This window comes from Gorilla gorilla, chromosome 15, assembly GCF_029281585.2.
Source record: "Gorilla gorilla gorilla isolate KB3781 chromosome 15, NHGRI_mGorGor1-v2.1_pri, whole genome shotgun sequence".
Lineage (NCBI taxonomy): Eukaryota > Metazoa > Chordata > Mammalia > Primates > Hominidae > Gorilla > Gorilla gorilla.
In genome coordinates this window covers 113,700,630-113,988,987 of record NC_073239.2, presented here as the reverse complement: position 1 = coordinate 113,988,987, position 288,358 = coordinate 113,700,630, and the positions used below count along the sequence as shown (strand labels likewise).

General features: G+C 42.2%; 2 protein-coding genes and 2 long non-coding RNA genes across 10 annotated transcripts; 1 reads left to right on the top strand and 3 right to left on the bottom strand.

Annotated features, from left to right (window-relative positions):
• Nucleotides 1–75,133: 75,133 nt before the first annotated feature.
• On the bottom strand, nucleotides 75,134–99,766 carry LOC109023152 (uncharacterized). Its single transcript, XM_063698175.1, has 6 exons — nucleotides 99,655–99,766; nucleotides 87,447–87,602; nucleotides 85,982–86,083; nucleotides 85,750–85,894; nucleotides 77,165–77,204; nucleotides 75,134–76,765 (listed from the first exon to the last, which is right to left on the bottom strand). Exons 2-6 carry the CDS (start codon nucleotides 87,543–87,545, stop codon nucleotides 76,639–76,641), a joined length of 513 nt encoding a protein of 170 aa, XP_063554245.1. The 5' UTR covers nucleotides 87,546–87,602; nucleotides 99,655–99,766; the 3' UTR covers nucleotides 75,134–76,638.
• A 50,036-nt stretch (nucleotides 99,767–149,802) lies between these two features.
• Nucleotides 149,803–234,122, bottom strand: VRK1 (VRK serine/threonine kinase 1). Of its 7 annotated transcripts, none has more exons than XM_019010197.3 (14): nucleotides 233,970–234,097; nucleotides 197,727–197,891; nucleotides 193,546–193,601; nucleotides 185,201–185,270; nucleotides 184,023–184,110; nucleotides 178,443–178,551; nucleotides 178,216–178,308; nucleotides 176,027–176,159; nucleotides 175,129–175,249; nucleotides 174,789–174,847; nucleotides 170,676–170,854; nucleotides 155,322–155,412; nucleotides 153,858–153,929; nucleotides 149,803–150,240 (listed from the first exon to the last, which is right to left on the bottom strand). In XM_019010197.3, the coding sequence occupies exons 2-14, from the start codon at nucleotides 197,884–197,886 to the stop codon at nucleotides 150,209–150,211; spliced, it is 1,263 nt and encodes a 420-aa protein (XP_018865742.1). In that variant the 5' UTR covers nucleotides 197,887–197,891; nucleotides 233,970–234,097; the 3' UTR covers nucleotides 149,803–150,208. The 7 variants fall into 7 exon arrangements, with proteins under 7 accessions (XP_018865742.1, XP_063554242.1, XP_055217110.1 ...); XM_063698172.1 differs by lacking the exon at nucleotides 233,970–234,097 and adding an exon at nucleotides 198,748–198,976 and having other exon boundaries at nucleotides 155,322–155,409; XM_055361135.2 differs by lacking the exon at nucleotides 233,970–234,097 and adding an exon at nucleotides 198,748–198,942.
• LOC129526543 (uncharacterized) lies at nucleotides 225,872–227,240 on the top strand. The gene is made up of 3 exons (XR_008671217.2): nucleotides 225,872–225,958; nucleotides 226,368–226,398; nucleotides 227,077–227,240. It is a non-coding gene; the product is annotated as an uncharacterized lncRNA (long non-coding RNA).
• A 4,191-nt stretch (nucleotides 234,123–238,313) lies between the features above and the next one.
• Nucleotides 238,314–287,482, bottom strand: LOC134757198 (uncharacterized). Its single transcript, XR_010130894.1, has 5 exons — nucleotides 287,321–287,482; nucleotides 286,875–286,981; nucleotides 277,904–277,961; nucleotides 240,885–241,035; nucleotides 238,314–239,308 (listed from the first exon to the last, which is right to left on the bottom strand). It is a non-coding gene; the product is annotated as an uncharacterized lncRNA (long non-coding RNA).
• Nucleotides 287,483–288,358: the final 876 nt, after the last annotated feature.

Genomic DNA, 288,358 nt, shown 5'->3' with positions numbered 1-288,358 from the left:
GAGGATAGGGTGCCCTTTCTAGGCTTCAGGAAGCCCGTGTGCTTCTGTTCTCTCTCAGAATGCTGGTCAGCTGCTGAATTAATGAGCCAGGGCTAGCCTAGTGGATGATAGAGACATCGCCCCAACCAGACACCAGACACGAGTGAGGATCTCCTAGACAGCCAGCCCCCCAGAGAAACACAGAGGAGCCCAGCCCATGAGATCAATTAAGACTGATCCAGGACAGCCTAACTGCCCAGCTGATCCATGGGCTCCTGAGCCCGAATAAATGCATGTCGTTTTAAGTCATTGCATTTTGGGTTGGTCTGTTATACAATACATAATGTATACAAAACTGTCTTTTAAAAATCTGTCCCTCTAACGAAATAATGGCATTTGCAACAACCTGGATGGAGTCGAAGACCATTATTCTAAGTGAAGTAACTCGGGAATGGAAAACCAAATATCCTATGTTCTCACTTGTAAGTGGGAGCTAAGCTATGAGGATGCAAAGGCATAAGAATGATATAATGGGCTTTGGGGGTTTGGTGAGGGGAGAATAAAAGACTACAAGTTGGGTACAGTATACACTGCTCAGGTGATGGGTGCACCAAAATCTTAGAAATTACCACTAAAGAACTTATGTAGAACTGAAAAACCACCTGCTCCCCCAAAAAAACTATTGAAATAAAAAATAAATTATATAAATAAATAAATAAATAAATAAATCTGTCCCTTTGTTCATACATCCCCTCACTGTTAACGCCTCCTCCCAATCCTGTCTACACTGAATTCTTTTCATTGTTCAACTTCCAATTCAGTCATCCTCCTTCAGGCAGCCTTCCTTGATTTCACCAGCCCATACTACACTTTTCTAAACTTCTATAGCCTCAGTGGCATGGTGTCCTGCTCAAAGTTCATTCCCAAACTGTATTGGTTTGTATGTTAAGGTGATGGGTGATCAACTAGTTTTAAACTCCAGGAGGATCAGGAATTAATTTCTCCCTCCTTTGAATAGATTTGGAGTCTTATGAATTGGGGCTAAATCTGGCCTCCTTCCTCTTTGCACTAAAGAAGTTGCACATCTGTAGTCAGGTGCTTGAAAGCAGAAGTTCTTGGTCTGAACCCTGGTTGTGCTCCTTCGTATCTGAGTGACATCAGAGCAGTCACGCAATAACTTGCACTTCAGCTTCCCATCTGCAAAATGGGCACAGTAATTCTTCCAAGGAGATCCCACAGTTAAAGTAGGTTTGTGTATTAATATTCCGTAAGAGTGAAGCTCTAAGCAGATGTAAGAATTTCTTCTCAGCCCCCATTACCTTCTTTGCCATCTCAACCTGACTTCTTGGTAAAATTGCCTTGTAAAAGAAGTGATGGGCTCCAGCATCTCACCCTGAACTCTCCAGTTATCCTCAATGCCAAAACAATTACCATGGCCTTGGGAAAGCGGAAAGTGAACCAAGGACTACAGGGCTGGAGCCCCCCGAGCTTCTGCCCTATCAGCTGGCCAACTGACCATTCAACATGCCCTTTGCCATTTGCTGCTTCTATTATAGCAGAGGTGCTTCCCTTACCCTGAGATGCGGATTCACTTAGTCTGGGGTGGGTCCCAGGCATGGATACTGTTAAAGCTCCCTTGGTGATTCTGATATGCAGCCAGCATAAAGAAGCACTGCTTCAAAGTAAGCATTGCTTTATTGGTGCATTCACTGGTTTGCTTATCAAATATTTATTGAGCACATACTATAGGCCAAGCCAGATTTAGGTACAGGAATCCCCAGCACCCAAAAAAGTGATGAGTCCATGATGGAAACTATTCATGGAAGGAAGGAGGGAAAGAAGGAAGGAGGGAGGGAGGGAGGGAGAGAGGGAAGAGGGAGGGACAAAGGAAGGAAAAAAGAAAAAGAAAAGAAGGAAAGAGAAGAAAGAGGGAAGAAGGGAGGGAGGACTCATCCTGCACTTCTTCTATTGCCCTGCCCCTGTCACACCTGTCCTCCTGTCCTCTCACCTCCCACTTCCCCTCAGGAGTCTCAGGAAGCAGGAGTTTGTGCCACTTCCACAGCACAAACACAACAGAGAGAACGGGGCTATTTCAAGCACAATGCTTAAGCACCCTGGGCAAAGGAAACCAGAATCTTGGTGCTGAAAATGGGTCACCCCCAAAAAGATACAATTACCTTTCTTGCCCCAAATTGAACCCAAATACATTGCAAATGGAAGCCACTGGGATCAGAGAAGCTAAGTGCCTTGATGGTAAATGGTCATGTGACAATCTCCTGATGCCGAGTTGGTGTCCTTTCCACGGTGCCCTGTGCCCTCCACCTCTTCTGTTATGAGAACCATGATTGCCACCAGTTCTGAGCACTTCCTCCCTGCCGGGCACTGCGCTAAGAGTGCCCTGTGCTGTTTCATCCTTACCTAGAGGCAGGCCATATTACTCCCCTCTAGGGTTGAGGGGAGTTTTCTCTAGCTTAAAGAAAACTCATCTAGGAAGTGCAGAACCTGCATGAGAAGCTGGGTCATCCTGGGAGGAGCCAGGGGGAACGTGCTTTCTTTTACACCAAGTCAGTCAGAATGTTTATTGCATAATCACTTCTCCCTTTAGAGAGGGTCTGTGTCTTCTTTATCTTTGGATTCCTGGCTCTTTGCACCCTGTCTGGCCACACACAGGCACTGACTAAGTTCTTAAAATGGCAGAACATAACTCGCACTTACCACTATTGATAAGTATACATTCATAAGGTGTTTGCTTAATGCCTATCTCTATCACCAGCCTTAAGCCCACAAGGGCAGCGACTGGCTCTGTTTTCTGCATCTTGTATCTCAAGCATCCACCTCTAGGCCCTCAGCAAGCAGCTTTTGAGTAGATGGATGCCTGGCTCCGTGGAGATTTGGGGCACAAAGCCAGAACACTGTGAGTACCTGGTGGTAATAGCTGCCTTCAGATCACCAGAGAAAAGGAAGCTACCCCAGAGGACAAGCTGAGACCCCGAGAGGAACAAGACCCTGCAGTAGTTAGGTAAGAAATAAGGACCAGAAGCAGAAGGGGCTTCCCTGCTTCCATTTTCAGATGGGGCTTCTTGGAAGCTCTGCCACAGCTTGTCAGCAACACTCACCCAGACCAGGCAGTTAACCAGGAACCAGATTAGCTGGGAACCAGCTGTGAGGTCCAATGTGCTCAACTACAACTCAGGATGACGGCAGCCCATGTATGGAGCTCGTGGCCTGGGCTGCTCATCCTGTTCCCCAGTAAACAAAGGCCAAGCCCAGCACTCCCCGGCCCCGTGATCAGACGCCCCATGGTTGTGTTTCATGTTCTTTGCCCTGTATTCACCCAGTTTCAAGGTTGAACTCAAATCCATCAGGAGAGGCAAAAACACTGAAAGACGGGCATGCTGTCATTGTCCTTTCCACCGAGGTCACAGTGCATGACCCTTCCCCCCTACACAAAAAGCTGTTGCCATGGGAACCACACAGAATGCTGCCAACTTGACAAGAGACATTCAAACCAAGAGGGACAGTGACCTGATCCCCCCACCCCACACACTCCCCTTAAGTGCCAGGGGAGAAGGCTCAGAGAGAGTGTCCTTTCCTTTACCTGAAGCGCTTGCCTATTCATATTCATTGAGATGAGGATGACAAAGACAGAACTTCCATTACAGTTTTCTACCAGAGGTGGAGAAAAAAGCTGGAGAGGATGGGGGTGCTGTTCATCGCTTTCAGCCTTCTCAGCCCCAGGCCTGGGAGATAGCACAATTCTCTGTGTCATTAGCACTTGGTGGGCAAAGGGACAGCTCCCTCAAAATGGGGCCATCCCTAATGGATAAAGGAAAAATAAAATATTATTTCTCAGCAGATATGCCTAGAACTTGTTTCTCATGTTACCAAGTCCAACATCAGGGGAGGCTTTGCCCAGGAAACCTACATGGCCTAGTTCCAAGGTCCTTGAGCAAAGAATGATTTGTACATGGGTGGAAAAGAACTCAGAAGAAGCCTTTGTGACCCCTGAAAATTATAGGAAATTCCTATTGCTGTGTCCATCAATAAGGTCTGATGGGAACACAGTCCACATGTTCATTCCTATACCATCCAGGACAGCTGTTGCCATATAGCGGCAGAGATGGGTAGGAAAAGGGGAGAGCAGGTTGCCAGCCAAGCAGGACCTAGCACTCCACTGGGCCCACCAGACACAGTGCCTCAGGCCTCAGTTACTTTTAGGGGCTCACAAAAATGTTTTAATTCTAATTTATTTTAAGATAAGAAGAAAAACATGAATATAATAATAAGAAATCCAACCTAGGCTATCTTTGTCTTTATTGTAAATAGACAAAATATTGTAAAATATTGTAAAAATTGTATAATATGTTGTAATATTTTTTATATTTTCTTACCAAGAAAGGGACCTAAGAAGGTAAAAGTGCCAAGGACCCGCAAAAGTCAAGATGTGGCCCTGCCGCAAAGCCTGGTGTTTACTCTCTGGCCCTTACAGAAGGAAGGACTAGTAGATCAAGTCCTGGCTGGGAACCAGGAAATCAAAGTGCTTGCCCATTACTGATGTGCTGGCTGACCTTGAATAATCCGCTGGTCTTCCCTGCACTTCTGGGATTCCCTCCCTGCTCCACCAACTTCCTGGCAGTGTGACCCTGGACCAGAGACTTGCTCTCTCTGAGCATTCCGGAAAACATGGATGATGGCAGCCCCACTTTGTAGGGTTAGTATAAGGTGGGGTAACCTTATGACCCACAGCACTCAGCCCAGGGGACTTGGCACTTAAAAAGCAGTTCATTCTACAAGGCCAAGAAGCAGGATGAGCCCCTGCTATTTGGAAGACACGGTGCCAGACCCCACTTCCCTTTGGTAAGCCTGTCTTGCAAAGGGATCAGGACTGGGAAGTCTTTCCACGTAAGGAGAGGCCCTGGAAGTCCCAAAATAGCTCTACAGGTTCAAGGGGACTCCGGCAGGTGAGGGGAGCCCTCCCAGGGGCCTCGCCTTGCACTGTCGTCCACCCTGTGGCACCTCTGCCTTGGACACCAGTGGGTCTTTCTGCATCTGGAAACTGCCGCCTGGTAATCTCTACATAACCTTTGCAACGTGCCTGCATATTTCACCCTTCCTAGGCGAGCACTCCCATTTTTTTTGTCATTCCAATTTCATTTCCTGGGCTGTGTGGACTGCGGGCTCAGCAGTCGCTCCGGTCTGAAGTGACTCCTGGGACCTCCTCACTGTTCTATATGCAAATGGCCTTGCACCTGGGCAGCCGAGCGGGCTCGCAGACAGTTTAGTTATGCAAATCTGATTGATCGAGAGCATATTGCAGGAGCGCGCGCGCAGACCTGGGACACTGGCAGCTATATTTCACTGGCTAAATTCCCGAAGAAGGGGGAAAATATTAAATGCCAGGCATTTTGATGCATATTCCCTTTCAACCCCTGTAGTGCAATAGTGTTTATTTCTGAATGTGTTCAACACTCAGGTTAGACGTTGCTAATGCAATTTTTGCGTGCAGGGTGTGTTATTGCTGAATTAACAGAAGGCTTGTTTTCAGTGTAAAAAGCCAGTTGTTGTGATGTCACAAGCACAATAGGTCTGTCAGTTGATTTGAAATAATTCCCCAGGCAAATGCAGTAACGGCAGTGTTAAAAAATAATTAGGTCCTTCGGCCTCTAAATGTTCACCCAAGTGGAGGGAGTAACGTTAAGTTCCTCTGACTTTATTCTCTTCTACAACAAAAGGTAAAATAAACCGCAGGGACGCTGATTACATATTGTCATCTTATGTTGAAGGCATTTGTCTATTTCCCAAACACAGGGTTTGAAGAGGGAAGATGGAGTAGCAGTAGCAGCTACCGCCTTGGAGGAAATAAATTTTTTAAAAAAGAACCTCAAATCTACTTGAATCTGCCTAAAATAATAAATTCCACATCAGACACGTTGCATTCATGCATGTTGAAGTCTGTAATTCCAGAGGCTTGGGAAGCCTGGCTCATCCCGCTATTCTGCATTGTCCTTATTGATTTATAATCACTGATAAATAAGATCCACCTACATGGCAGACTATAGCTGCAGAAGGGAAACAGAAAGATATTTTTGCCAGCATCTTTCTCTACAACCCCACTACCCATGGATCAAAATTAAAAATAAATCAATGTCATGCGGGAGAAGGGATGGTGATGAGAGAGTGGTAGAAAGAGAGAAAGAGTAAACATTGTCTGGTAATGGGGCTACAAAAAGCAGGTCTTGAAAAGTACAGAGCCTTAAGAGAAGAGACGGCAGGGCATGCAACTTGGTTCAGGAGTTACACTGATTGCAAAGCGACATTATAGTCAAAGTTAGCAAATACATGCAGTCATTCACTCATTCATTGATGTCAATTACATTACCCTTTGCATATGGCCTTAGACGGTATTAGTGTAGCTATCTGCATGGAGCTATCTCAGGTGGACACATCCTATGCACGTGAATATTTGCCCACAAAACACCTGTCTTTAGCTGCAAAGGAAAGGGAAGGAGTGAGATTTAAAAGAGTACTTATGGACAGAATTTGCCACAAGTGACACAGCACGAATCCTTTGTTTGCCCCGAATTCCTCCTTTCTCACTGCCTTGCACACACATAGACACATATGCATATGTGCGCACACATGCACAATACACACCTGCCTCGTACACGCACACGGACACATGCATGGCCTCATACGTTCACACACACATCTGCATACACCATGCAAACATACATACATCACATATGCACACACATACAAGCACACACATACACTCTTGCAACTACATGTATACACATGCATGAGTGCACGCACACATGCACGGATATACACATTCATGCACACACACATACTTTTTAAAAAAAAAAAAAAACAGCCATCTGACAGGCAAAGCCCAGCCTCAGGGTCAAAAATGAAGACCCTAGGAAAGGTCAAGTTTAATCTCTCCCCACCACGGCCCAGTGCACCCCTCCCACCGCTGACTAACAAAAGGGCCTCAGCACTTTGACTGACAGAATTCTTAATTGTATCCACTCATTCATGACAATTTGATTAAAATATTACGCCAAAGTCTCACCCCCTGTTTGCTTCGATCCTCCAAATCTAATTTTGAATTTTCAGAAAGGAGATTACCTCCACAAGCATGACTGGGATGCTATTAACTTCTACTTAATCTTTATTACTGATGTGAATTTAACATATGTACAGCTTCGCTCTGCTCCTGTTGTTTTCCTCTCAAAAGTAACCTCTAGGCAATATACAAGCAGCGGGCATTAATTTTCACTTTGATATTCTGTCAGAGTCCAGCTCCCACTTGTCTGTGAAGAAGAAGAGGCGTCCCTCAGTCTCGGGCCCTGATTAGGACATGGAACCTCCACCTTCCACTCCTCCCTAAGGCATACCTGCAGGGAGAAGCTTTGGGACTCCAGGTTGTGCAAATGCGGAGGTGCGAGGCTGGCTGTCCTCCTCTCTCTGCCTCAGTAGCAATCAGCAGATTCTAATCAGCCTCACCCTCAGAGAGGCTCACACAGAAGAGACCAGCAGGTCTAGAACCCTCCAGGCTGCCCACTGTCCTACCCCGTGCCTCAGAATCACATCTGAGACAGAGCCCATCACAAAATAAAGGCAAATCAACAAATCGGCAACCTAAGAATAAGAACCTGGACATTGAGGCTTTGTGTTTTCAGGGATTTCTCTATTTTCCATGTTTGTAGGTTTATCCTTTTTCTTGATTCTTCTCTCTTCACACATGGCATGTGAGGGTATGTAATCAAGGGATGTGTAAGCATAGGAAAGTCGGAATCGTGGCCTCCAAAGTATTGACAGCAGTTGCTTCACCCTGGGTGGGGAGCTGGAAGCAAAGGTCACAGCAGGTGCAGGGAGCTCCTTCTGTTGTGTTTCTCACTATCTGTTATGGCTTGAATTGTGTACCCTCCCCCCACCCCTGCAAAATTCATACGTTGAACCCCCAGTACCTCAGAATGTGACCCTTTTTACAGATAGGGTCTTTCTGGAAGTAATTAAGTTAAGATGGGTCACTAGGATGGGCCCTAATCCAATACAAGTGGTGTCCTTATGACAAGGGAACATTGGACCAGACACACACACTCAGGGAGCACTGCATGTGAAGATCCGAGTCTGTGGCCACAAGCCAAGGAGGGAGGTACAGGGGAGGGAGGTCTGGAACAGAGCCTTCCCTAGTGCCTTCAGAGGGAGCACGGCCCGCAGATCCCTTGATCTTGGACTTCTAGCCTCCAGCACCGTGAGAATAAGTTTCTATGTTTAAGCCACTTCGCTTAAGCTTTGTAATGGCAGCCCTAGTACACTAATACATTCTCCATTCCTATATTTCTTGAATCAGGTATCATAGTATTGCTTTGGAAAATTTTTAAAAATAAGTGTACATTTTTTGAGTCCCATAAATTACAACCCTGTCTTACTGTGTAGAAACAAAGCCTCACCTCCCTTTCCTCCTTCCCTCTTATCTCCTCTAGGGCTCCCACTGACCAAACCCAACCAAAACCAGACAGCAAGGGAAGCCCCTTGATGAAGTTCATGAGAAATTTCACACAGGTTGGTTCCTGGGGCACTGAGCAGGGGGAGAAGGGTAGACAGGGGGTCTGCAGGAGCAACAGGAAGACGTAGGAGAATTTAATCTTGAGAGTGACCTGGTCCATCTGTCCATTTAAAAAAATCACTTTGACACTTAGTCAAGAGCAGATCATTCTGTTATGGGATACCGAGGAGATGGGCTGCAGCTCTGGGGCTATGATCCGATCAGAAAGAAGGTGAGAAGGAGAGACAGTCTACCTCCACTTTAAAAGGAGCAATTTGCATTTGGCTAATGTGGGTTCTGTGTTCCTGTTACATACAGAATTACCCATTACATATTTGTGGATTCAAAAATATGTATCCATTCCAATGAGCACAGTGGGACAGCATCTGTAGTATTCCCTGCTCACACCACAGATCCTATCATTTAAAAGGGCACTGACTATTCCCCAGTCCTCAAAACACTGGGGCAGTTTGTCCTACAGTCTCAGTCTCTCTGCCTTCATAGGTGGACACATGGCTCTCACAATAAAAACTACATTTCCCAGCCTTCCTTGCTGCTCAGGATGGCCATGTGACTAAGGAATGGAGGTGAGGCTTGCAATCTATATGTCCCACCTCTAGGAATAAGGGAGTTTATCTCTTCCCCTTTCCTGTGGACTAGCACGTAGACATGGAAGTGGACAAAGAGAGGGCCAGCAACAAAACAGGGGGAGCTTAGGACCTGACATCATGCAGCCATCATGCCAGCCCTGAACTGATTTTGCCGAGCCTGAGAGAAATAAACCTCTCTTCTGTGTGAGCTATCAGTATATTAGCTCTCTGCAAACAGAAAGTCAGCTTATATCCTAATTAACTCATGCTCCCATTGCCTTGCCTCTGTTTCTTTGCAAAAACATTCCAGCAGCCCGGTGAAACCATGGTTCATCCTTCAGCGACTGGGTGAGATGTGCCTCCTCTGTGAAGTCTTCTATATTGGACAGCTTAAGCTAAGCAACATGCAGTAACAAGCAGTCCCAAATCTCAGTGGCTTATAACCATAAAAATTCATCCTGAGCTGAAGCAGCAGCCACCAGCTGGGATAGGTGGGGCCTTAGCAGAGGGAAAGGAGCCCAGGGAGGTCTTCTTTTCTTTTTTTTTTTTTAATTCCTTTTTTGAGATGAAGTGTTACTCTGTTGCCCAGGCTGGAGTACAGTGGCTCAATCTCGGCTCACTGCAACCTCCAACTTCCAGAGCCCAGGGAAGTCTTAAAGTTCCTTTCTAGCTGGGCACATGGCAATCCATCTCCCACATCAGCGGTCAAAGCAGGCCACATGACCACATTTGATGTCAATGGGAAGTGTAATCTTATCACCAGAACAAGAGCACAGTCTGCCACAGCTTCCTCTACTGCCTGTGTGCTTTCCCTGTCACTGCATCTACCACGGGCCAACCATTGTGCAAGGCACTACTTGCCTTTGTTGGAACTTCCCAGCCCCCCAAAAAAATTGGTGTTTGAATATTTGGGGAAAATGGAGTACAATTAGAATACTTAATTCAAGATGTTATTCCCCAAATCATACATAGCCCAGACGCCTTCCAAGAGCTCCTTCCCTACAAGGTGAGGGTGTTAGACATCTCTGAATTCCCAGAAACTGCACAGAGCCTAGAACAAAGGAGTCACTCTGGAAACGCTTGTTAGATAAATGGCTGAATGAATTGTTGTGAGAGTTCATTCATTCATTCTTTCATCAAACACAGGTGGGCCGGATGTGGTGGCTCACACCTGTAATCCCAGCACTTTGGGAGGCCAAGGCAGGTGGGTCACATGAGGCCAGGAGTTCAAGACCAGCCTAGCCAACATGGAAAAACCCCATCTCTCCTATAAAAGTAATAAATAAATAAAACACACTTGAGCCCCCACCATGTGCCAGGCTCTGGGTGCTTATCCCTGACAGTTCTCTCACATAATCAGGGCCCAGGAGGGACCAGGAAACTTCTGGAAAGAAAAATCGAAGATGTTGTTCCCAAGATCAGTCATAGCCCAGCTCCACATGTGAGGAGTGAATTCACCAAAACACCTTCAACACTGCTAGAAGCAACAACAACCAAAAACAACAGAAAAGTCAAGTTTTGTTTGTTTTTAAAAGTACTTCTTGTTTTGTATGCCTGTGCTTTGCAAGAGACACTGCTGGCAAGGGCCTTTTAATAGACTTTGAAGAAAATCTGTTTACAACATTCACCTCAAAATTAAAAGAATATAAAACGTTTCCTTATTTCCTGCTTCATGGTCTTTTTCCACTTAGCAAACATTTTATTTATTTTGGTCCTGTTTTCAATGAGGCTGAAACTAGGAGCATTTGATTAGCTCATGGGGCCATCTCATGGATAAAGAAAATGTGGTATATTTACACAAGGAAATACTATTCATCCATTAAAAAGAAGAAAATCTTGGCATTTGCTACAACATGGATGAAGTGGGAGGACATTATGTTAAGTGAAATAAGCCAGGCACAGAAAGATAAATTCTGCATGATCCCACTCATATGTGTGAGCTAAACAAGTTGATCTCACAGAAGCAGAGAATAGAACAGTGGTTACCAGAGACTTTGGAGGGGAGAAGACGGGGAGATGGGGAGAAACTGGTCAAGAGGTACAAAGTTGCAAATTAAGAGGATAAGTCCTGGTGTTCTGTTGCTCATTAGGGTGACTACAGTACCCCTGTAGAATAATGTATTGCATATTTCAAAATAGCTAGAAGACATTTTGTGTTCACAGCACAAGGAAATGATAAATGTTTGAGGTGTCGGATATGCTACTTACCCTGATTTGATTATTGCATATGGTATGCATGTATTGAAACATCGCATTGTGCTCCATAAATATGTACAATTATTAGGTATGAATTTAAACCTTTTGTTAAAAAATGAGCCAGCTGCTGGGAGCCAGCAGGACAGGGTTTGTCCTTTGGCTCTGGGCATGGAATGGAGCAGCTCAGGACTTCTGGGCAGCCCAGCCTGAGAGATCTGGTGGGACCATCTGCAGAACATGCCTTAACCCCAGGGAGACATCCAAAAATCCAAAATATTTAGCAACTGGCAGACAGGACGAAGATCAAGCAGAATGAGCCCTGGCATTGTGCCAGAGCTGACCCCCAGTGCCCCTTCCCCTCGTCAGGCATTAACCCTTTAGTTGCTAAGTCAAGGGGATTCCCCAGGCGGGTTCCAGGGCAGCCAAGGGAGCTATCACTGCATAGCTATCTTCCAAACAGTAAAGAAGTACTTCAACACCTAACAACACATAAGCTGTGCCAGGGCCTTCCAGGGGATAGAAGCCTGCCTTCCCCCAAGACGTCACCAATGCTGAGATAGATAGGTGAGAACTCAGAGTTGTGTATTACACACCCAGAAGTCCTTGTGGTCTTGGGCACGTGTATCAGTTTTCTAGGGCCACTGTTACAGATTCCCATAAACCTGATGGCTTCAAGCAACACAAGTTTATCCTCTTGTATACAGTTCTGGAGGTCAGAATTTCAAAATTGGTTTCCCTGGCCTAAAGTCCAGGTGTCATCAGGGCTGGTTCCTTCTGGAAGTTCTAGGGGGAATGTGTTTCCTTGCCTTTTCAAGCTTCTAGAGACCGTCCGCATTCCCGCGCTTGCATTGCTTCAACTTCTGTCATCACATCACCTCTCCCCTGTGTGCCCAATGTCCCTCAGTTTCCCTCTATAAAACCTCTTATGATGACCTTGGACCCCTCTGGATATTTCAGGATCATCTCCCCATCTCAAGATCCTTAACCAAATCACCCTTATGCCATATTAGGTAACAATCCCAAGTTCCAAAAATTAGGACCTGGATATCCAGAGGGGGAAGGGGGGCTGTTTTTCAGCCTCCCACAGCAAGACAGTAAGAGTCTCTGGGTTCATGTTCCTGCCTCAGGGCCTTTGCACTCTCTCTGTCAGTAAAGCTCTTCCACAAAATATCAGCCTGCTTTACTGTCTGAGTTCATTAAGGTCTCACTCAAATGCATCTCTTTGGAGAGGCATTCCTTGAGCACCTTGTCTAGAACTGCCACCTTTCCCAGTGAGGCATCTCTTTATCTCCTTACTCTTGTTGTGGTCTTCACAGCACTGATTGGTACCTCACGAATCAGGTGACACTGTTTCCTACCCATTTTCTTCACTAGAACATGAGCCCACGGGGCAGAGATTTGGCTGCCTTGTTGATGGCTGTAGCCACAGTGATTAGAACAGTAGTAGGCTTATAGTAGAAATTCAATAGATATTTGTTGAGTTAATCTAACATGAGGATAATTATAAAAAACAACCTTGTAGACTTTCTGCAAGGATCAAAAGAGGTGGTAAATATAAAAAAACTTTGTAAACAATAGAGTTCTGAATGACATAGCTCAGCAAACTTTTTTTGAGTGTCTGTTATGTGCTTGATGCTGGGACATAGAATTAAAAAGAGAAAAGTCTCTAGCCCTAGGGGAGCCTAAAGTCAAAGGCAGAAAGAGAACAGAGACAGACACTCAATAGCCATGTGTCTCAGTATATAATTATAAAGTATAATGTAAGCAATGGGTGGATTACCTATTGATGCACATAAAAACACCCCAAAACTGAGCGACTTACAATAACAACAACCATTTTGTTATATCTCATGGTTTTGTGGGTGAGCAATTTGGGCAGGGCTCAGCTGGGCAACTCTTCTGTTCTGTGTGGCATCAACTGGGATTACTGGATGGTATTCAGCAAGCAGCTGGATGGAGTGGAACAACCAAAACAACTTTACTCACAGGCCTGGTGCCTTAGCAGGCATGGCTGGAAGGTTGAACCCAACTGGGTCCCTCTTCTTTTCATCTCATGGTCTCTCTACATGGTCTACTCAGGGCTCCAGAAGACCACAGTGGAAGCTTCTAGTCCTCTGGAAGTCCAGGCTCAGAACTGGCACAGTGCCATTTCTACCATACTCTACTGGTTAAAGCAGTCACAGACTGGCCCAGATTCAGCAGAAGAGAAGTCGACTCCTCTTCACAGCAGGAGCAGTGTCAGAGAACAGCAACCACACTTAGCCCACCACAAACATCATAAAGGAAAAGTACTGGGTATGCATGTAACCAAGGAGCTGGGTTTCCATCAGGGAGATGAGGTAGGTGTTTCTGGGGTATATGTGTAGAAGCTGAGCAGGAGAATGAGGTGGGAGGGAGGGTGTTCCTGACAGAAGGAAACTGTAACTGCAAAGAGACTGTAGCAGAAAACAGCTTGGCCAGTGTGAGGAACTAGAAAATGCCTGGGGGCAGGGGTGGGAAGGGGCAGGAGATCTGGGCAGGAGCTAGACCACAGAATCCTGCTTGTAAGTTTTCGAACCCACTCTGTGTCTCAGTTGCTCCATCATTAAAAGGGTGGTAATAATTTTAACCAACTTCATAATGTTAGCCCATGTCAAGAACTTAGAATAGAGCCTGCCTTATTGTAGGCATACTCAATAAGTGATTAGCTGTAAATTATTACCTGAATTCTTTTCAAAGATTACACTGGCTGCACCAATGTGGGAAAGGGAGCAGAGAAGGTCGCGGTCTGCTGCTGCCATCCCTGACCTGTTGCTGTCTCATTCTTGCTTCCTGCTCTTTGAGCCTCTGCCCAGCTCCCTCAAACTGATATTTTGGGGATCCCTGTCTGCTTGGCTTATGACCTGGAGTCCGGACATAGAAGACCCTTACTTCTTTCCTCCACATGCATTATCTTGAATCTCCCCAGGAGCAATTTACACTGAGGTTTAGGAAAGGTCAGTACTTGTTCAAGTTCACGAAGCTATAAACCTGAAATGGGCCTGTCTGACCTCAGAGTCCTACTTCTCCACCCAGACACAGTACCAGAGCCCTGTCTGGGTGCATTGCCAGTGGCTGGTGGCTGAGCAAGTCCTACCGCATGTGAACTCAGCCCCAGCTTCCAAGACCTTTGCCCAAATTTAAGGCCTGCCCAGGCAGGGGGGAAAATCAGGGATTCAGGACACCCACAGTATAGAAATTATGATCATCAGCTCTGGAGAAAGAAGAGGAGAATGAGGAGGAACTTCTGTGGCCGAAACTCAGGCCATGGCCCCAGGCCTGGAAGAATCTTCAGGCTCATTAAAGGTGCATAAAACAGTACCTTTTTAGCAGGGCACAGGCCTACAAGCACCAATGCCTGCCAGCTTTAGGCAGCCCTCACCTGTAAACCCAGCATCAAGCTCACTGTGGTCTTTTGTGAAGCAGAGTGCGTTATCAGATGTTCTCTTCCAACATGAGATAAATGCTGGGTACTGTCTCATTGGGCTGCTTTGAGAATTCCCCTTTCTCCCTGTTTCTCAGTTAGGGTATAAACAGGCAATGGAGACACAGTAGAGGTTTTTGAGCTAATGGCAGCTGATAGGGCAAAACACTCAGGGTTTGGGGAGTATACCAGCTTGATAACCATCAGCAAGCGATTTACCCTTTCAGAGCCTCAGTGCCTTCATCAGGAAGGTAGAGATAGAAAACCTGCTTCGCTATATGGTTGCCATGAGGATTAGCAATAACCGATAGTGCTGACCCTAAGAAATCAATTTTTTTCTGAGACAAAGTCTCACTCTGTTGCCCAGGCTGAGTACAGTGGTGCTGTCATGCTCACTGAAACCTCCACCTCCTGGATTCAAGTGATTCTCCTGCCTCAGTCTCCCGAGTAGCTGGGATTACAGGTGCCCACCACCATGCCCGGCTAATTTTTGTATTTTAGTAGAGACAGGGTTTCACCATGTTGACCAGGCTGGTCTTGAACTCCTGACCTCAAGGGATCCACCTGCCTCAACCTCCCAAAGTGCTGGGATTACAGGGGTGAGCCACCACACCCAGCCAAGAAATCAATAATCTGTAGCTGTTGCAAGTGTATTGTTATCACTGCCTTGTGGGCGCCTAAAGAAATGGGTGGCACTTCATGTGTTTTCCTTCTATTACATTAAGTATTTTTGGACCCACTCACCCGTATGACTTTTCTGAACGTGTCATTTGTTCTGACTCATTTGTATCAGAAGTTTCTTTTGTGTGTCCTTCCTAAGATTCTTCCATCACCACCTGGCGTGGTGCCTTGGTTCCAAAGACCCGGCAGGCACTCGTACCACATTGCAGACCGCCTGCATCTGCAGTTGACTTAATTAATTCTCCCTCAAAACCACCAGAAGTAGGCAGGAAAAGAGTTATTAGCCCCATTTTGCAGATAAGAAAACTGAGAAGCAAAAGGAAAAAAAAAAAACAAGCATGGTTCAGGTCTCATAGCTAGTAAATGACCAGGATTTGAACATAGATTTTATCACTCTCAACTGAAGCAGTGGATATGTTTGCATAAGATGTGCTTTCTACATTTAATAAAAAGCATACATTTTGGGTTGAGTAATCACATTTCAGCATAACATAAAATGTCAAATGAGATGGTAGAGAATTAAACTATCCTAAAATTATTCCAAAGGTGTAGCTACTTAAGAAAGACATTCTTTTTATCCTATAACAATTCCGTAAGTTTTATTGAGATATAACTTATATACCATAAAACGTGCCTGTTTTAAGCATAAAACTGAACATTTTTAGTATATTTACAGAGTTGTGCAACCATCACCTCCATCTAATTATAGAACATTGACAGACAGTGCTGGTAGGATGTGTCAAGATCGGTTGAAAATGCTCTTTTAGAAGGGAGCTTAGCAATATGTATCGAAGCTTAATGCTACTCATGACAGAATGTAAACTTCTCAACATAAAAAGTTCTGCTGAAGTTAAAACCTTATCTGCACTAGGTTGTGTATTTTAGAATTTATCATCCCTGAAAATTGAAAAGATTCTAAATTCTGCCAAATCTAGAAATATTTGCCTAGATGATGTCACTTCCTCCTCACAGAATATTCTATCACTAACAGTCATGGTTATCATATAACCCAGGTCTATGTTAAGATTTCTAGGATGCAAGGTGGCAAATAAAGCTTTTGATAAATGGAAAACAATAAAAATTCAATATAACCCACTAGAACATAACATTCAAAAATGAAAATATTTAGTAGAGGGTGTAGAATCTTGATTACGAATTTTGTCCTCAATTTTCATGCATTCATTCAGTAGGTTGTCGTTTAAAGTCTACCGAGGATGGCTGTGGTCACCCAGGGTGCTGGCCCCCATGGGCCTTGCTCTAGACACGGCTCCCTCCCTACCCTTCCTTGTCCCTGTACCTTCCCTTCCTAGGTAACTTGGGGTTTCACTTGGGGTTTCGACTAGGTAACGTAGGGTTTCAATGACTATATCCGCATTCTATAGGACAGAAAGAGCCATGAACAACAGCTGGCCAGAAAACCGAAGGAATAAAATAAGTGTCCAGTGAAAATGAAAAAAAAAAGTTATTGGGCTCGATACTACACAAAGAATGAGAACCAGATCCACGCACACAAGCTCCCCACACACACATCTGGCACCCTCTTACGGATGCTGTCATTGTGTGAGCGGTAATGCTCAGCTTTCAATGTGAGGTATGTCGAATGGTTTGTGGTTATTTTAAGCAGTAGCATTTTTTTTTTTTTTTTTTTGCCAGTTCATAAATTTCTTCTATTGTCAATTAAGTGACAAGCCAACATAGATTTCAGGCCACTAGGGTCCTCCTGCATTGTCCCAGGCCTGGGCATAGTGAGAGGAGGTATGACCACCTTCTGTGTACAAAAGAGAAAACATGCAGTGTCCCTCAGCACTAGCTCATCACTGGTCCCAGACAGGCCTGCCTGGGTGACAGCCATTGTGGATTCCGCCAAATGCAAGACTCGACTGTCATAGTCCACACAGAGACAAAGACCAGGGGAAGCCCCAGCCATGTTCCTTCTGTAAGCAGCTGAAAAAGGATGGCAACCGACCTGCCCAGCAATGTTCTCAGGAACACACAACCTCATCCAACACAATTCCCAAGGAGCTGCCTTCTACCTAGTTTTGGAGAAGGAAGATGACAACTTGGAAAAGAAATCCCCTATGCATAGAAGGAGGGAGCTGCCATGATGAAAATGAAATGCTGGCTGCACTTGAGTGTCCTGTGATTCATTTGATTTTTTGGAAAGTATATATTGAGACCTAAAATGTTCTCTCCGGCCTCCTAATAGGTGTAAAGAAACATAAGAAAGTCTTTTGGTTTCATTCTTCTCTTTAGTGGTGCCCCAAGTTGACACACTCTCTCATTTATCTTTCTGTATACGTGTCCCGAGGATCTGGGAGGTGTGCCACCTGTGCCAGGTGTTAGGGACACAGGGTTGAGTAAGACACCATCCATGGTGTAAACAGAGGGCAAGCGGGCTTTCATAGAAAAGACAGAAGTCTTCGGCATGCCAAGATTATCCACTGATTACAGAGGAGATTGAAGAAGACTAGGGCTTGTCCTGGGGTCACTCAACTTCTCCCTCCACCAATCTGAGCATTTTAGCCAGATACCAATTATTTCAAACTCAACCTTGTCTGCCAAGATGAGTTGTAGACTCCCTTCAGGGAGGAACTAGGGTTTCTTTTCTATCTCTACTAGTCCGAAGCACCCACTGGGGAGAAAATAAGTGCTCAATAGAAACTGCAGTGGGCCTGGCATGGCAGCTTACACCTGTAATCCCAGCACTTTAGGATTCTGAGTTAAGAGGATTGTTTGAGTCCAGGAGTTCCAGACTAGCCTGGGCAACGCAACACGACCCTGTCTCTGCAAATAAAATAAAGTATAAAATAAAATAAAATAAAATAAAATAAAATAAAAGTTTAGCCTGGCTTTGTGACACATGCCTGTAATCCCAGCTACTTGGGAGGCTGAGATGGGAGGATTCCTCGAGCCCAGGAGATGGAGGCTGCAATGATCTATGATTGCACCACTGCACTCCAGCCTGGGCAACAGAGAGAGACCCTGTCTCAAATAATTACCTAAATATTTGTAACGCTGCAGTGATTTGCTGAGTAGTGGAATTTATGCCAGCATCAAATGGTTTTCTCGGAGACCCACTCTTATTTGCTGAGAGGAGAGAGTGTATGCAGCAGCCTTGCTTTGAGACTTTGTTGCAAGCCCTGTCCACATTCAAAAGCAAAGTTGCCCAATGAGGAGAGCGTGGTTCTTTCATTTGGGGAAGTATTCAGTTCTGTGTTCTCCCCCTGGTTGATCTTCATTCCCTTAGCTCATCCCTCACATTCCTTTAAATGGAATGTCACCTCATGCTTTTCTGCCCACTAATTTGTCATCCGGGATATTCCAGGCTGGGCAGTTCTTGGTGAGCCCATGGTGGAAGATAAATACCCCTTTCAGCAATATTCCTGGGAATTTCATCGTCGGGGCCTTTGTCCCGATTCTGATGAAGGAACATGCTGAGTAATAGTTGAGGGCTGAACCCAGGAGCTGAAGAAACTCCAGAAGTAAGATAAGCATTTTCCTTTATTGCTCCAGTGGACAAAACCAGACAAGAATTATAATAGGTCCAATTAAGGTTCCAACAAATGGAACTCTCTAATGTTTAGAAAAAAGGAATGAGCTACTTTGTGTAGAATAGAACTCCCCAAGAAGGAAAAAAGTCTGCAAGCAGAACCTAGATAGCTCTCTGTCTGAGGCACTCACTCATTCCATAAGGAATTACTGTGCACTCCACATGCCTGGCACTGTGGCAGGTACCCCCAGTGCAATAGAGACTTCTGTTTCAATGAAGCTTGTATGACAGTGAGTGAGGTGGCCAACCTATCAATAAACGAGGAAGTGGCCCAAGAGTACTCACACTCAGATGTGTAAACACAGCCGCGTTGCTCAGAAGCACTGGCTGGGCACTGCACAGCTATGAACCATACTCAGTGGTCCCATTCTCAGCTTGCTGGGTAGCAAAGGCACTGTGAATGCATTGAAAGCAAACTGCTTTAAAACTAAATGTAATCCAAATTCAACAAGTTCATCAGTTCTTTGAGGTGTAATTTGGCTAATTGTTCAGTGTTTCAGATTCCTCTCATCCTCTCCTTCACAATCCAGGGACAGGAAGAGAGATGCGGGCTGGCATTTTGGCAGGTGCATCTCCTGAAACCATCATATCTGGTTCCATCTTTGAGCATTTTGTTGGATTTTGCTGCTGACATCTGAGGCTGGTGGACTGTGGTCTTTCTCAGCTGGGTCAGAACCTGGTGTCTCCACCAGCCGTCCTCTGCTGTCTCAGCCTCCCATTGGGCTCTTTCTGGAACTGCACATACCCAGGAGAGCCTGCCACTGCCACTCTGCCCTGGGCCTTTGCACAATCACTTTGCCCCTGCCACTGCAGGCCTAGTGGCCGACCCACTTACTCCTTACATCTTCCTGCCATTACACGTTGGTGTGCTCAGAGTCTAGCCTCACCTACGTTGTTGTCGTTCTATTCAATGCACACTTCCTGGTGGCCTCACCTGACTCCACCTGCCGTCTATCAGATAACGCCTTCCAGATCAAAATCTGAACAAGAATCCTCTTCTGACCTCCAACTCAGGCACTAAATGCCTCTGCTACTCATAGTCCTAGCAGACATCTCCGACACCTGTCCCTGAAGTTGAAAGCTCCCCCTTCCCTCCAAGCCTGCTCACCTGTGCCCCCTGCCTTCGTGAATAGTGCCATTCACTCAGTTGCCCAAGGTCTCCTTTTAGGATGCCCCCTCTCCCACATCCCACACATCCCAGTCATGAAGTCCTGTAAATTCTGCCATGTTTATTTATCTTGGATCTATCTCACCTTAGACATTGCTTTGTCCAAGAAGTGTTCTTTCCCTGGTGCACCAAGCAGGGCTGAATGTTCTGTGTCTACAGCATTTCTGTGCTCCTACATAGGTGTACCCTTGACTCAACCATGAGCTGGATGGGGGCAGGAACAAATCTCACCAGCTCATCTCAGTGCTTGCTACCCACATTTGGGCAGGGAGGATGCTCAAGTCAATGCATATTTGTCAAATGACTGAAGACAATGAACAAGCAAATCTGTGTCAGTAATTCACAGGTCAGTGGGCTTTCTACTCAACCTTGATAAAAAAAAAATCAGAATGTGTGAGTGCCATTAATGGCCTGTTTGCATCAAAAATCCTCACCAACGATCTTTCTTCTATGGGAACATTTGGTATTGTCTCCATGTAAAAAGTTCTCCTGAGACAGGAGAGTTTGCAGAGGGACAGAGGAGCTACATGGGAACTCTTTGTACTTTCTGCTCAATTCACAAACGAAAAACTGCTCTACCAAATAAATTAAGTCTATACAATTTTTTAACAGTTACTTCAAGGACAAGAACAATTAACTGAATACTTCAACATTCATCCCCTTCTGTATACACTGTCCTTTCAAGACATTTCTGTAACGAAGGAAAATCAGCCTGGTGGATTTGAATTCCTTCTCTCTTGGCCTCAGTTCTTCATGCAGAGATCAAACCAGGACTAGCCCAAGGGTCAGTAATGCAAACCATTCAAGCCTTTCCATCTTGAAGACCTCAAACACATTGGTGCCACCCTAGAAAAGAGCAGAAGTGTTTCCCACCCCTACCAAAACTGCTTTCATACCATGAAGGTCTCTCCTCGCAGGAAGCTGTTGCAGAATTTTGGACTGAGTCCCTGACCGTGGCTGTTCTTAAACATGGAACCTGGAATTCTTGGGTACTGGTTCAGAAGCGACTCTATGCTGTGATTGGTCAGCAGCCCTCCAAGAACCTCCACGTGACCATCGTGCTGAGAGATGCTGGAGGCAGAAGTGAATCGTGCTGTATCCCTGCCCTCGCTTGAGTCAAACTAATAATTACATCGCTCTCTGTGCAGGACCTCACAAAGCTCAAACCAGGAGAGAGAGATTAGCTCTGCTGGGTGGAGGAGGGGAAGAAACAGTGGCCCCCTCGTCCATGCAAGCACTGCAGCTTTGCAAAGTGCCTTGGCACGTTGGAACCACATTCCAGCCTTATAACAAAGTTTGTTCATTTTCCTTGGGGAATCCCTGGTGCCACACATATCTTCTCTGTAAGACTCAAGGGAAGCTCTGAGAGTCCTCGCACCTCACTCAGATGGGTGGTTTGGAGGAAAGGAATCTTGGCTGTTGTTTCCCATCTGTAAAATGATGAGACTGATCTGGAGTTAACAGAAAGTTTAGACATCCCTTCACAACTTCACTTCCAAACATCTCGCATTCAATGGCTATAAACCCCTAAACCCCTGGGTGAGTGCAAGAGAATGCTGGATGTGGTGGATTGGTCCCAAACATTTTCCAGAGATTCTGAATATAGAAAAAACATTTTCTTCTATTTCTGGTTATTTCCCCCCCAAAATTCTGACCCATCTGGCATTGACCCATGTAGGGAACTCTTTCTCTCAGCTGAAGCAGGCTTCACGCCATGGAAATGGGAATATTTCCCATGACTACATCATACTGTGATTTTTCAGGGAAAAAAATGCTCCTGCATGCCTCTTCCCAGAACTGGATTACCCGATAGATAAACTGAGCAGGCAACTGAGCATCCACTGAACAGGAGCACCCCCCCTACCCAAAAAAAAATGAGAAAAAATTGTTTAGGAAGAACTTCATACTTGATATTTGCCTCCAAAATTATCAAAGTAAATCTCTGAGGATAAATCAGGACTTACTGACATTTTTTACCCTTATTTTATGTATTTATTTTTTGCATTTAATTATATATGAAAGGGTGGAGAGGAGCCATCATCATCTTTTTGATGTATAAGGCCTCGAACGTTTTTTTCTCAGATCCTACAATGATCATGCTTTAAATAGGAGGCAAAGAAGCATTTGAAAGATTCAGGGCATCTTGGGGGTGCAGAGGGAGGTGTGCGCTGAGCCCAGAGAAGGCAAGGGTGGCTGGAGGCAGTGGCTGGTGGGAGAGCAGGCCTGGGGACAGCTCCATAGCTAATCTGTGAGGCAGTGCAGCCCAGTAGTTAAGCAGGTGGATGGGCACTGGGTTCAAATCCTGGCTCCATCACTGGCTGGGTGGGTGACATCGGGCAAGGGACTTGGCCTCATCATACCTTACTCTCCCCATCTCATAGAATTGTTGGGAGGAGTAAATGCAGGCAAGGTGAAGGGAAAGTGACACACAGGCAGGAGGATGAGGGGGGAGGAAGGAAGGGCCCCAAACGACTTCCAGGTTCCTGCCTGGGGTGGGTGAATCCACTTTGGGGCCACTCAAGCCCTGAGTGGGATTCTTCTACAGGGACACACTCCAGTCTTTGGAGAGCTACTTGGGATTCATGGTTGCCTTCAGCCCTGTGGGGTTAACGTGGGCACCCCAGTGAGTTGTCTTCACCTCTGTACTAGCTATTATTCCCTACCCTGCCCTGCACCCTGGAGGCTCCCTCATGGGACTACCCCCTGCCCACTGGCTTCTGGTAGGGCTTGGCCAACGGGAGGCACCAGCAGGCTGCAGGTGGCAGTAACTCTATTCTCCTACCAGTCACTGCACTTGCCCCTTGAGGCTGGTGATGGAGGGTTAGGGCCAGCCCCTGATTAGGGATAAGAGCTCCCAGCTGCCCCTGCTACTAGTGTGCAGCTCCATCCCATGCTGGTTCCCTCCGCCTTTGTAAGTAGTCCCTCCATCGAGCTCTCCTTTCTGACCCTCTGTGATGGCCACATCTCGTCCTGCATAACTTTCCCTTTCTGCCCCCAATACCTCTTCCCCCTCCTCTCCTGGAGCTCCTTGCTATTCAACAGTAAGACCAGACCCCTGAGATCCCACCAGGGGCACTAAATCCGAAAGGAAAGCATGCGCGAAGGAGCCGTGATAAACACCAAGGAGAAAGAAAAAACGGTGACATCCCAGATCCAGGAGACCCCGGGCCACAGCGCTGCGGGAGTTAGCACTCAGTGGCTATGGGAAGAGAAAGAACAGCTTTCCCGGGGGCTGCTCTGGGCCTGGGGTGCTCCTGTGGCCTCTGATCTCTCAGGGAGCCATGAAGGAGATTGGGCTGGAAAAGTCTCTCCGAGGCTCGCTGGGACCCTGAGGGGAAAAGGGCCTTAGGGTGGGTGAGTGGGCAGGATTTGGAGAAAGTTGCCCCTTGACTTACAGCAAGAAGTGGAAGGTAATTTCTTGGGTCCAGATGTAGTGTGGAGCCCCTAAGTATAGGGACTCTCCATCAGAAGGGGACAAATACTTCCCTTGGGGCAGGGCAGGCATGAGATATGTATTAGTCCATTTTCACGCTGCTGATAAAGACATACCCAAGACTGGAAGAAAAAGAGGTTTAATTGGACTTACAGTTCCACATGGCTGGGAGGCCTCAGAATCATGGCAGGAGGTGAAAGGCACTTCTTACATGGTGGCGGCAAGAGAAAATGGGGAAGATCCAAAAGTGGAAACCCCTGATAAAACCATCAGATCTCATGAGACTTATTCACTATCACAAGAACAGTATGGGGGAAACCGCCCCATGATTCAAATTATCTCCCACTGGATCCCTCCCACAACATGTGGGAATTATGGGAGTACAATTCAAGATGAGATTTGTGTGGGAACTCAGAGCCAAACATTTATCAGATAAATTCCAGGGCAGTGCCTGTGAGTCCTGAGAGTGGTATTATGGCGGAGAATTATATATGCTTCGGAAGGGCATCTTGGAGTAAGGAAGGGTGGCCATGCCCCAAAGCCAAGCTGCTTTCCCATACCCCTGGCCTGGTAGGTCATTAAGTAGTCTTGCTCTCCCCCACCACCCTGGCACTAACTGCTCCCCTTCTTTACTACCCACACCCTTGCCCGCCCTTCCGGTCACCTCCCAGTAGCTGCTCTCTCTCCTTGGCAAATCTCACCATCTACCCCAGCCCTCACAGTCTGAGCCAGGTCTTTTCTGCCCCTGGAGCACCTTCCTACCAGGCTGATCCCAGAAAGTGAACAAAAAGCCAGGCAGACTAGAACCAACCTGTTTGTAAATTCCACCACCAAAGGGCTAAAGCAAAGCCTTAAAAGCCCAAAATTGCTAAACTACCTCCAAAGAAGGACTCATTTGCTTCTGTATCCCTGGAAGGATCAGCCCATTATATTTAATGGACTTTGATACTTCGTATTGTAGTACATAAAGGCTATTATTAAAATGAAAGATTGTTACAGTGAAGGATCTGATCCTTGCTACTTTGCTTTTTAAAGCTATCTAAAGCAATTGGTATCAGGACTCCTTGTAAGCTTTTCTGATTATCTGTTGACACCGTCTCATAAGGAGTTTCTTTAAAGATTTAATTGACTTCATTTATTCCCTGGTCTGGGAAGGTGCCTGAGGCCTTGGGCCTTAGCTGCAGGAGGGGGAGATTGAGGAGGCCCTGCGATTAGAGCATGTCCTTATAAGCATATTTATGAAATAAGAGCAATGGCTTCCGCCTGGCAGCTTGGAATCTAACACTGTGCTGTATCTACCTTATTTGCAGGATTAGAAGCCATTAATTCCTGGAATTGTTCTCTGGAGTGTAAGTGACAACAGCTGTAGCTATCTGCTCAGTGTCTTTCCACATGGACTCCCCTGTACAAGGGACGCATGAACACACACAGCCAAATGGGGTGCTGCCGATTCCACGTGGGAGCAAAGACAGGCCTGCCACCAACTGACAGACAGACAGTCCCAAAGCAATCATCTGGACACTCGAGAAAATGGCCTTAGTCCTGATTCCCCTCTCTCTTACCCATTCTCAGGCAGGCACAGGCGGAGAGAGGGAGATTTCCCATTTGCTCTGACCATGGAGAGGCCCTTTGAAAGTATCACTCTGTCCTCACAAAGGGCTAAGTTTCACGTTAATCCAAATCTAACCTCTCTCAGCCTCAATTTCCCCATCCGAAATGAGGAACTGGATTAGTCATCTCAAGGGGTCTTTCTGGCCTTTCAAATACAAAGCAAACTAACAAATAAAATCTCCTTTCCTCTATCATCAGGGCTGGGCTCAGTTAAAACTCAGAGTGAAAAGTTGTCAGAGAAGAATTATAAATTTCTATGAAAATAGCCATTGTAAATGATTATTATGTTTAAGTAACATTGACTAGGTTTTTGATTAGATAAATTTAAAGAATAGAACAAAAATGTTATCCCCAACAAGCAGATAGCCCATGTTGGATATAAATACAGCAATGGGTGCATGGATGGATGGATGAATGGGAACTACAGTGCACATATCTTAAATTATTCAAATAGTCCAGAAAGGAATGAAATGAAATGCAAAAATCTCTCTCTCCATCCCTCCTGCAAACCTGACCCCTCATCTCCCCCTAAAGCTACACTTTGCTAACAGTTCCATGTGTATCTCACCAAGAAAACAAAATTTTTTACACTGATACCAGCATCTATACTAACATATGCTTACTCAAAAGGGAAACATAATATATTTGGCTTTCTGCAAAATTTTTCAAACATACAGAAAATAATATAACAGACATCCATGTATGTATCTTCCAGATTTAAGATATGTTTGCCTTATTTTATTTGCCTCAGATCCAGGAAGAAAGAAAGAAAAAAACTGAAGAAAGGGAGGGATGGATGGGGGAGGGAGAGAGGGAGAGAAGGAAGAAAGGAAGGAAGGAAGGAACGGAAGGAAGGAAAGGAAGGAGGGAGGGAGGGAGGGAGGGGTGAACAACGGAGATACAGGTAAAACTCCCAAGTTCCATATCCTGTCCCCTCCCCAGAAGTAGCCAACATCTTGAAGTTTGGTATGTATGATTCTAATGAACATTTTTGTAATTGTGCTACATGGATTTATAGTCAAGAACAATATAGTGATTTTGTGTATGTGGATTTCATGTTGCGTAAATAGAATGATATCAACTATATCTTCCTAGAATTTGCTTTTCTCAGTAAACATACTTATAATAATTCATTCATATTGATGTAAATAGATCTAAGACATTGTCTTAATCTACTATAACAAAAGTACCATACACTGGGTGGCTTAAACAACAAACATTTATTTCTCACAGTTCTGGAGGCCAGTAAGTTTAAGATCAAACTGTCTGGTGATTAAGGTGTTTGGTGATTCAGTGTCTGGTGAAGGCCTACTTCCTGGTTCACAAACAGCATCTTTGGGCTGTGTCCTCACATGGTGAAAGGGACAAAAGGGCTCTCTGGGGTCTCCTCTATAAGAGCACTAATCCCATTCATGAAGGCTCTACCCTCATGATCTTATCACTTCTCAAAGGCCTCACCTCCTGATGTCACCACCTTGGGGGTTAGGATTTCAACATATGAATTGGGTGGGACACAAGCATTCATCCATAACAGATACTCATTTCAATCGCTTCATAATGTTCTGTGGTGTGACTAAACCATGGTTAGTTCATCCATTCTCCACTGATGGAGAGTGAGGATGTTTCCTGTTTTGATTTTTGTTTTTGTTTTTGCAATTAAAAACATAATGGGCCGGGCGTGGTGGCTCACAGCTGTAATCCCAGCACTTTGGGAGGCCGAGGTGGGTGGATCACCTGACGTCAGGAGTTTCAGACCAGACTGGCCAACAGGGTGAAACCCCGTTTCTACTAAAAATACAAAAATTAGCTGGGCATGGTGGCAGGTGCCTGTAATCCCAGCTTCTCAGGAGGCTGAGGTAGGAGAATCGCTTGAACCTGGGAGGTGGAGGTTGCAGTGAGCTGAGATCACACCATTGCACTCCAGGCTAGGCAAAAAGAGCGAAACTCCATCTCGAAAATAAATAAATAAATAAATAAATAATAAAAACATAATGATAAGTGTTAGAGCTCTTCTCTTATCATCTGCATCTATCTCATTTTTTAATCACTTAGAAATGTATTGAATGCATATGCCATAACTTATTTAACTTGTCTACTATTAATGATCAGCATATTAGTCCATTTTCATGCTGCTGATAAAGACATACCCAAGACTGGGCAATTTACAAAAGAATGAGGTTTATTGGACTTACAGTTCCACATGGCTGGGGAGGCCTCACAATCATGGTGGAAGGTGAAAGACACGTCTCATATGGCGGCAGACAAGAGAAGACAGCTTGTGCAGGCAAACTCGTTTTTAAAGCCATCAGATCTCGTGAGACTCATTCACTATTACAAGACAGCACAGAAAAGACCCGCCCCCATAATTCAATCACCTCCCACTGGGTTACTCCCATGACATGTGGGAATTGTAGGTGTTACAATTCAAGATGAGAATTGGGTGGAGACACAGCCAAACCATATCAATCAGTTAGGTTGTTTTAAGGATTGTGTTCTTATAAACAATGCCCAAAGAAATATTCTTTTATCAGTTTTTGGGCATACTTTTAAGGAAAATTTCTAACAATAGAATAACTGTGTCAATGAGCCCATACAATTAAAACCTTGATAGATCTAACAAAATTATCCCCTGAAAAGTCCACAGCAAATCATATTCCCCACCAACAATGTTTGTTATTCTACAATACAGCCTGATGAACACTCTTTAATTTTGTCAACCTGATAGGTAAAAATAATATCCCAAATGACTTCCACATCATATCCAATTTCATTTTTTCATTCCTCATTCATAAACTGGAGAAGAGTAGTGATAGTATACTGTTTCTTCAGACAACTGTGGGCAAACTGTTTTGCAGATCTCATATTTAGGACTGCTCCAAGTCAAGCAAGAATCCAGACTGGGAGTAGGATTTCTCAGCCCACCCAAAGTACATCTCTCAGAAAGCTAGGCCCCTCAAATAGTTTACCCCAATTGTCACCATGATTTGTGGATGTATGGATGAGAGATTGATGAACAAATAGATGTGTAGATGAATGGATGGAAAGATGGATGGATAGGTGGATGAATAGATGGGTGGGTGTACGGATGGATGGAGGGATGGATGGACGGATGGACAGACGGACGGACGGATAGATGGATGGATGGATGGATGGATGGATGGATGGATGGATGGATGGATGGATGGGAGGGAGATAGATGTGGTAGATTATTAAATAGGTTGATGAATAGATGGATGGATTAATGGATGGATAGGCAGGTAGATTAATTAATAGGTGGATGGATGGATGAATGAATGGATGGATGGATGGATGAATGAATGGATGGATGGATGGATGGATGGATGGATGGATGGATGAATGAATGGATGGATGGATGGATGGATGGATGAATGAATGGATGGATGGATGGATGGATGAATGAATGGATGGATGGATGGATGGGGGATGAATGGATAGGCTGGTGGGTGTATGGATGGATGGATGGGGGATGGATAAATGGGCATAGATGAATGGATAGGTGGATGGATGGATGGATGATAAATGAATGAATAAGGATTGAGGAAATATGGTTTCCATGGGCTAATGAGGCAAGAAGTGTAGCCTTAAGTGGTTATTTCCTTATATCTTGTTCAAGCCTATCCAACAGAGAGTCTAACACCTCCACTAAGGAGTTAGCTCCTCAATATTCTTGACTTTAAAAACTTCGCAGATTTGTTTTTGATCTCTATCAAGTAGCTACCAGGCTGGGCACGGTGGCTCATGCCTGTAATCCCAGCACTTTGGGAGGCTGAGGTGGATGGATCACCTGAGGTCAGGAGTTTGAGACCAGCCTGACCAACATAGTGAAACCCCATCTCTACTAAAAATACAAAAATTGGCCAGGTGCAGTGGTGTGCGCCTGTATTCCCAGATACTCAGGAGGCTGAGGCAGGAGAATCACTTGAACCCGGGAAGCAGAGGTTGCAGTGAGCTGAGATCGTGCCACTGCACTCCAGTCTGGGTGACAGAGTGAGACTCTGTCTCAAAAAAGAAAAAAAAAGTGCCATCCAGTCTCCAAAAGTCTTGAAGCAGCAAGAATTATGCAGGGAGTAATGAGCTGCATAAGGGTTCCCTGGGATCTGGGAAGGTGAGACCTAACCATGACCTTCTGGGGCAAGTTGTGGCTGCAAGTTAGACATAGGGTGGAGCCCTACAACAGTAGCAATATGGCAGGGGTAAAAAAGAGAACTTTGCCAACTGCATCTTTCAATTCTGAACCAACAATGTGAAATGTTACTTTGTCAGCTAAAGGTATTTGTAGAGAAAAGTTCAATTTCCCTATACTTTCCTACTGCTTTTTCAAAGACAGCTCATTCTCATGATTCCTTCTCAACTGGACTTTTGATGGGCCAACTTTCTCAGGTAGACACCATTCTAGAAGGGGCTTCGTGGGGCAACCACATGAAACACCAGCATTCTCACCTTTTCACAAGAGAACACGCGTGAGCAAAATTAAGCCAGAAAAGCTTTGCCATGGAAGTGTCAGGGTTCTGCCACTACATCTGCTTGAGAGATCTGGCCACAAGTAAATTTCCAGATGATAGATCACTGGAAGATGTCTAAAAGCATTAAAATATTTTCTACACTTTTGTTATTCAGACCTAGACCTGTTACTGTTGAGAATGTAAGAATCTCAACTTGAATTAGCTTAAAGGAAAAGGAATCAGTTGATTCCAGAATGGAAGTCCCCAGGCCTGATTGGATCCAAATGATGGCAGCAGCCACTCCAGACAGCCTGCCGCTGCCGCCATCACACCAGCTTCAGTAGGGAGGTACAGTGGGGGCTGCATGTTCCATGGAGCAGGTGGGAGCCAGGGACAAGTGAGAGCCACGCCTCTTTCAAGTTGGGGTGGGAGCTCGCTGGCTGGCATTGCAGCTGCCCAAACAGTGGCTGCAGACCCAGGCCTCTTGCTCCAAGGAGCAGGGAGGAGCACCCTGCAAGGAACAGCACTACACACTCAGGCATCCCTGCACTCTTGGGGGCCCAGGAAGGCCCCACTGCCCTTGCAGGATTGGAAGTGCCTGCTCCCACTGCCTGGCCTCTCCCTACTCTGGTACCCTTTCTAATCTTCGGGCAAAGTTGGGGACCAGCCCCAGAATGGCAGCAGGATGCAGACAGATTCCTGGGTGGAAGGGGGCAGGTCCCCAATGAGGCCCCTCTTTCAGGCCAGGGAGGGTCTGAAGGCTGGTGGCTGGGCTGCCAGTCCAACAGACAAGAGTGGGAACTTCTAGTGCCTTTTCCAGGCCCACCCATGGCCACTCATGGACCTCCCCTCTGAGGTTCATAAAAGCCCCAGGCTCAGCCAGAGCTCAGCAGATGATAGGACAACTAGCTACAGAGAGGAGCTATTGCTCTAGGGCCTCCTCTCTGCTGAGAGCTTCAGAGACCTGCAGAGATGTCAGGACTACCAGCTGCAGAGAAGAGCAACCCACTTCAGGGCCTCCTCTCTGCTGAGAGCTGGGAAGATGATGGGATGACTTGCCTGCAAAGAGAAGCAACCCATTCCAGGGCCTCCTCTCTGCTGAGAGCTGCAAAGATGACAGGATGACCTGCCTGTGGAGAGGAGCTTCCCACTATAGGGTCTCGTCTCTGCTAGGAGCTTAACACTAGTTGAGACACCCTGGCTGTGGAAAGAAGCTACCCACTGTGGATCTCCTGTGAGTTGTTCTATTGCTCAATAAAGTTCCCCTTCATCTTGCTCACCCTCCACTTGTCTGCATACATCATTCTTCCTAGTCACAATAATAGAAGAACTCAGGACCCACCAAATGGCAGAGCTTAAAGGGCTGTAACAGAAACAGGGCTGAAACATGCCCCTTGCTTGCCATGTTGTGAGTGAAGAGAAGGAGAGAAGAGCTGTGGCCCTTTGGGGAGCCCACACCTGGGAGCTCCCCAAGCCAGGACTGTGACTTCTTCTTCGGGGCCCTGTGGTTCTTGAAGTCTCCAAGCTTCCTGGTGCCACTGCATTCCCCAGTGCCAGCTGGGGAAGCTGCTTGCAGTGTGCCTAATCCAGCTGCAGTCTTGCAGAGAGCTGGCACCCATGCCAGCACCTGGAGCTGCTTGCCCCATAGCAGCCAGCCACCATGTCTAACTGCACAGTGTTCAGATCCCATGCTTGCTCACACACACTCCTCACCACTCTGTGCCTGACTCCAGTCTTCCTTGGAGGCATGGGATCCAGGCTGGTAGCATGAGCTGAGTGCAGCCTACCAGGCTGAGTGGGAAGAATGAACACAGCGGGCCCAAGCAAAACTCAGGGAAAGACATCACTGGCCACAGGTTTCCAGTCAGAAAAGTGACACCCCAAAGATCCCATAACACAAAGGCTCAAAAAATGTCCTAGAGTCTTTCATGCTTGTACTTGATTCTTCTTGGCTTTTCTTCCCATGCCAGTCTTATTCCTTCTTTCTGGACAGATAGCCCATGTCAGTCCCCAGCCAACAGCGTTAAAGATTATGCACCACAGGAAAAAAAGTAATATTATCTCTTTAGGTCCAGTGGTGGGGCGGGTGGGGAAGGCCTGTGAAGGGCTCTAGTTTTCCATGTATATTTTTAAGCCAGTCACTCCAGGTAGGTTGAGCAAGACACCTTGCTTAGGTCTGAAAGGATCAGGTTCTATACTTGTAGATGGGAGTGGAAGCCTGAGATAGTCAGGCCCAGAAAGTCCACACCGAGTTGGGATGTAATTCCTCAAAAAGCCAAAAGAAAGAAAATGGAAAATGTGGTGGGCCATGCAAACAAAACAAAACAACTCACAGCTACCAGTAGCCGTTATACCAGCAATGACTAAGTGGAATTGGGAAAACAAGATGACCATTGGGGGGCAGGGGAGCACCTCGTCACCAACAGCATTCAGAATTGCAGGGCCATGGTGATGACTCTGTGTTAGTTTTTTCTGTTCTTTAATTCCCTCCAGTGAATGCATCCCTGATTACTGCACCAGGTAAATCACCCCCACCCACACACGCACGCACCATGATGGCCCATGCGGTCCACTGTTGTCTAATGGTCCATCTACTCTACCACTGGTCATTCCCTGAAGGTACAGAGACCAAGAAGACATGGCTTCTGCCCTCAGGGAGCTCACATTTCTTTTAAGAGAGATGCAGGTAAGACCAGCAAACAGCAGCACATGCTGTAACAGAGCGTTGCAATTTTAGTGAAGAGAGAACTCGTTTTGCTAGAGAGGAAGGGACATGGTCCACTGAAGGAAAGAAGGCATTTGAGCTGGACCCAGGGTTGAAATTGACATTTTCCAGGCAGAAAGAAGAGCTGGAAAGTTCAGACAGACAAAAAAAGGGGGGCTTAAGCAAATGTTCAAAGACATAGACAACATAGATGTTTATGGAGTTTGGGAAAGAGCAAGATGCCTCTTACTCTCAAGTATAGGAAGCCACTGGGGAGAGGCTCAGAGAGATATTAGAAATGAACACCCACAAGACCTTTCCAAGGAAGGACCATCGTGACACCACAAGGACAACCAGAAACCATGAGTCCCTGGCAGAGGGGGCTCAGAGGTCCTGGAGGCAACACAGAAGTCAGGCTTTGATGGGCCTGCAAGTCCTGGGGGACTGGGAGGAGTTGAGCTGGAAACTGACCACCCCAGATCTCCTTCTGCTGGCAGATCAGAGACCTCGTCCTCTTGCTGACTCAGGCAGAGCAGTCCAGGGCCAAGCGGGGCCAGGTGCACAGGTTACAGGATTGAAGCCCTACAAGGCCCGTGACTCGGCCTCTGGCTCCCACACTCACCTCCTCTCTTGCCACATTCCCCTTGATGCACTGGTCTTATTTCTGTTCCTTGAAAGCTCCAAGCCTGTTCTTGCTACAAGGCCTCTGCCTTTGTAATTCCATGGCCTGGACGTCCTTTCCCCAGGTCTGTGAATGGCTGGATTCCTTGCGTCATTCAGATCTCAGCCCAGCTGTCATTTTTTCAGAGACTTTCTCTGACAACTTTACATAAAGGGTTTCCTCCATCAACAGTCACTTTCACATGATCCCGATTTATTTTATTACCTGAATTGTTGAGTAAATCATTGATTCACTTTACAACATTTACAAAGCACCTAAGTGCCAGGCACTATTCTGGTGCTGCAGATATAACAATAATCCTGACAGAGTCACTGCCTTCACAGAACTTTTGTTCCACTGGTGAACAGAAATAAAAATAAACAACATAATATCTTGTAGTGTTAAGTGCTATGAAGAAATAACTCAGTGTGAGGAGATTAGTACAGATGAAGGCTGCTATTTTATTTAGGTAAATCAGGAAAACATCTCCAAGAAGGTGACTTCTCAGCAGACACATGGATGAGCCAAGGAAGTGAGCCAGGTAAGTTCCCGGGGAAGAGCATTCCAGGCAGAGGGTGCATCAGTGCAAAGGCCCTGAGGCAGGGGCATGCCTGGTGAGTTCAAAGAACAGCATGGAGGACAGACAGCCCTGATGGATTCCACCCGGTCACGACCTTGACCCCACTGGACTGCAAGTTCCATGAGCGTGCAGCCTCATCAGTCTCATCTGTCCCTAGATTTCAGGCCCAATACAGTGCCTGGTCCATTGTAAATGTCACATAAATATCTGTGAAATGAATCAACTCATTACTACAGCATGCCTTCCCTGGCCCTGCAAACTCGTACTAGCTGAACGTTGACATTACAATCTGAACATTCAAATTATGTTTTAACCTGTCAGACCAAACCCTTCTTTTCTTGTGGCAGAGTCAACTGACATTCAAGATGCCAATATCTTCACAGGGGTCAAGCAGCCAAGAGAGGGCCTCGGTTGCTCATTGACCAGATTAGATTCTTTGTGTGAAGAGGGTGTGTGGGTGCACACACCATTCCCCAAAGAGGTAAATGCAAAATCAAGTTTAAAAGGCAGCTTTGATGCCATCGACCTCCTATTGGATAGTTCAGCACAGGAAGAATCATCACTGGTTATTGCTTCTTGGATCCTCTATTTCCTTAAAGATGATCACTCCCACCAGAAGCTTCCCACCAGGGATGGGAAGGGTGAATTATCTGGAGGTTTCTGACTATTAGATTGCATAAATGTCATCCCCACTGTCGGCACCTAAATATCAGTGGGTTCTTAGTAAACATGGTAAGACATGTCCTGCGCCAAAGAAGCCTTGCAACATGAGCAGCATTGTAAATGTAGCACTTAACTGGATATTTTAAAAGGGGGAGTAGGAAAAAAAGGCAACACAACAGCATTTTTCTAACCAATCAAAATCAAATTATACCTGAGCAACATAATTGGAGTTTAATGAGTAGTTTTATGTTGTGATAATCAAATCACCATATTGATGGGGTTTATCAGCAGAAATACAATGTTAATTACTAAGGAATGATAAAAAATTAACGCAACTCCAAATGCAACATCCCACGTTACATATGGAAAGGCCGTGTGGACAGTCAGGAAGCTGGTCATTTTTCCTTTTAATGAGCCCAATAGCTTCCAGGCATGGGAGCTCTGGCTGGGCAATGTTTATTTGCCATTTTCAATTAAACATGGTTCAAGGGCTGGATGTCATCCGTGTGTGCTAATGGGAAGCATTCAAAAGTAAACCAACTCCATCCCTGGGCTTTCATGGGAGGAAAGACAGCTGTACATTTTGAAGGCACCGTGGAATCCCTTCTTTTTGGTATTCTTTTTCAGAACCTGTCAGGTGAAAGCAAGAATAAGCCCACACTCAAAAAATAAATAAAATAACCTCAGATTTTAAAAGTCAACTACATTCACACTCTCCCATCCAAAAGAGATCTTAGAGCATATCAGAACAACAGAGAATGATTCAATTTGGAGGTCTGGCATCAACTGAGAGCTTTGTGAATTAATATGTTAATGTCAGTGTTTCACAGGACTCACTAAGAGAGTGACCCTGTGTCCCTCACCTGACCCCCTCGGGAGCATCCTAACACACCCTCCTGGTAACCCGACATGAAAACTAGCTGCAACAGGAAGGAACCTCACAAACTGAACCTTCTATCCTAGTGCCTGCCAAGCCATAGCAAAGCAATGTCTGTTTCTCTTCCAAGGTTTAGAAAAGACCAAGGGAATGTTATCATCAGCAATGAGAAAAAAAGTTGATTGGCTTACTTAATTAATTAAGGGAAGCTAGTTAAAACTTCTCAGATTTTTTTTCCCTCTAAACACATAGAAATAGTCTCTGATTTTCTGCAAGACACTTTATGGTGTCGAGAACAATATGTGGTTTTGATGTCTGGGTCAACTCATAGAGTCAGGCTCTCCCATCCTCACTGGGCACTATTAATAACTTGGGCATGACCTGCCCTCTCTTTCTGAATTGGGATTTTGGAACCAGAAGGAACATCAGAGGACAACGGGTGTGACCTTCCATTCCACTGGCCAGGAGCAGTCGGAATAAGTAACTATGCATGTGCTCAGGGCTTTGCATTTGCAAAGGAGGTTCACAAATGCCATCTCATTTAAACTTCATAACTTTAAGTGGGCAGTGTTGTCCCCATTTTACTGTTGAGGAAACTGAGGCTCAAAATGTCAGATGTCTCACCTGAGGTTATGCAGCCGATGAGCAGCTGAGTCAGAACTTCAACCAAGCTGCCATCTCCAGTGAAGAGCAAGTTCCCGTTGATGTTGCTCTGGGACTTAGGGTGGTGTCTCTTGGCTTACAGAAGAAAGCCCCACACTCATCCCCACAGTTGAGACCCTTCATCACGTGGCTGGCCAGCCCTCCATCCCACTGCCCAGCCTGATGGACTCCTGTATCAATCCACAAGTTTCCTGGCAGACATTCAATATCCCCTTGGCTCTCCCGCTCCCATGGCTCTGCTTCCACTGACCTCTCCTTGGGAAGCCTTTTCCCAGTGTCTCGCTACCAAGCTCACCTGTTCTTCCTGGACCAGGTCATGCCACCTCCTCCAGAATGACTGCCCAGATTCCCCTGGCCAGGAATCAGATCTCATCCCTCAGTATTCTTAAAGCTGCCCAATTGCAATTCATTTATTAGTTGTATAATTAGTTGTTGGATGACCATTCCTCTCCTTGACTGCACATGCCAGGGAGCCAAGGACTTAGCACAATGCGTGACGCACAGTAGGCATTCAAAAATGATGTGTAGAATGAGTAAATAGATGAATGAATGAGTGAATGGATGACTGAATCACATATCCAGCATCTTTTATGTGCAGGAACCTGTGCCAAGCATGTTACACGCACGGTACATACTTTAGAGGACTGCAGTCAAGATGAAATGAGATAAAACAAACAAAATGCAGGACCCAAAGTCTGACACATTATAGATGCCTAAGAAATCTTAGCTGTCATGGTTATCATCATCATTTTTTATTATCAGGATCATCATATTGTCTCAATTAAATACTTAACACTTTTTTACCTCCGATTTTATCTATATTTTACAGATGAGGAAATTGAAGCTCAGAGAAGTTAGGTAGCTTGTCTAATGTCACACACCTGGTAAGTGGTAGAGCTGAGATTTAGGCGGAAATTCAAACCCAGGTTTGTCTGACAATAGCAAAGCTGTCTCCTTGGCCATCACACTATTCCACTGCCAAATTTGCAGGGAGCCTGGAATTGCATCGTTAAGGTGGCTCTGAAGTGCAGAACCATGGCTACCCCATCTCCCCACCAGCTCCAGACAAAGTACTGTATACACAAGTCAAGTTTTGTTGCTACAATATTCTTCGGGACAGAAAGAAAATGTCTACAGAGCAAGTTTAGGACACAGGTGGCTTCTGCAGCCACAAAGTGTTTTGTCCTTTGTCCTTGCCCATTTGTCCTCAATCAGCTGAGCACACGGGTGCCATAATCACTCTGGATACCAACCTAGACAAAGCTGCTTTGTAGATGATGGCATCAGAAAAATTTGAAGAACCAAAAGTGATAGTTGGAATGCATCCAGTGATTCTCTGATTTTATACAGGAGGAAATTGGGAGCTGGGCATGGTGGCTCACATCTGTAATCCCAGCACTTTGGGAGGCAAAGGAGGGAGAATCACTTAAGTCCAGGAGATAAAGGAAATTGGAGACCCAAGAATAGTCAGCAAATTAGTTAGAGGGCCAGACCAGAGTTCAATCCTCTGCCTTCTAATTGTTCTGCTTTTTTCTACTACACAAATATTTTTCTCAAATACGTGGCTCCATGTTTTCTGTCCACTAAAATGTAAAGTCTTTAGAAGTAGGGAGTAGAACATAGTCTGGTCCAAAGTCAGTATTTGCTCACCATCTGTCCTTCCCAGAACCTGCCCAGTGGAGCCCATCCAAACACATGAGGGTCTCCGACATGGTAGAGGGAACCTCAGCAGAGATGAGGCTGTGGCCCAGATTTCAGTATCACTCAACCACTGAGAGGGGCAAGAGTCATTGCAATTATCTTGTCCAGTGTTTCTCAGTCTCACCTTAACTAGGGACCCTCTTCTGTCAGCAAAATCTCAACAAGAAATCTAATTTGAAAGCAGGAGTCAGAGCATTCAGATCCTGTCCACCTCTATCCCCAGTAAGGTCCTCCATAGGCACAGTTGGAAATCTTATCATCTGGTCTACCCGACCTGTATATGCTGATCACCATGACAATAACACCTGTGTCCAAAGTTTATTTCTCACTTATCTCATGTTCCAATGCAGTGGGGTCTCTGTTCCATACAGTCACTCGGGGACCAGGACTCTTCCATCGCATGGCTCTAACATCTCCTAGGACTTCAGCATCCTCCATCAAATCTCCTACATCTCTCCAGCACAGAGAGAGTGAGTTGGGGGCTGCACAAGAGGTTTATCCCACTTCCACCGACACTGCACAAGCCACAGAACAATTCCACAGCCCCATCTAAGTACAAAGGAGACTGGGAATTATAATCTGAGTATTCAGGAAGGCAAGATGGGATTTGGTGAACGCACAGCATTCTCTGCCACTTCATCACTTTATACGTGAGCACTCTGAGGTCCAGAGAGGGAAGGTGGCTGTTCCCTGGTCACACAGCTTGCTAACACCAAAATCTATTGACTTCCCAGCCAGGTCTCATCCATGCAGTGCAATCTGCACCCACAGGAGGCAACATATTAAAACAAGAAACAAAACAAACAACAATGATAAAATGTAAACCTTTGCAGACAGGCAAACCTAGATTTGAATCTTGACTCTACAACCTATCAGCTGAACCAGATTGGATAAGTCTCTGGCTCTCTCTGAATCTTAGTTTCCTAATCTACAAAGTGGAGATAGAAATACTGACTTCAATAGATCATTAGCAGAATTCCATGCACATGGAACCCCCAGTCCAGGGAAAGAGGTAGTGGAGAAAGAGACTTAACCCCAAAAAGCTTTTATTTTGCCCCACTCTTGCACCCCCTGGGCCCTACTGATCCCCCTTTCCCTGCTCAAATATTTCTTCATAGCAGTTATTACCTTCTAGCGAAGTATATAATTTACAAATTTATCTTTATTGTTCATGTCTGTATTGCTCTCTAGGATGTAAGAGATTTGAAGGTATTTTGTTTGGTGATCGTATCCCAAGATCCTAGAACAGAGCCTGGTACAAAGGAACCATGCAGCAAGCACTTGATGAATGAGCGAATTATTCAATCAATTACTCCATCACAGCATGGCAGCTAATTGTCATCATGCTTATTCATTAGTCTTGCTATTGTCCTCCTAGGGCATCTATCCTCTGAAGTTCTCTCTCCTCTACCCATTTTTCACAAGGAATATGCTACTGAAAAGACCCTGGGTTGTTCATTCCTCACTTAGTCACTCCTGTTGGGAGGCGCTTTGGAATCGTAGCCCATGGCATCAGAGTGCTTGGCAGAAAAGCCACCAGAAATAGAAAAATGTAAAATTACTCTGGTTCTCCATTCCTTTTACACAATACCTTCAAATCTCTTACCTCATGGAGTTTGCGTTCTAGGGAGAGAGACAGATGTAAACAATAAAGATAAGTTTGTAAATTATACACTTTGTTAGAAGGTAATAAATGCTGTGAAGCAATATTATATCCTTGCCTCCCATTGGCCAAATCTATCTGGAATCCAGAGAAAAAGAGATTTCAGAAAATATTTTCTGAAATGCAGAAGGCAGAGAATAGCAGGGAATGGATCCAAGAGCAAACTGGCACATAATGTTATTTTTTTCATCCCCAGCATCGGAACATACCTGGCACAAAGTAGGTGGCCATTAAGTGGTTCATTAGATGGTAGAAATAATGAATTCTATATATTTTGTGTCCTGCACACTTTCTGAGGTTGAAATCTTACATGATCTATTTATAACTGACTCCAGTGATCCCCACCTTCTGGTCTTAACACACTTGTGTCATCCCGGCAGTTGAGTGTGAATAGAACCTGTGACTTTCTTCAAACCAATAAAATATGGCAAAAGTGATGGGAAGTCACTCCTATGATTATGTTAAACTAGTTAAGACTCATATTACAGATGGCCTTTGCTGGCTTGAGGAAGTGAGCAACCATGTTGAGGAAGTTTACATGACAAGGGGCTGTAGGAAGTTTTGGCAGTTGTAGGCAGCCTCTTGGAGCTGAGGGAGACCTCCAGGTGTCAGCCAGAAAAAGCCACTGCCCCAAGACTCCTACAGATGCAGGGAGATAAATTCTGCTGAGAACATGAATGAGCTCAGAAGCCGGTTCTTCCCCAGTTGAGCCTTCATATGAGAATGCAGTCAAGTCAATGCCTTGACTGTAGCCTTGTAAGACCTGAGCAGAGGATTCAGCTCAGTTGATCCATTCCTGGACTGCTGACTCATAGAAACTATGGAATAATAAGTGTGTGTTGGTTTAAGTTGCCCAGTTTGTGACAACTTGCTACATAGCAACAGAAAATTAATATGAACACTAACTTATTGGGGTGGGGAAGGGAAGGGCAATAAATGTTGAAGATCATGCTATGCAATTATCAAATTCCATTTTCTTTCTCCCCAGCAGATAACTAAGCTACAGTCTTCAGCTTCCTTGCCAGAGATGTGGCCAGGTACCTGAGATCAAGCCAAAGGAATGTATGCAAAAAGCTACAGCTGCCACTCCAAGGCCTGTAGTGCCAAGTAACCCTCTACTTGCTCTTTCCCCATCCTCTGGCTGAATGGCGAGGCTTCTGGCACCTCAAGGGTGCAGAGCAGAAGTGGAAGCCAGATTCCTGACTCCATGCATGAGAGGCTGCCTAACACTCATTTTTTAGGAATTTACCCAAGTCAGAAATAAATACTCGTTTTGTTAGGCCACTAAGATTTTGAAGTTATCATTTGCAGCTACTAACTATTATAAATAGGAAGGTAAATAATCTGTTTTGAGCCCTCACTATGTACTAGGCACTTGGCTAAACACTTCACATAGGTTACCTTATGCAACTATCTGGTCAAGCCTGTAATGTAGGTTTTGTTCCTCCATCTTCCAGTTTAGAAAACTCAGGCTCTGGGAGGTTAAATAACCAACCCCTCACATGGCTAATAAGTAACAGAGGCCAAGTTAAAAACAGACTCTCTGACTCCAAAGTCAATGGAATCTCTAAAAAAGATATGACCTGCAGAAGACAGGAACGAGGTACTTTGGGACATGAAAGTAACAACAATTCACTCTGATCAAGAATATGGGCACATGCTCCAGGAGGAGGAGGCCTGTGAGATGGTCTTTGTGGATGGGCAGTACTGAAACAGATCAAAGTGAGCAATGCATCTCCAGCACAGGAAACAACCTGGGCACATGGACAGAGTTGGAAAAGTGCAGAACCCAGATGGAAGGGTGGGGGTGAGCCATGTGACCAGGGTGCAGGTGCAATAGGAGATAAGGGGGTGGCAAGGCTACAGAAGGAGTTTGGGTTTAAATTACGGAGGACCTTGGATTGCCAAAAATAACCATAAAAAATAAATAAAGGCCATTTGTACTTACAATATTAAAGGCTTTTGAATAGAAGAGTTATATAATCATAGCTGTACATCAGAAGCCTAATTTAGCATAATCTTATGTAAGCATAAATACTCTCCTCTAATTCTTGTATTGGTGAAAATAACACATAGTTTTCTTCCTCACAGTTAGAGAGATTTACCAGAAGTGATTTCAGTAAGCACTAATAAAACCCCCTTCCTAAGCACACAGAAGTAGTTTCATTAGATGACAGTCACACTTGCCATGTTTTGTTGGCAGCAGCACCATATCTACAAGTGTATATGTGTGTACACACATCTATGTGTGTAACACAGAAATATGCACACAGCCTGTGCAGAAGGGATGCTTTGTCCAGGCCAACGCTGCCACTGGCACACACACAGGACAGACAGTGATGCCAATGCCTCCTGAAATGCTGTGTGTCTCTTTCACATTTTACACGAGGGGCAGTCATCTGCTTTGCAATTCAAGTCCCTGTCATGTCTTCAGACACGTGACAGGTTTCCTTTTCATAAACAAAAGAGCTGTTATCCCATCCATGACCACAAACAGCATCCCATAATTTCAGGGCCTGAGAAGGAGCATCTGAAGGGCTGCTGCTTGCTGACTTCCATTCAGTTCCACAGATACATGCGGGCCATGGGCAGGCTCTTTGGACATAAAGAAATGACTCCTGAACCATCTCCCACCTAAGGGAGCTTCTAGTCAGGAGGATAAACTAGACATACCTGCAGATGGTTAGTAGAGGGTAGTTGTGACTGTGGTGGTCCCTACTGTGGGTTGCTGCAGAGATATATTGGAAATTGATTGGCCCAACATTTGGATGGACATTTTCAAGGCCACTGCAAATTCCCATGACCCAGTCTTGAGGCGCTCCTCCTTCCCAGCTCCTCTGCTTGAGCTCAACCCCTGAGCAGAAAGAAGGGATTTGAGCTGAGCTCATGAAGGCTGCCCAGCACAGCAAATGGAATACAAACTTTGGAATGCAAGCTCAGCCCCTGAGCAGAAAGAAGGCATTTGAGCTGAGCTCATGAAGGCTGCCCAGCACAGCAAATGGAATGCAAACTTTGGGCCCCAATATCTGGGTTCAAATTCTGGTTTGACTGTTCCAAAGATCCCTAGACTTTGAGTAAGTGACCTACCTTTTTTAAATACTAGAGAATATTGGGGGAATTAAAAAAGAGACTGATAATTGATTAGGTGCCTGGCACAAAAAAGGTGCTCAGTAAATAACTGTTATTATTACCCATAGTTCCTTCCCTTAGTGAATATTGTGTGTGTAAGTGGTACTGTGGAGATATTTGGAATTTGAGGCAGATGTTTCAGCGAGTTAGGAACTTCTGGGCAGTATGTGACCTGTCTTGATCACTTAGACCCAAAATGCCAAGCATCAAGGTCATTTCAAGTCTAGAATCATCAACCAATACATCCTCACTTTGGACCAGCTGCAAATCTGATAAGAAACCTTCTCTTTCTTCATCTGGATTGGGAGAAATGATCAACTGGACTGAGCCTGAGGCAGAGGCCTGGGCGCAACCAGAATTCCTTCCTGAGCAATGACATTGACCCATTGATTGATTTCCTCTGGTATAATTGTTAACAATAACTCCCTAACACCTCCTGGTATTTTACCCCCATATACTCATCCTTTCTGCCAAGATATCCTGAGAGATTTGATCAAGTTCCTCAGGTACTCCAACATTAGACACAACTATGATGTTCTCTGAGATGAAGATGGGAGTTTGCTCAACAACATTACAGAACAAAATTTGGGTCTGCTTGCTCAGTGCACAAAAAAAGCCAAACACTGACACCAGGATTTGCAGCGAGAGAAAGTGGGACATTTATTGCAGGGTCTCCAAGGGTTCCTCCAAGCAAAGAGGGATGGGCGGCTAATACTTAAAACCCAACCTCCCCACTGGCTTACAAGCATGGGTGTTTTTAAGACAGGGTACATTTCAGGAAAGCAGAAGTTACCAGCAAAAATGTAAATCAATACATGGAGGTTATGCATTGCTTCAGCCCGAAACCGTAGGACATCTTGAAGTGGGGCTTAGAGGTCATAGATGGATTCAGAGATTCTTTCATTTGCAACTGGTTAAGGAAGCAAGGCTTTGTCTAAAAGCTTGGGGTCAGCAGAAAGGAATGTTAAGGTCTGGCCTGTGGACATCACTCTCTCCAGGCCCCACAAGAAAAAATTTAGAACAAAGAGTTCAGTCCTCAGTTCCCCCTTACTGAGGTCTACATGAGAGCAGTCGGCATTTTCCATCCAGTGGGGATGTGGGTTTCCGAAAACAACTCAAGAACATGGGTTAAGATGTTATCTTTTTGTTTCTACAAGGAACAAAAACACCTTGTGAGCCTTCCTCGCTTGGAATATGATTGCTTAAGTTACTACTACCTTCCTGTTTATCAGGTTGCTCATTTACTTCTCAAGACTAACAAGGTGCCTGGAATTTTCCTTGAAGGAACTCAAGATTTTTCCTGTATTTGCATGCTTGGGGGGGGTCCCAGCAGGCTCCTAAAAGGTGTCCGTGCTCTATCTCAACAGGGGCTGATGAAGAGTGATAATCACAGGCCACACTCGAAACCCTCTCGATAGAGATTCAAATCTGGACTCTACCATTACCATGAAGCTTTCTGAGTCCCCAATTTCCTCTTTAGAAACATTAAAACCACAAGCCAGATTCGTGGGCTTGCAGAGGAAGTTCACTGTGATACAGCCTGATTCCCCTCTAGCCCCAGGCCTGGCCCTTGTTAAACAGTGGCCCCTTTGCTCTATGCAAAGGGTTTCTAGCTAGAAACTTGGAAGGGAAACAACGCCTTTGCCCTTCTAAGCCAGGTGCATAGGTTTGCTTGCTTGAGTTCATCTCGGAAGATGAGAAAAGGGGCACTAGTCCTGGATACTCTCCAACAAATCACTTACCAAATCTCTATACTTTTTGGCAGAACATTCCAGTTTCTTGCCTACTCCAAGAACAACATTTGCAAAAGCACATCATGGTAGACACATTAGTATATCCGAGACTGGGATGATTCTGGCCAGAACCAGAGAGTCCCACTTTCTCCCTGGGGGTTCCTTTCTGAATTAACAAAGGAGTGTCAGAGCTTGATTTGAATATTCCAGCCATTAATCCTGGGCACTAGCTCCTTGGGTGCTTTGAATACATTTTAAGGATCATTGCAAATTTGATTGCCATCAATAAAATTGCAAACAATATAATTATATTTGTTTGCTTATGTCTAAATAGGTGCACACATGTGAAATGTGAGTATGGTAATACAAGCAAACATGCATGCATATACATATTCGTGCTTTCAGATGTATATAGATTCATACCTACACAGCACAGAAATGCACTTATATAACTTGCAAAAATAATCTACTTCTTCTATGCTATACCGGAAAAAAAAAAAATCAAATCTAAGCACGGAGGAACTGAAAAAAACTACATGTATCATTCACCTGATTTCAATTGTGCTTCCCTTTGAACCTCAGCCAAATCATTTTGTACATTAAAAATTGGTCAGGGATGATAAGATTCCATTTTCATGGTTGGTAATGCAGAACCAGGGAAAGAATACAATTACAGACCCCTGAGTAAACTCTGCGAATGTCAACTTGATGTAAATGATCAAGTGTCGACAAAGGGGCCAGGGAGGGAGGGAGGGAGGGCTTGGAGAGGAAAAGAGAGCTGAACTCCAAAAAACAGAAAGAGACAGACAGACAGAAAGAATGAGAGATAAGACTCCAGCATCCCTGTCAGACCATCATGTGCCTGAAACATGGAGCTCTTGGGGCCCAGGAATTTTTTTAAGCACTTGCTCTCAGACCGGTCTTGAGTGTGCCAAGGTTTTGCACCTAAATGCATTTATTCATTCCCCTAACATTTACTAGGCACCCACTTAGGCCAGTCAATGCCAAACAAGGGGAATAAAATAGGTTGACTACAAAAGGCTCAGGTCAACCCTGTGGTATTTCCCAGAGGAATAAGAATAGCAGATGTCCAAGTAGAGAAACTACACTGGTACCCAAGGCTTTCATGCAGGTGGACACATGTACAAAGATCCCTTCTGAGAGAGAAAAGTCAATTGGCTCAGCCAACTCCTCTCACCATCATCTGGGTCCAGGGGATAACACAAGATAGCCCCATTTTACTTTAAGGTTGCCCCTAGTGGGACATTACGCTTCAAGACATAGCCAGAAGATGAAGGGTCTCAAGGATCATATCATGCAAGAAACTGTTGTAAGAACTGGGACTGTTTCTCTTGAGAAGCAAAGACTCAGGGGCATGATGTCTGTCATCAAACACTTAAAGGAATGTTGAGAGTTGGGACAGGGTAAATCAGGCTCCTAGAGACTTTTGGAGGTCAGACTCAGAACCAGAAGGTAGAAATGGACAGAGCAGATTTCTGTGCATTGTAATAGAGGCATGCCCAACAACAGACTGAGCTACTTTGGAAGGTAAGGAGCTCTCTGTCGCTGCAGATATGACAGAAGGCTGGTTGATCACTCGTGTGGACTATTGCAGGAAGCATTTCTGCATTGGAAGGAGAGAGGTATTGACTGGATGATAATTAAACATGATTAAAAGGGGAGATCATAAACTAGAATTTGAGTAAGAACCAACCTTGGGGAAGAAGCAGAGGGAGGAGAGTCTGAATTCATAACCTGCCCTCTATATCTCTTACATGAGTTCCCCAGGTCCTGGCTTCTCACATCCTGGGCCATCTTATATCTAGCAAACAGTGCCACACAGGGAAACCTGCATAGCCTCTTGTCCTAGATGGTTTCCACATCCCTTTTCCCTGGTTGGAATGTGCATTCATTCTCCGACTCAACAATCTTGGGCACTCTTCTAGGGTCTGAAGCTACAAAGGTATGCAAGACACTCAAGACCTCTGGTATGTACCTGATCTGTTAGTGCTGGACATGAAGGTAGTCAGGCATGGTCTCAAGTGTTAGTCATGAAGTCAAGCTGGCAGGAGCCCTTCCAACCACCTAGAAACTCATCAGTACTTTTGGGGATATTATATGGCACTCGGTCTCTGGAGCACAGCCAAAGATAAGCTTCACTCAACTGAAGGCAAGGGTTGTACCTTCAGGCCTTCCCTCACCTCTCTGGTCATGGGATGCTGGTTGTTGTGGCGATGGAGGGTGGCAGAATGAAGTAGCCACGAACTGAAATACAGCAGCAGGCCAATGAGTTTTCACCTTATGAAAGGCATTGTCCACATGCGTTCCTTTAAGCCAAGCTTGGGAAGTCATATTGCCACTCCTGTGATGCTAGACTGTCAAAACAGGGCTCTGAGCTTCTGGGCACCATACTGTTTTCCGTCTTCTCTCCATTACCATGGGAGTTCAGGGAGTCAAGGGTGGGTTCCCATTCTGGGATTCTATGACTCTGGCTGTGTCTTGGATTTCCCTCTTCCCTGCCCTGGCATCCGCATAAGGGAGTCAACTGGCTCTCCTTTAATCCTGGAAATGGAGAGGATACCCAACAGGTTGCTTCCCAGTTGCCTGTGAGGATGGATCATCAAGTGAAATTGAATTACCTTGTGATTACATGTGTCGACACCAAGGCCATCTCCCCACCAGCAGTAGATTCAGAAGAGTTGTCCTTGTGCTCATGCCTTGCCATGGACTCTAATGTGGCTGGAAGCATGTTTGCTCAGCCAGTATCCCTACCCAGGAATTGCTGGAGATGAACAGGAGGCCAGCAAAGGAGTTCCGCAGGTTAAGACAACAGAGGACCACCAGTATCTGGTTTAGAGAATGAGGTGTGTTGAACACAGCCACTTTTGAGGTCCAATCTTACTAAGCGAACCTCAAATTATATACACCACCATCCTTAAGGGCGAGAGCCAGGTCTTATTTTTCTGTTTTCCTAGAGTCTCCTATTATACCTGGATATTTGACTTGCTAGGCAAGAACAGAATAGAACAGAACGGGACAGGATGGGACGGGACGGGACGGGACGGGACGGAATGGAACGGAACGGAACGGAACAGAACAGAACAGAACAGAACAGTGAGAAGGGATTCTCTGTCTTTCCCACAGGTGCTTCAGGACCAGCTCACAGTGCTGACTTGGGAGGTGGAAGGCTCTGAAAAATAAGAGACTTCCAAACCCGCTCTTCCAATGGCCCACCAGCCTCATCCATGAGGAAGTCCTGAGTTGTTCTATGAAAAGCACGCTCAGTGAGGCAGGTCTGGGGGCTAAACATGCACACCATGCATGGAATGGTGAAGACAGGAGAAAAGCTGACCCGGGATGGGATCCACTGGGGACTGAGGATTGTGTCCTTGGCAAGACCCAATGAGAACAAGCATTTTGCAGGACAAAAGAACACACATTCCCCCTACCATCCCATCATCATTCAAAAGCTGAGAGCAAGACTGATTTTTCCAATTTATTTTAGAATTATCAACCGAACTGATTAAAGCAGCTATCAACTTCGGTTGTTCTTTATGTGTCGTCCTCATTTCACATTTCCAATGTTTTTTTGCGTGCAGGCTGCATAAATTATTGAAACATTATTTTATTTATCCATCCCCCTGTGACAGAAATAGGTTTTCTGAAAGCAGATCTTTCCCTAATCAGTTTTGTTTTTCTTGGTTTTGCTTCCAAATAGCTCTGTGAATTTTAGCTGACAGATGTGTAGCACTGGTTTGCTTCTTTAGGGTGAACCAAGCCACGGTGGGAAGATAAAGAGAGCAGCTCTGGATTCCAGAGTCCCTGGAAATATATTATTGGTGGAAATAAGTCCCTAGGAGACAAGAAACTCCCCAAATGTGTCCACATAGTGTGCAAGAGGGAGATGGTATAACAACACTGTGAGTCATCAGGGCTTGGGACAACGGGGCCTAACTTCATGGATTCATCCCCTGGGCTAAAGACCTCCACTTCCAGGCAACGGGTCATCCCCAGTGGGAGGCCAGGAAGCAACCAAGTCCCAAGATGACCATAGACAGTTGTGGGTTTTTATCTTGTATAAAACCAGCTCAGTGTTTCCCATCACCACAAAAGATAGATATTCTCGGGAAATCATCTGAAAAGGGCCACTTTGACAGCTACAAATATTTAAAGTGTGGGATCTGTTGCATCTTTATGCCTTTGAGTGGTAGGATTGGGGGATGAGGAGCAATATATTTAGCCAAAGAAGGAAACATGCAGATGTCAAACCAAGATGTGCCAAAGACAATGCTAAGGCTCCATGTGCTGGCATGAAGGGACTTTCAGGGTCTGGAGCCATGGGACCCACAGAGAGCCATGTATTGTGCTGGTCTCACCCTGAACTACAGTGCATGGGAAAGAATGGGAGCCAGAGGGAAAGATGAGCAAGTCACTCCTCCAGTGTCACTGAAATCTACATCCTCTCAGGCCAAAGGGGAAGGTGACAGCTTGACTTCCTCGTGCCAACTGCCTTGAGGTCACAGGTTTGCTTCTGCCCTCCCACCCCCTACCCCCCGCATTGACTGAGGCCTTGGATCCTTAAGGAAGTCACAACCAAATGCTGGCCCTGCCATTTCTATTTAAGAGCCAGAGAGAGATACAGCTAAGATCTAGAAACATCTCAGTTCACAGAGCTGCATCTACACAGCCTTAGGAGTTTGGGGTTGTGGGCTTAGCTCTTCAAGAATGTCAGAGAATCATGTAGAAATGAATCTGGTATACCACTCAACTCTTCAGTGCACTAAAACCTTCCTTGTGTCCATGCCATTCCTAATGCAGTTCCTTGATTCTAATCGCCATTGAAGGTAAGCTATCATCCTCAGGAACAGCTTTTCCATTGTAAGACACATTCCAACCCCAGAAGCCAGAAAGAGGAGAACATGCCCATTTCACAGTGAAGGAGGTGTGGTAAGTATCTTTGCATATGCTGTTCCCTCTTCTTAGAATGCTTTTGCCTTGCCTGGACCCTCCACCAAACTCCTGCTCATCATGGCAGTCTTGGGTGAACCACTGACTTCTCCATAAAGATTTGCAGGCCTTGTTCACGCAGCCTATGGCAACCTTTCTTGCAGTGATTCTATCTGAGGTCAGGTTTCCTGCAAAGCAGAGGCTAGACATGGATCTCCACCCAGGCCACATGACTCACTGTGACAGAAAGTTCTTCAGGATAGGTCGATAAAGGAGAGAGGGCTGCAGGACAGGCGAGGAGTTAACAAGGAGACTGTCTCAGGTCAAGCTAGGCCACAACCTGCTCCAAGGGTAGGGTAGGGCCTCTGGAGCATAAACGCATCCACAGAGTTGCTCCTTGAAGACTTCGTTCCTCCTGAACTAGTCATTTATCGGCAATCTGCTGCCCCCCAAGCCAAGTGGACATTCATCTGCCAAGAGCAGTTCTCCAGAGAAAGGGGACAGCTGGAGTGTTCACAGCCAGCACTCTCAGCAGCAGGTGCTCTGCAGTGGCTGCATAAAGGGCATCTGCATGGGGCACCAACAGTACCCATACAGACCCGCTCCCCCGGTGCCATTGTGATAGTAATGATCATTTGCTGAGCTCCTACTTAAGTCACACTCTTTAGTTGTGGCTGTGTTTGCCATCCCATTTACCACAGATGGCCTCAACAGAAAGCAAAATCCCTATTGAACAGAAGCATCAGTTGAGTGCACCCTGAGCCAGGCCCTTTCTGGGCTCTTATGGTAGGTTATTACTTGTCCTCTTTTGCCTGTAAGAGGATGAGGTACAGCCACTTATGGCCATGAGACTTCCTGGCCCCACTGGCATCAGGCTTGGTCATGACTTGCATTAGTCGTACTACGGGCAGAAAGATACACAATACCACAACGTGGTAAAACAGAAAAATTCAGGGTTCAGGAGAGGTACCAATAGGGACAAGATCTGATGGCCTCAGATCTAACTAAGTGAAAGAAAAGAAACACGCCACCACTTGTGCAAAGTCCCTGTGGTGGAAGGGAGCATCGTGCAGTCAAAGATTTTAAGCAAGGCCAATGGCTGGAACGCAAAGAAGGAAAGCATAGTATAAGTGAGGGCTGGAGATTTGGCTGGGGACCAGAACTGCAAAGCCTTGTAGGTCATCTAAAGGATTTGGATCTTGTTTTTTAAAGCAATGGAGAGACAGAGAAGAGTTTACCACTGGGCTGTTCTACTAACAGTTGGGTGGCTTAGGCAGGTCATGTGATTTCTCCAAGCTTCTTTCCTTGTTTGTAAAATAAAAATACAGGACAAAGTGACTTACCCTGTTTCCTTCTTCCCCCTTTTCTGCCTTTATTTTATGGTTTGAGGCAGAGAACATTCCAATAGTAAGACACAAGTGTCCCAGACCATGGAATCTCATCTTTGGCAGGATTTTCCTGAAATATGAGTGATAATCACATCCACCAGCTGTCACATCACACTGTATTTCTAACATTAGTCAATAACAAAATAAAAAATCAATTTGGTTAATCTTCTTCAAACAAAAGAAGAACACAGAAATCTCTTAATAAGAAAAAAAAGCCTATTTATAATCAGATCAAGAAAACTGCACGTAATGTGCTTTGTGCCTCAAAACTAATTTCTTTAAAATTTTTAATTTAGAGTGCACAAAATAACTATTTTAAAAAATATGCAACTGCATGACTAATTCCATATTAATGAAACTCAACATCTGTGGCTTTTCACATCTGATAGAGTTTAAAAATTACCAAATTAAAGCAAAGGATTAATTTGTTTTGACTTATTAACATTGGTTAGCCATTAAAATTTATTTTCCCCCATTCTATGAATTTTTTTTTTCTTTTTTGATCATTACCTAGCTCTGTCCTGTCCTTCAATAATTTTAGAATTACAGTAATCACCTTAAGCATCTTGCCATTCATGCAAGGTATCATTATTCATAAATATGCACTCTGCTTCTTTTTAGCTGAACAAAGTCAATAGTCGTAAAACATCATCATCATTTTTTCATTCAACTCAATTCGCAGCAACTTCATTTCTGAATTTCTCTTTACTTAGAATATCTGATGTCCAAATGAAATTGGAGCAATCGCCAACACAAACATATGTCCTTCTCCAGTTCGCACGTGGCTTTTCTTCCTCGGAGTTTGCTGCACTGCATTCAAGTCTTTATCTGAGTCTTTCTCCCCAGCTATCCTTGCTTCTGGCCACCATCACCTCTACGGTTGATTTATGCTTGGGACACACCAATTAATTTTACAACCAACTACTAAATCAAAGTTCTTTTGGTATCTCCTACAGATAAAACCCAGCGCCCAGTCCTATGGGGGCATGTAAAGGAACACGCCTCCTCCTGCCCTTCCAGAGCTCACAGCCCAGTGCCAGACACAGCGACAGCCCACGTGAAACTGACATGAAACAGAAGTACAGTCTCACAAAACAAAATTTTGCTTGTATTGACTTAAGCACTTTACAATTAGGGGACTGGCAGGGAGTAAGGTTTAGGTGCTTGTAGTCTTGCTACCCTTCGTCTCTCTGGTTCTCAGTTTCCCCAGCTATAAACTGTGGATCACAATAGTCTCTTCTTTGTAGGGTTGTTTGGCCAAATGAGATGAGGCATTGGGTTGTTGAATGGCCAAATGTAACTAAGCATTTAAACACAATGTTTAGTACCAAATAACACTCAGTGTTTATTGAATAGATAAATAAAATAAATGTTTTCAAATAACTCCTTGCTGAGAAGAGCTTGTAAAGGAAATCTCCATATAAAGGAAGCTCATAGTATCTACCTGATGCTGAAATAATCAGTAATTTTGTCAAATTATTAGGGCTGGGGTGGGGGTCGGCAAGTCATCAGGAAAGACAGAAATGAATGTCAGAGGGCACTGGCACATGGCCAAACAGCCTCTCAAGCCCACATAGTGGCCCTCTCTGTAATGACTTCAGAAATAGCATCCAAGCATGAGATAATGCATATGAATGTGCTCCGTAAACTGTAAAGTGCTTTACAAAGCTTAGTTGAAAGCAGTTATGTCACTTACCACATAGAAAAACTTCTATTGCCTCTTGTGCAGTATAACATTAGATTCAAAAATATGATTTCTTTTGGAGAAAAAAAATGTCCTCCTGATATCCATAACGCATCATGGCAAAAGGTATTATTGAGTTCTTTGTCTAAAGTTTGCTTAAAATTTAGTTAGCTTGCCTTGCTGAGAGAAAAAAAAAATCAAACAGTTTTGTGGAAAATTCAGTGCTCAGATCTGTGGGGAATTCATAATTGGCATTTCCATAACCCAGCTGTCTGGCTGTTGAATGGAACCCTAGAATAAATAAATAAACTAACAAATGAAAAAGCAAACACTCAAGTTCTGTGGTATTTACAAAAAGAAAAGGACAATACGAATGGAAATAAACTCTGTCATGAATGGGTCTTACTTAAAATGGCTTGATTGAAACTCTTCTAGTACTCTAAAAATTGAAAGTGACTTTTAACAACTCAAAACTATAGCAAATTGGGAAAAACACAAAGTCTTCCCAGTACCATTATTTTAGAAGAGTCCAATTTTTTTCTGCTGTGATATAGGAAATATTCTGTGACTCAGAATTTTCCATGTTTCCTTTTTTTTCTTTTTCTGGACATTCTAAAATGAGCTGCCTTGGGCTTGGAGTGAAAAGGGCATTTTATGAGAACAATTAGCAAGAAACAAAAGTGGGGTTCAATTTGCCACTTTATTCTGCATCACTGGAAAAAAAGAGAAAAGAAGGATCGTGGAGGTCTGTGGCAGAGACTGCTAATAAATATTCAAAATCTGTTTTTCCTTTCCTCTTCACTAACAAAACCCCTATATTTTGGCAGGTGGTAATTTGCCAACTTAAAAAAAAAAAAAGAAAAAGAAAGTACATTTCCCATTTTTTCCTTGCAGTTGGGGCAGCCTGTGACATGTAGGTAGCAAAAGTTGGATGGAGTTTTCTGGAAAGTTCTTTAAAGGGAGTTGACTCAGCGGGGAGCTACATCCTTTAAGCCTTGCTGCTCATAATGGACCCAATAGCTGGAGATGCAGCAGCCATCTTGGCACTATGAGGAAAAGACCCCAAAAAGTATAAGCATCCTGAGCCTGACATTTTGAAGCTGCTGAGCCCATGCTAGCTAGCAGCTGCCTCCTTCTAAAATGTCTTGTTAAGTGAAAAGATAATACCTTATTTGTCTAAACTGCAATGGTCCAACCTCTATTGCTTGAAATTCCTAACTGACACCAGGTCCTTTGTTTTCGGATTGCTTTTTCAGTGGGAGACTGTGGATTTCCAAATAAGATTAATCCAGAAAATCACAAAGCAAAGATCGACAAATATTTACTGTGGATTTTTAATAAGTGTGCTTCTTCTAAGTCTGAGAGTCACTTAATTTCAGCCACACACTCTGAAAGAGGTTTAGCATGTCTAAAGATTTTGATCTAACAACCATCTCTCACATGTGTGGAACATGAATATTTGCTCTGAAATATTTAACATGTACACAGAGTTAGAGATGGCAGAACAATCATCACCATGTACCACCTAAGAGTTTAAGAAAGCATTACCAACACAGCTGAAGCCGCAGGTGTGTCTTCTCATCAAATCCTCTTTTTCCCCTACCCTAAAGTAACCACTTTTCTAAATTGAGGGCCCATCATTTCTTTATATTTATACTCTCTAAGCAAGATATAATATCTTGGTGGTTTTTTAAAAAGAAGGCTCTGGACCCAACTTCCTAGGTTCTAATCTTGGCTCTGACATTCTCTAGCTGGATGAGCTCCGTCTCAAAAAAAAAAAAAAAAAGCAAATTACTTAACCTCCCAATGCTTCAGTTTTCTCATTGTCAAATGGGGATAATAACATAGTATTTACCTCATAGATTTATGATGAGGATTAAATGACCTAATAAATGTACAATCTGCCACCTAGTAAAGACTAAATGAGTATTTATGATTATTATTATTCTCATGAGAATGCATATAGTTTTCTCTGGTTTCTTTACTCATATTTTATTTAAATGTTCACACAATTTTAAATATAAACCATAATCTAATACAAAGGTTATTGCATTTATAATAAACTATATTAAATATATAATTGTTTATACTTGATGTCACATATGATGAAATTTTTTTTCACAAATAGAACTTTATTCACCTGCTCCTCCTCTTCCCTACCTCAGATGCAGGTCACATCCAGGTTCATATGATTCTCCCTTCAAAGTCTCTGTCAGATGCACCCCTTCTCTGCATCTCCACTGCCACCCATGGTCTTGGTTACTCACTGCCTCTTGCATGGACCACAGCAATAGCCTCAACTCCAGACTGCCTCCCTAACAGTGTCTGATTCACTCTCCACAAAGCAGCCAGAGTGCTCCTTCCTGGAGAAAAAAATAAACCTATCTGATGATGTTCCGGGTTACACACTTGTAGCGTGTGTAATTTTAAATTGCAAAATTAAAAATAGTTTGACCCCCAAATTCACCTTCTTGAACAATATCCTGTAAAAATACTAGGATATATGTCCCTAGGAGCATTTATAAAAATGTTTATTACCTATAATATTAATAGAAAATCTAGGATCCACCTAAATATCCTTTAATATAGAAATGGGCCAGAGGCTGTGACTCCCACCTGTAATCCCAGCACTTTGGGAGGCCAAGACAGGTGGATTGTTTGAGTTCAGGTGCACGAGATCAGCCTGAGCAACATGGCAAAATGCCATCTCTACTTAAAATTTTTAAAAAATTAAAATACGGAAATGGTAAAATGAGTTTAGTAATATCTGTTACTCAAAGACTCCTTGAACATATTATTAAGTGAAAAAAAAACCCTTGAAATATATTATACATAAGTTACAATTTACATAAAGAACAATGTAAATATGAGTGTGTAAATGAATACAGACAAGTCTGAAAAAGACATTATTAGCAGTGATTGCCTCTGAGCCAATGTGTGCATGCAAGGGAAGTGGAAGAGGTAAAGAGGGATTTTGATTTTTCAACATGTTTTCTGCATTATTTACATCTCATGCCAAGTGTCTACTTAGATATTACCTGATATTTTACCCAAGAACAATACATTTATAATAATAAAAAATAAATAATAGATACCATGATAAAAATAAATAAATAAATAATATAATGAAAGATGCAGAAGTCACAAAGCTATAAAGTTAACAATCACAGTTTCACAGAATGTAAAGAGGTAAAAATGACCAACGTTCTTTTTTTTCACTTTCTTTCTTACTTCTAAAGACATCATACATAAGCAGCATTATAAGTAAGAAAGAGAAGTTAAAAATGCAAATTTTATCATTGTCATTTAAAACCTGAGGGAGAAAAATAAAACCAGCTCAGAGAAGATAAATGGCTGCACATCACCCCTTCATTCAGCAGAGATTTATTAAGCCCTTGGCACATCACTTAAATCTTTGGAACCTCAGTTGCCTCATTTTTAAAACAGAAAAGCTAATACATGTGGTTCAGAAGATTAAATCTAAACAAATATGAAAATAGCACAGCACTTGGCACATAAAAATACTTATAATTGTCCAAAATTCACAGAACACATTTTTTCTTTTTGCCTTTGCTTATCACTATCACTACCACTCTGTAATTCATTATGCTATGTCTAGATGTGGATTTTTATTTTTTAACATGCTTGGAACTTTTCAAATTGCTCTTTATGGCTCTACATCTCTTTGTTGGTATTTATTTTTATTGTTGTATGCTTCATTCAGGAGGTGAAAGAATGTTACTCATTTGCAGCTTCCAATTCACTAATTCTCCCTTCGGCTATCTCTAATCTCTCATTTACTCCATTCAACTTTTGCTTTATAACTATATTTTTTATTTCCTATAGCTTCTTTCTTTCTCTCAACTTCTTTCTCTTTAAGGTTGCTATTCTGACCTTAATCTAGTTGAAAATTATAAACATACTCACTTTAAATCTTTTCAGATTTATCTACAGCACAAGTGACATAGCATAGCAGTTAAGTATTAAGAATTCAGAAACAGACTGGATAGATAAATTCTGGCTCTGCCACTGAAATAGCTGTAATTGGGATTAACCTTACTGTACCTCTGTTCCCCTTCTACTTAATAATTATGATCATTATAATCCATAGTCCATAGATATTTTATGAAAACTAAATGAATTAATGCACATAAGTCATTTTGAACAATACCTGGCACATGTTCAACCTTTAATACATGTTAGGTATCACTATTGTTATTATATTATTATTATTATTTCTATTTTCCTAGATATGAATTCTCTCATGTGTTGGGTATACTGGCTGTCTCTTGTTGCATTGAGTTTCATGTGATTTTTAATTTTTGTTTAAGAGCTCATTTTGCATGGAAGTTTTTTCATGAGGATCTCCCTTTCAATAGCTTTTACAGATGTTTCAGTTCAGACCTTCAATTTTCCAACCCTGAAATAGGTCTTCCACTAGGGGTCTGAGCAACCTTGAGATTATAATTACCATCGTTGTACCTCTGCATCATTCAGGCCTGTGGAAATGACTTTTAGAACCTGTTTTTCTGATTCCAAATGCCATGGTCTTATCACTCCTCCACAGCTACCTCCTTTACAAGTGTTGCAAGGACACAAACCAGCACCAGCTTGCAGGGGATTGAGAAAGGTAATGAACTGGAAGTAACAGCAAAATGGTCACTGAATTAATCAGCTCTGGCTGCCATAACAGAATACCACAGACTGTATGGTTTAAACAACAGAAGTTTATTTTCTCAACAATCTGAAGGCCTGAAAGTCCAAGACCAATGTCCAGCAGAGTTGAGTCTAGGTAAGGGCTCTCTTCCAGGCTTGTAGATGGCCACTTTCTTGCTGTGTGTTCACATGGCCCTTCTTCAGTGCATTTGTGCAGAGAGAGAGAGAGAGACACAGTCTCTGGTGTCTCTTCTTCTAAGAACACTAATCCTATCAGATCAGGGCCCCATCCTTATGACATCATACAACCTTAATTACTTCCTTACTCAAAATATGGCCACACTGGGGATTAGGGCTTCAATATATGAATTCAAGAGAGGGAGGGACTCAAACTTTCATTTCATAACAGTCAGTCATTGCAGGAACTCAGCCACAAAAAGGAAAATTATATGGGCTAAAAAACAAAACTGGGCAGTGAGGTCAACAGAAAATTTTTCTAAGATTAGGGAGTTCTTGACATGATTAGAGATTTAAATAAAAGAAGGCATGATTCTGCTCTTGTCTCTAAATGTTCAACACACAACACAGTGCATTCAATAACTTATGGTTGAATAATTACTGAATGAGTAAATAAATAAATGAAAAAGAATGAGCTTGGCAAAAGAGAGGTCAAGGCCACCAGTAAGCCTAGAAAAGAAGGATTTTCATCAAAGGTAGGACAAAATCATCATTAAGATTTGGTGGTTTGGTGGTATAGTTCTGGTTCTACTACTACTGACTAACTGTTGGAACTCAGAAAAGTTTATTAGCCTGGGCCTCTGTTTCTTCATCTGTAAAATGGAAATAATGATAATGCTTCCTTCATAGGATTGTACAGAAGAAGAATTAGGCAATTCATAAATTCATGCATTTATTCTTTCAGTAAAGATCTGTCAAATGGATGTATGGATGGCTATGAGGACAAGTAAGAGAAAAGCATGTTTTCTTCTTTAGAATGTTTCACTAATACAGAACTTGAGGTAATCTTAATACATGGGAAACTGAGCAATTAAACAGACCTATCCATATCAAAATATAAACAAAATGTAAAATCTGGGCAACTATAAGCAAGATTATACTATTCTGAGGTTGCTTTTGTCATTGTTGTTTTAAGTTTCATAATTTGTTACTATTTTTAAGGTCAAATTGGCTCTATATGCAAATACTGAGTTCCCAGTCATGATTAAAATTGAAGGGAACAAAATGAAAGTCAGACATTTTCTTCTGAAAAAGGAGAAAATTTGAAGTTTTTCTAGAAGACAAGATAAATTGAAGCCAATAGTGATAATCCCCCAATATCATCTCTAGTCAGATGGCTTATATCTTCCAAGATGAAGGTGAAACTACTCTTATTTGGAGCCAAGAAGTGAAACCACTGGCTCTATGATCTGATTTGGAGCTAAAAGAATTATAAGGATGTAAGGATAGGTTTATAGTGATCACACAGTCATTCAACTGAAGATAAAATAAGTAAATTTCAATAACCCTAGGGTTGAAACTGAGGATCTGATCATGTGGTCTTAATCTTATTAATGATACACAAAAGCTCAACATGTCCAAAAGAACAGTACATTGGAGCCCAAAAAACCTAGGTTGAAGATCAAATTTGCTGTTAATTTGCTGCATTGCCTTGGATAAACCGTGTACCTTCTCTGGTCCTCATTTTCCCCATGTGAAACACACATGCTCTGATTCCTGCCATGACTTACTCATAAGAAATAGCCCGGGCGCGGTGGCTCACGCCTGTAATCCCAGCACTTTGGGAGGCCGAGGCGGGCGGCTCACGAGGTCAGGAGATCGAGACCACGGTGAAACCCCGTCTCTACTAAAAATACAAACAATTAGCTGGGCGCAGTGGCGGGTGCCTGTAGTCCCAGCTACTCGGGAGGCTGAGGCAGGAGAATGGCGTGAACCCGGGAGGTGGAGCTTGCAGTGAGCTGAGATGGCGCCACTGCACTCCAGCCTGGGCGACAGAGACTCCGTCTCAAAAAAAGAAAGAAAGAAAGAAAGAAAGAAAGAAAGAAAGAAAGAAAGAAAGAAAGAAAGAAAGAAAGAAAAGAAAGAAAGAAAGAAAGAAAGAAAGAAAGAAAGAAAGAAAGAAAGAAAGAGAAAGAAAGAAAGAAAGAAAGATTAATAGCAAGAATATTGTCCTGTGAGGTTTTCAGCAACCTATCTGGACAAAAATCTAGCGGTTGTTAAGGCTGGGGGGTTGTCCTTAGTGTTTTATGAGAGGAGTTAATTTTCACATCCCTAAACCTTAGAAGTTAGGGCATAGGGCAGAGGGAAGGGCTTTCTGCTGATTGATGTTTTCCCAAGCAGAATATTGTAAGAAAAGGCCCTGATGGAAATCCTTGCAGGTCATGGAGAGGGTGCAGGTGGCGATAAGAAAAGTTAAGGGCTTAGAGATTGCTGTGGATGAATGTTTGTGTCCCCCAAATTCATACCTTCAAATCCTAACCCCCATTGTGATGGTATTGGGGGATAGAGCTCTTAGGTGATGATTAGGTCATGAGGGTGGATCCCTTATGTGTGGGATTAGTGCCATTATAAGAAGACACTTAACGCTTAATAGCTTGGGGTAAAAATAAATAAATAAATGGAATTTTTTTAAAAAAAGAAAAGACACAGAGTTCCCCCGGCTCCTTCCCTCCCTCCCTTCTTCTCCTCCTTCTCTCCCCATATGAAAGTGCAAAGAGAAGGTGCTGTATATAAGCCAGGAAGCAAGCTGTCACCAGATATCAGACCCGCCAGCACCTCGGTCCTGGACTCCCCAGACTTCAGACTATGAGAAATAAATACTTACTGTTTAAGCCACCCAATCGATGGTACTTCTGTTTAGCAGCCTGAATGAACTGAGATAGAGACATATCAGGACCTACTGTTTAAGGGCCAGGGAATTAAGACCAAGAGGGGAAGTTGATGTAAAATTACCATTCTTGGCCTTAAATCTCTCTCTCAAGTACTAAAATTGGCATTTGAGGACAGCTCTGGGTCTATCCATCAAGCTGGGTATATGGACAGGAATATCACCCGTTCATAGAGTCTCAGAGTTGGAAAGAACCACAATTGTCAAAAAGTGAGCCATGGTCACTCGTTTGATGCCTCATCCAGGTCCTGGTGGAGTTTGCTGACTATATAATAGCAGATCTAAAAAGTGATGGTCATGCTAGAGTACAGTTACTCTTATTGGGTCATTGGCTGTCTGAACCAGAAAGCTTCATGTGCATTGCTTTTGTGCTTGCTAGTCAAATGTCCTAGACCTAGTCATTAACTCAGTAGTTTCCCAAAAGTGGGGGCATTTCCCTCTGAGGGAGAACACACAATGATTTTAGGTGGCTTACAGACATAGCATTTAAAAAATTGATTCACGTGTTATCTTTTATCTTTCTGATTACAACCAATAGGAAGCCTCTGGTGCATGCTAGGATGACTATAGCATTTTTCTAATGTTTGCAGGTCTCCCTTTGAGTCTAACTCCCACAGTAGGCAAAACTCTGTAAGTGTATTTCCATTGTACATTTCACAGTTACCTTCGATCTATGGCATGGGATCTCGATTTTCCACTTGTAATAGTGATATAAAATTCCTTTTTAAGTAAATATATTTAAGTTTAAAATTAGTTAAAGAAAAATATTGAATAAACAAACGTGCAGTGACTATGGCAAAGAATGGTGACTTAATTCAAGGGATGATGGAAGGCTGAAAAACAATAACTTCATTAAGCAGAGCCCAAAGAGTTCAACAGGTGGGAAAGAGGGAAGGAAACTGGCATTTATGGAGTGCCTGCTATATGCCAAGGCAAATGTTAGGCATTGTTTATACTTTGTTTGCTCAATTGATATTCATAGTGAATTTGTAAAAGTGAGAAAGGAGAATGGCTCAAAAGTGCAGACTCTGAAACCACTTACTAGTTGTAGGATCTTGACTAAGTGACCAAACTTCTCTGTGTCTCAGCTTAGGGTTCCCAGGTTTAAAAATACAGAATGTCCAATTAAATTTGAGTTTTAGGTAAACAATGAAAAACAATAGTAGAAGTATGTTTCATGCAATATTTGAGACATACTTTAAAAATATTTTATTGTATATTTTTAAGATGTATAACATGATGTTTTGATATACATATACCTAGTGAAATGGTTACTATAGTTAAACAAATTATCACATATCTATCATTTCACGTAGCCGCTGTGTGTGTGTCTGTGTGTGTGTGTGTGTGTGTGTGTGTGTGTGTGTGTGTGAAGCAAGAATACCTAAAATCTAGTGTTAGCAAAAATCCTGAATACAATACAATGTTATTAACTATCATCCGCGTCTGGTACGTTAGACAGCTCTACTTTTTCATCCTACATATTTGCAATTTGTATCTTTTGATCTCCAACTTCCCATTCTCCCCTACCACCATCATCTCAGATTTCACATGTAAGTGAGACCATGCAGTATTTTTCTGTCTGTGTCTGCCTTATTTCACTTAGCATAATCCCCTCCAGCTTCATCCATGGTGTGGTAAATGGCAGAACCTTTTTTTTTTTTTTTTTGAGACAGAGTCTCATTCTGTCACCCAGGCTGGAGTGCAATAGTGCGATCTCAGCTCACTGCAGCCTCCGCCTCCCGGGTTCAAGTGCTTCTCCTGTCTCAGCCTCCTGAGTAGCTGGGATTATAGGCACCTACCACCATACCCAGCTAATTTTTGTATTTTTAGTAGACAACGGGTTTCACCATGTTGGTCAGGCTGGTCTCAAACTCCTAACTTCAGGTAATCCACCTCGGCCTCCCAAAGTGCTGAGATTACCTGAAGGAACCACTGCACCTGGCCAGCAGGATCTTTTTTAAGGCTAAATAATATTCTACTGTATTATATATATATATGGTTTCTTTTTCCACTTGTAGATGGAAACTTCAGTTGTTTCCATAACTTACCTATTGTAAATAATGCTGTGATGAACATGGGAGAACAGATGAGGTGGTGATTTCATTTTCTTTGGTATATACCAAGAAGAAGGATGACTGGGTCACATGACAGTTCTTTTTTTAATTTCTTTAGGAACCTCCATACTGTTGTCCACAATGACTGCACCAATCTATGCTCCCACCAACAGGGTACAGGGCTTCCTTTTCTCCACATCGTAACAGTTTGTTATCTCTTATCTTTTTGACAATAGCCATCCTAACATTTGTGAGTTGATACCTCACTGTAGTTTTGATTTGCACTCCCATGACGATTAGTGAGGTTGAGCACCATTTCATATACCTATTAGCCATTTTTGTCTCCACTGAACAAATGTCTATTCGAGTCCTTTGCCTGTTTTTTAATCTAGCTGTTTGTCTTTCTGTTATTGAGTTGTATGAGTTCTTTGTACACTTTGGATATTAATCCCTTATCTGATAAATGGTTTGCCATTTTTGCCAATCCACAGGCCTCCTTTTTTATTGTTTCATTTGTTGTGCAAAAGCTTTTTAGTTTGATGTAGTTCCATTTAATTTTACTTTTGTGGCCTGAATTTTTGGTGTGATAGCCAAAAAATCATTGCCAAGGCCAATGTCCAGGAGCTTTTCCTTTATGTTTTCTTCTAGGACTTTTATGGTTTCAGGTCTCAGTTAGGTTTGTATATATTTTGAGTTGATTTTTGAGGTATGGTATAAGATAAAGCATACAAATCAGAAAGGAAGAAATAAAATTATATTTGCAGATGACATGATTCCATATGTATAAACCCCCCCAAAGAGTCCATAAAAATATTGTTAGAACTAATAACTAATAAATTTAGTAAATATGGTAAATTTACTAATTTATTAAATTTTTTCATTAATTTATTTATAATTTTTCATTTATTTATTTATAAATTAATAAATACAATTTATTATATTTTATATTACACTATTCAATTTTATATTATATTATATTATTAATAAAGATAATTTATTCATAAATTATTTATGTATTTTTAAATTATTTGTCAATTTATTAAATGATTTATTAATAAACTTATTAGTGAATTTACTGAATTTACTAATAAATTTAGTAAAGTTGCAGGACACAAAATCAATATACAAAAATCAGTTGCATTTCTGCACATGAATAATGACCTATCTGAAAAAGAAATAAAAAATTTTCATTTATAATAGCATCAAAAATAAAATAAAAGATTTAAGAATGAATTGAACCAAGGAGGTAAAAGATCTGTATGCTGAAACTCTAATGAAAGAATTGAAGAAAACACACACACACAAAAAGATATCCTATGTTGATGGATTGGAAGAATTAATCATGTTAACATGTCTATGCTACCCAAAGCAATATGCAAATTCAGTGCAGTCCCTAAATTGCAATGATATTCTGCACAGAAATACAAAAAACAATTCTCGAATTTGTATGGAATCGCAAAAGGACCCTAATAGTCAAAGCAATTCTGAGAAAGAAAAACAAAGTTGGAGGCATCACACTTCCTGATTTAAAATTATATTACAAAGTTATAGCAATCAAAACAATATGATACTGGCATAAGAACAGACACACAGGCCAATGGAATATAATAGAGAGCCTAACATATATAGTCAAATAATTTTTGAAACAGTGTGAAGAAGACATATGGGGAAAAAACAATCTTTTCAACGAAAGGTACTGGGAAAACTGGATTTCCACATGCAAAAGAATGTGATTGGACCGTTATCTTTAGGACATACTTATATTAAAAAACAATGTGTTATTTATCTGACATTCAGATTTAACAGGGCATACTGTATTTAATCTGACAGTCTTTTCTAAGCTTCTTCGTCTGCAATATGGTGATAATAAGTCTCTACCTCGTAAGTAAATTAACACATGTCAAGTATTTAGAACAGAGCCTGACACATGGTAAATGCTACTTAACTGTTTTATTATTACCTTTCTAATCTTTTCATGAAGTGGCCATCAAAATTCTGCCTCCAAGACACCTCCACGGAACCCTAGGGCTCTGTGGCACATAGTTCAGGAAACCACTTATCCCAACCTAGCATCTATTTTAAGCAAACCAAGAAAGCTCCCTGAGGGCAGGAACCATGCCTGTTTTCCTAAACAGTATATTTCCATCACAAGCACAAGGCCTACAATGAGTTGAAGCTCAATTAATAGTATTGAGTAAACCACTAAAAGATCATCTTGCAGATTAAAAAGGCCAAAATAGATAACTCTGTGGTCAGTGGTTGGACTGGTGCTAGAATCCACCAGTAAATACGCATTGAGAAACCAGGTTACATCTTAATGAGCATGTAGTCTAGCTAAAAAGATGAGCACTAAAGACCTCCAGGAAACAAGAGATGATAGCATGCAAGAGACACCTGATTTATGGTGTCTTTTGGAGCCTTTAAGAATGGGGTTGTTTTGTTCGGGACTAATCCAGGCCTCATCCTGTGAAGCTGTGTCCTGACACTGCCAGTTCACACTGCCCAATCGGAGTCTCTGGGTTGACTTTTGCAATGAATTTACGTAAGTGGTTAAACAACAACCAGCAAGTGCTACTTTAGCAGCTACTGGAAATTAGCCCTGTGAAAGGCACAGGTGTAATTCAGAAAAGCGTAAGCCAGTAATGTGACCTCAGGGCCGCACAGTCAGAGAGAAGAGATAGGTACTTTAAACCTCCAGAAAACAAGAGATGAAGCATAATATTGAATGAGGAGGAAAAAGTTGGTGTGCCTATGTGGCCACTGGGGAGAAAATTAGGACCAGTGAGGAGAAATTGTAAGAAGGCATATTTGAAGGTAGTTTCTAACAAGTAGAACTATCTAAAGACAGAGGGAATGACACAGGGAAGCAGTGAGTCCCATGTCACTGGAGGCATACAAGGGAAGTCTGGACATTCTTTTGTGGGAATATTGTACGAAAGAGTCCACAGGAAGCTGGCCACACTGGTCTTCGTGGTTCAGTCTGCACCTAGTGTGAAATGTAGCCAGTACCTGAATTGCATCCTCCACTTCGGGGTTGTCCACATTACTCAAGGATCAAGCCTGTATCTGAGATGATACTGTGCCTGACAGCCGAGCTGGGAGCTGGGCTCAGGCTCCATGAGCCACACTTCCTCTAGCTGCTAAGTGTTGGGGGAGGTGTGGGGAGTGCAGAGGAGATTAGCATGCCAGTAGGCAGGGGATAGTTTTCCTCTCCCCTATTCAGAATTATTTGCACTCCCAGCAAAGCTAAACTGCCCAAACCACACCACTTGCAAGGATTGTTTTACATCAGAATTACAACAAGATTGTACAAAGCTTTTTTATATAATTTATTTTTTGTACCATTAGAAGATATTATCTGGGTTACGCCAAAACCATCTGGAAAGGCAGGAAGGCACTCGGCCTGCTGCCTGGATCCTCTGCTTAGCTCAGCAGGCCTGGCATAGAAAATGAAATGCCACAGCTCGCACCAGCCGCAACAGCCCCTTCACCCGCTGTCCATACGTATCTTTAACTCAACCACAGACACCCGCCAAGCACACTTCTTCTGCACACTTCCACCTCTTCTTGGGCCTTCTCACAACTATGTCTGGTAGAGAGATACTGCCTGGGGATCTTTCAGCAGGGCATTTTTTTTTATTATTATTGTTTGCTTTTCAGTAAGAAGCTTGAAGAGCCTTGGTACTTAATTTGTGGGTAGGACAAACTTAAATGGATAGAATGCAACCCCAACCATTTTTTTCCTTGAACCTGTGTGTCTGCTGCCACACCACCCCCACCACCTCCATATACCGTGCACAAGGCTGCCACTCAAACTCAAAGAGACTTGCCCAGCAGACTGGACCCTGTTAGATAGGCAGGCTGAGGAGTGACCAACCAAAGGTCTGAATCATTTAGAGCAGCCCAAGTCCTGAGTATCCTTTGGTGTATAGCGAGACATTATCACCCCAATGTCTGAAAATACAAGCGCTGATTTTTTTCAAAGAGAAAATATATATATGCCTTGTTTATAAACAGCAAAGAAAAGAAGATGAGATACCTGGAAAATATATATTTACCAAAAAAAAAAAAAAAAAAAAAAACCAGATCCTGATTCTTTTTAATTGGGTTGGAAGGGGTTACTTCATTATGCAGCAAATTAGAAAATTCATAATTTATCATTGCACCCAGTCGAAATGCCACCCAACTGAGTCGCACCCCTGTGAAAACCATCACATAGTAGCAAACTGTCAAGCCTGCTGCAGCCGACGGGCAAAATTAATATGCAAATGTATGCAAGAAATTAAAAAGCAGAATTACCCAGGCAAATGAGGTAGCTATACTTGAATTGTTAGAATTATGAATAATTACTGCGAATTTTCTGCTCCTAATATAACTTGTTTTTTGATAAACAAAGACTTAATTATCGAGATGCGCTGGAGAATTTCCGTGGCGCTCATTAATCTTGCAAAAAAAACAAGTCCCTGGTGCCCAAGCCGTAATGAAGAGCGCGTGCCCTGAATCTTCAGAAAGATCACAGGCACCAGGGTGCCAGGGCTGGAGAAAAAAAATGACAGTGCCAATGTCCCCTCCTGTACCCTGGAGTGTCATAACGTCTTCCACTAACTATCAAAGGGACTTATTTATGCCAGCAGCTGAGCTATAAGTCCAATTTACGATGCCTTGAGCAGTGGTGAAATGATCTGTTGATGTGCGGTGGAAATGCCATCTTGCAGTGGCATGCGCTGGTCCCAATGATACCAACATGATGAGGACCCCGCGCTCCGGCGCTAATGGATGTCGCATGACAGACCGTAATCCGCAAGAGGGACCATCTTTTAGGACCGGTCTCGATGGTTCTCCATTAATCTTGGTTGTGCAGCTCACTGGTGTCCATGGGAACAAGGGCATTATCATAAACAATGGTTTTAAATTTCCCCATTAAGAGTGGCAACTTGAAGGAGCAAGACCAGGCACCACCCAAAAGGGCAGTGGCCTGTGCAGCCTTCACTGTCTCTAATGATCAATGCCCAAGCTCGATGGGTGGACCAGGAAAGCTGTCCTTTCTTCAGGTCAGGACCAGCAGGGAGAGGGGAGCCAGGAAGGTTCCCAGGCAGCCTGAGGGGGCTGTTTCCACAGCCCACAGCCCGAGAAGCCACATGGCCCTGTGGGAGCTGGGCTCATTTACCAGAAGCTTGCAAAGGGGCCATCCCCCACCAGGTCCTCCCAGCACACAGCCGAGGGGGCCTGCTGAGCATGTATTATTACTTAAAACCTGGCATCTAAGTGGGAATAACTGAGTTCCCGTCATCATTAGGCCGATTAGCGCCATGATAAACCCTCACAGATCATAAGGCAAAATTACAAAACATCACTTTTGGAGCTCTGAGTCGGCTGAAGGAGCTCCCGGCTGCCTGCATTTTCAAACACCTCCTTTCTGAATTCAGGCCCCCAAATACCCTGATGTCTTGACAGAACCATTTCACTGTGTAGGCAAATTGTCACCTTTTACACCAGGGCATCTGTCATTTTTATACTCAATGCTGCCTCTCCTTCCTCTTTGCTTGCCTGCTCTCTCTCTCTCTCTGTCTGTCTGTCTATCTCCCTCTCTCTTTCTCTGCCCCCAGTCTTGGTACAAACCCCTTGGGAAGCCAGCATCCTATCCAGGAATGGACTCGTATATCTCCTGCATTATACTTACACAAAAAGAAAAAACCCTCGACAAGTCAGAAATGATGTATCTCCGACATCATTCATCTCCAGATTTTATTTTTATGCAGAACTCAGAGCAGCTTGTCTTGCATTCTCTCACATTCCTTGAGATTAATTCTCACCATGGGACTGTGATAGGATTGTGAGGGTGAGAAGACATCCAAGCTCAACAGGAAATAAAATGCAACTCAGCAACTCCATCTTCAGCCACTCAGACCAATTCCTAAGGGGATGTTCCTGGAGTAGCCATCCTTCTCTTCAGGTGGAATACTCCCCCAGAAAGAAAGAGGCAGGGGAGTCCATCATCTACATATTCATCAATCCACCATTGGACATTTGACCAATGAGTAAAATTGAACAGCTACTAAGTGCCTAGCACTGGAGGGTCACAGTAGGATATAAGTGACCAGAGAGAAAGACTTAATATTCATAGCAAACTCTACCACTTAAAAGCTGTATGACTGTCTTACTCTATTTTCTGCTGCTATAACAGAATACCACAGACTGGGTAATTTATAAAGAAACAAATTTTATTTGGCTTGTGGTTCTGGAGACTGAGAAGTCCAAGAGCATGTCACTGGCATCTGGTGAGGGTCATCCCATTGCAGAAGGGCAGAAGACAAGCTCAAGGGCAAGACAGAGACAGAAAGGGAGCCAAACTTATCAGGACTTCTGCAATAACTTCTGCAATAACTAACCTACTCCCTAGATAATCCATTCATTAGGGCAGAGCCCCCTTGGCCCAATCACCTCTTAAAGGCCTCACCTCCTAATACCATTATAATGGCAATTCATATTAACATGAGTTTTGGCGGAGACATTCAAATCACAGCAGTGACCTTGAGCTATTACTTAATGTCTCTGAGCTGCAATGTCCTCAACTGCGAAAAGGGGACAGAGTGTGGCAAGAATTACATGGCATAAGTATTAAAACCTCATCACAGTACCAAGCACATGATAGGTAATTTTCATTTTTATTATTGGGCTAAAAAATAAATTAGGCTAGTCTCTGCCTATCCTCAGGAAGGGTGGAGTCCAGGTGGGTGTCACAGGGAAACCAGTACCAAAAAACATGATACAAGAAATTAGCAAATAATTATAAGCAAAGATGAATCACCCTGACTTTAGAAAGTATCAGTGGGGACTGAAGTAATCAGTGAAGTGACAGACACACCAAGATATCATCTCTTATTCAAACCCTACCCTTCAGAGCTCTCTGCTCTGAGACACTGGGTTAGACTCTGGAAGCTGCATTTTTGTTTTCTCTGCTGCTCCCTGGTAGACTCGCAGAAAAAATGAACTTGCACTTCCTGTTCTTCTGTCCTTCCTGTTTTGCTTCTTCACTCCAGCAGCAGCAGTTCCTTCCTGCAGCTGGAACTGAACCTAGTTTGAATGTTTTCAGTACCTACCAGACCAGCTTTCCTGTGTACCATGCTAGGGAGACCAAGTTTTAGTGCTGAAAGTCCCATACCCTAGGAATTCCCTCCATCCCAAGGTAAACCAGAATGGTTGGTCACCCTTCTCATCTCAGAGACACCAGAACCAGCCAAGCAGTGCCCACTCCTCAGAGGTCTGGGTTCAAGCTCCACAGGCTCTGCTGTGCTTTCTAAGTTCTAGCAATTCTACCTGCTTCCTTTGTCCCCAGCCCTGGGAGGGTGTTAGGCCATTTTCTGCAAAAACAGAATACCGAGGAATTTATAAAGAAAAGAGGTTTATTTGGCTTATGATTCTGGAGTCTGGGAAGTCCAAGAGCATGTCACTGGCATCCAGCAAGGGTCATCCTATGGCAGAAGGGCAGAAGACAAGCTCAAACCCTGGGGCTGCTTCCCGCTCCCATGATACCTTAATGTGCTCTTTCTAAGGACCTGATTAACAATCTCATAAATAGTTAACACTTCTTTCTTACTAATTCTAGTAAAATATACATAACACAAAATGTACCACTTTAACCATTTTTAAGTGTATAGTTCAGTGGCATTAAGTACATTCACAGTACTGTACAACCATCAGTACTCTCCATATCCAGAGCTTTTTGTTTGTTTGTTTTTTGAGTTTTTTGTTTTTTGTTTTTTGTTTTTTTTGAGATGGAGTCTCACTCTGTTGCCCAGGCTGGAGTACAGTGGCACAATCTCGGCTCACTGCAACCTCTACCTCCCTGGTTCAAAAGATTCTCCTGCCTCAGCCTCCCAAGTAGCTCGGACTACAGATGTGTACTACCATGCCCGGCTAATTTTTTGTATTTTTAGTAGAGTTGGGGTTTCACCATCATGGCTAGGCTGGTCTCAAACTCCTGACCTACAGTGATCCACCTGCCTCGGCCTCCCAACATGCTGGGATTACAGGCATGAGCCACCATGCCCGGCCAATCTTCACAACTTTTTCATCTTGCAAAACTGAAACTCTGTACCCATTAAACAACAACTCTGTATTCCCTCTCCCCTATGCTGGCAATCACTGTTCTACTTTCTGTCTCTACAAGTTTGGCTGCTCTAGGAACCTCATATAAGGAATCATACAGTATCTGTCCTTTTGTGTCTAGATTATTTTTCTCGCATGTCTCCAAGCTTCATTCATGTCACAGCATGTGTCAGAATTTCCTTCCTTTTCAAGGAAAGAAATAATATTTCTGAATAATATCCCACTCTATGTATATAACACATTTTCTTTGTCCATTCATCCATTGATGGACCCTTGGGTTGATTCCACCTTTTGCCTGTTTTGAATAATGCTGCTATGAACATGGGTGTGCAAATATTGCTTTAACACCCTGCCTTCAATTATTTCGGATGTATACCAAGAAATGGAATTGCTGGTTCGTAAGCTAATTCTATATTTAATTTTTTGAGGAACCACCATAATATCTTCCACAGAGGCTGCACCATTTTACATTCCTACCAGTAAGGCACAACAGCTCCAATTTCCCCACTTCCTTGCCAACATTTCTTACTTCCTGTTTTGCTGGTAATAGTTATTCTAATGGGTGTGCAATAGACCACTACTTTATGTTAGATTTGCTCTGTTGGACTAACAGGCATGGCTCCATCTCCTGGTTGGGCCCTAGCTGATACAGAAGGCTTCTAGGAGGAGCTGCAATTGGAGCAAATCATTGGAGGATGAGGCACCTGGTGGGTGCTGAGAGGGAGGGCATCAGGGCAGGACTAGACTGTTGAGGGGAAGGGCCAGGGAAGAGCAGGATTGGACCCTTGCCGGGTTGGGGTGAGGCCATGCGACTCACATAGCCAAGCTAGATTCTATTCTCTCAGCAACCTGTCCCTGAAGCTGAAGTAAGTGTCCTCTGACTGCAAATCCAGCAGTGTGCTCCAAGATCAACACTTCTCTAAGCGTCTAAGGAGCAGACCTAGGAAGCCTCTAATGAAGTATGTGGCCCGCTAAACAAATGCAAAAACTGGGGCCTACAGGGAGGCAGTAACTCAGCCAAAACACCCTGTGAGAACTCAGCCTTCTTGATTCACTCCATCTTATAGCACTGGTCTCAGTCTTTCTCCTACATACCACCCTCTGTGTAGAGGAAGACACCTCCTTTGCCTTCCCAGGCCCAATGGTGGTGGTAATAGTAACAACCAGGTTGATTGAGTGCTGACAATGGACCAGGCACTTTACATGCCTCATGCCACTGTCCAGCCTCAGCATTGTCCAAGGTCAGTTCTATCACTGTGCCCATTTTACAGATGAGGAAACTGAGGCTTAGCAAGTTTAAATGACCTGGCTGAGCTACAGAAGTAGAACCAGGATTGGAACCCTGCAGTCTGACCCCAAAGCCCACATGCTTTGGCCATTCCACCCCTCCCCTCTGTGCTGTGGGAAGATGTGAAATTTTCCAGAGGAAGGACCTGAGTCCTCACAGCTGCATGCCCCCAGAGCACTGAGAGGGGCTGAAACATGGATGCTAAGAACTTTCCAGCAACAGCTGCTGATGGTGAGTTGACTTAGCGCTCCCATGGCAACATGTGGAAGGCAGAGGCAGTAATTGGGAGAGACAGAGAGAGCCCAGAGCCAGGCAGAGCAGTCCTGTCAAAAGTCCTGGACAAGGCAAGCACTTTCTGTGTTATTTTTTCTGCCCATATTTATTTAGGAATGTGTTTTTCCCCCAAGCTCTTTCTGAGGCTGTGGTGAGGAGGGCAGGCTGTGTGGGCTGAATCCAGGGAAACGTGGACTCACCTGCACAGAGGCCCATGCCCGCTTCTACCCCGCACTCAGGACTGGATCCCCAAGGGCCCTGATGGGGAACCGTGGCACTGGGCAAGGCTGGACCAGCAGCCTGACACCAGCCCTGGGTTGGAGTAGGTGAGCAGCCCAGCCTTCCAGCGCAGACAGGTGTAAAGGCTAGGCTCCCCCAAGCACCAAGATCCAGAACTTGACACGGCTCTCCTCTCTGCCCAGGGCCTCTCAAAGATCCAGTGAAAGCCCCAGACCTATTTCTTACATGCCTGGGGGGTTTGTAGAGCCCCCTGAAGCCTACTGTGGACAGCCTTGGGACCCACAGACCCCAGATTAAGTACCTCTGAGCTTGCCTCCAAGCTTCTTAGGGACAGGGATGGGTTTGTTGTGGAATCCCTGACACCCAGCATGGGCTAGCCCATCACAAGCCCCCACACATGTGCTGAATGACGAAGTAACTCCAGGTAGAGATTCTCACGCCTGTTTTGCAGGTGAGGAAACTGAGATCCAGAGAGGATGTGCAATTTGTGCAATGCCAGGACCCGTCTCCAAAGTCCAGGCTCCATCCTCTCTAGCTACCGCCTTCAGCGGTGCTGGGTATCATAGTGAGAGGTTAACGTTTCCTGTACGTTTAGGCGTATAAGCGCATCAACATGTTGTCTCATTCAGTGTCCATAGCAACCACAGCAACAGGCCTAGCATTGCATCTATTTTAAAGCTGAGGAAACTGAGGCACAGAGATGTTGAGCAACTCAGCAAGGCTCTCGACAGGTGAGTGGCAGAGCTGGGATTTGGACCAAGCAGGCTGCCCCCAGGGCTTATGTGCCCACCAAGTGGGCTCTGCTACCTCCCCCAGGGGATAAGCTTAGGTTTTGGAAGGCAGGAACACCCTAGACTCCCTGCCCTGTGGGAGGGGACTTTGAGGGGCAGCAGCACGTGGAGCCCGAGGCCAGGCATGAAAGCCAGGCAGGCCCCCAAGGCAAATCCAGGAGCCAGCACTTGCTAGCTGCGAGAACCTCGGGCCTCAGTTTACTCAGCAGGAACAAAAGGTGGGGAGAGGCTATGCCCACTTTGAGATGCATGCCCAGCATTTGGCACAGACATGCAGGCACAATCAAGGTGATCTGCAGAAAGCACTCAGAACAGTGTCTGGTACAGGTGGAGTGTCCCTAAGAATGAGTTACCGCTATTGTTGTTATTACTGTTAATGCTCTTTAACCACCTTCCCACATCCATGATGGAAAAACTGAACCATCGGTACAGCGGGAGGTGATGGGGGTGCCTAGAGAAAATGATAAGCAGGAGCCTGGAGTCAGCACACCTGTTCCTAACCCAGTCCCATACCCCAGGGCAAGTTCTCAATCGTCTGTGACTCATTCCCTCTGCCACTCCCACCATGAACCAGGGATAGCAGTGATAACCCCCACCTCATGGCCTTGTTGCAAGCACTAACTGAGATCGCCCATGCTGTCTTTAGAGCTGTGCGGGCACGGGGGAAGCATTCCGTAAGTGCTGCCTGTTCATGTCACTAGTGGTCGCAGCCTGGTCTGTCTTAGAACTTCATTAGGACCAGGTGCGGCGGCTCATGCCTGTAATCCCAGCACTTTGGGAGGCCAAGGCAGGCGGAACACGAGATCAAGAGATCGAGACCATCCTGGCCAAGATGGTGAGACCCTGTCTCTACAAAAAATACAAAAATTAGCTGGGTGTGGTGGCGGGTGCCTGTAGTCCCAGCTACTCAGGAGACTCAGGCAGGAGAATCACTTGAACTCAGGAGGCAGAGGTTGCAGTGAGCTGAGGTCACGCCACTGCACTCCAGCCTGGCAACAGAGTGAGACTCCATCTCAAAACAACAACAACAAAAAAAAAAACTTCATTAGAAATGTCTGGTTTGGTCAAGTCCATGCACTTCTGTTTCAGGTGGCTATGCCAGGCTGCCCCAGGCTGGAAAATCACACACAGCCTCCAGACTCAAGAGGCTCACAATTCCATGTGGATAAAAATGACCCCACTTAGTTCTTACATAAGGTTGGCTGTGAACTGAGCCATGGCTGAGAGACACAAGGGAAGTTGCAGTGTTTGCCACTAGACCTGGACAGGGTTTGAGGGATTGAAGCAGGACTCAAAGAATGAGGACAAAATGGTAGGGAAAGGGCATTCCACTCACATTTTCTGCAAACATTCTTCTGTTTTCTGCAAAACAGAAGGAATTGCATACACAAAGGGCCGGAAACTGTTCGCAGATCACTACTAGAATATATAATGCCTTTGTGTAAACTGAACAAAAGGTACCTTGAACCCAGCGCAGGCATCCTCAGTCTAAAGTGTACAGCTTGGTGAACGGGCATTGGGCCGTATGCCATGCCCTACCCACCCCTTGGCTGGGAGCCCTCGTATAGAGTGAACAACCTGACCAGCCATACACAGGGCTTTAGGTGTTCAAGAAAATAAAGACTCATTTGATGCTGCTGGAATGTGATGTCCATGGAGAGAAGGGTGCAATGAGAAGTAATGTTGGAAAGATGAGATGGGCCGTCTCATAGAGCAGGATAGCAAACTGGAGAGGGAGAGCCAACTGGCTGGCTGTAGTCTATCAATCAGGATTGTCTGCCTGGAGCAGGAGGTGGAGTACAGAGAGGATGCAGGCGCAGATAGTTCAGAAAGAGCTGAGATTGATTAGTGATGTCTGTCATGGACACAGAAAGGGAAACAGCTGAAGAAGCCGCACATAGCTTATGCTCTCCTTGTCTCAGCAGGGATGGCAAGCTAAGGAATATCATTTAATTCTGGCGATGTTGCTAAGAGGATTTTCCCCATAAGAGGCTCTTCTGGGGCAAAGTTAGCCTGCAGCTCTGTGGGCCCCCATTCTCCCTCACATTTAGCTCTGTCTTAAATAATCAAAGTGCAGGTAGGGGAAGGAGAAAAATCCACCCGCTGTGGTGGAATGAAGCTGCAGCAGCTTCACTAAAATGGGTCTGCCTCTGCCTCGCGTGCACAGAGCCTTGGGCACAGACACTTGCACCCAAGGAGTCTGCGAGACGAGTGCAGCTCTAAAAATTAATTTTTAATTGGCATACCCTCGACACGGGAAGGAACAAAGGAGGGAAGGAGATGGTGGGGAGGAGCCTCCCTGAACAACCCCCTGGTTCCCCACATGGCCCAGTGACCATCTGAACCTGTGCTGTCCACTGAAGTGACCACAGACTCCAGGAGGCTACTGAGCACTGGAAACACAGCCTGAATTGAGTCTGAATTGAGATGAGTCTTAAGCACTCGCCAGCTTTCAAAGACTTAGTGTGGAAAAAAAAGAATGCAAAATACCTCACTAGTAATTTTTATATGAATTACATGTTGAAATGATAATATTTTGGATAATTGGGTTAAATTATAGTATTAAAGTTTATTTCTCCTGTTCCTTTTTACCTGGCTACTAAAAAACCTCCTACACATGTGGCTCACTGTATGTTTCTGTGGGACAGCACTGCTCTCAACTTTCCACAGGTGATTACGGCCTGTGCTGGGACCAGTCCCAGAGGTTTGGGCTCTGGCCACAAACGTATGTGAGGAGGGTGTAGCCCAGCCCACAGCTGGACTCCTTCCTCTACAGCACAAAACCTGCAGCCTGAAATCCCAGAGGAGAACCCCTGGTGCCTGGGTGCATGAGATTTGTGCTCTTCAAAGGAATCAACTTTATTTATTTTATTTTATTTTATTTAGACTATTTTCTAAAGCAGTTTTATGTTTGCAGAAAATGTGAGTGTAAAATACAGAGGCTTCTTGTGTCTTCCCCTTGCCCTCACATTCACAGCTTCCCCCACTGTCAACATTTTGCATGAGTGTTGCCATTGCACTTGTTGCAACTGATCAACCAATACTGACACCTTATTAATAATGAAAGTCCTTACTTTAGATTGGGGTTAACCATCTGTGTCATACATTCCATGGATTTTGGCAAATGGCATGTATCCAGCATTACAGTGGTGTACAGAATAGCTTCACTGCCCTCAAAAGCCCCTGAACTCCACCTTTTCATCCCTCTGCACTTCCTCCCAATTCTTAGCTACCACCCATCTTTCTACCATCTCCATAATTTTGCCTTTTTCAGAATGTTATATGGTTGGAATCATACACTAACTAGCCTTTTCAAACTGGCTTCTTTCATTCAGCAATGTGGACTGGAAGTTTCTCCATGTCCTTTTGTGAGCTGACAGTTCATTTCTTATCTCTAAATAATATTCCATTGTATAGCTGTACCACATTTGTTTATTCACTCACTTATCGAAAGACATCTTGGTTGCTCCTAGGTTTTGTTTAGTTTTTAACAGATTTTAAACATCTAGATTCTTCAATTCTCATGTTATTAGTAATTTAGGAGAAGAATAAAAACACAGTTTTGGAAGCGGTGAGTGGAACTAGGCCATCAAATACATTGACGGCAGATGTGCAAATCACTGCCCCTGTCCTCAAAGGTGTCTCAGATCCCCCAAGGAAGGAGAGGTCCAAAAGAGGCAGGTCCAGGGGGCTGGGATTCAGGAATGCCCCAGGAGCACCTGCTACCTCCAAACCAAACTGGAGATGCAGGACTCGCTGAACAACTGTGGTGGGGTAAAGAGAGGATAGTGAAGGGTCTTTCATCAGCTGAATACCAGCCAAATGCCAGGTGATCACCCACATTTTTAATCCCAACCAAAACTCTGTGGGGTCTGAATCAGTGAACTTGTTTTTCAGCTCAGAGAAGCAATGTAACCTGCCAGAGGGCACACAGCAAGTTAAGCACCAGAGTTGAGCTTGGAGGCCAGGCCATCTGACTCCAAAGCCATGCATGTACATTTCAAAGTAGAGCATCCCCTCCCCCACTGAGAACAAGGCCCTCATGTCCGCGTCTTTGGGATGTAGTACCCAACTTCATCCTGGATCTTGCCCAAAATTTCCATTCCAACATCTTGTTACAAATGTAATTTCCATGAGAATACGAATCTTGTCTGTTCTTGTCACTACAGCATCTGCAGTACCCAGCACAATGCTTATCACATAGTAGGCACTCAGTAAATATTTCTTAAATGAATACATTAACAAATGAATGAATAGACTCACAGTCTGGAGGAGGTGAAAAAGGAGAAACATACCTGGCTAGAGCGTGATCGAGGGCAGAGGTACCTGATGCAGCAGGAACATTCAGGCGGGGCCCCTGATCCAGCCTGGGGCATTAACGGCTTCCTGGAGGAGGTGATGCTTATGTTGAGTCTCAAGAATGAGCTAGAATCCGAAGAGGCAGGGGAAGCAAACCCAAAGCAGAGAGGCGGGACCAAGATAAGTAGAGTGGATGCATAGAAGGGGAGACAGAGAGAGGCCAGCAGAAGCCTTGTAGGTCACCAGAAGAGTCCTGGAGTCTATCCCACAGACACTGGGTGATGGTTCCAAAAGGGAGTGCAATCTATGTGTGGGCAGAGGGGTGAGGCCTCATCACCTTGAGGGAGACTCTGGGCCCTGGAGAAATAGCAAACTATAAAAGGGGTGTGTGGAAGCATGCAATAGAGAGGCCACCTCACATCACGTTTGGCAGCCTCCCCTTAGGTGCCAATCAGACCTGGGTTTTGGCCAGCTGTGTGACCTCACCTCCAGCAAGACACGTCTCCCTCTAAAGCTGTGTCCTCACCTGTAAAACAGGAGACATGTGCATGTTCCGGTCAGGGTTACACGAATTATCACAAGCACAGGGCCTGGCACACGGGAAGTGCTTGATAAATAGTAACGGTGGCTATTGATAAATAGGAGCTATTACCATTATTTATCAAACCAGCACATGGGATTTTTTTTTAAAGGTTGAAAAACACCACCCTAGGGAGCCATTAAAAGACTTTTAAAGAGGACACTGATGGGATCTGATTTGCAATTCAGAAAGATCACTCAGGCTGCTGAGTGGAAGATGGATGAGAGGAGGAGAGAAAGTCAGAGACCAGCAAGGAGGCGATTTCCGTCATGCAGGTGAGAAATGACCAGGACAGGCATCACCAGGGAGCTGAAGAGGAGCCAGAATGGAGGCATCTCGTGGTGGGGAGCTCAGCACTGGGTGATTGATTGGCCCCTGAATGAAGACTGGAGATGGGCAAGAGCAGGACTCATTTGGAACATCAGCCGAGAAAGCTGGACCAGCACCCATTTTCAATGGCATGAGGAAGCAAGGAGAAGGAACACAGCCACCCTAAGCTATCCCTCTAGAGAAAAGAGTCTGGTGAGAGCTCATGACCTCCAATGGGCCATTACCTAACACGTTTTCTTTGGAGATGAAAAGTGGATGCCATTCACCTTTGTTTTTCATTCTTGACCAATGAACTCTGCAAAGACACAGTCATGTCTCCTTGGGTTGGCAACACCACGGGCTTAGTTTAAATTTACACAAAGCTTCGGGATCCTTTTTGTTTGGGGTCAGGGGAAGCTCATTCAATGACACAGTTGGAACTGTCATGTCCCAGCATTAATTACAGAACACCATTGTTCCACGTATAGAAAGGGAACACAATATGTTTTTAGGAAAACCCTTGTGTTCCATTCGCTGGTTGTCTTTTTTTTTTTTTTTTTTTGAGACGGAGTCTCGTTTTTTCACCCAGGCTGGAGTGCAGTGATGCGATCCCAACTCACTGCAACCTCCGCCTCCCAGGTTCAAGCGATTCTCCTGCCTCAGCTTCCCCAGTAGCTTGAACTACAGGCACGTGCCACCACGCCCGGCTAACTTTTTGTATTTTTAGTTTCACTGTGTTAGCCAGGATGGTCTCAATCTCCCGACCTCGTGATCTGCCCACCTCGGCCTCCCAAAGTGCTGGGATTACAGGTGTGAGCCACCACGCCTGGCCTGCTTGTCTTTTATAAAGTTTTTTTATAAAGTTTATAAAGCAGCATTACCTGCTCAGGTGGACATGTTGCTCCAGATCGGTGGTCCCCCTCCTCCACACCGACACTCTTAGTCATGTTGTGTTTTTCACTCACATTGGTAATCACTCTTTCCTTTTGCATTTCTTGTTCTCTCCTGCTCTCTGCATTTAGCCATTCTTCTCTTTACTTACAGGAGCCTGCCTTAACACTCCCCATAATCATACTTAATATTCTGCAAATTAATAGCTGTTTTTTCCACAATCCGCCTCTCTCTAGATACATATATAGTTTTTGGCACCACTCATTGCCTCTCCCAGTTCTGCACATCCAATGTACAAGGTACGCTCACTGAATTTAAGATCCCAGTTCATAAAAGTACAATGCATGGAGAAACCATCAGTGACAGCAAAACAAGGTCCCTCAAGCCCCGTAGCTCGAGGCTCAGTAACAGATGAGAGCACAACATATCTTCGGGATAGAGTATTTACAAAACTACTTTAAAAGAATTGCATGTCATTAATCACAAGTTCTTAAAAATTGGTCTTTTCTTATTTGTTCTAATCTAGCTAAATGGCCCTGGAAATACAGTCTGTGGTTTGCTCGATAAATGCAAGTTGAAAATCATAATGTTCTCATCCAATTTCCAACTCATACATCGTGTTATGGATTTTTTTTTCTGCTAGCATTTCTCCAGTCCACTAAATATTCCAGACATACAAGAGTCTTCATTTGATTCATTCTAATAACTTTTTTCATCAATATGACTTTTGAGAATGCATTGGTATAGCAAATTAAATATTATTTATGACTTTAATTTGTGTCCTATTTGGATTTTACATTCACAGGGCCAAGTTGGCTATCATCATTATCATATTGTTTTAGACTACTCCTAAAATTAAAATCCACTCTCGTCTTTAAATGTTTTATTGTGCTTGTCGTTCTTGTTTTGTGCCGTACCGAACATGATTAATTCTGTTAGCCAAGTGCATATGGCCTGCCTGGCCACCATCCATTTCCTTCATCACGGCTGCCTGTGAGTGAGCACTTTATTATTACTTTTTTCATCTTTTCAATTACCAGATGTGCTTCCCAGTTCTCGGAGCTTCAGCACTGTCCAAATCCAAGCCTTTGCTGTGGCTTTTAAGTCCAGTGTAATCGGCCCTGGCCCCAGCCTCCTCCCGTGCCTCCCTTCCCCTTACCCACCATGCCGGCCTCCTAGCTTCCTGTCAGTTGCTGGAACACACCAAGCTCTTCCCTGCCTCTGGGCATTCCCACATCCCCTTCCCTCTGCTGGTAACACTCTTCCTTCACTTTTCCCGTGACCAGCTCCTTCTCCTCTTGCAGGTCTCCTCTTTGAAGGTTTTCCTGGACCCTTCTCCAAATGAAGCACCGTCACCATCACCACCTCCCCGATTCTTCTGCATCAGGGGCCCCACCCTTTCTCCTCCTAGCATGTATCTCTATTTGTAATATTTGTTCATTCATTACTTGTGTATTGTCTTTCTTACTGCCATACCAGGGCAAAGATTTTGACTGCCTTGTTCACTGCTGTGGGCCAGGGACTAGGATATCCAGAAAGCTTAGGTCCTCTAAGAAGAGGGGAAGGGGTGGGGAGGAAATGAGTTGGCAGCAAAACATTCCAAACCAGAGGATGTCAGAACCCAGATATTCTTCAGGAATCTCTGCCTCCCCATTCCCTTCCAGAATGTCTAGGGTAAGTAGAGAATGACAAACATTTGCCCAGACACTCTGGTGACTCCTGAGCAGGAAAAAGTGAGTATCAAGGGAATAAGGGGGTCTTGGGGCCCCATGGCTCCGTTGGGGGATTTTTCTGGTGACAGAGTTAAAATGACACTGCACTGAGGGCTGACAACACCAGAAAGGGTTGTGGTCTCTCAATTTCCCATGAAGTACTTAGAAATAATCACGTGTAGATCTTGGCTTCTAAATACCATTCTGCACTAAAACGAACCAAGGTTCCATAGAAAAATGGCTGACCTCAGGGCTTGGGCAAGAAAAAATATAAGATGAGCCAGGAATATTTTTTGTGCCAAAAAAATAAGAAAGCACTCAAAGGATGATGGAAAGACGTTCAAAGATATAGATGCCAGTGTGAAAGAGTTCCCACTGGCTAAATCTGGGACTGTTGAGCAATGAAGTATATAATAATCATAACGGATTACAACCCACTGAATAAAATAAATTATAATCCTTGAGTGCATTCTGATATAAAATAAATAAATACATAAAATAGACTAGAAGTAAAAGACAGAATCACCTGGTGATCAGAAATTCAGGCACACTTGCCTTTAAATGCCAGTTCTGCTGAGCAGGAGCTGGACATCCTGATGAGGAGTTGCAGCAGCTCTCTACCCATCTGTGCATGAGACAACACTGGCACCTTGCTCGCAGGCTGCTTTGAAAAGTAAATGAGTGGATCACTGTAATGGAAGCACTAAGCACAGTGCTTAGCACCCAGGAAACACACATGACCATCGCCAGTCTTGTCGTTATCATGATTATTCTTCTTACTGCCCTGGACACTGACAGCTGAGGCATTCACAACAGGACTTCTGAGGTATTCTAAGGAGCTCTGTTCTAGGTTCTAGGAGAATCTTCAGCTCTCGCCTGGATTCTTGTGTCTCCCTACAGTAAAATGCAATGTCAGCCCAGTGCCTAGGGGACTGACTTATTGCTCCTATAAATCCTTTCCTTCCAAATTGGGCCCTCTCAGGGTCAGCAGCCAGGAGCCTCATAACCAACTAAATGAGGCAGGAACAGAGCTAAGCCTGAAGTCCCCACGTCCCCCAAAAGCAATGGTTCCTGGTAGTTGCCTGGCACTTCCACCCAACAAGGAACCATCTCCCCTTTGTTTTGTTTACTTCATTAAACAGTGTGCAGGGAACTTCAGAGAAGGAAGCTGTGGCTTCTGAGAGTTTCACGACTTGCCCAAAATCACACAGTGGACCAGAAACAAGTTCAGTTCCCCTCTTAGAAAATCCTGCCTTTGATATGATTAAGTCCTTACAGAAACTGTACACACCAAGGACTACGGTTGGGTCCTTTGAAGAGAGCACCGGGGCTTGCCCTGAGCCATACAAAGAATAGGTGGCAAAACCAGCTGTGTTGAGCCTGGGGTCCTCCAAACACAGGCAGAGCCCAGAGGGGCCTTGACAGAAAAGCAGGATGGAAGCAGACCCAGGGTATTGGCTTATGGAGACAAGAAAAGGCAAAGTGACTGAGCAGGTTGCATGGAGCCAGGATGTTTGGCCAAATGAAAAGGACTTTCCTTTTTGAAGAATGACTTAAATTCTGATGTGCCTGGGTTAAACTAATAGCTCCAGCACTTAGGATTATATTACCTTGGACAAGCTACTTAACCGCAGTTAGCCTGTGTTTCTCCATACATCAAATGGGCTTGTATTAATCCCACCAGTTTGGTAAGTGTTGCCCTGTCCCTTCTTGTCCTTTGCACTCAAGACCACAGTTAGACATGGAGAAAATAACTAAATCACCCACACGAACCATCTCACTCCATTCCAAACAATTTGCATTATTACTATTATACAAATAATTCAGTAGAGGCCACAGAGGTTGTATGCTGCAGCCCATAAGAACAGTAATGAGATTATTATATTCTAAATTACTTATTTAGTTTAGCATCTTTGGAAATCAGAATGCATCTGAGAGCTGACATATTCTTACAATTAAGTGGCAGAAATGTTTTCTTTCTTGGTGCGTAAAATAAGCAACACAGCTAACAATAGATGATACCTTAGATATGAGAAAATATGGTAATGACTATTAAAATTTTCTTACTTAATTGTTTCTATGTGCCAGGTACTATGCTGAGTGTTTAATGGGCATCGTCTAATTTGATGGTCCCTGAGATAAATTCAATTAGAGCCACTTCAGCAATTGATATGGTTTGGCTCTGTGTGCCCACCCAAATCTCATCTCGAATCATAATCCCCATGTGTCAAGGGAGGGACCTGGTGGGAGATGACTGGATCATGGGGGCAGTTTCCCCCATGTTGTTCTCGTGATAGGAAGTGAGTTCTCACAAGAGCTGATGGTTTTAAAGTGTGGCACTTCCTTGCTCTCTCTCTCTCGTCTGCCACCGTATGAGACATGCCTTGCTTCCCCTTTGTCTTCCGCCATGATTGTAAGTTTCCTGAGGTCTCCCTAGCCATGCAGAACTGTGAGTCGATTAAACCTCTTTTCTTTATAAATTGCCCAGTCTCAAGTAGTTCTTTACAACTGTGTGAAAATGGACTACACCGATGAAGAAACTAAAGGACAAAATTATTAAGTAGCTTACACAAAGTCACATACCTAGTGTATCAGTCAGCATTGTTCAGAGAATCAGAACCAATCAGATAGATAGATAGATAATAGATAGTGATTTTTACATATCTATCTATTTATAAATATATATATTAGGTATATATACATATATACCTGTATTAGCCCATTCTCGTGCTGCTAAAAAGAACTGCCCATGTCTGGATAAGTTATTTTTAAGAAGAGGTTTAATTGACTCACAGTTCTACAGGGCTGGGGAAGCTTCTGGAAACTTACGATCATGGTGGAAGGGAGAGCAAACATATCCTTCTTCACATGGCGACAAGAAGGAGAAGAATGAGAGATGAGCAAATGCAGAAGTCCCTTATAAACCAACAGATCTCGTGAGAATGTACTCACTATCACAAGAATAATAGCATAGGGGAAGCTGCCCCTATGATTCAATTATCTTCCACCAGGTCCCACCCACTACACGTGGAGCTTATAGGAACTACAATTCAAGATAAGATTTGGGTGAGGACACAGCCAAACCACACCAATACCCCAAAATATGTACATAGATTTATTATCTATCAAGAGATTTGTTATATATAAAGAGATTTATTTTACATATAAAAAATACATACAGTATAAATTATATATATATACCTCTCCAGTTCCAAAAGCATGCTATATATTCTCTCTCATTCTCCCTCTAGATCTTTCTAGATCTCTCTCTATAGATACATCTATAGATCTAGAGAGAGTGTGTGTGTGTGAGAGAGAGAGTATATAGCATGTTTTTGGAACTGGAGAGATAAATATCAGAAGAAACTATCAGAATAGTTGAAAGTGTTTGCTTTGTGGATCAGGAATCAAGAGAAGGAAGTTCAGACACAGGGCTTGTGTTTTTCACTATAAGCCATATAGAACAATTTGATTTTAAACTCCATGTATGTATCACAACAATAAAAATTAGAGTTAAAAAAAAAAAGAAAACAAGTTTCCAGCACGATGAGAATCTGGGGAACTGACCACCAGTTTACCTTCTCTAACTCTTCCTTCAAAATCTCTCTGCTCCAGTTTAACAAGCCTCTTCCACCCTGATGCCTCTCTTCTCACCTAGAGAATGGGACTGCAGAGCCGCCTGGAATGCCAGCAAGTTGACCCACGTGGCAAAGTACTTTCTGATCTTTCTCTCCCTTACAGATCATCATAGTAAATGTGCTGTGCCCTAATCAGACACGAAGGATACACAAAACCAGATATGATGTGGCCCCTGCTGGACTCTCCAAGGACATATCAAGCCACTCTCCCCAACCCTGACACTGGCCTGCCAAGCTCTTTCCCACCTCAGGGCCTTGGCAGGCTCTTCCCACAGCTTTGGACATCGTCCCCATTCCTGCATCCCCTGTAGCTGGTTCTGCTTCCTGCTGCAAATTTAATTTGCAGGTATGGCCTTCCTGCAGAGGTGTGGCCATCCCTAACCAAACTAATTAGGCCCTCATTCCATTTTCTCCTCTCCCTTCTCGAAACATAACAGTTACCACATTTTAAATGTGATACCAGTTTGTTTGCCATCTATTGCTACTCAATAGATTGTAAGTGCCATGTGGGAAAGGAGCAAGTTCATTTTATTTTTAAATTTTGCATAGCACCTGGCAAACAGCAGGCCCTCAACTGAATGAATGAGAGAAGAATAGTGGCAGCTAAATGTCACAAGAGGCCACTGTGTTTACACCAAGCCCCTATATGCCTCAGTTAGTTTTGACCAGGTCTCCACTTGACTGAATCCCCAGGCATAAAAGTCTCTAGTTTAGGCATTAACATAGGAGCATGACATCAATTATTTGCAGTGTCCTGGAGTTCATACCAGTTAACACTTTATATACAGCATGGCTATGGTCTGATGCCTGTATCCTCCCAAAATCCATATGTTGAAATCCTAACTCACAAGGTGGCATTAGCAGGTGGAATCTTTGTGAAGTGATTAGGTCTTGAAGGTAGAGCCCTCAAGACTGGAATCAGTGCCCTTATAAAAGACCCCAGAGAACTAGCTTGCCTCTTCCACCATGGGACACAGCAAGAAGGTGCTGTCTATGTATGAACTGGGAAGCAGGACCTCACCAGACACCAAGTTTGCCAGTGCCTTGACCTTGGACTTTCCAGCCTCCTGAACTGTGAGAAGTAAACGCCTGTTGTGTATAAGTCACCCAGCCTATGATATTTTGTCATAGCAGGGCCCACATGGACCAAAACAAGTACTCACTCTGGGCCAGATCCCATTCCAAGCAATTTACACTCAGAAGCTCACTGGATTCTCATCACAGCTCTACTAAGTGGGTGGAGTTTTTAATCCCCATTTTACAGATGAGAAAACTGAGACAAGAGAGCCTAAGCAAGTTTCCCAATCCACGCAGTTGGTATGTCAGGATACAGACCCAGGGACTAGCTCCGGAGTCTACAGTCAACCACTGCACGATGTCCAAGAGAACAACAAAGTCAGGTACGAAACAGGATGTGGTTTGCCTTGTGAAAAGCACTCGCTGCCATTACAAGCCCTCACTATGTGCTAGACACACTCCTGGGCACTTTTCATATTTGTCTCCTTAGTGATTTAACACTGCCATCAGATCACACGATCATCCCCGCTTACAGCTGCCAAAATCCCCAGGGTCTCTCGGCAAGTGAGTTGAGAGCTGCCGTTTGAACCCAGGATTCCCTGCCTCGAAAGCCCATATGCATTTTCTGCTGCTTCTTGTGCTTTTGTGCTGGAAGAAGAGGAGTTGGAGGGTTGAGCGAAGCAAAAGAGAAAGAAAAATCAGCCAGTGTCTCCACTAAACGTTTCTAATGGCAGGGAGTTAAGCAATGGAGTACATCCCACACATAATGACAGTCACTCCAGCTTGGAAGGGGAAAGCCATTATACCTCCTTCTAAGAATAGACGTCAGCATAACTGAAATGACAATTCTTGCAATCCTCAGGTAATGAAGATTATTTTGAAATGAAAATCTTTTTTTTGTTTTTCTTTTTTTTATTTACCTACTTGCAAGGACATTTTTCTTTTCAGAGGAAGGTCGTTGAGGTCTCCCTTGATGGAAGCCCCACTGTCTTTCTGAGCGGGTAGGTCCACCTTGATCGTCCAAGCTCTGACGCTGGGTGGCTTCGATCCAGAGTGTCCCGGGGTGTGGCTGGAGGGTGGATATAGGATTCAGAGCCATGCTGATAACATGCTGGTAACATGAAGTTTCCCAGGGACAAGGGACGAGGTGACCTACCGGGTCTCTCTCCGTCAGCCTCAGAGCCCATGGGGCTGGGCACTGGTGGGCCAGGCAAGGGGAAGGAAATTCATCTCTGGAAACTGCCCTCCCAGAGGCCACCTGAAGTCGAAGACAAGAAGTGAAATTCAGAAGCCGCTCCAGGGTCACACTGTCTGTCTCTGGATCTTAGGGAAAGAGCTGCCCCCCACAGTCCCACCTGTGAATCTACTCTATCTTCTATCAGTTGTGTGGCTTGTATTCACCTTCCTGAAGTTTCTTTCCCCTTCCCCTGACTATAATTTTCTGCTTCTATCAATATCTGGGAACTCCTTGAGGGAAGGGGTCATACATTTTTACCTTCTGTTACCGGTAGAATTGTGCCCCCACCAAAAAGACGTCAAAATCCTAACTCCCAGTGCCAGCGAATGTGACTGCATTTGTAAATAAGGTCCTTGCAGATGTAAATAGTTATGATGCGGTCCTACTCGACTAGGCTAGGGGCTAATCCAATAGGACCGCTGTCAGAATAAACGGGGATATCTGGACACATTCAGGCACACAGGGAACACACCTTGTGAAGATCAGAGATCTGCAGCCACAAGCCAAGGAGCTACGAGAAGCTCAGAGGGAGGCCTGGAACGGAGCCTCCCCAACGCCTTCAGAGGGAGCACAGCCCTGCCCACACCCTGACGCAGGCTTCCAGCCTGCAGCCCTGGGAGGCAGGACGCTTCTGCTGTTTAAGCTGCTCTTTTGCAGCCTTGTGTTATGGCAGGCCTGGGAAACTAATACAGTGGGTCATGTTATTTGTCTCAATTTCACAGATGGAGAAGTTGAGGCTCAAAGAAAGGGAGCCACCCAAGATCTCATGGCAGGAAGAGAATGGGACTGAACCCAGCTCAGGCTGACCCGGGGCCCCAGGGACCCGAGGCTGTGGGAACCTGGTTTCCAGCTAGGACTTCGCGAAGGGCTCAGGGGCACAGCTCAGAGACTCCCTGCAACTGAGCCCCTCCGGGGGAGAAGAGGCCATGGAGCTGCTGGCCTCTCTGATGGGTGGGAAATAAGCCTCAGGGCCAGCCTCACCCTTCCCATGATCTTGTGCTCTTCACCTGCCTTGCTCAGGAAAGCTAGGGCCCATCTTTTAACTCCTCCTGTTAGACCAGTACCTGTTAGAAACATGAACTCAAATGTGGGACTTTCAATCTTTGCAGGACACTTCAGGGTCTGCTAAGAACCAGGCCCTCTTTGCAGTCACACACAGCAGCAACGCCAGCAAGATCTGGGGGCAGATTTTCTTCCACGTGGTTGAAAAGAGTTCCATCCCAGTGGCTGGGGCAGCCACGGCTAGGCGGAACTAGAGGACCTCTCTCCAAGACACAGACAAAGGTCTGGGGGAACCCGTTCCAAGGACCATAAAGTCCTATCCAGGCACTGGTGCCTGCCTTGGCTTTAAAACAGCCTCCTCCTTGTCACCTGTGCATCTTACCTGCACAAACAGCACCATGGATGCAACGTGTCCCCACCCCTTGCACGCCAGCCCTGCACACTCCGCCCACGTCTCTACACCATCCTGAAGAGATGTCATCTCGTCCTCTCGTTGTTCCCAGCTGAGCCAAGTCACAACGGCGTTCAGAAGGCAGTTCTGGTCTCATAAGGAGAAAGGAGACACTTGTTGGGGCAGAATGAGCACAGGGCAGGCAGCCCGGCAAGGCACATTCCCATCCCATCCCCACCTGCCACGATTTAGCTCTGTGAGCCTTGCCTCCACCCCGCCTCTTCTTCTGACCAACATCTAAACCTCCTTCAAGATTTAGCTCAAGCCTTGCCCTTGCAAAACCTTCCAGGCCTCGCCACCATGCACAGCCTGGGCAAGCTGCCCACAGGCCCCCCGTGCCCTTGACACACATACCCCCTGTATTATCAATGTCTCGGTGCTGTTTGCCAGCCTGACTGTGGGCTGCAGGGTTGGGGGTGGGGGCACTGCAAAGTGCAAGTCTATGCCGACGTATTCGAAGTGACCCAAGGGGCAGTCCACGAGCTGGCAGAGGACTTTGCTTGCATGGTGGCCTGAACTCCATCCCTCGTTATTCGGTACTTGGGTAGGGTTGGGCAGTACCTGGGAGGGTCACATTATAATTGGGGGCACTGGCCATGGGGCCAGGCTGCCTGGGTTCAAACTGTGGCTCTGCTACTTAGTCTTTCTGTAGAATCTTGAGTATGCTGCTGAAATGCCCTGTGCCTCAGCTTCCTCGTCCATAAAATGGGGAGAATACAAGTGACTCTTACGTCCATTATGTGGGTCAAATCCACATAAAGCGCTTGGAAAAAGGTCAGGCACACAGTGAGTGCTCAGTAAATGGCAACTTTTCTTCTCATTATTGACCCATCTCTCTTTCCAACATCTGGTACCTGAGTCAAAGGCAAATGATCTTACCCCAGCAGAAGAGTCCCCTTATTTATAAAACAAGGGGATTAAATGAACTGATCATCAACCTCTCTCTCACTCTATGTTTTCTGATTTGGAGGTGCATTTCAGACTGCCATGCAAAGTCCTCCCCCAGTCCCCAGGATTGTCCCCTTCCAGCACCAAACCAACACACCAGCATGCAGAGGCAGGGAGGCCACAGTGCAGGAAGGGACAACTCCTGCCAGCGGACAAGCAGAAGCATTTGTGCTGAGGTTTACAACTGTTCTTAGGAACCTTGTAGGCTGGTCTGTTTCACTACATCCATGTAGGCATTTTATTTATGCCTAGAAAGCTGAATGATGACAATTAGTTTCCAGTTCTGTAACACTGTCCCCTTCAACCAGTCAGGTCCCATCCTCCCTGCTCATTAGGGTGAAACTCTTGTTAGTGGCTTTGCAAGTCGGGGGACGGGAAATCATCAGAAGCGGGTGGGTGGGCTCCTGCAAGTGTAGACATCTCACTTCCTCACAAGGCAGCCCACGGCCCCCTCCTCTCCACCTCCCTCATGCCAAGCTTACCTCCTATCCCTGGGCAGGTGGGGCAAATGCTTATCATCTGCCTAATTGTGGAACACGATAATATGCTAGATTTCAAAATAATTAGGCTGATGGTAATGAGGGTTTGATGGTTTCTGTGCAATTAGACGGATGGACACAAACACTGTGTTTTTAACCTATGCTGGGGCTAATGACCTCAAGTGGGAATATGGCAGTGCTGCATTTTAAAAGGAGGAAAAAAATACCCTGGGAACCTCAGAGAAAATAAATCACAGGGTGGGCTCCTTCCCACAGATTCATTGCTCTGGATACCTGACCAGATGTTCCCTAGACATCAATAATGAGGGATTTCAGGCCAAGGGGGACCTGGCGTCAGAGGAGCTAGCTCGCTCGCTCTGGGTTTGAATCCTTTCTGCTGCACCTATTGACTCTGCAACATGGCACAAGCCACTTATCCTTGCAGAGTTTCAAGTTTTCATCCATAAAATGGGGATGATAATATCTACTGTGCAGGGCTCTTGTGAGTTCCTGGCACCCAGTAAATGTGTGATACAGATATGGTGGAGGCCGGGCGCGGTGGCTCACGCCTGTAATCCCAGCACTCTGGCGGGACGAGGTGGGCAGATCATGAGGTTGAGAGTTTGAGACGAGCCTGGCCAACATGCTGAAACTCCGTCTCTACTAAAGATACAAAAAATTAGCTGGGCGTGGTGCCACACACCTATAATCCCAGCTACTCGGGAGGCTGAGGCAGGAGAATCACTTGAACCGGGGAGGCAGAGGTTGCAGTGAGCTGAGATTGTGCCATTGCATTCCAGGCTGGGTGACAGGACAAGACTCTCAGAAAAAAAAAAAAAAAAAAGTGGAATAGGGGGAACAGGGCAAGCTCAGAGCAGAAGAATCAAGAGGCCAGAGCATGGCAGAGGCCTGATATGGGCAGTGAGACCTTTTCAACGGCCGAGTAGAATTGGCATTGTCAAAGGTTCAGGTAACATTGACTGTTTAGAAATTCCCTCAAAAAAAAGAAAAAAGAAAAAACGAAAGAAAGAAAAAACCTGAAGAAAAGAAAAAAAACAGAAACAACCAGCTTAATTGAGGCTTAGATTAGAGTCACAGTTCCACCATTACAGAGCCATGGGGCTTGAGAAAACTCCCTTCCTCTCTGTGAGCCTCAGTTGCCCTGTACAGTCAGGTGAAGGCTATCTCCATCTCACCTGTCAATGCACGGGGATCAAGGTCTGCAAGGTCAGACTAGAGGGTAGGGCCCTGGAAACCCCATGAATGCACCAGAGCCATCAGACAATATGGCGGTTATGAGTGGATACCCACGGACTGTTCCCTTCAAGGCAGGTGTCGGAGCAGGTTGGGAGAAAATGACCCCAGGGCATGGGCAGGTGGACAGTATTGGGTAGGGGGGCGGGTTATTCACCCAACACACATCTTCTGGGCTGTTGATCTATTCAGACCCAGGGTTCGTGCTTGAAAGACAGAAATAAATAACGTTCAGTTCCTGTCAGGTGAGGTCTCACAGCACAAAGTGACAGACCATTTAAGTGAAATTTGGAGGGGGCATAAGGGACAGAATGACTAACTCTGCCTGGACAAGCCAGGGAAGGCTTCCTAGAAAGACTCAGGCTGGGCCTTGAAGGATGAATTGATGTGGCCTGGCACCAGGCTCGGGGAGTCAAGATTAAAATTCCAATGTACCTTGCATGTGAGTGACCCAGGGAAATACATTTCTCCTTAATTCCTGGAGAGTAAACTAAAAACTTTCTTGACAACTACAATGACATGAAAAGTCAGTTTTCTCTGCCTCACAGTTTTGTATGGCTAGGCTGCTCCAGCAACCTCTACCAAGTTGTCTGCCTGTCCTCACTCTCCTTCACTGCCACTCTATCACCAGGCTGGAAATTCCTGGGAACGTCTGGTAGGGAGTCACCAACACCAAAGGGGAAGGCACAGCACCCAAGGGGGGTGGTTGGTCAGCACCAGGGACAGAGACACGGCCATCCCATGTGTCAGTCACCCAGCATGCAGCTCTTACCTAGATCCCCACTAGGGCTTTTATGACCTGTCCTCCTAATCCATATTCAGGGACACTTTCTCCTCTTATGACATTTTGTGGCACTATTAGCAAACCAGGTGCCAAGTTTTGCTGGATTCAATTCAATGTTTCAGCACTGCACTTGGAGACTTTTTCCAGGTGCCATTTTTCTCCAAACTGACAGGAGCCCCACAGATGCCAGGTATTCTGACACCCTCTGTGAGTGGGGGAGTGGGAGGCTGGAGCCCACTGGGCTCTGATCCTCGGGCCAGAGAGAGAAGAAGGGCAGATGTTTAATTGAAGGCAAGGTTCTCAGGCCTCCCATGGGCCTCACCTGAGTCCCAGGCTGATGCTTCCTGTAATCCCCGCTTATAGGAGAGAAGCCCACGGGGCTTTGCTCAGGTCGGCTCTGACTCCTCTCTGGCCCTGGGGAGCTACCCCGCTCCCCGCAGGAAGCTAGTCCAAATAGCAGAAAGAAGGAGGATCCACTCACATTTCAGTTCATGGGAGTGAGGGGAATCCTGGTGATGATGAAAAGTGTCCATCAGTCCAGTCCAGTCCATCAGCCCAAAAGTCAGAGCCTGTGGTGCTCAGCCTGTTGGTGCCACTTTCCTGGTTACCCACTGTCACTCCATGAGCCACACCGAATGAAGGTTTATGCACTGGGCTCGTGACACCTGCCTGTCTCTCAGGGTGGTTGGGCAGATCACGGAACCTTACTGGCCCTCCATCCACACTTCTCCACCCCTGTATGCCCTGCTGGACAGAGCAGCCTCTTGATATTCCTGAAGTGTCCACTCATTTTTAACTTGGGGCACTTTGCTTTGCTGTAAGTAATTAGTGCATGTTAGCCACTCATATTGTCATTAGAGCACCTGCTATGCACCAGGCGCTGTGCTAGACATTGGAACTTTAATGGTGGACACGGGAATCACACCGTCAGCCATCAAATGCCTATATTTTATAAGTATCTGCTGACCCATGGTTTCACCCAATAGACAGTGGCTTCTCAGTGTGCGAGCACCACGGTGCATCACCACAGCTCACCCACAGGAGGCGCTCCATCTTGGCCAAGTGAATAAAGACAACGGAAAATATTGTGAAAATACTGTAAAGTGCCAAAAGAACGTGAATTGTTATTAACAGCAGAAACACTAAATGTCCTAGCCATTCTGCCACAGATATGAAAATCAGAAGAAACAGAAAGATAGAAGATCCACTTATGTTTCAGTGAATGCAGTGGTGCTCAACCTTTTTGGCACCAGGGAACAGTCTCATGGAAGACAATTCTTCCATGGACCAGCAGGATGGGGGTGGCGGGGAAGGTTTCAGGATGAAACTGTTCCACCTCAAATTATCAGGCATTAGTTAGATTCTTAAAAGGAGCACGCGGCTAGATCCCTCACATGCACAGTTCACAATAGGGTTTGTGCTTCTATGAGAATCTTTTTTTTTTTTTTTTTTTTGATGGAGTCTCGAACTGTCATTCAGGCTGGAGTGCAATGGCGCGATCTCGGCTCACTGCAACCTCTGCCTCCCAGGTTCAAGTAATTCTCCTGCCTCAGCCTCCCCAATAGCTGGGATTACAGGCGCCTGCCACCACGCTTGGCTAATTTTTTGTATTTTTAGTAGAGACAGGGTTTCACTATGTTGGCCAGGCTGGTCTCAAACTCCTGACCTTGTGATCCACCCACCTTAGCCTCCCAAAGTGCTGGGACTACAGGCGTGAGCCACTGCGCCTGGCCAGCTCCTATGAGAATCTTCTGCCGCCGCTGATCTGACAGGAGGCGAAGCTCAGGCGTTAATCGCCTGCTGCTCACCTCCTGCTTTGCAGCCCGGTTCCTAACAGGGCATCCACCAGTACCAGTCCATGGCCCAGGGGTTGGGGACCCCCCGAGTTAACGGAAGCCAGGGGAATCCCGGTAATGATGAAAAGTGTAATCCAATAAGATTGTAAGGGTTGTGGGAGCTCAGGGAAGGAAGAGGTCCTTTTTTAGCTGGGGTGGTCAGAGCCTCTTACAGTAGAGGACGTATTTCAGCTTGGACATGGAGGGATGGGCCAGAGGGGTCATGGCATGGGCAGGGCTGAAGGAACAGATGAGAGGCAAGGACTGGTTGGGTTTCACCAGATCAGCAGGCCTTGGGTCCACTACATCAGATCTTCAACAGTTTCCCAGGCCCTTCCAGAATCAGGAGCTACAGAGGAACCCAGGAATCTCTCTTTAACCAGTTCCTGAACAAGATTCAGGTGCAGAAGCAGAGCTCTGGGTGGACCCACAAGTTCCAAATGGGGAGGGAGGATGAGGTTATAGGCAAAGGGCAGACCACAATGGCCCTTGGATGATGAACTTTAATCTGAAGGGAGCCAGGGAAGGCTTTAGAGTGGAAAAGTGGCACCATCATTGCTGTGAATGTAAGATGAAAGATAGATTTGGGAAGGAGAGAAACTGGAGGCAAGAAGCCCTCCTGGGAAACTGTTGGAATCATCCGGGCATCAAGTAATGACAGCCTAAACCAGAGTAGAGGTAGCAGTGATAGAAAGAGGGGGATGGAACTGAAGAATATGATGGAATAGAATTGACAGGACTCGACAACTGATTGGATGTGGGGGAATGAAGCCAGTCAAAGATGACTTATTCAAGATGCCTTTGGTGTTTTTAATATAAAATATAAATATGAACACACACGATCATATATTCTTTAATACTTATCTGATTTGAAGAAATAGCCCCCTATCTCTCAGCTCCCAAAGACTTAGAATGGCTCAAGACAATCTTAATAATGATGTATTTTACAGTATATGAACTTTGCTATCTGTGGTAGAGGCATCAAAAAGTCAATATGAGTAAATTGACAAGCCTGTCAATGAATGAAATTAATTTTCTTTTTCTGCTGCATCGCTAAACATAATTTCAGAATGTCACGGTAATATTCACTGTCCATTATCATGGCTGTGCGACAGAGACAGTCAAGTTAAAATATGCAAAGAAATGGCTATATCATAGCATCTAAGGCACAGGAAGCACACGTACCCACTGAAACAGGCATTTGCTCCAGCGAGTACACAGCCCATAATATCTTGTCTCAGAATTTGTCCAATTTGCAGCTGAGAGACCTCTGCCCTTTGAACGTGAGAAAATGGATTTTAACCTGTTGCCCAGTTTTAACCTACACCCAAGTGTTCTCTAGTAGAACAGATGGTCAGGCCTAGGATGAGACCTTAGGGATCAGAAAGTCTAGCCTCCTGGTTTAGCCTTAGAAGAAAGTCTCTTTCTCTTAGGGAGACCTAAAAAAGGTAAGTTTTATACAAATGTTACAGATTGGACCAATGCGATAATATACTCATAAGTTAGCAACATAAAACCAGTAAGGAAGTATTTTAACTAAGTTCTGTAATTTGGGGTGTGGTTACCTATGCAGCACATAGGTAAACAGTCCTTGTCTCTCATCTGTTCCTTCAGCCCTGCCATGACCCCTCTGGCCCATCTCTCCATGTCCAAGCTGAAATACCTCCTCTACCATAAGACGCTCTGACCACCCCAGCTAAAAAAGTCTCTAAAGAGACTTAGGAGAAAGTCTTTCTCCCTAAGAGAAAGAGGCTTACAGAGGATGCCACACAGCAGAGCCGGGATTTGAACCCAGGCTTCCCAATTCTGGAATCTGGTCAGAATCAGCAGGCCCTTCTGCTGAGGAGGAGATGAGAGAAGGGCTGCCTAGAGGGTGCGGCCACTATCTCTGGAAAGAAAGCAGAGATCAGCTTGATGAGCCCAGAAGAACATGTGGGCGAGAATGCCAGCTCATTGGTGCAGTCAACCAGTCAATGAGCAGGTGCTAGGGACAAACAGTGGTTTAAGCTTTGGGGGCTCAGCAGAGAACCAAACACAGAAAGCCTCTGCCCTCACAGAGTTTACAGTCCAGTGGGGGGAGACCAAAGTGTGTAGTGAATAAGTAAATAATCAAGGAAAATGCGGATTGTGATGAATGCTCTGAAGGAAATGAACAGGGTGACAAGGGAGAAGGGAGGTGGGAGGTGACCTAGTGTGGATGAAACGGACCTCCCTGAGGAAGGGACTCCCAGTGTCTGGTCCTCTGAGCTACTCTTTGCAAAGAAACAGAACAGGAACAACAGGGTCCATTTCAACTGCTTCTTGTGTCCCCTTTGCAGACTGTGAGCTTGTTTAGACCTCTCAACAGCCCAACAGGGTACGTCCTGCTGTCCCCGCGGTACTGACAAGGCCACTGAGGCTCAGAAGACCCGTTAACAGTCCAGGAAGTGGGTACAGGACCCACACCCCATCTGTCTGAGCCCAAAGCCTCCGCCCTTAACGCTGCCTCACGTGCAGTTTTGTTCAGTTCAGCATCTCTCATTTGGGTTCTGCTTCTCTCTCTACTTGGAACTTTCCAGAAGGCAGGCCTCCTAAAACCTGTCACAGCTATGAGGCAAGGGTTGATGGGTTCCCTCAGGAGCCCACGTTGTATCAGAATCAATGTAGGCTGCAGAGCCTGGCAAAAGCCACCATGGTGGCCTCGCGATGTCATGAAAATAAGGCTGAGGGTCAAGGCTTCAGTAAACCAGAGGCCCCTGCTGGGCCTCACTTCCCTCATCTCTAAAATGGGAATAAAAACACACCCTGCCTACACCGCAGGCTCTTGGGAGAATGGAATGAATGGGAAAGCGAATGAAAAATGTCAGTTTACACATCGCCTTCGCCACAGCACACTCTTGGGGGGCCAGTGTGTATCAAGCACCTGCAAATATACCAAGAACTTTACTGCATCAGTGTCATCAGTGTCTTTATTCTGAAGATGGCCATGTGAAGACTCGGAGCAGTTAACTGATTCATCAGCACTACAGGGAAAGCTAGAAATCAGGTCCTTCTGAAGTTAAAGGCCACGATCCACCACCCTAGGGAGAAATATCTTCATCCTTGGCCAAGGCAAACACTCTCCATGCCACCTCTCTGCTGTAGCCGCTCAGTGGGTGGAGTCACAGAGACTTCCCATGGGGGCTTCCTCAGGGTGCCCGAGCAGAACAGAGAGGGGCAGTCGCTGCAGAATGGACCCTTTCGATGATGCACTTTATTCCAGAACTGGAATCCCACAGCTTCACACGCCCAGACAGAAAGAGTTCCCCGGTTCTGGGCCACACCTAAATAGCTTTTTCTTTCCTTGCCGACAGAGGAAATTGCCTTGTGAAAGCCAGTGGCCTTTTTTATTTTCTCTCAATGGTTGGAAGGGTTTTTTGCCTTCCAGTTGACAACGTGGATGACAAAGATGGATTTTCTGAGCAAATATTTGTGTTGTTTGTGACCGTGTTTGTGCGGCACAGAGCAGGCAGCTGGGTAATGGAGCCCCTCTGGGAGAGGAGCTGAGGACTGAGTTTTTTTGCACCTTGGTGCTTTTGGGCCATGCCACTAATTGGAACTTACTGTCCCATTAATGAGTTTTCTCTGCAGAGATTCGTATGACCACTTCCACTCTAAAGTCCCTGCCTAATGGACTATTGAACAACAGAGAGCACACACAGCTTCGTCTCAGGACTCCCTTTCAACATACAGCAGTCCCCAGTTAATCCCGGGCTTAAAAACCAGAGTGGCAAAGTGACTCCCAGGCCAGCCCCTGGAAAAAGGCCTAAATTGGTATGATGTAATTGCTCTCCCGCCCTGAAAAAGGCCTGCGTGGCCACCATCTGAGCAGTGGACGCCAGGCCCCTCGGTGACCAAGAATCAATTTTTATCCTCAAGATGCCACACTTCCATTTCTACTCATTAGGAGCCTGATGATGACCCCAGTGAGTGAGGCTCACAGAACCAGAGACTTCAAGCAGCTGCCTAGGAAATGGGTCAATGCTAAAAGTGGGGTCAGCCAGAAAGGTCGGTCCCCAAGATGCCCAAGGGAGAGACAGGCAAACATGCTCTTCCCAAATGGAATGGGACGAGGATTTCTTCTTCTCCAGAACCTCCTTGTTTCACCTTGACTATAGCCTGCTAAGATTTGCAGCACCTCCTATTCTACGTAAAATGTAAATCTGATTGCCGATGGCCCCTCCCTGCTCACAATCCTTCAATGGCTCCCTGTTGTCCTCTGAGTAAAATCCAAGCTTCTTAGGGTGTAATACAAGGCCTCAGTCTGCATCTCCAGTCTTACCTCCCTCCCCCACGTGCCTCCTCAGACTTGATCCCTAGAAATACCCAGGTGCTATGGGTTAGGGTTAGGGTCCATGTGCCTTTGTTGTTTTGCACCCTGAGCCTTACTGCAGCTGCACCCCCTTCCCAAAAGTCATTCTGCCCCCCTCTTTCTGTCCTCCAGGCCTCACTGCAGATTTATTCCCTTGCAGAAAACTCCATGGTTCTTAGTGAAGTTCCCTCGCTCTGTTCCCACAATAGCCTATGTTGACCACAAACACGGCATTCATTGCAGAGACCTGAAATTATTTGTTTGGGTGTCTTTCCCGGCTAGACCAGGGTTTTCCACGTTTGGCACTACCGATGTTCAGGGCCCGTTAGTTATTTGTTGTGAAGAGACTTTCTGTGCATTGTAACAACTAAACATTTCTCCAGACATTGCTAGAGGTTCCCGAGAGTGCAGAACGGCCCCTGGTTAAGCACTCCTGGGCCAGACCCTAAGCTCCTGAGGGTGCACAGAGCAAGAGCCCATGGCGGTCAGAGATTCCTGAGAATGATCCCCACTGCCCTCCTCCCCAGCTGAGGTGTCCAGGAGCAAGATGTCTCCCCTCCCTGAACCTCAGTGTCCTCACCTATCGAATGGGGATAATGACATGTGGCTTAGGGCTGCTGAGGGCAGCAGCCATGGGTAATGCTGACAGTCAATAGGCATTGCTCTATCATGCAACTGCACATCTTACTTTTTTTTTTGTTTTGCTTTTGAGCCAGAGTCTTGCTCTGTCACCCAGGCTGGAGTGTAGTGGCATGATCTTGGCTCACTGCAACCTCCACCTCCTGGGTTCAAGCAATTCTCTTGCCTCAGCCTCCCCAGTAGCTGGGATTACAGACTTGTACCACCACACCCAGCTAATTTTTGTATTTTTAGTAGAGACAGGGTTTTGCCATGTTGGCCAGGCTGGTCTTGAATTCTGACCTGAAGTAATCCACCCCCCTCGGCCACCCAAAGTGCTGGGATTACAGATATCTTACTTTAAAAACACAGGAAACTTAGTGCTAGATTCAGATTCACCTGACCCTTGTTGAGCCCTGCCATGTCCCAGACTCTTTTTCATGAGCGTCACCCATTCAATGCTCACCATGATTGCTGTCAACATTTCACAGGTAAGGAAACTGAGGCTCCAGCATCAGCTGACTCACCCGAGACCTAAGTCATCATCTGTTGAAGCTCAGGTTGGAACCCCATCTTCCAGATCCCAGACTGCCGGGGTCTCTTTCCTTTCCAGAACTTGGCAGATGCCCTCCCTCTTATGCCCAGCTCTCATCCCACCTTCTCTGGTGGCTCCTGTCCATCCTCAGACCATGTCTTCATGCCAGTTCCTGCAGGAGTCTGTGCCCATGGCACCTGCATTTCTCATGATCCTGTCTCCCATCCCTACTAAGCCATAACCTCCAGGAGGGCTGAGATAGAGACGAGTTTCGCCAGTTTGTCCAGAGCCTGGCGCAGCACTGACACTAACCATGTATTGAATGCATGAATGGGTGAGTAATGAATAAAGAAAGGTAAGCTAACGGGACTGAACTCTAACCAGGACCATGGTACCCAGCATGCCAGAGAGAGGCTCCTCGGCTCTCAGAAGGTCTTTTCTATGCAGGTTATTCCAACCTCTTCCAGAGACACTGCATACTTACAGAAGCCCAGCACACAACATTAAACGGGGGTGATTACATAGCAGCGACACTCAAAGCTGCATTTTTGTGGAAGTGAGGCTCAAGCTCAGTGATGCATGGTCAAGCAGAGGCTGAGGCAAAGCCATCATAGCCCAGTGGTCAGTGGATGTGGAGGGACTTCACCTGAACGTTTGGGCCCCTGACTTCGTCCAGTTCCTCTACTTCCCCGTGCACTCTGAACCCCAGCTCTCCTACTGTTCCAGCGTCCCCCAGACACCGCCGGGCCCTGACCGCTGCTTTCAAACCACTTGTATGCTCCTCCCTGTGGTTTCAGCCTCCGCCTAGATGTGGCGTTCCCGGAAGGCCGTCCTTCCCTCCCTCTTGGACAAGCCCCCATCTTGCCTGCATTTCCACAGCACCCTTCTCCAGCTGCATCCCTATCAAAAACCATCAAACCTGGCTGGGCGTGCCCACCGCCCAGGCGGTGGCTCACGCCTGTAATCCCAACACTTTGGGAGGCTGAGGCGGGTGGATCACCTGAGGTCAGGGGTTGGTGATCAGCCTGACCAACATGGTGAAACCCCATCTCTACTACATACAAAAACATTAGCGGGGCGTGGTGGCGCATGCCTGTTAATTCGAGCTGCTTAGGAGGCCGAGACAGGAGAATCGCTTGTACCTGGGAGGCAGCGGTTGCAGTGAGCCGAGATCGCGCCATTGCACTCCAGCCTGGGCAACAAGAGCGAAACTCTGTCTCAAAAAACAAAAAACAAACAAACAAACCCTCAATGCTTAGCTCTTCCGCTGCAGCACCCCTAGTGCCCGGCACGTCACACCTGCTCAGTAAACTCGTCCAAGATGGAGGAATGAATGCATTTTGCACAGGTACTCACGTCTGGGATGTGGTGGCCTGGTGCCCCTGGACGCTGAGTCTCTGTAAGTCTGCTGCTTATTCCATAATCACCAGGCAACCCCGTGATGAGGACTCCACATCTCTCATGAGGCCCACCTATAGGAGAGAACATCTCGGTCATAACTCAGGAATTCTGAAGGACACACTGTTTATAATTCTCACTGGAATTGAGCATATTGATTCTGGCTTCATTAAAATAAAACCAAGTACCACAGTGACTCCTTGCAGGCAATTGACCACAGGTTTGCCCACTACCACCCTCTCTCCCAGGACAAATATTGAAACGGTCCCCACTTTGTCTCCTCCCACCCCCCAGAAAAGAAGGGGGGGTGGAGAGAAGACAGGAAAAATTGACAGTAATCTTGCATCTGTCTCATCTCTTTGCAAAAGAAAAGCAGTATTTACTGAAATATATTGTACAAAAGAATCACTCCCCACAAGAAAAAAGACATAATCATCTATTTAGTGAAAAAAAAATGCAATTTCTTAAAAACACAGCCATACTCTGCATATGGTCTGTTTAAATGCATTTTATTAAGAGTTATACCACTTAATGATGGCTTAAAGAATCGCTACATAAACAATACCATTTTAGCATAAGAGGGTTGGAATATTTCTAATTCTAGCCAGTAAAAACTCACTCTTCAGTGGTTTATGAAACTTGAATACGTTGATGTGGCAGCACTCAATTAATGTCAGGCCGTATGGATTTCAATCTGGCTTGAAATATATTTAAACAAATGAAGTAGATACAAATGTTGGCTCTTTGGCCAGCCAGAGCTAAAAAATCCATTTTCTATCCCATTTATAATAAGAACTAATTTGAATGTAATTTATCTAAAGCACAGTGTTTCCTAATTTTTACAGGCAACCATTACTTATAGTTTAAGTAATAGTTATATCCATGGACCTTAGTGCACTTAATTGAAAATGCATGTTATTAAAATCCAAGACTTAATCCTTCAAAAATAAAAGCATTAACCTAAAGAATAATTGAATACTCAGACTCAGAGCAAGGGGAGGGGCGGCCAAAGCTTTATTTAAAAAAAAAAAAAAACTCCCCTTTAAATACCGCACTTCTCTCTCTTTACGTGGTATTAGAATTATGTCAGAGTGAAATTAGCCACTCTCGACCCGTTATTTCAATTCAGATTACAACTGCCTCTCATCTAAGTGTCAGACTTGGCACCAGAGTCAAATCCGTCTGCCGAGGAGTGACATGTCAAGGGTGACAGTGACAAATTGTCACTAAGTGAGGAATAACACATGACAGGGCATGTGTCCGTAATGAGGCATATGCATGCCAGTAAGCCTCGGGATGCACGGGGCTGAGGGCAGAATGCTGGAAGCGCTCCGGATGCTGCGAGTTCTCATTAGGGCTCTGCACCTCCTTGGATGGGAGTTTCCATCATTAAAATAAATAAATAATAAATAAGCTCCTAAGTGAACAACACATGGACAAAGGCCTACTCTGGTATTTAAAAAAAAAAAAAAAAGGAAAGAAAGAAAAAAAAGAAAAAATAAATCCAAATGTTTGTAAATTTCTTCTTGAGAGCCTATAATAAAATAAACTTTTCTTCCTGACCTCATCTTCCATCTTCATGATTTGTTTCTTCCTTTCTTCCTTTAACTTCACCAAGATCAAGGAAACACAAATTCCAGAATGAAATAATTCTTTCTCTGTGTGTTTGTACAAATATTTCCATGAGCACTTTGAGAGATGGTCCCATTTGCCAAGCCGAGGCTGTCACAGAGACATTTCACAAAGTCACCCCACAAGTGAATTTCTCACTGGTCTCCAATGAAAATAATGGCATTTTCACCCCAAGCAAAGAGCCAGAAACTGGGAGGAGGTATACCCTCCCAGGTGAGATATACCATCATGAAAAATTAACTCAAGGCCACAAAATGGGAAGCATTCAGAAAGGAAGTTAGAATCACCAATTTTTTGTCTTGCTATGCTTTGCTTTGTTTCATTTTGTTGTCTTTAATTTCCTGTATGGGACCTCTGGAATTGTTGCTTGTCCCAGTGAACAAAAATATTTTTATACCCAAGTCACATGGATGCATAATGGAGTGCTGTTGGATTTTATTGGATAGATGGATAGCTGGATGGATGAATGGATGGATAAGTAGATGGATAGGGGAATGGATAGCTGGATAGATGGGTGAATGGATAGGTAGATGGATGGGGAATAGATAGGTAGATGGATGAAGGGATGGTTAGGTAGATGGATGGGGGATGGATAGGTCGATGCATGGGGGAATGATAGAAGAATAGGTGAAGGGATAGTTGGATGGATGGGTGAATGGATAGGTGGATGGAAAGGGGGATGGATAGGGGGATGGATGGATGGATGGATGGATGGATGGATGGATGGATGGATACATGGATGGATGGATGGATACATGGATGGGAGGTTGGGTAGATGGATGGATAGGTGGAGGGATAGTTGGTTGGATAGGTGGATGGATAGATGGAGGGATAGTTAGATGGTTAGGTGGATGGTTAGGGGAATGGATGGATGGATGGATGGATGGACGGATGGATGGATGGATGGATAAATGGATGGCTATGTAGATGGATAGGGGATGTTTGGGTAGACAGATTGGGGGATGAATAGATGGATGTATAGGTGGAGAAATGGATGGATGGGTGGATGGATGGGGGATATATGGGGGAATTGGATGGATGGATACATGAATGGATGGAAGGATAGATGAGCTCAGAGGTGAGTCAAAAAGTGATGATTCGCAGGTAAGGCTGGAGCAGGCCCTTTGGGGTATCAAATGTCTTGCTAAGAGTTTAGATTATGTTCAAGGTGGAGGGTTTGAAGTTGGGAACGACATGGCCAGGTCTGCATGGTAGAAAGATTGCTCTGGCTTCAGTGTGTGCAAGCAAAGTGGGCAGTGATAATGGAAGCAAGGTGATGAGAGAGGAGTCTGCTGCAAACTCCCACCTATGAAATAATACAGCCCAAGAGAAAGTGCTGAAAGAGATCAGGAGAAGTGAACAGGTTTAACGGATGTTAGAAAGCAATAATCAACAGAAATTGGTTAACTGGCTGGATTTGTAAAGTGGAGAGAGAAATCCTAAATGATTCCCAGGTTTCTGGTAGAATAGTAGAACTACTGACTATGACAGCAACATAAAGAAAGAGCAGGTTTTAGAAGGCAGTGATAAACTGACCATTTGGAAAATGCTGAAATCTTGGGAAGGAATCTAGATTTGGGAGCCCTCAGCACACTGATGGGAATTCAAGCTGCAAGGGTAGAAGAGAGAACTCTGAAATCAAAGACTTTATTTTAGCAAAATTGGAGCAGACTCAAGGGGCAACATTTACACATTTCTATAGCATGTTTCTTACGTGAAAATCTACATCTTTTAAGTTTTAAACACTAGTTTGTAATCTGCTTCTTTTCTCAATAAAAATATCATGGACATTTTCATTTATCCTTTTTTTCCCCACATCATTTAAAGGCTGTTTCAATTTATGAATATGTCATAAATTACTGAATCTATCTCTTATGGTCAGGCATTTACATTATTTCTAGGTTTTCACTATCATATGCATCTTCCTGTGATTTTGGTTCTAAATAACTGATCTTTGCAAGGGCTCCCAAGAGTTTGACTGTGATCAAAGGGAGGGTGAAGAGGATAGGTGACATGCAGAGAGCTAAGGTGCTCTCAGTGAACATGCTGGGAACAAGAGGTCCAGTGGTGAGAGGTAATTTAGGGATCACACACCAACTGGGCTGAAAGGAAAGATGAAGATGTCCAAGGTGGCTCTTCTAAGAATTCCTGTCTGCCTCTGCAGCTCCACAAGCTTCATGGAGCCTCTCCAGGACATTTCTTAATAAACTATTCATTTAAAAGTCACTTATTAAATTCAATGTCACAAACATCTATGTATTGCTTCTGACTGGCCTAGATAGACCAGTTGAAGTAAGCAACCTAAATATCTAGTGGCTTAACACAACGGAGTTTACTTTTGCTCCTGCTAAACGTCACAATGTCCATTGTGAATCTACATGAGACTCTGCTCCATAGCGTCCCTCAGAGATCCAGGCTGACAGATGCTCTACCAATGAACAGTTTCACCATCTGTGAGATTCTGCCTCTTTAGTTGCAATGGTAGAAGAAGAGAGATTAGAGAATCTCACATGGGCTTTCCACTACCCCTGCCCAGAAGTCTCAGACATCATTCCTTCTCAAGTCCATGGGCTAGAACTGACCACAGGACCCAACCTACCTGCAAGGAAGCTGAGAAATGTGGGAAGGTGAATGGAATATTAAGTGAGTTTTCCTATCTCTACCTTAGATATAAACAGCATATCCAAGCTGCCCCAACCTGGGACAACAAAATAAGGTCAATCTTCCATTAAATGCCCACTGTTCAATGACAAAAGATTAGAAACAGCCTAAATGTCTATCAATGGGAAGTTATTAATTACGTCACATCTATCATAGAATACATTTTAATCACAAAGAGAAAGCACTGATATGTTTCAAAAGATAATGTATCAATACGAAATAATTTCAAAATATATTATGAAATGAAGAAATTATTACACAGAACAGAGTGCACAGAATACTGCCATTGGGCAGAAGGGGATATATATACAGTCAATTGAATATTTGTGAAATGTCTCCGATAGGACACAGAGGCAGCTGGTGACATTGGTTGTCTTTAGGCAGAGGAGGAATGGCTGAGGCACGGGAGTAGATAGGACAAGTTTCACTGCTATTCTTTCTATTTATTTATTTATTTAATTTTTTTTTTTTTTAGATGGAGTCTTGCTCTGTCACCCAGGCTGGAGTGCAATGGCGCGATCTTGGCTCACTGCAACCTCCACCTCCCAGGCTCAATTATCCTGCCTCAGCCTCCCAAGTAGCTGGGATTACAGGTATGTGCTACCACGCCTGGCTAATTTTTGTATTTTTAATAGCGACAGGGTTTCACTATATTGACCGGGCTGGTCTCGAACTCCTGACCTCAGGTGATCCACCCACCTCGCCCTCCCAAAGTGCTGGGATTAGAGGCATGAGCCACCGTGCCCGACCTATTTATTTACTTATTTTGATACATGGTCTCACTTTGTTACCCAGGCTGAAGTGCAGTGGTGTGGACATGGCTCACTGCAGCCTCGACCTCCTGCGCTCAAGCAATCCTCCCACCTCAGCTTCCTGAGCAGCTCAGACTACGGGCATGCACCACTACACTTGGGTAATTTTTTTTTTTTTTAACTGGGGTAATTTTTTTAAAATTTTTTTGTAGAGATGGCATCTCACCATCTTGCCCAGGCCAGTTTCAAACTCCTGGGCTCAAGTGATCCTCCCCCTCTGCCTCCCAAAGTGCTAGGATTACACGTGTGAGACATCACTCCGGCCTTTCCTACCTTTTAAATGTTGAACTTTGACCTATTTTTAAAAATAAATGCATAACCTATTAAAAAATACATAAAATTATTTTGTAAAAACCTTCATTAATACTGACTTTGAGCCCCCCACACACCCATGGAGAAACTTACACACACACCCCCCATGAGTGTGCTGGTGTTACTGAGAAGTTCCAGTCTCCTGCCTCTCTGGGCCTCCTATAAAGCCACTCTGTCACAGGGGTGGCTGTGGATGCCAATAGCCCTAAGGAGGCCACTTTCCTCTCGGAAGAGCCTTTCCCCCATGGTGGTGGCTGCTAACACTGCCCTCTGGCCTCAGGGAGGGGCCCCTGCCCTGATTCTCTCAGACACAGCCGAGACCAGGCTTGCATATCTTTCCATTCATCAGGGAAACCTCAAGCCTGACAAAGCAGACAGGACATCTGCTTCTGGATAGGGGGACCCAGAGGCCACAGACCCTGCTGAACGCTGCTCCCACTTTCCAGCCCGGGGGCCACTAAAGCCACACCATGGGAGCCACCTCCAAGTCCAGGCCCCATATCCCATGAGGCCCAGAGAGAGAAAGCCCCCTCCTAGCCTGAATTTCCTGTCTAAGGGTGGGCCTGTCTGTGGGTCAACTAACAGCGAGAATAGCTGCTCCCAAGGAGGCATAGCCTTGCCTTCTGACCCCCGTAAGACAGGAGCCCCAGAATCCATGGGCCCAGCCTCGGTACTTGGGCAGGTGCGCAAATGCATGAAGACTTGCATGTGAAGCTCTCCCACCCAGTGGTGCAGTGGGGAGGAAGCCAACGCACAGAACATCCAGGGCAGTGTGCAGAATGCTGTGCCAAGCTCAGCCCTGGCAGGGGTGAGATTCCAGCCGAGAGAGAGGTTCATGAAGGCTCCAGTCCACTAATTAATTTCAAGTGTTTGGGGAAATCACAGAAAATTTGCTAAAGACAAATCCCAGACCTCCAATTGACCAACTGCTCCCCCTGCTCCTCTCCACTGAAGTCTAGTTCTCATGCAAATGTGTCCCCAGCCAGCCCAGCTCCTTCTGTCAGGCCCCCTCCCTGGCACCAGCCCTCCCCAGGAGGTCATCCAGCAGCTCCAGGGAGGTTTCAGACATTAAAATCATGGTGGCCCCAGGCTGCCATTCCTCACCACGGCAACAAGTGAGTCTTCAGAGGTTACAGATTTCTTTTATTTATTTATTTTTTAAGATGGAGTCTTGCTCTTGTTGCTTAGGCTGGAGTGCAGTGGCGTGATTTCAGCTCATTGCAACCTCCGCCTCCTGAGTTCAAACTATTCTCCTGCCTCAGCCTCCTGAGTAGCTGGGATTACAGGCACCCGCCACCACACCCAGCTAATCTTTGTATTTTTAGTAGAGACGGGGTTTCACCATGTTGGCCAGGCTGGTCTCAAACTCCTGACCTCAGGTGATCCACCCGCCTCGGTCTCCCAAAGTGCTGGGATTACAGGCGTGAGCCACCAGGCCCAGCCTGGTTACCGATTTCAATTGTGTTACGGTATGGACTGTGAGTCCTTGGTCTGGCCGCTGAGACCCCAGAGTGCTCACAGAAGTCCCAATCCGGAGATTCCAGGGGCAGGAGGCTAATGCTGACTATGTCCTGGGCACTGGGAAAGAGCAGTGACAGTGACAAAGTCGCTCTGTCCTGCAGCTCCTGTTGAAGACACCCACGTAGAGCAAGAAGGATAAAGAAAATGATTACACACCAGGATACATAACACCCTAGAGTACAGATGACCAGAGCTGGCTGGGGACAGCGTGGACAGAGCCTGAGCCCCTGGGTGGAGGGGACCAGTGTGGACACAGCCCAAGCCCCTGGGTGGAGGGGACCAGTGTGGACACAGCCCAAGCCCCTGGGTGGAGGGGACCAGTGTGGACACAGCCTGAGTCCCTGAGGGGAAGGGGACTAGTGTAGACAGAGCCTGAGTCCCTGAGGGGAGGGGTCCAGTGTGGACACAGCCTGAGGCCCTGAGGGGAGGGGTCCAGTGTGGACACAGCCTGAGGCCCTGAGGGGAGGAGACAAGTGTGGACACAGCCTTAGCCCCTGAGGGAAGGGGACCAGTGTGGACAGAGCCTGAGCCTCTGAGGGGAGGGGACCAGTGTGGACAGAGTCTGAGCCCCTGAGGGAAAGGGACCAGTGTGGACACAGCCTGAGCCCCTGGGGGGAAGGGACCAGTGTGGACACAGCCTGAGGCCCTGGGGGGAGGGGACCAGTGTAGACACAGCCTGAGCCTCTGGGGGGAGGGGACCAGTGTAGACACAGCCTGAGCCTCTGGGGGGAGGGGACCAGTGTGGACACAGCCTGAGCCCCTGGGGGGAGGGGACCAGTGTGGACACAGCCTGAGCCTCTGGGAGGAAGTGACTGAGGGCAGAAGGTAAGGAGGAGGAGAAAGGCTTGGGTGCAGGGAGGGTAGGTAGTTACTCAGGCAAAGGGAGGAGTGTGTTTTACATGGGCCACAGAGGAAAATGAGCTGGGCATGTTACCACTAAGGAACGTATCCAAGTCACACAGCACCAAATTACGTTAGTGGCAGCAAATCCATACTGGTTTGCAGCCACCTCAATTCTTAACTCCTCAAAAGAAAGAATTCCGCTGAGGCAAGTTTTAGAGCAGGAGTGAAAGTTTATCAAAAAGTTTTAGGGCAGGAATGAAAGGAAGCAAAGCACACTTGGAAGAGGTTCCAGCGGGCGACTGGAGAGAGTCAAGTGCATAATCTGATCTTTGGCTTGGGTTTTATATGTTGGCATGCTTCTGGGAGGTTGCGCTCCTTCTCCCCTGATTCTCCCATTGGGGTGAGCTGTCTGCACGCACAGCAGCCTGCCAGCACTCAGGCGGGGCTGCATGCGCAGTGTGTTTACTCAAGTTGTGCGCATGCTCACTTGAGGCATTTTTCTTTCACCAGCTGAGTGTTTAATCCGCCATTTTGCCTGTTAGAGCACATGCTTGAGCCCACTCACCCAACTCCTGAGATCTTACTGGGAAGCTGCTGATCACCAGTTTCAGGTGTTCCTGTCTATTGGGAGACCTTTCCCCGGCACTGGCTGCAACCAATTATTATTTTATAGAGACAGTTCTAACAACCTCCTGACCATCACCTGATGGTTGCCTGACATTCCTGGTGAGGGGTGCCTCTCCTGCTCTGCTCATCACGTCTGCCTGACTGCCGCCTGTAATGAGCATGTTTCAGAAACTTAAAAAAACAGCGCACAATGCAGTAGGAGGAGGGAGGGTGCAGAGTGAGCCAGAAGGAGAGAGGAACCCAAGGAGGGAGAAGCAGATCATGCTGCCCCCTGGGTGTGCTTTTACCCTACGGGCTCAGGATGGGAAGCCATCAGAGGGGTTTAGCAGAGGGACCGCCTGATCATTGGGACAAGTGTGGGAAGAATGAAGTCAAAAACTTCCAATCATCATAACATGAAAAGACAAACCACAGATTGGGAGAAGGTGTTTCCCATTTGTATCACCAGCAAAGGGAGAGGATCCAAACATATATAAAGAACATCTACAAATCAGTAAGAAGGAGACAAAAACAACCCAAGAGGAAAGACTTTGAACAGGGTTTTCACAGAAGAAGAAACACCAATAGCCCACAAACACCTAAAAAGATGTTCTGCTCAAAAATAATTCAAAGACGCAAATTTGGTGTCTGTGAGCTTGAGAAGTTCTGGAGGATCCAATGAGGTACACATTCCATTAGGAAGCAATTGTGGCTATTTAAGAATAAAGTAAGAATATATATTTTTAGATGTATATGTACTATGAATTTCAAATGGCTACTAAATCATTAGGACATACATATGTTATTTTTTTTGACCTAATAAAATAAACAGAACTCCTGGGTGTTTCTTTTGGTTGAGGGATGGGTGGAAAAATTCCTGAGGCCTTAACAGTGCCTGAACTGATTATGTTTGGGGCCTGTGGGTTGGAACAGATGAACTGTCCTGGAACAAGTCTGTGAGGTCGCCCCTGAACCAGGAGTGCAGAGAAGGCAGAACCCAAGAAATCACGGGCTGCATTCTGCAGGAGACGGGGGTGATGGAAGAACAGACATAGTCTTTTTCTTTGGAGGCTGTAAGAATTCCTCTATAGGATACCATTAAATTCACGCTGGTCCCTGTTTCAGAAGGATACAGAAGCAATATGGCTGGAGGTCTGATGGAGTTCAGAGGAAATGGTCCAGACCCTGAGTAGGGAGTTGGACTGTGTCCCCCAAAAGAGATTTGTCTAACTCCTAACCCTTAGAACCTGTGAATAGAACCTTCTTTAGAATTAGAGGTATTCACAGACATAATTATGTTGAGAATCTCTATGTGCAGTCACCCTGGGTTTAGGGTGGGCCCTAGCTCCATGACTGGTTTTCCCTTATGAGAAAGGCAGCAGGGGATTTGAGACACAGATAGGCTTAGTGGGGAGGCCATGATGTGAAGACAGAGGCAGAGACTGGAGTGATGCTGCCACAAGCCAAGGGCACTAGGAGACTGGAAGATCCTACTCGAAAGCCTTCAGAGGGAGCACGGTCCTGCCCACATGTTGATTTCACCTCAGACTTCTGGCCTCCAGAACTGAGGGGGAACAAATTTCCATTGTTTTAAGCCACCAGTCTGTGGTGATTGGTTATGGTGGCCCCAGAAAGCTAATGCATCCCATTTGGTTACTGCAGAGTGTGAAAGGAAATTAAATCTTAGAACCCCAAACTCATTAAGCCAAAGGAAAAGTTAAGCTGGGAACTGGGTCACACAAACCTGCTTCCCCTTTTTGGTTCCTAAATAAGATGACTACAAGATAAAAAGCTACATGTCTCCCCCATATTTTGCCCACAAGGAAATTCCTAGTGAGCTCCAAGATCTTAACCCTAAGGTGTTTCTGTTAAAATTTCACCATGGCCATGTAAATCGATAGCTTATCTTTACAGGTGCAGTCACCCCGGCCCACCAGACACAAATGCATATCTGATTGTTCCCCTGCCCCATTCTGTCTACGTTTCCTTGTGTAAAAATGCAGACTCACTGAGCCAGACAAAGGCATGAATGACTCTTTTCCCCTACCCCCACTTACATAAAAATTGTGTACTTCTCAATATCCTGCCCTTTTCCCTTTAAATTTGGAGCACTCACAATCATCTTTAGAGAAAGGCATAAACCTGTCTCCTGGGAGCATGTCCTTAACTTTGGCAAATCGACTTCCTAAAATGATTGAGATTTGTCTTGTTATTTTTCTTGATTGACAAGAGGAAGGAGCAACAGGTCTGGTTGACACACAGATCCACCGCCTCCAGGGAGGGTGGCCTGGGAGCTGCTGGGGGCAAGCCGACCGACCAACTGAATCCAGCCGTCTCTCTGCACCATTAGCAGCTCTGGGCCTTGTCACAGAGGCCTCTTGGTGTGGGCTTGCTTATTTTCTCCAAGGTCAATGCTGTGCTTGGGGGAAGTAACAGACACACACACACAGTCTTGTTAGACAAGAGCCGCCAAGGAGAGGTGGTAGGGGAGCCCTGGGCTGGATTCCAGCCCCAGCTCCACCTTCCTATTGGTGTGTGGCTGTGGGTCTGTCATTTCTCTCTCTGGGAAATCTGGAGCCCTCTTGCTGGTGGCCTCACTGACAACTGAGTTAGTAGTTGGACCCTGCACAGCCATCTGCAGAGGGCCGTGGTGGGTGTCTGGTGACCTTAGTCTGCTCAGAGCGAAGTCACTACGGGGAAGACACGTCTACCCTGGGTGAGATTGAGAAAGGGCACTTTCCTGGATGTATTAGTCTGCCAGGGCTGCCGGCACACAGTACCACATGCTGCGCAGCTTAAGCAACCAAAATGTATTGCCTCACAGTTCTGGAGCCCAGATGTTTAAAATCAAGGTGTCGGCAGTGTTGGTTCCTTTTGAGCAATTTGAGGAAGAATCTTCCACTCTGCTCTCTTAGCTTCTGGTAGCCTCAGGTGTTCCTTGGCTTATAAATGACTGAATTCTCTTGGTGTCTTCACATCCTCCTCCCTCTGTGTGTCCATGCCCTAATTTCCCCTTTTTACCAGGACACCAGCCATATTGGATTAGAGGCCCCTCTAATAACCTCATTTTAACATGATTTCCTCTGTAAAAACCCAGTCTCCAAATAAAGGCACATTCTGAGGTATTTGGGGACATAATTCAAACCATAAAACTGGAACAACAACCAAAAAATGTTGATCCTGCTCTTTCTCACATCTAAGTGACTAGAGGGCACAGATCTTTCCAGAAGTCAGTCAACCATTTGTGGCTTGGGGAGCTGGAGACGGGGAATAAAGAGAAATTGGAGGTGATATTTGTTGGGTTGTCTTGGCAAGGGGGCCAGCCCTTGGCCATGCTGCCTGGGTTTGAATCTCCAGCTTTGTTCTTTGCTAGCTCTGTGGCCTTATGCAATTTTTTAAAACCCAACAAGCCTCAGTTCCTTCTTCTGTAAAATGAGAATAAAATAATAGCATCTATCCCCTAGGGTGACTGTGAGAATTAAAATGGAGGATGCACGTGAAATGCCCAGGACAGTGCCATCACACAGTGAGCCATCAGCAGAGGGTAACTGTAATAACAGTCTCTGTATCTCCAGTCTCTGGCACCTCAAGAGTGTTTAATTCATGAGTAGCGAGTAAGAAAGAGAATGAGGGAATAAAATATAAACCAATAAGTTGGCGTAATTTGCACAGGCTAAGAAATGACCACTAGTTGTACTTGTCTATGGAAACAGACAAAGGTACCTGGCAAGTTAAAAAGATTGCTGATGTCACGGCCTATTCCCACCAGCGAATCCTCCGTGGGAGAATGTAAGTTCATGGTTGCTCCCCCTGTCGACTGGTAAATGTTTTATACTATTTACGAGGCAGAGCAATTATGTATAATTATTCCATAATGCAAACACATTATGAATACTTAAAGCACCATTTTTTTTCCTCCTCCTAAGGAATCTGGTTGAACTCTGTGCTAAAGATATCTTGTGTAATTGAAATTTGGAACAGGTGTAGAAAGGAATAAAGAGCCTTTCTGACTGAGGTTAAGGAAACTGCAATAACCCTTCTTGTGAAAATAGGAAAGCTGTTCTAGGAAGGCCTGGGAAGGGCTCTGTTGTGGAAGTATCCCGCACAGCAGAGGATCAAACACAGCTGTGCATAGAGATCGAGAGCTTCAGTGAAGCGGTCCCCCATACCCAGTCACTCTCTAACATCCCCCTTTTACATTTCTGTACCACACTTAACATTTATGGAATTATCTTTACTTGTTCACCTGTCCATGGCCTGCCTCCCCCCACTAGAAAGGGAGAATTGGTGGTCTCATTCACCAGTGTGTCTCCATAGCTATGGCATCCAGATGAGGGCCCAGCACACAGCAGGCATTCAATAAATAACCATCAAAGAAGCAAGTAAATACAGGAATAATAGGTCACTCCCTGTATTAGTCTGTTCTCATGCTGCTAATAAAGACATACCCAAGACTGGGTAATTTATAAAGAATAGAGGTTTAATGGACTCACAGTTCCACATGGTTGGGGAGGCCTCACAATCATGGCAGAAGGTGAATGAGAAGCAAAGTCACGTCTTACATGGTGGCAGGCAAGAGAGCATGTGCAGGGGAACTCCGCTTTATAAAACCATCAGACCTTGTGAGACTTATTCACTATCCCAAGAACAGCAGAGTAAAGACCTGCCCCCATGATTCAGTTACCTCCCACCAGGTCCCTTCCACGACACATGGGAATTATGGGAGCTACAATTCAAGATTAGATTTGGGTGGGGACAGAGATAAACCATATCACTCCCTGAAGGGAAGGAGTAAGTGGAAAAGGAATTATTAAATGGGCACTTGCCGTATGGGTGCAGTTGCATGATCCATTTAATCATCACAAGCCCTCTTGGGGTTCAGTATTTGACCCCTAATGCACAGATGAGGACATTGAGGCTTGAAAACATTAAATGATTTATTTGCCCAAGATCACACAGGTACAAAGTTGTAGAGACAAGATTCGCGCCCAGGCCTTAGTCACTTCCACTCTCTGGACTGTCTTCTACATCAAACATCAGGCACTCAGATCAAAGGAGCATTTTGAATGGGCAGCTAGATCACCATAAATCACCCAACTGGACTGTTTCACTGTAACCAGAAAGGAGCAACAGACACAAAAGCTGTTTCCGAAAAGGAAAAGAGGATCTCAGTGGCCGGGGGAGGCCATTCATTAAGGGGGCTCATTTGCCTGACAGCTGAATGGAAACTTGAACTGCAGCCTCTCAACCTGAACTTCGACTTGGCCTAATTCCATATCAAGTGACAACAGTTTGCCATCTGTCCTGGGTCTGATCCTCCAAGGACCTCAAAGGGCAGATCCAATCTCCCTTCACTTGGCCTTGACATGCATACCCTATCCGTTCTTACATAAGAACCAATTTATTCTCCGGCTCCTCTCACAGATGGCTGGACAGTTGCCTGTTGCCTTATCTACCACACCACCTGAGAGAGTTAGGGGTAGGGGTGGGTACTTTACAGTGAGGATGGAGCTGATACAAGCACTCATAGGCGGAGTATTTCAATTGGGGTGGGACAGGTGTAACCCACCCACCTCTGCTCTAAGTGTTGGCTTACAGGGCCACATGGAAAGGATGTGGACTTGGGAGTCAATTGTATTGTGTTTCAGATCCTGGCTTCCTCATCACTAGCTCTGTGACCTTGAACCAGTCGTTGTACTTTCTCTGCTCAGCGTCTTAGCTATAAAAATAACTCCTTCCCTGTGGAGTTCTTGTGAAGATTTAATTTAATGGGGGTAATCTATGTAAATCACTTTGGATCTGACACTGAGAACGAGCTTCTTAAACAGCAGGTATTATTATTATTAGATTACGGTTAGATTCTCAGCAAATGTCTCTTAAACCCAAGAAGTCTCCAGGAACATGGCTGAAATTATTGTTGTTGAACTAACCTCTTCCCAAAACTCATAGAGAAAATTAGCACAACATGGAGCTATGAGGTTTGTTGGAAATCATTTGATCTGTCCATTTTACAGATGGGGACAACAAGGCCCAGAGAAAGGGAGACAGGTAGGCCAAGGCCACCCAGCAAGTCAGTGGCAGAGCAAGGAGGTGAAGCCCAGACCCCTAAGCTTCCCCTGATAACCCCCCTCTCTCTGTTCATATGCATCCATTATTCTTGCTGCATAGCAAATATCCCCAAAACATAATGGCTTAAAATAGTAACAGTCATTCTATTATCGTATTAGTTTGTTAAGGCAGCTGTAATAAAAAAACACAAACTGGGTGGCTTAAACAACAGACATTTATCTTCTCATGGTTCTGGAGGCTAAAAGTCCACAGTCAAGGTGCCGGCAGGTTGGCTTTTCCCGAGGCCTCTTTCCTCGGCTGCAGGCGGCTGCCTTCTTGCTGTGTCCTTGGTGGTTTCTTCCCTGTTCATGCACACTCCTGGTGTCTCATCCTCTTCTTGTAAGGAAATCAATCCTGTTGGATTAGGGCCCACACTTATGACCTCATTTGATCTTAATTACCTCCTTAAAGGCCCTGTTTCCAAATACACCCATATTCTAAGGCACTGGGGTTAGAACTTCAATATGTGAATTTGGACAGTGGGTTGGTTGTGGAGGGAGACACAATTCAGTCCATAGCATGACCTCTCACTGTTTCTGTGGGTCAGGAATTCCAGAAAGTTCAGCTGGGCAGTTTAGGCTCAGCATCTCTTTCATGTCATTGCTTTTTCAGATGGGGGAATGGAGATGGAACAGTGGGGGCTGGAGCACCTGGAGACTGGCCCAGCATTTCTCTCTTCACATAGTCTCAAGGCTTCTCCAGGTGGTCTCTCCATGTGGTTTAGTGTGGGCTTCCTCATGGTATGGTGACCCTCAGGCAGTCAATCTGCTTGTACAGCAGTACAGGGTGTGAGACCCAGGGGGTCCAGCGAGCAAGAAGGCAGGTGTACAGAGCCATGCTGCAGCACCACCTCCGCCTCCTCTATTGGTTACAGTCACACCGTGCTCGGCTGAGTACTGCCCCCAAAATTCATGTCCACCCAGAACCTCAGAATGCCACCTTATTTGGAAACAGCGCCATTATAGACGTACTTAGTTAAGGTGAGGTCTTACTGGAGAAGGGCTGTATTAGTCCATTTTTGCACTGCTATAAAGATGCTACCTGAGACTGGGTAATTTATAAACAGAAGAGGTTTAATTGACTCACAGTTCCACACAGCTGGGGAAGCCTCAGGAAACTTACAATCATGGCAGAAGGCAAAGGGGAAGCAAGGCACATCTTACGTGGCAGCAGGAGAGTGCGAGCAATGGGGGAACTGCCAAACACTTTAAAACCATCAGCTCCCATGAGAACTCACTCGCTATTACGAGAACAGCATGAGGGAAAACGTCCCCATGATCCAATCACCTCCCACCAGGCCCCTTCCCTGACACGCAGGGATTACCATTCGAGATGAGATTTGGGTGAGGACACAGAGACAAACCACATCAAGGGTGGACCCTAAATCCAATATGGCTGGTGTCCTAATAAGGAGTGGGAGGTTCCGACACAAAGGCATCACAGAGGAGGCAGGAACAAAGGCTGCCTTCCTACGTTCTTGCATTGCTATAAAAAAAAAAACCTGAGACTGGGTAATTTATAAAGAAAAGAGGTTTAACTGGCTTGTGGTTCTGCAGGCTGTACAGGAAGCATGGCAGCATCTGCTTCTGGGGAGGCCTCAGGGAGCTTTTGTTCCTGGCAGAAGGCAAAGCAGAAGCAGGAGTCCTCATGGCGGGAGCAGGACTGAGAGAGATGGGGGAGGTGCTGCACACTTTTACAACAACCAGATCTCATGAGACCTCACTCACTGTCACGAGAATGGCACCAAGTGGGAAATGCACTTCCATGATCCAGTCGCCTCCCACTGGTCCCTCTTCCAACACTGGGGATTTGGGCAGGGACACAGAGCCAAACCATATCAAAGGCCATGTGAAGAGGAAGACAGATTGAAGCGATGCAGCTACAAGGAACGCCAGGGATGGCTGCCAGCCACCAGGAACTAGGAAGAGGCTAGAAAGGACTCTCCCCTAGAGCCTTCAAAGGGAGTTTGGCCCAACCAACACCTTGATTTTGGATGTCTGCCTCCAGAACTGTGAGAGAATACATTTCTGTTGTTTTGTCACCCAGTTTGTGCTAATTTGTTACAGAGCCCCAGGAAACTAATGTACAAGCCCACCCACATTCAAGGGGAAGGGAATTTCTACCTCTTGATGGAAAGTGGCAGGGTTCCAGCAGAGCACATGGGACAGGAGTTACTGTACCACCCATCTTGGCAAAGCACAATCTGCCACAAACTCTGGAGTGTATACGAAGAGTAGGGCAGAAGTGTTGAGTGTATGTTTAGGGCTCCAAGCATAACAGAGGTTTATTTCTCACTCATGGAAACCACAGGCCTCCAGTTCCTTCCAAGACAATCTAAGCTTTCTGAGGTTGACCATCCCCAACCTAGAAAGCTCCTAAAGGATTTCTGATGTGGCTGGACCTGGGAAAGGAATAGAAGCCGGATCGTGTGGCCAGAGAAGCTGGAGGGATGGGTATGGCTCCTGGCTCACCCCAGCCATGGGGCAGGACTCCTAAACCAGCACGAAGCAAACCCACAACCACTGCCCTTGAAGCCTTAACAGGGACATTTACCAGGTAATTCTAGGAATCTGTCTGCACATTAAGGAAGTCTCATCTCTCCAGCGTGGCTGGGGCTTGAAGGGAGGGGACCTGCTGTTTGTTCCCTGATTCTAGAGGTGCTCTGCCCACCAGGGACAGCTGTTCCAGGCTGCCCAGCCAAAGCCCACTCTTGCTGTCTTAGGTTTTCAGCTTGCTATAACAAAATACCATAAACTTGGTGGCTTATAAACAACAGAAATTTATCTCTCACACGTCTGGAGGCTGGGAAGTCCAGGATAAGGATGCCAGCAGATTCAGTGCCTGGTGAGCGCCGGCTTCCTGGTTCGTCGACAGCCATCTTTCTACTGTAACCTCACACGACAGAAGAGACAAACAAGCTCCCTTGGAAATCTTTTATAAGGGCATTAATCCCATTCATGAGGCCTCATGGCCTAGTCACCGTCATGACCCAATCACCTCCCAAAGGCCCCACCTCCAATTGTCATTACGTGGGGCATTAGGTTTCACATTAATTTGGGGGGGCACATTGAGACCATCGCAGGGCTGCCATAAACCAAAGCTCTGCCTTGAGCTGCCTTTCTCTTAAAGGAAATGTTTTCCTTGCTAAAACTACAAGACTAGAGTTGGGGTAAACTCCAGGCACATTGTATTCGTTCAAGGATCCCTAGCAGCAAGCAAAAACAAACTCACAGATGATTAAATACTGAGCTCCAAACACAATCCAGATTTATTTCTCACTCATGTGAAGCCCAGTGCAGGGTTCTGATTAGCAGGTGTCCCTTCTCCAAGACATGATTGAGAGATCCAGGCTCCTTCCATCTTGTGACTCCCCTATCTTCAATATGTGGCTCCCAATGTCGCCATGGAAACTACATCAAATATGCAGAAAGGCAAAAAGCACAGAGGATGGGCTGGGTGCTGTGGATGGGGAAGAAGTGTCCATCACCTCCACCTACAATTTATGGTCTAGAACCCATTCACAGGTCTGCACCTAACCACAAAAAGAGGCTGGGAAACAGTCTGGCGGCACACCCAGGAGAAAGGGAAAGGGGCTTGGTGAGGAGCTAGCCAGCGTCTGCCCATAGGAAGGAAGGTCAGAGGCTCAGCAGCTCATTACGTCCTCAAGTGCCTGGGCTCTCTCCCTTTCCCCCCATCTGCCCACAGAGACCACTCTGCCAGTGGTCTAGTCCACCCCTGGACTCACCCTGAACTCTTCAAGCTTTATACCCTACAGCAAATCCATTAGCAAATCCCTCTGGCTCTGCCCTGGCATCTCTAGACCCTGGCCTCTTCTCCATCACCCTTTTCCATGTCACCATCATCTCTCACCTGGGTAATCACGGTTGCCTCCTCACTGGGCTTGCAGCTACTACCTGCTCCTCCTCCAGCCCTTTCTCGTCACAGCAGCTTGAATAATCCTTTCAAAACGGAATTGGAGATCTGTTCTATGCCAAAACTGCCCATTAGCGACACATCTCACCCAAGCCAGCGTCTTCGAAGTGACCCAGGGGTCACAACCCATGTTCTCTTAGACCTCATCTCCTCTCCTCTCCATCCCCCTTCCCTGTTCACTCTGCCCCAGCCCCACCATGAAATGTAGACCGGCCTTTTCCAGCTCTTGAATCTGGGCCCATTTAGGAAGCATGTCTACCACAAAACTAAAAGCCACCATCCTCAGTGAGGTTGCTCCTGTTTTCATGATTCTCCCCATGGTTGCAAGATGGCTGCCATGACTCCAAGAATAACATTACACTGCAGCCCCCAATATAAGAGGCAAGAAGGGGCGCTCCCCATATCCACCTCTCTCTCCTCATCAGAGAAGGAAATCCTTCCCAGAAGCTTTTCTATGACTTTCATCATCCAAACCCAGCACACATGACCACCCTTAGTTTCAAGGGAGCCTGGGAAAGGGCACGTTAGGGTCTTTGGGCCTCTAGAGTAGAAGGTAGGTGAGGTTGAGGTGAGTTTGGAAGGGATGCTATCTAGGCAACTAGTAAGGTTTGCCAACAGCCTTGCTTAAGCAGTCTCAGAAGTGGAGCACTGCAGAGCCTACACAGTGGAGGAGTCCAGGCCAGCCTGTGAGAGGGGCCAGGCAAGGCCAGAGTTGGCATGGTCTGCCCAAGTTTCCCTAATTAACTAGGGGAGAGGCAGCCTGTGCCGAAGTCTCTCATGGCCCAGTCTAGCACCCTCAATCCAGTTCCCATAAGTCCTACTCCATCAGAAGTAAGGGGGGAAGTTCTGGAAACAGCCCATGAGGCAAACGTCATAGGTCACAGCTGCTTCCCCTTCAACAGAAGTGCAATAGAAGTGCAAGGACAGAGATAGAACACTTGGCTGTGAATAACAATCACTCCTTTGATCAAGCCCTGCATTTTTTGCAATGCTTGTGGTCCTCTCTGAAGTCAGCAGCACATTGACTGAGGCAGGAAGGCTGCGGTGCCAATCACCCACCCACAATATCCACCCGGAGCGATTTTCTTCCTAGTTCATTTCCCCTCCTTTTGCCACTTGATAAAATATAGTACAATATTTTTTCCTGGAAAGGACAGCTGTTTTATCAGTATTACAAAGCACCTTCAATTTGAACTCAACTTGTAACCACAGCCAAAGACTATTTTGCTTTTAGTCACTATTATGTGGAATGTTATTCATTACTTTTTTTTCCAGCAATATGTTTTCTATCAATGTGTATCTTTGATAACTCTTTTTTCTTAACATGAATGAATTTCTCTCTACCACAAATATTATGTGAGTAGACAACAGGCATGCTAAATTCGAGTGTCTTTGACTTCTTGGGAAAGAAAAAGCAAAAGAGAATTGAATTAACTCTCTTTTCCCTGGGTCCATCCCTAAGACTTGCAGAAGCCCAACCTTCTCCACTCTTTCCCACCCTCACCTGCCTAATGAGAATGAAATTCCACAGGCTCAAGAGGGCACAGTAGATCTGTGTGGGCATCCCAAGCTTTGGGTGCTGGGGTCTGGGATGGAGAAGAGTCTGTAACTCTGGACAGCAGCACCAAGTATCACCCCTGCTCCTGCCACGTGACTGGTTACAAGCATGAGGAACACATGGGGTCAGGCTCTAGATGCAGGCTGTCATTTTTAGAATGGGTAACCTTGCAAAAGTCACAGAGCCTCAGAGATCCTGGGTGAGCCCTAGTGCCTATCTCTGCAGAGTGAAATCACCCTGCAGGCTTGGGTGAGAGCTGCAGTCTCTCCTTGCCAGTGTGCTTGCCCAACTCTGAAGTACTCTCTGCATGGGAGCTGTGGTTGTTGTTCAAGAGAAGCAGAGTCCCCCAGCTTGATCACTGCTCTCAGGACCTTACAGTTTGGGAAGGAAGGCCAGAAATCCTTCTCATCCACAAGGCCCTGGTCTCATGGTGCCTCCTCCAGGAAGCCTTCCTTGTCCCTCCATACCTGCTCTGTGCCCAGGCAGCACCTGAGTCTCATGCTGCCTCCTCCAGGAAGCCTTCCTTGTCCCTCCATACCTGCTCTGTGCCTGAGCAGCACCTGGCAAGCTGCTCCCTGTTGCTCCTTTCACATTACACTTTGTGCTAGTCTGAGTGCCTCTGCCATATCTGAGCTTCCCCCAGTCATCTATGGAAGCCTGGAGCCTAAAAGCAACTTTGTGCTCAGAAAATACTAGCTGGCTTCATGGAGACACCCAGGGCACAGACACAGGGAGCTGTTTCTAAACAACAATGCAAAGTTTAACTTGCCAGTCTGGTTCATGGCAACTGCAGAGCTGAAAGTGGGTCTCCTGAGTGGCATGAGCACTCTTTCAAAATGCAGCTCCTTCAGGAACTGCTTTAGGGGAAGGCGCAGCACACTGAGGGGCCAGGTCATGGCAGGGTGCTCTTTTGGCAAAGCTAAATCTTCCCATATCCACATCACACTGAGAACCTGTAATTAACCAGTGCCCAGAAGGCACATGGCAGTTTCCAAAGAGCTCTGGGGGATAGAAAAGAAAAACATATTTGAAACATCTAAGCTAGCAATGGATTACACCTAGAATGTGCAAGAAACTCCTGCAAATAGATAAGAAAAAGCAGGCCTAACGGGAAAATGGGCAAAAGAAAAGAACAGGCAACTTACAGAGGAAGAAAACAAAAGAACCAGCAAGTACATGAAGAGACACTCAAAAGTATTAGCAATTAGAGAAATGCTATTTAAAACAAAGATCACTGTACACATATTAGACTCACAAAAATTAGAAAGATGAGTTGTGCCAAGTGCTGGTGAAGATATGACATGGCACAACTTAGCCAAACTAGACATCCTGTGCCACAAACAATTCCACTTCCAGGTTTACAGTCCACAGGAATTCCCACAGTGGCCTACATGGTGACTTAGAAGGTCATTCTGCAGGATCACTGTATTCCCTTCAAACCAAGGCTCATTCCACTGTGAGACACGCCAGTATTTTATGTAACACTAAGAAAGGAAAAACAATGAAAAAATCCTCTCCCGTCAGAGACTTTTATACAATTGGAATTCAAAAATGCCTATTTTGAATCTTTTAACCTTATTGATATGGGTTTTTTTTTCAAATCATTTTTCACCCTTAGGCATATATAGAAAGAAAAATAGAAGTAAAGCAAATTGAGTGAGTCTTTTAGCTCTCCCTCACATCCCAAGCCCAGCTCTCTGAATCACCTTCTGACCCAGAAGTTATCAGTGTCCATCTTTACCCACACAGCACTGCCTTCAAGAGGGTGATCATGAAGCATTTCTTCAGCATGCTCCACTATCACCTCCTGATATGCTTCCAGGGTACAGTCACCCCTTGAGCCAGTTCCAACATTAATACTGATAATGTTTGTGCAGGGCAGGCAGTAGCAACTGTCACGACTGAAGATGGCAAGCACAAGAAGCCACCCAGTGTGAGATGTTAAAATAATCAACAATGTGCATCTTCGAATCTCTAAGACATGGTGTTTGTGGATTTGGTAGCCATCTGGGAATGACAGTGATATAGTTTTGATTTGTGTCCCCTCCCAAATCTCATGTTGAATTGTAATGCAATGTTGAAAGTGGGGCCTTGTGGGAGATGACTGGATCATGAGGGCTGATATGGTTTGGCTGTGTCCCTACCCAAATCTCATCTTGAATTGTAGCTGCCATAATCTCCACGTGTCATTGGAGGGACTTGGTAGGAAGTAATTGAATCATGGGGGCGAGTTTTCCCATGCTGTTCTCATGAGAGTGAATAAGTCTCACGAGATCTGATGGTTTTATAAAGGGCAGTTCCCCAGCACACGTTCTCTTGCCTGCCACCATGTGAAGAAGGACATCTTTACTTCCCCTTCCACCATAATTGTAAGTTTCCTGAGGCCTCCCCAGCCCTGTGGAACTGTGAGTCAACTGAACGTCTTTCCTTTATAAATTACACAGTCTCGGGTATGACCTTATAACAGTGTGAGAACGGACTAAAACAGGGGCGGTTTTCTCCCTTTTGTGCTGTTCTGGTGATAGAGTTCTCTTGAGATTTGGTTGTTTAAAAGTGCGTGGCACCTCCCCTTGCTCTTCCTCTTCCTCCTGCTCCAGCCATGTGAAGACATGCCTCCTTCCCCTTTACCTCCCACCATGACTGTAAATTTCTCGAGGCTTCCCCAGCCCCCATGCTTCCTGTACAGCCTGTAGAACCATGAACCAATTAAACCCCTTTTATTTATAAATTACCCAGTCTCAGGTATTTCTTTATAGCAGTCTGAGAACAGACTAACATAAATGGGGAAAATGAAGCAGAGACACGCCCTGGAGCTCTGTGTAGCAGCTAGAAGCACTGGACAGAGGGCACACACACACAACTGTTCATGTAAATCAAAACGGTAATTTCCACAAAACTTACTGGAACAGTTGCTTATATGGAGGGAGGATAAAAGGAGAAGAGAGTGGAGAGAAAGTGGAGTAACTACATAAGTAATTAACAAGAACGACAATGACAAAAACAAGAAAGGGATCTTGCAAAAGTTGAGAGGTCACATGTTACACTCATTTAATACTCACAACTCCTACCATCTGTAGTGCAGAGATAGGGAAACCAAGGATCTGAGAGAGTGGAATGGGGAATCGAGTCCAGGAGAGAGAGACCTCCCATTTATGAGCACCTACTGTGTACCGGATTAGCCTCATGATACGCTTAGCCTCGCGACACTGCCAAGGCAGAGAGATTGCCCTCACTTTACAAGGGCAGACACTAAGGTTCAGAAAGGGGAACTCTCTTGCCTGGGGACCCACAGCTTATAAGAACCAGCTGAGATTTGAGCCCAGGTGTGAGGCTCCAAAACTTGTGATCTCTCCATGATGTGCCTTTTTCTCCGTGTACCTATCAAAGTTTCAGGCCAGAAAAGGGAGGCAGAAGAAATCCCAAGGAACTGGAACCCAGGGCCATACCTGCAAGAAGTAGAGAGGCTCTGCCATGCCTGCAAGAAGTAGAGAGGCTCTGTATATTGGGAGAACATGGGAGGGGGTGCACCAACCAGTGGGGAGGGGGGAAATCCCATCTCATGCCATGAAGCTACATGGCAGTCAGGTGGCCTTACTGGCTGCGGGTAAATGTGTGGATGAGCAGGCATGGTTGAGCTCAGCACAGGGGCAGGCTTGCTGGACAGACAATCACAGGCATCTCTGCCACACCCCCATTCTGTCTGACCTCTAGGCAAGGCACAGAGCTTCTGTCCCCGAGCCACTGTCCATCTGCCCTTCCTTCCAGCCACCCTCCTAACAAACTGATTATTTTGCTTATTTACTTGTTGTCTCTTTCTGCCCCCAAAGACTGTAAAATCCATGAGGGCAGGGATTTTTGTGTGCTTTCTCCTTTGCCACATCCCCAGTGCCTGCATGTAGTAGACCTCAGTAAAAGCTTTGTTGAATAAATGAAATCATGAAAGGCCTTATATCCCATGCCAAGGAGTGTAGTGTGCTTCCTGAGGCACTGGGGTGGCCACTGTAGGGTCTGGGTAGAGCTGAGACATTCTCAGACCTGCCTGACAGCAGCAGTGGCTGCAATGTTTAGGAGTGTAGACTTCATAGCCAGGCTGCCAGGTGTGGCCCCTGTTCCCCACACAAGCCTTGTAACCTTGTGCAAGTCACTCAATCTCAGCTTCCTCATCTGCAAAATGGGGATGAAAATAGTACCTCCTTCATAAGGTTTTGAGAGGATGAAATGAGTTCATACGTGTGGTGTTTAGGACAGTACCTGGCATGATGGTGACATAATAGTCATGTATCAGTTTTTGCTACATAACAAGCCCACCAAAATTAGTGACTTAAAACAGCAATCTTTTATTTAACTCATGACTCTGTAGTTTGGCAATTTGGGATCATCTTGATCAACTATGAGGTTCTTCTGCTGGTCTTGGCTGGGCTCACTCCTGCTCAAGTTGGCAATCAATGACCTCACTCGCATGTTGTATGGTTATCTGGCTGTAGCTGGGGTTACAGGGTACTTGGGCTATGTGTCTCTCTCAACGTCCAGCAGATCAATTCAAGCTTGTTCATGTGGTGGCAGCTGCAGTGTTTCCAAGTGCAAAAAGATAAAGCAAAGCCCAGTGTACAAACACTACTCAAGCTTCTGCTTGTATCATTTTGCAAATATGTCCAATTGGCCAAAACATATCACATGGCCAACCCAGCTTCAAGGAGTAGAGAAACAGGCTCCACCCCTTAATAGGAGGGGAAGAATTTGTGGCCATTTTTGCAATCTATGACTGCCCTTGCTATTTCAGAAATGGCAAAGGCATCTAAAGAGAACTCAGGAGGCCTCTGCTAATGACCAGATTTGACGAAAGACTGGAAGCCCTGCTGGGTGTGAGAAATGGGAAACCAGCCTGTCCCATTCCATATCCTTACTTCCCAGCCCTCTGTGATAAGAACTACTTATTTTGAGTGGCAAGTGGGCTATGCCAGAAGTAGGTTTCTGCTCTGTCTCAAATGGCCCTTGAACTTTTGGGGATGGAGGACAGAGTGCAGGCTTTGAGCAGATCTTTCAGAGAGTGGTCAGGGCTGTCCGCCTGTAGCACCCTCTGAGGGTGGCATCCCCAAGCCTCAGCCTCCGCAATCCAGTCTGTAAAAGCCTGATCTCACTTAGCTCCTTCTCAAACAATAATTTGAAATCAACGAATCCTGTGCTGACATACTCCTCCCCTATGATTACTGAGCTCTAGACATGAGGAAACAGGCATTTCTCAACCAAGCCCTCCATCAGTGATTACCATTATTGCATAATTGGGGACCTCAGAAGCAACAGAGTGCCGTGAGCTGCCAGGCCCAAGCTCCTACTCAAATGACACTCTGAGTTCAGCTGCTAGAAGACAGGAAAATGTGGCTAATTGAGACTAAAGACTGCTCTGAGTAGCTTTCTAATTTCCCACAGTTAGTTCCTTTTTATTCTGCAGTGGTGTCCTTTTGGTAACTGACTTTCAAATAATACTTGTTACATATCGTACTTAAACAGGAGTATTTCTGGCAGGGTTGAGCTATACAATGGATCTAGAAGTGGATTTCATTAAGGGAACCAGCTCTACAGATCTGAGGCACTCCCACAGTGCCAGCCACACACTAATGTTCAAGAAACATGGCCCACGAGATATGTCCACACAGTTATCAGTGTACAGAAATCGCAGCATCATTTGTGTGTGCATGCAGCAACCACACAGACGATCACAGAATTCTCACATCTTTTCTCCCATTTTTCCTGACCCTGTGAGTTTAAAAGGACAAGAAACAAATGAGGACACTAGATTCATCAAAATTGGATCATGAAGCATGTTACTGCACATCTACTATATGCCAAGCATTGGAAATACAGACATGAATACAGCAACACCTGCCTTCAAGATGTTCACAACATGGGGGCATGGATGGGGAAAACCAAAAAGCAAAAAATTATAATAATGCAGTGGGAAAGTCAACATTATAGAGATTTATACACATGTAAGATGGAGCACAGAAGAGAGTAACTCTCTGGGGGTTGAGGAAGTGAAAGTCAAGTTGAGTCCTGAAGGATGCCTAGAAGTCAACCTGGTGAAGAGGAGGCTAAGACATTCCAGTTAGAGCAGTAAACAAATGCTGCCTACTGCATGAAAGGAAGAGGTTTTCCAGGACCCATGTGTCAAGGGTATATAGCAGAGTGTGGACTAACCTCAAGTCCCCAGCCTTGACTCGGCATCCGTAGTTTTCATGCTTGTGTGCTGTCCAATTGTTTGGCGAATACGTTCACTTCTGTGCTTCCGTGGAAGCTTTCATGATATCCTCTCGGGAAATTGGCTGTCATTGCTCCAACCTCATTTGGATTCTTATTTTAGAATTGCCACTGGAGTCCATTTGTAAGCCATATAATGCTTTTGTTTTTACAGGAATACATTGTTTTTATCCCAGGTGCTATATTCCTTAGCACGACTATCCATTTTGTCACTAAATTTGGCTCTAAAGAATTTGGAAGCATTTCCAACATTAAATGTACCCTCAAAGTTGACGATGGCCACTGCACTGAGCATGTTCAAAGAAATGTGCTCTTGTAGGAAGAGGGTACATCTCAGTCTGCCCCCTTCCTCACCTCTGCCCAGGGGAAGGGAACCTCCATTTTCAGCTACTCTGGGCAGGGTGCCTGGTGCTGGAAGACCAAGGACTATGTCTGTAGGTGGCACTTGCCCTCCATTCATTGAGATTATTAAGCTGATTCTGTCACCACCTCTGCCTTGAGGACTCAGCCAACTTATTCACTCTCATCTCAACATGCTCATTTTCACTTCAGATTCTTGTAGCACAAGGCCTGCCAGAGGAGCCTAAAACATCCCACGGTTTGAATTGAGAGTGAGGGAGCAATAGGAGACTCTGTTTACTTTGACAGACCACATACTGATTAAGATGCAAGCAATGTGGAATGTTTGTTTTTAAAAGTCTGATCATTCATTAAAAGCCATACCTTGTATACGGTCAGTGCCAGGGAAAGGAACAAAGCACTTTCCATTAAAAACGTCTGCAAAATCCTTTTTAAGAAGGGAGCAAGATTCTGAACCTAGATAGACAATGGGGACCAAGAGCCCATTTCTAAACCAGCATACTAGTCACAAGCTTCTCCTCCTTCGGTGCATTGAGCACCTGCCTTCATGTACAGAGGAGCCTCCCCCACCCGCATGCCACCTCTCTAACACTGGTATGTAAGCCCCCAGTCCAGAACCCTCACCTCAAGGAGGAAAACGATAGTTCTACAATGTCCACTTCGGCTCTCAAAATGACATGCTGTGAACTATTGAAAACAAAACCCCAGAACCACACAGGGCATCACAGAGAAAGACTGGCATTTCCAAGCTGGGGACTGCAGATTGAGGCGCCTTTGTGAGGTCTACAGTTCCTGCTCCCGAGGGCAACCAGGGTGGCTGGCTGCCCTGCTTTCCACGGAAGCCGGCAAGCAGTGTGACACTGTCACTCACCAAGAAAAGTCACTTCCCAAAATACCACACGCTGCAGGTAAACGGAAGAAAGGTCAGAATGATGTAGGTGTGTATGCTATAAACCATCTCGTACATAAAAATTGCCTAATTACTGGGGAGATATGAAAAAGCATACATTACTCCTCAGAGCGGCTAACCCTCGGGGCTGGATAGGAAGCGAGGCACCTCTCAGAGCAGCTCAAATACATCAGACCTCAGGCCTCCTCTAGTTGCAGAGAAAATGCCAAAATTCCTTATGCCCCCACCCCTATCACATGACTACATATGAAGCAATCTGTGAAAACAGCATGAAAACGTCATATAAACTTGAGTCTTTGTATTCATTTCATACTTAAATAATGTGACTAATCATTGTTTTTTACCCTTTGTCCTTGAATTTTCATTACGAAGATAGAAAAGATATAAATTTCATCCATTAGGTTTGGAAGCATACATAGTATGCTATTTGAATGAATTACATTTTGTTGACTTCCATCTGTTCAGTCAGATTTTGAAATAAGGTGAGTGAAAATCACTTCCTCCATTGTCTCTTGTTCTTTTGCTTGGTATCTAATCTATGCCACCCCAACTCTGCAAATATGGGTGCTTTATCATTCAAAGATCAAACCCATTTTGAAGTGATACAGTTCTTTTAAAATCATTTTGTAATTCATTTGTACCCCCCCCCCAAAAAAAATCATTTGTTGAGTGTCCACTATGTTCTAGCCATTGAGCATCAAAGAGTAAGTCAGCAGACAATTATTGTTCCAGTATTTCCATGAGTTTGTCGGGGCAATATAACATATATCATTATAAAAACAGTTGTAAAAGAGGGAGCAGATAGGAGAGACTCCTCACCCAGAGTGACAGGATTGGGTAAGGCTTCCCAGAGGAAGTGATACCAGACTCTTAAGGAATTAGTAGGAATTAGTTAAATGGAAAAAAGAAGAAAGGGATTTGGGGGCAGAGATTGTGCCACGTGCAAGGCTTGATAGAGAGAGCAGCTCACTTGAAAACCGCAAGTCATGTCTTTAAGAGGTATCACATCGATATAAACTGTGAGTGGCAAGTCCCTTATTTCTAGTTGGTTTTCTGTGCAATAAATAGAGGACCTTCTTGAATTTTCCTCCTTTTTCCCCTTAAGGTATGTGTGTGAATCAATGTCGCTAAGTTTATTGTATCTTTGTTTTGGAAGACAGGCAATATTAGAAAGAACATATATGCCAGGGTATCAGAGGCTTCTAGAGAGATGAATGGGAGTTAAAGGACTTCTGGGAGCAGAGAAGCTCCTGGAAAAACCTGGCAAAAGAAGGATCAAAGGCCATAGGAAGTGACTCTGACTATCACAGAAAAAATGGTAGATGCAAAATCCATCAGAGGGCTTGAATTCCACAGTCCCGTCTCCCTGAATGCGTGTTTGTGTGGCTGCAAACACACACAACTAGGGGACATTGGGGGAGGCTCTTGGGTCATTTACGCAGGCAGACGGCTGACTAGACCAGTGACAGTTGTTGCATGGCCTGGGAAGAAAGCCCAGGAATAAGGGCCACTTCATCAAAAAGGAGTAATTGCAGACTGGAGGCTGAGTTGTCTACATCACAGGCATTGCCAGGATGCTGGTCACAGAAACAAGGGCATCCCCACGATTCCACCTGCCCCCTCAGGAGAGGAAGTGTCTGTAACTATGTGGGAGGGGAGTGACTTTGCCCTCTTGAGGTCTTCCAGAAGTGCTGCTTATTTGTGGTGCCCACTCACATAATGCGTAATGCAACTATCATCTAGCACTTTCCATTCACTGGAATGTCTTTTTTTTTTTTTTTTTTTTTTTTTGAGACAGAGTCTCGCTCTGTCGCCCAGGCTGGAGTGCAGTAGCACAATCTCAGCTCACTGCAACCTCTGCCTCCCGGATTCAAGCAATTCTCCTGCCTCAGCCTCCTGAGTAGCTGGGACTACAGGCGCATGCTGCCATGCCCAACTAATTTTTTGTATTTTAGTAGAGACTGGGTTTCACCGTGTTGCCCAGGCTGGTCTCCAACTCCTGAGCTCAGGCAATCCGCCTGTCTCGGCCTCCCAAAGTGCTCGGATTACAGGCATGAGCCACCGTGCCTGGCCCTGGAATTTCTAAATCTGTAGTAACTGCATTGTTTTCTTGATTTCTAGATTTCCTGTATTTCCATTTCCCCAAAGAAAAGGGAAATATAACAACTGGAACTCTTCCAAAAAGTCAATTACCAAAGGGAAATTCCTTATCAAATTCATCGATTATGCCAACGCACTAGTTCCACACTCAACCAGTCTCTCTTAAAAATGAGTGAGATAGGCTAGCTGCTTTGTGATCACAGAAGAAATGGAAGGCCTGGGTCCCATGCAAATGAACTCTCGGTCCCAGGTGGGAAAACGAGATTTCACAAAGGAAATAACAGCACACAACAGAAAGCATCCAAAAGCCTGAATTGTATGAACTGAACTGGAGATCTAGTCACCAGATCTTTATTGAGCATTTATTTAATCACTGGTTCATCCATCTCTCTCTCTCCCAGTGTTTACCAAATGCCTTCTCGGTGCCAAAAAATCATGGGGAATACAAAGGGGAAACAGAAGCAAAGTGTTTCTTGCTTAGGGAGAGTAAGAAGTGGAGACATGACTGCAATGTTAGATTGGCATTTCAGAGGGCTGCATGTATGGTGCCATGGAAATTTAGAGGAAGGAGAGCACCACCCACCCTCACTTTAAACAGGGTAGATGTTATGTGGGTTAAGTATTCCTTCCAGACCTTGAAAGATAGGGAGGACCTGCAGAGACCCCTGATTCTCAGGACAAATCCTGGAATCTTACCAGTCCCCGATCTAGGCATACACAGTCCTATGGCGGCTTCACACTGGAGACGTCCGTGACATGCCTGGCAATGACTCGAACATCTACGGGAGCTGCATGTGTAGTGAGAAGAGCAGTCTTGGACTCGCTCAGAAGGACCTGGTTGGATTCCAGACCTACTGCTGGCTTGCCAGGAGACCAAGATGCAGTGATGTATCACCCCGACGCCCCTGCAGGACTGAAGTGTCTTCCTCCAGCTGTTGGGAACATGGGCACTGACTGATGAGAGTTGCTCAAGAACTGCCCTTGGTGGAAGAGAGCTGCTTTAACTTGGGGCAACCCATATCTAATAACAGTCCATATGGGGAAAGGGGGCATAAAGGTTCTACCCTGTGCCTCAATTTGGGACTTTGCTGAAGGGCCATACCAGTTCAAGCTTTCTGGGATTGGCCGAGGCCTTTCTTGTGACTGCCCTATGATTTAATTTCTCCCTCTGCACAGCCCAGCTTCCCTCACCCCCCCGCATAGGCAGGGGTGCGCTGGTACTGATGGCACCAGCTGGTGAGAGCCGATTCCGTGCACCTCTTCCCAACGCCACATTCAGTGACATCAAGTTGGTAGCTTAGAAATAGGCCATGGTGGGAGAATTTACACTAAAACTGGCGAACTCCACAAATCAAGATCCCCCAACCCCCACGCCAGAGGATTGTTACTCATTCAGCAGCACACGGCTGTCTACAGCTGTGAATCTCAAGGCACTCCTCAGCAAACTTCAACACGAGAGTCCTTCCCATTTCAGGGTCTATTTCCTGGCGACCCAACTAAAGACACCAGATGACCTTAGGTGAGATGTATCTGCAAATCAATGTCGTCACAACAGCTGTGACTTTGGATATTTCACTTAATCTCAATGAGCCTCAGTTTTCTCATCTCAAAGTGAGAGATGGGGCCTGGATCTATGTGTTTGGGGGCTGTGCTAAGTGGATGCTGAGTGCTCAGGGCATCTCTAAGTTCGTGGAAAGGATAACGAATCTCCATGTGGCCTGAGAAGTAAGCATTAGAGGCCACATCTATCAAACAGGATAAACCTCTCAGGTGGCTCTGAGGAGTCAATGAGACCCGGGAACAAAAAAGCTCCTACTTCAGTGCCTAGCCCGGTAAACCCTCTCTACAAATGAATGCAAAATGCTGTGATACATCAAATGTTCCCGGACTGTGGTCCCAAGAGGGGAGGATTCATTACTCACCCAGAACCTAGTGGCTCAAAAATGTGTCAAATGATTCGATGAAACAGTCCAGGTCTGTCTCTTTGCCTAGCAGAACACCGTGCGGAGAGAAATGATGGACCAACCAATTCAAACGTACGATTTTCACTCCCATTTTTTCTCTGTTGCCCCCATAAACACAAGGACAAGCTTTTAATGGCCAAAGAGTTGAATGAAACCACCTCTTTGGAAGCATTCTGTTTTGCCTACCAGGGTTAGGCTACTGGCTCGTGCACAGAAAAGGCTCTGCCTTGGGTTTTGGCATTACTCTCTTGCTTCACGGAGCAGATTAGTCTTACCCCTATCTACCTCCATCCAGCTACAGTTGAGGGCTAATTGTTACCTTGGAGTGTGTTTGCTGCTGCGGTTCTTTCCTTGTGGAGGGTAATGAAGAGGATTTCTAGTAACCCAAGATGCAGAATCATGCCTTTCTTGGAAGCAGATGAAAGGCATTTGTCTTTAGCATTCTGTTGTGCACCTTACTGATTCCCAAATTACGTGTTCGGGAATGCAATCTGAGACATTGCAACCGTGTAGCTGTTTGGCGTGCACTTTCCTGAGCTCTGTCTCCTATCATTTGATAATTAGAAGCAGTTGCATTTTAGGTGGGGCTTGGCAAGCAGAAATATAAGACGCCCAGTTAAATCTGAATTTCGGATGAATAATGAACACTGGTTTTAGTATAAGGATGTCCTAGGCAATATTGGGGACATATTTATACTAAAAAATTCTTCGTTGTTTATCTGAAATTCAGATTTAGCCAGGCATCTGCTATGGTTTGAATGTTTGCATCCCCTCCAAAATTCATGTTGAAACTTAATCCCCATTGTGGCGGTATCAAGAGGAGGGGCCTTTTGGGAAGTGATTGAAACAAGAGGGCACGGCTCTTGTGAATGGAATTACATGCCCTTATAAAGAGGCTTTCGAGAGCTGCCTGGCCCTTTTGCCCTTCTGCCACGTGAGGACAACATATTTGCCGCGTGCCATGTGAGCACACCAGGGAGGAGGCACCGTCTCAGAAGCAGAGGATGAGTCCTCACCAGACACCAAATCTGCTGGCACCTTGGTCTTGAACTTCCCAGTCTCCATCATTGTGACAAATAAATTTCTATTATTTATAAACTACCCAGTGTAAGGTATTTTGCAGCAGAAATCAACTAAGACAATGTTCTGTATTTTATTTGGCAACCCTAACTTTAGCAAAATTCAAGAAATCAAAGAGTAAGAGAAATTCGTGAGGTTCCACTTGAAGCAGCTCTGGCCATGTTCTTTATTTTGTGTTTGGAGGGATGGGCATCACTGTCAATCATGCACCCTTGCCAACTCTAATCCTTCCGGCTGGTGGGGAGGGGCATATACAAGAGATGAATGATGGCAACATTTTACTGACTTGAAATTACAACTTCCTACCTTTGAAACATCATGAATTTTAGAGGTATTCCTGTATCCTGCAGTAAGAAAAAAAGTGAAGAAAAAAGTCCCCCTAAGCTTCACATACATAGAACACAACTTCTGCCATCTGGAATGTCTCCTAACTGACCTCAATTACTGCCCCATCAGTAGTTCCTGCCACTTTATCCACCATATCTATGTTCTGAAAATGGCAGGGATCTATCAGTCAAGGTAAGAACCTCCGCCCTTTTGCACATTGGTTTATTTCTGAATTTGGTGCCTAACTTTGCAAACAAGGATGGAGAATTATGTTATGAGTAAGAGCGGAGAAAGGGAAAGAGAGAGAATCTGAAACTGTGCAGACACAGGACTTATCCCCTCTGCTATAGACAGAAAATGCTTGATGGATGCCCGCCTATGTTCCTATACCAAATGCCAGACGCCAGAAGAGAGGCATGGAGTGCACCCCAAAGTTCCTGTATCTCAGTTGACTGTGGCAGCAGTGATAGCATAGCTCACCCTTCTACCACCAAGGCTTATTATACCCAAGAGAGCTACAAAATGAGAAAGTCCATGGGTAATTATAAAACAAGAAGATATCTTTCCATGAGCCACAAGGGAATTCAAATCTTATTACTTAACATGCATGCCATTTAGGCCATGATCTGACACCAATAACTTATTACTTTAACGTCTTATTGCATAGGTGTGGAAGCCACTCACGTTGGTCACCACGTATACTTGCTCTGGGAACAGAGCAGCCTAGGTCATGGAACGTGGAAAAGAGACAAATCCTTGTGATTTTTTTTCCCCGAAGATGTTATTTTTTCTTTTAGGGCAGTTTTAGGTTCACAGCAAAATTAAGAGAGAGGTGCCTGCCCCTTGCCTCCTGCCCCCACACGTGTGTAGCCTCCCTGTCCCCCGCCATTATCCACTTCCCCTATCAGAGTGGTGCATTTGTTACAACTGACAAACCTCACTGACACATCATTATCATTCGAGGTCCACAGTGTACATTAGGGTTCACTGTCAGCACTGTACATTTTGATGGGTTTGGACAAGTGTATAATGACATGTATTCTTCATGATAGTATCAGCCTTGTGATTTTTAAGCCACAGATTTTGGAATTGTTTGTTATTGCAGTAGGACTTAGCTCACACTAATACAATCAGGGTCGAAAATATTTTGGAGTTACAAGGGCCACGCTGCAATGGCTGTACATGGTATCAAGTCAGATATTATGGCCACAGGTATAGCTGTGAAGAGGGTGGCTCTGGAGCCATGCGAGTTTGGGCTCAGATACTACTGTACAACTTACTAGCTATGACTTCAGGCAAGTCACTTGACCTCTTTAAGCATCAGATTCCTAGAAAATCCTAGCACTCCTGTCACAGGGTTGCTAATGGAGATTAAATGACACAATGTGCATAAAATAGCACAGTGCCTGGAACATAGCAAGCTCCCCATAAAAGATAGTTAATATTAGTGCTTCATAATTTGACTACTAAAAGATGGAGGTTCTAATATAAGAGTCCCCACAGTAATACATTCAGCAATCTCTGCTTCAAGTTTCCAAAGGTGAGTTCACAGCATCTTAGGTCTTCCGGTTCCACTTGAACTTAAATACCTATCACTGACACCTCCGTACTGTGACATCTCCAGTTAACTTGCACCTCACTGGGCCTAGTTCTACCTTCTCCAGTGACTCTGAAGAGTAGTGCTCTTCTCTCCCATGACAAACTTTTGAATATCTGTAGACACTGGCCTTCTCCACCACATTCCCCATGACCACCTCTGTGTGCCTCTCTAGATGTCCCAGTTTTCCCACTTCCTTGTGTAACGGGTTGCTTAACCATTCTCCATGCTGCCTGCCCTCATATGGAGCCACCTCAATTCTTCCAGGTCCATACAAACGCGGGCACCAAGATGAGGTCCACTGGGTGCAGAGAGAGCGCATGGGCTAAGCAGCTTCCACTCAGCCTAGGAAGTGGCGATCAACACAAGCCTCCTGCTCTTTCCCACGCGATCTGCTGCTAGGCCACGTCTCCTTCAGCCTATTCTTGGGTAACTGCTATTCTTTTTTCTTAATATAAATGTTTGGCAGATTGATTTCATTTTCTAGTTTTCCTCATCTCCCAACCATTCATTCATTTATTCAACAAATATTTCTCCTGCACAACCACGTGTAGGAGCCAGACACTGTGCTTGGTACAGAGGCTAAAAAGATCAAGAGACAAGAGGTTCACAGGCTGCTGAGGGAGACTGATTTGGAAACAGAAACATCCTCCAGAATCTTCTGACTCTTGATATCATGCAAAGTACCAACCATTTCATCTGCAAGCATGATGAGCCTGACTTCAATGTCGATATGGTTTGGCTGTGTCTCCACCCAAATCTCATCTGGAATTGTAGCTCCCATAATTCCCACATGTTGTAGGAGGGACCCAATGGGAGATAACTGAATCATGGGGGCAGTCTCTCCTGTACTGCTCTTGTGGTAGTGAATAAGACCCATGAGATCTGATGGTTTTACAAGGGAAAATTCCTTTCACTTTCTCATTCTCTGTTGTCCGAGCCATGTAAGATGTGTCTTTTGCCTTGTTCCGTGATTGTGAGGCCTCCCCAGCCACGTGGAACTGTGAGTCCATTAAACCTTATTACCCAGTTCAGTCTTGAGTATGTCTTTATCAGCAGTGTGAGAACAGACTAATGCAGGTGTCTTCACATAGAAATGTGATGAAAGTGTGGAAATAAGGACTGAGCACCCACAGCAGAGTGGTGACTCCTCTGGATGACTGCGTCCTAGCTACAACTCCGCCTGAGGCTACCACGCCAAGATTCTGCACTTTTTCCAGGCCCTTTGGTCTTGTTAAACATAAACTTTCACTCCTTTTATTCCTCCTAAGTACTAGCAAAGTAAATAAACTTTCACTCTTTTTATTCTCTCCTAAGGGAGAGAAGGAAGGAGGAAGAAAGACAGAAAACTTAAAAAAAACAAAGAGGAAGAAGGAAAGATTTAGGTTAGCATCATATATTTAAATTCGTAAACCCAGAATATTATAGGGCATTGATGCTTGAAAACAAGTAGAATATTTTCCCATTTCAGGTCTCTGACATTCTTTACATTTTCCGTGATGACTCAGAAATCCCTACCAGCGTTTCGGCCATCACACACCAGCACACTCCAGCTATCCCTAGTGTGCAACAGCCCAATGCTTGGACACCTGGGTTCTTCTGAACTGCGTAACTATCCTCCTGACATGCCCAAAGCTCAAGAGAGCTGTGAGCATCCCTTAAGGAAGTATTTTCCTTTGAAGAAAACGGAAACAAATTAGCAGGCAAATAGTTCTGCCGGTCTTTTCATCTAGCAACGTTAACTCAGTGCCTGGCAGAGTGTGAAAACCCAATAAATATGTTAGGTAAGTGCATTGTGATCGATAAGTAAATACGTTAAATAAATATATTTTTGAGAAGAGGAGAGGATGGAAGAGGAATAACTGACCTAACAGAGCACAAGCAGCCCTTGGAGGGCTCTCCTGAGTGACATGGCCCTCCAGGTTCCTCTGGGAGCTGGCGACAGAGCACAGGGTTGAAAATAAGGGGGCTCACTTGGACCCTAGCCTTCCTTCCCCACTCAGCAAGGCCTAACCCTCCAAAATCTTATTAAAACATCTCTAAAAATGCTGAAGGATAAAACGAAAACAGCTCAAAAAAATAGAATGAAAAAACAAAGAGAAAAAAAACAGGAGACAAGTGCAACAAATAATTGCTGAGAGTTCTGGGAACACAGAACAGAGAAGCTGGAGGGGAGAAAATCATCAAAGAAATAATACAAGAATACTTCCCAGAACTGAAAAGCACAGTGTGCTGGTCTGAAAGGGCCACTGAGTCAAAACCCATCACAGGAAAGTCTGAAACAGCCTCCTCTGTGGTCACCCTGCTACAACTCGTATTCCTCTCCAGTCTGTCCTCCCGGAGCCGTGTCAAGCAGAGCCTCTCACCCCTGCGAGTGTCACTTTCCAAGGGCTTTTCATTTCAAATAGGATAAAATCCAAACTCCTTTCGGTAGCCCCGCGTGATATGGCTTCTGCTGGACTCTCAGACTTCCTGCCTGGCACTCCTTCCTCACCCACTCCAGGCACACGGTGCTCTCTGTTCCTCCCACACGCCAACCACAGGTCCTTTCCACCTGCTTCTGCCTCCATCCTCTGTCTTCCCCAGGAGCTTCTTCTTTCTTGCCTCTAGGCCTCAGCACTCACATCGCCTCCTCAGAGAGATCTTCCCTAGTCACTCTAACATAGCACCTACAGTCCAAAAAACATTCCTCAATTTCCCTTTTCTGTTTTATATTCATCGTATTTGTCACTGACTGAAATTATTGTATTTATATATTTCTTATCTGTTTTCCCCCTACCAGGTTATAAGCTCCATAAGGTGAAAACCTTGTCTTATTCACTGCAGTATCTCTGGAGTGCAGAATAGTGCCAAAGTAAGCATTCAATATTTGACAAATAATTGAGTTACCGACACAACAAATGACAGGAAGCCTCATGAAGGTGCATGGCCATGAAATGTTACAACAGAAGGACAAAGAGAAGATCCTAAGAGTTTCAAAGTGGAAAGGGCATCAGAATGCACTAAGCTTCCCCCTAGGCAACATTAAATGCTAAAACACAATGAGCGGTGCAACATCTTTTAAAAATCTGAAGGAAAATAATTTTCAAACCAGGCTGCTACACCTAGCCAAACTATCTAACAGATGTGAAGGTAACTCAGATATTTTCCGACATGCAAGGATTAAAAATAATAGCTTCCTATACACCTTTTTAAAGAAGCTTCTGCAGGATGTACTAGTGCAAAGCAAGAGACAAAATCAGGAAAGAAGCTACAGAAATCGGGAACGGGAGATACAATACAGCAAAGTGGTAAAGAGAAGTCCAAAATTATGGTGAGGAGAAGCTTTAGGTGAAGCTCTGCACAGGATCCCAAAGACAACTTGATATCAGGTGGAACAAAAAGAAACACTCCAGAAGGGAGGCATCCAATTTAAAAACAAATTGATGAATTTTCTGATATGATTGAACATGTGAAATAAAAAACTACTGGTGGGTGTTATAATAGATCTGATGGAATAACTAAATAGTCAAAAATATGTAAAAAAACTCAGAAAAACATTAATGAGGAAACTTTTAATTCCAACAGAAGCAAAAAGTTTTACCAAAAAAGGAAACGACATCACAATACACTGAAATAAGTAATATCTACCTAGTCGAAACAATGTAAACACTGACTACCAATGTATCTAAAAATACATAATTGTACGAAAGGATAGGGGAAGGAGAAGAGTACAAGAGAGCTAAAATCTCATCTATCATAATAAGAACTCAATACTTCAGTTTTAAAATTGATAAATAGTAAATTCGTCAATGTGACAGCAAAACACAAAACTCAAAAATTGTATTTCTTTACACTAACAATGAATCTATGGAAACTGAAATTAAAAACAATACCTGCCAGGCACGGTGGCTCACACATGTAATCCTGGCACTTGAGGAGGCCAAGGTGGGCAGATCACCTGAGGTCAGGAGTTCGAGACCAGCCTGGCCAACATGGTGAAACCCCATCTCTACCAAAAATACAAAAATTAGTCGGGCGTGGTGGCGGGTGCCTGTAATCCAGCAACTCTGGAGGCTGAGGCAGGAGAATTGCTTGAACCTGGGAGGTGGAGGTGGCAGTGAGCTGAGATCACACCACTGCCCTCCAGCCTGGACAACAGAGCAAGACTCCAACCCCTCCCCCCACAAAAAAAAAAACACAAAACCATTTACAACTGCTTCAGAAAAAAGTTAAATTTTTAGGTATACACTTAACAAACTAAGTACAGGATTGGAATATTGAAACTCAAAGACCTAAACAACAACAACAACAACAAAGTATTGTGTTCATAGATCGAAAGATTTAACACAATAAAGATGTCAGTTCTCCCAAAATTGTCTGTAGTTTCAATACCATTTTTTGTAGACCTAAATTTCATTCTAAAATTTGTACAGAAAGGCAAAAGTTCTCGAATAGCTAAACCAATCTTTAAAAATGACCAAGCGGGAGGAATCTAATACCAAAGCTCACTATATAGCTACAGTAATCAAAACAGTGTGATACTGGCAGATCAGTGGACATAGAGCTAGCTGAATAGAATAGAAAATCCACAAATAGACTCATCTACAAATATGTCTAACTAATTTTTTCTGATGGTGCAAAATCAATTCAGAAGAGGAAGAAAAGTCTCTTCAAAAAATTGTTCTGAGGCCAGGCGCGGTGGCTCACGCCTGTAATCCCAGCACTTTGGGAGGTCAAAGTGGATGGATCATGAGGTCAGGAGTTTGAGACCAGCCTGGCCAACATGGTGAAACCCTGTCTCTACTAAAAATACAAAAATTAGCCGGGCCTAGTGGCGCACGCCTGTAATCCCAGCTACTTGGGAGGCTGAGGCAGGAGAATTGCTTGAACCCGGGAGGCGGAGGTTGCAGTGAGCTGAGATTGCGCCACTGCACTCCAGCCTGGGCAACAGAGCGAGACTCAGTCTCGGAAAAAATAAAATAATAGTAATAATAAAATTGTTCTGAAACAATTGGACATTCATAGGCAAAAAGCAGAATCTTGACTCGAAACTCACGGCTTATATATATATTTTAAAAATACCCTCAAAATAGATCAAAGCCTTAGATGTAGCACATAAAACTATAGAACTTTTAGGGAAAATTGAAAAATCTTCAGAATCTAGGGCTAGGCCAAATTCTTAGACCAGACACCAAAAGCATAATCCCTAAAAGGCAAAGCTGATGAATTGGATGGTGCTCTCTTAACTATGGTCTTCAAAATTCAGCCCTCTGGGCAACAGATAGAACCTTCTCTAGGGAAATAGACCAGTCCAAGAGAAAAGACCTTAAGGGAATCATATGGTAGCACATGAGGTGCCTCCTGTACTGTGTGCAGTGTCAAATCCTCACTCATTCCAGACCAAGTGACGTCAGCCAACTCTGCCCAGGCTTCTACCAGGTTCCTGAAGGCCCCTCTCCTTTCCTTCTCTAGGGGTTGTATGCAATGCCTACCAGGAACATTGCATTCCACATGTGCAATTCAGGAGCATGGGAAAGTTAGCACCCAAAAGCAGGTTGTGAGATGCATTTCATAGGCTCCTCGGAAGGTCCTGCAGGATTGCAGTCGCTCGACTGACTTCATGATGCCTCCCCATGTTGGCTCTCCCTTCTTACTCCTTTGTCCTTCATTTCTCCTCCCCAGGATCACAGTCACAAATAAACTAACTGCATGTAAGCCTGTCTCAGGCTCAGCTCTCTGAAGATCCCAGGTGAAGAGATGAAGTCCTTCTAAAAATGGCCCACCTGAGAAGTTAAAAAAAAAAAAAAAAAAAAAAGACAGCTCCAAACCCCACCCCACCACACGTGCACACTCTTGGAACTCCCAATCACCTGTTTAGTGGCTGACTCATATACAAACAGACAGCTAGAGGGTCAGACAGCTGGAGGGCCCTCTTAAAAATCACACAGGAGGCAGAGATTGCAGTCAGCTGACATCACACCACTGCACTCCAGCCTGGGCGACAGAGACTCCATCTCAAAAAACAAAACAAAACAAAACAAAAAACACACGGCAGGGCTGTTCCTGCTTTGTCTTCCATAGGAGAAGCCATCAAACTCATCTCTTAGAGAGTTTCGTGACATGATTTTTAAAGCCAGTTTTATTTTTATTAAAGCCCAATTAGTTACATATACAATAACATATTAATTTTACTGCATTATAATCTTAACATGGATAAAATGACCTCTCTTGTCCTTTTCTATCAGCTTCTGGTATAGAACAAAAATCATCAGAGACCATCCAGCTGTTGCTTTGCTAAGACATGTGAAGCTCTTATACTTTCATTGATGTTGCCTCAGCCATCTACCCAAAGACTGAAAAAGTAAACCTGTATGAAAAATCCCATGTGAATATGGACTCCTAAAATGGAAACATAATTTTAGCAGAATTACCTCTACCCAGATTTTGTCTGCCAGGTGGCTTTCAGTAGGGAAGATAGCATCATCAAAGACAAAGCCTGATCACAGTTCTGGGGGTGATACAGAAAGCTAGCTATGGAAGAATGGTCAAATAGAGGGAGATGGAAAGTATTTGACCCTCTTGTGACTTTGAAAAATTTAAGATTAAATATAATTTCTAATAGCTTCTGAATGGGGCAATAGAAAAAGCCATCATTTGGAGTCTTAAAAAATCTGTAGATTTTTGAAACAGAAAAACTATTCTTTTCAAAATAGGACACTGGCAAATGGGGCAGGGTGGGGGTGGAGAGCTGTTTCAGTTGCACTGGACTGAGTCAAGGTGACAGGATGTATTTGCCCACTAGTTTCTCTCCACGTCTTCATTCCCAGGGTACTAACGATTCAGAGATAAATGTACACTGAATGCACCCTGTACCAGTCTAATTTCTTTTGACAGCCTGCATTACAAATTGTAAAAATTTTTGAGATTAAGTATCTTTGAAAATGGAAAACTGAACTAACGTTCCAATTTAGAGGAAGGGGGACTCAATGTAGAAATTAAAATCATGGTAAACTAGTTTGCCAAGGGTGGGGGAGTGTTAGAAACGGTCTTCTGACTGTAACCATAATAATAACGAGGACTATCAATTAGGCAAAGAGTGCTCTGAGCCTATGTGTTGGCTCCACTACAATTTTTTTTTTTTTAATGTCTGGCAGAATGTTTTACAAACTAAACCCAGCAAGACTATAATTCTACCAGAAGGTGCCTCAGATGGTTTTGCTAATAATTTTGATATGCTAAAATGGAGAAAAACATCATTTCAATTATTCACTTTTCAAAAACCATCAATTTTAAGTTACAATATTAAATGTCTTTCTTCCTTCCTTCATCGCCATCAACCAAATGAAACCAAACCCTGGAAGAACCCTCACCAAAAGGTAAAGGGGGTAGGCAGTGACATTTTTGAAATATGTTAGCATGCTAAAAATCTTGTCATTAATTTCTTGCCGCTCAGAAGTTGTGTCCAGTTTATGTGTAACTTTGTTTGAGGAGAGTAAGTTCCTTTAGAGAACTCGGAGGAAGCCAGCATTGCTACTGCCGCAGAGATGTAAGTGCGAACCACCATATATTGGCTTTTGTTTTAATAGCCTTTTAACCAACTTTGTTAATGGACTGAATGCAATTTAGATATGGAACTTGGCAAAAACGTAGCTTCAATTGGCTATTAAAATTTAAGAGCCAACTAAGATAGCTAATTACAAAAAAAGCTCCAGTGATAATGCTAAGCAGAATTAGTAATAGCAAATGGCAGTCTGTCTAGTCTTATTCCCATAGGGAAAGAAACTCTTAACTGAGAAGTCAACCAGACAATGTGCAGCAAACCTAATTGCATTACTGGTATTATGGCATACGAATCTGGCAGCTCCCTGGGACAAAACAGGGAATAAAATCTGCCGAACTCGAGGCAGAAAGCGACTGACCCTCGTTTACATGCCAGTTAGAGAAGATTCCAGGAAATGTTATTTCTATTCAGAGTTGATGAGTTAATGCTCTTTTACTAAGGAACATTCCTGTAAAACCCTAGTAAGGACCGAGCAGTAAGGAAACAGACCTTCCAAAAAACAGTTTCAAAGAAATAGATCCGACACCTACGCAGAATTAGATTTTTCCTTCAGATATTTAGGTCTTAAAAAAGGCAACAATAAACATCTGACTGCTAAAAAGTTGAGTTTAGAGGAGAAAAATGTTCTGCTTTTTGCTTCATTACAGATACCCTCATTATGGCATCAGCTGAAGTGCAGACTGGCTCTCCTGTGAAGATTTATCATGTGTGGTGGCCACTTTGAATTGGAGGTACTGTAGTCTTTAACATTCCCTAGTCAAGTGTCTCCCTGCTGTGCCTGTAAATGTCAGTCCAGTTTTTTCACGGCTGTGCGCACAGATTAGAAACAGCAGGAGAGCTTGCGAGTATGACTACAATACCAGTAAGGACACTTGTCTTCGTGGCACTGCTCAAGTGATTCTTGGAATGCAGGACCCTGCTGTTTTCTAATATTTACACACAACTGGAGTCATCAAGAGCAGTAAATGCAGTCTAAACGAAGCTTGCTTCTTTGTGTTAGGGACTTTACATTCAAATAGGGGTATCAACAATAACATTTAAAAAAATGCATTTTAAAAACCTTCATATTTCCCCTCAATTTTGCTGCTACAAGACCAACCAGGTATTATCATGACTGTTCATTTAGCTTGACCCTCCCTTCCAAACACTTTCTATGTGCATCACACAGTTCATTGGGAACAGCAGGTGTTTTAGATTTTTGACCTCAATTGTGTTTTTGCAGGCTGTGGTTTCTCTGACCTCTACAAGAACAGACAGGGCCTTGGAAACCATTTTGATGTAATTTCAACCACCTTTGCTTTCTGAACACTTTGCATGACATATCAGAGACTTATTTTGGGACTGTAGCACCTGGAATACAGATGGCTTCTCTTTCGAAAGTCTAGTTAGAAACTTAAAAAAAGGGAAAAAAAAAAACCCATTGCAACTGTACGCATATCTTAAGAAATGTCTAAATGACCCTACTTAAAATTATGAATGCTAAGGCACAATATTTAAAAAATGGCAAAAACTACAATTACTTTTGCATCAGTCTAATACTCTGCCATAACTGTTTCATTATCTGTCAAGGATTTCTGGACTAGAAACTTGGGGTGGGGAGGTACACAGGGATTAGATCATATACTTCTGCAATTACAATGTCAAGCAGACTGGGATGTACGTATTACTTCTCCAGTTAAACTGATTCACATGTTTGCACCAAAATGTTCCAAATAGTTAACGAAGTAAATGAAGATGTGAGGATGCTTGTGTTGGGGCAGGGGAAGGAGTAGGGAAGAACTAAAATATCCACGTCAAAGGTCTTCCTAAGAACCTTGGAGGCACATTTCTCGACCTAGAAAAGTTCAAGAAGTAAATGTACTTTTTTCTCTCTTCACCGGACAATCTAATAGAATCACTTCCCAGTTGTAACTTTCCCTGCGATACACTGTCCTAGAACTTTCGAGTCCTCAGGTTTAGCTGACCAGACCCTTCAGTGGCTCTACTTTCACTTTTAAGTACTAATACATATTGGTTCCTTATGGGAAAAGTCTACGAAAGTGTGTAGGGACCTTTCTCACATCTGAGAATTATACCAAGGACCACCACCATGAACTTCTGAACTATGATTTTTGTGTCAAGGCCAGAGAGAATATTGAGTACAGCAATTTTTCCACTTTTAAAGAAACTGTTGCCCAGGTATTGTACGGTGTTCATTTTAAGTAACTGTGATGGCTTTTCACTGGCTTCTATAGGATCAGAAGCAGAAAGCCAACACACAGGAAAGTGGAAAGAGCATTCAGACGACTGTCCCACCCTCTCCCCAAACTCTGGATTCACTCCTCCCTGTTGCATCCCAGGCACAAAGATTATATTATCATCTCCACTCACATGGCTGACATCTCAGAACAACGTTCCAACATTGGACTTAACTAAAAAGACGGTTTTTTGAAGATCATCTGCAGTGGTTTACAAATGAAACTGAATTTTCTCAATGCAGAAGTTTTACAGGAACTGAATTCATGACAAGCCAAACTACAAAAATTCAAGAATGCTATTCATAAGTTATAAAATGCTATGCCATCATAAACTCACCATTGTATGTACAAATGCATCCTCGGTACAGTGGAAATGGTAAGCATTTTATTTGTGTAACACGCATGTGATAGAGAATTGTCTAAACCATCTGGTCAGCAGTAGACTGCATACAATTACTAATGTAGTGTATAAGGCTATCTACATATCAAGACCCTTTTATAATATTAATTCTTTAATGTGACTTGTACTTTATCAGTGGAACTTAGTAAGTTAGAAGACTACAGAATAACCTGTGGAACTTTTAAAAAACTACAAAATTTTTTCCATGCAACTGTTATAACTAAAAAATTAAGCAGACATGAAACAGGACTAAGAATAACACAGCGAAAGGACAAGAGTTAGATTTCTGTAGTGGTGGTAGGATCATAAGTGAATTTTGATTTCTGTTAATGTGGTTTGGGCAATAAATTAGAATTAATAAGTAAAATGGCATTAATTAAGTCAGTGTGGTGCTGGCATAAGAACAGACAGATCAATGAAATCAAACAGATAGTCTAGAAACAAGCGTATGTAATAAAGCAGGCATCACAAACCAGGGTGGAGGAAGGGTGGAGATCATTTATTTAACAAATGGTACTGAAGCTACTGGCTAGCTGCTTAGAAAAAAATCTTTGTGATCCTCACCTCTTGGCATACATTTACCAAAATAAATCCCATATGGATTGAAAATTTAGAAGCATTAAAACAAAAAAGCCTAGAAAAAGTCATGGTAAATATTTCTAATTTCTGGATGAAAAATATTTTTAAAGTAACAGAAATTACAATGAAAGATCAATAGATTAAAGTGATAAAAGCTAAACTTCATAAAAATTAAAAATATATCATATACAAAAAATAAACAGGAAAAAGTCAGCAACAAAAATGGCAAAGAGTTAAGGTCATTACTGTATAAACAGTACTTACCAACACACCAAAAAGAGTGATTAGTTTACAAATAAAGGTTTGGGTGCACTAGCAATAAAAAAAAAAATTACCTTATCAAATTATAAAAATAAAATTTAATGTGTTAGTCTGGATGGCTTAAATAGCAAACACTTATTTTCCACAGTTCTGGAGGCTGAGAAATAGAAGTTCTGGCAGATTCTATTCCTGGCCAGGCCCATCTTCCCAGTTTGCAGACGGTCACATGACAGCGACAGACATCATCTCTCTCCTCTCTCTTATAAAGGCATTAATCCCATTAATCATGAAGGCTTCACCCTCATGACCTAATCACCTCCCAAAGGTCCACCTCCAAAGACCATCATCTTAGGGGTTAGGCTTAAACACAGGAACAATGCGGGGGACCCAAACTTTCAGTCTATAACCCTCCAGGATGACAAAAATGTAGGTTGGGCACTCGGATCTACTGGGCAAAGTGTTAACTGACAGATTTTTGCAAAGCAATTTGATAAGGATCCACAACTTTTCATTTCATAGTCTTTGACCCAGTGGCTCCCTTTTGAAAATCTAAGAATATTCATATGTCAACGAAGATTTCTGCCCAATTTTGTTCAAAAATATTGTTTATAATATCCCAATACTGAAAGCAACTTAAATGCCCAATAATACGAAAATGGTCATGAAAGTATCATAAATTCATTTAAAAAAGTTAAGAAAACATAGAAGTTATATTCATGAATTATTTATAATAACATAAAAAGTATTTGTTAACTTTAAAAAGAAGAATATAAAGCTGTATACGAAGCAAAACTATTTAAAAATAAAAATGCGTAGAAATGACTGAAGAAAATGTGTCAAAACATTAATAGTGGTTGCCTGTGGGTGGTAGGGTAGTATTATCGCTGGTTTGTCCGTTGACACTTTTCTGTATGTTCTAAATTATATAAAATGGCGATGTATTATTAATACACTCTTCTAATCCAAAGAATATAGAGCATTAAAACAGAATTTTAAAGAATTAACAAACATACAATGTTCAGCTGTGAACATATGTATCTCCCCACACAAATACAAATAAATTGTTTATATTTCCACCACTACTTTATTGCTACGCAACTTGGGTCTTTATATGCACACTTAACTTAGTAATTCAAAGCAATAATCAGGGTTTTATAACTGGCTTATTAGTGTTTGGTTTGTCTTAGATCACTATTGAAGAACACCTAGAAGCTATTTTACTTCGGGGCTTAGTTACCAAACACTTATCAGTAGCTTTCTAGAAAATGTAGAGCACATACACATCCTGTTGTGTGAAGGACAAGAGCCTGGCAGTGCTGTTGATCCTCAACAGACTAGAAAACCTCAGCTCAATAAGGACCTAAGGAAAATGGCAGAGAAGGCAAGAGAAAATGGAACCAAGAACATGTTAAAATATGGAAGCTGGATTGTGAAAGAACAAAAAATGGCAAATCCACTCCATTCAGGGATTGGAAAGAAAATAAAAACAATGCAAGATAAAAATACTAAACATAGAACTGAAAACGACAAGAAAAAAAATAACTCTGAATGACGAGGTTGCTTAACCATTTCTTTTTTTTTTTTGTAAATGTGTAAAAGTTACCTGTATTTTAGACTACTTACTTGTATCTTTTTTCTTTTTTAATACTTTAAGTTTTAGGGTACATGTGCACATTGTGCAGGTTAGTTACATATGTATACATGTGCCATGCTGGTGCACTGCACCCACTAACTCGTCATCTAGCATTAGGTATACCTCCCGATGCTATCCCTCCCCCCTCCCCCCACCCCACAACAGTCCCCAGAGTGTGATATTCCCCTTCCTGTGTCCATGTGATCTCATTGTTCAATTCCCACCTATGAGTGAGAATATGCGGTGTTTGGTTTTTTGTTCTTGCGATAGTTTACTGAGAATGATGTTTTCCAATTTCATCCATGTCCCTACAAAGGACATGAACTCATCATTTTTATGGCTGCATAGTATTCCATGGTGTATATGTGCCACATTTTCTTAATCCAGTCTATCATTGTTGGACATTTGGGTTGGTTCCAAGTCTTTGCTATTGTGAATAATGCCACAATAAACATACGTGTGCATGTGTCTTTATAGCAGCATGATTTATAGTCCTTTGGGTATATACCCAGTAATGGGATGGCTGAAAGCTGGAGGCATCACACTACCTGACTTCAAACTATACTACAAGGCTACAGTAACCAAAACAGCATGGTACTGGTACCAAAACAGAGATATACATCAATGGAACAGAACAGAGCCCTCAGAAATAACGCCGCATATCCACAACTATCTGATCTTTGACAAACCTGAGAAAAACAAGCAATGGGGAAAGGATTCCCTATTTAATAAATGGTGCTGGGAAAACTGGCTAGCCATATGTAGAAAGCTGAAACTGGATCCCTTCCTTATACCTTATACAAAAATCAATTCAAGATGGATTAAAGACTTAAACATTAGACCTAAAACCATAAAAACCCTAGAAGAAAACCTAGGCATTACCATTCAGGACACAGGCATGGGCAAGGACTTCATGTCTAAAACACCAAAAGCAATGGCAACAAAAGACAAAATTGACAAATGGGATCTAATTAAACCAAAGAGCTTCTGCACAGCAAAAGAAACTACCATCAGAGTGAACAGGCAACCTACAAAATGGGAGAAAATTTTCGCAACCTACTCATCTGACAAAGGGCTAATATATCCAGAATCTACAATGAACTCAAACAAATTTACAAGAAAAAAACAAACAACCCCATCAAAAAGTGGGCAAAGGACATGAACAGACACTTCTCAAAAGAAGACATTTATGCAGCCAAAAAACACATGAAAAAATGCTCATCACTGGCCATCAGAGAAATGCAAATCAAAACCACAATGAGACACCATCTCACACCAGTTAGAATGGCAATCATTAAAAAGTCAGGAAACAGGTGCTGGAGAGGATGTGGAGAAATAGGAACACTTTTACACTGTTGGTGGGACTGTAAACTAGTTCAACCATTGTGGAAGTCAGTGTGGCGATTCCTCAGGGATCTAGAACTGGAAATACCATTTGACCCAGCTTAACCATTTCTTAAAAGGGGAGTAGAATAAAACAATACAAGGTAGGGAATAAAATAGCCGAACAAGGGATGTAGCTGACGAATCAAACTGGCTACAATGGCTAGTAGTTTTTCATTAATTTCTCTAGCCCTGCCAATATAGGAACATTCAAGAAAATGCCAGCACTTATTTAAAACAATAATGTGAGGAAATATTTGTTTTCTTAATATTTAACCAAGTTTTCCACGTTTTATGTTTTGAAAAATAAGGAGGCTACAGCATATACAGAAAAACATACCACACACAGTTTACTCTATTTTAAGCATTAATGTGTTTAAAATGGAACTTGAGAGTTGATTTAGGTGTTACAAATAAACTTGGGGGATTAACACTGATGAGTACTAAAACATAACATTCTACAGAAAGCAGGAGGAGCCTCTGCCCAAAGTCAAATTTTCTAATCTGTAAAGATACGTTGCTCTAGAACTTCAGGAGGCATTAAAAGGTTACTCTTCAAAGGAAAGTCTGTAGATGTTTTGCATTTTTCAGTATCTAACCATTTCAGTGATAAATGCTTCACATGACAACTAAATATCCACATAAGAGAGCCAAAAGTTATAGTCTTTGTACTTGTTCATAGTTTCTCAAACTTGGTCCAACCTTCACAATTTCTGGTATGTCCATATCCCACCTGTACATTTACTTATTTTTTTCCTCAAATCGACTTGCTTTTAAAAATTGAAATACCTATTTTAGACTTGTCCTAAGTAGTAGACAAATCACCAGTTTAATGTGCTAGCTGTATTCTGAATACATATTAATATACTTAAATATTTAAGTGAAACCATGTCCATATACCTTCTAAACACACTGTGCATGTTATTAAGTGGTAAGGCACGCCATCTATCAGAAAATACAGTCCAATCCCAATTTCTCTGACCAAGAAAACTCTGAGGAATGAATCATGAAATTGTTCATAAATGTGTTAAAATTACAAGCTTTTGTTCCCAAGGCAACTAAAAACATTTCAGATCTTAAACTTTCTGATCACTGAAACTCTGAAGTGCTTGGTTTACTGTATAAATATTACATGCTATGAAAGTGAAACTTTTAAGAAAAATAAACTTCTGTGAATGACCAATAGGCTCTATCTATTAATATCTAGTTCATAGGACTTCCGTAGATGAAGCCAGTCTTTACACAATCTTTAATCACACCACCATTTGATCATCTGTCACTTGTTTTCTTGTCATACAGCTTGCATACTGACATAATTCTTATGTAATCTTTCATATATGTAGATTTTCTCTCTCACGGATATGCTTCCTCCACTTTTTATTTCATATTCCTTTCCTGTCTTTGTACCTCCTGTCTCATACAGCAGGTGCTTAATAAAAGATTTTGGGAACAGAACAAAATCAATACAAACCAAACCTTACAGCCACAACATACTGTGTGTTTGCATCAAACAAAAGAGATTTTTATTTTAAGCTTTGCATTTCCTTAAAAGTGAGGACTTTGCCAAACATTTTTATCCACTCTGAGAAATGTACAATGATTAGAAAAGTGCATGTCATAATAATTTTCATATATATGTACTCCAAAACATCACAGACACATGGCTTTGGAATAACTTAAGGAGTATAACCTGAAGATTTTCAAATTTCATAAATTAGCCTTTAATGAATTATACAAAATATTTTTATAAAAAAAGTTTATGTTTTCTGAACACATGAGTATTTAATCATTACTTCCACCTCGCAAGACTCACAGGAAAATAAAACAGTTCAAATAGAAAAGGAGAAAAAAGTCAAAAGAAAACAAAGAAAAGGAAATCTGGTTCACAGCATCTGAATTACTTCTGGACTCTCTTTCTGGTTCTTGAACCTTGAAGAAAAATCAAAGAAACTGAAATCACTAGTCAATAATTTACAAAAGCAAAAGAACAGAAATATAAATATCCCTAAATATAGTTATTAACATTTTAAAATCAAATTGACTCTCGTGATTTGCAAAGATAAAACTGACATACAAAGGTATGATTGCTAATACTCTGAAAATCTTAGAAAATTGGGTCATTTTTTAATATGTCAAAAAATATGCTGACAAAACCTACCTTCTCTTAAGCCATATAAAAATACTGACTGATAAAACGTACCTAATTTTTACTAATACTGAAATATTTCTCTCCAAAATTTAAATTTGTTGTAAAATTTAAAACATTATCTCCAAATATAAACCTTAGCAATATAGATAAGCATTCATTCCTTAGGTGGAAGCGATGAGGTCACGCATGTTATGAAAAGCAAAGGAATGAGTTGCTTTTTAAAGACTATTACCTACACCCTTTAGGCAGGAGAGCACTGGGATATACTGAAATGGAAAGTCTTTTCCGCTAGGAATTATACAGGTCCCAAATGAGTAGCCTCCTGGAAAAGGATCATAGGTGATACTGGTCTAAGTCCTTTATGACAGTACCTATCTAACTATTCTGGTTTAGAATAAATCAGTGACTCTCTGCTGGGGGCATGGGAATTCTGCCTCACCGAGACATTTCACCCCACCTACTACTCCTACTCCACCTCTGGGTGCAGCAGTTAGCCTGATCACGGCTGCCTAGTGCTGGTGAAAGAAGCAGGGCCATTTCTTTCCCACTGCCGCATGCTACGCTCTGCCAGGAAAGAGCAGGGGCACCAGAGTCAGGGACAGCATGGTGCTCATAATTAATCAATGACTGCACGAAAAAAAACAAAAGATCAATACTTCTTTTCTGAAAAGTACGAAACATTCTTTGAATGTGGAACAAAATTCTACCATATGTATCTAAAGGTTTTCTGATCATGGGTTTTAGTTACTTAACATGAAGGTCAGTTTCAAAACTAGCATTTTTAATTTTTCCAAGTTATAGTTTCTATTCAATCATCATACAGTTCAATGAAAGCAAATTTCAAGCTTATATGAATATCCTTTTTTCTGCCACTCATAATACATACCCTATATACTGTACTATGATTGATTCTAAAATTTGAGTTTTTTTCTTAAATTTCTGTAACATGGCCATCTATTAAAAATATCCCACAACAGATTTTTAGGTTTTTATTTCAAGAAATTTTATTTTTATTTTTATTTATTTATTTATTTATTTTTGAGAGGGAGTCTCGCTTTGTTGCCAGGCTAGAGTGCAGTGACACAATCTTGGCTCAGGCAACCTCCGCCTCCTAGGTTCAAGTGATTCTCCTGCCTCAGCCTCCAGAGTAGCTGAGATTACAGGTGCCTGTCACCACGCCCAGGTAATTTTTGTATTTTAGTAGGACTTAGACTTTCACCATGTTGGTCAGGCTGGTGTCGAACTCCTGACCTCAAATGATCCACCCGCCTCAGCCTCCCAAACTGCTGGGATTACAAGCATGAGCCACTGTGCCCGGCCTATTTCAAGAAATTTGAAATTAATTCTGCACAGAAAACTGAAAATGCTGCGATAGTGAGATTGGCATAAAGGGTATTACAAAATCAAGGTCAATAATCAATACTATATCTCCCTTTCAACACATTTTAAATCTTTAACCACACTACAAAGAACACTAAATTAACAACTATAAAGTTATATTCAAATAGCATTATTGTCATTAATGTCTTAATTTGCCATTTTACTCTGAAATTAAATATCACTGCTGCTCATCTCCTTCAATCCAAAGTTTCTTACTGCAACTAAAAGGGCTACTACTGCCTGGAATTTATTATATAATCAATCCTACGCACCTTGTTGACTTTGCTGCATAAATCAATTCAATATTTTCCCTAATAATCAATTCTGATTGTTACAAAAAAAAACTACCTTCTTATCTCTTTAATTAAATATATAACCATTTTCATAATATACACTACTGGCAAAGGGTCCAATCAGAAGACTAATGTATATAATTTGATATTTGGAAAATAACATACAAGTTTGGGATGCTTTTCTATGATTTTATAATGCAGCAGGAAAAAAAAAGTAGGAAATTTCTTTGTAGGGTTCCCTTAAAAATATCTACTTTTTGACTAGTCATGCTTTCTCCAAAGATTCCTCAGGAATGGTCCAAAATCCAAGGTTCTTAAAAATAATACCAACAAAAGTAGCCTCCATTTTATGAACAGGAGGGGGGAAAGTACACCAGCCATAAATATCATGGCTATATTAGCTAATTTTTAGCACAATTCTGAAATACTGGCATGATTTTGAAATGCCAAAATATGCATGATTTTTAAAGGCTCCTCATTTTGTGAGGGGAAAAATTACTTGCAGCGAAGAACCAAATTTTCTCAACTGGTAAAAATTATGCCTTGCATAAAAATAAAAGGATTAGAGGCCTCTGTTCTTCTTGAAAACCATCCCATCACCTCCTCTATTTATTTGAGAAAACCTACACAATACACATTTTGAAAGCTTTCAGAATGTGTTCTTACACAATAGACCCCCAACTATTCAAAATGAGTTTAGGTGTATCAAGAAAATTATACACGTTTTTAAAATGGTCTAAATAGATATTAAAGGAAAGTTGCTCCCATTTTGCTAGGCACAGCATTCTGAAAGATCACACAGTGCGAAAAATCTCTTACCATACTGTAAATCATAAATTGTGTTTGAAAATAAAATTGTTAATGAAGAAACTGACATTTCTAAAGCTGCTGTTAGAGGTAACCATTCTTGAAACATGTTTATGACACAAAATCTTAAAGCCCTAAAACACAGTGTTCACTGAATTGTACTATATATCTTAAAAATTAAAAAAACAAATGTAATAATGTGTCTTTCCTTCAAGTTACTTTTAAACTGATAAATTTAAAAATATACATTTACATGAACTCTTGGCTTTTTCTTTTTGCTGGAAGCAATAATATTTTACCATCAGATAATATTTCTCTCGCTTATGATTATTTTGATAGTAAAATACCTTAACTCGCGTTGTACTTCAGGGGAAAAAAGTGAACTGTAATGGGGGAAATAAACAGCATTTTAAGAACAGCAATTTTGAGTTTATATGAATAAGGGTGAATCTGATTATTCTTTATCTTCTGAAAAAGTTAGGTCAAAAACACTGAATTATTCTCCTTAAATTATTTATGACTTTACTATACTCTTTTGTCATTAATAAAATAACAAAAAATACTGATATATTTTCTCTTGGGAAAAAGCATCAGTAGAAGACCTTAAACTAAAAACCTAGGTTAAAAAAAATTTCATAATTATACTAGAATTTAAAGGCATTTATCTATCAAAACAAAAACCCTTGATGCTCATTAAGCAAAGTTCAGGTAACAAATGATGTCCAGGCAGTCAAGAAAGGGATGAGTCTTCCTGATGCGCAGCTGAGACTCTGCCTTAGACTTAATGAGTGTCAATCTCACTAGAACAATGCAGGATCTTTCTGAAACTAAAATTGCCAGTTTTAAAATTTAAGGGATTGTTTTTTAAGAATATTGCTGCATATTTATAAATACTCCTTAATTTTGTTCCCACTCACTGTCATAGCTGCTGCTGCTAGCCTCTGGCTGAGACATGCTTCGATGTATTGCTCCTTGGGACTCCTCACTTCCTAATAACAAAATGAACAAGACAGGGGAAAGGGGGGAAAAAAGACAGTAGCGAAAGGAAGACAGCAGCGGGAAAAAGAGAGGGACTACTTCAAAACCTCTCACCTTCAGTGTGAAGTTATATATTCCCTCTTCAGGTATCTCAAGTATTCTTTGGGTTAAAACAGATTAAACCAAAGGATGTTCTAACCATAATATGTAATGAAGAACATAGTAATAAAATCAGGGCAAAAATGATTCTCTTTGAAAGTTGAATACTGTGCTTTCCACAAACATGCACTAATGCCACTAGCAAAAAGGAAGGTGAAATAAATTGGTGGCATTACTCAATATGGCACCTATGCTGTAAAATTTTTTTTTAACCAAAAATAAGCCTTTTCTGTTAGCAACCAAGAACTATTTCAGGACAAACAAAATAATAATTCAAAAAAAAAAAAAGGCAGACAGGAAAAATCTTTTTAAAAAAATGTATTGTGGGCCGCACTGAATAGCTCTCTTTATTGAGTCAAGTACATCATCATATCACATGAATCCTGGAACACATTGGCTGGCAGTTTATTAAACATATCAGACCAAAGTCCAACCTAGCTCTGCCCTTTGTAGATGCTGCCTTTGCTAATGTCATTTCTGGAACTATTGGAAGTGCCTTCAGTGCCAGTTTATAAGCCATCTCAGAAAAATGACTTCATACCTTGTTTTTTTTGTTTTTTTGTTTTTTTGTTTTTTTGGGTTTTTTTTTTGCTTCAAGAACTTTGAAAAGTGATCATCCATAAAGCTTTAATTCCTTTCCTCTTAACTTGTTCAAAAAAAAGAAGAGGTTGACAAACTTTATAAGGAACAATCAGGCAGCTCAGCTGCAACAGACCCATGTCTGACGCCTGACACTCACTATCATACCCAGAGTTATGTGGGATCAGTGTGAGGAAGTGGAAAGACATTGGCCTGACAGTTAAGAGTTCTGGTCTCTATCACTAACCCTTTCACAACAGCTCAGTCATTTATTTTATTTATTTTAGAGATGGGGTTTCTATGTTGCCCAGACTCAAACTCCTGGGCTCAAGTGATCCTCCTGCCTCAGCCTCCTGAGTAGCTGAGACTACAGGCACACATCAGTCACCACGCCTGGCAGCTCTGCCATTTAATCATTCAGTGTCTCGGGTTCCAAATCTGCAAAATGAAGGAAGCTTCCCAGTCTCAACTTTATAATTATTGTGGAGAGAAAATAATCTAACGTGTGTACAAAAGACACCACAGTACATACTATATAAAAATCTTGTGGTATTTTATTATAAAATCAAAAGGTCATGACCCAAATAGTTGACCCCTCATCTAATGGGAGGAAATGAAATTTGTGTTTACGTGTGGAAGCAGCTAGGCAAAACTGTTCAACTTACGGGTCTGTATGGCCTCCTCTGTCTGTGTGTTTGACCATTCCATATCTTCAACACCAGGTTCCTTGCTTTCTTCAATTTCTTTCTTTCGCTTCTTACATATAAAAATTAAAGAGAGAGAGAGAGATATCTGACAGTCAAGTAAACTACAAACTCATCACATATTTGTCTGTGTGTGTGTATAAATGTATACAGGTGTGGGTGTGTCAAAACACACAGGAAGAATATTCTCAACTTCAGGATAGTAGTTACCTAAAGGAATGGATGAGGAATGGAAGAAAGGGGGAGTACGAGGACTTTCAACTAGACAGTTAACCCAGATGGTAGATATATTTGTTATATCCACCTCTAACTTTTCATGCTTTATATACTTCATTATTCAAAGCTATGGTTTAACCATCAGGACTACTCATACAGAAACTCTTTTAAAACAAAATGTTTTACAAACTCATGATCACCACTCAGGCCAATGATACTCTCCACATTGTACAACGTGGGTGGGGTGGAGAGAGGATAATCTATTTGATAAATGGAAAAAATGTATGTCTTGCCCCTTTTATTAAATCAGTGTTTGTACCACATAACATTGGTGGTAGAATTCTATTTATGAATCAATAATGAAAAACTTGTAATAAATGTTTCTCTTTTAGCATACTTTTTATTAAAAGTTAATAGGGCCATAAACCTTACTGTACATGAATAGTCTTAAAAGTACAAAGCTCTCCGAAAATCTCAAAAATCGTCTGGACTTCCCACATTCTCTTGGGCCTGTCCTATTTTTCTAGTGAAGTGTTATTTAGGAGTCAGTGCTTATATTCTGTCACCATCCATTCTTCCCAAATGTTCCTTCAATTTCATTTTATGTCTTTCTACCACTACAACATTTTCTAACAGGTCCAATCCTGCGTTAAGTTTCTAAATTCTCTAACATCTCTATACATAGGCAAAATTATAGAGGGGCATTAGGAATAAATATAAAACTTTGAATTTTTTATATAACTTTATCTTCTGTAGTTTCAAATTTAAACAGGTTAAAATACAAATTTTAATCCAAAGCTTCTCTTGGTTACCTAAAATAAGTCTGTATCATTTAGAAAACCATCCGACATGCCCCAAATCTCACAGGTTCACAACGCAACAGAATGTCCTCATTTATATTTTCTAACAATTAACAATAAGTTAAACTTCATCTGAGAATGTTCCTTGCTGCAGGCCATTTTGTGTACAGCTAGAAAAGAGGATAATGCCTGCTGACAGCACATTGTTCCTTTTCCTAATGGCAACCATGGGTTCTGTTCCAAAGAGAACTACATGGGAAAGCTGAACTCTATTCAAGCCACATTACCTTAAAACCTCCAAACGGTCAGAACTGTTATTATCTATGTATTACAATTAATCCCACTGTTTCAAAACATTCTAAAGGTGGCTGTGGAAAATTAGAACTCAGAGATACCCACCATGTTCCTAAAGAAAATGCTTCACACATACAAAAATAACAACTTGACTGAACCTTGAGAAACTTTCAAAGGCATTCATTTAGCAGATTTGTATATGGGGGTATTGCCTCTCAAAAATAGCTGTAAGAGTGGCTATAACTTCATATAACTGATGAGAAAAGGGGAGAATGCCTTACATCTTTCTTTTCCAGTGTTGCTTCATGATTACCGTCTAAACCCTGCTGGGCTGAACAGATTGGTTCGATAATTACATACAATAACTGCAGTGGGCAGGTAACCCTCAGCTGGCACAGGGCAGCTCCCCTGTGAGAACTTCCATATGCAAACTGCACTGATGGAGTGCATTAGGTACATCTTTCCTGCCGGTGCACAGGCCTGATTAACGCCAGCCAAGACTCCAAGGTTACATGTCAGCAGATTTGTGATGCATTAGGCAGGAATAAACACAGACACTTTTGTTTGTTCAGACCAAAATTAAGGAGGAATATTTCAGTACTATATTGCTTTCCATATAGCAGAGAATGCATTTCCCAGTTTTTGGAGAGCAGATTTTTAAATGCTCATCATAAAGGGAGCTAGCTATCCAATACATTCTACCCAAGAACCTAAGTGCATTCATCTAGTTTTCAAGCTTATTTAATAAAAGGGGGCTTTCTTAATCCCCATGCAGGTAAATTACATAGGAAGGAAAATCAGACAGTATTCAACCAACAAAAGAAACACCTGTGCTTTAAGCAGTATGCATTAGGTAAAGCACTCTACTGAATTAATCCACACTTCAGCCAGGTAACTCCTGCCCAACTTTTCTAATAATGTACGTAGTCTGCATAGAAAGGGCCAGTGGTCTACAGACCAATTAAAAAACCAAAACAAAACCCTTCAAGTTTAGTAGTACCTAAGTATGTTATCAATTTTATAAGGCAATGAGTAAAATTCTAAGCAATCTGCTGCCAGCTTCTTCCTTCTGAATCTTTCCAAATGCTTCATTTTGTTATTTGTCAACATCCTTAGGCTTCAGACAGTGCATATTTTGGTTCCTTTTGAACAGAAAAATGGCTTCACAAAGTGACTATGCTAATCTCTGATTTTTGTCACATTCTGTCTCAGGTCTCACAGGTGCCTTTGCGTTTAATATGAAACCAAAATATTGTATGATATACTAAAATAACTTATAAAATAAACTTGAGTATTCTTTTAATTCAGCACAGCTAAAATATCTTCAAAAATTAGATTTCAAAGGGCACCAGCATATATATTACACATTATATTTTTGAAGTGTTCAGATATGCTAAAGTTTAGTTAATTAGCAGCTTCTCACTTCCAATTTAGAAACAGGAAGACAAACAGGCTAGATGCATTTGAACTGATAATTTACTAATAGTCTAAACACCGATTGGAGACCTGCTGTAGACTTAAAGCTGTTTTAATAGAAAAGAGAAAAAAAATCTTCAGAAGCAAAAACCAAAGACCAATTCTTTGCTTCCCAAGTCAAGCATCAAAAGATCACCTCTAGATGCTTTCAACAGCTTCTAAGAAAAGCCAATCAGATTCATGGCTGTCTCTAAGAGATGCGTACTCGGGCAGTGTTATTTGGGTTTTGTCCATCCCATAAGACAAAAGTCTACATGTCTACTTTAGAAACTTAAAATATACAGCCTAAAAGTTTTAAAATGCTTCATATAGCACATATGTCATAGAACAAAGAACTTTGTTCTTTGTTCTAAACACTGCACTAATCAGTCCATGTGACTAATCAGTTAATCTTATTTTATTTATTTGATTAAATTATTGCATTCCCTAACAGTGGCTGAAAATAGAATATTAGTAGTAACCAAAAGAAAAAGGACACATCTTCTATGAAGGTTACAGCAAACATGTTATTATGCCACAATATTTATGAAACTAATAGATTTAGTTAAAATCTACTATATACACAGAAAAAACTGAAGCTAGGGATGGAAAAAAGCCAGAGAATGTGCTCAGTATTTCTCAGCTGATGGTGATGGAAAGACTAGAACTCAGAGCTCTTTATTCTTATTGCAATTTCCTTTCCACAGCACTATGCGGTCTCCTACGTTAGCTTTCAGTAGGAAGCAGCAGTTTCTAGTTGCTGTGTTCTTAATGTATTTTTTTCCAGAGTTATATTATAGTACACACATTTGTGTATTTCATGTAAACTATTTTCATAACCTCCTCTATTTCTCTTCTACTATGTATGTTCCCTGAGGGCAAGGACTATGGTTTTCCTCATTTATCTAACCCTTAATGAGTTTGGCACAGTGTTTTGCACATATACGGATGTGCACCTGTAGAGTAACTATTGAACTATTCTTGTAATAAAGAGGTAATTTCATATCTTCCTCTAAGTCTCTCAAAAACTGTAATATTTGAATGGACATTAATTACATATATGTTTTAAGAAAATGCAGAGAAAGGTCAAACATAATTACAGGGAGAAGAAATAAAAAGATGGAGAGTTAGGAAATGAATGAATGACTTGAAAAGAGACAGACAAATTTGAGGAATAATCTAAAAATATCCTGCTAGAGGCCCGGCGCAGTAGCTCACGCCTACAATCCCAGCACTTTGGGAGGCCTAGGTGGGTGGATCACTTGAGGTCAGGAGTTTGAGACCAGGTTGGCCACATGGCGAAACCCCGTCTCTACTAAAAATGCAAAAATTAGCCAGGTGTGGTGGCACACACCAGTCCCAGCTGAGGCAGAAGAACTGCTTGAACCCAGGAGGCAGAGGTTGCAGTGAGCCAAGATCACACCAATGAACTCCAGCCTGGGTGACAGAGCGAGACTCCGTCTCAAAAAAAAATAAAAAATAAAAATAAAAATTTGCTAGAATTTATTAAAGTGATTTATTGTTTTCAATGAGTTTCAGTGATGAAGACTGTAATAAAAATAATGACTATTGCAATTTCCTTCCACAACAGCACTGACCTCCATCTGAACAGAGGTGAAGATCACCACCATGTACTTATTAAGCATCTACTGTGTGCCTGGCACTGTCATTTTCAAGCTGAAAAATAGACACTATAAAATACTTAAAGCAAAAGAGAAACTTCATCTTTTATAAAAACATTAAATACACACGTTTAATTTCTGCAACTATTTGTTTTGATATAAGCACTATAAGAAATCCTTTTAGGATTCCATAAATGAGTGTTCTTACATAAGTGTCCAGTGTAATCCCACTAACATGGAAATTCATTCATTGAAGTATCAATCCATATGTAAATGTAACACACACATTACATCACAGTCCACCCTTGATTTTGTTGTTGTTGTCTACTTGTTTAAATTTAGATGTCTCTCCTGTCAACATTTTTAGTTATCTACTCTGGAGATAGAAAGGAAGTACAACTCAAGCAATTTTGCTAATTAACAGGTCTGAAGGAACAAGGTTAGCAAAATAAAATGACTAAATATATGGCACACAAAGTTTGGAATATCTATGTTCTTCACTAGTTCAAGGTATCCCACCCTTACAATACCATGAAAAATTAAGAATTTACTGTAACTATCAAAAAATAGCACACCAAAAATTACAGGTAATTTATATGAATGTGCCAAAAAATACTGATACAATGGTAGACTTTGTCAGAATAAATGGAGGAAAAAAACCATCTGGTTGGCTATCAGGGTTGATTGCTCCATGCACAACACATTTTTTTCAGCAAAAGCACTGCTTTCATAAAGTCAGCATAATTTGTCTATTCACTTATTTTAGAGCACATGTATGTCCCTTCAGCTTGGCTTACTAAGGAACTAGGGAAAGCTGCCTTCAAGTTCTACTGTCACCCATTCTCCTAGAAAAAACATTCAGCTAACAAGCAGATAAGCTGTGAAACAAGCTAACCCTTGATTACATGATCTACAAGAGTACTACATGCTTAAGAACTTTCATCAAAATGTCATACAATAATAGCAAGCACAACCTAGAAAAATCTCCTAATGACACTTTTGAAAACCGTAAATTCAACTTCCAACTTGTTGGCAGCAATGGCTTTTCATGATTCTAACATCATTCATGTTACACGGAGATCATGAAACTTTAATATGATCAAATGTATAGTCAGTTAACAAGACGAAAGCTGTTTCCAGAGATTCAATGAACTACGGTCTAGAAGACTAATATGTCAGTGTATTCTATTCTAGATTAAAGTCAATGTGACATCTCTTCACTCATGTTTTCCTCTGAGGGTTCCATGACATGCACCATTAAGGTTGAAAACTTTTGGCAAAGTTAAGATGGTTCAAGTACAATTTATGGGAAAAGGCAAATGAGTGGCCGGGTCATGCTTTAATTATCTTTAATATTTTATGCCTAAAATCACTAGGATGCCTTGAACTTTCTATATAAATGCATAATAATAATGATTTCACAGCCCTGAACAAGTCACCTGGCCTCTTCTGAGTTTTAGTCCCATCATTTATGAACAAATGTATTTCACAGGCATGCTGCAAAAGTTATAAAAAATAATTTAAAGGTCCTGAAAGAATATAGAAACTACATAAATGCTCAGTGATAACCTAAAGTTTAAAGGGTCAATATCCTATTACCTGTACTGAGTACAATCAAGTCTTCTGAGGAATGCTCAAGAATTAAAAATGCAAGATTTTGAAAACTATTTAATATAATACTATAAACTAAGGAGGCTAATCTTTATAAATACATCAATGAAAACCAAAACCTATACATATACTGGTGGGGAGTTAACTAATCTCAAGGCAACACATGAACAAGTGTATTACAGAACAAATTGGGCTACATTAGAGTTACTATTAAAAACATACTACCTGATCTTCCCTCAATAAACTTATGTCCACAAAACACCTAATTCCTAAACACGCAGGCAGAAAATGGCAGACACAGAATTCTCTGGTGGTCAGGACTCCTCTGCTTTATGTCAAGTACTATTATCTTCTCGTATCAATTATTTAGCTTAAGAAAAAAAGGGATAACTACAAACTCATTAATTTGACTTATATGTTCTTAAAAGGTATGGAGCTATATTTTACTTACTTAAAAAATCTGTTTATATTCTGCCTTAACAAGATGGAGCTACATTTTAGTCTTTATTTCATAGTAATTAACATCTTGTCTTTCACTGCAAAAATCAACTTTTACCAATTCATAATCGTTTACTATTCAAAACAACCTATTTTAACACACATACTCACTAAGTAAAATATAACCCAGTCTTCATTCACATGTGCCTAATACCCTGTTTCATAAACTGAACTTTTAAAGATCTAAGATCTTAGTTTATTAGAAGGTTCAAATGAAAACAGATTCAAATGAAAACGTTCCATGTTATTTTCTTATCATCAAGAAACTAGAAAGATGGGAAAAGTGGATTAAATAACAGCATTAACAATAATACTGCAGTTAACATTTACTGGTCACTTGCTATGTGCCTGCCACTGCTCTAAGCACTTTATATCTTTTATTCCTCATAACAATCTTATAAGCAAGACAGATAACACTCTTATTTCAACTGAAAGAACTTTTTGAAAAAATTCATCCATTTTTACACAAGGCCGGGCGTGGTGGCTCACGCCTGTAATCCCAGCACTTAGGGAGGCTGAGGCGGGCAGATCATCTGAGGTCAGGAGTTTGACCAGCCTGACCAACACGGAGAAACTCCATCTCTACTAAAAATATAAAATTAGCCAGGCGTGGTGGCGCATGCCTGTAATCCCAGCTACTTGGGAGGCTGAGGCTGGAGAATCGCTTGAACCCGGAGGTTGCAGTGAGTCAAGATCGTCCCATTGCACTCCAGCCTGGGCAACAAGAGCAAAACTCCGTCTCAAAAAAAAAAAAAAAACTGCACAGAAATGCTTAACATTTCCGAAGAACTGGCCATTATATCAGAAAAATAAATCTAATAATATCCTTTGAGATCTCAATTTTGAGTACTTCTTATAAGCATGTCCTTTCATTACTTCAAGAAATTCTGCTGGGCACCATTCAAGACATTTATATGACACCAAATTTCCTTCTGCATCACTCATAGTAAAGTACTTATATATAGAGAGATCAAAAAATAGTATGTGTGCATCACTGCCCACATGCAAAAGCTGGTCATGGGGCTGATAAATGCTACAATGTAAAGTCTAAAATGTCCTATATTTGCTATGCCTATTTGCAAAAGGGCTGTTTTCTGCACAGAAGCTATTCAGACACTCAAATTTTAATATGCAGTGGTTCTTAACTATGTCTGCACAATGAAATCACCTAGGAAGTTTTTTAAAAATCCCGACGGTCCCACCCTTATAGCTTTTGATTTACTTGGTCTAGGGTGCAGCACAGATACTTAAAAACTCCCAGGTGAATTTATTATAATATGCAACTAAGGATGCCACCCACAGCCTCACAAGCACCTCCATTAAAATGATCTGAGGTATTTGTGTGTTAATGGACCCTCCCAGACCAGAAAAAGAAACTGGAGAAGCAGTGAGTCCTGGCACCTAAAAAACAAGCTATCTGGCCACAAATTTCACTCATTTCTGAAATCACTGGAAGTAGATGTCTGTAATGAAAATTCTATTAAACTAACAGGAAAACAGGTATTCCAACTTTGACTGAGGTATACACTATTAAAATTAGTCAAACAACAAAAAACATGACTAGATAATAAACATTGAAAAAAATCTAAGCAATATCACAGAACCAAAACAGGAAGGCATTAAACTCAAAAAGAACAATCCCTCTGCCAAAACAGTTAATATAAAAAAGTCTCATAATTACTATTCTCAAAGGATTTAAGAGGCTATCTTACCAATAAAACAAGAATATGCTGACATATTAAAAAAAGAACTAGTACCCTTAAAATATGACTAAAAAACAAAACAGATGTAACAAATGAGCAAGAAGAAGCCCACAGATCTATACAAAACAGCGTTAAGGAAATGAACATGTGGTCGAAGAGTTAGGAGACATGGAGAAAAGAAGCTAGCTTCCAGAGTTCCCAGATTTATGTGGTAGGAGTTCCGGAGGGACAGAATAGAGAAGGAAAGGAAAGGAAAGCCTCACATACACAGAAAATAAATTGTTCAAGCGTCTAAGACAGGCATTAAGCCTTTAGATGAAAAAGGTCCACCAAGTACCAAGAAAGATAACTAATTAAAGTGTAAAAACAAACTAGAACACACACACACACACACACACACACACACACATACACTTGTGCACAGATACCTGCAGAATGCCAGGACAAAGAGAAAGGCAAGAAGCTTGAAAGCAAGAGTGGAAAAAATAGAAATCTAGTAAAAAACAAAAATTAGGAAAATTAGATGTTAGAAGGCAACAAAGCAATGTCTTCAATTAAAAACTATATAGCCACATTAGTTTTCAACTGGGGAAAAAACAGACATTTTTGGACTTCCCAAGATTTACAAGTTTACCATCCAGAAGCTTTCTTTAAAAAAAGATTGAGCATATACTCTGAAACATAAAGCCAAGAGAAAGGACATGGATAACAAACAAACAAAAAACACAAAATATGTTAGACTCATGATTAACTCTAAAAAATAATACATGGTATACAAATGACACAAAAAACTAGAACTAAAAATTCCAGATGATTGCAGTATGAGAGATGGTTTGTGGAGGGCTCAGAGGGTAAAAGTAAAAACAAGCTCTGTTTACTCTTGTGAGAAAAGAACATAAATTCTAATTAAATATTCACACACATAAACAAATTAAAATGTGTTAAAAAATGAGTGGAGACATTTTGGAGGTTAAAACTTCACAACTTCCCTCCACCTCAAATCTGAAGTAATGAACCCAAAATAACAATTAAGAAATATTTCAGCAGCAAACAGAAGTATCACAGCTTTGCAGCATAACCTTTGAAAAGTGATGACCATGAAGTTTGTCAGACACTTCAAGAATGTGAGCAAACACCATTCTGAAATTTTTCACCAGTGGCCCCCAGTTTAGAAGATGTAAGTCAGGCAGCTTGGGGGAGAAAAGACTTAAGCCCGTTGAAAAGAGGAAACCCTCCCTACTCCCCAGTGACTCCCCAAAAGCAGGACCTGTAATTTTGTACCTGGAGAAAGACGGCAGAATAATCAAAATCACTAATTATCCTCAACAGTAAACAGGGAACTGCCACAACCAGTGAGAAAAGAGAACATAATAAGAAATACATAAAGAACTAAAGTCATGGAGAAGAGATTGCCAATATAGTCTTTCTTTCACTGTGGATTCACTAAGAACATCCCAAATTAATAAACTCACATTTTTGCTTCTTCTGGGTAGGCAGAGAACCGAAGCAAATACTGGAAAATGACTGATAATTTGGCCTATGGCTCATCAGATCCACCCCCAAATATGTATTCATAGGCAAAGAAAATGAATTGACAATATATCATCAAGCCCTAAAATCCAAACTATAAAGAATAACATTCTCAAAGATGAGAAAGTCAAAGATTCACAAATACAATAATCTAGTAAATTCACATAAAGCTCTCCTTATCCAATATGAATAAGATAGAATAAGCACACGAACAAAGAATACCAGGAGACAAGAAAAGAAACTGAAAAAGCAGCTCATAGCATCCAAAAGATAGCTGAAGACTCCACCTCTGAAAGAAAACAGTCCTCCCCCAAGGAAGAAAATTTTATAAAATGCATCAGAGGCTTAAAAAAATATTTAAAAATACTTACTTTTTTTAAAAAATAGAGGAAATGATTTAAAAGACAAAAGGATAACAATGAAACCACATAGCTAAACAAAAACAATCATTATAGAACTTATATATATTAGGAATAGTAAAAAACAGAGCAAACATATCTGACAACCAGATGACATAAAGGAAAGACTTTGTATAATCACAGATAATCCAAAAAAAAAAAAATAGAAGAATTAAGCAGTTATAAGAAAATAGACATGGATGTTGTGTATTACCTCTACAGACACAGAAGACTACAAACACGACTGAGATAAATGGAAGAACATCTAAGTAACTATAGGGGCCTACTATGGCTATGGAAGAGAAGATGTCAGTTCTTTCCAAATTGCTCTATAGAGTAAAGTCAACTTTAGTCAAAATCCTAGAAGTATTTTTGAGGAAACTAATAAGCCAATTCTAAAATTTGTATGTAAATTCAAAGAGCCAAGAATAGCAAAGACAATGCTAAAGAAATAAAAGTTGGAGAATATATGCTATCAGATATCATTATGAAGACAATAGTTCAAACAGTGTGGCACTGGCACAGAGATGGACAAGCAGGCCAATGGTACAGAATAGGGTATCTAGAAAGAGACTCAAATACCTATGGTTACCACTGCAATGCTGTAAGGACACGATCGTCTTTTCCACAAATGGTTGAGATCAACTAGATATCCAAAAGAAGGAAAACAAATATTGACTCACACCATGCACAAAATCAATTTCTGTTAAACTGTAGACTTAAATGTGATGGATAAGATAAAATTTCTTGAAAATAACATATCTTCATGACCCTAAGTAGACAAAATGTTCCCAAATAGAATATAAAAAGCACTAACCATAAACAAAAAGACTGATAAACTGAGCTTCATGAAAATGAAGAGATTCTATTCATTAAAAGATACCATATTAAGAGTGAAAAGATTAAACACCAACTGGAAGATGATATGTGCAACACATACATTGTTTACATACAAAGTATTCAACTCTGGCAAATCAAAAGAAAGCTAACAACCCCAACTTTTTTTTTTTTAAATAGGCAAACGATTTGTAATGTACTTCACCAAAAAAAAAAGGATTATCAAGGCTGGCAGGCATACAAAAATGTTTCAAATCAATATTTTTCAAGGAGATTAAATTAAAACCATAAACAAATCAGTGCACATCCACCAAAATAGGAGAAATTAAATATAATGCAAGAGCTAGTGTCAGTGAGCAACTGGAACTCCTCCATGCTACTGATAAGAATGTAAGCTGAGAGAGCAGCTTTGGAAAATTGGCAATATCTACAAACCCTCAACATAAGTAAGCCCTAGGCTGCAGCAATCCCAGTACGTACAGACCCAATCTGAAATAAATGTACATGTTTCCCCCAAAAAATTAAAATAATGTTCTTAACAGCATTATCACAACTGCCGAAAACTGGAACAATTTGAATGTCCATCAATAAATTACGGTATAGTCATATGGGATACTACACAGCAATGAAAAACAACAAATTTTTGTTACATGCAACAGCATGGAAATTCAGAGATACAATTAAATGAAAGAAACAAAAGAGTATGTAATATATGATACCATTACTACAAATTTCCCCAAAAATTGCAAAACTAATTCTGGCAATGATCCATATCTTGATCTGGGTGATGTTTAAATGAGTATTGTGTAAAAGTGTACTTATTCATGTACTTTTCTACACATACGTAACAACTTCACTTAATTAGGGCAAAAAAGTCCACTCGACAAAATTCAGCCAAATAAGTTCAAAATAAAGAATTCAATAACAGACCTAAAGAAAAAAATTGTTAGCAAATGCTGACTCGACTTAACTACAGTACTATGATCAAACCATTAGAAAACAGGAATGTACTTCAACAATCTAAATTTATATAATTAAAATACAGTTTATCTTTATTACTGTATCAGGCTAAAACAGCTAGATAGATTTTCACCAAATTTAGAGTACATTCAGGGCAACCCGACTGAAACTATAGGCTACAATGGTATAAAGGCTGTACGAGGTGCAATCCCTTCAGAAAGAAAGGAAGAAAGCTGTCCACCGGAGCAGCTGCGGGCTACTGATTTGCAATGGAAGGGCTTTGCACTTATTCAACTCTTTGTACCCTGTTCCAGGCTAAGTGCCAGCAAGGGTTTATTTAACAATGGTTAAATAAGAGAAACTCTAGAAAGACCAATTAGCATAATGCAGCCAGAAAAATAAAATTTTTAAATTTTAAAATTAGGAGGTAAAATAGAGAAGGAAAGAAAGGTATGTGAATAATCATTCATAGGGAGCAACAATATAGGCTGTCTGAAAATGAAAAACTAAAATACAAATTGCAAGGCCATGATCTGGACCTTAACGACTTTCCAGGGATGAGATTCCAGTCAACAACCCTTTTTGTTGACTTAGGCAGGCAACTTAAAACCCTAAAATAGTTCATGGAAGTGTTAATGTCGTTTTAACTTGCTGAGCTCTTTCCGGTAAATTAAGCTGTTCTTAACCCAGATGGAACAGGAAGGAATTCTTTAAGAATGGGACCACATGTCATTGATCTCCGTAGCCCTAGAGACCTAGCCTAGATCAGGTACATAAACTAGACCTTTTATGTAATTGTTGAATGTTAATTTATGAGTATACACTGAATCCAATAACTGTTGCACTGTACTGCCAGATTCTAAAAACTGAAAATGTTTAGTTCTAATCAACAATAAAAATATTTGACTTTGTACTTTTTAAGGGTAGATATATACTTGATCTCTCTGTTCTCCTTCAGCCTTATGTCATCCCAAAATTCTATGCTTTAAATAAAGCTCCTTGATTATTAAGCAGAAAACATTTCCAAGTGGGTAAATTCATGTTTCACTCTAGTTTCCAAATATACTGCACCATAATCAAGCATGGCTGCAAAAACATAGATAAGAAACCTTGCTTCATTCCACTGTTGATCAATTCCTGTAGGTTTTTACCAAAAAGAATATTTCTTAGGAACCTAAATACAAACATATATTAAACTGATTAAACCTACCCCTTTCCAAAAGAGATCTGAGTCTGATATATACACAGAAAATATACTTCACACTTTTAAAAATTATGACAAACGAAAAGAGAGGAAACAAATGTACTAATTATTAAAATTAACAAAGTTTCTAGAACTAAGCATCATATTCAGTTTTGAGCCTCCTGACATCCAGAGCAAAAAAAGACATCTGGGTTATAGATCTTCCTGAAAAACAGAGGCAGCAAGCTAGTTTCTCAAAGGAGAAAGCTTTTCATTGCAGGGAGCCCCCAACTTATCATCCAGCAGAGCTCTGCTTTTATCTGTTTTCAGTGACAGCATTTACAATTTATATGAAGAAAATGTTCTGCAGTTTAAAAGAAAAGCTTGAAAAAAAAACTGGTCTGGTCCAATTCTTTTACTTTACAAAAAAAAAAGCTAACAAAATTAATAACTCACTTCAGTTACATGGCTATCAAGCAGCTCATGATCTTACCTAACCTTAACTTTTATTAATTTGTTTTTAATACAAAGAATAACCCTGTGTCAGCAATGAGTGTACAAAAAGCAGTAAACTAATGAAGTAAATCTCCTAATAGTTCAACTTGTTCAACTTAGTATTCATTTTTTTCCCCTAAATGAAGCTTTATACACGTCAGGGATGATCCAACAGGAAATTTCCAGCCTTCTGAACTATCCAAGGACACCACAGAATTATAAGGTCACAGATGTTAGCTCTGCAGCAGACTGACCTACTCAGCTGTAAAGTCAGCCAACCTGCAGAAACTACATTTTCTCCAGCATGTAGGTCCAAACAACAAAGGGATTTGCAAAGGAAGGTAGGGGCGGGGACAGGGGGATAGGGGTTGGGCGGGGGAGGTGGTTGCTCTGGACAAGTTCTCACATAGCAGCAGAGATCTTTACTTCTCAATCAACAAAATTTTAGAGAAAAACACTATACAAGCTACCTATAAATATTAACGCAGAGAAATCTATCCTGAGCAATAAGAAACATGCTGCTTGTTTATGCATGTATGCAAAGAATAAGTTTACTATAATACCTTACTAAAAAATTCCACTCAGGCTTCCATTTTACCCTCTTCATTTCAAACAGATACAGTTTTCAGCACACTTGTTGACCACAAAACTGGAGCAGATGCAATTAAGATAAAACTTATCAAAGAAAAAAAGTATATGTAGATGCATGTATATAATTTCAGATTCTATGATGAAATTACAGAGACCTGCTATTTGGCAAAGTTAAATTTTTGGTCCAATTTCAAAATTCCTATCTCCTTTGTTAATTGAAAAGATAAAAACTTTTCAATGTGCTGCTTCTGATTTTAAAGAGAGAAAAATTTGTTTTAACGCTTTTTCTCAGTTTGGAATACGAGATTTCCAAATAAATCTATTAGAATTTCCAAAGTTAATGACAGTAAAAATGGCTAATAATGTAAAAAAAATTTTTCTTCTAAAAGTTGTTTTCCTTCCTCATATAAAAATAGCTAACACATTGTATTAAATAATTTCAGATTATAAGGGAAATCAGTAAGTTTATCAGTAAGTTAATTATCAAAAATAGTCAATAGCAAATCAGTAAGTTAATGCATACCTGTAAAATCTAAAGTGATGCCAGAAGTTATTTACATGCTTGTATAATACTTCTACCATAAAGTTCATTATTTAACATTTCTCTCCAAATAATTAATCCCCTTATATGCTGATATACAGCTTTATATAATATTTCTTCACAGAGCAAAATAATGTTCAAATGGTAAAATGCACCACACCAACAAACATGGAAATTTTCAAATGGTAATTTTTCAAATGCCCGTTTTCAACTGGTAAATACTCTGACCATATCCACAAATAAGAAACAACCGAGACAAGATGAACCCTAAGTGGTGACTTGGGAGAAAAGAACATATAAATTATGAATTCAGTGCACCATCAAAATTTCCCTGTCAGATATCAGTATTCCAAGTTAAAGTCATTTCAGGAATTTAGTAACTTGCTATCAAACATAAGAAATATATAAATATTTATTTTTCTACAACCCTCTACACATTGTTCTGTATTACAAAAAAGTTTGCCTTAATTGCCATGCAATCTGTTATTTTTCTTCATTGAACTACTGCTATACTTTCTTTTAGTATTTATTGCAATTATAAACACAAGAAGACCAAAGAATAATTTAATAACAAAATTCACCTTTGTTATTGTTTTTGCTTTCAAACCTCCATTCTCCACAACACTGAGGTCCAATTTGCCATCATCCTTACTTCCTATAGCTTTTAGTCCTTGCAAAAGAATGTCACGTAAATTTTCATAAAGAGGTTTTTCAGTGTAGTCTAGTAATTTCACTGTTTCCATGTATTTGGCAATTTCACCTAAAAGAATAACACAATCATTTTATAACTTTCAATATATTTCTCTCTTACCTCTAAAAAAAATAATTCATGGTTATAGTAAAGTTAGAATGCAAACACACATCTTGTTAAGATACCTATTTTTTTCAATCACTTCAATGAAAAGTATGCTTTTGAACTCAGGAATTGCCAGATAACTGAAATTTAAAAAGTATTTTGAGATACAATGTAAAACACACTTTCTGTAATTGTGAGAAACAAGACAGAACTTAAAATGTAAATATTCATAAAAATAACTATTATAGTACTAAAGTTATAAAAAAAACAAAGGGATCTAGAATAAAGATTAGAAAGTAAAATGTCCTTAAATACAATGAATATCATAGCCAATTTGTTTTTGCCATCAAAGCCATTAGCTCTATAGCAGATAGCTATAGTCTTCGTGTAAATGAGAAATAAAACACACCAAAAAGAGGTCAAAGAAAGAAGAAAGAAATAAGATCTGGCTTTCCTATAAAAGAGAAAAATCAGCTTCCAAATGATAAAAGTTTACTGTACACTTAGAACCACACCATAAAAAACAAATCCTACTAGTCAAGATCAACACTTCTCAACATTAAAAATTCATTTTTGAGCTAATGACTCACACACAGACCTTTCCCCCGACCTCCAGACTTGTATATCCATCATTTCATATACTGGTCCTTGGATGTGTAAATATCACCATTAATTCCAACAAACCCACGTCTAAACTCTTGACCTATCCCTAAAACTTGAGGTTTTCTCTGTCTCAGTTACTGAGATTTTCATCCTTCTAGCTCCTCAAGCCAAAATCTGAGTTAGTCACCCTTGAATCATTTCTTCTCACACCAGTCCTTCAAGAGATCTTATCAGTTCTACACACACACACACACGTGTGCATATATACACACATGCATTAACTCAAATATTTATTAAGCACCTCCTATGTGCCAGGCACTATTCCTAAATACTTGGAATATACCAAGAAAAAAACGGACAACAATCCCTAACTTCCAATTTCTTCATCTGATAAAGGAGATGTACAAAAAACCTAAAACAAATATCACCATGTATGATAAAACATTGAAAATGCTCCCCTGGGAGAGAAAAATGTCCACTTTTGCCATATCCCTTCAGTATAACAGAATAGTTACGTGTACTTTTAGCTAGTACAATAAGAAAATAAATAGAAGGCATAAAGAGTGGAACAGAAGATGTAAACCAGTCTTTAGTCACAAACAACATAATACTACATGTGGAAAATCCTACAGAATCTACAAAAAACTACTAGAACTAGTAGATACATTTAACAAGGTCGTAAAATGCAAGGTAAGTATATAAAAATCTATCTTATTTCTATATACCAGCAAAAAGCAATTGGAAAATAAACTATTAAAAAATACTTAAAATAGCATTAAATACTTTGCAACAAATACAATGAAAGATGAGCAAGAGTTTCCTAGAGAAGACTATAAAACACAGTTGAGAGAAATTAAGACAGACCAAATTTAATAGAATATATACCATATAAGTGGACTGGAAGACTCAACAGTATAAAGATGTCAGTGCTCCCCAAATTGGTCTACAGAGTCAAATTCAATCCCAAGGTTCCAGCAAACTTGGAGGTGGGTGAGCATGTGTGTAACTGACAAGGTGATTCTAAAATTTAAATAGAAATGCAAAGGGAAAAGAATAGCAAAGTAGCAAAGTCCAGTTAAAGAAAAGCAGTGCCAAAGAATTTCAACTACCAGATATCAAGCTTAAAATAAAGCTACAGTAACTAAGACTGTGGTCCAAGAATAGGCAAAAAGGACAATTGAAAAAAGAGAGTCCAGAAACAGATGAACAGATCCACACTTGACTGATGACAAACATGACAACAAAGGGAAAGAATGGTCTTTTCAAGAAAGGCTGCTGGGTCAATTAGATATAAATATGGGGATAGGAAAGATACATGACCCCTCCTCAAATAATACCCAAAAACCAACTGCAGGTAGACTATACATCTGTATGCATAATTGGCAAGCTGCAACTGCCAAAAATTGGAGACGACCTAAGAGCAGAATAAATGATGGTATGTAACTACAATAGAATATCATATAGAAATGACAATGAGGAAACTACTGTTAAACATACAATAATAGGGCCAAGGGCAGTGGCTGATGCCTACAATCCCAACACTTTGGGAGGCTGAGGTAGGAGGACTGCTTGAGCCCAGGAGTTCAAGACTAGCCTGGGCAACATAGTGAGACCACATGTCCACAAAAAAAAATTTTTAATTAGCCAGGTGTGGTGGCATGTGCCTGTAGTCCCAGCTACTTCAGAGACTGAGGTGGGAAGATCTCTTGAGCTCAGGAGTTCAAGGCTGCAGTGAGCTGTGACTGTGCCACTGCACTCTAGCCTGGGCAACAGAGTGAGACCCTGTCTCAAAAAAACAAAACAACAACAATAACAAAAAAAAACATGCGATAATGGGGATGAATTTCACAAATACATTACTAAGTGAAAGAAAAGGACACTAACAGAAGTAAACAATAATTTCATGAGGACAGGAATTGTTACGTATTTCATTCACTGTATTAACTCCATTTCTATAAATTTTAAACACAAATATTTGGTGTTGGAAATTAAGGTAAGTGACTCATTCGGCCAGGAGGGAGAGGCTACTGATTGCTATGAGGTCCATGGGACAATTCTGAAAAACCCACATTGTATTTATTGATATGGGGAGTAGGTTGCAATTTTAAATAGCATAAGGTCAGGATAGACCTCCCTGAAAAGGAGACAACTGAGCAAAGGCTTAGAAAGACTTCTTAATATATCTAGACTGACCAATTCTCACTCTTTGGCTGCTACTTCTCTTGCATGGGTTACTGCAGTGGCCTCTTAACCTGCTTTCTGCCTAGGCCCATCCTTGCTCCTTCAGCAGTCCATCCCCATGGCAGAAGCAGGAGACCCTTCCCCTCAGGATAAGCAGTTCATGTCACTCTTCTACTACAAACCTCACACTCTTCCTTGAAGTAAAAGCCAAAGCCCTCATGTTTACCTATGAAGACACAGTCCTCACATCTCCTGGGCACTAGTGTCCCTTCTGCTTAGAACTCTCTTCCCCAGACTTCTACACAGCTCACTCCCTCCCTCACCTCCTTCCTACAGCTGCTCAAATGTCACCTTCCAAGTGAGGCTGTCCCTGGAGAGCCTACTTAAAATTACAGTCCTCCTCACTACTTTACTACCCACCCCATCCCCATCCCCCTAATTCTATTCCCTGTTTTCTTCTAGTTCCACAGTACTAACCAGGGGAAACATATAAATTTTGCTCATGTGTTTACTGTCTAAAATCCTCCAACTACAATGCTAGCTTCATGAGGGCAGGGATGTTTGTTTTGTTCACTGATGTACCCCCAGTCCCTGGTACACAATAAAGCCTTAATATTTACTAACTTAATGGATGAATGAAATTTGCTTCCTTTGCTAAAAGCACTGAATAATAATTGAATGAGGCTCAAGTATTCATTTAACAAACCATCTAACATTTTTTTTTTTTTTTCCTGAGACGGAGTCTCGCTCTGTCACCCAGGCTGGTGTGCAGTGGCACAATCTCGGCTCACTGCAACCTCCGCCTCCCGGGTTCAAGCGATTCTCCTGCCTCAGCCTTCCGAGTAGCTGGGACCACAGGTGTGCGCCACCACGCCTGGCTAATTTTTTGTATTTTTAGTAGAGATGAGGCTTCACTGTGTTAGCCAGGATGGTCTTGATCTCCTGACCTCGTGATCCACCCACCTCAGCCTCCCAAAGTGCTGGGATTACAGGTGTGAGCCACCATGCCTGGCCACCACCTAACATCTTACATTAAGGGCTATTCCATGGATATCATGCCTTTTTATCCCCAGAAAACAAAATCCCTATTAACACTGAAGAAGTCATTTCCTACCTGGTTTGTTTTTCTCAGGAAAACATTTGTCCATCAAACTTGCAATATTTTCTCTATATCTGTTAAAAATTAAAGAATGAGTCACTGTTTGAAGCTTGATGTCATATGTTAATATGAAATAAAAATATATAGCACATTAAGCCATATTGTGCTACATCCTAAATATGCTTACAGACATTTTTCTAAAATAAACAAAAGACCAAGGAACCTTACTGTTTAACAAGTACTTTCTTATTTCTATATCAGTATCAGTTGAAACTATAGTTCCTATCAAGAAATTGTGACTAAAAACATTTGGCTTATCATGATTTTGCTAGAAATAATTTAAGTTTTCCTTTACCTAATTTTGGAATCTCTAACATATTTAGGATCTTTCAAATTATCCTCCCAAGGAAGATGGCCAGTAAGCCATTGGATCATGCAATAACCAAGTATTTCCAAATCACCACGTCTTGATGGGGCTACAAATGCAAGAGAAGAACATTATTAGGTAGACTGAAATAATTTTTAATGTATAATTTAAAGTATATATAAAGTAATAACATAAAACAAGTCAACTCCACAGTCTGTTTTTTCATCATAAAATTTTGACTGCATTTCACCTAGGTACTGAACATTGGACAGTATAAAAGAAATAGCTTATCTCCCAATTAACTTCCAGCTAATAATCTACTTTAAAACCCAAATTGGTAAATTTCAGGGTTTCAAGCAGAGACTGTTAGTCTAGAAATAAAACTAGTTTTCCTTTGGAAAACTTGAAGATATTCTTAAAATTTTTATATGCTATTAAGAGGCCCAGAGAACTGGGTATTTGAGTTCTTCCACAGCTCTGAGCACAGAAGAAACGACTGCTGAAGAAATAAACTAACTTAACAGGTAACAAAATAAAAGTTAGCTGTTATAAAGTTGTAGATACATAAGAAACTTGAGAAAAAACACAAAAACAAACATTCCAATTAAACTAAATAAAACCAAAAAGAAATCCTCATGGCAGCTGAATGAACCACTACCACCTTCTTGGTTATCTTTGAAGGCTGCGAGGAAAAGGCAGGACAGAAGAACACAGATGGTCCTGGAATACAGTTGTAGGAGTCTCACCTCTGCCTTCTTTCCTCATGCTACTGTGCCTTTTCAATTTTTATTTATCTATTCATTTACTTATGCATAATTAAGAACTATGTAGGAATCTGGGTGAAAACATTCGCAGTCTATTTCTCACTCCAGTACTACTGACATACCCACGCCATTGTGTGCATCGATGCTCGTGAATTCAATAGTGCCATCGTGACATCTTTTGGGGTCTTCTTTGTATTCTTTATGAACTCCTTCTGGGCAGTACCGATAAGCAAGGCCATAATCTACCAAGTACACCTATAAATTTCCAAGCACCAAGACAAACTAAAGTCAAAGTCACTGCACATATACCCCTTTAAAGCACAGAAACAAAATACTGGCATCTGAAGGTGGGTTCACCTAAAAGGTCATTCCATAACACTCCAAACAATTTAGATCCAAAATGCAAACAACAGCAAATACTTAATTCTGAAAGGCTTTTTATTTTTAATAAAAATGTTAAATGACCACATAGCTATAGTGTAATCACTTGACTTTATATACTTTTTTAAGATAAGTATATGTTATACTTGTAATTAATCTTGTCTCAATTTGAACGAAAATTATACATTTTATACTTTATCTTACAGACTCTAAAATTGAGCACAGAGCAAACCGTCAATACTTGTTGCAATACAACTGCTACTTTCCACACAGAAAAGCACACCCAGTAGAAGACTGCTAATGATGCTGACACATGATATGTTAGTTACCTTCTATTCCTCTGTTTCTTCACTTGTAAAATAATCAAATTTCAATTTACTTTATAAAAACATTTCATACATCATAATAATGATCTAAAGAACTGTTAGATCAGGCTTTTATCTATATCTAAATACTATATTCTAAAGCCAAGTCTTCATGATTAAAAGTAAATTTTAATATTATATACATACTTATTCGTGGGCATATATATGTGGGTCTGATTAGCATACAAAGCTAATAAACTTGGCTTTCTTCTATTCCATAGCCACACATTACATCTCTAATTCTGAGTAAATGTCACAAATGCATGCATCTGGGCACAAGAGGAAACTGAAGTAAAAATATGTGGCTAGATCTAGCACATACATCTAACACTGGAAAAATAATCCCATCCAAAGCATATGTCTAAGGATAACAGAGCTGCAAAAATATTTCCATATAAACAAAGGCAGCATGTTTTAGTCACCTGCAAAGTGATATAAGTTGTATTTTATTATACTGTACAAGTCCAGCCTATTTCAATTAATGGAACCCTTACTGTTCAGGATGTTAGCTGCGTTTTCTTTGTTCTTAGCCTAGAAAATATCTAAAAAGAAATGGCTAGAAAGAGCAGAGATGAATTTGATGATTGCCTTTTTAAGATTTCTCCATTAGCACACTATCTTAATAGTATAGTAACTTTCTTCTTTTATACTTATATAGATTCCCTTATATCCACCATAACTGACATTGGAGGAAGGGAAGCAAATACGAGACGACAGAAAAAGAAAAGAGAGCCAAAGGAAAAAGGAAAAACTAAGCAAAGGCAGTTAAAGGTACATTTGAGAGAAAGAATGAAGTACAGAGTACTGACAAATAATTACAATAATCAAAGTACCCAAACACATTTAAAATGTTTAAATCTTCCTTTTTATATAAGATCAAGTAAGAAGTGAGAACATACATTAAGTATGAATGTCAACTAAACCTTACTTTCACTGAAATCACAGAAACAGTTATACAGGAAAATTGTATAGATCCCTCTACTTCAACTAAACTGACCTAAATAAAGGTATAATAACATTAGCTTTTCTCCTTTCCTTAGAAAGTAAAAATTACAAAGGGAATGTAATAAGCTAAAAAAAAATGCACATTTGAATTCCAAACACTAAGGGTATACAAATTTAGACAGCTAAGATATTTCTGTAAACCAATTGATTTGAATAATCAACATGTTAAAGACCAAATTTTCCAAGTAATAGAACACTTACATTTGATGGATTTCTTGAACAAAGGAATAAAAAAAGTGACAAAGCAGACAGGCAAACATAATTCATTGGTGTACTATATAATTTTAAGCTTCCACCCCCAAATAGCTATTTGAAATTCATTTTGTATCACAAGCACTTCTTCTGAATATTATTTAGGGCAAAATAGCCAACTTGATAAAGTGCCAACAAATCACATCAAAAATGCAGAATGTTAACTAGATCAAAGTGTCAAGAAGAAATATTATTACCATATCTACTTCAAAAAGTAAAACTTCTACACAGGTTCAAAAGTTCAAAGCAACCATATTTATTTTCAAACAACACGCTTTTAATAGTAGAAATTAAAGTTATAAAACTACCTGGTCAGGATTCTTGTAGTTCAGAAGAAGATTTGAGGCCTTGATATCTCCATGCACATACTCATGCTCGTGAATATATTCCAGAATATCCAGCTATGAAAGTATCATACAGAATAAGTTAATGCAGTACCTAACACCAGCCAGCAGAGGACCAAGCTTCAACATAAACTAGCCTTTACTGTACTCAAAACAATTTTTTAAAAACAAGAAGAACATAGCTCACATACAATTCTTAAGCTTAGCTGCAAGACAGTTTTCCGAGAAAACCTTTTGGCATTTGCTTCATATATTTTCTGAAGGTCACTCCCAAAGCGATCCATTATCATAAACCTGTAACTGAAGACAAATATGAAAAGCCAATGAACAAAATACAATTCAAGAAAACCAACTTTGCAATGAGTACTCTCAAAGTAATTTTTTCAAGACAATGTTTAGTAAAGAAGTATTCTTTAAAAAAGAAATACAAACATTTGCAACAATTTCTCCCAACTAGAAATCTCAAAGAGTTCAGAGTGCTTTCAGGTCCTGCTTTTTACCTGGAGGGCCTCTTCCTGGTCGCAGCTAGTTTCAGGAGACTATTCAATTTAAGATAATGCTCACAGAGAGAACCCAACAAGTTTATTCACGGTAAAAATAAAACAAGCTGAATAAAAATGACAGCACTGATTTTTCTCATAGTTAAAATTAATTCATGTTTCTGGATATCAGCTTCCTTCCTGTGACTGTTTCTCCTTATTTTTAAGGTATATTTCAGCAGTAACAACATTCTGCTAAAATCAAGATTCTCGTGAGATGCTTTAACAAGAGCCAGATTCAATACCATTGTTTAAATGGCGTAAAAGGATTGTACGTTAAACACTCAATGGCCAAGATTTGGGGAAAAACAAATATCCTGAAAAAACATGAAGATAACTGGCTTTGCATAAAGCAGCTATGTCACCTTGGCTGAGTCACATTACCTCCTGGGCCTCAATTTCCACAGAAGTAAAATGAGAGAGTAGGGACTCACCTTTTCTAAGGTCACTTTCAACACCCAAAACTCAGATTCAATAATCATGTTATATTTCAGTATGTACAGAAAAGCATCACCTATTTGCAATAACACTGCTTAGCTTCTGCTCTGAGGACCACTTTTATCTTCAATAGTTTTCCAGATTCTAACTTGTCTGGTGAAATCATTCAGTAAATCAATAAAAATCAAAACCACACTCAGAATGTATCAGGACATCTCCAATGAGGAAGATTATGAATCATCAACACCATAACATCTAGCATTTACTGAACACCTGGTATGCACACAGCACTACTGTAAGTACTTAAAACGTTATTAATGCATTTAAACCTCACATCACTCTATAAGGTAGGTAACTCCTATCATACCCATTTTACAGCAGAAGAAAACTGATAATTTGTCCTCTAGTATGTGGCAAAATCACGCTTTTAACCACTGCACTACATATTAACTGAAATAAATGTCAGTAGGATACAAAAATCCCATTTATATGTTATAGGCTTCTATGATAACAATATGACAAGTTCAACAGGGAAGGAAGAGTTGACTAACATTAAAAGACAAGATGTTGAACAAGTAACTCAGAATTCTATTCATTTTTGAACTGGAAGAAAATTAGAAAATCATCTTGTCTAAACATCTTTTAATAAATAAAATAACTAAGGTCTTTGGAGGTAAAGTGATTTGTCCAAGGTTATAAAATTAGTCAGTGGTGGCCGGGCCTGGTAGTTCACGCCAGTAATCTCAGCACTTTGGGAGGCCGAGGCTGGTGGATCACCTGAGGTCAGCAGTTCGAGACCAGCCTGGCCAACATGGTGAAACCCCGTCTCTACTAAAAACACAAAAATTAGCTGGGCACGGTGGCAAGAACCTGTAATTCCAGCAACTCGGAAGGCTAAGGCAGGAGAATTGCTTGAACCTGGGAGGCGGAGATTGCAGTGAGCCAAGATTGAGCCACTGCACTCCAGCTGCACGACAAGAGCAAACTCCACCTCAATTAAAAAAAAAAAAAAATTGTGACAAAATATATTCATTCATGTAAGATTTCCTAGCACCTTGGCTTGTAAGATAATAAAGTGAAAATGGTAACTTTGACTTCCTGGTTTCCTTTGTATAACAGATTTTGCAAGGTTGAGAGATGAGACCAGGGCACATATACATGTTGGCTTTTACTAAATAGGTGACGTGTGTAATGATTATAACATAGGATGAGCATCTCAAATCTGAAAATCTGAAATCAGAAGTGCTCCAAAATTAGAAAGTGTTTTTAGTGCCAACAAGATGTTCAAAGGAAATGCTCACTGGAGCATTTTGGATTTCCCATTTTCAGATTTGGGATGCTCAACCAGTAGGTATTAACGCAAATATTCCAAAATCCTTAAGAAATCCCAAATCTAAAATACTTCTGGTGCCAACATTTCAGATAAGGCATACTTAACCTGTAATACACAGGTAACAAAAATACAACCTCTGTAACAGCCTGAAAGGTGGCTAAAACACAACTGCTTAATTCAACATGGGGTCTATTAGTAAATTCTGTTACATAGGTCTTTGTTTTTATTCACAAATCACCCTACCACCACTCTTAATAAGACCTTAATCTTGTCACCATACCTAAATCATAAACATCAACTGAAACATGATTCCACAAATTTCACAGAAACCATTACCACATTCTTCTGGAAAGACGGCTCTACCATTGAGTAGTAAAATGAAAGCTATTTCTAAGTAACTCCTCTAAAGTAAAACCTTTGATGTATACTTTTCTGGAGACTTGGATAAAATGTGCAAGTAAAAGAAAAATATAAATCAGTGTAAAATAATTTAATAATGGTAGCAGCTAACATTGTTCTAAGCCCTACATACATATTAATTCAAATGAGTTACAAGGAAAACTAAGCATGTCTGGCATGGAAGGGGGCTGGAAGAATAATCTACTTTCTATTTCTTTATTTTCTAAGACCTATAATGATTCTTTTTAAGAGCTTCAACCTAAAAAGTAAATCAATGCCTGATATATGACTAATGCCATCTTTTTAAAGGAGACATTTCTAGCAACCTCATTTTATAGAAGAAATGGGCTGGGAGGTAAAGTCATCACTAGTAAGTGGTGAGTTAAGACTTAGACTGTGTTCTCATTTGTCACCACACTCTAAGGCACTTGTGATCCACACCAGGGAAGTTCTTTCCAGCAGTGCCCTCATCAGTCAGCTTACAGAGTCAACCCTGGACCCACTTAGTCCCTGGTCACCTCACAGGAGTCACACAAACAAAAGCCCTGTTTAACTGGTTCTGAACTTTATCATAAAATGTGTGTTAAGAATGTATATGGTAAAATGTGATATGACAGTGTGGGCTACTTTTAAAAAGACCATCATTCTCAAGCAAAATACCACCACTGACAAACAAAAATCACAGACAAACAAATGAAAGCAATTATGATAATCACAGTGATGATGACTGCAAGAAACATTTCCTCAGCACTTACTCTGTGCCCCTTACAATTTACATGTTTTCAATTTATCTTCACAGTAATTCATAAAGTAAGTACTATTATCCTCATCTCACACATAGGGAAATGAGAGAGACAGAAAGTTAACTAGCCCATGACCACACCTGATGGAGTCAAGTACAATCAATCTAGTGCTAGATTTGTTTGGTGTTTAGGTTTTGCTGCAATATACCGTGCTTGGTTTTTTTTTTTTAAGACGTTTATACTCAAATTATGGAAAGAGGAAAAGGCTGTTATTCCAAGTCTAAAAATGCTCTAGCCCCAGGTACACTTTTCTTCCAATCATCTCTATGAAATGTGGTTTTCATAATGTACTGTTCCTTAGGAATATAACTATTGTACACTGGAGCACACAGTCAAACAGATTTGCTTCCTAGCAAGTCATCGCTAAGGGTTTTTCTTGTCTTACTCCCCTTTAGACAGTCTTTAATTCACCATGTAAACCATTTCCCAAATGCCACTTTCACCACCATGTCACCTCATCCCTTGCTCAAGAGCAAGTGATAGCTTCTGACTACCTACTATACACTGGTTCCAAACTGTTCTTTCCTCTATGGGTCTTCATTATCTGCCACCGACTCCTTCTCCAAGTTTATTTCCTTCTCTCTTACACGCATGCCCTCTTCCTCTGCTACAGGAAGACGGCCATTGGGTCATACAGTAGAATAAAAGTCTATCCTGCCTGTGCTCACGTTAATCTCCCACTTAAGATGCTGTTCTGCCTCCTCAATGATTTTCTAAACCAGTAGGTTTTAACATTTAAACGATTAAAGACCCCTTTGAGAGCAAAAGCTAACATCTATGTTTTACATATACTCTTGTAGCTTTATACTAAAACATCATTAAGTGGGTAGCTGTTACTCCATTTCACAGATGAGGAAATTAAAGCAAAAAATTGCCCAAAGTCACACACATTTTAAGGGGCAAAACAAGGTTTTAAAACTAGGCAGTCTAACTCTAGAATCCTTGCTCTTAACTAACTTAACTAATCCTTATTCTATAGTATTTCTCCAGAAAATATTATAAAAACTATAATATATTTTGCTATCCCAGCAAAACCATATAAAATAAAATGTTAAAAGTGACTTCAGGGATCCCCACACTCCCTAAGAGAGGCATGGATCCCAAGTAAACAACACTGGCTGCCTACCCAACTACTTACCCCTCCTCTCAATCTTTTCTAACAGAGCACCAATTTGGTTCCGGCATTCCATCCTTTTCCACATGGATCGCTGTGATCACTTTGTCCTTGCCAGTCAATGGTTTAAGTATTGATAAAATTCTGACCAAGAAAGCGTGAGAGGAAGTCTGCCACAGGGCTCCTGGGAAAGCTTTCTTTGCCAGGAAAGTGAAACTCACAACACACGATAGATACCATTTTCTGCCCTTGGGTACTGTGCCTGCATGTGAAGCCTAGAAATGGAGCAGCCACCTGGCGACCACACAATGGAGAACTAACAGAGAACAAAACCAAGAAGAGGAGGGCAAAGTGCAAGATAAGGAACCTGGGCCCTTGATGACTGCCTGAGTCAAAGTTTTCCTTTACTTGCAGCTGAAATCATCCTAAGCAATATATCCCCAGTTCCAAACTAAATCTACCCGTCAAGTCTCAGCTACCAAAGCCTTACTCCATGAAGTTCCATTCATTCATTCAAATATGTATCAAGTGCTGCTTATGAACCAAAGTATTAGAAGTTTTCTCCAAATAAACTATCCCAAAGAATTCATTCTCTCCATTCTCTGAACTCCTAAGACACGTAAGTCAGTATTATACAACTTAGCACTTAATTGTTCTCCAATTGTTTCAGACATTTTTGTTTTCACTCACCAGCTAGACTAAAACCCTCATAAAGGGTGAGCCTAATCTTGTGTGGGCAGATTATGTATCCAACATGAAATACCAAATGGAATCCTGAAGGGGTCCCCTTTTGCATGAAGAACAGAGGCGTTTTTGTTTGTTTATTTCTAAAGGCAAGGAGGAAAAAAAGGCAGGGTGTTTGGCTTTGTTCCTCCTTGTCAGTTGGGTTCCAGTCAGTTGATACTGCTCTGCACAAGCTCCCTGACTAGAGAGGCACTCCTATTCTAATAACGCATCATAGCCTGCTGCTATGGAAAGCAGAGGACAGAGATAACATCTTATTCCTCTCTGTCACATACACTCCACATAGTCCAGAGGGAGGCCTAGTAATATTGTGAGTGATCAGTAAATAATTACTGACTAAACCAACTAAATAGTGAATGTTGCAAAAGGGAAGGAGAAAGACAAATCACACATATTTTTACCTTTTTCCATTTTTGTCATGTAGACCAGACCCCCAATACTTAGGAACACCCAGGTACTTCAGCTTACGGGTACGAATCCATTTCTGAACTACAAATTAAAACAGATCTTTGTGATTTCAATTGTTATACATAAATGATAATTTTTTAAAAAATCATTAAGAGCAAAATGTATTTATACATGCAAGAAGAATTCACCTGTATTCATAAAAAAGAAAATGAAGAATACAGTATAACCAATAACGAAAAGCATTTTACGATGAAAACATTTTTATTAACCTACAAAATTGTTATCCTGCCCTTAAAATTGTCTTTAAAATGAAAAATCTACAAAAAGCATTTTTTTTAAATCAAAACTACAGCGCAGTCATTCCTTTGTTCTAGGGGCTTGGTTCCAGGAACCCCCACCCCTCAAGACACCAAAATCCAGATGCTCAAGTCCCTCATATAAAATGGTGTAATATCTGCATATAACCTCCACACATCCTCTTATATACTTTATCTCATCTCTAGATTACTTATAATACGTAATACAATGCAAATGCTATGTCAATAGTTATACTGTACTAGTTTTTTATTTGTATTATTTTTTATTATTGAATTGTTATTTTTTATTGTAGCTTTTTTTTTTCTGGAATATTTTTTATCCCTGGTTGGTTGAGTCTGAGGATGTGGAATCTGAGAATACGCGGGTGGACTATCCTGAAGTTGCAGTTTCTCTCTCTAATTATGTAATGTTTACTTGCTTCTACAGGAAGACCTATTTTTCACACCAATCTAAAAGGTTTTTCTTCCTCAATATAAAAGTCCTCAACCAGGAAATCAAGATCTAAGAGACATGGAAGAAGGACAGAAGGGACCAAAGTGACTAGGAGAGGTTCTGGCTCTCTACCTTGATATCCTGTTCTATTTCATCAATAATTCTCAATGTTTAACAATATTTCCTAAATCATAGGTCATTTATTATTAACTTCATTCTATGTATCTATATAGATAAAATCTTGATGCAACAAACCCATTAAAAGACCAGAATTCTTTCATACAAATCCCATGTAAGTGGAATTTATAAAGCAAAAACATAACAAAGAGTCATAAAATAAGATATAATGCTCTAGGTCTTGGCTTAAAACAAAAAACTGGTCATTTTAAAAGTGTAAACGTATGTGTACTGTATTTCTTACTTTGCTCTGGTTTTGCAGCTCGTTGGTAGAACTTTAATTCAGTAAAAAGAGGTCCATTGTCACTGGGTTCCTTAAAATATAAGAGTTAATTAGTTCTAGCAGTAGTTAAAATTACTGAGATATTTTCAATGAACCTTCAAAAAAGACCAACAAATCTATTTTTCTGTCCAATGTAATTTTGATACTTAAGTTTATAACTGTGTTAAGATTAAGTCAAACTCCTTAGAAATGTTCAGAGAAATATTAGTCTATATTTCTTATATTGCTCAAGTTCCATTTCTATAAGTGATAAATTATACAAAATCAGATATACAGCTCAGCCTGCAGAAGTTTAAGAAAAATGTTTAAACTAATTTTCATCTTTATTAAGCTTTCCCTTAAGCAAAGATGAGCAACCATCTTAACTGTATCACCAAGGGGCTACAAGATATTTCTCAGATTTAATAAAATTTCAATACCTAATTTAACCCATTAATGCCAAAATCCCATTCCTTTCCTGTTTTCATTACGCTTATATCTACTTTATCAGGACTAACAAAAACAGACCTTACCACAAAGAAGAGCCTATATTATGCATCTCCTGAACAAGCATGCACTGTCCACTAACCTGCATCCTTCCTTTCTGACAGATTCCTACATTTGTCAAACCAAACATGGGGCTCATTAACAATTGTTTTCTACCAATGTTATGGACTACATTCATTTTATATTTTTAGAGAAATTAACAATTAAAATTATTACTAAAGAGACATACATTCACAAAAACGTATTTGCACAAACAAGAAATAACAGCCTGTCAGCAGTTTTGCCTTGTTAAATAAATATGTAAGAGTGGAAAAGATCTTATAATTCTGTGGACTTTTTAAATAGTAAATTTCATCTGATTAAAATTAGTATTTATTTAATGTCTGGTATTTTGTGTTGGTCATTATTTATTGGGAATTAAAAAAAAGTTTTTAAAGCAGTGAAAACTTCAAATGAGGAAGCTAACATTTCTAAACTAATTTTAGGGTTGCTTTTCTTTTTAGGAGGTATGAGAAAAAATTATTTTGGGCAGAATATCTTGGTTAACTGGAGTTCAAAGTTAAATAGAGCACTGGGGGAAGTGAGTAATGAGGCCTACTACCTTAAATGAGTGACAACTTATAGTTTTGGGTTACTAGAGATGACTTTTGCAAGCACTTAAAATATGTTCACCTTTTCTTCACTCAAGATACCCTCAACTGTAGAAAACCACTCCATACTCTCTGCTCTAATTATCTCAGATTTCTTATAATTCAGAAAATAGGAATCCCCAATTAAAGTACTCAGAAGAAGGCCGGGCATGGTGGCTCATGCCTGTCCTGTCATCCCAGCACTTTGGGAGGCCAAGACGGGCGGATCACTTGAGGTGAGGAGTTCAAGACCAGCCTGGCCAACATGGTGAAACCCCATCTCTACTAAAAATACAAAAATTATCTGGGCATGGTGGCGAGTACCTGTAATCCCAGCTACTTAGGAGGCTGAGGGAGGAGAATCACTTGAACCCAGGAGGCGGAGGTTGCAGTAAGCTAAGATCGTGCCACTGCACTCCACCCTGGGCAACAAAGCAAGATTCTGTCTCAAAAATAAAAATAAAGTACTTAGAGGAAAACGGATTGGCCAATCTGCAGTCAGGCAGTTATTAATGAGCATTTAACAGTAAATGGGCAACACACGTTAACACTTGGATCACAACCTGAAAACAAGCGTGCCTTATTTGTTACAGGTAAGTATACTTTTCACCTTAACCTTGGAAGACAGTAGTATCATGGCTTGGCATGCATCAACTCCTTAAGAAGGAGGAACTAACCAACATACTGAAAGTATGAGTGCTGATTCCTTAACTTATGGACTCAGTACCCAAGTTCCTCTATAACCTATGGCTCCTTTCCTAGCAGCAATAATAGCTTGACACTTGCAAGCATTTGCAAGAGACACTTGCAGTGTTTCCAGCCAATGGCTAAGAATAGGTCTTTGGTAGGAATCACAGAATCAGCGTTAAGAAAAAGAAATTCAAAAGGAGAAATTCTGGTAAAGTTCCTCTCCAAAGCTTACCTTTGGAATAGCTCATTTATATAATTCAGGTTTGAAAGAGGTTTTCCTAAGACAAATCAGTATAAAATTCTGATTTATTCAGTTTCAATCTATGTCATATCAACTTTAACTTTCAAGTTTTCCTTCAGGCAATAATTTATTAAACCTGTAATAATGAGAATCAACCATATAAATCAGGCTATTATAATGAAAGCCCACTATAAGGAAGGCTCTCTGAGCTCATTTCATACTTCTTCTAATCCAATAAACTTCCATTATCACAAAATAAAGGAGCTACTTCCTTGGCATTGCACTCTAGCCAAAGCTAGCTATTCCTGTTGAAGAAAATACCTTAACTCATAACTAAAATTTTATTAACATATTTCAAATCTAAAATACTTTGCCAACTCTATAATAGCCAAGATTTAGAAAAGAAATTGGGACTGACATTTTAACTAGAATATCACTAAACGTTTCTTTAAGACTTCTAAGTGTCAAAATGAAGATGACAACAGAAAAAAAATTAAAATGTGATATATTTCAATGGCACCAGCTAAAAGCAACTGGCTGCCATTTAAAAATGAAGCTGTACAAAATTTCTCCTTCCTACCAAAAAATTATGATATATGAATTAAAAATTCAGGTCACTTCTCATAACATCAGTGAGGAAAATCAAACATCAGTCTGCAAACTTCTTTCCAAGGAACTGTGAAATACAGATTCATATCAGTTCACATCTGAAAAGGACCACAGTACAATGACCTGTTAGGATACCATCCAAAAGCCTGACCTCTGCCTCTAGTTCTGCTACTGACATGACTAAGGGTAAGTGCAATTCAAAGAACTACTAATTTCGTATTAAGCCTGGCAGCAAGAAAACACAAAAGAAAATTTCCTTCTCCTTGCATTATCCAACATTTCTCTCTGCACAGTTACTTTCAGAAATAAAATATAGTGTCTGTCCTGTAGGTCAAGGATTAAAGCCCCAACCAAAACCAGAGACCATCATTTGGTACATGTGAGAACATTTTTATTATGTGCCTAACATCTACCTTGAATGGGTATGTCTTAACTTCACTCCAATGCCAAATAAGAAATTTGTGGGTTAACTATCTGGAGCTGTTTCATAAGGCAGATACATGTATTATCAGCAATAACCAACTTTTTGACAAAGCGTCCACATTAAGTTAGAAACCCTTACCAGCAGCAGAGGGTACCTGCACACCCTTACTAAAAACAAGGATAAAAATGTGCCAGCCACAAGATTCCATTTAAAATAATTAAAGTGCTCTGTGTGCCAGATTCTACCAGTGGCTCTCAATCTTGATGCACAAAAGAATCACCTGGGAAGCTTTACTAAAAATACCAATAACCAGGCCCTACACCCAGATTCTGATCATACTCTACAACCAGGATTGAGAACCACTGTGTGATATGCTATTACATTATTAAGTAAAATTTCACATTAGAAAATCAATTTGCCTTTATTTCGTAACATTTGCAAGTTTTTTCTCTAATGATAAAATAATGCTCATTTTAGAAAATATGGAAACATTTTGATGTATTTTCTTCATAAATAGCCATTTTATAAGACAACCTTCATACTATATATAGAACTTTGTATCCTGCTTTTTTAGAAATAATTATAAAACTTCCCCAAAGAGTAGTACATGTTCTTTGAAAACACAATCTTTAATAGTCCATAATGTTTTAAATGACAAATGTTCATAAACAGTTCTGATTTTAATACCAGAAAGAACTGATACTCATTTTACATGTTGTTATTTGGTGAAACATTTCAACTATTAATATTATAAAGTTGTAAGAAGGCAAATTATGAGTGGGCCTGCTCTCTATGGTACAGACAAGACAGGAAAGTGAATGACATGAGGAAGTGGACAGTAAATGAAAAGAGTAGTATAAAGGCAATGGACAATTAATGGCTAAAAAGTATTCAAAAGAATAAATTAAATAAGCATCTAAAGACTGCATAGGGAAAACAAACTTTATTGACAAGGTTCTTATCAGATAACTTAAAATTCAGTTAGAGAGACAGAATAAACACATTTAAAAAAACTAAAAACAACTAGTGGCAAAGGAAGAATGAAACTGTAAAATAAATGTTAATACAATGAGTGCTGTAGGTGTTTATTCAGGAGAGAGTGCTAGGGGAAAAGAAGCAAACAGAAGTTACAAATTTCCCCTTCAAAGGGAAGGAGAAAGTCAGTAATATTACTGTTTTATTTTTTTATTTATTTATTTATTTTTTTTGAGATAGAGTCTCACTCTGTAGCCCAAGCTGCAGTGCAAAGGCGCCATCTCGGCTCACTGCAACCTCTGCCTCCCAGTTTCAAGTGATTCTCCTGCCTCAGCCTCCCGAGTAGCTGGGATTACAGGCAGGCACCACCACACCTGTCTAGGGGTTTCACCATGTTGGCCAGGCTGGTCTTGAACTCCTGACCTCATGTGATCCACCCACCTCAGCCTCTCGAAGTGTTGGGATTACAATCGTGAGCCACCGCGCCTGGTCAGTAGTATTGTTTTGTTTATGACATTCTTCTAGGATAACTGTAACATCCAAAAAGTTACTAAAATATTAAATGCAAAAGAGAAATCAACTGAATATCACTGTCCTAATTACAAAGAGAAGAAGTAATAAAGGATAATGGAAACAGAACTAAATTAGGAGACAGGAGATACACAGTCCTGAACTAGGTACTTGGTCTTAAACTTAAAAATATAATTCATTACCTTAAGCATATATAAAATACTGTTCCTGGCCATGTTTTTTTTTAACTATATAAGTTAAAAAGGCAGTAAAAGTAAAGTTACATTGACTAACAACAGAAATACTTCTAATTACTCACAATAAAGAAGAACAACAGAAATATTTCTAATTACAATAAGGAAGCACATCATTCTAAGAGAAAATACAACTTAAGTTCAGAGGCCATGTGCCATGGCTCATGCCTGTAACCCCATCACTTTAGGAGGCTGAGAGGGAAGGATCACTTGAGCTTAAGAGTTTGACACCAGCCTGGGCAACAAAGCAAGACCTCATCTCTACCAAAAAATCAAAAAAATTAGCCGGGCATGGTGGTGCGTGCCTTTAGTCCCAGCTGCTAGAGAGGCTGAGGTGAGAGGATCACTTGAACCCAGGAGATCAAGGCTGCAATGAGCTATAATTGCACCAATGCACTCCAGCCCAGGCAACAGGACGAGACACTGTCTCAAAAAAAAAAAAAAAAAAAGTTCAAGTTATACAGAACAAAAAAGACATGATTATACACTGTTCCACCTTTAAGATACGACACTGGCGCACTTTCCTTCCAAGACACAGAAACGGCTATGCCAACTAACTGCAAGGGGTCAGAGGTAACCATATCATTTGAACCTCAACGTTATGAGACGTCAGGAGCCTTGCTTTCTTCTCACAACAGAACTCTTAATGAGCTTAAGAAGAAACTCATCTTACCCATAGATTTTAATATTTTAATTTGTATTATCAAAAACAAATGCACACAATATTCTGCAATTAAATACAAATGACCCAATTTAATACTAAGAACTTTAGTTCCTCTGATTCAGCAACAGGCTGAATATTCCAAAAAGAATGTTATTCCATAAATGAAAAAGAAGAAAATTCCACAATGAAAGGCCATCATGAAAAGAGGCAGGAGAAATAAAGCACCGACACAACTTGAAAGGCATCGCTTTGCTTCCGCTTCCCTGCACGAGGGAATAGCTGGGACCCAGTTAGCCCTCCCACTGCAAACAAAGATAAAAACAGACTTAAAAAAAGAAAATTTCTATTTTCAGAAATTAGACAATAGACAGGACAGAAGGACTGTGACCCCTAAGAGACAGAAAACAAAGTGAGTCCATGGCAGCCCTGGCTTTTTTCCCCTAGAGATCCTAGGAGTAAAATGGAGGAGACTTAAGCCTACAGGGCAAAAGGGGGAAGACCAAACAGAGTGCCAGGTACAGAACTCTGCTACCAAAATCAACAATGAGATTGGAAATTTTAAATTGCAAAACAGTGGGGAAAAAAACGAAAGACCAATATCCTTCACGAACAACGACACAAGAATCTTTAACAAAGTATTCACAAATCAATTCTAGCATTATGTAAAAACTATAATACACCATGACTAAGTGGGGTGTATGTTAAGAATACAAAGTTCGGTCAACACTCAAATATCAATCAATGTAACTGCCACATTGACAGAGGAAAGGAGAAAAACCCTGTGATTCATCTCAGATGTAGAAAAAGCATTCAAAAAATGAATAGGCAAACTATAAACTAGTAGAAAATGTTTAAAACACATATCTGAAAAAGGACTTGCATCCAGAAAAAAACTCTCTTACTATTCAATTATAAAAAGCAAAACAACCCAGTTATTTTTAAAGATAAAAATAAGAGGAAAGGGGCAAAAAGGATGGAAGAGGCACTCCACAAAGGAAAATACATGAATGGCCAATAAGCACAACAAAAAACTGCCCAAAATCATGAGGCATCAAGCACGTGCAAACTGAAACTATAAGTCACATCTACATACTAACTGTAATGGCTAAAAAACAAATACACACACCTGACAATGCCAAATGTTGAAGAGGACACAAACAGAACTGTCATATATTATTGGCCAATGTGTAAAAGGGCACGACCATTTTGGAAATCTGCCTAGTACTTTCTTATAAGTTTAAATAGACATCTTCCCTATAAACCAGCAACTCTAAGTATTTATCCAAGAAAAATAAAAACCTGTCTCCATAAAAACACTTGTAGAAGAATGTTTATAGACGCTTTATTCATAATACCAAAAACTGGAAACAACACCAATGTCTATCAAGAGAGCAATAAAATGAAACAAATGATTGATACACCAACAATATGGATGAACCATTAAAACGTTATGCTGAGCATAAGAAGTTACAAAACAACATATACTGTTTAATACCATTTACATAACCTTCTGGAACAGGAATAACTCATTCATGGCAAAAAAAAAAAAACACCAAAAACTCAAGACAAGTGGTTGCCTCCAAGGGTGCAAGGGAGTAGGGTTTTGACTGAATAAGAACATAAGGAATCTTTTTAGTATGATGGAAATGCTCTACATTTTAAGAGGTGAGGATTACACAGGTATATGTGCTTGTCAAAAGTCTTCGAACTGTTCATTTTATATCTATGTATTTCCCCGTAAAAATCATGCCTCAATTTTTTTAAAAAAGTTTAAAAATCACTAAAAAGGTCCAAAAAAGCTGACTCCTAACTCCTAAGAGATAAAATATAAAAGAGAGTAAAACGAAACAAAATGAAAACCTTCAGAGTAATTCTAATTCCTGAGTTCTGGTTGATATGGTTTGGCTGTGTCCCCACCCAAATCTCATCTTGGATAGTAGCTCCCATAATCCCCATGTCTCATGGGCGGGAGCTGGTGGGAGGTAATTAAATCATGGGGGCATCCCCTTCACATGTACATCTATCCCATTAGTTCTATCCCTCTAGAGAACCCTAATACATGTATCCCGTAGGAGAAAAAGTAAGGGAGGAGTTATATGTTAATTTGCCCACATAATACATCCTGTTGGTTCTTCTATTTAACCAAAACATATTCTTCACATGTATCAAGTAATTTTGAAGAAGGGGAGTAACAAATGTTGGTAAGCAAAAAGGTAATTGACTTAAACGGTAAAATGTCTTCTAGTTCGCCAACATATAAATGGATCTGGCTATTAGAAGTATGCTTATGTCAGATAGGATGTTGCCAATCTTTACTCATTACAAACTAATTTCAACATTATTATAGCAAAAAAGGCCCAACAATCGCAATAAAATAAATAATTTAATTTACTAAAATGGAAGAAAATTGGGAGTAAACAGAAAAAATTGACCAAGTAGAAGTCCAGAAGCAAATGCAAAATAAAATACAATAAAATTATATTAAATTAGTATAGTCTTATAGGATATAAATATAAAAAGTATCTGTAAAAGTAGATGAAATTTCTTAAATGAGCTGAATATTTTTATTCCACATCTGCATGCCTCTATGCTTTCCTACATTTACCCCTGAATACCAGTGCCACTTTATTTCAAGAGAGGAACTTTTCACACTCAAGTGATTTAAAACTATAAAGCTACTTTTGTGTCTTATTCAATATTTTTTAAGTTATTAAAAATGTAGTATCTTATGGTTTAATTAATTCTAGTTAATCAAAAAAGGCATTTTACAAAATACTACACCAAATCAACAGAAAAGAAACAAATTAGCTAAAATATTTCTTACCACTTTTACAACACAAGGTGCATCACTGCCAACTGACTCTGAAGAATTCATATCAGCTGTTTAAAAAAGTAAAATATTTAATATCAGAACAAGTAATATTATAAATATATTAATATTTAGGTTTGTATATCTGTAACTCTTGATAGAATACACTTCAGTTCCCAAGTATGTGTTTCGGGATATCATTACAGTACATTTCATAAATTTTAAGACTTTTATTCATGTTTTAACATATCTGAATTGAGAATGCATCTTACAATTTCTGGTTTCTTCTATATGATTATCAATTACATATGGGAAACTGAGTTAAATAAGTTAAAGATTTCTTTAATTCAAAAGTACTAATGGCCTTTGATATGCTAGTGGACATTGTGAATTCCCCAGAGGATAAGTAATACATTTCTTAAATTTAATAAACTATGAAATTCTTTTAAGAGGAGAGGAGCATCTGAAGAGTAAGAAATGAGGGGGCCAAAGTTCTAAAAAGCACTAGTTTAGGAAAAACTCACCTGAACCAATAGTTCAGGATGTTGGCATTAGAACTTTCAACTGCCATCAGAATAATTTTAATGTGGCTATCATTTTATTTCATGTAAATAAAGAAGTACAGTTGCCCCAGAATACTGAGTTAGAAATATAAGGTTGCCCATATTCATTAAACAGATATTTACCAAGTACATACTAAACGTCAGTTTCTAGGAAACAGAGATTTAACAATGAACAGGAAAAAATCCTTACTCTTACAAAGCCACCATTTCAGTGGTAAGATGCAGACCAGAAATAAAATACGAAGTACATTTGACAGTGTGAAGTGCTATAGAGGACAAATTAAGCAGGAAAGAAGGTAAGCAGAGTGGCCACATGGTAAGAGGGATCTAAACCTTACTGACAAGGTGTTACTTGAGCAGTGAGAGCAGGAAGGGAATAAGCCATGTATGTATCTTAGTGAAGAGCACCCCAGGGAGAACAGCACCAAGACCCTGATCTGGACTGAGCACAGTGGCTCACACTTGTAATCCCAGCACTTTGGGAGGCCAAGGCAGGTGGATCACCTGAGGTCAGGAGTTCCGAGACCAGCCTGGCCAACAAGGTGAAACCCCGTCTTTACTTAAAATACAAAAATTAGCCGGGCATGGTGGTGGCACGCACCTGTAGTCCCAGCTACTCGAGAGGCTGAGGTGGGAGAATCACTTGAACCTGAAAGGCAGAAGTAGCAGTGAGCCAAGATCATGCCACTGTACTCCAGTCTGGGCAACAGAGCGAGACTCCATCTCAAAAAAAAAAAAAAAAAAAGACCCCGACGTAGGAGTGTGCTTGACATGTTTGGAAAACAAGGAGGCAAAAGTAGCTGGGGGAAACAGTGAGGCAGAAGAGGAGAGACAGATCAGAAAGCGGCAGAGAACAAACACGATGGCCTTAACAGGTAACATAAAGGTTTTGGCTGTCACTATGAATAAGATGGGGAGCCACTGGAAGACGCTTAGCAAAATCAGACTATGGTAATAAAGACTTCTTTGGGCTGCTTTGTGGAGAATGGAGTATAGGGGCAAGGGGCAGAAGCAGGCAGATCAGTTAAGAGGCTATACCAATAGTCTAGGTATATGGATTATACCTCAGTAAAGCTACTAAAAATTTTTCAAAGGCTTGGTACAAAAACAATGTAAAATAAAATATATTTTAAAAATTTTTAAAGCATCATATACAAAGATCAAGAGCCAAAGGGCAGCAAGACAGCTGAAGCACAGACTTTGAGGAGATAAAAGGGATGAAGATAAACGTTGTATAAGAAGGGACTTGTATGCCACTCTTTAAAAGTCTGGCACCTTATTTGAAGGACACTGGGGAGTCATCAGAGAGGTTTAAACAGGATGATCATATTATCTGATCAGTATACTTGGTCACAAAAGCCATACTGAAAACAACGGTGTGCAAGGCGGCAAGACTGGGACAGAGAAGATTCAGTGCTACAGTCAGAGTCCAGACAAGACATGATAATGACCTGACCAGGACAGTGGCTGCAAAGATGGAGAGAAATGAATGGATCTGAGAAGTCACCCAGGTAAAGCAACAGGACTAGAAAAGGAACTAGGATATTAGTGAAGGAATGCTCAAGAATGCCTTCCCAGTTTCTGGCTTCAAGGCTGTCATTCATTGATACAATCCTCATGACAGGATCAGGAGATAAAAGATGATGATACAAGTTTTAGAAATGCCTGTGGAACATGTAAGTAGAGATCCCTTATAGGCCAGTGGCTACAGGCCTGGACTCAGGAAATCAAGTCCTAGGCTACAGATAAAAGACAGGGAAATCAACAGTAAAGAGACAGCAGGAGAAGCCTGATATCACTCAGAAAGAATATATAGAATAAAAAGTGAACCTAAGAAGAAAAGCCGGAGCACACAGAAGTGCCTATAAAGATGACCAAGTACAGCCAGAAAAGCAGAAAGAAAACTAGGAAAAAGGTATGCTACCATAAAAGATAATGGAAGCAATTGTTATGAGAAACAAAGATAAACAGTATCAAATGCTACAGAAAAGAAAATGCAAAGAAAATTCAAAAGCAATCTTTTTAATTCATTAACAAACTGCTGATGATCTTGAATCTGGCTGTTTCAGTGTATCACAGAGACAGAGACTGGACGCGACAATACTCAAGCAAGTCCCTCCTTTTACAGATTAGTCATCCCAACCTTACAAAAGTAAAGTTTTATTACAGAAGTCAAATCATTGCCTATTAAAAATACTATTAGATGGCACCTTTTGATGATAAATACAGATAAAACAGATGAGACACACACAAGGCAAGTTTTAACTTTGCAAAAGGTTACAAAAGCAAATTAATATAAAATGAAGAACCTATTTTTTTTAGAGACAGGTTTCTATTAATACAGGATGGCGTAAGTCCACATATCCTGTAGTAAAGACAGCTTATCTAATCTACCATCTCTCCTCCAACACAAGATCAAAAATATATACCTGACTAATACAGCCACTACTCTTTAATGGTTTACAAGGATTTTTGCCATAAATCAGAGATACAGCCTAGTTCACTGGAATGGGTTTGGCTCTAAACAAAACCAGAGAATCAACATATATTTCACAAAAAGGGTGCCACTGGCCGACAGGAATCATACGCATAAAATATGATAAAGCACTAGATTTCAAGCTATGTTTCATAAAGATAGCTCCAGAAACTGCAACTGACCAAGGGCGGCCCACTGCTCCTGGAGCAGGTGAAGTGGGACTCCTCTTGAGTAAGACCAGTGATCTTTTACCTACCAGTGGTTCTCAAACTTTAGCATGCATCAGAATCACCTTGAACAAACACTGCTGGGCCCTCTCCCTACAGTTTCTGATTCGTAGTCTGAGGTAAGGCTCAAAAATCTGCAGGTCTAACAAGTTCCCAAGTGACACTAATCTATGTCGTATTATTAGTATTCTGAGTAAGATATTGCTAAAAATAAAATTTTATAAACCTCCATGGCAGAAATTAATTAATTAATCTGAGATTGGAAGTAGAGTGAGAACACAGAATGGAAAAGTTAGAAAAATCAGAAGCAAATATATTTATTGGTGAAGCAGACAGCTTTAGAAGCAATCATGTAAAATATTTTTTAAGTCCATAATTTAGTTAACCTAACAGAATTTCAGGATTCCACAATGGGTCCCCAAAAATTTCAGAATAAGTATGCTAGTTATCTGCACATTTAATCAGGCCTAATATGCAGTTTCTAGGTAATTCTCCTAGTTCCAGTATGATGGCTAAGAGGGTTGCACAGAAAGAAAAAAGAAACTCACACTTGTAAAAGATTTGCAAATCTCCAAATCAGACAAACACGGAGGGAATAAATCCCACATAGGTGGAGGTGGGAGGGGAAAGATACGTACATGGGTTTCTTTGGGTCTCAAAAGAGATTAAGATTATATAAAGTATCTTAAAAATCTAAAGTCCTAGTGCTCACTAATGATCGTATTACAGCTATTTTATCCCCCTTTTCTGTTGTGACTGCATTAACAATTTCCACTTCTACGTCAGAGATGCATTTTTGCTTAATCAGAAACTATTAAGTTGACTGCAGATTATTAGGAACATCCTATAACAGCTCATAAATGAGAAACCATTTTCATAAGAAAGCATATAAATCTTTGGATTGATCATTAGAAGCAGTCACACACTTACCAAGATATATACAGCCAAAGCCTCCTTGGCCAATGGGTAATCCTACTTTCCATTCCTTTTTTGCCATGTCAGTTATTATCTCTCCAACTGCAAATTGTTCTGCAAGATGTCTCTTTGCAGAGCTCTGTCTTCCAGCTTGAGCTGCTTTTACACGAGGCATTTTCACTATAACAAAAAACAAAGAAACGGTCAGAAGTCTAATCTTAGAAGTATTCAAAACATTTTTCCCTAAGGAAAACTTCCGTACGGAGATGCTGTTCAAATTCCTACTTACTCCAAAACTTAAAGGATATCTGTTAATTCTGACTTATAATGGCTCAAATCCTATTTGATTATCTCTTAACTTTGGAGAAGAAACAATAAAATCATATATGCAATTATTTTCAAGGAAATAATTAGGTGTAAGTCCAATGGCATAATGATCAACTACAACTAAAAATGCTATTTAATAACAACAAAGAATTGCTCTATGAAGCTGAGAGGGAAAGGTGCATCCAATTAGAATGCACATTTTATAGGAACAAAATGAAGAGTTTATTAAGGTCAATACCGATATGTTAGAACACAGTGCAGAGATTGAAAACATAAGGCAACTGAGCACAAGGGGAAAGGGCAAAGGTTCCCGGGACATGCTAGTAAATGCTTTACACAGGTTCCCATCCATCCTCATGACTCTGTGAAGATTACATTATCACCTCCATTTCGAGGAAACTAAGGCTCAGCAAGCTGGTAAGTGGTGGAACAACAGAAAATTGCACCGGTGACCACCTGGCTCCAAGACCTCACCAACATGCTCCACAATTATGGAAGTCAATGTGAGGAAGGAGTACAACTTTCAAGAGTGACAGGAGAAACTGTGGCTTAATCATCTGGGCAAGGCTGGTGACACCCAGAATTCCTAAGCTTTCTTTCTCATTAACTATCCTTTAGGAGATGAATCTTGATTCATTTTTCTCACTGACACATAAGTTTAACTTAACATTCAGAGAAAGCAGTGTTTTATTGTGAAAAGAGTACTAACTGGAATCAAAAGACCTGGATTGCAGGTATGACACCAGCTGGTTGGGTAATCTTGATCAAGTCACTTCACACTGGGCTTCAAGTGCCCTCAGGTGTAACTCACTTCATTGACTGAAGGAACTCAATTTGTACTAGTATGCATGTGAACATGTGTTTGTTGTGTGATTTCAAACTCTCGGTTCTATAAATATTAATCAAAAAAGATTTAAAATAAGTATTTTTTAGGTTCCACAGTTCCCTAAAAACATACTGGAGATATAGAAAAGAAAGAAGGTTAATAAGAATGATTAAGACAGTATGCAACACTTGAAATGGCTATTCAGATGAAAGAAGTCTGTAGCTCAGTTTTGAGCTCAGTTTTGAGCCTAGACATGCTACATACATACACACTACATTCAACTGGAATTTTTCAGCAACTCACCCACTATCACTCGAAATACACAAACTCCTTATCTGCAAATGTTCCTTATTAGTTTACAGGGGACTTTTAAATTGAATTTTTTCCTATAGAATACTAATGCATCTTCACTGTCTAAATCTTCTCTAAGTTAACAAAAACATCTTCAAAATAAATAAAAGTGTCTGTTATTTCTTCATGTCAATTAGTTCTCTTAATTAATGTGTTTTTAGTCATGGTAAAATCTTGCAAAATGGAATTTCAGTGCCAACCAAGCTAGCCTAGACTCAAAACACCAAGAAAGGTTACTTTTACACCTATGGTAGTAAACCAAATAAAAGAAACAACTAAAACACATAGTACTTCCAAATATTAAAACAGATGCCCTTCTGAATTTTAACCCACTTTATCAACTCATCAGAGTAATCTCTTATTTGACTGGTTCCTTATAGTAATCAAAATAGTTTAAAATGAGTGGACAACATGTTTTTTATTTTATATATCTCAAAATAGTGACTGGACAATCTTTTGTGTTTTTCTGAAATTCCTTTCCAGAAGTGACAAAAATATCATATTTTAAATGAAATATTCTGGCTCAGCATCTATTCAATGTAAATTGTGGTCAATAAAAAGTGATTTTCCTCCAAATAAAGCTGTTTGCTTTTATTTTTAGTTTTATTTCTGTGGCCAACTAATTGAAACTAATTGTAATAATTAATTAAGGCTTGGAATGACTTTCTTTCCTAAAAATAGTCCCACAGAACAGCGTCATCGCTGTCAGTCTCTTCAATATGCTTCTAAATCACAGCTCCTGAAGGTTAACGCTGGACATGGTGGAGGCAGCAGCACAGCTGTTTCATCTCCCTGAATTCCCCCATAAAACTGGACAGGACAACTGGATAGCAAAACTCAACACCTATGGACAACCTCTCCAACCAAATGGAGGGACAGTATCCCTTTATCTCTACAAAATTTGAGCAGGTGAAGACAGACCATGACAAACAGCAGTAAGATCTGTGTGGTATCAGCAACTGTAAAGAAGGAAGCAGAAGAAAGTATGATGCCTCTGATAAATCTTAGGATCCAAAAATTATCAGGAGCTACTTCTTAGAAGCACACAAGACACTGTGAGAAAAGCAACTGAAAGAAGAAGGGCTCTGCCACTCCCACAGCCAGGAAGCGCAAGGGGTCCTTGGTGAGGTCTCAAGAGGCTGAAGCCTGTTGCCTCTACAACTCTCAAAACTAACCAGCCAAAGCCCCTTCTAGGTCAAAGCTTCAGGCTGAGGAGAAACTGCTGGGGATGAAGCCAAAGTGAACATCACAAGGATAATACGAAGAAAGGAAAAAGAAAGTTCAAATGAAAGTGGATCTATAAGTTAGCCTCAGTATTTTGGAATACTACACAAAAACAAGTGAAGAGTGGGATCTAGAGAATGACATACACTCGCCCTGAACCAGACTATCTAAAACTAATTGCATATAAGGGAAAACTGGCTGCATACGAAACTCAGCAACAAAAATGGATCAAAGCCTAGTGCCACACAAAGTTGGTATTTTTAAAGAGAAAAAAAAAATCCCTTTAGAAAAGTACATAAGAAAACATGCCTCCCAAAAGGTTGATAGCTATAAATTAGTATTTCAAAACAAGCTAAAAAACACTTTATGTACAGACTAACATCAATCAGAATTAGAAAAATTCAGAAATCAGATGACAGAATAATTGAAAATGAAAGACAAAAATCAGTTCGGAAATAAAAACTACATTAGAAGGAACATAAGAGTAAATAAAACTTTTTAATGACAAGAGAAATAGAAAGTGAAAAGGAAAAAAACAAAAAAATCAAAAAGGACAAAAAAAGTTTAAGAAAACATACACAAAAAAACCAACATACATATAACAAACAAAATCAAAGCAAGGCAACAGAATATTAAAAATCATTTAATTCAAGAAAACTTTCCTGAACTTCATTTAAACATAAAACTACATTTTGAAAGGTCATATCACATACATTTGAAAAATCAACCCAGAATGACCATCACCAAGATATAATTTAGTTAACTTAATACTAAATGAAAATACTTTTTGAGCATCTGCAGATATTTTATAAGGAAAATAAAATCAAATTGTCATCACTTTAACAGCAACATTTTATGCCAGGGGGAAAAAAAGTAACATATTTAAGACTCTAAGAAAGAAAACATGAACCAAAGACTTTATACCCAGCTAAATTTCGAGTATAAAGACTGCTAAGTGTTATCAATATAGAAAACAGCAATAAGAATCTACTAGAGAAGAAGTCCAGTAGAAGGGGTCTGCCACTCCCATAGCAATATCCAAAATGACTAAAGAAATGTCAGTATCAGTGAGCAGTAAATATATACTTGTAGAACTGAGACTCAACAAGGGTTATAAAAGAGAGAAAAGAGTATATAATGGGCAAATGTACTGACACTGTAGATATAGTTCAACTATCAAAAAATGGGATAACATATGCAAAAAAGGCAACTTTCCAGAAATCATAGTGATACTTGATTTTGTTAACTAAGACTGTTGCGTGCATACATGTGGAATGATGCAAATGAGTAATTATGTGATATTATTATTCTATCATTCTCTTGTGTCCCTGAACATCAGGATTCAGATATGGAAGAAAGAGACAGAGATAAAAGATAGAATAAGTAAAGTTAAAAATGCTGTACTTGGAAATATTTTTAGTTCAGAATGTATCTTTAAAATAAACACATACATAGAAACCCATCTTTGTATTTCCTAGCCCCATTCACTAAAAAGCTTAGAAACAATAATCAACCCAGCAGCAAAGAGCATCCCTAGCAAACAAATTGTAGTCTTAAAATACCACTTCCCATGAAAAGAAACCAGGTTCCTTAACAAAATGATTATTGCTCCTATAATTAATATTCACCAAGGGATCAAAACTGGAAATCCTCTCATACTCAATGAGCATGCCCAGTCCATTCCCACTTCCCTCTCAAAAAAAAAAAAAAAATTTAAAAGAAAACACTCCTAAGCAAAATCTGTATTTTATTTCCTGTAAACTATTAGTAACCTCTGCTCATTTTTCTTTTGAATTATTAGTCTTGCTTTTTATTTCCAGGCACATCTTATATGTTGGATATTAAACAGAGTAGCTCTGTGTCTTGCGCAAAAACGTTAAGAAGTCACTGAAATATACTCAGCTGCTCTGCAAGAGGCCACTATGACAGAAATATTTCTTTAAAATGTATCTAAATGAAACTCCCTCCTGTGGCTTCTAATGGAAAAAGATGTGGAGGATTCCCTCTTGCTCTTGCTGGCCCCTATAATCTCAGGTGGCCTCAGGCAACCAAAGGCCCTGTCAATCCTTAGGGGCTGCTTCAGCCAGGTATAAGCAGGGCCAATGGTAGTGTATTAATAAATATTTGTTCAATACTTATCTTTTAGCATCTTGAGAAACACAAAAGACTTAAATACAGCTGGTATACCACATACTCATATAGAGCTATTTAACACAACCTTCCTAGAAAAAAAAAATTATACTTGGTGGCAGTTATAATTTTTTTAGTGTGCTGCTGAATTCTATTTGCTAATATCTTATTTAGGAACAAGACTGATATTCAGACGAGATCGGGCACACTCAGGGTGGTATAGCCATAGACAAGACTGATATTCATAAGAATGGTCTGTAGTTTATTTTTTCTGCTACATTTATCTGTTTAAGTATCAATATTATGCTCACTTCATAACAAGATTTTGGAAGCTTTTCTTCCTTTACCACAATCTAAGGAGTTTAAGCAGCATTTATCTATTCCTTAAGGTTTTGAAGACTTCAACTGCAAAAGTCTGACACTACAAAGTGTTGGTAAGGAGTTGGAACAAACAGAACTCTCCTACACTGTATACTGTTTCGATCATTTTGAAAATTCATTTGGCAGTACCTGCTAACCGACCCAGCAATTCAACTTCTATGCATGTACATGTCCACCCAAAGACATGTACAAGAATGATAACAGCTTTATTCACAACAGCCACAAACTGGAAACCTGTATGTCCAACAACAGGAAAATGAATATAGTAAGATGGATGGACATACCAAACACTGTGTTAAGAAAAAGCAGCACCAGACAGAAGAGTACATACTAAATTCCATGTACATGAATTTCAATAATAAAACAAATCAATGGTGTTACAAGTCAAACAGCAGATATCACTTTGGGGACTAAGGGTCAGAAGAAATGGCTGGAGGTGGATGGTTCCTAGGGATCTGGTAGCATTCTATATCCCAATCTTGGTGTTTAAACAATTGGTTCATGTTATAGAAAGTAATCAAGAAGTATACTTATTATTTCATCCTGTTTATTTATGTAAAATTAACACAGTAAGTACGGTACACTAATCACAAGTGTGTGATAACAGTCAGTGTCCATTCAGGAGCTAGAAAACACACAATCAATTAAAACAAGAAAATGTAACATAAATAAAAAATTATTAATTTGTAAAAAGTTGTCAAGTGCTAATAGATGTAAAAGACAACTTGAAGGAATATGGAACTAGCAAATGTAGGGAGCAGTTACTGTCTCCAAGGCTAAGGGAGAGTGCCCAAGAAAGGAACACTTCACTGGACAGACTGTGGCAGTGACCCACTGAGCGGTAGGGTAGTTCTCTGTAGGGCCAGTGAGCTACAGCTTATCCACAGAAATCTGCTGCCCACGAGATACTGGTGGGAGCAAGAAGCTGCCTACCAGGGTGCTAATGAAGCTTACAGGAGAGTAAGTAGAGCTGACAGCCACACCTTAAGAGATTAAGAAAAACAAACAAACGAACAAAAAAACAAGCACACGGCAACAAGAGAAGCACTTTCTCTGCTAAGTCTTGCAGTATCCCTTCCTCACCTTCTACTGACAAAATCTAATACTGTCCAGGAAAAGAAAAAATATTTAAAAGGTCTGGCTCAAGTATATAAATAGAGCAAAAAGAGGTGAATTTGGAATTGAGAGGCAATAAGTTACTAACTTGCACAAGTGTAAACTGACAAAATTTTACAAATGTACATACACTTGTGCGACCACCAGACAGAGAACATTTTCATCACACCATAAAGTTCCCTAGTGCCCCTGCCTGCCAACACCTATTCCTGTTCTCCCAGACAAAGGCTTATTAATGTGCCTCTCAGGGTGTGCCCCTTTCTTTAGAGAACACAATTCTGCCAGCTTTTCTGATATCTGTGTCTCAGGTTCCCTTTCAGCATCCTCCCATATCCTGTTTGACCTTCACTGCATTCGGCAGCTCCTTATTTTCTAGTTCATGGCTACAGAAGCTTCTCAGTTTCTCAGAATATGAAATCACTGTTTCTCAATCTCCTTGTTGCTTTCCAGGCAATTTGTTAAAAGAGGAATTATTTAAAACCAGAAGTCCCTGCTCAAAGAAATAAAATAATCACAAGTATTTGCTTCAGTAAGTTAGTGAGTTTTCTGAAGAACTTAAAATACTAATTAGAATTAAACAGTCACTTTAGTACATTATAGGTTTCTTCTAATAATGAAACCGATGCTTGCATTAAGGTTTCTATTAATGAATATACTGAAAGGCACAAACTTTAACAAAATTAAATCTTTCCACATAATTTCAGCCCCTCTGACTCTATGCAAGTCTACTTTTATAGTAGCCAATGCAACAGAGAGGTTTCAAAGAAAAAAAAGTTTAGCATTACATAATCTGACCACTTCTTTTCCTTTGATATTAAATGAAATGCAGATGCAACTGAAAAGCACATCAAGATGCAAATCAATACTGCCCTTTGCTGAAATCACTCATTGGTATATTCCATATTAGCATATTCACCAAAATTTAATTGTAAACAGAGTAATTATGGTACTAAAGTTATTAAATACACAAAGCAAGCTTGGAACTATACATATTCAAATAGAATTTCAGTGGCAGATCAACTTTTATATCTGCAACAATACCCTAATTAATAGTCAGCTCTGATGATAAAATGGTCCTCTGTTTTTCAGATAACATTCCAAAAAAAGTTCTGCTATGAATATTAAAATAAAGTTTTGTGAATAGATTTTTAAAAATTTCAATAGCTATATTTATCACAATATGGTACTGTATTTAGACAACTGGCATTCTTCAAGTCCTGGATTCAAATTTGGAATTTTTTTTTAACCTTCTGCTGAAGAGAGGAAAAAGGCTTGAATGAATCACAACAATGACACTTACACTTAATGAGCTCTATGAATTCATCATACACAAACTGGAAAATTACAATGCTGAATAAAGCTCGTTATACACTGAATGACTACTCATAAATTTTCCCCAAAATAGTTATGCATGTAAACTCCTTTAGGGGGTCATATATTTTTATGAAATTTTCTTTAAAGTCATAAACTTCTCTGATATGTTTTACACTGTATAGAGACACTCCAATTCAAGGATAATTCTGGACAAACTGGACACCACCATTCTATTAACATGGAACCAACATATTTTTATCTCCATTCTTCCCAGCACAAAGCCTTTTCTCTCATATAACCTCTCCTTATACATTGATTGACATTTTCCCCATACCTAAAGACCTATCTCTTCTGAAGTCAGATACGACCTGAAGTTTCAGTACTGTTTGTACCTCTTATTGCATGTGACAAATAACTTTCCCTATAAGCTTATAAGCTCCTCGTATATGAGAAATGTCTTAGTCACATTGTAGTTAGCAGGAATTCACTAAATCCATAAAATTAAACAGCAAAAAAGTTAAGTTAGTATTTTTCCCCAACTACCAGATATCTAACTTTATATTTAATATACATCACCCAACTGCGAAGGACAATGTCATTCCTCAAAAGTCCAGCAACCACCCTCTACAATGACTATGTCAAACTCTATTTATTCTTCCTCAAAACTCTAATTCCCCTTCCTAAGCCATAATTATCAACAGATGACCTACTCTAGTTTAGAGAGAAAACAGAAACTTCAGATGGGAATTCCCTATCTTTCTAAGAGCCACACCTACAAACCACCTGCACCCACTTCAAGCCAATCCTAGCTTCCTTCTCTCCTATCACATTGAAAGAAACTATCCTCCTCCTATCAAACATCAAGTCCTTCACCTTTGCTTTGGATCCCATCCCCTCCAACCTTCTCAAGACTTACACTATTAATTAATCCTTCTCTCATATATTCAATGTCTCCCTCAACTAGATCTTTCCCATCAGCTTTTAAAAATGCTTATGGCTCTGCCATTTTAAAAAATTAATGTTTTTGGCCGGGTGCGGTGGCTCACACCTGTAATCTCAGCACTTTGGGAGGCCGAGGCGGGTGGATCACGAGGTCAGGAGATCGAGACCATCCTGGCTAACATGGTGAAATCCCGTCTCTACCAAATATACAAAAAATAAGCCGGGCATGGTGGTGGACGCCTGTAGTCCCAGCTACTCGGGAGTCTGAGGCAGGAGAATGGCGTGAACCCAGGAGGCGGAGCTTGCAGTGAGCCGAGATCGCGCCACTGCACTCCAGCACGGGCGACAGAGCGAGACTCCGTCTCAAAAAAAAAAAAAAAAAAAAAATTAATGTTTTTAATCCCTCTCTGCTATCATCCTTTCTTTTCCCTTTCAATGCCAAATGTCTGTACTTGCCATTTCAATAATCATCTGTACTTGCCAATATTTCCTTTCACCTACTTATCCAACTCACTCCGAGATCCGCCTTCATGATTCCTCTCTAACAACCCTTGCTGAGGTCACCAGTGACTTCCATGCTATGAAATCTAGCTGACACTGAATCATCTCATTTGCCTGCCCAGAAGCACTCAACACTGTTCATTCTTTCTTGAAACATTCTCTTCCTTTTGCTTTCAAAATACAGTAGTATCCTGGATTCCAGTCTACCATTTAGGGTACTCACAGTCCTAGGCAATTTGAGGAATACAGTAAATTCTTTTTTCAAGATGAAATGAGCTTTTTCATTCAGGGAGCTTGTTCCACTTTATCATATACAGTTTTCCAGGGTTTTATCATGTTAAAAAAGCAGACCACCTACATTTCCACAGCTTACACCAAAATACAAATTTTATTATGTGAAAATAAATTATATATTTAAAAATGTGCTACTAAATGAAATGAAGATCTTTGGAAATTCAGGACATTTATTTGAAAAAATAATTGATGTTTATTCCTTTAAGTTAACAGATCTCTAGGAAAAAGTTTGTAGTCTCAAAGAGGTATCTGTACACCCATGTGCACAGCAGCACTATCCACAATAATAGTAAGAGGTGGAAGCAACCTGAGTGTCCATTAACAGATGAATGAATAAATGTGGCATGTATATACAATGGAATATTATTCAGTCTTGAAAAACAGAAGTAAATTCTGACACACTCTACACCACAGATGAATCTTGAGGACAGTTATGCTAAGTGAAATAAGCCAGAGGCTGGAGGGAGGGAGAAAAGAGAGTTGTTGTTTAGTGGTATATAGAGTTTCGAATTTGCAAATTAAGTTCTGGAGATCTGCTTCGCAACAATATGAATACACTTAACGCTACTGTGTACACTTACTTAAAAATGGTTAAGATGGGAAATCTATGTTTCTTATCACAATTTTTTAAAAAAGAAAACACTTTCTAGATGCAGCAGATAAAAAAGGCAGAAATTAAGTTGAATCAAGATAATACCAACATGTTCCTGATGACTACAGAATCATTCCTGCCCCCATACACACACAACTGGAAAAGCATTACAATTGGTATTTTTTTCAGAGGTTATTCTTATAGATGCTAATTACATAAATCTACTAGTTATCACAGCAATAAATAAATGTTAACTGTGGATTATGTAAATTCATGAAGGGTAATGACACAGTCTGTTCATTCACTCACTCTACAAATAGTCACTGATAATCTACAATGTGCCAAGCACTGTTCTAGGCACTTGCTATACCTCAAGGAACAAAACAAAGGTCCTTCTCTTTTGACACATTCTGGCAGGAAGAGACAGATAAAAAGAACAAATAATGCATATGTTACGTAATATTTCAGAAAATCCAGTCATGTTTTAAAAACATAAAGCAGGTAAAGGGAGATAGAGGATAGGGAGTAGTAGAAGGTAGAAGGGGAAAGCTTGCAGTGAAACAGAGTGGTCATGGTCAGCCTCCTCTGAAAGCACTTTGCTCATCGGAACAAGGACTTGAAGGAGTTGAGGAAGAGGACCATGTGAGTATCTGGGCAGAGTATAGGCAGAGAGACAAGCTGTGCAAAGACCCTAAGGTGGGAGCACACCTGGCAACCAAAGAGTAAGAATGCCAGTGTGGCTGGTGTGGTGTGAGCAAGGGGGAAGCAGGAGATCAAGTCCCAAAGGTTAGCACAGGAGCAAGAGATCAAGGAGGGCCTTGAAGGCCACTGTCAGGACTCTGAATTTCACCACAGGGTAAATGGATTTCTACAAGGTTTGGAACTTGCTGTATACTTGCATTGTAGTTCACAACACTTCAATCAAATTGAAAATCATGCACTGAACACCTGAGTCAAGAAAAATTCTCCTGCTGACTTAATTCTCACCAAAGATTTTACATTTGTTATATTTTTTGCTAATGTATTAGTCCATTCTAAAAATACATTCCATCTATAAACTATATAAGCTTGATACAAATCCAAAATGTTAAGTGCTTCTGTAGTGCCTCTGTCACAAGTCACCTCACGATAGGAATGGTTTTGCAATGAATCAAATTCTGTTCCTAAAAAGTAGAGAATAGGACTAGACCCTATTCTCCCTTTAATGTAAATATCAGTAATTTAGTAGTGCTATTAGAGTGAATGGTCTGCAACTTTTTGACAAGAAATAAAAAACTTTTACCATGCTACACCCCTCTTAAAATTTAAAATAAAAACAATACTGAGTCCCATTGGAATTCTACATTATTACAATACATACTGCCTGCTTAATTAATTTGTTTACTCAACAAGTATTTACTGACAGCATACTCTGTGCAGAACTGTTCTACAAGACAAGAATAAAGAGTGAACAAAGCAGACAAAAACTCCTGCCTTCATGGAGCTTATATTTTATTCAGTAGAGAAAAATAATTTTCTAAAAATTAAAACATGTCATATGTCCAATGGTATAACGGCTAAGATAAAAAAAAAAAAAGGCAGGGACAGGGAGTTGGGGGCGGGAGGGAATGAAATTTAAAAAGATGGTCTGGTAAAGCCTCACAAGAAAGTGACATTTAAGCAAAAACTTGTTAAAAAAAAAAAAAAAGTGAGAGAATCTAGCCACACAGATGCTCTAAAGGAAGAGCATCCCACATTGAGGGAGGAGCGACTACAAAGGCGTTAAGGCAAGAACATGCCCAGCTTGTTCTAGAAACAGCAAGGGGACTGGTGCAGCTGAGGAAGAATTAGCCAGGGGAGAGCAATGGCTGGGGTCAGATGTAAAGAAGCACAGAGGTGGAGAACATGTCCAACACTCAGGCTATTGTAAGGACTTCGACGTTAACTCTGAATGGGGAAATCTTGGAAGGTCTTGAGCAGAGGAGTGTACATGTTCTGACTTGCACTTTGAATGGATCACTCTGGTTGACGCATCAAGAATAGATTGTAAGGGGGCAAGGCAGAAACAGCTACCAGTTATTACAACTGTATTGCTATTGGAAAAAGCAATAATTGCATTTATCTTTACTGAATAAGAATGTCAATGTTTTTTAGAAAACAGCAATGACTTTTTAGCCACTAAACAGAGGGGTACAGAATAACCTAAGAGTTCTGGTATTTTGTTTTGTTTTGTTTTTTTTAACTTTACACAAGCTGCCCTCCCCCTCAAAAAACAAGTCTGCAGTGCCAAGTAGAAACAATTGGTATTAGTGACAGATGGTCTAGGAAGCATGCTAATCATCTCTTACTCTAGACTTTCTAAGCTCTCTCTTTATAGCTATTTAGTTTGCCAGGAAATTAAACACTTGAACTCCTTTTTTCCAAGGGCATTTATAAAATACCTCCAAAATATGTGCCAGGAACTGTGCTAGGGGCTGGAAATTCAAAGATGAAGGAAATGCAACCTTTAGTCTCAAAAAGCTGCATTCAGCTATATGCAGAAACAGCATCACACAGTTATGATATAATATTATGTATCAGCTTCAAACAAGGATCAATAAAAAACTTCCCAGGGAAAGAATGTTTCTGAAGCCTTTAATAAAAGTATTTATTAAAGATAGTGAACAGTTGTGGACATCTACAAAATCAAACCCTCTAGGCTTCATGGTAGGGAAAAAAGTGTCTCTTCCAATGATGCAAGTGTTTAAGATATCAAGAGCTATGAAACTCGTTACCTCTTTTGCAGTGAATGCCAGGAAATTCAGAACAAAATTGTAAAGCCAAATGCCTAACGATCCATCATCTAAGGCAGTAACATCTATCTTAACTATACATTAAAATTATTAGGTTAGTGCAAAAATAATTGTGGTTTTTGCATTGTTGCAATTTGCTGTTTGATATTAGAATACATTCTTAAATAAATGTGGTTATGTTATACATCATTTTAATGGGCATTTCTCACTTTATGTTTTTTGGCTAATGACTTATTGTTTGCTGTTTATTTTGTTTATTTTAGACTATGGAAATGATGTTAGACAAAAAGCAAATTTGAGCAATTTTCTTATTCGAGTTCAAAATGGGTTGTAAAGCAGCAGAGACAACTCACAACATCAACAACGCATTTGGCCCAGGAACTGCTAACGAACATACAGTGTGGTGTGGTTCAAGAAGTTTTTCAAAGGAAATGAGAGGCGTGAAGATGAGGAGGGTAGAGGCTGGCCATTGGAAGTTGACAACGATCAATTGAGAGCAATCATCGATGCTGATCCTCTTACAACTACAGAGAAGTTGCTGAAGAACTCAACATTGACCACTCTACAGTCATTCAGCATTTGAAGCAAATTGGGAAGGTGAAAAAGCTCTAAAAGTGGATGCCTCATAAGCTGAGCAAAAATTAAAAAAAAAAATCATCATTTTCAAGTGTCATCTTGTCTCATTCTACACTACAACAATGAACCATTTCTCGATCGGATAGTGATGAAACGTGAATTTTATACAACAATCGGCAACAAGCTTAGTGGTTGGACTGAGAAGAAGCTCCAAAGCACTTTCCAAAGCCAAACTTGCACCAAAAAAAGGTCATGGTCACTGTTTGATGGTCTGCTGCCAGTCTAACCTAGTACAGCTTTGTGAATCCTGGCGAAACCATTACATCTGAGAAGTACACTCAGCAAATCGATGAGATGCACCAAAAACTGCAACACCTGGAGCCAGCATTCGTCAACAGAAAGGGCCCAATTCTTCTCCAGGGTAACGCCCGACTGCACGTCGCACAACAAACACTCCAAAAGTTGAATGAATTGGGCTACAAAGTTTTGTCTCATCCGCCATATTCACCTGACCTCTCACCAGCCGACTACCACTTCTTCAAGCATATCAACAACTTTTTGCAGGGAAAACGCTTGCACAACCAGCAGGATGCAGAAAATGCTTTCCAAGAGTTCGTCGAATCCCAAAACACGGATTTTTACACTACAGGAATAAACTAACTTACTTCTCATTGGCAAAAATGTGTTGACTGCAATGGCTCCTATTTTGATAAAGACGTGTTTGAGCCTAGTTATAATGATTTAAAATTCACAGTCCAAAACCGCAATTATTTGTGCACCAACCTAATTATCAGTGGAACTTTGGAACAGTAAAGGCTCTACTCCGCAACAGCCCCAGCATCTTTATATTTTCATGCTACATGGGGTACTGTGATGCACAGACTGACCCACTGACCTAGATATTCTGGTACATCTTACTTTCTTCATTAAGTCATTCATTTTCACTTTAATTGCTCTATTACATACAAGTCTACCGTATTTGAGGATTTTAATAAAAGACCTTTCCAGTTCATTTTAGAAGCTGGGTAAAAAATAAATTCATGAGTGATTCAGGAGGAGCCAAAAACACCACTTTTTTCCCAACCCATCATATCCCTAAGACAAAATGACTCATTTATATTTCAAACTTATTTGGGATTAAGAAGTAATTACATATTTTGGTATAACTGGCCTCCTGCCAAACTACAGTAAGTCAGAATAAAATCAAACGAAAGATAGTCAGTCAACAAAGAACTCCATCACCTCCTTTGCTAAATTACATCAGGAACAATTTGAAAGCAATACATCTAAAGACAATCCTCTTATAAATGTGCCAGCTAATCAGAAGTTGATTAATGCATTTGAGTAGTGCTAAGAAATCATCTGAAAAATAAAATACAGAATCTTGAGTTTATAAAGCCACTTCCCAGTGACACAGAGGGTCCTCATATATTTTCTTCATTTTGATCCCAAAAATCCTATGATTGAGACAGAACTGTAAGGATATTCATTAGATATTAAAATTCACTTATGACCAAAATCACTAAACATAAAAAACCTAAGGAAACTGCCCCCAGGTTCCTGTTAGGAACACCCAATCTGTCCCCAGGTTTCACTCAGAGGAGAATTATGCATATCAATGAAAGTATAAAAAAAAATTCATGGCTATATGCTACCTTTATAACATTAAAAAAATAAGTATCAAAATATAACACAACAAACCATGAGATATAGAAGTGAACCTCCAGAGATAATGATCCCATAAATTCATAGATTTATCCCTGAAAAACATTAAGCTAAACTCAAACTGCGATACAATCTTTAGCAGCAATTGTCACACTAGTCATGTTTTCACACCTAAGCTGGAAAGAACTAGGTGAAGACTCACGTTTCTAACTCTGAAAAAGAAAGTGGCTATCTTCAGAAAAGAAAAAATTTCTTCCTAGTCAGAAATTTTTTTACTTGTATTAGAAAAGTGATTAACGTTAGGTTATAAAATGTTTTGGTATAGTGAGTAAAATGCTTAAAATATAGTATCAAATGTACTTTCTCAACTTTTATTCCTTAAAAAACTTCTAAAAGTTCTAAAAGAGAAACACTAACTGCAGAGTTAGTTTTCAACTGAGAATGCACAGTGTGGTACATTTGCAAACACAAGCCCAAGACACCTCACTGCTATCAGTTTCCCCTACAAGGGAAGCATTCCCTGAAGCCTTAACTGTATTTCTGTTTCTGACTTTTGAGATAGTAGGTAGAAGGATCCATTCCTGGGTCTCAACAGGTCTCCCAAAAACGAAAGTGATGAAGACACTACAGTAACATCCATTCCTACAGAGACCAGAAAACAGAATCACTGTCGTGCCTATCCAAGAGAGTCAGACCTAGGAAAGGAGCAAGCCAAAAGATGTCAACTTCAAAAAGGGGTGACACCTGGCTCCTTGACCTTATGGCCCATGAGAAGAGCTCAAAGGAATGCTTCTTTATATAAAGCAAACACTGAAACTTTTCTAAAATTAGAAACTGTGAACTATATAGCTAATACTTTTACATAACACTTAGCATATTTTCAAAATCTGGTAAATAGATTTCTCATTCATTCTATTTAGGGAGCAAAATTAGTGAGCAAACTTTTACAATTAATTCTCTGGATGTTCACTATATAATAATCTATCAATAGATCTGATAGAACAGCTACTGAACAACATTTTTCCCTATATAGTCTTGGGGCAGGGCTCTATGGGAGAATATTTCCAAATACTCTAAGAGGAAATTAAGGTGACTAAATAAAGTATAACAGAAGTGTACTGTGGTCATTAAAAAAATTCATGAAAACATGAAAGAACTTTTCAGAATCTCAGAGACAAGAAGATTTTTCTAAACACACAAAACACGCAAGCCATAAAGAAAACTGATAAATTTAACACAATAAAAATAGAAATTCTCCAGATTAAAAAAAAGCCATAAACAAATTCAAAAGACAAATTAAAAATACCTGCAAAACATATGACTAAAGGCAAATTTTCTTAGTATTTAAAGAACCCTTTAAATTACAAGACTAAAGCCCAACAGAAAAATGGAAGAATATGAAGAGGCACACTCACAGAAAAAGAAATAAATGTGGCTTTAAAGAAAAAAACTTCTCCTTAGAAGAATTTTCAAATACATACAAAGTAGAGAAGTGATATAATGAGTGTCCACCTAAACATCAGCTAGTTTCAACAACTATCAACAACACATGGCCAATTTGTTTGTTTCTGCTAACCTCTTCCAAGATTATTTTAAAGCAAACCTCAGACAACACATCATTTCATATGTAAATACTTTTAACAGGTACTTTTTAAAAATAAATCCACCATATATTATTGCCACACCTAACAAAATTAACAGTAATTCCTTAATGTCATCTAATAAGAAGTGTTCAAATTTATCCAGTTTTCTCAAAGAATGTCTTCTCACAGTTGACTTTGACTCAGGACCCAAATACTACTCAATGCACGTGGCTGATGTGTCTTTGAGTCTCTTTGAGTGCCACTGTTCTCTTTTTTGTCCTTCTTCTTGTCATTTGTCCTGTAAAATTTCCCATTTTGAATTTTGCTGATTGTGACCCTATGCTGTCACTTAATCTGTTCCTTGTATTTTTTGTTACTGATATTGTTGCTCAAATTACTCTACCTGTTATCAATGCCCTTCAGCCAAGACCACCAATAATTAAACGAGACAGGCTTATTACTCATTGCAGTGAGGGAGAACACACACCACAGGGCACCATGGGGCATCTCAGTAAGAGGATGTTAAAATCAATTACACAATTTGGGCCTCAGTTTAGTAATTTGGGGGAGGGTCTAAAGAAGGAGGAGTTTCTCTACATTGGATGCTGTCAGGAAGTAGGGTAATTCTGTGGTTTCTTACCTAAGGGAGGGGAGATGAGAATGAAGATAAAACTGTAATGGGTAAAGCAGCGGTAGTCATTCATTTTGGCTAAGTATTTTCTAGGTGGCACAGTGGTCTTGGTTTTTGCCTATGCTTTGCCTCATCTTATCATGATCTCTGAGAAACTTTGTTGAAGGTATTCTGTGAGACCGCTTATGTTTAGTAGGAGAACATGGCCTACCGGTGAGGCTTCTGAACATCAGGGGCTGCTCATTTCTTTTTTCTTTCCCACTGGACAACCGGGGCCCCTTCAATGTGGCCACTGTTTCCTGATACAACCCTACTAGTCTTGGAGCTTTTCCTTGCTTTCCTAGTACAAAATGTTCCAGGTTCCTTCTGTACATTTTCCTGTCTCAAGCCTACAATCAGCCACTTCTACAAGGGGCCCTATTTCCTTTTAGTTGAAAGTGGTACTCAGAGACCAAAATCTGGGCACTAAAATATTATTTCTAGGTTTTTTGAGTGGACAGAGCAAGAAGATTTTTTTTTTTTTCCAGACAGGGTCTCCCTGTCACCCAGGCTGAGTGCAATAGCAGAATCGTGGCTCACTGCAGCCTCGGCCCTAAGCAATCCTCCCACCTCAACCTTCCAAGCAGCTGGGACTACAGACCAGTGCCACCATGCCCACGAATTTGTTTTGTTCTGTTTTTTTTTTTTTTTAGTAGAGTGAGGTCTGGCTATGTTGCCCAGGTTGGTCTCAAACTCCTGAGCTCAAGTGATCCTCCCACCTCAGCCTTCCAAAGTGTTGGGATTACAGGCACGAACCACCGCACCCGGCTTTTTTTCTCGTTTGTTAAAAACCTTGGTTCCTAACAATGTCAACCTAAATATTTAACTGATATATTTTCCTCTTTAAGTTTTAAAAATGTATAAAACATTTACATTTCCAAAGCCCAAACAATATAAGGTATCTTCAGAGAATCCTAGATTCTACCCCTCCGTCTTTATTATTTTTCCCCTCAAATAATGGCTTTCACTAGTTTTGGGGTTATCCTTCCTGTTTTCTCTTTTTAAATAACAAATAAAATACATTTATCTGCATCCCTCATTTCCTAGATGAGAGATAGAATATTATACACCTTGTTCTTCACCATGATTTCTTTCACTAACAATATATCCTGGAAATCAGTAACAAATAGACTCAGCTTCATTAATAAAATGCAAATTAAAATTACAATGAAACTTAATTTACAATTAAAATGACATTTTTTAGTTATCACATCAGTCATATTCAAAAAATAAGAAAATGCACTGGGTTGGTAAGAGTATGAGGAAAAAGGCATAACAATTTGGCATTATCAAAATTTTAAATGCATACTCCCTTTGCTCACAAAGTGTACTTCCAGTAATTTATCATGCAGGGATACTCACGTACTGTCAAATATACATGGATAGTTACTGCAGCATTATATACAAAAGACTAGAAAGATCCTTAATTACCATCAAGAGGGGACTTTTAGGTTGGACCGCAATTACTTTTGCACCAACATAATATTAAATGAAGCATGGCATATCCACAGAATGGAATATTACACAGTTTTAAAAATAAGGTAGATCTACATACATTGGCATGGAATATTCGCCAAGATATATCATTAAGTGAAAAATACAAGGAAAGAACCTTGTATTAGAACATTCCTATTCATATAAAAGGACCATTATACATATGCTGCATATGCTTGAATATGTATGACTGCACCCCTGGGAGCTGTGCAACAATGTATCCCCATGCGTGTACATATAGCACATTACTAGCAGGCTATATAATCAATTAGTAGCAGAGAATGCCTTAAGGGTGGGAAGCTTAATTTTCATTCTTTGCTCTTTTATATTGTTTAAATTTATTATTGTGCGCATGTATTAATTTTTCAATTGAGGTATTTTTAAGAATTCTTCATGAATAACAAAAAGAACTTTAGTAAATAAAATGTCAAGTAATTCTTTCCAATATTAGTCTAGAATTTACCAGTGCTTCTAAAGCATCAGGATCAACACAGTCAGCCCTGTCAACTGCCACAAGTTAAAACACTGCAATTGACAACATAGAAAAATAACTCTCAATACCTTAATCTGCAGACAGGATCATACCTTCATGTTTTGAAGATAAAGATGAGGTCAGTCTTTAAAGAGCAATAGTCTCTAGTCTTTAAAGTACTACAGTCTCTAAAAGACAAGTAACTGAAAATGAATACTGATATCAAGTTCTTACATTAATATGATCACTTATTTTTGCTCAATTAATCCTAAATGAGTAATCTATACCACAAAGAATCGATTACCCATTAACTAGAATTTATAGCTCTTATGTATAAATGAACTAATATATTACAATTAATACCATCAATATTCAAGCATCTATATGGCAAGCTATATGCTGGGTAATTTAAACACATTATCTCTAATTCTTAGGATAACCATAAAACAAAGGTATAATGATACTGACTGTATCATTATATAAGGAAACCAAGGATAAGGGAAATTAAATAATTTGTCCATGGCCTTACAACCAGTAAGTTGCAAGGAAAGTGTAATTTTTGTAAAAATGCCTTTTTGCTAATTAAAAGACAGCACATACTGCAGAATAAATCATGTGCAAAACAAGAAGTCTTAAGGTGGAAAAATATTTGCTTTAATGACTAATAACACAGCCATAAATATAAATGCCATAAAAATAGTATAAAAGATCAAACCTAAACATACTCACACGTTACTATAAATACATATCCCATGGCCTAACTCTGTCAAGTGAAAAGAAATATGACTTCCAAAAATCCAAAGGACAAACGTAGTAATGAAATAAATCACTGATGTAAATAAAACGTCTTCCGAAAAGTTTTGATTTTTTAATATACTAACACAAATTCAGCTGAAAAAAACTTGATGTATAAGCCACTGAAGAATATATGAAAAAAGCTAAGAAAATAATACATATAAAATATGCACTTAATGAGACTATCTTCTAGATTCTAGTCCAAAACCCTGAAGATTCTAAAGTCTGTTTCTTCTGTAATCTCAGGGTTTGAATGATGGCATTTGTGTTATCATTTCTTACTAAATGACCAAACAAAATCAACTACTCAAGAATCTAATTCTGCCTATATGCAAAAGAAAGTAAGGTGAAAATCCCAGTCAGCACCGAGCAGTGTTAAGAGCACTGGACTGACTACACACCCTTGTTCACAATTCACAGCAATTGTGATACTGTATTACCATTAGTTATGTATATGTCAATCTCTTGTGACACAGTTTGTGAGGATCGCCAAATCAGGGACCCTGTCTTACCTTGGTATCCCTTCAATCTAACATATCTGCCACATGATGTGAAACCAACTGATAGTTCTTAAGAATGGGCTGAGTTAAAGTCATGGTCCAGGTCTACCTGTTGTGAACTTAAGACAAGACCCAACTTCTCCAGGTCTTTTTTCCTTACCTGTAAAATGAAAGGCTAGGATTAAAGTCAAAGCCAAGCATTTTACCTACTGGTTTGTAGGGAAAGGAGCAGAGTTCATTTTATTAATATAATCAGTATGAACCACAAATGATCTATTCCAATAACCAGTAGATGTACATTTTCCAATCTAAAGTAATCCACATGTATGTATGTTGCTAATGGAACCTGTTGCCAAGAAAATGTAAAACGGCTTGAAAACCCTCTTAACCATCCTGCTTAATACAGAACAAACAGTCTCTGAACAAAGGAAGAAAAAGAAAAAACATTTTGAGTTAAAAGTAAATTAGAGTGAACATTAAAAGGTTAATGAACTCAAAAAGACAACTAAGCCAGTTTAAAAATGGGTAAAGGATTTGGACAGACATTTCTCCAAAACAGATAAACAAATGGCCAACAAGCAAACAAAAAGATACTCAGTATCATTAGTTGTTAGGGAAATGAAAGTTAAGACCACAACGAGATACCACTTCCTACCCACTAGGACATCTATAAACAAAAAGACAGTAACAAGTTTTGGTAGGATCTAGAGAGATCTGAATCCATACATATTGTTAGTAAGAATATAAAACAATACAGCCACTTTGGGAAAGTTTGGTAGTCCCTAAAAAACTTAAAGAATTACCTAGGTATACTCAAGAGAAATGAAAACACATACCCACACAACAACTTGTATATAAATGTCCATAGCAGCACTAATCATAATAGTCAAAAAGTAAAAGCAACCCCAAAGTCCTTCAACTGATGAATGGATAAATCAAATCTGGTACATCTATACAATGGAATATTATTCAGCAATAAAAAGAAATAAAGTATTAACACACATACAACAGGGATGAACCCTGAACACATGTTAAGAAACCGGTCACAAAACACTACATATTGTATGATTCCAATTATGTAAAATTTCCAGAATTGATAAATTTATAGACAAAACTATTCGTGGTTTCTTAGAGATCAGGTAGGGAATGGAGAATGACTGTTAATGAGTAGGGGGTTTTAGTACTGATGAAAGCATTCTAAAATTAGATTATGGTGATGGTTACAGTCCTGTGCATACACTAAAAGCTACTGAATTATACCTTTTAATGAATGAATTGTATGGTATGTAAGTTATATCTCACTAAAGCTGTTTGCTTTAAAAAAAAAAAAGGTTAATGAGAGGGAAAATGTGATAGCAAGGATAACAAAGAAAAATAGCTACACTGGATTATAGCGTTCTGTGGAAACTAAACTAAATCTTTTCAAAGAAGGGTTAAAAGCACCTCAAAGCAGGCCACTAAGAACATAAAGAAACCAGCAAATGGTAGATTTTCTGTTCTGTCATCCAGGGTAGTTCCTGACTCACTCTTCTTAGAGACACAAACATATTACACAGTAATTTGGAACGTATGCCACTTTCCAAGATGGAAGAGAGAATTTGCCAAGACTACAACTCACTGATCTTGAATGATTTCTGCTGATTCATGAAACTCTATGCTGTGTATGTGATTCTTAAAAGTTCAAGTACAAAACTGAAGGTAGGGACAAGTAAGATGAATAGTATGTGCAGATGACTTTCAAAAATGGAATTTGCTCCTTTCTGTAGGAGATAGCTAATTTTTTTGTTAATGGAATTGGTGTCTTCTACCATGACTTACTAAAGAAAGCATGATGAGCTCCTGGCAAGGGACACAGTACATTTAAGATCAGAGGCTGGGCGCGGTGGCTCACACCTGTAATCCCTGCACTTTGGGAGGCCAAGGTGAGTGGATCACTTGAGGTCAGGAGTTCAAGACCAGCCTGGCCAACATGGTGAGATCCCATCTCCACTAAAAATTCAAAAAATTAGCTGGGCGTGGTGGCGTGCGCCTGTAATCCCAGCTACTTGGGAGGCTGAGGTGGGAGAACCGCTTGAACCCAGGAGGCGAAGGTTGCAGTGAGCCGAGATAGCGCCACTGCACTATCGACAGAGTGAGACTCCATCTCAAAAAAAATTAAAAAAAAAAAAAAATCAGAAGAACAGGTGATCTTGGACTTGCCAACGTGATCAATAAAACTATCTTTCATCAGCAGCTAAGTTCTAGATGGCACATTCGAACTGGGAACAACATAAAGCTGGGAGATGTTATGAATATTTTAGATAACACAATCCAGATATAAGAAGATTCTAACAAGCCTCAATACAACTACAAAAGTAGGTAGAGATCTAGCAAACCACAGTCAGAATGAAAATCAGAAAACATTCCATTCAAATCCTTCATTTCACATATGAAGCTGAGTCAAGAGGGATTTAAGAATATGCCCAAGTGCAGAAGGCTCATTAAAGGAAATCTAAGGTGGAGAATACTGGAATCCTAACTCCCAGGCTTGTGTCCACCAGACCCAATGCCACCTGCTACTACTTGTATAGATAACCATATGAAAAAAGTAAAAGAAGGCTTGATCCCTACCTCATAACACACAAACAAATTCCTGGGGACTTTGACCTAAATCTGAAAGGCAAAATACTAAAGCTTCTAGAAGATAACATAAGAAAACAGCTTCATCACCCTGGAGTAGCAAAAACTTCTTAAACACAAAAAAACACTACCCATAAAGGAAAAGATGGATACATTGGAATTGATTAAAATTTAGAATTTCAGTTCATCAAAAACTTTATGAGAGTGAAATGACAAGCTGTAAGACAGGAAGATATTTTTATAATTCACATATTCGACAAAGGATTCATATCCAGATACCTTATAAACTCCACATTTCAATAAGAAAAAAGACAACCCAATCTGTTGAAAATGGACAAAAGACTTGAACAGGAACTTTATAACAGAGGGTATCCAAATGGCCAACAAGCATATGAAGAAGTGCTCAAATTATCAGTGATTAGAGAAATGCCCATGAAAACCACACTAAGATCTTCTATACAGCCACTAGTGATTAATTTTTTGTAATATTTAACTGACAATATCAAGGGAAGCAAAGCTGCAGAGTAACCGGAACTTTCATATGTTGGTAAAAGTATAAATAGGTACAACAAGGATGAAAAACAGTTTGGCAGTGTCTATTAAAACTAGACACGTGGCCAGGTACAGTGGCTTACACCTGTAACCCCAGCACTTAGGGAGGCCAAAGCAGGTAGATCACTTGAGGTCAGGAGTTGGAGACCAGTCTGGCCAACATGGAGAAACCCTGTCTCTACTAAAAATACAAAAAGGAGCCAGGCGTGGTGGCAGGCGCCTATAATCCCAGCTATTTGTGAGACTGAGGCAGGAGAATCACTTGAACCTGGGAGGCAGAGGTTGCAGTAAGACAAGATCATACCACTGCACTCCAGCCTGCATGACAAAGGGAGACTTCGTTTCAGAAAAAAAAAAAAAAAAAGCAAGCAAGCAAGCAAGCTAGATGCATATACATTTTGACCAGGAATTCTACTCCTACATATATACCCAACCAAAATGAATATAAAAGTATGCCAAAAGATACATACATATACATATGTATATGATTATAGCAACATTGTTCATAACTGCCTCAAAATAGAAACTATTCAAATACCTAAAATGGAATGAATAAATGAATTTTGCTATGTAATTTGTGGTAGTTTTAAAAAATGACCACAAATTCTTTGACACACCTCTCATAAAGACATGAGGTCTATGTCCCCTCCCCTTCAATCCAGGCAGGCTGTGTCTTTGTCAACCAATAGAGTATGGTGGAGGTGAGATAATATGACTTCTGAAGATAAGCCACTCTCAGGAAGCTTCCTCTGGACACTCAGCCAACATGCTGTGAAAAGCCAAAACCTCCTGACCCCACATGTAGGTTTGGTCAATAGTATCAGATGATCCCAGTCTTCTAGACGTTCTAGTCAAGGTACTCAGCCAACATGCTGTGAAAAGCCAAAACCTCCTGACCCCACATGTAGGTTTGGTCAATAGTATCAGATGATCTCAGTCTTCTAGACGTTCTAGTCAAGGTACCATACACGAAAGTGGAGAAGCCTCTAAATGATTCTAGACCCCAAGCATTGTAGGGCAGTGATAAGCCATAACCACCAAATTCCCAATCCACAGAATCCGTGAGCATAATAAAATGGTTGTTATTTTACACCACTAAGTTTGGAGTGGTGTGTTATGCAATAACCAATAATCAAAACTAGTGTGTTATGCAGGGATAGATAACCACAACTACAGAGCTATTTTTAAAAATAACAAACTACATGCAACAACATGAATGAATCTCAGACACAACATCGAGTAAAAGAAGTCAAGCAAAAAAAAAAAAAAAAGTCCAGAGGGCATTATTCCATTTACACATGAGTTCAAAACCAGGTAAAAATATAGTTATGTAAGTCAGAATCGTGTTTACCTTGGGTGGGAGTAACTACTGTCTGCAAGATATCCCCACATAATCTGGGCTTCTGGAGTGCTAGAAAATGAGTATCTTGATCTGGGTAGTAGTGATTACAGGGTGTTCACTTTGTAAAACTTTAAAAATAATTGAGCTTGATGCTTGTGCACCTTTTTGTTACACTTCAAAAAAATTTTTTTAATCAATGGAACTTGGTAACCCAAAGAGGCAACGGTATGAGGGAGAAATAAAGGATGACTTCCAAGTCTTCAGGAATGACTGACTAGGCAGTTCCATAAACTGAACAATTAAACAAAAACAGGGGCAGAAAGCAGGGACCATGTCCTATTCATTTTTTATTCAAATACCTACCACAGTACTTAACACAGAGTCACTCCAGCATTACAAGATACTCTTATTATTTTCATCCCAACTTTTTGACCACCACTTCTTGGTCTCCTTTCTTACTTCCTTTCTGCCCAGCTGCCTCTTAATATTGGTATTACCCAGGCTTCCATACTCAATCTCTTTTCAATCACATGCACACACACACACACACACACACACACACACACACACACACAGAGAGAGAGAGAGAGAGATGGAGAGAGGGAGAGAGTGAGGGAGAGAGAGAGACAGAGAGAGAGAGAGAGGGAGAGACAGAGAGAGAGAGAGAGAAAGAGAGAGACAGAGAGAGAGAGTGATTTCTTTCTCTTGTATTTCCAATCTCAGTGCATAGCATCATCACATACATGTTCTTTTAGGCTAGAAACTTCCAATTAAACCAAGAACTAGGATTCCAAAATATCTTTAAAAGTTGCAGTTAGCTAAATTCAATAAAAAGAAATTTAACAAGACAAACATAAGCTCCCATGGTTGGACCCCAAAACTAATGCATACAAACAGGATGAAAAGACATAGCTTAGACAGATGCAGGGATTTTATTCAACTTTACGTTCAATGTATGATGTGGTCACAAAAGGATATAGCTAATATTAATAAAATTATGTAGAAGAAGGAAGGTGATATTCTTCCCTTAACTCACAGAAGAAAAGTGTTGTATCTAGAACAAGAGATACAACTCTATTTCTCACGTATCAAGCCATGTCTGGAGCACAGAATTCAATTCAAAGCACTACAGTTTAAAATGAAATTTTTTTAAAAAGAGGAAAGCCACCAATGTGGTAAACTGACATGAAACCATGCCATGTAAGGAATAGCTAATGAACTGGAGATGTTTCAAATCAAAAAGACTGAGAATACTTGATGACTATTTTCACATATTTGAAAGGATGTTACGTGGAAGAGGGATTCAGCCTGTTCCACATTTCTCCAAAAGGCAGAAGTGAGTAGAAGAAATTAAGTAGACTTCCACTCAATGTAAGAAAGAACTTTCTAACGGTCAAAACTTTAATAAAAATAGGATAGGCTGTCTCTAGAGCAGTGGTTCTCAACCAGAGATGATTCTGTCTCTGTAGCCAGAGATGCTACTAAACATCCCACAGTGCAGAGAACAAACAGTGACCCATGTAAAATGTCAACAGTCCCATGGTTGAGAAATTCTGCCCTAGAGATAGTGAGTTCTCTGTCGTTGGAGGCATTTCGTCATAGACCAGACCATGTGATGATGTCACCAGAATGGTGGGCCAGGAATGGTGGCTTGTCATTCCAGCTACTCAGGAGGAGGATCATTTGCTCCCAGGAAATCAAGGTGGCAGTGAGCTATGATCGCACCACTGCACTCCAGCCTGGTTGACAGAGCGAGAGGAAGGGAAGGAGGGAAGGAGGGAAGGAAGGGAGGAAGGGAGGAAGGGAGGGAGGGAGGGAGGGAGGGAGGAAGGGAGGGAGGGAGGGAGGGGAATGATGGGAAGTGAGAGTGAATTGAAAAAAGTTTTGTTTCAGATACCTCTCCAGAGAAAAATACCTTCAGGTATATCAAAGTGAAAATGATGATGATGACAAACATTTATTGAACACTTACTGTGGGCCAGACATTACACCAAATGACTCATGTATACAGTTTGCAGTTAATTCTCTCAACAACTCTAAGATAGGTATTACTTTACCTTGATTTGATGCTAAATTGAATTGCTCTAATGTCACACAGCAGTCAATATTTGAACTAGATCTACCTGACCCAATTTTATATGTCACTGTCCAAAGCATAAACATCAAATGACTTTCAAAGCTTTCACACTCTGGAAAAGAAATGAACAAGCACATATTCCACAAGTATCAGGACAATGTCTGAACAGGTTTGTACTCACTGTAAACCTAGCTGGCTAGGAGAAAGAGGAAAGGATTATTTGAAGTAGTCCTGTGATGAAGAAGAGAACAATTATCCTGATTGTCCCCAATTGCCTACTTCTGTAAGAGCCAAGAAGCTCTTATATACCCATGGAGGATGGGATTAATGATGACATCCCTTTATCCATAGGCGTGAAAGCTCAGGATGGACAGACGTTTGAACATCCCTGACTGGGAATCCTGCCCTTAACAAATACACTAGATGCAGATACATGGTTTCTTGGCTGCCTATACTCACGCCCATCTGTCAGGATGGCAGTATGCCTGCTCACATGTTGGTCAAACTGTCACTAGGGCATAGGTGCCAAGCAATGATAGTTTTAAATGGGCAGCTTGCATAGAACTATAAGAGCTTGCTCTTCTGCAGAAAAAAAAAAAAGAAAAATTCTCTGTGATAATACTGAAGGGCTGCAAATCACAAGTGAAATATTCTTGGTCAATCTCAACATTTCAGTGGAAAAAAAGATCTAGACAAGTAGAAAAGAATCACAATAAGGAAGTTAAATCAAACAGAACAGGTACTTTAAAAACATGTCAGTTGTTGCATGAAAGCTTTTAACACTGCCCTTCTTTCATTAACATGTGTCAATGGTAACCTCTTACACTGTAAAATCCTTGCCTCAACAAGTCATCACTGATTTTTTTCTTAATGGAATGATACATTTTTCCATGTTCTAAATAGAAACAGAAATGCATTGATTTCTAGTAGTTCGACACTATACAGGTTCTATTTGTTGACTGATTATTTTTAAAACGACTTAAGTCTAATCTACAGCCATGATAATCTTTTAAATGCACAAAAGAAAGCAGAAACCAAAGAGATCCCCACAGATAAACGGCGGGGGACAGGAAGGGTATAATTTGCATGGAGAAAGAAACTAACAACTGAAGTAGGCACTAACAAAATGGAAAGTGAGTACTTTTGCTCATGAATTTAATAGGACTCGAGGGCAAAAACATAGATCTGTTATCTTTCACATCCCCCTGACTACAAGCAAAATGTTCCTATACTACATCTAGGTTTCTAGTGTATCCTTTAATATCTCACATGAAATATATAATGTCTTTACTGTCCGGAAATTCTTCCCTAAGACCAAAACCTTAAAGCTGCAATTTGAGCCATTTGTTCTTATGCAGTCCTCAGGATTTTGAAGAACAGCTGGTCATCATCATTCTCTGTATAGTTCTTCACATACAAGTATCAGGACATACTGATTAAATAACCCCTGAGTCTCCTCTTTGCCATGATAAATAAATCTGATCCCATTAACTTTTCCTCATTGGACCGATTTATGAACTCTTCATGTTTTTATCATTTCAGTTGCTCAACGCTTGGACTCTTTTCAGGCCTGGTAAGAAATGTCACCCACATCAATAATGAGCCAACGGAAACTACTCTTTTTCCCAAATGTACAACTTAATAACAGTAGCATAAATACGAAACAGTTTGGAAGTCCTGCTGACTTCGCCATATCCATCACTGAGGACAGTAGCAAAAGTTTGAAATCCAGCACTGCCTTCTAGAAAATACTAGGAATTTATAACATTCTGAAGTAACACCACTTTTTTAGCTTTCTGGCAGATATTTGTAAAACAAAGTAGTAAGTCAAGGGTCATGATTATATCCTGTTCTTCCTACCAACGTATCACTGCCACAAATGGTCCTAAAACAACTTCTCTTTAATACCATTTCTATCATACAATTTTCCTGATTAAGAATATACAGCACCTTCCAATAGCCAATGAAACTGATTACAAATGCTTCAATCTAGCCAGAAGTTTATATACTCTTTCTTTTTCACAAACCAATGATCCTTCCTTTACTTCACTACTTCCCTTCACTTGCATGACTCCCAAAAACAGCCAGTTCTTATTTTCTCTAGAACAGATCTTTGCCCATGTTATTCTCTAAAATGTTTTCCCACTTTTTCCAGACTCCAGCCATGTTATACCTTCAATAAACCTGTATTTATTAATAGTTAATTGCTCATTCATTTCTTCCTGTCTTTGTTTTGATACCTAATTTACAGTATATGGCCAACTGATTTTTGATTTTTAAAACTTATTGAATGGAGAAAGGGTAGACTTTTCAACAAATGGTTTTGGAACAACTGGACATCCATGGACAAAAGGAAAAGAAAAATGTACCAAGATCTAAAGCTCACATCCTGTGCAAAAATGAAACCAAAAAGGATCACGGATCTAAATGTAAGACATATAAGGGTAAAACAGTTAGAAGAAAAAATGAGAACATCCTCCTGACCTAGAGTTAGGCAGAGAGTTCTAAGATAGGCACTAAAAACACGATCCATATATTGAGAAGTTGGACTTTAACAAAATTTAAAACTCTTTTGCTGCTAAAGACACTGTAAGAGAATGAAAAGACAAGCCAGAGACTGAGAGAATATATTTACAAATCATATATTTGGCAAAGGATTTTGTATACACAACATATAAAGAATGCTCTAAAATCAGTAAGAAAACAAACCAATCACAAAACGGGTAAAAGACTTGAACAGACAAATCACCAAAAAAAATATGAATGGCAAATAAGCACATGAAATCATCAGCCATTAGGATGCAAATTAAAGCCATGACAAGATACCAGTACGCACAAAAAATATCACCAATACCAAATGGTAGTGAGGTTGTGGAGAAACTGTATCTCTCAAACACAGCAACACCCCCTTCATCTGTGAGGGATACATTCCAAAGCTCTCAGTGGATACCTTAAATGGTGGAGAGTATGGAGAGTATCGAACCCTACATAAATACGTTTTTTCCTATACATACATTAGATAGACATACTTATGATGAAGCTTAATTTATAAATTGGAGCCAGTTAAGAGATTAACAACAATACTAAGAGTAATTATAACAATATGTCAGCGGCCGGATGCAGTGGCTCACTCCCTGCAGTCCTAGCACTTTGGGAGGCAGAGGCAGGCGGATCACCTGAAGTCAGGAGTTCGAGACCAGCCTGGCCAACATGGTGAAACCCCGTCTCTACTTAAAATGCAAAAATTTGCGGGGCGTGGCAGCAGGCGCCTGTGACCCAGCTACTAGGGAGGCTGAGGCAAGAGAATCGCTTGACCCTGGGAGGCGGAGGTTGCAGTGAGCTGAGATCACCATTGCACTCCAGCCTGGGGGACAAGATAAGAGACCTGCCTCAAAAAAAAAAAAAAAAAAAAAAAAAAAAAATGCCAGCATCACTAGTCTTGCACTTGGGGTCACTACTAAGTACAATAAGGGATTCTCAAACACAAGCACCAAGACACCAGACAGTCAATCTGATAACCAAGAGTGACTAACTACCTGGTGGGTAGTATATACAGTGTGGATATGCTGGACAAAGGGATGATTTACACCCCACCTGGGACAGAATAAGAGGGCTCAAGATTTCATCACTATATGACCCAGCAGTTGAACTTCTAGATATTTATTCTAGAACAATTAAAACTTACAGTCACAAAAGAACCTGTACATTAATGTTCATAGCAGCTTTACCTGCAATCACCAAAAACCAGAAACAACCCACATGGCCTTCCATGGGTAAATGGTTAAATGTGATACAGCCATAAAATGGACAAGCACTGTGCAATTATCAAAAGCAGGAAAGTGACACTAATACAATATTCATCACTGAACTACTTATTGAAATGTCAGCTTTTACATTCTTTTGTGTGTCTAATTCTAGGACATTGTGTCATGTGTACAGATTCATGTAACCATCACCATAAACAAGACACTGAACTGTTCTATCATCTCAAAGAAAGTCAGCCCTAACCCCAGCAAAACCGGTCTGTTCTGCATTTCTATAATTTTGTCATTTTGAGAATCCTATATAAATGGAATCATACAATCTCTGAGACTGGCTTTTTTCACTCAATACAATGCCCTTAAACTCCAACCAAGTTGCTGCATGAACCAACAGTTTGTTTCTTTTTTTGATGGTGGTGTTCTACCGCAAGACTATCACATTTAATTTAACCATTCACCCACTGAAGGACATGTGAGTTGTTTCTGGTTTTTAGCTATTATAAACAAGGCTTCTAAGAGCATTCATGTACAGGTTTTTTTGTGAACGTTTTTATTTCTCTAGGATAAAGGCTCAGGAGTGCAATTGCTGGATTGTGTGTCAAATGTACGTTTAACTTTTCGAGAAATTACCAAACTAATTTCCAGAGTGGTTATATCATTTTACATTCCTACCAGCAACATATGAAAGATAAATTTTAGAGTCAGCATTTCTAAAGTATTTTCTGCAAGTCTGAAAAAACAAGATAAACTTCTTAAATGTTATAACCTGAACTTATTTTTAAAAAATTAATTTTAAAACTTTCTTCCTGATTCCCAAATAACAGATTACCTCTAAGAAAAAAATGTATACAGCTGACCCTTGAACAACATGAGTGTGAACTGTGCAGGTCCACTTATACACAGATTTTCTTCTGCCTCTGCCACTTCAAGACAGCAAGACCAACCTCTCCTCTTGTTCCTCCTCCTGAGCCTACTCAACACCAAGACAATGAGGATGAAGACCTTTAAGATGGCCCACTTCCGCTTCATGAACAATAAATATATTTGCTCTTTCTTAGGGTTTTCTTAATAATATTTTCTTTTCTCTAGCTTATTGTATTGTAAGAATATAGCATATAGTACATATACAAATATGTGTTAATTGTTTATGCTATTGGTAGGGCTTCTGGTCAACAGGCTATGAGTGGTTAAGCTTTTGAGGAGTCAAAGCTTATACATGGATTTTCAACTGCGTGGGGGTCAGCACTCCCAACCCCTGAGTTGTTCAAGGGTACACTGTAATTACATATAATCTCTATGTTGATAGCTGTTGCCAAATTACATAGTAAACTGCAATAAGATGTGAAAAAAGCAACTCTAAAGACTACAGTAGAAACATTAAAAGTTTCTCTCCCTGTGTCTTCCAGACACATTCTATAAAGACTTAAGGTCTAATAGTTCTTTCTAACACTTAATATTGTGAAACGCAATCACAATGCACTAATACTTAGTGTCATCAAATGATGACTTTTCTTTAGCTGTCACTTGATAAAAACAATCTAAGAAAAGCAATTAACCTGAAATAAAGCTGTGGTTATCTTAGCTATGTCTAACTTCATGGTTTGTTTAATTTTAGATATAAATGACAATTAGATAATGCAATCTCTTTCGGATTCTTAAAGCAAGTATCTAAGTCTAGAGCAGACATATCTGCCGACATACAAACAGCCAGACAGACGGTCCTCAAAAAGAAAATAAAATAAATACACAGAAAGAAATTATAAGGTCCCTGGAACAGTGGAATGAGGCTGCTCATGTTCCTAATGACTTTCCGTTCTCATGTTTAGTCCCCTGCAGGACCAACTATATTGTTCCTGATACTGAGCTCCACAAGACACGTGTCCTTCCATTATCAGTATGATATTTGCTTTAAAAGTATATGACAGACCATTCCCAAATCTCAAATTTAATTTGCTTGTGCTTGCAATTTAATTATTTACTTCATCTAGTATATCTTCCCATTTAATGAATAACTTACCAATAAACATTTTAGTATACACGTTTAATATTCATCTTAAATATTTGCCAGTGTGAACAGTATCTACCTTAATTTTCAAATCCTAGAGCACTGGTTCCCATCCTATGGGCAAGAAACCCATAGAGAGATAGGAGTAACTGCAAAGAATCATCAAAATCCATATACTTACCTAAAGACTAAATAAATGTGATTCACAAACATATATGTTTCCAAGCTGACAAAGATACTGTGGCTAATAAAAATCTTAATAAATTTCCTGAAGAATGTTGGTAAAAGTAGAGCAGTTTCTTCTCATCAGTATTTATTGATGAATACTAAAAATCTAACTCCTAATATGGGAGAAGGGCCATCGCTCGTACCTCTCTAGATTTTCTAGAGAGCTTTTCTTTTTTAAAGTGTTGCCCATATGTCACTCAGAACAAGAGGAGTAGGATGTGCTTGAATTTGAGTGCAAAGATTTAAGACAACATTGGGAGAGATGGAGCAGGAGTAATTGGGAAAGTGCATGAAATTACTTCAAAACAGCAACTTCAGAATGCTGGGTGCTTAAATATCACTCAAGCACCAAAGGGAAAAAATTCAAAGGACAGAGCCCTCTGCATCTTTATAATGGCAAGTAGAAATATATTCACAGGAATTTTGATCAAAAGAGCCAAACTTATCCTAGAGTAAAAATACATCTTGGTTACAACACCTACCTAAATGTTTTATTAGGGTTCTATCACCCTTTTAAATTAATCTTGTACCTTTATTAAACATTTTCTACATTTTAACATTAATAGTGCAGTTTTTCAAATGCGCCCTACACATTTATTGGATTATTCTGTGCTGGATGCTAGATAAAGTTAAAAAAAAAAAAAAAAAAAAGACGTACACTAATTTAAAACAAAGAAAACTTGCTTCAGCAAAACACTACAATAGCAATAGACTTTGCACCTAGCACAATTCCTTGTAAATAGGGGGCACGTGATCTCTGCTGAATAAATGAGTCCATTTCTCCTTACTCCGAAAAATAACCCTGGCAAGCATGTAAAATATCCTACCAGTCTGAAAAATATTCTCCAGTCCTATTCAGCTACCAATCCATTCTCAGAACCCATCAAGAGCAATTTTCATGAAAGCCTCACTCACACGCACAAAGAGGCAGCATTTAATTCCCATTAGGCTCACTGCCTGATCTATGGAGATATAAGCATTTGCACATTTGCATAAATTCAGGAGACATCCTTCATTTGATATAAGGTAAATCTTAAAGCTTCGCTTCATTTCCAAATAAGTTTTATTTTTCAAATCAAAAATATTTTTAAAGTTTTATTTTTCAAATCATAATCCTAATCATAGTACATTATATCTTATTAGGGATGCTTTTAAGAAAAAAAAATATAGCTGTCAAAATTAAAATCTTGTTTTTTCATTTCTAGACATCTGGGACATTTCACTTATATATTTATTATTATTTCACATTAGTTCTCAAAGTTAAAAAAAAAAGCTGGCCTATTTCCTTTAAGAAATTTAATTTTAGGGTCTGTCAACATTTTGAATGCATTACTGTTATTTTTAAAATATACACTTGCATACTGGAATAAAACTTAGCATAAGCTTTCCATATAACCATTTCCTGGGCACTTACTAACTTACTATATGCCAGGCTCTATGCTTAACACATTACTCCATTATCTCATTTGTTTAACAAATATCCTCTCATAATTTTTGCAGCACTGAACATAACAAGAAGACATTGCACTATAAAACTGGTAGTTGTACTGGATACCAGAACTAAATTGACAGTAACGCCTAACACAAGTTTATTGTTATTAAATTCAAGTTGTGTTACTGTATTAACACAGAATCCGATCAGCAATGTTGAGATGTAGAGAATACCATCTGTGGTAGCATCAACAGAGAAAGCTATTATTAAGCGACTACTTAAGTTACATTCCCTTCTATAGGTAACAGATGAACATAATCTTATCTACCCAGAAATTTAATTCCAATCACTACATGCCATTTTGAAGAACATAAACGTAACCTACATAAAACGACTATATAAAGAACCCTTGCTTCCTTCGAAAATGCTTCAAAATTCTAAATTCTCCCCCAAAGTATCATGCTCAGCATGTCATAAAGAAAGGTGCCTTTATTGTCAACTCTTGAAAATAAATGCTGCCCTACTTTTTTTTACTCTTTTGAATTTCAGTCTCAACAGATGGGCAATTCCAGTTTAAAAAAAAAAAAGAAGAAGAAAAGAAAAACACACACACAATAATTAATGAAGTTCTTCAACAGTTCCCTAAAACCAACATCCTCCCAATAGCAAACTGTATTTCCAAGTTGTTCCAAGAAAGGGACACAGGAAAGGGAAGGGAAGAGTCTATACAAAGGAAAACAAAAACAAGTGACTTGAAAGAAAGGACATCAGAAAAATGGGTGGCCTCAACAGGAACCTATAGTGTCTGACTCTGCTGCTGTCTGTCGAATTTAATTCTACCACCTAAGAGTTTTGAGACGAGAACCACAATACTATTTCGGTGGTAGGAAAAACTATGCGTTGCCCCTGAATGGAGCTGCAACAGTAAAGGATGCCACCCTGCCACGTAAGGACAGAATGAGGAGAAACTGTCAAACGGGTATGAAAGTCCCTTGCAAAACACACAAGCGGCTCTAACTGCCTTGCACCAGACAGACCCTCAAGTACAAGATCATGGGGCCTCCCCGCGACGTGACAGGGAAATAACGGGCGGCCTCGCGGTCCCCAGGCCTGGCTGCTATCCTCAGGGGTCGGCCTCCCCTCTCAGGTCTCAAGTCAAAGGTCACATCCTCTGAGATGTCCTCCCGGATCACCTAACCTAAAGAGCCTCGCCCCCATCCCTCTAGCCCGCAATTGCCTGTCCCGTTTCTAAGAAAGCATTTCCGTATCCGCAAAACATCGCAGCTGCGTGTGTTGTTTCCCTTCTACAGAGTGAGCTCCGCGGGGCAGGGGCCTCGCCTGCGCTGTTCACCCGGAGCCCCGCCTGACAGAACCGGCTTCCCGGTGAGGCCCGAGGCGGCGTTTGCGAGCTCGGCCGCGACACCACGCGCGTCCAGAACGTGGAGCTCAGATGGGGGCCGGCCTGGCCAGTCCAGGCATCCCAGGGGGCGCCTGCGGGGCCTGAACGAGACAAGGAAGGAGCGGACGCCCGTGCAGGCGGAAGCCACGCGGCGGAGCCCGGTCCCGCGGGGCGGCCGAGGCTGACAGCGACTCCCGCACCCCGGTGGACCCACAGGCCGCCCGGAAGGCCCAGTGCCGGCCCCAGCCCCGGCCGCCCGCCTCCGTGCCCCCGGCTCGGCGCGCGAGTCCTCGAGCCGTGTCGCCTGCGGCCTCCCTACCCTAAGCCGCAGACCCGTCGCCTTCTGCCCAGTACGAACTTCCCGCCGCTTTCGCCGACTCGCAACTCGGCAGCGGCGCCGGCCCCTTCGCACCCTGCAGTATGGAGATTTCCCATTGGCTCGGAGGCGACGAGGAGGGGCGGGACGAGTGGTAACTCGGGGCGCGGGGCGGAGGCTACGCTAGCCCCGCGCCTCACCGGGAATGCCGGGAGCTGTGGTCCAGCGCTCCCGAGGCATCCTGGGAGTTGGAGTCTCTTAGCGGCAAAGGGAGATCCCCGTCCTTCTGCTCCCTAGTCTTCTAGGAAATATGGTTTACAGCCTTGTTCGTAGTAGCTTGATTTATTAAGTGTATTGGCAGAGAGTTGGGTGTAAAATAGGTTTCCTGTTTCTGTTAGGATTAAATGAAATAATCTATAGGCAGTACTTTAAACTTAGTTGGTGCTCAATAAATAGCAGATAGTGTTAGTATTATTCTGCCCACTCATTGATATGTGTCTAAATCCTACCTGTTTTTCGAAGCCTATTTCAAAGCATATCTCAATGTCTACCTAATCATCTATAGTGTTTCATCTGTTATCAACGTATGCCACAGTTTGCATTGTGTTTATTATTTTTATTTATTTATTTTTTTGAGACGGAGTCTCACTCTGTCGCCCAGGCTGGAGTACAGTGGCACAGTCTCGGCTCACTGCAAGCTCCGCCTCCCGGGTTCACGCCATTCTCCTGCCTCAGCCTCCCGAGTAGCTGGGACTACAGGCGCTCGCCATCACGCCCAGCTAATTTTTTTCTGTTTTTAGTAGAGACGGGGTTTCACCGTGTTAGCCAGGATGGTCTCGATCTCCTGACCTTGTGATCCGCCCGCCTTGGCCTCGCAAAGTGCTGGGATTACAGGCGTGAGCCACCGCGCCCGGCTGCATTGTGTTTATTATAATCAGCTAAGTCTCCATCACCCGTGAGACTGAGAGCTTATTGGGCACTAGGTCATTGTTCTAGGTCAAAATCACTGAAGTCACCGGCAGAGGGAGATTAACAATGAAGCCAATGAAGCATAAGCTTCAGGACCTCACTTGTGCAGGTCCCTCAATGAGTTTACATAGCTTTGGGGGTTTATTTGTCGATTTTACTTTTCTTTTTCTTTTTTTTAAAGATATAGTCTCACTTTGTCACCCAGGCTGCAATGCATTGGCGCGATCTCGGTTCACTGCAGCCACGACCTCCTGGGCTCAAGCAATCCTCCCACCTCAACCCCCCGAGTAGCTGGGATTACAGGCACAGGCCACCACTCCTGGCTAATTTTTGTATTTTTTGTAGAGACAGGGTTTGACCATGTTGCCCAGGCTGGTCTTGAACTCCTGAGCTCAAGCAATCCACCCCGCCTCAGCCTCCCAAAGTGCTAGAATTACAGGCATGAGCCACCACACCCAGCTGATTTTTCTTAAAGTAGATCCCCCAAAATTATGTGAGCTTCAGTCCCTACAAAACCTGGAATCACTCTGTCCATTAGACAGGGCAATATAGTGCCTGATGTCTTACATTTTCCCCTCCAGATACCCTCATCTGCTCCAAATACTTCTCCTGCCTGCCCTCTGCCCCAGGAAGCTGACCTCTACAAATTACTTCACGCTCCCTGTGCCCCCTGGCTTTGGGGCGTGCCCAGTGGAGAACCCCACAGAAGATTGGAGGAAAAAGAAAGGTTGGTTAGAGTAGGTTAAGCCCCTGGATCCTGACTGGCAAGGTCACCTCCAGTTGGCAGGTCCCTCAGCTGAAGGTCACTGCTCCCTGGCCCTCCCTCCAGTTTGCGGTAGTAGCCCTTCCCTTTGTGCCTCAGGTCTGGAAGTGATGACATCACGGCTGCTGCTGACCCACAAGTTACTGCTTCCTCCCTCGTGGTTCCTACCCCCAACACCATTATAAATAGTCTCATTGCAAATAACCTTCCTCAAATTATCCTATTTCGAATTATGTCATCTGCTTCCTGTTGAGACCCTAACAGAGCATGGGCAAGGTGAGCACTCGATAAAATTTGTCAGCAAAAAAGTCTCAAGATTCACACATCTCATGGGTGTGGAATCCCCCAGCAAGACTCTGTGGCCAGAATCCACTGAGAGAGAGACACACACACCCACACCCACACCCACACAAATACACACATATGTTAAGAAAACTTGGAACAGGACTTATCTGTCATAGTGTGACCATGTTCCCCTAACCTCACAATACACATGTGAAGAAACGTCCCTGTTTCCACACTGGGTTGACAATTGACTGACTTTAAAGCACAATTAAATCAGCAACAGTGTAAGGTAAGAATGGAATGTATTTATTCTGGAGCTCTTGGCCCTGGCACCCTTGGTCTGATGGCTCACTGTTAAACACTCCTTACGTGCAGCCCTGTTCCAAGGCAGTTGCCGGCACCTACAACATCATCCACACATGCTGAGATGTCTTCCCAGTGCAGAGCATGGCAGGACACCAGTCCAAGCTGCTGTCACAGAGACAACACGTCTGAAATGCTATAGATGGGGATACAACTCTCGAAGCTAGGAGACCCTTGACACATTTTTATGAGTTGATAGCTTAGTGTCAAGATCAGGGTCATACATAAGATTGACCAGTGAGGACTTGCTGTTGGTGGGCTTTAGAAATTAAGAATTGATGGCTCACGCCTATAATCCCAGCACTTTGGGAGGCCGAGGCTGGCGGATCACGAGGTTAGGAGTTTGAGATCAGCTTGGCCAACATAGTGAAACCCTGTCTCTATTAAAGATACAAAAAATCAGCTGAGTGTGGTGAGGCACCTGTAATCCCAGCTACTCAGGAGGCTGAGGCGGGAGAATCGCTTGAACCCGGGAGGCGGAGGTTGCAGTGAGCCGAGATCGCACCACTGCACTCCAGCCTGGCGACAGAGTGAGACTCCGTCTCAAAAAAAAAAAAAAAAAAAAAAAAAAAAAGAAGAAATTAAGAATTGTACTAGGCAGGAAAGGTTCCTAAAAGTAATCCTGCCATATATTCAAAATATCTATATGGTCCAAACAAATGTTTACAGAGCACTTACTGTGAGCCAGGGATTGAGCCAAATTCCAGGGATCCTGGTTTAATGCTTAAGGAGGCCCTACTATTTGTCAGGCACTGTGATTTTTCACACATATTATTTCCCCAATTCTTAGAGGGGAAAAAATCTCAAAGAATTTAGACAATGATTCTTGGTCCCCTGAATCTACTTCCAAATGTTCTTTTTACTGCCCCTTTATGCCCAGCCTCAATACATGAGGACAATTCTTACAAAGAAATAATTTTAGCACAGTGGTGGAGACTTGTACAGAATGCTATCATAGCCTAGTACTGAGATTCCTGGTTAAGGGGTCATCATGGATGAAGCAGGGTGACCTAGTGAATAAAAATTTTCTAGCTTCCCAGTAAAGGCAAACCAACTAAAAATTTATACATGGGATCTGTATTGATTTGCTGCATAGTCAGACCCCAGAGTTCCTTTTTTTTTTCATCTCTGGGAGCCCTAACACAAAGGTATAGAAAAATAAAAATAATCCAGGCACTTTGGGAAAGTGTGAGGAGGTTGGTGTTGGCTCCACTGTGGCAGAAACTCAATCTATAAACTTCAAACAAACGCCATAGTCATTAGGAAGCAACACCATCCTGGCGGGCTGCCCAGGAGGCACTGATTCAACCCGTGAGTCAGTTTATGCATCCTTGTCCTTGTTGTTTTCATCTGTAGAATAGGAGCAATCATTCTGGGCCAACCGGCTCTCTGCCACCCCAGGCTGATGGGAGGCAGATGAGGTAATGTTTGAGAAGGGCTTTGATCTATCGAGAACAAAGTCACTAGGGTGTCCTTACTCAGTGTAAGTGGCCTAAGAAAAGCCCAAGAAAATATTACTTCCTGGGAGAAAGGAAAGGAGAGAGGAGTGAGGGGCAGAATGTGATCAGGGTCTTCTGAGTACCCTGACCCTGGTTTGTACTCCCCCACCTGCTCTTGATGCTTTATCTCATCCCAAGTGCCCAGAACCCTTATTTCCCTTTTAGCAAGGACTTTTGAGGATCTACCATGTGTCAGGCAGAGTGTCTGATATGGATTGGCTGCATCCCCACCCAAATCTCATCTTGAATTATAGTTCCCATAATCCCCACGTGTGATGGGTAGGAGTGAGTTCTCCTGAGATCTGATCGTTTTATAAGGGGCTTTCCCCCACCTCACTCATACTTCTCCTTGATGCCGCTCTGTGAAGGACGTGTTTGCTTCCCCTTCTGCCATGACTGTAAGTTTCCTGAGGCCTCCGCAGCCATTCTGAACTGTGAGTCAATTAAACCTCCTTCCTTTATCAATTACCCAGTCTCAGGTATGACTTTATTAGCAGCATGAGCGCAGACTAATACAGTCCTTAACACGTTTACAATACAGTGGGAAAACCAGATACGTCCACTAATTCTAGTAACTATGATGTTTATGAGAACCTATCACATGCTGGGAAAACCATCTCATGTAACCTTGTGAGGTGGGTGATACGACCCTAGTGTCCAGATGAAGAGACAAAGCCCCAGTGAAATGAACTGATTTGCTCAAGGTCACACTGCTAGTGGCCCGTAGAGCTGCCTCACTTCAAATCCATCCTGGTATCAGTCACAGCTGTTGACAGAGGAAAGGGTAATGAGGCAAGGGCTAACTGAAGGCACACAGACTCCACACAGTAAGAATGCAGGAAGAAGAGTAAATTGTTCTACCAAGCCTCACAGAGAAGCCTGAGAAGGTAGAGAAGGCAGCATGAACCCAGTTACTCTGCTGAACTAATATGGTTCCTCCCACAATGGTAGAGATAGGTTCTTTTAGATATTATAACACAATAATAGATTATTGTAATTATTCTGAGGTCAGAAGTGGATGAAACAAGTTTTAAAAGCCTGGAAAATGTTTCCTTCTTCTTTTCTTCCTCCTGATAATGACATCAGTGGTGGTGATGATGGTAACGATGATGATGATGACACTGACGTTGGCAGCTTCCATTTATTGAGTTTGAAGCATTTGCCAAGAACTGCACTAATACATTATGAACACCATTTCCAGAAATCTTCACAATATTTTAGGAGGTTGGTAACTTTACCCCCAGTATAGAGATAAGGATATTGGAGCTCAGATAAGGTAAGTCACTTGCTGAAGGTCACACAGCTAGTAAATGATGCAGTTGGGCCTTAAGCCAAAGTTTCGACTGACTCAGAAGATGCTTAACCACTCTACCGTGCGGTTCACCAAACACTCACCATTTCATATGCTTATATCTTCTGAGCTGGTTTTCAAAATGCCATGGCTATTTTATCTTCCTGAAATCCTGAGGGATTAATAACAGAGGGAAATTTAATGTGTGGGCCTCCCACAATGACTGAATTGTTTCCCAGTGCCCTGGTGAAATTCTCTGAGCTGAGGATGATGTAAGCTGCCTGCAGGTGGGTTGCTTTCTGCCTTCCTGTTGGGAGATGTGCTTGATATGATCTGTCGACACTTGGCATCCATTTCTACTGCCTTCTTCTGTACCTTCCTACTGCACAGGCTGCAAAACTAAAAATTGCGCTTCCCAGAAACCCTAGTACTTAGGGCTCTAGATGCAAAAAGTTCCACCAGTTAAAGTCCTCAAAGAAGATTTGGAGGGCAGGGTGAGGTGGCAACATGGTCATGGTGTTGTCTTGGGATTTTTCCACAGCCGTGTTCCACTGCCTTTTCCCTAATGTCATGACTGTCAGAAGACACTCATCTATTGGGTTGGTAACAGTATCAGCTTCCTGATATAGTTGTGAGTTTATGTAGTAAAGATATAGAACTTGCCCAAAGAGAGGTCTGGCCTTCATTCTCCACAATTGGAAGCCCTTGGAATATCATGCTCGATAGAAGTGTCTTTGTTTGCCTGGGGGCCTTGGGTCACCAGATAGTCTAAATATAATGTAGGGTGGGGGCTGGTCATATCAGATGGTCTTAGGATGCTGGTTGCTCATGCCAGAAACACCAGCAATGCAATTTAGGGTGAGTGCTTTGGGTCACACTGTATCAGTGTGGTCCATAGGGACCAGAGACTGAGATCAGCCATATGGACAACCATACCTTCGTGACAGAGTCCTAGTAAAAACTCTGGACACCAAGGCTTGGATGTGCCTCCCTGGTCCACAGCACTCCATGTGTATTTTCACAAAGTGATACTGGGAAGAAACACCATCCTAACTCCATGAAAAGAAGATCACGCAACTGTGAATTTGGAACCCTCTCTAGCCTCTGCTTCTTCTCTTGGCTGATTTTAACCTGTAACCTTTCCCTGTAATAAGCCATACCCATGAGTATTACAGCTTTTAATGAGTTCTAGGAATCTTTCTAGCAAATTATCCAAATTGAAAAACGTTTAGGGAGCCCCTCAGATTTTGCAATTAATTTCAGAAGTGAGGGAAGTCTTACGGGCTATGTTCCCTCCAACTGTACAGTTGGCTAACGCTCTTGCAGAGTTCTCAAACTCTCTAGCCCCAGTGGCAGCCTCCTCATTCTTCCCCTTTAGATTGTTGCAGAGCTGGTGGCTCCCCTGACAAGGCAGTTCTGCAATGCTTGAGCTAGTGCTTTTTAATCCCTATATTAAATCCCTTTGTGCTTTAAACATCTAGCAGGTTAACAGGTTAACAGGACACAGTTAACTGTGTCCTGTGTTAAACATTGACTAATACAGAAGAGAAAAGAGACACCAATAAACGCGATCTATCATCAATTATAAGATGCATGCTTTTCATACTTGAATACCTCTGAAATCTGGATGTATCTTTCAATCAATGCCAATTATAATTGGCAATGTTTTTTTCTTTATTAATAATACATAAAATAATGGGGCATCTAACACTTGATGGAGTCTTAGATTTGCTGAAATTCTAGGATACCTGGTGTTTGCTTCATCAGAAAGTCTCTCCAGATCATTTCTCCTCTTCATTTTACTTCTCACATTGCACACTGGATCCGATGCCCCCAAACCCAAGGGTGTGGACTTCCTCCTTTCTTTCACTTTACGCTCTTTGAAAGTGAAGACAAATACTGTTAGAGAAAGAGAGAAGCAATGTGTAAATGCAATAGGACATGGGTTTCATGATTGAGAGAGGCCTGAATCTGAAACCTTCCTCTACCACTTAATTGCTGTGTGACCTTGTATAAATTATTAATCTTGCTGAGTCTCCTTCTCATCTATAAATGACAGTGGCTGTTGGGATTAAATGAGTTAGCCTCTATACAATTCTTGGCACTAGTAGGCACTCAGTAAAGGCTTTCCCTACTCCTTCTGCTCATCCTTCTCTTATTGCTCTCCTTCTGAACATCATGCGGTCTGCCTCTCACATCACTCCATGTCCCAGAGCCAAGCTGCAAGCAGCTGTTACCATTTATTGTCCGTGGCTAGACATAGACTCAAGTCAAATATACATACATGTTCATATCCAGTCGCCAACTTGCAAACTGGGAAAGGAAGGAGAGTTGTGTCAAAAACAAAAGCAAATTGTTGCTTTTATTTTTGCAACCATCCAACTCTTGTCGTGTTTTGATTTCAGGGCTGCTCCAAGATTCTGGGACAAAAGGCACTATATATAAGCATTATTATGAGACTCAAAGGGGGCTCTGAGCAAAACAAAATCCTTTTATTACAGAGAATTGGAAAGACTTGTTGCCAAATATAGTTACTGCATGGAAAATGCGTTTTTCCTTTTTTCCCCACGTCATCACCATTGCCACCACCGTGCTGTAGCTAAACCCACACCCTATCAATTAATCTAACTACAAATATTTTAAATAATAATGACTAACATCTTTTGGCAGTTACATGTGCCAAGCATGGTCCCAAGTACTTTATAACTTGTATCTCATTCGGTCTTCCCAGCAGCTCTTCCCAGAAGTAGGTATCATTATTAGCACATTTGACAGGTGAGGAAATTAAGCCTTGGAGAACTTAGGCAACTTGCTCAAAGTTGCCTAAGCAAATAGCTAAAAAGAGGCAGAGTCAGGATTTGAATGCAGCTGTATGATATCAATGATTATGTACTTCCTCTATGTCAAAGGGAATACGGGATTGCACAGCAAAGATGGGTACATGTCCCTGATCCTCAGAAATCTGTAATCTGATTATCAAGATAAATGTCAAGTGACTGGCACACTAGTAGCTGTCCCAGCAGTTGAGGTGTCACAGAAATCTTAGTGAGCCAGGGTTTTCGAGAAGACAGAGTTCAGAGGCTATACTCTGTTTATATGAATTACCGTGTCCCCCTCCCTGCTCCCTGACCAATTTCTCTGGCCTCGTGGTTTCCTCCTAGTTCAAGCAACAAGGGATTTCCAGCCCCATGCCTCAAAGAGTGCCACAAGAAAGGGAACAAAGATGATGGCAATTCTTGGCTTCCAAATTTTAAAATACAATCTTGAAACTCATGGTAGAAGCAATGTATTTCAGAGAAGATTTTCAGAGTTTCAGAAATGTATGCTTTGGAGTATCAAATGTCAAGGCCTTGGAGGAAAGGCCAGAGCATAGAAGAAGTTTCAGAAGACCTTTTTCCAGTGTAACAGTGGATATGTTTCCTAGAATGAGGAACAGAGAGAAGAAGGAAGGGAGAAAGAGTGTCATTGCCAAGGTGTCTTTGAGAAGGATCCTCTCTGTAGCTTGCCCTAAGACCAAATCCCAGACAGTGGAGGAGACAGAATCTCACATGGGATGCATTCGATGCGTCTCAGATCATCAGGTCTCACCTGTATCCTGGACTCTCTCCCTCAGGCACTGGTTCTGTGGTGTTACAGGCTAAACTCCATCCCCTCTCATTCCTGTGCTGCAGTCCTAATCCCTAAAACGTCAGAATGTGACTGCATTTGGAGACAGGGCCTATAAAGACGTGATCACTTAAAAATGAGGTCATTGGGGTGGGCCTTCATCCAATCTCACTGGTGTCCTTATACAAACAGGAAATTTAGACCCAGAGACATGCAGAGGGAAGACTGAAGATACAAGGAGAAGACGGCCATCCACACACTGTGAGAGGCCTCAGGAGAAACCAACTCTACTAACACCTTGATCTTGGACTGTGAGAACAGTAGTAAACTGTGAGAAAATAAGCTTCTCTTGTTCAAGTCACTCACTGTCTGGTATTTTGTTATGACTGCCCTAGTGGACTAACACTTGACCTTAGAGCTGCAGAGCTGCGCGGCTCTGATCTGGGCCAATCCCTGCACCCCAGAGGCTGGCTCCCCTGCCCCTCCTGAGGTCTGGGCTGTGGCTCCGGGCTCAGTGCTCCATCTCTATCTTGCACCAGCATCTTGCAGCCACCTATTTGTGAGCCCCATCAGGAGTCCTTTCTTCTTCTGTCACTCAGATTAGAAGGAAACTTCTAAGAGGCCAAAGCATGAATCGAGAGAGAGAGAGAGAGAGAGATGTTGATGCAACTACTTTTAAATGTTAAATAGATGGATAGAACTCCTAGGAACATAGCAGAATGGCACAGGAATGAAACGATGTCAAACATTGAATTCCTAAAAAGAAAAAAATATTAAATAATAAATAAAGAAAAAAATTCCACATTGAATTCCTAACAAGAAAATAATAATAACAATAAAGGAATTGTGTTGCACTCCCATTATGGGAGGTCTGCGGACAATGCTGAGTTGTTTAACCTTCACTATCAACTCTGAAAGACAGGTAATGATTACCACGACCTAACAGATGAGAAATAGGATCTTTAGCTGTAATTATGGCTAGTTAGTGACAGTGGGGTTTTATAGCCAAGGCTATCTGACTCCAAAGCCATGATAACTCTATACTGCCTACTAAAATTAGATAAGTGGGCATTTTCCTCTCTCTCTTTTTCTGCACAAATGTCTCTAGCTAATACTTCAAGAGAGAGAATGAATAATCAGCAAGTTCGTAAATTATACTCCCTTCAAGCAAACAAGCCAATTGTTTGTCTCTCACAGGTGTGGCTTGATTGCTGACCATCAGTGGCCATTAATAAAAGAAACCAGGCTACCACACACAAGTATGTTTCAATTTCCCAGGACTTGCATTTCACACCAGGGAGCTGAGCTCAGCCAATGTTTTTCATAAGCTAACACCTGCAAAAGAGACAGAAAGCATGATCTAACTGAAGTACCATTTATCTTTGGGAATTAAAATATAAACCAAAGGATAATTTGTGAACTTGATCATTCTTTCCCCTCACTGTCATTGGTCTCAGCTTAACACAGAGATAAGCCTCAGGTGTTTTGCAAATCTGTTAGGCAGCTTTAAGAGGAGTCAGGACATATTGCAGGGCCTTTGGACAACTCCGTTGGTTTAACCTGATGTTTATTCATTTACCATTCAACAAATAAAGACTGAGCACCTAGTGTGTCCCAAGCACTGCACTAGGCTCTCAGGATAGGAATGAACAAGAAAAGATTGCTGTCCTCAAGTGTCCACACTCTAAGGGGGCAGATGGATACAAACTTATGGTGATAGGACAAGGGGGCGGTGGCATTATGAGGTGGAATTTCTGCTCCCACCGGCCAGTTTTCATGAGGAAAGTTCGATTCCACACCCCAGGGGATGTACTCTTGGAAAGAAATTGTAGCCTCTCTCCCACTCACTCCTCCTGAGTAAAGAGAGGTGACTTGCCAGATTAGTAAGACGGAGAAAGCATCCAACATGAGGCTGAGTTCCCCTGACCCACCCACTCTCTCACTGTCTCTCTTTATCTGCTTGCCTGCCCCTGCCTCCAAGGTGTAAGAAAGCTTGGGTTAGGCCCAAGACCTGCCTTCCTAACTAGATCGGGAAGGACAAATCTCTCTCTGGAGGCTCATAGGTGTGGGGCAGGGACTCCTTGCATTTGGCTGTGAATGGCTGGCCTCGGCAGAGTTGCCCCAAAATTTAGATCTGGAGCCAAAGTCTAATGAAGCTCAATTGGCCACAGGTCAACCCATATTCTCCAATCAAGCTTTACCTATAATAAGGCTAGCATTTTGATATCATCTGTGTGGTTGTATGCCTATACTTCCATTTAATTCCAAACTCAGAGGGAAAGAAAGAATGTTATTCAATCACCAGTAGTTATGACAGTGGTGAGAGGGAGGAACTGAATGAGCAAAGAGGAGAAATAGCCAACCCAGTGCAGGGAAGGGGCTGGTGGGTAAGGCTGGACCCCTGAGTGAGGTTCTGAAAAAGGAGTAGATATGACTCAAGCAAATAGGGATGGGAAGGGCATTCCTGGCAGGGAGAAGGGCATATGCAAAGGCATGGAAGTATGAAAGAAGCTCAGTGCATTTGAGAAATTGCTACCCTCATCTCTTGACTCTCCAGGGATGGCACCTGCTTAGCTCCGGCCTCTCTCTTTGGATGGATGTCTGTCTTCACTTCCTCATCTCCAGCCATATGTTAACCGTCTCTAACGCAGCATCTACCTCCTTCACACCACCAAAAGCATCCTTGCTAAGGCCACCCATGACCACGTGGTACTAATTACAATTACCATTGTTCAGTTTTTATCTCACCAGGGCTCTTTCAACATTCACCACAATTGACCATTCTCTTCTTCTTCAAGTACTTTTTTCTCTCGGCTTCTATAACACTGCTTTGTCCTGATTTCTGTTTTTCTCTATGAAAACTCCTTATGCTAACATTTCTTCTTTGGCTCCAGTTTCTAAGTCTTCAAGGCCCTTTTCTCTATCTTTATGTTAGAATTTTTTGAAGAGATGGAATCTTGTTCTATTGCCCAGGCTGGTCTCGAACTCCTAGGCTCAAGTGATCCTCCTGCCTCTGCCTCCCAAATAACTGAGATGACAGGTGTCAGCCACCGCACCCAGCTTATGTTTGGATCTTTATGTTCAAATCTACATGGATATCAGGGGGTGGAGATGAAAACTTAGGAATTATTAACATCTAGTTGCCTGCTGGAGATGGGAGTGGATCATTCATGAGGACGGATGAGCTACCCTAAGAAGTGAGTGCAGATTTTTAAAAAATCCTGCTAGGCGCGGTGGCTCACGCCTGTAATCCCAGCACTTTGGGAGGCCGAGGCGGGTGGATCACGAGGTCAGGAGGTTGAGACCATCCTGGCTAAGACGGTGAAACTCCAACTCTACTAAAAACACAAAAAATTAGCCGAGCGTGGTGGCAGGCGCCTGTAGTCCCAGCTACTCAGGAGGCTGAGGCAGGAGAATGGCGTGAACCTGGGAGGCGGAGCTTGCAGTGAGCTGAGATCGCGCCACTGCACTCCAGCCTGGGCGACAGAGAGTGAGACTCCGTCTCCAAAAAAAAAAAAAATCAGAGTCAGTGGTAATGGTGAAGTAGCTTCCATCATACTAACCTCCCACAGGACAGCAGCCAAAAGCAGGCAGAAACCAAAGGGGATTTGACCCTTGAAAGAAGGAGCCACACTGGGGGCGCGCCTTGTTTATTTGACTTTTCTACTGAGGACACTTCCCACTCTGCATGCCACAGGGCGGCTAGAACTCAAGAAGAAAACCAGCTGGGTGCGGTGGCTCACGCCTGTAATCCCAGCACTTTGGGAGGCTGAGGAGGGCGGATCATGAGGTCAGGAATTTGAGACCAGCCTGGCCAACAGGGTGAAACCCCGTCTCTACTAAAGACACAAAAATTAGCCAAGCATGGTGGTGCGAGCCTGTAATCCCGCTACTCGGGAGGCCAAGCAAGAGAATAGCTTGAACCAGGAGGCAGAGGTTGCAGTGAGCTGAGATTGCGCCATTGCACTCCAGCCTGGGCGATAGGGTGAGGCTCCGTCTCAAAAAAAAAAAAAAAAAAAGAGGAAAACCACAGCTTTATTACTCTGAGGAGTCAGAGGATGGGGTTCTGAACTGCTAGAGCAATTGGAAACTGAGGGAAGGCAGACATCCCACAATGGCGGTAGCCAAAAGGGGCAGCCCTAAAACCCCCATATATACACCCTGAAATCACAGGCTGATTAGTGAATTGCACATGCATGAGCAAGACTTCAAGGAGCCCAAGGGGGAAACAATAATTGGAAGGCTAAAAGAACAGTGCACAGATTTCAGCAACTGCCTACTGTGGGGGAGACCAAGTTTGGGGTTTGAGTCCTGCCAAGTTAGAGGAGCTTAACAAACATTTCAGGCTGTCCATTGAAACCCCGCAAAAAGACCATGACTGAAGATGAAAGGCTATGTCCAAGTTCTAAGGAACTAAGAAACAGACATGCAATGATGTCAAGTAGTTGTTTTAGGCACATAGTTAATGAGTTTACGGCTGGGATTCAAACCCACCTGGTTGGGCTTGTCGAAGTTGTCAGAATCAAAATGAAGTCATGGATATTAAGGAAATCCTAACAAAGACAGCTGGGGAAGGCCATAAAGAGAAGTTCCTCATGCTTGTATGTCTTTGACTAAAAGCTATCATGAAAGACTGCAAAAACCACAATCTTGCGCAAAGGCCATTGCAGAAAAAATCCTTCTGCAAGGACATCTTCCCAGCAATTGCCTGTCTAACCTCAGATTGGCATCACCCTTGTTATTGATCTTTGTAGCCAAGGATAATTATTTCCAAACAGTTGTGTAATCCTCCTCATTTTTCTTCTTTAAAAACCTTTGTCTTCCTTTACCTTCCTGAGTATGCACGTAGTTTACCAGAGCATGCATTTCCCCGTTCCAATGCTCTGTTCCCAAATAAACTGCTTTTCTTTTAGCAAGCCTCCCTCTGGTCGTGATTTGGGATGACAGACCCTATAGCCCATGCCCTTGCCACTGCCCTCCACTGCCTCTGTCTCTGTGCCCTGCGTTTTTCCTTTAAAGCACCCATCTCCAAATTCAATATCCAAATACAATTGCATATTTGGTGGTTTGTCTTCTGCACTAGGCGAAGATTCCTGGGCAGAAAGCTTACATAGCCCCTGGCACACCCACGAAATATTTGTTGAATGAATAAATGAATCATTCGGTATGGCTGATTTACCAATGCCTGAGCGTGTATAATGTATTAATATCTCTCCTGGTAGCAAAAATATATCATTGAAAACGCATCCATGCCATATGATTTCACCCCCTTGTGATCCTGGAGTGAATTAAATCACCAATAATCACTCTCGTTTACAGCTGGGTTTATTTGTACATATCTGTTACTGACTATTTTTAATCATGATCAGGAATTCCTAAGTGTAGTATGAATGGCTCGGTATTTTGATTAATCAGCTCAGTAGGGAAAATTTCTATGGGTAATCAGACTGAACATAAAGATAGGGCACATGCTGAGAATGAATGAAGGGAGGGAAAAGAGGGAGAGAGAAGGACAGAGGTAAGAATTCTTTTGTAGCCAGAAAAGCAGTTTGAGTCAGTGCCACTGAACACGTAAAGTTTCTTTTTTTTTTTTTTTTAGACGGTGTTTCGCTCTTGTTGCCCAACCTGGAGTGCAATGGCACGATCTTGGCTCACTGCAACCGCCACCTCCCAGGTTCAAGCCATTTTCCTGCCTCAGCCTCCCAGGTAGCTGGGACTACAGGCATGCACCATCATGCCTGGCTGTTTTTATTTTTAGTAGAGACGAGGTTTCACCATGTTGGCCAGGCTGGTCTCGAACTCCTGACCTCAGGTTATCCGCCCACCTTGGCCTCCCAAAGTGCTGGGATTACAGGTGTGAGCCACTGCACTGAGCCATTAAAGTTTCTGTTTCATTGTGTGTTAGGCTGGCAGCTGCATTAATTTCCTGGGGCTGCTGCAACAAATGACCACCAACTTGGAGACCTATAACAGAAGTGCACGGTTCTGGAGGCCAAAGTCCTAAAGCAAGGTGCCCGCAGAGCTGTGCTGCCTCCGAAGGCTCTAGGAGAGAATCCCTCCATGCCTCTTGCAACTGCTGGTGGCTCCTGGCTTTCCTTGGCTACTGCCTGCATCTCTCCAAACCCTGCCCCGGTCTGCACATGGCCTTCTCCCCTGTATGTCTCAGATCTCTCTTTCATTCCTCTTTTAATTAAACCAGTCACTGGATTTAGGGCGTACTCTGAATCCAGGATGATCTCATCTCCACATCCTTAAATTAAAGACTTTGTTTCCAAATGAGATCACGTTCACAGGTACCCAGAGTTAGAACTTGGATGTACCCTTTTGGGAGACACAATTCAACCCACTGCAGCGGATGTTGCTGCGTAATTCCCTTTAACGGAGGTAAAGAGTGGAGACTAAATTGAAGGAATAAAAAAATGACATGGATAAAACTAAACAGATATAAAAAGAGAATAGAAAAATATAAGAGGTTATAAAAGATTTATGGAAATTTTGTGTGGTCAAAGCTTACTGAGATTGGATTTGTTTATAAGGTTTTATTAAAATTAGGTTTAGTATGAATACACAAACACGTATAAAATTTGGTTTTCTCTTGAAAAAGATGTTTGTGTAGTATTAATAGGAAGCAAAAACTGTAGTAGTAAAGAAATGATGTTTAACCTTCTTTGAGTTATCTTATATATGCATATTATTAACAGGTGTTCCAAAATTATATGATTCCTAAAATGTTGATATGTCTTGGTATATTTTATGTCATAATTATGACTATTTGGTTAAATTTTTGTAGCAAATAACCAAAAAAAAAAAAAAAAAAAAGAGTGGAGACTGCCCTGACAGTCAACTTCCCCTGCCCCCGGGTGTTGCTGGGCATGTCTCCACGGCTACATGTTCTCTCCAAATTGGAGCCTGCTCTGACCCACGCCCAGTACTGGGTGTCGTTTTATTCTCACAAGTACTCTGCAAGGTCCCCACTTTCCAGAGAAGGAAATACATACCCAAAGAGGTTAAATCAGCTGCTCAGGGTCACATACATGGAGGTGCAATGTTTGAATTCAGGTGCATCTTCTCCAAAGCCAGGGATATGGCCATCCCACACTGCCTGAAACACTTCTATTAAAGAGCCACTGTATTCTCAAAACTCATTTGTTAAAATACAGTCTTTTCCTGAGAGAGGTTACCCAAGACTTGCTAGAAACCCAGATTACGGAAGACTATATTAAATCATCTTCTTCTAGAACCTGAGAAACCCCAGGGGCACGCACATAGGGAGAGACACTAAGATGGAGCTTTGGTATAAGGGTAAACTCACACATTGAGAAACTGATGCCCAGAGAGGTTAAGTGACTGGAGCAGGAGTACATAGCAAATCAGAAATCAGAACTGGGAATCCTGATTCCACATCAGAAAACTTGGAAGGCATCAGTCAATTGAAAGATCCTAAACTGGATGTGTTGAAGGATTGCTATTAATGGAATTAAGCTTAAACAGCAAAGTCTCAGCCAGATTCCCCATGGTCAGCCCTTTCTGGGAGGCCTCCATAACCGAACAGTTCAGATAGGAGAGTTTTAGCATGGAATGAGCGTTAGAGACCTGAGCTTCAGTAGTTTGAGCAGCCACTTCTCCCCTCTGAGCAGCAGTTTCCTCAACTTTCAGCAAAAACGTGGCTTTAATAATCTCAAAAGTGCCTCTAGCACTAAATATGTATTATTCTGAAGCTCCTAGAGCTTGGGCAAGCCTCAGTGCCCACTAGAGCTAATTCAAACTCCAAATAGACATTGGTTGTTTCCATTGCCTGACACCGTTTCCCCCTTCCTCTATTAACTGCAGTTCACCATTCCAGTGGGGAACCATCATCTATAACTTTTACCTTGCAGTTGAAAAGAGCCGACCACTTCGGCTCTGTAGTGAGCATGTGACTTAGGCCTAACCAATCAGAGCAGTTTGTACCCTGAAGATTGTGATTTGTTCAGGAATAGATATCCATCCAATCTGAGCCAATGAGATTCAGTCCAGAGGCTTTTGTTGAAAATACTTGGAGAAAGAAATTCTCTGTCTGCTGGCATTGCCAAGCAGTGAGAATCCCACTATGTGAGCCAGGGAGGTCAGTGTGAAGGGGAGCTTGAGTATGGTAAACCGAGTCCTGGTAACACTGACATTGCTGGAGCGTCTAGATGCAACCTTGCCTGAGCTCCAAACACTCATGCTCCAAATACTCTTGCCCAAGCTCTAGTTTTAGTTACATAAGCCAGAGTAATTATATTCCTATTTTTTTCTTTTTTTGCTTAAGCCACTTTAAGTTATCACTTGCAACTAAAAGTTTCCTGATTGATACCAAAAAACCCTCATTTTAAGGATGAGAAGATGGAAACCCAGAATGAAAAAATAGCTTTTCCATAAAATCTGATAGCAGAAAGCCGTCAAGCCAATTCCCACTATTTACAGATAAAGAAGTTGAATCTTGAATGCCCATCAAGTCCAATTCCCACTATTTACAGATAAAGAAACTGGTGTCCAGAGATGAGAAGAGGCTTGTTATGTGTATACAACACACACATACGCACACACTCACATTGCAGTGTGAGTTGTCTTATTACAATACTGAGAAACTCTGTTTATCATCAAACATTTCATATACCTCCTATTACACATGAGAGAATTATTATCTAGCCTGGTGCCGTGAAATGCTTTTTCCCATAATGGAATTTTACTCTGGAAGTGTATTTTGGTATTAAAAGGTTCCACTTTATAATGTCGATGGTTCAATCTGTGATCTAAAAGGCACTTAAATGCTTTGAACAAGAAGCATAAAAAGCTTTTATTGCAAAAGCCTTGCTAGATCTACCAATTTTGCCATTGATCCTTTTCCCCTGAAGACTGCTTTTGGAAGCAGCTGTTGCAGAAGCAAATCCCATGGCAGGGTTGGGTCTCCTGCGGGTTAGTAAGACACATTTCAGAGGGCTGTGCTTTCTGCGTGCCCATATGCAGATACCAAAGCATTCTGGATGGGCTGCAACAAAATGCTTTAAGCACATCACTCCAAGCAAAGATATTTGAGCCATCCAGAAAGGCCATGAAGTTTGAGTTTAACTCCCCTCATTAATCTCAGTATGTTTCCTTCATTAGGTCACTTCATTGTAAAATAGGTTCAATAATACTAGTATCCAGGCTGGGCGTGGTGGCTCATGCTTGTAATCCCAGCACTGTGGGAGGCTGAGGGGGGGCGGATCACTTGAGGCCAGGAGTTCTAGACCAGGCAAGCCAATATGGCAAAACCCCATCTCGACTAAAAAGAAAATACAAAAATCAGCTGGGTGCGGTGGCGTATGCCTGTGGTCCCAGCTACTTGGGAGGCTGAGGCATGTGAATGGCTTGAGCTTGGGAGACAAAGTTGCACTCCAGCCTGGGTGACAGAGCAAGATTCTGTCTCAGAAATTATTATTAATAATAATAAAACCAGTATCCAGTGTTCCTGTAGGGATCAGTCAGTTGCAGTTTCTAAGAAACCTGATCCATATTGGTGCCTGGTGAATGCAGTTTCCCTGTTCCTGGTTGGTGTGCTTCCTTCATAACTGAGGGATTCAGGTCCCACAGAGAACAGAGATGTAGTGGAAAAAAACCCACACTTAACAGCAGGGAGACCCCTGACATCCTAGCTTTACCCTGGGCAGTTCATTCACTTCTCTAAGCCTCCATTTCCTCAATATAAAGAGGCATTTTAATATGTCACAGAACTGTCATTGTCACTCATGTTGTGTATGGACCAATATGGCTGCCTCCGACCTGAATTCCACATGACCTTTCAGCTCAGTTGCCTGCCATGGAAAAGGGAATACGATCAGCACTTCTTAGTCATTGACTCACCCTTTATCAATAGCTGGGGACCAGGGAAATTTGGTCCACTGCCAAGTTAGCAGGGGCTATAGGCAGGAGTATCCCATGAAGGGGCTGTGGGCAGAGAGGCAATGAGAGCTGGAGTAATAGAGCATTTCCCAGAGAGTGCACCATGGACCAGTGGCCCTATCAGAGTTCCAAAGTGAAATAAGTATAGGAAATATTGCGTCTTTCAAATTCAAGTTGAAGTTCATCTAGTGAAACCATCCTGTGAACAGAAGTTACTGTTTGATAGCTACAGAGTCTCCATTTGGAAAATGAAGAATTCCGAAGATGGATGGTACTGACAGTTTCACAACAGCGGGAATATGGTTAATGACACTGAACTGTGTGCATTTAAAAATGGTTGGGATGGGAAATGTTACGTTATGTGTATTTTACACAATTAAAAATTTCTCAGTCTTGTGAAAAGATTGGGAGCAGTGCACATGCATGCATGCACACACACACGCATGCACACACGCACACACACACGCATGCACACACGCACACACACACGCACGCACACACACTTCTCAGACACATTTCCTATTTCACAGCACAATCTTACCATGTCCTCTGCCCTAGCTTGTGTCACTTCATAGCCACAATTCTGAAGCACTGGGGTCAGTGTCCCTTGAGAAGGAACATGGCCATAAATATGGAGAACCTCATTAGTAGGTGGGCTTCATTAATTAATAAGAATTTAATACAATTCCAGGAGCCAAGCAACAACACCACGTTAGTCGTTTTGTTCCCATGGCAAGACCATCTCTGCAGTGATTTCTTATGTTCCTGGGTCAAATCGAAGACCTCACTGCAAAGCCAGCCAAAGCCTCCCTTCAAGGAAGGCACTTTTGGGCACTTCAAGACATTCATCTTCTCCCAAGGCTCAAAGTCTGCCTAGACATTGCCGAAGACGAAGCGTAGCCTCCCATTGCCTTTGGTATTGGAAGTGCAGGGGAGGTGCTGAGAGGCCTTGGGGAGGGGAAGCCATTCTGCAGGAAGGGGAAAGGGTTTGGGGAGGGTCCTAGGGAGAGCATCCTCACCAAGATACTGCCAGACAGGAGCTGAGCACAGGTCTCTGATCATATTTCACTCATGTTTCAGAGTGCTTTGTTATCTGTCATTCACATTTCAGAGTGAAATATAATCAGAGACCTGTGCTCAGCTCCCAGTTCTGAACCTACCAGTCTCTGTGACATTATGATGGTTTCTCTGTCTCATGATGGGGGCTTCTCTGTCTCAGTGGCAGGTATCACGGGGTCACACTGAGGTATTAAACTTGCAAACTATCTATCAGGTGTGGGAGGAAGAGCCTTACCATGAGCCTAAAGGATTGTTGTGGTTGAATTTTGTCTCTCAAAAATTCGTATGTTGAAGTCCTAACCCCCAGTACCTAAGATCAGAGCTTACCTGAAATCAGGGTCATTGTAGATATAATTTGTTAAGATGAAGCCATACTGGAATAGGGTTAGCCCCTAATACATCACAACTGATATGCTTAATACGAGAGGAAAGTAGGACACAGATACACACCCAGGGAGCATACTGTGTGAACATCAGAGTCTGCGGCCACAAACCAAGGAGCTACCAGAAGCTCCAAAAGAGGCCTGGAACAGAGCCTTCCCTAGCACCTTCAGAGGGAACATGGCCCTTCCCACACTTTGATCTTGGGCTTCTAGCCTCCAGCACTGTGAGACAATACATTTTTGTTGTTCTAAGCCAGGCAGTTTGTGGTACTTTGTTACAGCAGCCCTGGGAAACTAATATGAGGTTGATTTGTTTCGCAAACATGCCTTCCTGGAACTCCTCTCATGTCCTGGGCCCCATGTACCGAGACGAGTAGGACACATGTCTCTTTGTGCTCAAGTGTCCCCTCGAGAGAAAAACTCATCACAAAGTGTTATGAGCAAATTGTGTCCCCCCTAGATTCATATGTTGAAGTCCTAACCCTCAGACTGTGACGGTCGATTTGGAGATAGGCCTTAAGTTAAAATGAGTCATTGGGGTGGGTCCCAATCCAATAGGACTGGTGTCCTTATGGGAAGGGGAGATTAGGACATGGATACACACAGGAGGAAGACCATGTGAAGACACAGCAAGATGTCAACCGTCTGGCCGGGCGCAGTGGCTCCTGCCTGTAATCCCAGCACTTTGGGAGGCTGAGGCAGGTGGATCACAAGGTCAGAAGATCGAGACCAGCCTGGCTAACACAGTGAAACCTCGTCTCTACTAAAAATACAAAAAATTAGCCAGGCGTGGTGGCATGCACCTGTAGTCCCAGCTACTTGGGAAACTGAGGCAGGAGAATGGTTTGAACCCAGGAGGCGGAGGTTACTGAGCCAAGACTGCGCCACTGCCCTCCAGCCTAGGTGACAGAGTGAGGCTCTGCCTCAAAAAAAAAGAAAAAAAAAAGATGTCAACCATCTATAAGCTGAGGAGAGAGGTCTCAGGAGAAACCAGTCCTGCTGACATCCTGATCTTGGACTTCTAGCCTCCAGGGCTGTGAGAAAATAAATTTCTGTTGTGTAATTCCCCAATCTGTGGTACTTTGTTATGGCAACCTGACCAAACCAATGTGAAAAGCAACGTGCTAAGTTCAAAATGAACACAATGCAGAGAAGAGGCTCCCAACCTGACCCAGGGAATCTGGAAGGGCTTATGAGAATAAGTGACATCCAAAATCTGGATAACCCCCAGGACTGTGAGGGACAAGTTCTCCATTCCATAAGCATCCATGTTCTGCTTCACTTTGGGGACTCTGGCAGTGGGCTCACTCTCTCCCATCTGAAGACAAAACCCAGAATATCTGGATGTGACCAAGACAAGACTCTCCTTTCCACAGAGGGGTTCTCGTCAGCAGAAGAGCAGCCAGGTTGCTGGGGAGGGTCAGCCAGGCCTCTTATGATTCCGCAATTCCACATGAACTCCGCTGCACAGGGAGGAGTCTCATTTCCCTGACTCTACCCCTATCAGGATCCATATTGGGGCCTGGTACATAGCAGGTTCTCTGAAATTGTTCATTGAACAGAAGTGAGAGAAGAGCTGGACTTCAGCCCAGCCTATTCCTGGGGTCCCAGTTGCCACAGTGGCCTTGAAGTGTTTGCACAGCTTCTGCAGACAACTGGGACACCTGCTCCTTCACATGGGGGCATGGACCTACTCATCAAGTCAGCCCATCTGTGACCAACGCAATGGGTCATGAAGCAGGAAGTTACACCGTGCAAGATGGCAGTACACGGGGCATCTCACCCAAGCTGAGCCAATCGGCCCCTTCTCTGAGGATTCTGAATTGAAGGGATGGGGAAAAAAGATGGTGAAAGAGAGACAGACACAAAGAGAGCCTGGGACAAAGTGACACACACACACACACACACACAATCCACACAGCCTTTGTCCCTGGTTCGAGTCCCTTCCTCCCTTCCAGAGGCTGACAAAGCTCACCTAGCAGTGATGGGAGTTGAAGATTCCTATTATCCCTGCCTCCAACCCCATTGGTTCTTCCCAGGAAGAATACTTAAATATGCCTACCAACAGGGGCCTTGGAGGGTTATTTTACAACAAAACAATGAAAAAATAAGAGAAATCTTGGCAAACTTTAAAGAAAATACAGTTAATTGCCACTGACATTCTCTCTTAGGTTGCATAAGCAAGCGCTGGGCTTAATCACATGCATTATTGCAATCAGCCTGCCAATCACATTTTGAAATATTTCATTTTTGACATAATTACAGTAGAATACCCACAACCCATCAATAATATGGATAAGGCAAGATTGATATTGTGTTTCCAAGAGGGGCCTGACAAAGGCATCGTAGCTTTTGTTCAGGGAAGAAAGGCAGGAGGGAGAGCATCTCCTTCTCCCTTTAGGACAGGTTTAGCCAGACTGTCTAGAACTTCACTCACAAGAGGCTGGAAAACCCCACTCTTTGGAACCGTAATTGGGAATTTTCAATTATTCAAGCCTCGTGTAGGTTATTCTTATGGAGTAACAAATTCAAAATGAACGCTATAACCTGGGGCCTTTGTGCTTACATGTTATTGTGAAATGGAAGCCTATTGTGAATTGCTCTTTTATGTTAATTTACCTCATTTTACTTATTAGATCCTTGCTGTAGATCAGTTGATTCGTGTGTACGATTCTCAAAAGTAAAATGTGCAGAGAGAAATTGTAAAATTCGGACTTCCAACATACCCAGTAGCTTGGCCATGGGCCCCCTACCACCCCCTACACCTTTTGTCTTTTCATCAAGGTAGGGCTTTGCCTTTATTCCCAGCAGCGGGGATTAGAAACCTCAGACAAACCCTCAGACAAGGTTGTTCAAAGGATGACTTTTTTTTTTTTTTTTTGCATACAGAGTTCAGTTCTTTCAGGAGAACCCGTTATCCACTTAGTTGAAGTGCAGAAGTTGAGAGAAGGAGGAGGAAGCTCAGATCTAAGGAGAGCATGTCCCTACTCAAACCTTTGTTCTAGAAGCTTTGCTTATGATGGACAAACCACTGGGCATGTTTGACCAACAAAAGGGGGCATGAAACCTCTCACAAGCACACCCCGAGGGTCTGGCATGGAGATGGGGGTAGAGTCCTGTGGGTCTGCAGCATGGCTTTGCAGCTATTGCACCCACCCTGGGCTCTCCCTTTTCAGAAAGGCCCTGGCACCTGCCAACTGGCCCTGCCCACAGGGCCGACTTCCCCACCAGGCAGCACCGGCCCAGAGCCAGGCCCCTGATACTTTCCAGAGCCTACAAACACGTCTGACTTTCTTTCAGAATTAGAGGGGGGGAAAAAAGAAGTTTTAGGTCACAGAAAACGTTTTAATATGCAATGTTAATATATTTGTCTTTATACTCATGCATTCATAAAATATAGCTTTAACACATTTAAATTTTTTATTGTGATAAAATATACATAAAATTTACCATCTTAACAATTTTTTAGTGTACAGTTCAGTTGTGTTAAATTCATTTACATCGATGTGCAACCTATCTCCAGAACTCTTTTCACTTGCCAAACTGAAGCTCTGTACCCGTCATACAATTCTCCTTTCTCCTCTCCCACAGTCCCTGGCAACTACCATTCTCTTCTCTGTCTCTATGAATTTGACTACTATTGGTACTTTATATAAGTGGAATCATACAATATTTTTTGTTTATTTTAAAAAGACAGGGTCTCAATCTGTCACCCAGGCTGGTGTGCAGTGGCATGATCATAGCTCACTGCAGCCTTGAACTCTTGGGCTCAATCAATCCTCCTGCCTTAGCCTCCCAAGAAGCTGAGACTATAGGCATGCACCCCCACACCTAGCTAATTTTTAAATTTTTTGTAGAGGGAGAGATCTCGTTGTGTTGCTCAGGCTGGTCTTGAACTCCTGGCCCTGGTAGTATTTGTCTTTTTGTGTCTGGCTTATTTCACTCGGCATAATGAACTCCAGGTCCATGCATGTTGCAGTACGTGTCAGAATCATCTTCCTCTTTAAGGCTGGATAATATCCCATTTTATGGATGGACCACATTTGCTTTCCAGTCATCTATAGGTGGACACTTGGGTTGCTTCCATCTTTTGATTATTGTCAGTAATGCCGCTGTGAACATGGGCATATAAATATCCGTGAGTCCCTACTTGCAATTCTTTTGAGTATATACCCAGAAGTGGAATTGCTGGGGATCATATGAGAATTCTATTTTTAATTTTTTGAGAAAGCACCATATTATTTTCCCCATCAGCTACACCATTTTACATTCCTACCAATAGTAGGCAAAGGTTCCAACTTCTCCACATCCTCATCAACACTGTTCACTTCTGTTTTTTGGTTTGATTTGGTTGATAGCGGCCATCCCAATGGGTGAGAGGTAGTATTTTTAATATTTTTTCTTAGAGGAAGAGACCCGCAAAGACAATAGTGTCTCAGACTCATGACAGTCAGAGTGTGGCCCTGCTGGCCTCCATCAGCCTCTTGAGGGTCTCCTGGCCTCTTGGTGCCACAGCCAGAGTGGCCTCTCCCATTCCCGCCTGGAGATTTCACTCCTCTGCTTCATACTCTTTTATGGTGTTCTGCATCCAGAATGTTCCGATCCCTTGCTTCTGTGCCTGTCATGCTGCCTGAAAGCACCAGGAGACAGGGGCTGACTCGTGAACAGTACTTGGAAAACACGGACTGAAGAACAGATAGCATTGCCCTGTCATGCATTCAAGAATGCACAGTAGCCCCCACTGAGGTTGTCTGCAATCCACAGCAACCGTTGACGGGTGGGCCCTCAGCACTCCACGGAGGCTGCCTCGCTTAGTTCTGTGTTGATTCCTGTGGCTGCTATAACAAATCACAATACACTGGGTGGCTTTAAACAACAGAAGGGGACCCTCTCACAGTTCTAGTGGCCAGACCTCCGAAGTCAGCATCACTGTGCTGAAATCAAGGCTCTAGAGGAGAATCTGTTGCATCTCCTGGTGGCTCTTCCACGTGGCTGCCCACATCCCTTGGCCTATGGCCGCATCCCTCTAATCTCTGCCTCTATTATCACATTGCCTTCTCCTTTGTGTGTGTGTCACATCTCCTCCTGCCTCTCTCTTATAAGGATATAGGTGATAGTATTTAGGGCCCGCCAGATAATCCAGGATGATCTGCCCATTTTGAGGCAGTAACTCTATCACATCTGCAAAGACACTTTTCCAAATCAGGTAACGTTTACAGGTTCCAGGGATTGGGTCCTGATATATTTGGGGGGCATTATTCAGGCTACCACAGTTCCCCACACAACCCCATGAGGCATGTCTCCTGTATTTTGGAGGTAAGAAGCTGTGACTGGGGAGGTAGGTGCTTAACGAGTGACATGCTGAGGTCACACATCCCCTTTGGGTGAGATGGTTAATGCGCCAGATTCCAGAGGCTTAGCTCTTCATGGGGCTTCTCAGAGACAAACCCCAGCTTCTAGGACTCCAGCTCTGCCTCACACAACCCCTACGGTCCTGCCCCTGGACCTCAGGATGGTAGAGACTTCCCCACCCCCAACCCAAGACAGTAGGTCCCTATCTTATTGAGTACCAAGACTCTTTTTGCTATGCTGTAGAGGGAGATATAACTATTTGTTTTAGGAAAATTTTCTGAAATAAAAACCACTTTTCTGAAATAAATAAGAATGATTTCCACATTACCCAATATTCAAGGCGGAATTGTATCCCCCTAAATTCCTACCTTGAAGTCCTAACTCCGAGCTCCTAAGAATATGACCTTATTTGGAAATAGGGTCATAGCAGATGTAATGGTTAGGAGGAGGTCATACTGGAGTAGGGTGAGCCCTACCTCAATATGACAGGTGTCCTTATAAAAAGAGGAAACGTGGTCACAGACACACACACAGGGAGAATATGATTTGAAGGGAGTTCTGCTGCCACAAGCCAAGGAGTTACCAGAAGCTCAGAGACAGACCTGGAATGGATCCCTTCCAAGAGCCTTCAGAGGGAGCACGACCCTGCCCACACCTTGATCTTGGACTTCTGGCCTCCAACACTGGGAAAGAATGAACATCTGTTGCTCAAGTCACCCAGTTTGTGGTGCTTTGTGACAGCAGCCTTAGCACATGAATACACCTGGTAAGGCAGATCACTGAACTAACCAGAAACTTCATTCCCTGCTGCCTCTCCATGCCTGGGTAGGCAAGGCTGACCTGCTTTTAGGCTGGGGGGTGCTGTCTTGTACCATTCAATGAAGGCACTGAAGTGTGCTTTCTATGGCCTTCCTCACTAGCTGTGAGCATTATCATCACAACGTGGGGTGTGGTATGGTGTCTTGTATAACATGACCTGAGAAAAAGAAAGAAGAAAGGGAGGGAGGGAGAGAGGGACAGAGGAAGGAAGGAAGGAAGGAAGGGAGGAGGGGAGGGAAGAAGGAAGGAGGTAAGGAAAGAAGGAAGGAGGGAGGAAGGGGGGAGGAAGGAAAGAAGGAAGGAAGGAGTGAGGGAGGGAGGAAGGAAGGGAAGAAGGAAGGAAGGAAAGAAAGAAGGAGGGAAGGAAGGAAGAAAGAAGGAAGGAGGGAGGGAGGAAGGAAGGAGTGAAGATAGGAAGGAAGGGAGGGAGGAAGGAAAGAAGGAAGGAAGGGAGGGAGGGAGGAAGGAAAGAAGTAGGGAAGGAGGGAGGAAGGAAGGAATGAAGATAGGAAGGAGGGAGGGAGAAAGGAAGCAAGCGAGGGAGGGAGGGAGGAAGGAAAGAAGGAAGGGAGGAAGGAAGGAAGGAGGAAGGATGGAAGGCAGGGAGGGAGGGAAGGATGAAGGAAGGAAGGGAAGGAGGAAGGATGGAAGGAAAGAAGGGAAGGAGGAAGGGAGAGAGGGAGGAAGGATGGAAGGGAGGGAGGGAGAGAGAGGAAGGATGTAGGGAGGAAGGGAGGGAGGGAGGGATGGAAGAAAGGACGGATGGAAGGGAGGGAAGCAAGGCTGGGAAGGAAGGAAAGAAGGAGGGAGGAAGGGAGGGAGGAGGAAGGGAAGGAGAGCAAGGGGAGAGGGGCACTCATAGGCTGGCTTGTGGAGGCTCTGCCCTTTATCTCCCTTCAGCTGACCTCACTTCCTCTGTTTTTCCCGTTCATTCTTGCAACTGTAGTGTGCCTTCCTGGTTGTGCCCTCTGTGGGCATTTCTCTAGGAGTGCCTCCTTGCTTTCATGTATAAATGTGGGTCCCCAAGGTCCATTCACTGCTTTACCTCCTTGCTTTCCATCTGTTTCAGCTTCTTTCATTGACTTGAGACCTTCATGACATCCTCTTCAATTTTCAATCTAAACAGAAGAGCTGCTTCTTATCCGATTTTTTGCCCCAAATCCCCCACTATATTAGGGTCGATTTCTTTTTTAATTAGATCCCTTATTAGCTTTGTTTTTCTGAAAATAAAATTTTAGTTTGAACTACATGAAATTGCCATTTGCATAAATCAAAATTGGTCAAATACCAGCATTTCAAATGGATCAACCTAATCACAAAACATAAAAATAAAAATAATACATGTAATATTATCTCTACATGAAATAGAGAAATTTTGAAGAATTCAAAATGTATAGTGGTAAAAATAAAAATCACTTATTTCATGGCTGGTCATGGCGGCTCATGCCTATAATCCCAGCACTTCGGGAGTCCGAGGCGGTCAGATCACCTGAGGTCAGGAGTTCGAGATCAGCCTGGCCAACATGGTGAAACCCAGTCTCTACTAAAACTACAAAAATTAGCCGGGATGGTGACAGGTGCCTGTAATCCTAGTCACTCAGGAGGCTGAGGTAGGAGAATCACTTGAACCTGGGAGGCAGCGGTTGCAGTAAGCCTAGATTGTGCCACTGCACTCCAGCCTGGGCAATAGAGTGCACAAAAAACCCTTCAAAAAAATCAATGAATCCAGGAGCTGGTTTTTTGAAAAGATCAACAAAATTGATAGACCACTAGCAAGACTAATAAAGAAGAAAAGAGAGAAGAATCAAATAGACACAATAAAAAATGATAAAGGGGATATCACCACCAATCCCACAGAAATACAAACTACCATTGGAGAATACTATAAACACCTCTATGCAAATAAACTAGAAAATCTAGAAGAAATGGATAAATTCCTCAACACATACACCCTCCCAAGACTAAACCAGGAAGTTGAATCTCTGAATAGACCAATAACAGGCTCTGAAATTGAGGCAATAATTAATAGCTTACCAACAAAAAAAAGTCCAGGACCAGATGGATTCACAGCTGAATTCTACCAGAGGTACAAGGAGAAGCTGGTACCATTCCTTCTGAAACTATTCCAATCAATAGAAAAAGACGGAATCCTCCCTAACTCATTTTATGAAGCCAGCATCATCCTGATACCAAAGCCTGACAGAGACACAACAAAAAAAGAGAATTTTAGACCAATATCCCTGATGAACATCGGTACAAAAATCCTCAATAAAATACTGGCAAACTGAATCCAGCAGCACATCAAAAAGCTTATCTGCCATGATCAAGTGGGCTTCATCCCTGGGATGCAAGGCTGGTTCAACATATGCAAATCAATAAACGTAATCCAGCATATAAACAGAACCAATGACAAAAGCCACATGATTATCTCAATAGATGCAGAAAAGACCTTTGACAAAATTCAACAACCTTCAAGCTAAAAACTCTCATTAAATTAGGTATTGATGGGACGTATCTCAAAATAATAAGAGCTATCTATGACAAACCCACAGCCAATATCATACTGAATGGGCAAAAACTGGAAGCATTCCCTTTGAAAACTGGCACAAGACAGGGATGCCCTCTCTCACCACTCCTATTCAACATAGTGTTGGAAGTTCTGGCCAGGGCAATCAGGCAGGAGAAGGGAATAAAGGGTATTCAATTAGGAAAAGAGGAAGTCAAATTGTCCCTGTTTGCAGATGACATGATTGTATTTCTAGAAAACCCCATTGTCTCAGTCCAAAGTCTCCTTAAGCTGATAAGCAACTTCAGCAAAGTCTCAGGATACAAAATCAATGTGCAAAAATCAAAGCATTCTTATACACCAATAACAGACAAACAGAGAGCCAAATCATGAGTGAACTCCCATTCACAATTGCTTCAAAGAGAATAAAATATCTAGGAATCCAACTTACAAGGGATGTGAAGGACCTCTTCAAGGAGAACTACAAACCACTGCTCAATGAAATGAAAGAGGATACAAACAAATGGAAGAACATTCCATGCTCATGGGTAGGAAGAATCAATATCATGAAAATGGCCATACTGCCCAAGGTAACTTACAGATTCAATGCCATCCCCATCAAGCTACCAATGACTTTCTTCACAGAATTGGAAAAAACTACTTTAAAGTTCATATGGAACTAAAAAAGAGCCTGCACTGCCAAGTCAATCCTAAGCCAAAAGAACAAAGCTGGAGGCATGATGCTACCTGACTTCAAACTATACTACAAGGCTACAGTAACCAAAACAGCATGGTACTGGCACCAAAACAGAGATATAGAGCAATGGAACAGAACAGAGCCCTCAGAAATAATACCACACATCTATAACCATCTGATCTTTGACAAACCTGACAAAAACAAGAAATGGGGAAAGGATTCCCTATTTAATAAATGGTACTGGGAAAACTGGCTAGCCATATGTAGAAAGCTGAAACTGGATCCCTTCCTTACACCTTATACAAAAATTAATTCAAGATGGATTAACGACTTAAATGTTAAGCCTAAAACCATAAAAGCCCTAGAAGAAAACCTAGGCAATACCATTCAGAACATAGGCATGGGCAAGGACTTCATGTCTAAAACACCAAAGGCAATGGTGATAAAAGCCAAAATTGACAAATGGGATCTAATTAAACTAAAGAGCTTCTGCACAGCAAAAGAAACTACCATCAGAGTGAACAGGCAACCTACAGAATGGGAGAAAATTTTTGCAATCTACTCATCTGACAAAGGGCTAATATCCAGAATCTACAATGAACTCAAACAAATTTACAAGAAAAAAAACAAACAACCCCATCAACAAGTGGGCAAAGGATATAAACAGACACTTCTCAAAAGAAGACATTTATGCAGCCAACAGACACATGAAAAAATGCTCATCATCACTGGCCATCAGAGAAATGCAAATCAAAACCACAATGAGATACCATCTCACACCAGTTAGAATGGCAATCATTAAAAAGTCAGGGAACAACAGGTGCTGGAGAGGATGTGGAGAAACAGGAACACTTTTACACTGTTGGTGGGACTGTAAACTAGTTCAGCCATTGTGGAAATCACTGTGGCGATTCCTCAGGGATCTAGAACTAGAAATACCATTTGACCCAGCCATCCCATTACTGGGTATATACCCAAAGGATTATAAATCATGCTGCTATAAAGACACATGCACACGTATGTTTATTGCGGCATTATTCACAATAGCAAAGACTTGGAACCAACCCAAATGTCCAACAATGATAGACTGGATTAAGAAAACGTGGCACATATACACCATGGAATACTATGCAGCCATAAAAAATGATGAGTTCATGTCCTTTGTAGGGACACGGATGAAGCTGGAAACCATCATTCTCAGCAAACTATCGCAAGGACAAAAAACCAAACACCGCATGTTCTCACTCATAGGTGGGAATTGAACAATGACAACACATGGACACAGGAAGGGGAACATCACACACCAGGGCCTGTTGTGGGGTGGGGGGAGGGGGGAGGGATAGCATTAGAAGATATACCTAATGCTAAATGACAAGTTAATGGGTGCAGCACATCAACATGGCACATGTATACATATGTAACAAACCTGCACATTGTGCACATGTACCCTAAAACTTAAAGTATAATAAAAAAATAAAAATAAAATAAAATAAATAAAGTGCACAATAAATGTAAAGGGCTTGAATCATCCCAAAACCATCCCCCACCAACCCCTGGTTCGTGAAAAAAAAAAAATTGTTTTCCCTGAAACTGGTCCCTGGTGCCACAAAAGTTGGGGACTGCTACCTAAAACAACATCCATTTATTATCTTAGTTCAGAAGGTCAGGTGTCATGATGACATCGCGGGACTCTGCTCAGGACTTCACAAGGCTACGCTGAGGGTGTTGGCTGGCTGCTTTCTCACCTGCAGCTTGGTGTCCTCTTCCAAGCAATTCCTGCTATTGGCAGAATTCGGTTCCTTGGGACTGTAAGTTCTTCTTGGCGATCACCTGGGGGTCCCCTCAGCTCCTTGTGATTGCCCTCTGGTGCTTGCCTGTGGCTCCCTCCACAGGGATCCCTTGCATGCACAGTTCTCAATAGGGTCCATGCTCCTATGAGAATCTGATGCAGCCACCGATCTGACAGGAGGCAGAGCTCAGGTGGTAATGCGAGCAATGGGGAGTGACTGTAAATTCAGATGAAGCTTCACTTGCTTGCCTGCCACTCCTTCCTCCTTCTGTCTCCTTCCACCACAGGGACCCCTGGCTTATATGAATTAAACGTAGGCTTAGCAGTTATAGCAAAAACCCAAAATAAGTGGCTCAAAGGAAAGAGAAACATCCACTCACCTGTCTAGGAGCTGGCATGGCAGCTTCATGGCACTAAGAACCCAGGCTCCTTCTGCCTTCTGGATTTGCCACCCTAACTTGCTACCTGACCCACCTCTCAGTCCCCTTTCAAAGCAGCAAATTGAGGAAATAAGGGGAACACTTCCACATTTAAAGGCGTGTGCCACAAGTGGCACACAAACATTACTTGTCTTCACAACGGAAAATCTGAAACTTTTCACAGCCTGGGTTTTGAAACTTGGCCACCTCTAGCCACAGAGAAGCCAGGAAAGTGTCTCCTTCTAGGCATTTCACTCAGCTACAAGTCAAGGGTTCTCTTATCTTAGAAAAAGGAGAGAACCAAGGTTGTGGACAATTAGGAGTCTCTGCCGCAGTAATCAAAGATCTATCTCTTTAAAAAAAAAATCACCATGCCAGATCGTTTTAAGAACAAATTCCCCCAAACCTTTAAAAAATAGTTTTAGACCTCTCCCTCTCCCTCTCCCTCTCCCTCTCCCTCTCCCCACGGTCTCCCTCTCCCTCTCTTTCCACGGTCTCCCTGATGCCGAGCGGAAGCTGGACTGTACTGCTGCCATCTTGGCTCACTGCAACCTCCCTGCCTGATTCTCCTGCCTCAGCCTGCCGAGTGCCTGCGATTGCAGGCGCGCGCCGCCACCCCTGAGTGGTTTTCGTATTTTTTTGATGGAGACGGGGTTTCGCTGTGTTGGCCGGGCTGGTCTCCAGCTCCTAACCGCGAGTGATCTGCCAGCCTCGGCCTCCCGAGGTGCCGGGATTGCAGACGGAGTCTGGTTCACTCAGTGCTCAATGGTGCCCAGGCTGGAGTGCAGTGGCGTGATCTCGGCTCGCTACAACCTCCACCTCCCAGCCACCTGCCTTGGCCTCCCAAAGTGTGGAGATTGCAGCCTCTGCCCGGCCGCCACCCCGTCTGGGAAGTGAGGAGCGTCTCTGCCTGGCCGCCCATCATCTGGGACGTGAGGAGCCCCTCTACCTGGCTGCCCAGTCTGGAAAGTGAGGAGCATCTCTGCCCGGCCGCCATCCCATCTAGGAAGTGAGGAGCGTCTCTGCCCGGCCACCCATCGTCTGAGATGTGGGGAGCGCCTCTGCCCCGCCGCCCCGTCTGGGATGTGAGGAGCGCCTCTGCCCCGCCACGACCCCGTCTGGGAGGTGAGGAGCGTCTCTGCCCGGCCGCCCCGTCTGAGAAGTGAGGAGCCCCTCCGCCCGGCAGCGGCCCCGTCTGAGAAGTGAGGAGCCCCTCCGCCCGGCAGCCACCCCGTCCGGGAGGGAGGAGGCGGTCAGCCCCCGCCCGGCCAGCCGCCCCATCCGGGAGGGAGGTGGGGGGGTCAGCCCCCACCCGGCCAGCCGCCCCGTCCGGGAGGGAGGTGGGGGGGGTCAGCCCCCCGCCCGGCCAGCCGCCCTGTCTGGGAGGTGAGGGGCGCCTCTGCCCGGCCGCCCCTACTGGGAAGTGAGGAGCCCCTCTGCCCAGCCGCCACCCCGTCTGGGAGGTGTACCCAACAGCTCATTGAGAATGGGCCATGATGACAATGGCGGTTTTGTGGAATAGAAAGGGGGGAAAGGTGGGGAAAAGATTGAGAAATCGGATGGTTGCCGTGTCTGTGTAGAAAGAAGTAGACATGGGAGACTTTTCATTTTGTTCTGTACTAAGAAAAATTATTCTGCCTTGGGATCCTGTTGATCTGTGACCTTACCCCCAACCCTGTGCTCTCTGAAACATGTGCTGTGTCCACTCAGGGTTAAATGGATTAAGGGCGGTGCAAGATGTGCTTTGTTAAACAGATGCTTGAAGGCAGCATGCTCGTTAAGAGTCATCACCACTCCCTAATCGCAAGTACCCAGGGACACAAACACTGCGGAAGGCCGCAGGGTCCTCTGCCTAGGAAAACCAGAGACCTTTGTTCACTTGTTTATCTGCTGACCTTCCCTCCACTATTGTCCTATGACCTTGCCAAATCCCCCTCTGCGAGAAACACCCAAGAATGATCAATAAAAAAATAAAAAAATAAATAAATAAATAAAATAAAATGAAAAAACTGAACAGCAAAAAAAAAAAAAAAAAAAAAGACTTCTAAACCACTGTCCAGAAAAAACACAACATGGCATTCTAGAAATAAAAAGCATCACAGGAAAAAAAAAAAAAAGTTTTAGATCTATTGACTTTTATAGAGCATAGGAAGCTTCCCAGCCCATCCTTTCAGGTTGGCATCACCCTGATATTAAAAACAAAAATAATGCACAGATAAAGAGAACTACAGGTCAGTATCACTTATAAACATAGAAGCAAATCCTAAATAAAATATGATCAATGGTCTGTTATGGAAATCACACAACTTAATCAAGTAGAGCCTAATCCCAGAAATGCAAATATTGTTCAACATTAGGAAATTCACTTTATTAACAGATCACAAGAGAAAATCATATGGTCATCTCAAAATATGTTGAAAAATAATCTGGTAAAATAAAATACCTAATCCCAGATTTAAATTTAAAAAAAACTTTTTATTACCTGGAAATAGGAGGAAATTTCCTTATGTTGATAAAGAACATTGTGGCATTGATTGCTGTAGTCCCCCATCATCAATTCTCACTTCCTCCCTTTTGCAATGGTTCCAAAACCCTAGCTTTAGTTGTAGTTTAGAACTATAGCTTTAGGTGGGTATGTGGTCACTAAGTTACAGACTACATTTCCCAGGCTCCTTTGCCATTGAGAGTGGTCCGGTGATTAATTTCAGCCAATGGGATGTGAATAGAAGGCATACCTACAATTTACCTTGTTACTGCTTTAAAGAGGAAGCTCGACATCCCTTTCCTATCTCCCGCTAGCTGGAAAACAGCAACGACTGATCATGTTTGGAAGCTACCTGAGGAGAATAGCAGAACCAGCCCTGTGCTGCCTACCCGGGACTATCACTGTGAACTCTTATGTAAGAGATCAGTTAGCTTCTATCTTACTTAAGCCATAGTATTTTGGAGTCTTCTTGCACCATTTAGCCTATGCCCTAAAACCCCACAAACATAATTTCCAACGATGAATCATTAGAAGCCGCCCTATTAAAGTCAGGAACAAGAAAAGGATACCTGCTATCATCTTTATTATACGACATTTTGCTGGAGGTACTAGTCAAAGCAATTAGGTGAGAAGAGGGATAAAATAATAAATATAAGAAAGCAAGAAATTTACGTTCCCATTTTGTGCAGGCAATATGATCATTTGCTTTCTAACTGAAGAAGCACTAGAAAGAATAAGAGATTTCAATAAGTTTCTGGAATATATATAATAGGTTTTCTTTTTTATTACTTTTTTTTAAAATTTTAAGTTCTGGAATACATGTGCAGGATGTGCAGGTTTGTTACATAAGTAAACCTGTGCCATAGAGGTTTGCTGCACCTATCAACTCATCACCTAGGTATTAAGCCTTGCATGCATTAGCTATTTATCCTGATAATAGGTTTTCTATACACAATGACCAATTAGAAAATATAATAGGAAAAAAATCCTGTTCACAAAAAAAAATAACATACTGACAAATATGTAGAAATAAACTTTACAAAAAATGTGCACATTCTATTTTTTTAAAAAACTATAAGCTTTTCTCGGTGATATAAGAAAGCTTTAAAAAAATCAAGAGCATACTATTTTTAGATGGTGTACTCTGCTATAAAGATGTCAGTATTCCTCAAATTCACTTTTAAATGTTATGTATTCCCAATAAAAAGTTTATAGAACTTGATAAAGTGATTTTCAAGTCCATCTGTTTGAGTCCAAGAAGAATAAAAACGTCAAACATCTTACATGTTCTAGTAGCTTAAGTACTAGAAACAGACACAGAAACAGACAAATAGATCAATGAAATAAGAGAGAATACAAAAAACAACTGTTGGATAAATGACAATTTTGTTGGTGGTAAAGATGGCATCTTACATGAGTGGAGAGCACAGACTATTCGAGAAATAACCTTGAGATAATTGGCCCTCCATTTAGAAATAATTTTAGAACTTTACCTCACACCATATACAATAATAGATTCTAGTTAAATCAAACAGCTAAGAGTAAAATTCTAAACTATAAAAGTGTATGACTAAAAGATAGGGGAACAGTCTCTAGAATGCCAAGTGAGCAAGAACTCCCTCAGCAAGGCACAAAAGAAGCCGTAAAGTGTCAGATCTCGAATCTTTCCCTCTGTTCCAGCCACACTCCTAGCAGTTACTGGACATTGCAGGCAGGCTCAGCTCTTGCTGTTCCCTAGGCCTGGCTGTTCTTCCCCCAGGCCTCTGTTTTAATGTTATCTTGTTAATGAGGCCTTTCCTGACCCTTTTCGAAAAATAGGCTTCTCTGGGCGCCGTGGCTCATGCCTGTAATCCCAGTGCTTTGGGTGGCTGAGGCAGGAGGATTGCTTGAGGCCAGGAGTTAAAGACCAGCCCAGGCAACACAGTGAGACTCCGACTCTACAAAAATAAAATAAAATAAAATTAGCCAGGCGTGTTGCTGCACACCTGTAGTCTCAGCTACTCAGGAGGCTGAAGTGGGAGGATCACTTGAGCCCAGGAGTTCAAGGATCCAGTGAACTATGATTGTGCCACTGCACTCCAGCCTGACCAGAAGAGGAAGACCCTGTCTCCAAAAAACAAAAAGCAAACAAACAAAAAACAGGCTTTAAAAGTAAAGTAAGCCTCTACTGCAATTCTGTGCTGAAGCATAGCTCTACAGGAACATGGTGGAATCAAGGGCTTTTTTTGTTGGAAACATCTAATAGATTAATTTGTCTAACAACACATTTAGGTCCTGAAGTCTCTCTATAACCTGTGCTTAAATGCTTCCAATGTCAGGGAAAGCATTACCCTCCAGAAGGATCTGTTCTGTCAACCTATCCACCAACCCATCATTCATCCACCCACCCACCCATCCATCCATCCACCTATCTGTCCAACAGCCCACCCATCCTTCCATCCATTCATTCATTCGCTACCTCCTCATCCTTCCATCCATCTTTCCATTTATCCATCCATCTACCCACTCATTCATCCACAGCACCATTACACAAACATTTACAGAGCATGTATTATGCACCAGGCATGGTGGTAGGCGCTGGGGTTTTTGAATTGAATATATCATGGTCAGGCTGTCAAGGACTTCAGAGTTTGTGCATGTAAACAAATAACAGTAACACATTATGACAAGAGCTGCAATAGAGTTCCTTTTCAACTGCTGTGGAAGAATGGAAGTAATAACTTCTGGGGGTGTCAGAGAAGGTTCCCAGCAGGGATAGCATGTTAGCCAGGAGCTGAAGAATGTCTAAGAGATATCCTCCAAGCAGAGAAGGGAAGAAGGGCATTATAGATGGAGGGAATAGAAACAGAATGCAAACATGTATACACACAAAAGCTTCATAAAATTGCAAATAGGAGGGCAGGACAGGGGATGTATGAGATGCGGAAGAGTGAGGCAGGAAGAAAGGCATCAGGCAGTGTGCCTGGAAATGTGACAAGAGACGGATTCTGAAAATCTTTGCAAATCTTGCTTAGGTTAAAGTTTTGGTGAGTAGAATGTTCTCTAGAAATCTCCGTAAAAAAAAATATGCAAAGAATCCCCATGCTGTTCTTACATTAATCTGTGCTGCCGGCTTGGGCTTAGATGCAGCTTTGCAAAATATATTTTTTAAAGTTTCATTATGCCACTGTACATCAAAATAGGCCAATATAAATTATAATACGGTCATGCCAATAGGACTTGCAAACACAATATTTTAAGTTTATATTGCATTCCAAGACCCATAAAAATTATTCTGAATGGCTGTTTGCTTTTTGAAGCCAAATGAAAAGGTATTTGCAATTTGATTATTAACAAATCAAATCACTGATATGATATTGGATTCGGTACATCTCAAACTGACTGAGAGTGAAAAATCCTCAGTGGTCAATTATGTAGCATGGCTGGTTTATAGTTTCCTGTGTGTCATTAAGAATAAGCACCACGGCCAACTCAGATTTTATTTTGATTTATTTTAACCATTTCTCTACTCTGAGAATTTCTCTCCTAGCCTCTAGCACGCATAGCAGCTTTGCCCTAACTGACATTGGTGTGGGTACCACCTGTTGGATGGTTGACTAAGTGAACAGATTAAGGGGTGGATGCCCAGGTGAATGAATGAATACATCGAAGGAAGCATTATCACATGGGTGAGGGAATTCGTACCACTTACACTGCACTCCAGACTGGAATAACTGGAATCTCAAGAACCGAGTTGCTTTCATCGTGGAAAGAGTGCTGGTTTTCTGACCCCTAGCATGTAGTCACCCTTATTTTTGATATTGCTTTGTGGTTTTGCCCTGTGTCCTTGACTAATATAAAAGTCTCCTTTTTTAGATATGTTCAAAGCCTTTGGAGAATAATAAATAAAGAAAAAACAATATGTCTTCCAGTAAAATTGATCATTCCAGATTGAGCCTCCTGTGCAGGTTCAGGGGAAACCTCCTCCTTCCAGCAAAGATATCTCTGTCCTGCCTCAGCGGGATGTGCTTTTGTTTTTGAGGAAGTCTCTTCCCACTCACTTCAATGTGAGACCTTCATTCCTGGGAATTCTCAGATGACATAAACTCTGCTAATGTACAGAAATGCGTGACTCCAGAACACACAGGATACGTGTCTCCTGTTGAGAGGCCACTCTGTTTTGCCTTCTGATCAGAAACCTTGGGTTTTAGTTCCCTTCCTGTCTATGAAAAGGGTTTGGGTTTGGGGCAGTCACACCTTGTCCTGCTCAGTTTTGAGCCCTCTCCAGATGGCTACTGATACAAACAGTCCCCCACTCCCAGGTAGACACTGCTTCTGTGACAGCTTTCCCAGGCTTCTTGCTGTTTTCAGACCTGAGTCTTACAATGAGATGGGCAGGACAAGCTTTAGGAAAGTTATGTGTCTTATACAAGGTCACAGAAACGGATGTCTATTTGTGTCTATCCAGGGTCCATTTCCCCTCAGAATAGATATTTCCCTTAGATATATATATATATATATATATTTTTTTTTTTTTTGACAGAATCTCACTCTGTCACCAGGCTGGAGTGCAATAGCACAATCTTGGCTCACTGCAACCTCCGCCTCCCAGGTTCAAGTGATTCTCCTGCCTCAACCTCCTGAATAGCTGGGACTACAGGTGCACGCCACCACACCCAGCTAATTTTTGTATTTTTCGTAAAGATGGGGTTTCACCATGTTGGCCAGGATGGTCTCGATCTCTTGACCTCATGATCTGCCTGCCTTGGCCTCCCAAAATGCTGGGATTACAGGCATGAGCCACCGCATCCGGCCTAGAGATCTTCTTAAGAGATGTCTTCCCCCATGCTCAGGACTTGATGTGGGCAGAGCTCATGCCCGTTCCATCTTGGAGGGGTAGAGAATGTTCCTTCCATACCCCTCCCTTCTGGCCACATCAGGAATGTTTCAAAAAAGAGCCTGTTATCAGCCAATGAGGTGGATTTCCAGGACTTTTGTTGAAAGCAGTGAGCAACAGTAGGTTTGTTCACTGGCATTGCTGGAAGCAGGGGTGAAACCAGTCTGGGAGTTCTGGGGGAGAGCCAGGTGGTTTAGAAAAGAAGCCAGCACAAGATAGCAAGACATGAGACAGGGAAAAAACAAGACCCAGTGATATTCTTTGAGCTCCTGGATCCAGCAATGCCTGAAACTAAATCTCCCTGGACTGTTACATTATACATGTATTCTGATTCTGCAAACAATCTATCTCAAAATACAGTGGTGTAGAACAGTCATTTATCATTATCTGCATGGTTCTGTGGGTTGATGGGCTCAACTAGGTGGTCTTGCTCAGGGTTGTTGACACTATTGTGTTCAGATGCCAATCAAGCTGGATGAGCTGGGACTGGCCAGGCATCTCTCTCCATGCAGCCTCCCACATGGCTGGTGTGGACTTCCTCATAGAATGGAGGTCTCGGGAGAGCAGGACTTCCTACTTAGTGTCTGGCTTCCCCTAGAGTGAGTGTTCCTAGGGAACAAGGTGAGAGCTGAAACTTCTGCCTTGGAGGCCAGCAGCGTTATTTCCATGGGTTACCAGCCATGTCCATGCGTTTACCAGCAAGTCTCAGGGCCAACCCAGATCCAAGGGGAGGAAGCTACACAAGGGCATGTATACGGAAGACATGAGTCATTGAGAAGCTACTTTTGGAGACCCGCTACCATGATATGCCAGCCAATACATTCACTTCGATGCCCGTAAATTTAGGTTTCTGCCACTTGCAACCACAGGCAAGTTTGTCACTCACAACCATAACCACAGCCTAGGTTAGGATGCAGCCCTGTTCTCCTGTCTCCCTCTCAAGACCAATTCAGATGCCACTTCTTTGTGCACCCTCCTCCATCCTCTTCCCCCTACCAGAAATAATCTCTTCCTTATTGAAATCCACAACTGTGTTGGAAATCGGTAGAAAGAACTGAACAAAGCCTGAGTCATCAATGAGGCTCAACACTCTGCTGAGGAAACTGAAGCTGGGGAAACTGAGACCCAGAGAGGCAACACCAAAGTCACTCAACAAGTTTCTGGATTCAGGAAAGCACACAGAGCCCTTCTCACGTTCTCTCTCATAGAATGGATATTATGTACATAGCTGATTCTCTCCACTGGACTGTAAACTCCTGATAAGCAGGGATTATGCTACTTCCTCTCTGTATCCCCCACCACACCTTAGATGGGGTTTGAACAGGGGACAACTGCAGAACTTGTTTGCTGAAGCAAATTTTACCTCGGGACTTTCCCAAGTCTGCTCTGCCCTAAGCTATCATTCAGTTTCTGGGGAGCCATCTCTCTGCCCCCACTAGAAAGTAAAGGCAGGAGGGACAAAAAGCAGCACACAGGCTTGGCGTCAGGCAGGCCTGCATTCTGTTTATTTTATTTTATTTTATTTTATTTTATTTTATTTTATTTTATTTTATTTATTTATTTGGAGATGGAATCTCACTCCGTTGCCCAGGTTGGAGTGCAGTGGCGCCATCTTGGCTCACTGCAACCTCCGCCTCCAGGGTTCAAGTGATTCTCCTGCCTCAGCCTCCTGAGTAGCTGGGGTTACAGGCACGCACCACCATGCCCAGCTAATTTTTGTATTTTTAGTAGAGATGGGAGTTTCACCATGTTGGCCAGGCTGATCTCGAACTCCTGACCTCAGGCGATCTGCCTGCCTCGGCCTCCCAGTGCTGGGATGACAAGTGTGAGCCACCACACTTGGCCAGGCCGGCATTCTAATACAGGCTCTGCAAGTAGAACCTCCATTTTCTTATCTGTAAAATGGGACGTGATAACTACACCTGCCTCCTTGTCATGTGGCTGTGCAATGCAATAATGTATGCAAAAGGGCTTTGAGATTCTAATAAGCTACACGCACGCAAGGGGTTGGCATCATTAATAAATTCGGATGCACAGAAGCCCGTGTGCTGGCAGGGCCGGGGAGGGGATGGAGGGGCACCACAGCCCAGATCCCCAGAAGAGCTGCCCCCTCCGCCTTCCCTTCTTGCCCACCCCACAGCTTTTTCCAGGCCCAGGGAAGAGCAATGTCACCAAGAGCTGCCCATCACAGCACAGGCAAGGAGAGCCTGAGCCCCCTCAGATTTCTGCTCCCCCTGCAGATTTCCACCCATTATTAGCCCCGAGTGGGGAAAGAGACATGACTAATTGTGCCCACAGTTGCCTCCTGGCATGGACAATTAGCCACCTGCATCTAATTCTGAGGGACCCAGAGGCTAATTGCATCTGCCAGACCCCATGGGGGTGTGTGTGTGTGTGTGTGTGTGTGAATTTTTCAGCTACCAGTGGGTACCAAAGCAGAGGCTGTTAAGATGAGTGGGTATTATTGCATTTAACACTCGCTAAGAGCCTGCTGGCCCCTGAACACAAAGAAACCAGGGCACGACATTGTCCTTCCCTATGGAGGAGGGACAAAGGAGGCTTTCACTGGTGAATGAGCAGAGCACATCCCCTAGCTGGTGAGCCTGCTCTGACTCACTCTCGGGGTGGAGGGGCTGACTTCAGGGTGGACACTGCCATCAGAACCACGGGCCCCAGGGTTCCGGAAAGATGTCATCCCGGACCCTCCCCTATGCCCCTCTCCTCCCTTCAGAGCTCTGAGCATGCTGTACGTTGATGCAGATACATTGGCCTGTATGCTTTCCCCTTCTCTGGCTCAGGGCTGGGCACACAGTAGGTGTTGAGAAAATGTGTGTGGATGAATAAATGAATGAGTAAATGAATGAATGACACCTGCTGCCTCCATCAGGACATCCTGGTTTCAGCCTGTTTTGTTAGGGCACCCTGGCATATGCCTTCTCATTTCATGCCCATCCTTGCCAAGCAGCATGCAGAGACCTCCAGGGGGTTTGGCTGTACGGGGGGACCCTGACATCTCCCCCGATTCCAGCCTGTGCCTGCTTTGATCTGGACAAAGGCCGAGTGCCTGACCTTCACCTCCAACCCTTGCTTTCGCTCCCACTCCTGCAGCAGCTGCTCCCCCTGGCTGCTGAGGACTCTGGGCCCCATGTAGAGACTTCCAGCTGGAATTCCCAATCCTTGGCTCCACATCCATCTGCTTTGCATCTGCTTAGGAGGCATGCCTGCCCTGGCTGGTCCCATGGGATTTAATCTTCTCAGGCCACCTCCCCTAACCCCCTGTGGGACAGATGGAGACTACCTCCTCTGAGCCACTTGAGCCTATCCCTGCCCAGGCCTCCATCTGGCCCCATTCCACTCCCCCACAGAGCCCTTTGCCTAATGTGGCTCAGTTGTTTGCAGAGGATTCTTTGCGCTGGCAGCAGGGAAGTGGTTGTTAAGGTCAAAGTAGACCACTGCTGTGATAAACTCCCACCTCTCAGTGGCTTCCCTCAATAACACACAGTGTAGGCCTCTCGCAGTGGCTCACACCTGTAATTCTGCACTTTAGGAGGCCAAGGTGGGAGGATCGCTTGAGCCCAGACCAGTCTGAGCAACATAGTGAGACCCAGTCTCTACAGTTTTTTTTAAATAAGAAATAAATAACACAACACAGCCTAGCATGGGTGGGTGAGGGTGTTCTGCTCCATGCAGTGATCTCACCAGCCAGGCCTCCTCCATCTGGGGGTCAGGGTCCCACACTGTCCCATCTGCGTCCAGCAGGCAGATGAAGGACAAGGGAGTGTGGAGAATAACAGGGAGGTTTCCAAGACCTTGTCTAGAAGGGGCATACCTCATCTCTCCCACATTCCATTGAACTCAGTCATATGGCGGCACCTAACTGCAAGGAAGCCTGGGACTTGTAGTTCACTTATGTGCCCAGGACGAAAAATGAACAAGTAGCTGGTCTCTGACACTCCCCACCCGGGATCTCAAATATAAAGCGAAGAAAATGAGCGATTAGGCATTTCCTCTGTGAAACACCACGATGTGGTATCCAAACTCCCTGCCTCATTCCTTGGCCTTCCCTCTCCCCCTTCCACACCCTGTGTATACTCCAGCCACGTCAAAGCCAGTGAGTTAGGACCCCCGAAGCTGCCCCCAGGCTGTTGGACAGGTCTGTGGTTTGCTTATTTCATTTCCTCTGCCTCAGGTGTCCTCTCCATGTCCCCCACACTCTACTCCACCTTCAAGACACCCCTCAAGGGCATGCTTCCCTGCAGAACACCCCCCGCCAGCCTCCTTCCCAGAAGAGGTGGCAGCCTGCTCGCTCTCTGCCACCATCATGCCCTGCACCTGCCCACGCACACTTTCTTCTCCATGGCCCACTCAGCAGTCCACCTGCATGCATTGAATTGTGTCTCCCTAAAAGATATATCCAAATCCTGACTCCTGGTACCAGTGACTGTGACCAAATTTGGAAATAGGGTCTTTGCAGATGTAATTAAGTTGAGCATCTCAAGATGAGATCATCCTGGATCTAGGACTTGTGCCCTTGTAAGAGAAAGGAGAGGGAGATGTAACACAGAGACCCAGGAAGGCCCACGGAGAAGGCCATGTGAAGATGGAGGTAGAGGTGGGAGCGACACAGCACAAGGCAGGAACACTGACAACTCCTGGCAGCCACTAGAAGCCAGGAGGGAGGCATGGGGCAGACTCTCCCACAGACCCCTTAAAGCAGCAGTCCCCCACATTTTTGGCACCAGGGACTGGTTTCATGGAAGAAAATTTTTTCACAGACTGGGTGGGGGATAGTTTTGGGATGATTCAAGTACATTCCATTTATTGGGCACTTTAGTTCCATTGTAATATAAAATAAAATAATTATACAACTCACCATCATGTAGAATCAGTGGGAGCCCTGAGCTTGTTCTCTTGCAACTAGATGGTCCCATCTGGGGGTGATGGAAAACAGTGACAGGTCATCAGGCACTAGATTCTCATAAGGAATGTACAACCTAGATCCCTCAAATGCACAGATCACAACAGAGTCCGCACTCCTATAAGAATCTAATACCACCACTGATCTGTTAGGAGGCGGAGCTCAGGCAGTAATGCAAGCTATGGGGAGTGGCTGTACCTACAGATGAAACTTCCCTCACTAACCTGCTGCTCACCTCCTGCTGGGCCACCCAATTCCTAACAGGCCATGGACAGGCACTGGCCCATGGCCTGAGGGCTGGGGACCCCTGCCTTAAAGAACCAGCACTGCTGACACCTTGATTTCAGACTTTTGGCCTCCATTACTGTAAGAGAACAAATTTCTGTTGTGTTAAGCCACCAGATGTGTGGCAATTTGTTACAGCAGTTCTATGAGTCAAATACACCACTCACGTGGCCTCTGACCACTAAAAGCCAACTGCAGATGTTACATCCGGAGCCACAGCTCCAACGCTTTGAGAGGCCAAGCAGGTGATGCGACTATGTGTAGGACCTAAGAGAATGCCTGGGCCTGTGTTGAGCATGAAAATATACACCTCCCTGGAGAATATTCACATTTATTTTTGTTTAAAAAAGAAGAAAAACTAAAAGAAAGTGCTATGACAGTGAAACAAAACAGTGCTGGGAATTTGGCCTGTAGCTAGGGTGACCATATGTCCTCGTGTACCCGAGACAACTCTGGATTATCCCTGTTGTTCCCGTGTAATTTTTCCTAGGCCCCTCGACCCTCAGAAGCATCCAGAGTGAACGGTGAATGATGGGCTCATTCATGGGCCATGAGTTTTCCTCTGCCTTCAGAACAAGCATTCAGAAAAGATCTGCCTTATCCCACCTCCAGTCACGTCCCCACCCCATTGATAGTGTAGATGATTATTCAGCAAATATTCACTCCCTCCTGACCTCCAGTCCCATGGGAGGAATATTTTTCCCTATCCAGCAGATGCAGGACTTCCCCGTGTGACCGCTTTGGCCTCACGGTGGGCAGAGTTTGCTTCCCTGCTGTTGCATTTTGGTCCCAGCCCCATGACTTGCTTTGGTCAATGGGATGTTAGCAGAGATCATTGAGCTGAATTTGAAAAGCACTTGCACAAGTGAGCCACACCCCTTGCACCTCTGGCATCATGCGGAGAGCTTCTCCCAGGTACTTGCTGCCCCTTTTTAAAATTTTATTTTTTAACTTTTATGTTAAGTTTGGGGTACAGGTGCAGGTCTGTTATGTAGGTAAACTACATGTTGCAGGGGTTTGGTGTACAGATTATTTTACCACCCAGGTACTAGGTACAATACTCGATAGGTAGTTTTTCAATCCTCACCCTCCTCCCACCCTCCACCCCCAAGTAGGCCCTGGTGTTTGCTGTTCCCTTCTTTGTGTCCGTATGTACTCAGTGTTAGCTCCTACTTATAAGTGAGAACATACAGCATTTGGTTTTCTGTTCCTGCACTAGTTCACTTAGGATAACGACCTCCAGTTGCAATCATGTTGCTGCAAAGGATAGGATCACATTCTTTTTCATGGCTGCATAGTAGTCTATGGTGTACATGTACCACATTTTCTTTATCCAGTCCACTGTTAATGGGCATTTAGGTTGATTCCATGTCTTTGCTCTTGTGAATAGTGTTGCAATGAACATGCACGTGCATGTGTCTTTATAGCAGAACAATTTACATTCCTTTGGGTATATACTCAGTAATAGGATTGCTGGGTCAAATGGTAATTCTGTTTTAAGTACTTTGGGAAATCACCAAACCGTTTTCTACAATGGCTGAACTAATGTACATCCCCACCAGCAGTAAATAAGCATTCCTTTTCTCTGCAACTTTGCCAGCATCTGTTATCTTTTGACTTTTAAGTAGTAACTTGCTGCCCCTTTAGCCTGGACCCTGGGAAGAACACCCTTCCAGTAGATCTGAGCCCAGTCCTCAGAGAGAAGCCAAACCCAGCCAAGTCCTGCTTACATCAGCTGAACCCCTGCCAACCTGCAGAGGTGTGCAAGAGAAACAAATGCATATTGTGGTGTGTCCCTGAGGATCTGTGATTGTTTGTCACCCAGCGACAGCTGACTTCTACAGCCACACACCACCATCTACTCCCAGTGTGTTTGTGTTCACTCCCAATTCCCTGGATTCCCACTCCAGACTCCTGACCCCGACTTCAGTAAGGGTCTCGTGCCTCTCCACCCAGCTAGGACCTTGGCTGATCTCTCCGTGCTACCTCTGGGGAGGCCTCCTCATGTCAGGCCCTAGCAGTGGGGCAGAGGGGTGGTGAGGAGATCTGGAAAATTATAGGATTTCCCTTGTTGTGCTGGATTAAATTAATTACATGTCTGTGAACCTTCTAGGCCAGCACTGTGCAACAGAAACAGAATGTGAGCCAGGCATATAATCTAAAATGTTTCAGTAGCTACATTAAAAAGTAAAAAAGAGGCCAGGTGCAGTGGCTTACACCTGTAGTCCCCGCACTTTGGGAGATTACAGGGCAGGGAATCACTTGAAGCCAGGAGTTCAAGGCCAGTCTGGGCAATAAAGCGAGATCCTGTCTCTATAAAATATTAAAAAATTAGCTGGGCATGATGGTGCACACCTCTAGTCCCAGCTACTCAAGAGGCTGAGGTAGGAGGATTGCTTGAGCCCAGGAATTGGAGGCTGCAGTGAGCTGTGATCGCGCCACCGCACTCCAGCCTGGGTGACAGAGTGAGATCCTGTCTCAAAAATAAATAAATAATTAATTAGTTAAGAAATCAACAATTAATTAGTTTAAGTAAAAAGAAAGTGAAATTAATTCTAATAATACATTAAATTTAGCCCAATATACCCCAAATATTATTTCAACATGTAACCAACATTAATTACTTAAATTATTATATGTTTCTAATATATTATATATATGCATTATTTAACAGATATTTTGCATTCCTTTTCGTGCCCAGCCTGTGAGGTCCAGCGTGTATTTAACAGGCACGGCATGCCTCACTTCAGACCGGCCACACCTCAGTCCTTAACAGCCATATGTGGCTTACGGGTACCGTACTGGACAGTGCAGCTCTGAATAATGGAAGGCAAAACTCCATGTCACCAGTGTGTAACGTGGTGCCTGGCACACAAGGGGCACTCAGTAAATAATTCCTGAGTGGATGAATGATAAACACATAGGCATTGCTTTAAAGCTGAGAACAGGTGGGCAGACCTGTTACCCACGGGAAAAAAAAAATACCTATGGCTTCGACCCATGAAATTTTCATTATAACGGATGGTGGTGTTTTGGAAGGCCACGTTGGCTGGTGCTGTGTCTGCGTCTGAAGCAGACTTGCTCAAAGGGGTCATATGTGATGAAAATACAACCTCAGGCAGCATTTCCCAAACTTGTCTGACCACCGCATGTTATTTAAATTGTTCTGTTTTTGTCAGGATGTCAATAGAGGCTTATGTGATACTGTTTCAGTTGAAGCAGACAGAAAAAAAATGATCTCAGAGTTGAATTAATTGCTGTAAGAAATGATCAAAATTTGATTCATATGCTTAATATAAAGTAAACATTGAATAGTTGCACCAATAAATGTTAAAATCATGAAATAAAATGCATAACAAAGACCGGCAATTGTCAAATAGAAACGCACACCACAGCCTGGCAGTGAGAGGCAAAATATACAACCTGCTGCTGAACCTCACGCTTCCTGCCTAAGGTGATTTATCAAGGGACTTCCTATTGTTGTCAGGTGCAGGAGACCCTTTCCCAAAGGAAGATCAGCACTTAGAAATAAAAGCTACAACCAGCGTGGCCAACATGGTGAAACCCTGTCTCTACTGAAAATATAAAAATTAGCTGGGTGCGGTGGTGCACACCTGTGATCCCAACTACTAGGGAGGCTGAGGCAGGAGAATCACTTGAACCTGGGAGGCGGAGGTTGCAGTGAGCTGAGATCACACCACTGCACACCAGCCTGGGCAACAGAGTGAGACTTTGTCTCAAAAAATAAAATAAAATAAAATAAAATAAAACTAATAAAAACTACCAGTAGTCAAAGATGTATCATGTGTCAGGCACTGTTCTAACTCTCTGAGGCTGATACCACAATCAGGGTAACTTTATGGGTGAAGAAACTGAGTCACAAAGAGGTCAAGTAATTTCCAGGTCAGGTTGAACCTGGGGATTCTGGTTCCTGAGCCGGCGCTCCTAACTGTTACACCACACAGCCTCTTTTGTTTAACAATTAGAACCACTCTATACATTTTTTGCATTTTTCTAATGTACACTTTAAAATGAATTTAAGACGAACAATGCTACCAGCTGTGAGAGCTCCTGTCCTTTGGAATACCCACGAACATCTCACGGAACCTTTGTGTGCCATGGAACAGAGTTTTGGAAATGGTGCTGGAGAGATATATGCAAAATCTATTTAATACTGCCAGAAGCTATTTCAAACCATTTATTGATTGATTTCATCACTCCCCTTTCTCGCCACCCCTCTTTCCAGAAGAACATCTCACAATAAAAACAGAGTAAAATCAGATCAAGCAGGGAGGTGTAATATTACAGGTAATGCTGTAGAAATTAAGCCCGAAATCTTGTTCTGAGCTTCCCAAGAGCTGGAGTCCGGAGCAAAGGCCGGCTGGGCGTGGAGTTCTTATTGTCTTAGAGGTAAGACCAGCCCGTGTGTCAAGAGAACCAATTTTTCTTGGCCCAGTGCCCTAGAATGCATTTGTCATACAGACATTTGCATAAGTGGCATTGAGCAGTGTAATGAATTATATCCCCAATAGTCATTTTACAAAAAGAAAAAAAAAATGCAGTGATGTTCCTTGGGCGGCTCTTGCATCACTGTGGAACCTTTGCTGAGGGCAAAATATTAAAGTGTTGCTCCACAAAACAATTCCAGAGGGGAAATCGAGTAACTCCAGCACGTTGATTCTAGACCAAAAAGGAAGCGGAAGTAATTCTGGAATTTCAGCTTAAGCTGCTTTCAGATCTGTTCGCCCATCTTTATGCCTGCAGCCTTCTTCGGCATTGTCTCCCAATATCCAGCTCTGAGCACATGCTGTCTTGCCCAGAAGATTGCAACTATTCTGCAAGAATGTCTCTCTCCATGCACCAGCACAGGATAGGTACTCACTGAGTGTTTATTGCTGAATAAAGGAATCATTCAAAACTTAAAAATACGAAAAAAAAGGTCTCACATCACTCCTGCCAACTTGCTGGTCCCCAGAGTCAATGTGCACTTGCCTTTCTCTGTGCCTTCCCTGGCCTGGCCCCTGCTGTTAAAATCATACTCAGACGCCAACTCCTCTGTGAAATTTCCCTCTTTGCCTCCCGCAGAAATGCGTACTATCTTCACCATTCTCCCCGGCATCCAGCACAGACAGCTGCTCACCCCGGGGCAGCAGGCAACAGTGGCTTTTAATGTCAGGAAGCCTGGCTTTGAGGGGCTCCGGTAAGTCTCTTAAGCAAGTCTGAGCCTCGGTTTTCTCATCTATAAAATGGCCAGGCGGGAATGAGGAGAGCTCTCTAAGTTACAAAGAGCTTACGTTAATGTGCATTCACCCAGCGGTGCCCCTCCAGCCTGAAGGTGGCTTTACAGAAAGGTACTCATCAGCGTCACCTCTCCATCACCAAAATGTCTAGCAGGGGCCTGGCTCAGAGGACTCAATAAACGCCGGCAGACTTAAATGCGAGGGGTACAGTACATGTACTTTATGGCTGGTATGCTAGGTCTCCAACCCAAATATTCTGGGCAATATTCATAAATATCTAGAATTAACTCCCAACACTTCACATTTCTTTGATTTCATGGTTCTAAGAATAGAAATAACCTTTCAATTTTAAATAGAAATTGCGGAGCTGAAGACAAGTGACGAAAGTCTTCCAAGACATCCAGGCTCAACTGCAGAGTTCAGGCAGGGCACGGAACACCAAGGGGGAGGTCTGTTTGACAAATCTTTGAGCCAAGCCAGAGTTCCAGAGAGCGAGGTCTGAGGCGGGCTTCGCTGGAGGCAGGCACAGCCTGGGCAGAGATGATTAGCAATAAATGGAGAACACCTCAGGGGACCCTCCTACAGACAGTCTGTCACCCAGTGTTTTTACCATTCCATTTCAAAGTTTAATTAGATAATCACTTTCCAATGCCTACATGCAATTAACCCCTTTGGAGCAGCCCTCGTTCACAGTCAACTTTCACAGGCCACAGAAGCCGAAATGCCCATGACGAGCCTCAGCGTTGCAGATTTCAGGAAAACATTTCTCAAGGAGAAAAATAACTAACAAACATTTGTGGGTTTTAAAGAGAGAACTTCTTTCTTAAATGCCAGAAAGAAACCATTTGTCATCCAAGAGCTCAGCGTGAACCATCAGTCCCTCCTTCCTCGTACAAGGCCATGGACAGAACCATCTTCGGGTGCAGCCAGGCTGAATTCTTCTGCTGAGGAAGAGAAAGGGGCTTGCAGCCTGTCCTTCAAGGCCACCTGCCCGGCCAGCTGCACGTGCAACCCCCTCTCCCTTCCTTGCAGGTTGCTGTGCTTGTCCCATTTCATTTAACACACTGGGAGAATGCAGATTCCCTATGGTCCTCTTTCGCCCATGTGATTCACAAACCCAAGATGGCAAAAGACCAAACTGAATTCACAATGTCCCTGAACTTTCTTTTCATTTCTTTTTTTAGAGATGGGGTCTCACTGTGTTGCCCAGGCTGGTCTCAATCTCCTAGCCTTAAGCAATCCTCCCACCTCCACCTCCTGAGTAGCTAGGACTAGAGGGGCACACCACCATGCTCAGCTTTCCTGGACTTTCAAAAGCAATTTGTTTATTTGCGTGGTCTTTTAAAGCACTACTATATGTCACGTGACCCTTCCAATATCCCCATGAGGTGGACAGGAAAGGGATTGTTATGCCTATGTAACACGCAAGGACACTGACTCACAGCGGGGCCAGATACAATGTCACACAGCTGGTAACAGGCAGAGCAAGATTCCAACTTAGGGCCCCAGATACAGGCTCCCAGTTGCACACTCTTTCCACCATGCTGTCTTTATTTATTCCATACCTACTTATTGATTGCCTACTATGTGCTAGGCCCTGGGGATTCAGCACTTCACAGGTCACAGGAGCTACCTATTCTCAAAAGATTGTAAAACTAATAGAGGAAGCAGACATAAAACTGCAGTGTGAGAGTCCAGTGAGAACTGGAAGCCCTGGGAGCCACAGGATCCCAGTCCAAGAGCCCAACCTGACACTGGGAAGCCAGGTAAATAAAGCAGAGCCAGGACGGGGGTGAGCAAGGCTGGAGGAGACACTCAGTCTGTGGGGAATGCAAGTCCTGGCCCTGTGACTCATGGATACACTGGAAAATATTCAATGACTGGCTCTGGGGGGAAACAGACATGATGTGTAGTGTCTGCCCACTCCCCTGGTGTAAACGCTCCCATTTAATGACTGGCTCTGGGGGGAAACAGGCCTGCTGTGTAGTGTTTGCCCATTCCCATGGTGTAAATGCTTCCATAGCTGCTGATGTCAAGCTACCAATGTTAAGTCACTGCAGGTTGGGAAGAGATGCAAACATGTGCTCCTGCAAGCTGGTGCAAGCTGGTGCCAGCCAGTGGAGGCCGACTCCAGCATGCCACTGAAGTGACATCTAGAGCAAGGCTTGAAGGGCTCATCACAGAGTGGACACAAAAGATGGATTTGAGTTTGAGTGAGACCAGAGGCAAAACTGAGGACAGGTTTTTACAGAGCTGTGCTGTCCAATACTGTACTCACTAACCATATGTGGCTATTTGGTTTAGATTAAAATTTATTACAATTAAAAATTCAGTAGTTTGGTGGCACTAGACACATTTCAGATGCTCAATGGTTACATGTGGCTAGTGGCAATCACATTGGACAGCACACGTTTTAGAACATTTCCATCCTCATTGAATGTTCTATTAGCTAGCACTGTAGGGAAGGAGGAAGGCAGGATGAATTTCTAGCAAGAGAAGAGAAGCTGTGACATGGAAGATGAAGGGTCAGCTAAAATAAGCTTCCTCAATGTCCCAATTTCACCAAGGATCAGCCTCAAATGAAGGATGGGTTGAATGAATGAAAGTTACGATGTTGAGCTCCTCTACTGTGCTGACCTTTTTTTTCCTTGTCTTTTCTTTTCTCTTCTCTTCTCTTCTCTTTCTTTCTCTCTCTCTCTCTTCTTTCTTTCCTTCGTTCATTAGCTTGTTCTTTCTTTCTTTCTTTTTTTGTCAGGGTCTCACTCTGTCACCCAGGCTGGAGTGCAGTGGCATAATCTTGGCTCACTGCAGCCTCGACCTCCTGGGCTCAAGCCATCCTCCCACCTCTGCCTCCCAAAGTGTTGGGACTACAGGTGTGAGCCACCACACCTGGCCCTGTAGTGAGACTCTTGCTGGGTGATCTGCTCCCTGCCCTTGAGGAATTTACAGCCCTGGTACACAGTAGGTGCTCAATACATGTGTCAAGGCATTTTGGACCATCTTGGGGACAGTGCTCCATGGAGCATGCTTTGGGATGCACCTGTCCAAACACAGCCCTGTGTGAGCAGGAGAAGCCCAGGGCTGCAACTACTGCTCAGGTGCTGGCCCACAGATCATCCGGCTTGGGCTAAGACACCCATCGGGAAGTAGCTTTCTCTCCAGTGAGACTGTACTGTGTATGTTCCTTGTTTCATCAGCACACAGGAGCATGGTGATGACCACAGATACATAGTGCTCGGGTCAGCTGCTGAGGAAACCAAGCCCGTGTTTAACAGCTAAGGCAGCAGCAAGCCTTTGGTGGAGCCCAGCACAGCCCCACCTCATGGAGTGGAAGCCGGATTGGAATCTAGCTACACTTTTCTCCAAAACCCATGCTCCGTCCCTACCCCCCACACACTCACCTCTTGATCACTTTCATATCACAGCCCCTGCTCATCCGAGAACCTGGTTTCCTTCCCAGCAGTCCTCCTTACTTCTCTTCCCAGAGCCCGTGTCACTTTCACAGCCACTTTAAAAAGGAAAAAGAAAGGTGACTTTTATTCTATTCTAAAAGTAAAATCTCACTCTTTCAAGAAAATTAGAAGGCAAAAGAGAAGTGGAAGGATAAAGGAGGAAAAACTTTGCCCATAGTTCCAACCACACAAAGACAGGCACTGTGCGGGTATTTTCTGTGTAACTTTTACTTTGTGGAGCATCTTTTTTGTGATCATGCTGTGGATTCAGCTTTGAATCCTGCTTTTTGTCTCAGCACGCGATCACCTGCACTCCCAGGTTACTGTACTCTTACCAACATGGTTCTCCACGGCAGCATCAATTTTAAGTGGCGGGTGGACCCGGGTTTACTTACATCGTCATCCACTTTTGTTGGACATCTAGGTTATTTCCAATTTCTCTTTCAAGTATGGCAGCTTGGTTTACTTCTCCAGACACAAAGCTTTTTCCACGTTTCAGATTCTTTCTTTGGGATAGATTTTCAGCAGTGGAATTACTGGATCAAAAGATATGTGTATCTGGCCGGGCACAGCGGCTCACACCTATAATCCCAGCACTTTGGGAGGCCAAGGCGGGCAGATCACCTGAGGCCAGGAGTTCAAGACCAGCCTGGCCAACATGGCCAAACCCCGTCTCTACTAAAAATATAAAAATTAGCCGGAGGTGGTGGTACATGCCTGTAATCCCAACTACTAGGGAGGCTAAAGCAGGAGAATTGCTTGAACCTAGGAGGCAGATGTTGCAGTGAGTGGAGACCTCGCCACTGTACTCCAGCCTGGACAACAGAGAGAGACTCCATCTCAAAAAAAAAAAAAAAAATGGTGTGAGTATCTTAAAGGTTCTTACTACAGATTGACAAATTTCTTTTTACCAATTTATACCCCCAAAGCTCAGGTGTGGTGGCTCACACCTGTAGTCCCAACACTTTGGGAGGCAGAGGTGGGAGGATAGCTTGAGCCCAGGAGGTTGAGGCTGCAGTGAGCCAAGATTATGCCACTGCACATCCTGTCTTCTCTCCTTCCTCACCAGCCTTGGATTTTATTGTAATCTTTCCTCACTTCATAGGTTCATGTACTAACTCATTGTTTTATCTGAATTCCTTTTATTATTTTGGTGATGGAGACTTCTCTCAAATACCAACAACCATTGAAAAGTTTGGTGGCCACTAAAACTGGACATATCTTTAATAAAATTGTGCCAGGTTCCAAGGCTGCCCGGCAGGGAAGACGCAAGGCTGTCCTGGAAAGTCCAAACTCTGGGAGCTTGTGGAGGATTCTCCGTGACCGCGGCCTTCTGGACTCTGGTATCCCGTCCTCATCACCATTCCTACACTCACCTAATGCCACCTCTTCAATGAGGATAGTGAATTCCAAATAAACGGCTATTTGTCTGT

Coding starts and splice junctions, on each gene's coding strand:
- LOC109023152 (XM_063698175.1), bottom strand. CDS start 87,545: ATGACATCTCTTCAGGATGGTGTAGAGACGTGGGCGGAGTGTGCAGGG. Junction 86,084..87,446: donor CCATGGTGCTGTTTGTGCAG/GTAAGATGCACA, acceptor CTTCGACTTCAG/GTGGCCTCTGGGAGGGCAGT. Junction 85,895..85,981: donor GGCTGACGGAGAGAGACCCG/GTAGGTCACCTC, acceptor TCCACCCTCCAG/CCACACCCCGGGACACTCTG.
- VRK1 (XM_055361135.2), bottom strand. Junction 185,271..193,545: donor CACCTTGTGTTGTAAAAGTG/GTAAGAAATATT, acceptor TTATATTTTAAG/GAACCCAGTGACAATGGACC. Junction 184,111..185,200: donor AGCTGCAAAACCAGAGCAAA/GTAAGAAATACA, acceptor TTTAATTTGTAG/TTCAGAAATGGATTCGTACC.